Raw genomic sequence first — 285,509 nt, forward strand, 5'->3', positions numbered from 1 at the left:
GGGGAGGCTCAGGCTGGATAATAGGAAGGAGTTCTTCACAGAAAGGGTGAGTGGGAACTGGAATGGGCTGGCCAGGGCAGAGGTGGCAGAGTCACTGTCCCTCTCCAGTGGCACTTAGTGGCATGGTCTGGGTGACGAGGCAGTATTAGGGCATTGGTTGGACTTGATGATCCCAAAGGTCTTCTCCAGCCTATTTGATTCTGTCATTCTGTGATGATTGGGACACTCTGGGGCCATTGTGACACTGCAGGGCCTCGTGGAACTAAGAGGACCATGGTGACACCATGCAGCCCCACAGAACCAGGGGTCCATGGTGGTGCTGTGGGGCAAAATGGACCCAGGGAGTGCCCCGTGACACTCTGGGCCCTCGTGGAACCACAGAGGCCATTGTGACACTGCAGGGCCTCGTGTAACCAAGGGGTTTCACCATTTTGACACTGCAAAACCAAGGAGACCATTGGGAGACTGCAGGGCCCAGTGGAACCAAGGGGCTGTTCTGACACTGTGGGGCCTCATGGAACCCAGGGGACATTGTGACACTGCAGGATCCTGTGTAACCAAGGGGCCACTGTGACACGATGGGGCCTCAAGGGATCTGGAAGAACGTTGTGACACTGTGTGGCCTTGTGGACAAGGAGTCCATTGTGACACTGAGGGGACTTGTGGAACCACAGAGACCATGGTAACAGTGTGGGACCTCATGTGACCAAGAGGCCATTGTGACACCCTGGGGCCCATGGAACCAAAGGGCCACTGTGAAACTGCAGCACCAACGAGAACATTGTGGCACTGTGAAGCCCCATGGAACCAAGGAGACCAGTGTGACAGTGGAGGGCCTGGTGTAACCAAGTGGCCATTGTGACACTGAGGGACCCCATGGAACCAAGGACATCTTTGCATATGACACCACACGGGGTATGAGTGTTGACCTGTAGGAGCAACAGAGGGCTCTGCACAGTGACCTGGACAGGCTGGATCCAGGGCCAAAATCCAACAAGGTGAGGTTTAACAAGTCCCAGTGCCGGGCCCTGCACTTTGGCCACAACAACCCCTGCAGCGCTACAGGCTGGGGACAGAGTGGCTGGAGAGCAGCCAGGCAGAAAGGGACCTGCAGGGACTGATGGACAGCAGGCTGGACATGAGGCAGCAGTGTGCCCAGGTGGCCAAGAAGGCCAATGGCTCCTGGCCTGGATCAGGAATGGTGTGGCCAGCAGGAGCAGAGCTGCTGTGGCAGCACTGATCTGCCCCCAGCTCTGCACACAGACATTGCTGCTGCAGCTCCAGAGAAGGGAACACAAGGGGATCACTGCAGAAAACTTTGCTGGGAGATCCTTTACTTCCTTTAAATACAGAAAGAGGACAGCCCCTCATTTACACAGTCTGTGGCCACAGGGAAGGTGGAGAGAAACAAAATGAGAAATGGCACAAGGAATGACATTTCTTTGTGGACAATATGAAAAAAACTAAAACAAAGGAAAGAAATCTCCAAAATGAAACCAACAAGAAGTATCACCAACAAGTGATTTGCAGAAATTTTCCAGCAGTTTAATGTTCCTGAAAGCATCCAGTCATCAGTCTCCTCACTGCAGCCTTGAGCTCCTGGTTCCTCAGGCTGTAGATGAGAGGGTTCAGGGCTGGAGGCACCACAGAGTACAGAACTGACACTGCCAGATCCAGGGATGGGGATGAGATGGATGGCGGTTTCAGGTGAGCAAATATGGCACTGCTGAGGAACAGGGAGACCACGGCCAGGTGAGGGAGGCAGGTGGAAAAGGCTTTGTGCCGTCCCTGCTCAGAGGGGATCCTCAGCACGACTCTGAAGATCTGCACATAGGAGAAAACCATGAACACAAAACAGCCAAATAGCAAGCAGGCACTAACTGCAACTAGCCCATGTTCCCTGAGGTAGGAATGTGAGCAGGAAAGCTTGAGGATCTGTGGGATTTCACAGAAGAACTGGCCCAGGGCATTGCCATGGCACAGGGGCAGAGAAAATGTATTGGCTGTGTGCAGCAGTGAATAGAGAAAGGCACAGCCCCAGGCAGCTGCTGCCATGTGGGCACAAGCTCTGCTGCCCAGGAGGGTCCCGTAGTGCAGGGGTTTGCAGATGGACACGTAGCGGTCGTAGCACATGATGGTCAGGAGGAAAAACTCTGCTGAGATGAAGAACAGAAAGAAAAAGAGCTGTGCAGCACATGAAGTGTAGGAGATGTTGCTGGTGTCCCAGAGGGAATTGTGCATGGCTTTGGGGACAGTGGTGCAGATGGAGCCCAGGTCAGCGAGGGCCAGGTTGAGCAGGAAGAAGAACATGGGCGTGTGCAGGTGGTGGCCGCAGGCTACGGCGCTGATGATGAGGCCGTTGCCCAGGAGGGCAGCCAGGGAGATGCCCAGCAAGAGGCAGAAGTGCAGGAGCTGCAGCTGCCGCGTGTCTGCCAATGCCAGCAGGAGGAAGTGCCTGATGCAGCTGCTGTTGGACATTTCCAGTGTATTGGCATGGGGATCTGTAAGAAAAGTAATCATGGAATAGTTGGGTTTGGAGAGGACTTGAACTATCCCAGCACAGCCTGGGGGCACTTTCCCCCCACTGCCTGCCCAGGGCTCTGCTGCCTGGAGCTGTCCCTGCCAGCAGCTGCTTGCCTGTGCCCAGGGCTGGGCCCTGCCAGTGCTGCCAGAGCCCAGCCCAGCCCTGGGGGCTCAGCTCTGCCCTGCAGAGCCCTCCCAGCTCAGGCACTGCCCAGGGGCAGCTCTGGCTCTGCAGGCTCTAATGGCAACGTCAGAGCAATCCTGAGGAGGCTGGAGAAGCAACACTGATGCTGCCTCTAAGGGCTGATTTCTGTCACTGCCCAATTTATTCAGATCTGAGAGAAATTTTTTTCATTTTTCTCAGCTTTAACTGAGAGATGAATATCTATCTGCAATTTCCCATCCAGGAAACCCAGAGCAGTAGATTAAAAAAGCAGGATTTTCCCTTTTTTGCAGCCCCTGCCTCACTGTGCTCCCTGTATAATCTACTTGGAAATGTTCTGACGTTCAATGCCATGCTGGGAGCAGTCCTTGAACAATGCAGCATCCTCCCCACACAAGAAGAACACTTCCAGCCTCACTAGTTTTCTCCTGCCAGCCAGATCTTGTCCCCCAGTGCTGGCAGCAGCTGCCAGGGCTGGCTGAGAGCTGTCCCTGGCAGGCAGCAGAGTCCCTGCCCCAGCACAGCGCCCTGGGCTGCAGGACCCTGCTCTGCAGGACAGCCCTGGGCACCCCTGGCTGCTCTGCACAAGAGACAAGCAGAGAATGTACTCACAGGCTCTGCAGGCATTGGCATGTTCCAGCTTGAGGAGATGGCTCCAGGAGCTGCAGCTGCATTGTCCTGCAGCCAGAGGTTCCTGTGCCAAGGGCTGGCAGTGATTGTGCCCCAGGCGCTTCTCAGCCCCTTCCCAGCCCTGCCTGATTGAAGCTCTCTGTGCCTCTGTGCTGTGCCCGGGCTGGCTGCAGGCAGTGCCCCAGCCCTGCTGGGCTGGCACAAGAGCTGCTCATCAAGAGAAATGTGCTTTTGAAGCTCTTCTGGGTGACCAGGAGCTGCGTCTGTGCCAGGAGCCCAGCCCAGCTCAGCAGCACAGACACAGCACAAGGACTTTAATCAGCCTCTGGGGCTTTGTGCTCAGGCCCTGGACATCAGTCCCTGAGAGGGAGATGAAGAAACCTCTCCAGAACTCCAAGGCAGAATCCAACTCCAAAGTTTCTTGGACTTTTAATGGGTCCCAGAGAGGGACACGACTGAGCAAGTGTCCCCAGGCCCCAGGCAGAGCAGAGAACTGCAGGCAGTGATGACAGGTGGGGACAAAGAGGAGCCAAGTCTTGGTGCCCTGGGGCACAGCAGGGTCTGTGCCAGCAAGGGCTGGGAGGAGACACCTTGTCCTGAGGCCCTGGGGCCTCCTGGCCCAGCCCCAGCCAGGCTGGGCACTGTCAGCCCCTTGTGCTGCCCTCAGCATCCCCCCCTAGCCCACATCCCAGTGGCCTCAAGGATCTGCTGCAAGGAGTCCCTGGGGAGCCTTGCTCAGCAATGGCCCTGGGGGCTCCTGAATGCTGCCTGCAGGGACTGCAGGTTTTTCAAAGGACTTTGGGTTTGGCTTTTGCCTTGGAGTCTCTGAGAGGTTTGTGCAATCCTGGCCTCCAATTATCTGCTGTAATTAGTCCCTGGAGAGGCTTTGTCAGTAACACCACTCAGTGGGGCTCATTAATGCTTCAGGGTACTTCAGTTATTTGAAGGTCTTTGGGGTTTCCCTTTTGATACAGACTCTGTGAGAGGTTTGTGCAATCATGGCCCCAATTATCTGCTTTAATGAGTCCCTTGAGAGCTTTGTGCTGACACTCAGCACTGCTCAGTAATGCTTTGAGGTTCTCAAATTTTTAAGGTAGTTTGGAATTTCCTTTCCACATTGAGACTCTCAGAGGTTTTTGGCCAATCCTGGCCTCCAATTCTCTCCTCTAAGGAGTCCATGAGGAGCCTGTGTTGGGGATGGACCTCAGCTGGACCCATTCATGCTTTGAGACACTTTGGGGTTTTCTTCTGACTTTGACTCCTGGAAAGGTTTGTGCAATCTCCTCTCAGTCCCTGAGGTTCAAGGGCTCAGCTCCAAATGCACCACAGGGCTCATCAGGATGCAGCAAGTCCTGACAAACCATGGCTCTGCCTTGATTTCCCTCTGCTCTAATGCAGTTTATCAGGAATGTATCTGGAGTGATTTTGGTTTGTTAATTTGAGATTTCTCAGCCAATTCATCTATTAGTTCAGTGGGATCAGTGTTGGCTAATTACCATTGCACTCCCTGGAATATATTTACTCGTTTCCTGCTGTGAGACAGGATTAGGAGAAGGGCAAAGTAGGCTCAAAATTTTAAAAGGGTATATAGAAAAGTTTATTACCAGTAAATAGAAGAAAGAGTAATAAGAACCTGAACACTTCTCCTCTCCCTGCAACCTTTTCTTTCTTACTGACAATGCAAGGAGACAAAATCTGAAATTTTCAGTCAGTTTACACCATCTAGAACAGTCTTTCTTCAGTTCACTTAGGGAGAGGAGTCTCTCTTTCATGCTATGGAGACTTCTCCATAAGAAAAAAGTTCACTTGTGGCTCTCAATTCCCATGAATAGCAGCTGCCTGGAAAATCTGCAATTGTGAAGTCCCTTCCATTTTTCACACCTTTTCCCACAGCTGTGGGGAATGTCAACTTACGGGGTATGAGTTTAAAGATGAGCTGTTGAAGAGCAAAGATTCTCTTCATCTATTTCTGAAATCATCTTCATCTCTGACAACAGAGATCTTCTTCTTCTCTCCATGAGGGCACAGGATGTCACCACTCTTCTCTCTTTCTCTGTTTAAACTTTTCATGGGATCACAGCTACTTCAACATTTGCTTTCTTTAGCATGGAGGTTTTTGCAGAACTAGTCATCTCCTCATATTTTAAATGGATTATAGGGAAAAAGAGAGTCTGATATATTAATTACATCCTTCCCCATAGCTTGACAAGAGGATTTCAGCCCCAAGATCAAGGCATCTCCTCATCCCTCCCATCGGGGACTCAACTTCCCCTTCACTGACCTCGGTGTCTTCATGTTGCTGCTCTGTGTGCCTGCACTTTGTCCTTTTCTCTCACTGGAGGGAGGATGGAAGCACTGAAAGAGTTCATATCTCACCCGGAGCCTGCAGATGGTTCCGTGACCCCGGTCGGGCTCGGTGCTGTTTTACAATGGAGGTTTCTGCAGCGGCTGCGCTGGGGCTGTGTCAGGCAGGGCCGCGCTGGGGCAGGGCCAGGATCTCAGCAGCCAGGCCAGAGCACAGCAGCAGCACGGCCAGGGGCCAATGGCTTCTCCTGCCCCTGCCCGGGGCTTGTGGCTGAACCCCAAGGGTGGCAGAATCTTGGCCGAGCCGGCCCAGCCCGGGGCTGCTCCTGGGGCCCAGCGGATCCTGGCCGGGCCCGGGCTGGCGGTGGGGCAGGGCTCAGCAGTGCCCAGATGTTCCCAACTGCAGCCATGGCCCGGCCCGGCCTCGGCCCCGCGGCCTCCCCTGCCCTGCCCGGCAGCCAATGGGGCCTGGCGGGGTCCCTGGGAAGGGGCCCGGCCCCACGGCAGGAGCCGCCCGGCCCGGCCTGGCTGAGACGGGGCCGGGTCAGCCTTGTTACCTCTGTGCCAGCCAGAAGGGAAAGAGACCCTCCCAGGCTTTCCCGTCTTTAACATGTGTCTTCACAGAGGCGTGTACAGTTTCCTTAGTGGTTTAACAGATTGTCAATTCTCAAAGATAATTACTGATTGGGTTTTTTCTCAGACACGGAGGAAACTCCTAGCAGCTCCTCTTAGAACATGACTTCCGTGATGCAAAACCACCACAACAGCCCAGAGCACAGAGCTCCTTTGTCCATATGTAGTGCTCATGTGCCCGAGGCCTCAAAACCCCTCCTTGGGAGATCTCTGGGCCCTACCCAAGGTGTTTTCAAATGAAAACATTCATCTCAGTGTCTAAGAAAATCACCAGAGGACAGGGCCAGCCTGACCTTTCTGTCCTGGCTACTTTTGTCTGGGAGCAATCCTTGGAAATAAGGAAATTGGGAGGCCAAATGCTAATTTTTGTCTATGGCCCTTGGACATGAAAACCGGTTCTTTTCCGTAGGAATGAAGGAACAGAGCCAGTGTTTCAGGGGCAGATGAGAGGTGGCCACCAGAGGCCAAGGCCAGCCAGAGCTGGCAGGTTTTTTTCTGGGAGATACCATTGCATTAAGGAAATTTTTAGGGAGAGTACCAAGTTTGGCAATGGGCATCTGTCACAATCTGCTCATACAAGTGGGGGTCGTGATGGTTCATTAACTGATCTCAGAGTGCAAAAAAAAACACGAAGGGGATTTCAGTATTAATCAAATAAATGCACCTTTTATTGAGTGCCCACAGCAAATGCAATAGAAGGATTTAGAAAGGAGATAAAGGATAGAGAGAGAGAGAAAGAGAGGGGGGGGAATATAGCTACCAAACAGAGAGACTAAATCCTCATGTGGTCCAGCCAATAGATCTGTCTTGTCACGTCAGGGAGAATCTCAAAGTCTTGGTTAACTCAGGGGTCTATTATAGTCCTCTGCTGAGGGGGGAACAGGTAAAAGACAATGAAGAATAAGTCTCTTGAAAACGGGTACAGACAGTCCATGTTCCAAAACAGGATAAGTCAATCTCAGCAGTGAGTGAGAGCAATTGTTTTCTTGGTCCAATGACCACACCTGGGCAAACATCTCACTCCAATCAGGCCAACCCCTCCCCGTGTTAGGGTTATAGGGGTCTCAGTCTCAGTCCTTGGGAGGGGGCTTCAATCTCTGTCCATCACGGTGGTCATCAAGCAGATGAAGGATTTCCCATGGGGGACCCCCAAAGTTACCCCAGAAAGTTCATTTGGCCAAGAGGTGGGGAAATTCATGGGCTATTGTCATGAAGCAGGTGCCAGCATATAGGGCGAGCTGCTCCTTTGCCAGCCCCCTGCTCGAAGCAGCAACCATGGCAGCACTGCAAACACACCTGCAAACAATCCCTTGGTGAGCATCCACCGCAGCCAGGCCAGAGCTCCAGTCAGGGTCCTCAGGGTCCCGGTCTCTGTCCTTGGGACAGTCGTGAGGCAAATGAGGGAAACTTCAGACTGTCTCTTACAGCATCTGAAAAGCCAGATGCTTCTTTCCCATAGCAAGGAGAGCATGGAGCCCCAGTGCTCCAGGAGCTGATGAGAGGCAGCCCTTGACATCAGCCAGACCTGTCAGGTGGCCCCTGGGAGGCCAAGCCAGCCAGACCTGTTCCATGTTCCCTCGGTTCCATCAGGTCCCCCAGTGTCCCAATGGTCCCCTGCTTCCCTGAGGACCTGAGGTGCCATAATGCCCCCTTGGTGACACCAGGCCCTGAAGGGTCCCAATGGTCTCCATGGTTCCATCAGGCCCCACAGAGCCATAATGGTCTCTGGATTCCATGAAGCCCCGCTGTGTCACCATGGCCCGTTGGTTCCATGGGCTCCAGTGGTGCCACAAGGATCCCCTTGGTTCCATGAGGTCCCCACAGTGTGCCAGTGATCTCCATGGAAAGGGAAGAACCCAGCCCCAGTGTTGCAGGGGCACCCACCAGAGGCCAAGGCCCACCAGACTTGATGGTACTGGCAGGCTGTGCCTGGGAGCAACCCTTTGATATACGGAATTTTAGAGGTGGAATCCCAATTTCAGACATGGACACCTGGAAGAGAAGGATGGTTCTTTTCCATAGGAAAGAAAGCATGGAACACTGATCCAACAGTGAGATTTGGGGATCTGTGGGGGCTATTGGGGATCCTTTTTGCACCTCATGACCCAACAGGAGCGTCTCCAATAAACTTTGCCTGAAGCTCCCACTGTGGCCATGACAGGAACCCCTGTGAGTGTCTGGGACATCCCGGCTCTTTGGCAGACCGGGGACTCCTGGGATGTCACCGTGGAGCCCCCGTGAGTGCCTGTGACAGATCGGTGCCTTTGCAGCCCAAAGTGCCCTGGGATGTCACCATGGAATGGCTGTGACTGCCTCTGACCACAGGGCTCTTTACCATCCCAGAAAGGTCTGGGAGGTCTCCATGGAGCCCCTGTCTCTGTGTGTGACATTCCAGCTCTGGAACAGCCTGGAGACTCTTGGAAAGATCCCATGGAGCCCCTGTGAGGGTCTGTGACAAATCTGATCCTTAGCAGGCAACCATCACCAGCCCCCTGTTGCTGTGGTCAGTTTCCATGGCAACCATCACCAGCCCCCTGTTGGTATGCTCAGTCCCATGGCAGCTCCATGGAGACCCCATGCCAGGGGTGGTTGCCATGGACACCAGCTCAGGCCTGCAGCCAGAATTTTTTTGCCATGGCAACAATATCCAGTCCCATCCCCGGGCTCATGGGATCCCAGAAGCACAGAATTGGCGGAGCTGGGAGGGACCCATCAGGATCCTCCAGTCCAACTGCTGGCTCTGCACAGGACACCCCAACAATGCCAGCCTGGGCCTGGCAGCGCTGGCCAAACGCTGCTGCAGCTCAGAGAGCTCTGGAGCTGGGACCCTGCCCTGGGGAGCCTGGCCAGGGCCCCAGCAGCCTCTGGGCAAAAACCTTTTCCTGACATCCAACCTCAGCCTGCCCCGACTCAGCTGCAGCCGTTCCCTCCACTCCTGTCCCTGGGCACCAGAGGGAAGAGGTTCCCACAGCCCCAGCCAGGGACCCGCTCCCAAGGCTGCTGCCATGGCCACCAGGGCTGGCACCAGCTGGGATGCTCAGTCTCCATGGGCTGGGGTTTAGGAATGGGATTCCCCAATTTCCTGCTCCTGCTAAAACCGCGCTGCCCTTGCTGCCCTCCCGCCTCCCATGGAAAGCACAAAAGGCAAAGATCCGGGGCTGGGATAGGAAAAATTTATTGGGAACAGCAACGAGATAAGGAACAAATGGAACAGAAACAGCATTGATAACAGAAGGGATCAATAAAACTGTTTACAGGGAAAACTACAATATCAACTACTGGCTCTACCCAGTTTCGTATTTCCCCCTGCCTGGAAAAGACACCCTTCTCCACAGGGAGAGAGAGTCCCTTTCCTGCCCCTGGCAATGTTCTCAGGTGGGAATGAATGTAATGACGTGGCCATGGCCAGACCCTCATGTTCTTCATTCCACACCATGTCATTGACAGGGGCAGGAAAAGGTACAGGTGTCTTCCCAGCATGGATCACAGGGAACATGGATCACCCGGGCTCTTTCCAACATGGGTTTTCCCATGGGGGTTGAAGCTGGAGCTGGGCACAAAGCTCCTTCTGCACTTGGGGCATTTTCAGGGCGTCTCTTACCGGTGACTCCGTTGGTGCCTTGTCAAGTGAGAGCTACTGGTGAAGCTCTTCCCACACTGGGAACACTCGTAGGGCCTCTCCACAGTGTGGATGCGTTGGTGCCTGATGAGTTCTGAGCTGCAGCTGAAGCCCTTCCCACACTCCCCACACTCGTAGGCCCATTCCCCAGTGTGGATCATCTGGTGGCGGATCAGGTGGGAGCTCTTCCTGAAGCTCTTCCCACACGCCAAGCACTTGTAGGGCTTCTCCCCATCATGAAGCTGCTCATGGGCCACCAGCTCTGAGCTCTGGCTGAAGCTCTGTCCACCTTCCTGGCTCAGGGTGGGTCTTTCCTCCTCAGAGCACCCTGGGCTGGCTTTGTAGCCCCTCTTCCTCTACAGTCTCTGGGGATTTTCCTCCCTGTTGGATTCCTCCACTCTGGAATCACTCAAAACAGCCTCTTCCATGCGGTTCTGCTGTGGGGATTTGTCCTCCCTGGTCTCCATCCTCAGCTTCTTCCCTGGGGGAGGAAGGACAAGGACATTATGGGATTTGCCTCCGTGCCACAGGGAAGGGGAAGGAGATCCCCCCAGTGCATCCCCAGCAGGACGGGGTTGACACCGGGTTCGTCCTGCAGCCGGGGGCTGTGCTGGGCTGGGAGATGGAGCAGGAGAGAGGGGCAAAGGGGCACTGACTTCCTCCTCATCTGCCTGGGTGTCCCAGGGCTCCTTCCTCTTCCTCACAGCCTCCTCCTCCATCTGGCCAAGAACTGAAGATGGGAAATTCTCTTTTAGGAGGAAAACAAAGGATGAGCACACTGGATTTTGTGCTGGTTTGAAGGCAAACCTGGGGAGGGTCTAAACCAGGAGTACAATTTAATAAGAAAATTTCGATCAAGGCAATGCTACAGAAACACTGCCTTAAACTGACAGAGTCAGGATATAACCTGACACCCTGTTGCTGGTCAGGGTGGTGGCAGCAGTCCCATTAAATGGTGGCTGCAGTCCTGTGGGAGTGATGAACGTGATTCTGTCCAAGCAGTGATCCTGCAGAAGGGTCTGGTCTTCCTCTGCAGGTCCAGTGGTGGTTCTGGAGCTCTTGTCCTCTGGGAATGCAGAAGGCAAGCTGCTCCTGGTGTTGCAAGCCTGCGCTTATATCCAGGTAGGAATGCTTGGATCCTCCCCCTGGGTGGAGCATCCCACAATGGGATGATGGAATTTGATCAGTCCTGCAGTGACACACAATGGCCCATTCACAGAAGATATCTCCCCTGGATGGCGTTATCAGGGCTGAATCATGGAAGAGATAAAGAACCCTGCCCCACCTGTTTATAGCAGTTGATGAAGATTTGGATTGAAAACATGCATTGGGTTACATCTTACACTGCAACCTGAAACAGTGGGGTAATCCCTGCTCAGGGGGTGAACACCACCCCCCTTACCCAAACTGGCTCAGGTGTAAAACCCCCACCCTGGGAAGGCCACGCACACAGGGGACAATGTCACACTTGGACCACTCCAGGGGAGATCTCTGTCCCTCTCAGTCCCTGGCTGTCCCCCCTTTTCTTTTTCACAGGCCGGGGGCTTTGCCAAATCTAAGAATAATTTTTTTTCTTTGTCCCTGTCACCTTTGTGACATCTAAACAGAGCTTTCCCTTCCTTTTCATACTCTTTTCATAAAAGAGGTATCGCAATGTATTGGGCCGAATTTCCACTTTTCTTTTATCAGAATGTGCCAGCAGCTGAGCTGGAGCTCTACAGGACCAATGGATTTAGGAATTGCCACAGAATTGCTTCTACTGTCAGTTTATTAAATTTTGCAATTTGTTTGCGTTTCCACCAGAAGTTACTTGTGGGAAGAGTAAATTCAAGGCATTTTCTGTAGGCTGAAGTTTGATTTTTGTCAAGAAACAACTTCACTTTGTCCAGTGCCCAGGGAATGCTCAAGGGGTCACAGAGCCTCTCAGACTGGGGGATGCTTGAGAGGGGCTTGGGAGGGTTTCTCCCCGTCCCTGTCACCCCAGGCCATTCCCCAGGATTGTCCCCGTCCCTGTCACCCCAGGCCATTCCCCAGGGTTGTCGCTGTCCCTGTCACCCCAGGCCATTCCCCAGGGGTCTCCATCATTCTCACCCAGGGAATGCCTGGGGGGTCTCCCTCCCTCTCACTCCTGTGCCAGGGGGTGCTCAGGGCAGTCTCTGTCCCTCTCAGCCCAGGGGATGCTCGGGGCTCTCTGTCCCCTGGCCCTGGGGGATGCTCGGGGGGTCTCCATCCCTCTGGCCTCAGGCAATGCCTGTGCAGGGCTGGGCACCAGGGGCTCTGTGTCCCTCTCACCGCTGAGGCTGCTCGGGGCTGGGGGGGCTCTGCCACCTTCTCACCCCTGGGGAGGCCGGGGGGGTCTCTGTCCCTCTCAGCCCTGCTGTGACCCCACCCAAACATCATCGGGGGCACAGGGACAGAGACACCCCCAAACCCCCAGAAGGGCTGAACCTGGGATTTGGTTTGGGGCTGAGGATTTAGGAAGGGGCTGGAATTGGGGCTGGGCTTGGAGTTGGGGCTGAGATTTGGATTAGAGCTGGGATTGGGGTTAAGGCAAGACATGGGATTGGCTTTAGGGCTGGGGTTGGGATTGGGTCTGGGGCTAGATGAGTGTGGGGCTGGGATAAGATTAAATTCAGAACTGTGAGTGTTTCTAAACATGGAGTGAGATTGAGACCCGGATCAGGGTCAGGTTTGGGACTGAGCTCACCCAGAGCAGGACATGGGGGATGTCACTGCAGGATGGTTTTGGGAAAATCCTGGTTTGGGGAAAAACAGGGTGTGAATGCCTTTTTTTGGGGATTTCTCTTGCCCAAGTCCATCTCTAGAAGTCACCTGATATCCATAAAAACCTTCAAAAATCAAGACTTAATAAAAAAAAGCCACCAGGAGTGTTCCATGTCCAGTCTCCTCCCTCTGGGGTTCTGGTGGTCCCCCATCTAAGGGCTGCTGGGGATCCCATGGGTCCTGGGGATCCCCCCCTCTCCAGGGTCCTGCTTAGGGATGCTGGGGGCTTTTGGGTTCCCCCTCACCAGCCTCCCTTCAATCCAGCCACTTAAGGCTCACCCCTCTCCCCACCACCCCACCCTGGTTTAGGGCAAATTTGGGAGAAAACCTCCAAAAGGGGTTTCGTCTAAAAAGCAAATTCAAGCAGCAAACCCGCCGCGCACCCCCCCACTCCCAGCCAGTTTGGGAAAATATTTCCCTGGAGAAAAGTGGAAAAAACATTTATTTACCAGGCAAAGCATTCACCAGCACAAACAAAGAACAATATTGAACAATAAAACCTCTTGCCACTCCAAAAGAGATGACAAACACAGAAAGTCCGTCTCTGGGCTGTAGCTCAGCTCACTCAGTCTCTTATCAGTCTCTTATCAGTCTCTTATCAGTCCCTCCAGCGCTGGAAATGCCGCGGCCCAGGCCAGTCCCACTGGGCCACAGGTGCGAGCTGCTGGTGGTGTTCTGTGTGTTCAGTGCAGAGCAGGTTCAAACAGCTCCAAAGAAAAAGAAAAATAACAGTCCAGGCAACTTCTCTGCCTCAGAGAGCTAAAAACTAACTAAAAGCAAAGGAGAGCTCTGTCCCACCCTCTGTCCATCCAGGAGCCGGAATGTGGAGGAGTGAGTGCAGTGTCTGAAAACAAACTGCAGCTTCTTCCTCCTCCCCTTGGCTCTCAGAACCAGCCTTAAAGGTGCAGAACTCATTTCTGGGCTAAAGGGACCGATGGGGCACGAGCATCATGAGGTCACCCCAGGACACGCCCCTGTCAGGGTCAGGGGGTCCCGTCCCCGCCTCATCTCCGGGCTGCCGGGGGTGTCCCAGCTCCGGTATCGCCCCTTCCCCTCTCCCCGCCCCGGGGGTCCCCCGTTCCACAGCCCCGGCTCTCACGGGGATCCCCAAAACCAATGTCCCGCCCGTCGGTACCGGGCCATCCCCACATGGACCCCCCGGGACCCTCCCGAGGGGCGATCGCGGCTCCTCTGCCCCCGAAAAAGCTCCTCTTAGGGAGCCCGGAGATATCCGGGGCTCGAGTCCGGGATCTGCTGGCTCCGAACACTCTCCAAAAAAATCCTCCCGGAGATCCCTGGCTGGAGTTATTTGGGAATTTAGCTACTTGAGCTGGGCTTCCTGTGGGACTTTTAGCAGCCTTGTGTTCCTCACCTTGGAGTAAATGAACTTTGTCAGTCATGCTGATATAATTTGCTCCCTCTCCTCCAGTGATTTTAACAAACTTTTCAAGGAAGGACAACAAAATATTTTCTTTTTCACTGCCACCCACAACAGCCATTTTCCCCATCAGTTCTTCCATAAGTTCCCCAGGAGGAAGGAGGGACTGTGTCCAAGTTTCCAAGGGTTCTTCCAGAAAAACCACGACCTCCTCAGAGGGAACCATGCTGTTGTCTAAGGCACCTGGGGTGAGACAAGACTGCCCTGAACTCACTGTGCAAAAATAATGTCACAATCTGGTTACGCAAATTGTTAGAGAAATGCCTCTGCCCCAGTTAAGGTGCTAACGAGACCAAATCCAAAGTGTATTTTATTTAGCAGTAAATGTGAGGTAGAGAGAGAGATGGAAAGAAAGAGAAAAGGGGGGAGAGCAAGGGAGTGACAGGGACAGAGACCTGCCCTGGGGCAGGGCAAGTGTGACATTGTCCCCTGTGTGTGTGGCCTTCCCGGGGTGGGGGTTTTACACCTGAGCCAGTTTGGATAAGGGGGGTGGTGTTCACCCCCTGAGCAGGGATTCCCCCACTGTTTCAGGTTGCAATGTAAGATCGAACTAAATGCATGTTTTCAATCCCCATCTTCATCAACTGCTATAAACAGGTGGGGCAGTGTTCTTGATCTCTTCCATGACTCAGCCCTGATAACGCCCTCCAGGGGAGATATCTCCTGCGAATGGGCCATTGTGTGTCACTGCAGGACTGATCAAATTCCATCATCCCATTGTGGGATGCTCCGCCAAGGGGTTGGATCCAAGCATTCCTACCTGGATATAAGCTGAGCCTTGCAACACCAGGAGCAGCTTGCCTACTGGATTCCCAGAGGACAAGAGCTCCAGAACCACCGCTGGACCTCCAGAGGAAGACCAGACCCTTCTACAGGATCACTTCTTGGACAGAATCACGTTCACCCCTCCAACAGCACTGCAGCCGACATTTAATGGGACTGCTGCCACCACCCTGAGCAACAGGGTGTCAGGTTATATCCTGACTCTGTCAGTTTAAGGCAGCGTTTCTGAATCATTGCCGTGATCTTAATTTTCTTATTAAATTGTAATTCTGGCTTAGATTCTCCCCCAGGTTTGCCTTCAATCCAGTATAAAATGTAGTGTGCTCATCCCTTGTTTTCCTGCCAAAGCAGGATTTCCCATCCTGAAACCTTCACTAGATGAAGGAGGAGGCTGTGAGGAAGAGGAAGATGCCCCAGGAGCCCCAGGCAGGTGAGGAGGAAGTCAGTGCCCCTTTCCCCCTCTCTCCTGCTCCATCTCCCAGCCCAGCACAGCCCCCGGATGCAGGACAACCCTGCTGCCAACCCCGTCCTGCTGGGGATGCTCTGGGGGGATCTCCTTCCCCTTCCCTGTGGCACGGAGGCAAATCCCATCCTCTCCCTATCCTTCCTCCCCCAGGGAAGAAGCTGAGGATGGAGACCAGGGAGGAAAATTCTCCACAGCAGAATCTCGTGGAAGAGGCTGTTTTGAGCAACTCTAGTGCACAGGAATCCAACAGGGAAGAAAAGCCACAGAGATCCCAGAGGAAGAGGTGCTGCAAACCCAGCCCAGGGTGCTCTGAGGAGGAAAGACCCACCCTGAGCCAGGAAGGTGGGCAGAGCTTCAGCCAGGGCTCAGAGCTGGTGGTCGCTGAGCAGCTTCACAATGGGGAGAAGCCCCACAAGTGCTTGGAGTGTGGGAAGATCTTCAGCCGGAGCAACACCCTGATCCGCCACCAGATGATCCACACGGGGGAATGGGCCTACGAGTGTGGGGAGTGTGGGAAGGGCTGCAGCTGCACCTCTGCCCTCATCATCCACCAACGCATCCACACTGGGGAGAGGCCCTACAAGTGTCCCAAGTGTCAGAAGAGGTTTCAGACACGCTCCAATTACCTCTGCCACCAGTGCATTCATACAGAGGAGAGGCCCTTCCGCTGCCCTGACTGCGGGAAGGGCTTCAAGCACAACTCCCACCTCATCATCCACCGGTGCATCCACACCGGGGAGAGGCCCTACGAGTGCCCCACCTGTCGGAAGAGGTTGCAGACCAGCAAAAATCTCTGCCTGAATGAGCAGAGTCACACCCAGGAGAGGCCCTTCTGCTGCCCTGATTGCAGGAAGGGATTCAAGAAAAAATCCACCTTCATCATCCACCGGCGCATCCACACTGGGGAGAGGCCCTACAAGTGTCCCACTTCATGGGAAGAGCTTCTCCATGAGCTCGAATTTGACCAGAAACCAATGGAGTCACCAGTAAGGGAAGTTGTGCGAGTGCCCCAGCTGCAGGAAGAGCTTCATGCACCACTCCAGCTTCTTTCTCCATTGGAGGTCCCACATTGGGAAGAGCCCTGGGGATCCATTTGCCCTGTAATCCATGCTGGGAAGACAGCTGTCAATTTTCCTGCCCCTCCCAATGACCTGATGTGGCATTGAAAAACATAAGGGTCTGGCCATAGCCCTGTCATTACATTCACTCCCACCTCAGGTCATTGCCAGGAGCAGGAAAGGGACTCTCTCTCTCTCTCTCTCCCTGAGGAGAAGGGTGTCCTTTCCAGGCAGGGGGAAATACATGGCCAGGCAGACCCAGTGAGTTGTGATTTAGTTTTCCCTTTAAAAGTTTTTCTTATCCCTTCTGTTATCAATATTGTTTCTGTTCCTGTTTGTTCCTTATCTCATTTCTGTTCCCAGTAAATTTTTCTTATCCCAGCCCGGATCTTTGCCTTTTGTGCTTTCCATGGGAGGTGGGAGGGCAGCGAGGGCAGTGCGGTTTTAGCAGGAGCAGGAAATTGGGGAATCCCATTCCTAAACCCCAGCCCATGGAGACTGAGCATCCCAGCTGGTGCCAGCCCTGGTGGCCATGGCAGCAGCCTTGGGAGCGGGTCCCTGGCTGGGGCTGTGGGAACCTCTTCCCTCTGGTGCCCAGGGACAGGAGTGGAGGGAACGGCTGCAGCTGAGTCGGGGCAGGCTCAGGTTGGATGTCAGGAAAAGGTTTTTGCCCAGAGGCTGCTGGGGCCCTGGCCAGGCTCCCCAGGGAAGGGTCCCAGCTCCAGGGCTCTCTGAGCTGCAGCAGCGTTTGGCCAGCGCTGCCAGGCCCAGGCTGGCATTGTTGGGGTGTCCTGTGCAGGGCCAGCAGTTGGACTGGAGGATCCTGATGGGATCCACCCAGGGACTCCACCCTTTTCTACAGGAGCCCTGCTGCAACAAACCCACACCTGACACTGCAGGAGGACTGCAGCCACAATTCCAATTAGATTGCTACCAACAGCCTGACCAACAGGGTGTCAGGTTGGGTTCTGGTTCTGTCATTGCTGTTTTAGTTTACTGCATTGTTTATTTTCTCCTTTTATTTTCTTCCCCAATAAAGAACTGTTATTTCCTGCTCCTATATTTTTTTCCTGAGAGCCCCTTAATTTAAAATTTATAGCAATTTGGAGGCGGGGGGGGGGGGGGGTTATATTCTCCAATTCAGGGGAGGCTCCTGCCTTCCTTAGCAGGCACCTGTCTTTCCAAAGCAAGACAGCAGGACAGAAGGCACTTTGATTCCTTTTGTCCCAAGTTTCTCCTGAGTTCATGACTTCAGATGAACTGGAATGGTCCCAACAGCACAAAAGCAGCCACAATGAGCAGGATCAAACCCCCAGGTCACCATTAAATGCACTCAATCCACACCTTCCAGAGCCCAGCAGCAATTCCTGCCTGTGCCCCCAGCTCTGGGTGAGCCTGAGGGGCATCGCTCTGGTGTGTGCGGGGCCGGCTCCTGCAGGACACAGGGCTGGGAGCCGCTCTGTGTCCCGCAGCTTCGGCATCTCAGGCGCCGCTCCACAGCTGCAGGGCTGTGCCACCACTGTTCCATGGCTGTAGCTCCTGTGCCACCACTGTTACATGGCTGTAGTTCCTGTGCCACCACTGTTCCATGGCTGTAGCTCCTGTGCCACCCCTGTTCCATGGCTGTAGCTCCTGTGCCACCACTGTTCCATGGCCGTAGTTCCTGTGCCAGCACTGTTCCATGGCTGTAGCTCCTCTGCCACCACTGTTCCGCCTTTTCCATGCTCACTCCACTGCTGCTCCAAAGCTGTGCTGTGCTGTTTCAGCACGGTTCCTCTGCTCCTGCACCACTGCTCCACTGCTGCTCCAACACTGCTCATCTCCCCCTGTTCCACTGCTCCTTCTCTGCTCCTCCCCTGCTCCCCCAGTGTTCCACGGCTGCTGCTTCTGTTCTAGTGCTGCTGCCACAGCTGCAGTGTCACAGAGAGGGGAACATTCAGGCAGCAACCACTGTGGTGTCACAGAGACCGGGACAACGGGACTGCCACAGCTGTGGTGTCACAGAGAGGGGAGCGCTGGGGCTGCCACAGCTGTAGTGTCACAGTGAGGGAAATGTTGGGGTGGCTGCTGCTTTAGTGTCATAGAAGGGAACACTGTGGCTGCCAGTGCTTTGTTGTCATAGAGAGGAGAACATTGGGGCTTCCACTGCCCCCAGTGATGTCATAGAGAGGAGAACACTGGGGCTGCCATCCTTGTGAGCTCAAAGACAGGGTAACCTTGGGGCTGCTACCCCTGGTTTGTCATGGAGAGGCTAATCTTGGGGCTGCCACCACTGTGGTGTCATAAAGAAGTCAATGTTGGGACTGCCAATGCAGTGGTGTCACAGGCAGGGGAATGTGTGGGGAGTCACTGCTGGGGTGTCACAGACAGGGGAGCATTTGGGGCTGCCACCCCTGTGGTGTCACAGAGAGGGGAATGTTGGGGCTGCCACTGTGGTGCTGTCATAGCAAGGAGAATTCTGGGGGTGCCACCTCAATGGTGTCACAGAGAGGGGAATGTGGGGGCTGCTACTACTGTGTTTTCATAGACAGGGCAATGTTGGGTTGGGCACCAAAGTGATGTCAGAGAGATTGGAATGTTGGGGCTGCCACCACTGTTTTCTCATAGAGAGGGGAATCTTTGTTCTGCCACAGTGTTGGTGTCATAAAGAGGGGAACACTGCGGGTGCCACCTCTGTGGTGTCACAGAGAGGGGGATGAGGACTGGCACAGCTGTGTTGTCACAGAGACAGGAACAGTGGGGCTGCAACCACTGTGGTGTCCTAGAGAGGGGAACATTGTGGCTTTCACCATTGTGGTGTCACAGAGAAGGGATTTAGGGCTGCCACAGCTGTGGTGTCACAGAGAGTGGAAGGTCAGGATTGCCTCCGATGTGGTGTCACAGAGAGGGGGACACTGGGGCAGCCATTGCTGTGATGTCACAGAGAGGGGAATTTTGGGGCTGCCACCTGTTCTGTCACAGGGAGGGGAACATTGGAATTGCCACCCTTGTTGTGTGACAGACAGGGGAACGTTTGAATTGTCACTGCTGTGGTGTCACAGAGTGGGGACACTGTGGCTGCCACCCCTGTGGTGTCACAGACAGGGGAATGCTCGATCTTGAAGTGCTGTGGTATCATAGAGAGGGGAACGTTGGTGTTGCCACTGCTGGTGTGTCACAGACATGGGAACACTGCCAAACCTGCCCTGGTGCTGTGCCCACTGCAGTGCTGCTCCTCTGTGACACTGCAGTGCCTCCTGGGGACATTGTTCACACTCTGGAGACTCATGGGACTATAGGAGCCCTGTGACACTCCGGGGTCTTGTAGAATCCATGGAACCAAGAGGAGACTGTGAAACTCTGGGGCTTCATGGAACCATCCATTGTGATACCTCAGGGCCTCATGCTTCCCAGGAATCCTTGTGACTCTACAGGACTAAATGGAACCAAGGGGACATTGTGACACTGTGGAGTTCATGGAAGTGAGAGGATGCTCTGAGACTCAGGTGCCTGAAGATGCTCAGGAGCCGTTGTGACCCTGTGGCTTGTGGAACCAAAGGGACACTGTGACACTGTGGGGTCTCATGGAATCCAGAGGCCCTTGTGACTCAGTGAGGACAGTTGGAACCAAGGATCCATTGAGATATCTCAGGGCCTTGTGCTGTCCAGGGATCCTTGTGACATTGTGGGGCCTCATGGAACCAAAGGGAGCCTGGGACACTGTGTGATCTCAGAGAACCAAGGGGACTCAGAGACACGGTGGGGCCTCCTGGTTCTCAGTCACTTCTGACACTTGTGTCCATCTACAAAGAGGCAAAGCTGGGCAGCCTGAGCCTGTTGATCCAGAATATTCGCATCTCCATGGGAGGATGTTCCTGCCAGCTGTGGTGCTTTGTGTTGTCTTTGCTCTCTGGGGGAATTGCATCCTACAGGAGACCCCAACTACTCCTGTAGCTGACACCACAGGGCCTGCTGTGGGGTGGGAGCAGAGGCATCTTTCACTCCATCATGTTGCTCAGAGCCTATCCAAGCAGGAACGTTTCCAAGGATGGAGCATTCACTGGCTCTCCACCAAGGCTAACGGTGAAAGCAGGGTGCTGGGGAGGCAGCAGGGAGAGCAGAGGCTGTGCTGGGTGAGCGAGGGAAGAGAATGAGTGCAGAAGGCACAGACCACCAGGAGGCCACCAGGCAGAGCCGTGGAGCCTCCCCAGGTGAGGGTGACCTGCCCGGGGAGTGCCCTGCTGTCCCTGGGACTGTGCTGCCACCCCCGGTGGAGGTGTTTGCCCAGCAGGATGTCCCCTGGTCACCCGGGGCCGTGCCGCTGCCCCAGGCGGGAGGGCGCTGCCAGCTGAGTGTGCCGTCCCTGGGGTCAGTGGTGGAGGCGCCCCGAGCAGCCTGGCTGTGTTAAATGAGCACCCTGCAGCCCCTCTGTGCCCTGCCATGGCTGCCAAGACACCTGAAAGGACTGGCTGCTGTGCTGCTGTGCCCTCTGCTGCCCCTTGTTCTGCCCTGCTGGCAGAAACTGCCGCAACCGCCCAAGCCCAGCGCGGGTTGTCAATGGAGAGCGCTGCTGCTGATCCAGAGGGTGGAGAGACGTCATGCTGCAGAGCCACATTGAACAGGCACTCTGCCACTCTGCTGTGCCCTGCTGCCGCAGCTGGAACCCCAGAAGCAGCACTTGGTAGCAGCAGGGAGGCGCTTTGCCACTGCAGCCGCTGCAAGGCTCCCAGCTGCCACCACTGTGAGATGCCTTGCTCCTGCAGGACAGTGCCTGGCCATGGAGCGGGCTTTGCTGCCCCTCCACCAGGCCCTGCCACACCAGCTGAGATCTCAGAAGCGGTGCCTGGCCCCTGCGAGATTCCAGCTCCTCTGTGCCATGCTGCTGCCCCTGTAGCCATCTCTGCCTGCGCTGGAACCACCTCTCTGTGCTTTGCTGTGACTGAAAGCGCCCCTGCAGCTGTGCCCAGCCACGGCGAGACAGTGCCCGGCCCCAGCGGGAGAGCGCCCTGGCACTGTGATGGGGTGCCTGGCTGCGGAGCCATTCCTGGCTGCTATGGAGCTGCCCGTGCCTGTTGCCAAGCTGTACCTGGCTGCTGTGAGACTCCCAGCTGCTGTGGAACACCTGGCTACGATCAAGCCGTAGCTGTCTCTCCATGCCCTGCTGTCAACTGCTGGGAAAAGGCATCGGCTGAGCAGTTCATGCAGGGGAGGGTCCCCGGCAGGGGTCCCTGGGCCAGTGCCCCACCTTGGCCAGCACCCAGCAGCCAGCTTAGAACTGGTGAAAACCAGGGGAATCTGACTGTTTAATTAAAACAAAGCATCCCAAAGGCCTGAGGTGGGTGATGATGTGATGGGATTGCTGCCCAGTGCTCTGAATGTCAAAGTGAAGAAATTCAATGAAGTGCAGGCAAAAGGCGGGAGCGACTGTGATTCTCTTAAGGCAGTTTTTGAGAGTATAGTTACAAACTGGGCATTGCTGCAGTGATTGCACCTCCTCATGGTCCTGCTGGAAACCCTGTGTAATGTAACCCAGTCAATCTCTGCCCCAGCACAGAGGTGGTGGGGATGGCCAGTTCAACGTCCTCCTGTTGAAATTTCATTCTCCTGAAACAAACAGTAAGAGCTGGGTGGCTCTTTGCCCAAGATCTGACTCCAGGATTTTAAAGTGGGCAAAAGATTGCTATGTCCTTGCTCTGTCCTTCTTATTCTACCTCTCCTAAACTTGTGGCAAATTTACTATCCGGAGCCATAAAATGGGGAACCATTTTAAAACAAAACCTCTAAACATAACTAGGTGACCTGGTGTCCCAGGGTCTACAACTGGACACCTTCTCTCAATTTTGCAAGGTAAACCTGGTGGTTTTATTTTCTAAACACCAGCTAGACCTGTTGTCTAAAAACTGGGTAGACCTAGTGTTGAAAAATTTACCATCTCACCCCCCCAGTATGTGAATTGGCTTCTCTGGTGAACTTAGAGTTTTATAGATTGGACTTGTTTATGAATAACTTTGAATGTGTTCATTTTCCCGCAAGCTGGGAGGGTTTGAGCAGGCTGCCTGAGGTCTATGAACAGTTTGCACCACGGCCAAGTGTGGGACTGAAGATCTGCCTTCCGAGGAACTGTGAATCGTTTGTGCTCGACAACAGGTAGAGAAACAGCAATTGTGAGACTGAGGGCACACCAGAAACATCACCTGCTGAGCCAGAGAACGACACCAAGCCGGCGACATGCCCAGCTCAGACAGAGAACCATGAGGAACAGACACTGGAAGACATCCTTACTGTGACTGCTCCTGATAACAAATCCACCTTGTCCTTGCTGCGGTACCCGGGTGAACTGGGTGTTGGGCTTGATTGAACACCTGATGGTAGCCCACGGGATAAGGAGGGTTTGTTTTCTGTGTGCTCAATGTGGAAAAGAGAAGAGTAATTCTCATGGTATTTTTTGTCACTTTGGTAAATGCAGGGGAGCAGCAGAAATGGCTCCAGGCAGGGAGTGGATATATGAGGAATGCAGCAGAGACTTCAAGATGAAAATTGCTCTGGGACAACACAAAAGATTGGCACATTCATTGGTTAGAAATCAGGAAAGGGTTGCTGTTTTCCACCCAAAAGAGACTTCCAACCCAGGAGCCCACCAAAAATGCTGGACTAAAGAGGAAGAACTACTGGTAAGATTGGAGGCTCAGTTTGAGGGCAACAAAAGCATCAATAAACTCATTGCAGGACACACATCACAAGCAAAACAGCTGAAGAAATCAGGGACTAAAGGAGATTGCTGCCCAGGAAACCAGCTGAGGATGTAGATAAGGAACCTGGCATGAGTCATCAAACCAGGAGAGCAGCTGGGGGCCTGCGAATGGACTTGGACAAAAATCTTGGGAGGAGTCAGATGCCTGGGAGAGCAGCTGCTGGAAGGAAAACAGATCCCAAGATGAGTCACCACCCTGATAAAGATAACAACAGCTGGGAAACAGCAAGTGACAGAGGGAGGGGGAGCTGCAGGCCCATTATCTCAGAACCCTCAGTGAATGGCTATCAGCTGGGACAATTCACACCTTCCTGTGGATATCCAAGCACTTAATAGATGATAAGGAGATGCAATCAACAATCAATCAGCACAGGAATGCTTTTGATGCCTTGAATGAATCAGCCAGATAAGAACAGCAACCCAAGATAAGAGAAAAATGGGGAGCCAGGAAAAAGGACCAATAAGACCTTTTCCAAAGTGGATGAAAAGAAGAACAGTTAAGAAAGGTCATTTTCTTTGCTTCTAAGACCTGTTCCATCTAGATAGGGGAAAACTTGCTAAAATTATCCTGAATGACAAAGAGTGTTTGTCCTGTGAAATCCCACCCATCGAACTTTATTCAGTTTTTAAAGCCTGATGGGAAACACCTGGAACATTTGATAGCCTTGGGAACTTCCAAATTGTGGGAGATTAGGGACCGGCCGCAAGATCCCGCATTGTTACAGGCAGACAGAACCCCAACCCTTTACCGTTACTTAGCCCCACGTGTTGCTGACCATTAACCCCTGTTATAAATGACCCTGCCTAACCGTTAATAAATGCCAGTTACCGCCCACCACATTGGTGTGTGCGTGTGCTTGGTCTGTGTGGCAGAGGCGCTGCCACCGAGCCGTCCTCGACCTGGGATGCCACGCCCCAAGCAGTGGCAACCACAAATTAATGGGAAAGCCAACATTAGTGCTTTCAGAGACTTAATTATGGCAAAAGAAATTGAGAAAAATGTGCAGGAGATGAGCAAAAACTCGGCTCCCAGTCCAGGATTCCTCTAAGAGACATCAAGAAGATGGATCCAGAGTACTCCTGGACCATGGAGATCTTCAGCTTATGGTTAACATCAGGAAAAATCCCAGACATGGTGAGGGGTTGCAGGACTGTTTTGATTCCTAAGTCAACCAAAGCAGGGCACCTAAAGGACATTAACCACTGGAGACCCATCCTGATCGGTTCCATCTTGCTAAGACTGTTCTCCAGGATTTTAACAGCCAAACTGACCAAGGCTTGCTCCCTCAACCCAAGGCAAAGAGGCTTTATAAGGGCAGTGGAATGCTCCGAAAACCTGAAACTCCTGCAAAGTAGAATTCAGTCCGCAAAAGGAGAACACAAACCCCTGGCTGTTGTATTTGTGGACATGGCCAAGGCTTTTGACACCGCAAGCCAGCAGCATGTTCTACATGCCCTACAGGAAAGGGAGGTAGATCCCCACATCATCAATCTGGTGAGCAATACTTTGAAAAATGTTTTTGTGATTTGTGTCAATCAGCAATGGAATCAGCAAATGCTTTTATCTGCTGTGTGGAAAAGGGATGCATTCTTTGGGATAGATCCAAAGAAGGCTTATGAAACTTTCTATAGCCAAATAAAGCTTTGAACTAGGGGAAGTATGGTAAAGTAAAGAGATGAGGTAGCAAGATGACTAATGCTTGGAATAAAATAGAGGAAGTTGTGGTGAAGCTAAGGGGACTGCACTGCGACTAAATGCTTATGTGTAATAAAAAGCTTAACAAAATCATGTAGCAGACAGCGGTGAAGGGGCCTCGCTCCAGACAAGCACAAGAAGGACAGGAAGCCAACAACCACCTGGAAAGATGATGAAATTGCTTATTCCAGCTGATTGATATTTACTCATTTCTACTAAACAAGCACACTGGAAACTGCTTTTTTATGCTTAAAAACAGTATATATACACTTTACTGAATTTGTAAGTGGTGTGTGCCATGAGTGGAGCGGTGACTCCCCGGCCAACCAGCGCTGCTTGGTGGCCTTCTTTAAAATAAAAGATATAGAAATAAAATTCCCATTGACTATTGAAATTTTATGTATTAGTATGATCCTTGTCCCATGGCAGCACTCCCAGTATGGTCCCAGAATAATCCCAGTTACTTTCAAGCACTCCCAGGATGGTCCCGGTTGCCTCCAGCTAGATCAACCCAGTCAGTCCCAGTATGATGCCATTTGCTCCCAGTGTGCTCCCAGGTGCTCCCAGTCACCCCCAGTCCAGGGACGATGTGCATGGTGTGTTCCCAGTCACTCTCAGACACTGCCAGGGTTAATCCAGTCAGTCCCAGTATGATCCAGTGATGACCCCGGTGTGGTCCCAGTTGCTGCCTGTAGGAACCACTTGTGCCCCACATGGTTCCAGTTGCTCCCTTTCACCCTGACTTTTGTTCCAGTCTTTCCCAGTCTTTCCCAGTGTATCCCAGTTCCTTCCAGCATATTCCCAGTCACTCCCAGCATGATCCCAGTAGAAGCCCAGTTGTTTCCAATGACCCCCAGCATGCACCCAGTCACTCCCAGTTCTCCCACATGCTCCTGACATGATCCCAGTTGCTCACAGCTGCTCCTGCTCACCCAGAGCATGATCCCACTTGCTCCCAGTATATGCCATTTGCCTCCAACAGCGTCACAATTGCACCCGGCAGGCTCCTACTCAGTTCCAGTATGATCCTGGTATGATGTGAGTACAAATGCAGTGCAATCCCAGTCACTGCCCATTTGATCCCAGTATGATCCCAGTACAGCCCAGTCCCTCCCACTGAAGCCACTCCTGGGATCTCCCAGCCCTCTCTGCATTCACCCCTTCCGGATCTCCTGGGAGGAACCCCAAGGGCTGGAAGTCTGCAGCCAGGGTCCCCAACAAGGCCCAGTTTGGATGAAGAAGGAGAGCAAGAAGGGAGGGAAGTAAGAGAAGGAGGTTGGCTTAGGAAGGAAAAGGAGGAGGAGGGAGGGAAGATGAGGAGTGGGAGGAAGAGGAGGGACAAAGGAGGATCAGGGAAAGGAGAAGGAACCATGATGTTGAGCACTCCCTGAATTCACAGGCTGTGGGATCATCACCCATCTGTTAGAACTGGAGCATTTATCTTCTGTTAATTGGGCAGTTTTCTTTATCTCTTCCACAACCAATCCATCCTCTGGGAAATATCTTCTCTTAATGGGCCATTGAGTGTCACTGCATGACTGATAAAAACCACATCATCCCATTGTGAGATGCTCCGCCCAGGGGGAGGAGCCAAGCATTTGCACCTGGATATAACCGCATCCTTGGGACACCACATCAGCCTCTTCCCACTGGATTCTCAGAGAAGCAGCTTTCTTCTCCACAGGATTCCCAGAGGAAGACCAGGCCCAACACCATCACCACTGGACCTTCAGAGGAAAACTCCACCCTTCTACAGGATCCTAACAGAACCACATCTGTCACTGCAGGAGCTCTGCAGCCACCATTTCATAGGACCCCTACCAGCAGCCTGACCCGCAGGGTGTCACGTCGTATTCTGATCTGGTGAGTGGGGTATATTTGTAAAACGGCATTTGTATTTTAAAATTTTCCTAGTTCAATAATTGTTATTCCTATTCCCATACTTTTGCCTGAGATACCCTTAATTTCAAAATTCTAGTAAATTGGAGGGAGGGGGTTTACATTTTCCATCTCAAGGGAGGCTCTTGCCTTCTTTAGCAGACACCTGTCTGTTCAAACTGAGACAATGTCTCAGGACACCCAGGCAGGTGAGGAGGAAGTCGGTGCCCCTTTCCCCCTCTCTCCTGCTCCATCTCCCAGCCCAGCATGGCCCCCGGCTGCAGGACAGCCCCTCTGCCAATGCCGTCCTGCCGGGGAATCAGTGCGGGGATCTCCTTCCCCTTCCCTGGGACACAGAGGCAAATCCCATCCTGACCTTGTCCTTCGTCCTCCAAACAAGAAGCTGAGGATGGAGACCAGGGAGGACAAATCCCTGCAGCAGAACCTCATGGAAGAGGCCATTTTGAGCAGCTCTACTGTGCAGGAATCCAATGGGGAGGAAAAGTTCCAGAGGTCCCTCAGGAGGAGGGGCACCAAACCCAGCCCAGGGTGCTCTGAGGAGGAAAGACCCACCCTGTGCCAGGAAGGTGGGCAGAGCTTCAGCCAGGGCTCAGAGCTGGTGGCCCATGGGCAGCTTCACAATGGGGAGAAGCCCTACAAGTGCTTGGAGTGTGGGAAGAGCTTCAGCCAGAGCAACACCCTGATCCGCCACCAGATGATCCACACTGGGGAATGGCCCTACGAGTGTGGGGAGTGTGGGAAGGGCTTCAGCTGCAGCTCTGACCTGAGTGTCCACCAGATGATCCACACTGGGGAGAGGCCCTATGAGTGTCCTGAGTGTCAGAAGAGGTTTCAGACCAGCTCCAATCTTCTGCTGCACCAGCGGATTCACACAGAGGGGAGGCCCTTCTGCTGCCCCGACTGCCAGAAGGGCTTCAAGCACAACTCGCACCTCATCAGCCATCAGCGCATCCACACTGGGGAGAGGCCCTATGAGTCTCCTGAGTGTGGGAAGAGGTTTCGGACCAGCTCCCAGCTCCTTGTGCACGAGCGGATTCACACCGAGGAGAGGCCATTCCCCTGCCCTGACTGTGGGAAGGTCTTGAAGCACAACTCCCACCTCATCACCCACCAGTAGATCCACACCGGGGAGAGACCCTATGAGTGTGGGGAATGTGGGATGAGCTTCAGCCATAACTCTCACTTGACCAGACGCCAACGGAAGCACCAGTGAGGGAAGCCCTGCAAATGCCCCAGCTGCAGGAAGAGCTTTGTGCACTGCTCCAGCATCATCCCCCATTGGAGGTCCCACATTGGAAAGAGCCCTGGTTATCTATGTTCCCTGTGATCCATGCTGGGAAGACATCTGTCCCTTTTCCTGCCCCTGCCAATGACATGATGTGGGCCCAAGGTTATGAGGGTCTGGCCACGGCTGTGTCATTACATTCACTCCTAGTTCAGGTAATTGCCAGGGGCAGGAAAGAGACGCTCTCTGTCTGCCGTGAGGAGAAGGGTGTCCTTTCCAGGCAGGGGGAAACACATGGCTGGGAAGAGACAGTCGGTGGTGTTGTAGTTTTCCCTGCAAAAAGTTTTTCTTATCCCTTCTGTTATCCATGTTGTTGTTGTTCCTGTTTGTTCCTTATCTCGTTGCTGTTCCCAATAAATTCTTCTTATCCCAGCCCCGGATCTTTGCCTTTTGTGCTTCCCATGGGAGGCAGGAGGGCAGTGAGGGCAGCACGGTTTTAGTGAGAGCAGGAAATTAGGGAATCCCATTCCTAAACCCCAGCCCATGGAGACTGAGCATCCCAGCTGGTGCCAGCCCTGGTGGCCATGGCAGCAGCCTTGGGAGTGGGTCCCTGGCTGGGGCTGTGGGAACCTCTTCCCTCTGGTGCCCAGGGACAGGAGTGGAGGGAGCGGCTGCAGATGAGTCGGGGCAGGCTCAGGTTGGATGTCAGGAAAAGGTTTTTGCCCAGAGGCTGCTGGGGCCCTGGCCAGGCTCCCCAGGGAAGGGTCCCAGCTCCAGGGCTCTCTGAGCTGCAGCAGTGTTTGGCCAGCACTGCCAGGCCCAGGCTGGCATTGTTGGGGTGTCCTGTGCAGGGCCAGCAGTTGGACTGGAGGATCCTGATGGGTCCCTCCCAGCTCCGCCAGTTCTGTGGTTCTGAGATCCCATGAGCCTGGCGATGGGCCTGGAAATGGTTTCCATGGCAACAGAACTCTGGCTGCAGGCCTGAGCTGCTGTCCATGGCAACCACCCCTGGGATGGGGTCTGCATGGAGCTGCCACGGGACTGAGCATTGCAACAGGGGGCTGGGGATGGTTACCATGGAAACTGACCATAGCAACAGGGAGGCTGGTGATGGTTGCCATGGAAACTGACCATAGCAACAGGGGACTGGTGATGGTTGCCATGGAAACTGACCATAGCAGCAGGGGACTGGTGATGGTTGCCATGGAATCTGACCATAGAAATGGATTCTGGTGATGGTTTCCTGCTAAGGATCCGAGTTGCCACAGGCACTCAGATGGGTTCCATGGGGACATTCCAAGAGTCTCCAGCCTCTTCATGAGCTGGAATGTCACACACAGAGAAAGGGGCTCCATGGAGACCTCCCAGGGCTTTCTGGGGATGGAAAAGAGCCCTGTGGTCAGAGGCAGTCACAGCCATTCCATGGTGACATCCCAGGGCATCTTGGGCTGCAAAGGCACCCATCTGTCACAGGCTGTCATAGGGGCTCCACGGTGACATCCCAGGAGTCTCCAGGCTGCCAAAGAGCCGGGATGTCCCAGACACTCACAGGGATTCCTGTCATGGGCACAGTGGGAGCTTGAGGCAAAAGCTTTGTTTCTTTCTTGGAGAAACTTCTGCTGAGTCATGAGGTGGAGAAATGACACCCAGCAGCCACCACAGAACGCCAAAACCCCTGCAGGACCCCATAACTTCTAAAATTCCTTCTCAGAAAGGAGACTGGGAACGGCTGGATCCAATGCTAGCCCCAGACTTTGTCAAAGGTACAAGACATTGGACGGGGGAATTGAACTTTAATGCAATTTGTCCCACTGGTTTCATGATTGAATACCAGACAGATTTCTAGAAATACAGCTCAGATTGATTGTGATCACGATTAGAGGGAAAGATCTTGATCAGAGTTCTTTCCTCCACAGCAAAGGAGCTCTAACCATTAGAATCTTCTGCTCTAGGCAGCAATTTTGAAGTCAGCAGGGCCTTGCTGGAGCTGTTGGAGCCCATTGCAGGCAGAGCCTCCTGCTCCAGCAGGAACTGCCTTTCCTGTGCCATCAGCAGGGCAGGTCCCGCTGCAGGAAAAGCCCCAGGCCAGCCCCAGCACAGGGAAGGCCTCGGGCACAAGGGCAGAGTGCCGTGCTGGGAGCTGTGCCAGGGAGAGCCTGAGGCACCAAAGGCACCTTGGCAGCAGCAGCTGCTTGCAGGCCATGGCCAGAAGCCTCCCTTGGCAGCCCGGCCTGGTGGCCACCACTGCAGAGCTGCTGCCTCAGGGCTCCTTTCTGGCTGGCCTCTGAAAAGCCACTTGTGCTCCAGGAGCCTGACTGGGAAGCCATTGGCCCCAGCACCTTGGGGACAAGATATCAATGACAAAACTCTTCATGCCAGCAGAGCCAAGGCAGGGGCAGAGCAAAGGGCACAGCCAGGCCCAGGGGACAGGGCTGCCATGGTGATGGCTGTCAGGTCACTGCCCCTGCAGCAGCCAGGCTGCCCTCAGCAGACATTCTGGCCAGAAGCGTTGTGAGGGCACCCAGAAAATCAGAGAACCCACACTACAGGAATTCCATCCATGGGAAGGGAAAGGGGTTTCCCTATGTCAGGTTGCACAATGCTCCTGCTCCTGGACAATTCCTAGGATGGCACATCCACTTCTCTGGCAAAAGAGTTGCAGTTTTGTTCCACTCTCATCATTGTAAAATATTTCCTCCTTCTAACAAATGGAAATCCAGACTCATTCACTTTTGACATATTGACCCTTGTTCTGCCACTGCAAAATTGCAAGAAAATACCTTTGGCAGTTCTTTTTCCATTTTCACAGACATTGGAGAGGACCCAGACATCTTCCAAGATGGGGTTTGGAGGCCTCATCTCATAACCTGCAGGTAGAGGCTTCAGGATCTGGGCTCAGTGGGGTGGAGACTGAGGACAGAACAGGAGTTGCCTGGCAGGGGCTGAAGGGTGGTTTCAGAGAGGCTGGAGGTTTTCTTCCTAGAGGATATAAGCATGAGAAGGAAATAATGGCAGCAAGGGCAGCTGGGGAGGCCCCAACTGGGCAGCAGCAGAAAGGAATTACCTTGGCAGGGCAGGGCTGTGGTGCAGCACGTGCCCCAGCAGGAGCCTGGAGCAGCCCAAGGCTTTGTGTGGGCAGGCAGAGGCAGGCAGGAGGCAGAGCTGTCAGCAAAGGAAGGGGCCAGCCAGGTGGGGCAGCTGGGGGATGCCGACAGCCTGCAGGGACAGAGGCGCAGGGCAGGGACACCGTAGGACAGCCTGGGCTGCACAGGGCACAGGCATGGGCAGCAGCTGCAAGACAGCCCTGCCAGAGCCAACTCCTGCAGCACTTTGGCCATGGCTGCTGGCCCTGGGGCTGAGGCCAGCAGGGGACAAGTGACCCTTGCAGGCCTGGGGCCTCATTGCCTCCTTGTCCCTGCTCAGCAGCCTGGCAGGGGCCGCCCCATGCTCCTGCCCTTGGCATTGCACATCCCCACATCCCAGTGCCCCAGCAAGAGCCCTGAGCAATGAGGGAGGGACAGGACCTGCCTGGCCAGGGGCTGGGGCTCAGGCCTTGGCCCTTTGCATTCCTGAAACACATCCAGCTTTGCTCAGCACCAGAGACACATTTCCCTTGCTTGTCCCCAGCTGTCATCACTGCCTCCAGTGTTCTGCTCTACCTGGAACTTGGAGACATTTTCACATGAATTGTGTCCTTCAGTGGTACCCATTAAAAGTTAATGAAACTTTGGACTTTGAATGTGAGTTTGAGTTCTCCAGAAGTTTATTGAGCGCACTCTGAGGTACCGAGTCTGATGCAAACAGCACCAAAGCCCCAGAGGGTCATTGAAGTCCTTGTGCTGTGTCTGTGCTGCAGAGCTGGGCTGGGCTGCTGGCCCAGAGTGTCCTAGGTTAGAATAGAAAAATGTCTTCTATTCCCATCCTCAAGAGCTGCTGAAACCAGGAGTGACATTGTTTTTTTCCTTATCTCCTGTTAATGGGCCCATCAATGTCTTGCCTCATGACTCAGAGATAACTCCCTGCAGGAGCCATTTCTTTTTATCAGGTAATCAAGGACCCACCCCATGACTCAGAACAATTTCAGCCCATTGTGAGATTCCCTGCCCAGGGGGGAGGAGCTCAGCATCCCCACCTGGATACAATCTGGGCTTTGGAACAGAGCAGTCAGTCTTTCCACTGGATTGCCAGAGGAATAGCTGCCCTTACCAACTGGTTTCCAGAGGACAGGAGCTACCAGATTGTTTCTACAGGATCACCACTTCAACAAGACCATTTCATCTGGACTGCTACCACCCCCCTAACTAGCAGGGTGTCAGGTTGTATTCTGACTCTGTCACTGATTTTTCTTTTGCATTATAGCATGTATATGGTTTTATCCCTTTTCCTGATAAATTGTATTTCTGACTTGGAATCTTTTACTGGTTTTGCTTTGAAACCAGAACACAGAGGCAGCTCCTGGCAAGGGCAGCAGAGCTGCAGAGAGACAGCTCTGGCCAGGAGCAGCTCCTGTGCACAGCCCAGCAGGGCTGGGGCACTGCCAGGGCCCCTCAGGGACACCAGCAGGGCACAGACTGAGCTCCCAGGGGCTCAGCACTGGCAGGGGCTGTGGCATGTCCCAGAGGGGGCTGTGTCACATCAGCTCCTCTGTGGCTGTGTCATGGAGGCACAGAGCAGCTGTGATGTCAGCAAGGGGCTGTGTGACAGAACAGAGTGTGTTGTGTGAGGTCACAGATTGGGCTATGTCATCACAGAGTTTGTTGTGTGAGGTCACTGAGCAGCTACAGCATCATAGAGGGGACTGTGTGACATCACAGCGCAGGCTGTGATGTCATGGCACGGCTGTATGACATCATGGAGCCAGCTGTGAGGTCAAAGTGTGTGCTGTGACATTACAGAGGGGCGGTATGACATCATAGAGAGGATTGTGTGACATCACTGAGGGGGTTGTGACATCGCAGAGGTGGCTGTGGCATCAGAGAGTAGGGTCTGAGGCCATAGAGCAGACCCTATGATCATGGAGGGTGGCTCTATGACATCAGAGAGGGGGTTGTGACATCACTGAGTGTCTGAGTAACATCACAGAAAAGGCTGTGACGTCACAGAACAGGCTGTGACATCATGGAGTGACTTTGTGACATCACAGAGTATTCTGTGATTTCACTGCACAGCTGTATGGCACCACACAGTGATATGCCAGCCTTGGGACTGTGACATCACAGGAGGCTGTGTGACATCACGGGGGCTGTGTGACATCACAGGGGCTGTGTGACAACACAGGGGTTTGTGTGACATCACAGGATTCTGTGTGACATCACAGGGGCTGTGTGAGGTCACTGGGGAGGTCACTCTGCCCCGGCCCCCCTCACAGTTCCCCCCAGAGCAGTCCAACCCTGCTCGTGCACAGCGGGGTCCCCTGTCCCCCCGGGTCCCCCTGGCCCCGGCCCCGCAGCCTCCCCCAGAGGATGTTCCACGAGATTGACCCCAGAGCCTGACACGGGGCCGGGGGGCCAGGGCCCTGGGGGTGCCACAGGGGGACAGGGACCCCCCGGCAGCGTCCCCGTGTCCCCCAGGGCCGGACCCTGGGCCAGGGCTCCTTCACCCTGTTACAAACGAGGGGCTGAGAGCGCTTAAAACATCCCCAGCAAGGGATCAGCAAAAACCAGATTTAATATTAAGAGGCAGCACCATGGAGTTCCTTGGCAAGAGTCACTCTGCTCCTGACTGGACATTTCAGGCACACCAAGGAAACAAAGCAACAACAAAAGCAAACAAAATCCAGGCAATCAAACCAGAAATGAACCATGAACTGTCCGAGTGTCTTTGCATGCATGCATGTGTGCCTAAAGGACAGTGGGGGCAAGGATAAAAGGAATGCAGCCTAAAAGCTAAACTGAGCTCAAACTTAACAGGACTTGACTGATACCTTAGACTTCAGCATTTAGCAAAAGAACAGAGAACAGCACTTGACAGTGTCTAACCTTACTTATAACTTATGACCTAATGATTTCACAGTGGAATAACACTTAACAATATTCAATGTAGCTTAAAACCTATATTGAATGCAACAACTTAGGAAAAGAACAACTCTTAGCAGCATTTAACTTTGCTTACAGCTTGTGACTCACCCTTACTTACAGGCCTGACTAGCTCAGCTATCCAAGGCACTCAGACACCTCAGAGAGCAGCATTTCTGCCACATTTCCCCAGCACAGGCACTCCTGTGTGCACACAGACTCCAAGAGTCAGTGCAAGGCACCTGGGAGCAATTCCCCTGAGGGCAGGGAAATGCTCCCTGAGGATGCTTTGGCATCTCCCCAGCAGGCAGAGGGCTGAGCCTGGAGCAGTGGGGGGATTGGCCCAGGCTCCGTCGTTGTTGGGGATCCCCGAGTGCAGCAAACGGGAGAGTTCCCGGCTGGGAGAGGCCCCACTCAGAGGGAGTCGCTGGCCCAGGAGAGCTCCAAGGGCTCCTTTTGGAGCGCTGTGTGCAGGGCCCCAAGAGAGGGGCTTCAGTGCCAGCAATGGCTCATCCTGGCCACACTTGGCATCAGCAGCTTTCTTTGGCAGGGTGAGAACAGGGATGTTGTGCCACTGAGGGAACAAAACCAGTTCCCAGGGCTGCTGCTACAGAAAGCAGGAGCTGGTTGGGCAGCAGCAGTGCCTGGAGCAGACAGTGTTTGTGATGAGCTGCAGAGGAGCTGAGCCCAGGGGCTGTTGGCCAAGGCCGAGGCCCAAGGAGCATTTCTCATCTGGCAGGGCGGCCTGAGAAGGGGAGGGGGGAATGCAGCAGCACAGGGCCCATGGAATGTAGGGGCCATTGTGACACTGTGGGCCCTTGTGACACTAAGGGACCATTGTGACACTGTGGGGCCCTGTGAGACCAAGGGACCATGGTGACACTGTGGGGCCTCATGGAATCATAGAGACCACTGTGACATTGCTGGCCCTCATGGGACCTAGGGGACCATACTGACGCTGTGTGACTCCATGGAATGTAGAGATCATTGTGACACTGAGAGGCCCCATCAAACCAGGGCTCCATTGGGACACCATCGGGCCTCATGGAACCATACAGACCATTGTAGCACTTTGGGGTATCATGGAACCAAATGTCCATTGTGACATTGCAAGGAACCATTGAACCATGGAACCATGGAAAGACCATTAAGACACTTCACAGCCTCATGGAACCAGGGGGCTGTTGTAAAAGTGAGGGGACTCATGGAATCATGGACACCATTGTGACACTATGAGGCCCCATGGAATAAGCAAAGCATTGTGACACTGTGGGCCACCATGGAACCAAGGAGACCATTGTGACATTGTAGGGCCTGATGAAACCAAGAGGCCTTTGTGACATTGCAGGGCTGCATGGAACCAAGTGGCCATTGTGACATTGCAGCGCCTTCTGTCATCAGTTGTCCATTGTGACACTAAGAAACCAAGGGGGACCATTGTGACACTGCAGGGCTTAATGGAACCAAAGCTCCAGGGTGACACAGAGAGGCCGCCTGTCATCAATGGTCCATTGTGACACTGTGGAGCCAAAAGAGACCATTGTGACACTGCTAGTCCTCATGGAATTGTTGGAACCATTGTGATACTGCGGGACCTTAAGGAACCTGGGGGCCATTGTGACACCTCAGGACCCCATAATACCAAGGGAACACGGAACAGGTCTGGCTGGTTTGGCCTCCCATGGGCCACCTGACGGGTCCAGCTGACCTCGGCAATTGAAGGTCTCTTCTCATTTGCTGCTGAAACACTGGGGCTCCGTGCTTTCCTTCCTATGGAAAGGAACTGCCCTTCTTGGCCACGTGCCCATGGCCCAATTCGGCTTCCACCTCCAACATTACCTGTTGTGGAGGAGAGCCCCTTGAGGGCTGAGTGTGCCAAAGGCAGAGCTCAGCTGCCCTTGGGGGCTGCAGGAACACTCAAGAGCCCAAAGAGGCTCCATGGCTGTGCTGGAGACCAAGGCTGGAGGAGGGAAATGCAGGGCTGCTGTGCAATGGGGAGGGGATGGAATTCCAGCAGACTCATCAGCTTGCAAGGTGCTCTGCTCTCCCTCAGCTCCTCTCTGGGACATGCCAATCCCAGCTCAGCACCTCTGGCTACTGGGGCCCTCCCAGGAGAACTGCCTGTTCATGGGCACACAACTGATGTCGGCCTGGAAAGGGGCATAGGTTTTAATGCCTGTTAGCTTCATTATATAGAAGCAAATCTTTATTATCTGGGTCATTGAGGACTTTGAAGAAATGGCCAAGTTTTCCCACCAGGAACAGGAATTTCCTGGATCAACTGGATTCTTCTACTGATGGCAGGAGAAGAAATATTGGTCTTCCCCTCTAGCTGTGCCTCCAACATTCAGTCTAATATTTCATTCCCTTCTTCCTTCAGGTGTTTTGAGCTCTCCTGGTTAAATGGCAATGTCCAAGGACATCTCTTCATTTAGAGCAGCTGCATCTATGTCTTTCCTGTTGCCCCCACATTTCCTCCTGCAGCTGTTCTCTGGTTATTCCAATGCATCTGCCTTGAATGGCTTCATGCTTTGAGCTTCAGGGAGTTGCCTAATCTTTCAGAAGTTTAAAGAACTCTTTATTCAGCATCTTAGATGTATTTTTATCTTTCATATTGCCTCTTCTCATGTCTTTGTCTAAATCCTTTCTATGGCAATCCCTTGTGGATGGTGGACATGTCAGATGTTGTTGGGATGTCAAAAGGAGCAGAGGGAAGGGTTTTGATGTCTATTAAATTTTCACATTTTCAAATTTTTATGTTGGCCATGAAGAGAAACCTTTCTGTGCCTCTGAGTCTCAGCAGTTCCTGGTCCCTGCAAGGACACAAACCTGATGAGTTGTGGTTGCCACTCCAGGGGCTGCACTTGCACCTCCCTCCATAGCCAGAGCAGAGCTCCCTTGTCCCAGAAAGTCCCTGGCACTGGAGGGATGAAGGAAACAGGACAGGCTGTGGGGATCAGGGGCAGGGCAGAGCCAAGGGGAAGAATGACTTTTGCATTTGATGGAGCTGTGCCTTCCCTTGGCTCTGCTGGCTGAGAAGAAATGAACATCCCTCTGTGTCTCGGGCAGCTCCTTCTCCAAGGAAAGCGGGTGGGAGTTGGAGCCAGGGAGCTGGAACCTGCAGGTGCAGCCTGGGCTGGAGGGAGCTCAGATTTGCACAAGGCTGCTCTGAGTGCCAGGGCTTGGATGGGGGAAATGGTGGGGAGAGGGTTGGGACAGAGTCTGATTGATTGTCAGCCATGAAGGGTCTTGATTTTCATATCCATTCAAATGGCACGAGGAGGAACCTGGATTCAGTGTCAATTGGAGATTGCACATATCCATGTATGAACAGGAAGAAAAACCTAAGCAGCACCTAAAAAATGTTTTCTCACTGTCTTTTTAAATATGATCTATTCAGATTGAATACACTTTGAGCCTCTGGAGCAGTAAAATTCAGCAGCAGCCTCTGCAAGTTGCTGAGGATGTCAGCAGCCCCCACTGAAGCCATCCCTGCCCAGAGACCGTGGGGGAATGGGGAGACAAGGAGGGCGTCCCTGGGGCTGGGCAAGCAGAACTCAGAGGCACCAGCGGCTCCAGCTGGGCAATGGAGTGTGGAATGTGGCTGGGAAAGCCCTGCCTGGGCTGGGCCAAGCAGGACAGGCAAGCCCTGACTCCCATTCCTCAAACAATTCTCTCAAGGAGACATTTAAAAGAATTACAATTGTTTGTGTCCTCTGAGTTGGATCTACTGGAGAAATACCAACAAGATATTCTCAGGAGCTGAAAACAACCAAACAGCATTTACTGGCAACTTTAGAAAATCAGAGAACCTTTGGCAAAAGGTTTAATATGACAGTGAATCAAAACCAAACACTTCTCAAAGCATTAACTTGGCCCATTCAACTTCACAAACTCTAAGCCCATTCAATTTGAAGTGAATCAAAATTTGCAAGGAGACAGAAATAGAAGAAGTAGACAGAGAAAAAGACAAATAAGATACAGAGTAGCACTCACACCTGGGTTCCAATGTTGTTCAGATGGAAATGCCAAGAGGAGGGAGGGTCAAGATGTGAGCTTGCCTTGTGGTCACCCTTGTGGTCACCCTCGGTCTTCCTGGGCCCTTCCCCCAGGTGGGGCTTGGGGTCATTTGGTCCCTCAGGAGCTGGGCTGGGGGCTGCAGAGGTGGCTGTGGAGCATTGCCTGTGCTGTGCCAGGGACTGGCAGCCACTGCTGGGCTGGGATGGAGGATCTGGGGGATTGGGATTCCAGGGCAGGGCAGTGCTGGGGTCACAGGGCAGGGCAGGGCTGGACCTGCCTCTTCAACCCACACACACAAAATGATTCAAGCCAACAATCTCCTCCAGTCTGTCACAATAGGCAGTGTTGGAGGTGGAACCCAAATTTGGCCATGGGCACCTGGCCAAGAAGGACAGTTCTCTTCCATAGGAAGGAAAGCACAGAGCCTTCCCCAGGGTTTTGGGGCCAGATGAGAGGTGACCCTTGTGAAACCACTGCCAGACAGACTTGTCCTGGCAATATTGCTATGGGAACAATCCCAGATATAAGGAAATTTGCTGGTGAAATCCCATTTCTGGTCATGGGTGCCTGGAGAAGGACAGTTCTCTTCCATAGGAAGGAAAGCACGGATCCCCAGTGTTTCAGCAGCAGATGAGAAGAGACCCTCAACATGCCAAGGTCAGCTGGACCAGTCAGGTGGCCCATGGGAGGCCAAACTGGGCAGACCTGTTCCGTGTTCTCTTGGCTTTATGGGGTCCTGAGTTGTCACAAGGGTGCCTTGGTTCCATGGGGTCCCACAGTGTCACAATGGTCCCCAGGTTCCTTAAGGTCCCACAGTGTCATAATGGTCCCAACAATTCCATGAGGCCTTGCAGTGTCACAATGGTCTCTGTGATTCCACAGGCCCCACAATGTCACGTCACTCCTCTGTTCTGTGAGCCCTGCAATGTCACAATGGACCTTTGGCCCATGGGGTTTTGTGGTGTCACAATGGTCTCTTTTGGCTCCACAGTGTCACAATGGACCATTGATGACAGGCGGCCTGTCTGTGTCACCCTGGAGCTTTGGTTCCATGAAGCCCTGCAGTGTCACAATGGTCCCCCTTGGTTTCTTAGTGTCACAAGGAACCACTGATGACAGAAGGCTCTGCAATGTTACAGGGGCCCCTTGGTTCCATGCAGCCCGGCAATGTCACAATGGCCTCTTGGTTTCATCAGGCCCCACAGTGTCACAATGGTCTTCTTGGTTCCATGGTGGCCCACAGTGTCACAATGCTTTGCTTATTCCATGGGGCCTCGTAGTGTCACCATGGTCCCTTGGTCTCACAGGGCCCCACAGTGTCACAATGGTCCCTTGGTCTCACAGGGCCCCACAGTGTCACAATGATCCCTTGGTTCCATGGGCCCTGTGCTGCTGCATTCCCCCCTCCCCTTCTCAGGCCGCTCTGCCAGCTGAGAAATGCTCCTTGGGCCTCGGCCTTGGCCAACAGCCCCTGGGCTCAGCTCCTCTGCAGCTCATCACAAACACTGTCTGCTCCAGGCACTGCTACTGCCCAACCAGCTCCTGCTTTCTGTAGCAGCAGCCCTGGGAGCTGTTTCTGTTCCCTCCATGGCACAACATCCCTGTTCTCACCCTGCCAAAGAAAGCTGCTGATGCCAAGTGTGGCCAGGATGAACCATTGCTGGCACTGAAGCCCCTCTCTTGGGGCCCTGCACACAGCGCTCCAAAAGGAGCCCTTGGAGCTCTCCTGGGCCAGCGACTCCCTCTGAGTGGGGCCTCTCCCAGCCGGGAACTCTCCTGTTTGCTGCACTCGGGGATCCCCAACAACAATGGAGCCTGGGCCGATCCCCCCACTGCTCCAGGCTCAGCCCTCTGCCTGCTGGGGAGATGCCAAAGCATCCTCAGGGAGCATTTCCCTGCCCTCAGGGGAATTTCTCCCAGGTGCCTTGCCCTGACTCTTGGAGTCTGTGTGCACACAGGAGTGCCTGTGCTCAGGGAAATGTGGCAGAAATGCTGCTCTCTGAGGTGTCTGAGTGCCTTCGATAGCTGAGCTAGTCAGGCCTGTAAGTAAGGGTGAGTCACAAGCTGTAAGCAAAGTTAAATGCTGCTAAGATGCTCTTTTGCTAAGTAATGAAGTTTAATATAAGTTATTAGCTAAGTTGAATGTTGTTAAGTGTTATTGCACAGTGAAATCATTAAGTCATAGGTTATAAGTAAGGTGAAATACTGTCAAGGTTATAAGTAAGGTAAAATACTTTTGCTAAATGCTGAAGTCTAAGGCCTGTTAAGTTTAAGCTCAGTTTAGCTTTTAGGCTGCCTTCATTTTATCCTTTCCCTCACTGTCTTTTTATAACACAGGTGCACAATCACACACAGTTCATGGTTCATTTCTGGTTTGACTGCCTGGATTTTGTTTGCTTTTGTTGTTGCTTTGTTTCCTTGGTGTGCCTGAAATGTCCAGTCAGGAGCAGAGTGACTCTTGCCAAGGAACTTTGTGGTGCTCTCCCTTAATATTAAATCTGGTTTTGCTGATCCCTTGCTGGGGATGTTTTAAGCGCTCTCAGCCCCTCGTTTGTAACAGGGTGAAGGAGCCCTGGCCCAGGCTCTGGCCCTGGAGGACACGGGGACGCTGCCGGGGGGTCCCTGCCCCCTGTGCCACCCCCAGGGCCCCGGCCCCCCGTCCCCGTGTCAGGCTCTGGGGTCAATCTCGTGGAACATCCTCTGGGGGAGGCTGCGGGGCCGGGGCCGGGGGGACCCGGGGGGACAGGGGACCCCGCTGTGCATGAGCAGGGTTGGACTGCTCTGGGGGGAACTGTGAGGGGGGCCGGGGCAGAGTGACCTCCCCAGTGACCTCACACAGCCCCTGTGATGTCACACAGCCCCCTGTGATGTCACACAAACTCCTGTGATGTCACACAGCCACCTGTGATGTCACAGTCCCAAGGCTGGCATATCACTCTGTGGTGTCATACAGCTGTGCAGTGAAATCACAGAAGAAACTGTGATGTCACAAAGTCACTTCGTGATGTCACAGCCTGTTCTGTGATGTCACAGCCTGTTTTGTGATGTTACTCAGACACCCAGTGATGTCACAAACCATTCTCTGATGTCACCGAGCCACCCTCCATGATGGCAGAGTCTGCTCTGTGGCCTCACACCCTACCCTATCATGCCACAGCCACCTCTGCAATGTCACAACCCCCTCAGTGATGTCACACAACCCTCTCTGTGATGTCTTACACCCACTCTGTAATGTCACAGCACACACTTTAACCTCATAGCCTGCTCTATGATGTCATACAGCCATGCCATGACATCACAGCCTGCTCTGTGATGTCACACAGAGCCCTGTAGGACACTGTGGTGGCTTGAAGACATCACACAAAAATCTCTGTGATGTCATAGCCCAATCTGTGACCTCACAGAACCCACTCTGTGTTGTCACACAGCCCCTTGCTGCCATCACAGCTGCTCTGTGCCTCCATGACACAGCCACAGAGGAGCTGATGTGACACAGCCCCCTCTGGGACATGCCACAGCCCCTGCCAGTGCTGAGCCCCTGGGAGCTCTGCCTGTGCCCTGCTGGTGTCCCTGAGGGGCCCTGGCAGTGCCCCAGCCCTGCTGGGCTGTGCACAGGAGCTGCTCCTGGCCAGAGCTGTCTCTCTGCAGCTCTGCTGCCCTTGCCAGGAGCTGCCTCTGTGTTCTGGTTTCAAAGCAAAACCAGTAAAAGATTCCAAGTGAGAAATACAATTTATCAGGAAAAGGGATAAAGCCATATACATGCTATAATACAAAAGAAAAATCAGTGACGGAGTCAGAATACAACCGGACACCCTGCTAGTTAGGGGGGTGGTAGCAGTCCAGATGAAATGGTCTTGTTGAAGTGGTGATCCTGCAGAAACAATCTGGTAGCTCTTGTCCGCTGGAAACCAGTTGGTAAGGGCAGCTATTCCTCTGGCAATCCAGTGGAAAGACTGACTGCTCTGTTCCAAAGCCCAGATTGTATCCAGGTGGGGATGCTGAGCTCCTCCCCCCTGGGCAGGGAATCTCACAATGGGCTGAAATCGTTCTGACTCATGGGGTGGGTCCTTGATTACCCGATAAACAGAAATGGCTCCTGCAGGGAGTTATCTCTGAGTCATGAGGCAAGACATTGATGGGCCCATTAACAGGAGATAAGAAACAAAACAATGTCCCTCCTGGTTTCAGCAGCTCGTGAAAATGGGAATAGAAGACATTTTTCTATTCTAACCTAGGACACTCTGGGCCAGCAGCCTGGCCCTGCTCAGCACCACAGACTCAGCGCAAGGACTTCAATGACCCTCTTGAGGCTTTGGTGCTGTTTGCATCAAACTCAATCCCTCAGATTGCGCTCAATAAACTTCTGGAGAACTCAAACTCACTTCCAAAGTCCAAAGTTTCATTAACTTTTAATGGGTACCACTGAGGGACACAACTCATGTGAAAATGTCCCCAGGTTCCAGGTAGAGCAGAGCACTGGAGGCACTGATGACAGCTGGGGACAAGCAAGGGAAATGTGTCTCTGGTGCTGAGCAAAGCTGGATGTGTTTCAGGAATGCAAAGGGCCAAGGCCTGAGCCCCAGCCCCTGGCCAGGCAGATCCTGTCCCTCCCTCATTGCTCAGGGCTTTTGCTGGGGCACTGGGATGTGGGGATGTGAAATGCCAAGGGCAGGAGCATGGGGCGGCCCCTGCCAGGCTGCTGAGCAGGGACAAGGAGGCAATGAGGCCCCAGGCCTGCAAGGGTCACTTGTCCCCTGCTGGCCTCAGCCCCAGGGCCAGCAGCCATGGCCAAAGTGCTGCAGGAGTTGGCTCTGGCAGGGCTGTCTTGCAGCTGCTGCCCATGCCTGTGCCCTGTGCAGCCCAGGCTGTCCTACGGTGTCCCTGCCCTGCGCCTCTGTCCCTGCAGGCTGTTGGCATCCCCCGGCTGCCCCACCTGGCTGGCCCCTTCCTTTGCTGACAGCTCTGCCTCCTGCCTGCCTCTGCCTGCCCACACAAAGCCTTGGGCTGCTCCAGGCTCCTGCTGGGGCACGTGTTGCACCACAGCCCTGCCCTGCCAGGGAAATTCCTTTCTGCTGCTGCCCAGTCTGGATCTTCCCAGCTGCCCTTGGTGCCATTATTTCCTTCTCATGCTTATATCCTCTAGGAAGAAAACCTCCAGCCTCTCTGAAACCACCCTTCAGCCCCTGCCAGGCAACTCCTGTTCTGTCCTCAGTCTCCACCCCACTGAGCCCAGAACCTGCAGCCTCTACCTGCGGGTTATGTGATAAGGCCTCCAAACCCCATCTTGGAAGATGTTTGGGTCCTCTCCAAAGACTGTGAAAATGGAAAAATAGTGGTCAAAGGTGTTTTCTCCCAAATCTTGCAGTGGCAGAACAAGGGTCCATAGGTCTAAAGTGAATGAGTCTGGATTTCCATTTGTTAGAAGGAGAAAATAATTTACAATGATGAGAGTGGAACAAAACTGCAACTGTTTTTGCAGAGAGGTTGATGCACCATGCCAGGAATTGTCCAGAAGCAGGAGCTTTGTGCAACCTGACCCCGTGAAACCCCCTGCCCTTCCCAAGGATGAAATTCCTGTTGTGTGGGTTCTCTGATGTGCTGGGTGCCCTCACAACGCTTCTGGCCAGAATGTCTGCTGAGGGCAGCCTGGCTGCTGCAGGGGCAGTGACCTGACAGCCATCACCATGGCAGCCCTGTCCCCTGGGCCTGGCTGTGCCCTTTGCTCTGCCCCTGCCTTGGCTCTGCTGGCATGAAGAGTTTTGTCATTGATATCTTGTCCCCAAGGTGCTGGGGCCAATGGCTTCCAAGTCAGGCTCCTGGAGCACAAGTGGCTTTTCAGAGGCCAGCCAGAAAGGAGCCCTGAGGCAGCAGCTCTGCAGTGGTGGCCACCAGGCCGGGCTGCCAAGGGAGGCTTCTGGCCATGGCCTGCAAGCAGCTGCTGCTGCCAAGGTGCCTTTGGTGCCTCAGGCTCTCCCTGGCACAGCTCCCAGCACGGCACTCTGCCCTTGTGCCCGAGGCCTTCCCTGTGCTGGGGCTGGCCTGGGCCTTTTCCTGCAGCGGGACCTGCCCTGCTGATGGTACAGGAAAGGCAGTTCCTGCTGGAGCAGGAGGCTCTGCCTGCAATGGGCTCCAACAACTCCAGCAAGGCCCTGTTGACTTCAAAATTGCTTCCTAGAGCAGAAGATTCTAATGGTTAGAGCTCCTTTGCTGTGGAGGAAAGAGCTCTGATCAAGATCTTTCCCTCTAATCATGATCACAATCAATCCGAGCTGTATTCCTAGAAATCTGTCTGGTATTCAATCATGAAACCAGTGGGACAAATTGCATTAAAGTTCAATTCCCCCGTCCAATGTCTTGTACCTTTGACAAAGTCTGGGGCTAGCATTGGATCCAGCCGTTCCCAGTCTCCTTTCTGAGAAGGAATTTTAGAAGTTATGGGGTCCTGCAGGGGTTTTGGCGTTCTGTGGTGGCTGCTGGGTGTCATTTCTCTACCTCATGACTCAGCAGGAGGTTCTCCAAGAAAGAAACAAAGCTTTTGCCTCAAGCTCCCACTGTGCCCATGACAGGAATCCCTGTGAATGTCTGGGACATCCCGGCTCTTTGGCAGCCTGGAGACTCCTGGGATGTCACCGTGGAGCCCCCGTGAGTGCCTGTGACAGATGGGTGCCTTTGCAGCCCAAGGTGCCCTGGGATGTCACCATGGAATGGCTGTGACTGCCTCTGACCACGGGGCTCTTTACCATCCCCAGAAATCACTGGGAGGTCTCCATGGAGCCCCTGTCTCTGTGTGTGACATTCCAGCTCTTAAAGAGGCTGGAGACTCTTAGAAAGATCCCATGGAACCCCTCTGAGTGATTGTGGCAACTCGGTTCCTTAGCAGGCAGCCATCATTAGAATCCATTTCTATGGTCAGTTTCCATGGCAACCATCACCAGCCCCCTGTGTCTATGGACAGTCCCCTGGCAGCTCCATGGAGACCCCATGCCAGGGGTGGTTGCCATGGACACCAGCTCAGGGCTGGAACAAGGGTTCTGTTGCCATGGCAACAATATCCAGCCCCATCCCCAGGCTCATGGGATCTCAGAACCACAGAATTGGGTGAGCTGGGAGGGACCCATCAGGATCCTCCAGTCCAACTGCTGGCCCTGCACAGGACACCCCAACAATGCCAGCCTGGGCCTGGCAGCGCTGGCCAAACGCTGCTGCAGCTCAGAGAGCCCTGGAGCTGGGACCCTTCCCTGGGGAGCCTGGCCAGGGCCCCAGCAGCCTCTGGGCAAAAACCTTTTCCTGACATCCAACCTGAGCCTGCCCCGACTCAGCTGCAGCCGTTCCCTCCACTCCTGTCCCTGGGCACCAGAGGGAAGAGGTTCCCACAGCCCCAGCCAGGGACCCGCTCCCAAGGCTGCTGCCATGGCCACCAGGGCTGGACCCAGCTCGGATGCTTGGTTTCCACGGGCCGGGGTTTAGGAATGGGATTCCCCTATTTCCTGCTCTTGCTAAAACCGCGCTGCCATCGCTGCCCTCCCACCTCCCATGGGAAGCACAAAAGGCAAAGATCCCGGGCTGGGATAAGAAGAATTTATTGGGAACAGCAACCAGATAAGGAACAAACAGGAACAACAACAACATGGATAACAGAAGGGATAAGAAAAACTTTTTGCAGGGAAAACTACAACACCACCGACCGTCTCTTCCCAGCCATGTGTTTCCCCCTGCCTGGAAAGGACACCCTTCTCCTCACGGCAGACAGAGAGCGTCTCTTTCCTGCCCCTGGCAATTACCTGAACTAGGAGTGAATGTAATGACACAGCCGTGGCCAGACCCTCATAACCTTGGGCCCACATCATGTCATTGGCAGGGGCAGGAAAAGGGACAGATGTCTTCCCAGCATGGATCACAGGGAACGTAGATAACCAGGGCTCTTTCCAATGTGGGACCTCCAATGGGGGATGATGCTGGAGCAGTGCACAAAGCTCTTCCTGCAGCTGGGGCATTTGTAGGGCTTCCCTCACTGGTGCTTCCGTTGGCGTCTGGTCAAGTGAGAGTTACGGCTGAAGCTCATCCCACATTCCCCACACTCGTAGGGCCTCTCCCCGGTGTGGATCTACTGGTGGGTGATGAGGTGGGAGTTGTGCTTCAAGACCTTCCCACAGTCAGGGCAGGGGAATGGCCTCTCCTCGGTGTGAATCCGCTCGTGCACAAGGAGATGGGAGCTGGTCCGAAACCTCTTCCCACACTCAGGAGACTCATAGGGCCTCTCCCCAGTGTGGATGCGCTGATGGCTGATGAGGTGGGAGTTGTGCTTGAAGCCCTTCCCGCACTCAGGGCAGCGGAAGGGCCTCTCCTCTGTGTGAATCCGCTCATGCAGGAGGAGACTGGAGCTGGTCTGAAACCTCTTCTGACACTCAGGACACTCATAGGGCCTCTCCCCAGTGTGGATCATCTGGTGGACACTCAGGTCAGAGCTGCAGCTGAAGCCCTTCCCACACTCCCCACACTCGTAGGCCCATTCCCCAGTGTGGATCATCTGGTGGCGGATCAGGGTGCTGCTCCGGCTGAAGCTCTTCCCACACTCCAAGCAATTGTAGGGCTTCTCCCCATCGTGAATCTGCTCATGCACCACCAGCTCTGAGCCCTGGCTGAAGCTCTGCCCACCTTCCTGGCACAGGGTGCGTCTTTCCTCCTCAGAGCACCCTGGGCTGAGTTTGGTGCCCCTCCTCCTGAGGGACCTCTGGGACTTTTCCTCCCCATTGGATTCCTGCACAGTAGAGCTGCTCAAAATGGCCTCTTCCATGAGGTTCTGCTGCAGGGATTTGTCCTCCCTGGTCTCCATCCTCAGCTTCTTGTTTGGAGGACGAAGGACAAGGTCAGGATGGGATTTGCCTCTGTGCCCCAGGGAAGGGGAAGGAGATCCCCCCACTGATTTCCTGGCAGGACGGCATTGGCAGAGGGGCTGTCCTGCAGCCAGGGGCTGTGCTGGGCTGGGAGATGGAGCAGGAGAGAGGGGGAAAGGGGCACTGACTTCTTCCTCACCTGCCTGGGTGTCCTGGGACATGGTCTCAGTTTGAACAGATGGGTGTCTGCTAAGGAAGGCAAGAGCCTCCCTTGAAATGGAAAATGTAAGCCCCCTCCCTCCAATTTACTAGAATTTTGAAATTAAGGGTATCTCAGGCAAAAGTATGGGAATAGGAATAACAATTATTGAACTAGGAAAATTTTAAAATACAAATGCCGTTTTACAAATATACCCCACTCACCAGATCAGAATACGACGTGACACCCTGCGGGTCAGGCTGCTGGTAGGGGTCCTATGAAATGGTGGCTGCAGAGCTCCTGCAGTGACAGATGTGGTTCTGTTAGGATCCTGTAGAAGGGTGGAGTTTTCCTCTGAAGGTCCAGTGGTGATGGTGTTGGGCCTGGTCTTCCTCTGGGAATCCTGTGGAGAAGAAAGCTGCTTCTCTGAGAATCCAGTGGGAAGAGGCTGATGTGGTGTCCCAAGGATGCGGTTATATCCAGGTGCAAATGCTTGGCTCCTCCCCCTGGGCGGAGCATCTCACAATGGGATGATGTGGTTTTTATCAGTCATGCAGTGACACTCAATGGCCCATTAAGAGAAGATATTTCCCAGAGGATGGATTGGTTGTGGAAGAGATAAAGAAAACTGCCCAATTAACAGAAGATAAATGCTCCAGTTCTAACAGATGGGTGATGATCCCACAGCCTGTGAATTCAGGGAGTGCTCAACATCATGGTTCCTTCTCCTTTCCCTGATCCTCCTTTGTCCCTCCTCTTCCTCCCACTCCTCATCTTCCCTCCCTCCTCCTCCTTTTCCTTCCTAAGCCAACCTCCTTCTCTTACTTCCCTCCCTTCTTGCTCTCCTTCTTCATCCAAACTGGGCCTTGTTGGGGACCCTGGCTGCAGACTTCCAGCCCTTGGGGTTCCTCCCAGGAGATCCGGAAGGGGTGAATGCAGAGAGGGCTGGGAGATCCCAGGAGTGGCTTCAGTGGGAGGGACTGGGCTGTACTGGGATCATACTGGGATCAAATGGGCAGTGACTGGGATTGCACTGCATTTGTACTCACATCATACCAGGATCATACTGGAACTGAGTAGGAGCCTGCCGGGTGCAATTGTGACGCTGTTGGAGGCAAATGGCATATACTGGGAGCAAGTGGGATCATGCTCTGGGTGAGCAGGAGCAGCTGTGAGCAACTGGGATCATGTCAGGAGCATGTGGGAGAACTGGGAGTGACTGGGTGCATGCTGGGGGTCATTGGAAACAACTGGGCTTCTACTGGGATCATGCTGGGAGTGACTGGGAATATGCTGGAAGGAACTGGGATACACTGGGAAAGACTGGGAAAGACTGGAACAAAAGTCAGGGTGAAAGGGAGCAACTGGAACCATGTGGGGCACAAGTGGTTCCTACAGGCAGCAACTGGGACCACACCGGGGTCATCACTGGATCATACTGGGACTGACTGGATTAACCCTGGCAGTGTCTGAGAGTGACTGGGAACACACCATGCACATCGTCCCTGGACTGGGGGTGACTGGGAGCACCTGGGAGCACACTGGGAGCAAATGGCATCATACTGGGACTGACTGGGTTGATCTAGCTGGAGGCAACCGGGACCATCCTGGGAGTGCTTGAAAGTAACTGGGATTATTCTGGGACCATACTGGGAGTGCTGCCATGTGACAAGGATCATACTAATACATAAAATTTCAATAGTCAATGGGAATTTTATTTCTATATCTTTTATTTTAAAGAAGGCTACCAAGCAGCGCTGGTTGGCCGGGGAGTCACTGCTCCACTCATGGCACACACCACTTACAAATTCAGTAAAGTGTATATATACTGTTTTTAAGCATAAAAAAGCAGTTTCCAGTGTGCTTGTTTAGTAGAAATGAGTAAATATCAATCAGCTGGAATAAGCAATTTCATCATCTTTCCAGGTGGTTGTTGGCTTCCTGTCCTTCTTGTGCTTGTCTGGAGCGAGGCCCCTTCACCGCTGTCTGCTACATGATTTTGTTAAGCTTTTTATTACACATAAGCATTTAGTCGCAGTGCAGTCCCCTTAGCTTCACCACAACTTCCTCTATTTTATTCCAAGCATTAGTCATTCTTTGTATCTATCCCAAAGAATGCATCCATTTTCCACACAGCAGATTAAAGCATTTGCTGATTCCATTGCTGATTGACACAAATCACAAAAACATTTTTCAAAGTATTGCTCACGAGATTGATGATGTGGGGATCTACCTCCCTTTCCTGTAGGGCATGTAGAACGTGCTGCTGGCTTGCGGTGTCAAAAGCCTTGGCCATGTCCACAAATACAACAGCCAGGGGTTTGTGTTCTCCTTTTGCGGACTGAATTCTAGTTTGCAGGAGTTTCAGGTTTTCGGAGCATTCCACTGCCCTTATAAAGCCTCTTTGCCTTGGGTTGAGGGGGCAAGCCTTGGTCAGTTTGGCTGTTAAAATCCTGGAGAACAGTCTTAGCAAGATGGAACTGATCAGGATGGGTCTCCAGTTGTTAATGTCCTTTAGGTGCCCTGCTTTGGTTGACTTAGGAATCAAAACAGTCCTGCAAGCCCTCACCCTGTCTGGGATTTTTCCTGATGTTAACCATGAGCTGAAGATCTCCATGGTCCAGGAGTACTCTGGATCCATCTTCTTGATGTCTCTTAGAGTAATCCTGGATTGGGAGCCGAGTTTTTGCTCATCTCCTGCACATTTTTCTCAATTTCTTTTGCCATAATTAAGTCTCTGAAAGCACTAATGTTGGCTTTCCCATTAATTTGGTGTTGCCACCGCTTGGGGCGTGGCATCCCAGGTCGAGGACGGCTCGGTGGCAGCGCCTCTGCCACACGGACCAAGCACACACACACACCAATGTGGTGGACGGTAACTGGCGTTTATTAACGGTTAGGCAGGGTCATCTGTAACAGGGGTTAATGGTCAACAACACGTGGGGCTAAGTAACGGTAAAGGGGAGGGGTTCTGTCTGCCCGTAACAATGCGAGATCTTGCGGCCGGTCCCTAATCTCCCACAATTTGGAAGTTCCCAAGGCTATCAAATGTTCCAGGTGTTTCCCATCAGGCTTTAAAAACTGAATAAAGTTCAATGGGTGGGATTTCACAGGACAAACACTCTTTGTCATTCAGGATAATTTTAGCAAGTTTTCCCCTATCTAGATGGAACAGGTCTTAGAAGCAAAGAAAATGACCTTTCTTAACTGTTCTTCTTTTCATCCACTTTGGAAAAGGTCTTATTGGTCCTTTTTCCTGGCTCCCCATTTTTCTCTTATCTTGGGTTGCTGTTCTTATCTGGCTGATTAATTCAAGGCATCAAAAGCATTCCTGTGCTGATTGATTGTTGATTGCATCTCCTTATCATCTATTAAGTGCTTGGATATCCACAGGAAGGTGTGAATTGTCCCAGCTGATAGCCATTCACTGAGGGTTCTGAGATAATGGGCCTGCAGCTCCCCCTCCCTCTGTCACTTGCTGTTTCCCAGCTGTTGTTATCTTTATCAGGGTGGTGACTCATCTTGGGATCTGTTTTCCTTCCAGCAGCTGCTCTCCCAGGCATCTGACTCCTCCCAAGATCTTTGTCCAAGTCCATTCGCAGGCCCCCAGCTGCTCTCCTGGTTTGATGACTCATGCCAGGTTCCTTATCTGCATCCTCAGCTGGTTTCCTGGGCAGCAATCTCCTTTAGTCCCTGATTTCTTCAGCTGTTTTGCTTGTGATGTGTGTCCTGCAATGAGTTTATTGATGCTTTTGTTGCCCTCAAACTGAGCCTCCAATCTTACCAGTAGTTCTTCCTCTTTAGTCCAGCATTTTTGGTGGGCTCCTGGGTTGGAAGTCTTTTTTGGGTGGAAAACAGCAACCCTTTCCTGATTTCTAACCAATGAATATGCCAATCTTTTGTGTTGTCCCAGAGCAATTTTCATCTTGAAGTCTCTGCTGCATTCCTCATATATCCACTCCCTGCCTGGAGCCATTTCTGCTGCTCCCCTGCATTTACCAAAGTGACAAACAATACCATGAGAATTACTCTTCTCTTTTCCACATTGAGCACACAGAAAACAAACCCTCCTTATCCCGTGGGCTACCCTCAGGTGTTCAATCAAGCCCAACACACAGTTCACCCGGGTACCACAGCAAGGACAAGGTGGATTTGTTATCAGGAGCAGTCACAGTAAGGATGTCTTCCAGTGTCTGTTCCCCGTGTTTCTCTGTCTGAGCTGGGCATGTCGCCGGCTTGGTGTCATTCTCCGGCTCAGCAGGTGATGTTTCTGGTGTGCCCTCAGTCTCACAATTGCTGTTTCTCTACCTGTTGTCAAGCACAAACGATTCACAGTTCCTCGGAAGGCAGATCTTCAGTCCCACACTTGGCCGTGGTGCAAACTGTTCATAGACCTCAGGCAGCCTGCTCAAACCCTCCCAGCTGGCGGGAAAATGAACACATTCAAAGTTATTCATAAACCAGACCAATCTAGAAAACTCTAAGTTCACCAGAGAAGCCAATTCACATACTGGGGGGGTGAGATGGTAAATTTTTCAACACTAGGTCTATCCAGTTTTTAGACAACAGGTCTAGCTGGTGTTTAGAAAATAAAAACAGCAGGTTTACCTTGCAAAATTGAGAGAAGGTGTCCAGTTGTAGACCCTGGGACACCAGGTCACCTAGTTATGTTTAGAGGTTTTGTTTTAAAATGGTTCCCCATTTTATGGCTCCGGATAGTAAATTTGCCACAAGTTTAGGAGAGGTAGAATAAGAAGGACAGAGCAAGGACATAGCAATCTTTTGCCCACTTTAAAATCCTGGAGTCAGATCTTGGAAAAAGAGCCACCCAGCTCTTACTGTTTGTTTCAGGAGAATGACGTTTTAACAGGAGGACGTTGAACTGGCCATCCCCACCACCTCTGTGCTGGGGCAGAGATCGACTGGGTTCCATTACACAGGGTTTCCAGCAGGACCATGAGGAGGTGCAATCACTGCAGCAATGCCCAGTTTGTAACTATACTCTCAAAAACTGCCTTAAGAGAATCACAGTCGTTCCCGCCTTTTGCCTGCACTTCATTGTATTTCTTCACTTTGACATTCAGAGCACTGGGCAGAAATCCCATCGCATCATCACCCACCTCAGGCCTTTGGGATGCTTTGTTTTAATTAAACAGTCAGATTCCCCTGGTTTGCACCAGTTCTAAGCTGGCTGCTGGGTGCTGGCCAAGGTGGGGCACTGGCCCAGGGACCCCCGCCGGGGACCCTCCCCTGCATGAACTGCTCAGCCGATGCCTTTTCCCAGCAGTTGACAGCAGGGCATGGAGCGACAGATACAGCTTGATCATAGCCAGGTGTTCCACAGCAGCTGGGAGTCTCACAGCAGCCAGGTACAGCTTGGCAACAGGCACGGGCAGCTCCATAGCAGCCAGGAATGGCTCCGCAGCCAGGCACCCCCTCACAGTGCCAGGGCGCTCTCCCGCCGGGGCCGGGCACTGTCTCGCTGTGGCTGGGCACAGCTGTAGGGGCGCTTTCAGTCACAGCAAAGCACAGAGAGGTGGTTCCAGCGCAGGCAGAGATGGCTACAGGGGCAGCAGCATGGCACAGAGGAGCTGGAATCTCGCAGGGGCCAGGCACCGCTTCTGAGATCTCAGCTGGTGTGGCAGGGCCTGGTGGAGGGGCAGCAAAGCCCGCTCCATGGCCAGGCACTGTCCTGTAGGAGCAAGGCATCTCACAGTGGTGGCGGCTGGGTGCCTTGCAGCGGCTGCAGTGGCAAAGAGCCTCCCTGCTGCTACCAAGTGCTGCTTCTGGGGTTCCAGCTGCGGCAGCAGGGCACAGCAGAGTGGCAGAGTGCCTGTTCAATGTGGCTCTGCAGCATGACGTCTCTCCACCCTCTGGATCAGCAGCAGCGCGCTCCATTGACAACCCGCGCTGGGCTTGGGCGTTTGCGGCAGTTTCTGCCAGCAGGGCAGAACAAGGGGCAGCAGCGGGCACAGCAGCACAGCAGCCAGTCCTTTCAGGTGTCTTGGCAGCCATGGCAGGGCACAGAGGGGCTGCAGGGTGCTCATTTAACACAGCCAGGCTACTCGGGGTGCCTCCACCACTGACCCCAGGGACGGCACACTCAGCTGGCAGCGCCCCCCGCCTGGGGCAGCGGCACGGCCCCGGGTGACCAGGGGACATCCTGCTGGGCAAACACCTCCACCGGGGGTGGCAGCACAGTCCCAGGGGCAGCAGAGGTACTCCCCGGGCAGGCCACCCTCACCTGGGGAGGCTCCACGGCTCTGCCTGGTGGCCTCCGGGTGGGCTGTGCCTTCTGCACTCATTCTCTTCCCTCGCTCACCCAGCACAGCCTCTGCTCTCCCTGCTGCCTCCCCCAGCACCCTGCTTTCACCGTTAGCCTTGGTGGAGAGCCAGTGAATGCCCCATCCTTGGAAACGTTCCTGCTTGGATGGGCTCTGAGCAACATGATGGAGTGAAAGATGCCTCTGCTCCCACCCCACAGCAGGCCCTGTGGTGTCAGCTACAGGAGTAGTTGGGGTCTCCTGTAGGATGCAATTCCCCCAGAGAGCAGAGAGAACACAAAGCACCACAGCTGGCAGGAACATCCTCCCATGGAGATGGGAATATTCTGGATCAACAGGCTCAGGCTGCCCAGCTTTGCCTCTTTGTAGATGGACACAAGTGTCAGAAGTGACTGAGAACCAGGAGGCCCCACAGTGTCTCTGAGTCCCCTTGGTTCCCTGAGATCACAGTGTCCCAGGGTCCCTTTGGTTCCACAAGCCACAGTGTCACAACGGCTCCTGAGCATCTTCAGGCACCTGAGTGTCAGAGCATCCCCTCAGTTCCAAGAACTCCACAGTGTCACAATGTCCCCTTGGTTCCATTTAGTCCTGTAGAGTCACAAGGATTCCTGGGAACCATGAGGCCCTGAGGTATCACAATGGATGGTTCCATGAAGCCCCAGAGTTTCAGAGTCTCCTCTTGGTTCCATGGATTCTACAAGACCCTGGAGTGTCACAGGGCTCCTATAGTCCCATGAGTCTCCAGAGTGTGAACAATGTCCCCAGGAGGCACTGCAGTGTCACAGAGGAGCAGCACTGCAGTGGGCACAGCACCAGGGCAGGTTTGGCAGTGTTCCCATGTCTGTGACACAACAGCAGTGGCAACACCAACATTCCCCTCTCTATGATACCACAGCACTTCAAGATCAAGCATTCCCCTGTCTGTGACACCACAGGGGTGGCAGTCACAGTGTCCCCCACTCTGTGACACCACAGCTGTGGCAGGACCGTATCCCCCTCTCTGTGACACCACAGCAGTGACAATTCAAACGTTCCCCTGTCTGTCACACAACAAGGGTGGCAATTCCAATGTTCCCCTCCCTGTGACAGAAAAGAGGTGGCAGCCCTAAAATTCCCCGCTCTGTGACATCACAGCAATGGCTGCCCCAGTGTCCCCCTCTCTGTGACACCACATCAGAGTCAATCCTGACCTTCCACTCTCTGTGACACCACAGCTGTGGCAGCCCTAAATCCCTTCTCTGTGACACCACAATGGTGAAAGCCACAACGTTCCACTCTCTATGACACCACAGTGGTTGCAGCCCCACTGTTCCTGTCTCTGTGACAACACAGCTGTGCCAGTCCTGTCCCCCTCTCTGTGACACCACAGAGGTGGCACCCGCAGTGTTCCTCTCTTTATGACACCAACACAGTGGCAGAACAAAGATTCCCCTCTCTATGAGAAAACAGTGGTGGCAGCCCCAACATTCCAATCTCTCTGACATCACTTTGGTGCCCAACCCAACATTGCCCTGTCTCTGAAAACACAGTAGTAGCAGCCCCCACATTCCCCTCTCTGTGACACCATTGAGGTGGCACCCCCAGCATTCTCCTCTCTATGACAGCACCACAGTGGCAGCCCCAACATTCCCCTCTCTGTGACACCACAGGGGTGGCAGCCCCAAATGCTCCCCTGTCTGTGACACCCCAGCAGTGACTCCCCACACATTCCCCTGTCTGTGACACCACTGCATTGGCAGTCCCAACATTGACTTCTTTATGACACCACAGCAGTGGCAGCCCCAAGATTAGCCTCTCCATGACAAACCAGGGGTAGCAGCCCCAAGGTTACCCTGTCTTTGAGCTCACAAGGATGGCAGCCCCAATGTTCTCCTCTCTATGACATCACTGGGGGCAGTGGAAGCCCCAATGTCACTGCATGACTGATAAGAACTACAGGATCCCATTGTTCTCCCCATTCTACTACAGAACCCCCGTTCTCCTCTCTATGACAACAAAGCACTGGCAGCCACAGTGTTCCCTTCTATGACTACAGCAGCAGGCACCCCAACATTTCCCTCACTGTGACACCACAGCTGTGGCAGTCCCGTTGTCCCGGTCTCTGTGACACCACAGTGGTTGCTGCCTGAATGTTCCCCTCTCTGTGACACTGCAGCTGTGGCAGCAGCACTAGAACAGAAGCAGCAGCCATGGAACACCGGGGGAGCAGGGGAGGAGCAGAGAAGCTGTTTAAACCTGCTCTGCACTGAACACCCAGAACACCACCGACAGCTCCTACCTGTGGCCCACTGGACCAGGCCTGGGCCGTGGCATTTCCAGTGCTGGAGAGACAGATAAGAGACTGATAAGAGAATGAGTGAGCTGAGCTACAGCCCACAGAGGGACTTTCTGAGTTTGTCCTCTCTTTTGGAGAGGCAAGAGGTTTATTGTTTAATACTGTTCATTTGTTGTGCTGGTGAATGCTTTGCCTGGTAAATAAACAGTTTTTTCCCCTTTCCTCCATGGAAATCTTTTCCCAATCCGGTTGGGGGAGGGGCTTCTTAAATCTGCTTTCTAGAGGAAACTCTTTTAGAGATTTTCTCCCAAATTTGCCCCATACGAGGCCAGGGTGGTGGGAAGAGGGGGGACCTCCAAGTGGTTGAACTGGGGTGAGGCTGGAGATGGGGACCCCAAAACCCCCCAGCATCCCTAAGCAGGACCCTTGAGGATCCCCAGCAGCCCTGAGACGGGGGACCACCAGGACCCCAGAGGGATGAGACTGGACATGGGACACTCCTGGTGGCTTTTTTTGATTCACTCTTCATTTTTGAAGGTTTTTATGGACACCAGATGGCTTCTAGAGATGGACTTGGGTAGGAGGAATCCCCAACCCAAGGCATTAACACCTTGTTTTTCCCCAAACCAGGATTTTCCCCAAAACATCCCACAGTGACATCCCCACTGTCCTGCTCTGGATGAGCTCAGTCCCAAACCTGACCCTGATCCTAGTCTCAATCTCACTGCATGTTCAGACACACTCACAGTTCTGAATTTATTCTTATCCCAGCCCCACACTCATCTAGCTCCAGATCCAATCCCAACCCCAGCCCTAAAGCCAATCCCATGTCTAGCCTTAACCCGAATCCCAGCTCTAATCCAAATCTCAGCCCCAGCTCCAAGCCCAGCCCCAATTCCAGCCCCTTCCTAAATCCTCAGCCCCAAACCAAATCCCAGGTTCAGCTTTTCTGGGGCTTTGGGGGTGTCTCTGTCCCTGTGACCCCGATGATGTTTGGGTGGGGTCACAGCGGGGCTGAGAGGGACAGAGACCCCCCCGGCCTCCCCAGGGGTGAGAAGGTGGCAGAGCCCTCCCAGCCCCGAGCAGCCTCAGCGGTGAGAGGAACACAGAGCCCCTGGTGCCCAGCCCTGCACAGGCATTGCCTGAGGCCAGAGGGATGGAGACCCTCCAAGCATCCCCCAGGGCGAGGGGACAAAGACCCCCGAGCATCCCCTGGGCTGAGAGGGACAGAGACTGCCCTGAGCACCCCCTGGCACAGGGGAGAGAGGGAGGGAGACCCCCAGGCATTCCCTGGGTGAGAATGATGGAGACTGCTGGGGAATGGCCTGGGGTGACAGGGACAGGGACACGCCTGGGGAATGGCCTGGGGTGACAGGGACAGGGACAACCCTCCCAAGCCATTCACAAGCATCCCCCAGTGTGAGAGGCACAGAGACCCCTTGAGCATCCCCTGGGCACCGGACAAAGTAAAGTTGTTTCTTTACAAAAATCAAACTTAAGCCTACAGAAAATGCCTTGAATTTGCTCTTCCCACAAGTCACTTGTGGTGAAAAGGCAAACAAATCCCAAAATTTATTAAACTGACAGTAGAAGCAATTCTGTGGCAATTCCAAAATCCATTGGTCCTGCACAGCCCTAGCTCAGCTGCTGGCACATTCTGATAAAAGAAAAGTGGAAATTCAGCCCAATACATTGTGATATCTGTTTTATGAAAAGATTATACACATCTGTGTAGATGTCACAAAGGTTACAGGAACAAAGAAAAAAATTATTCTTAGATTTGGCAAAGCCCCCGGCCTGTGAAAGAGAAAAGGGGGCACAGCAAGGGAGTGACAGGGACAGAGACCTCCCCTGGAGTGGGCCAAGTGTGACATTGTCCCCTGTGTGTGTGTGGCCTTCCCAGGGTGGGGGTTTTACACCTGAGCGAGTTTGGGTAAGGAGGGTGGTGTTCACCCCCTGAGCAGGTATTACCCCACTGTTTCAGGTTGCAATGTAAGATGGAACCAAATGCATGTTTTCAATCCCCATCTTCATCAACTGCTATAAACAGGTGGGGCAGGGTTCTTTATCTCTTCCATGACTCAGCCCTGATAACGCCCTCCAGGGGAGAGATCTTCTGTGAATGGGCCATTGAGTGTCACTGCAGGACTGATCAAATTCCATCATCCCATTGTGGGATGCTCCGCCCAGGGGGAGGATCCAAGCATTCCTACCTGGATATAAGCGCAGGCTTTCAACACCAGGAGCAGCTTGCCTACTGGATTCGCAGAGGACAAGAGCTCCATAACCACCACTGGACCTTCAGAGGAAGACCAGACCCTTCTACAGGATCACTGCTTGCACAGAATCACGTTCATCACTCCAACAGGACTGCAGCCACCACCCTGACCAGCAGAGTGTCAGGTTATATCCTGACTCTGTCTGTTTAAGGCAGTGTTTCTGTATCATTGCCTTGATCTTCATTTCCTTATTAAATTGTAATTCTGATTTAGACCCTCCCCCCTGCTTTGCCTTCAAACCAGTTCAAAAGACAATATGCGCAACCTTTGTTTGGTCCCCGAAACAGGATTTCCCATTCCCAAACCTTGACTCAATAGAGGAGGAGGCTGTGAGGAAGAGGAAGGAGCCCTGGGATATCCAGGCAGGTGAGGAGGAAGTCAGTGCCCCTTTCCCCCTCTCTCCTGCTCCATCTCCCAGCCCAGCACAGCCCCCGGCTGCAGGACAACCCTGCTGCCAACCCCGTCCTGCCGGGGATGCACTGGGGGGATCTCCTTCCCCTTCCCTCTGGCACGGAGGCAAATCCCATCCTCTCCTTGTTGTTCCTCACCCAGGGAAGGGGCTGAGGATGGAGACCAGGGAGGACAAGTCCCCTTGGCAGAACCTCGTGGAAGAGGCAGTTTTGAGCAGCTCCGTGGCAAAGAAATCCAATGGCGAAGAAAATCCCCGGAGATCCAAGAGGAGGAGGGGCTCTAAACCCAGCTCAGGGGGCTCTGAGGAGGAAAGACCCACCCTGAGCCAGGAAGGTGGACAGAGCTTCAGCCAGAGCTCAGAGCTGGTGGTCCAGGAGCAGCTTCATGATGGGGAGAAGCCCCACAAGTGCTTGGAGTGTGGGAAGAGCTTCATCAAGAGCAGCACCCTGATCTGCCACCAGATGATCCACACTGGGGAATGGGCCTACGAGTGTGGGGAGTGTGGGAAGGGCTTCAGCTGCAGCTCTGCCCTCATCAGGCACCAACGCATCCACACTGGGGAGAGGCCCTACGAGTGTCCCCAGTGTCAGAAGAGGTTTCGGAGAAGTTCCCATCTCCTCAAGCACCAGCGAATTCACTCAGAGGAGAGGCCCTTCTGCTGCCCTGACTGTGGTAAGGGCTTCAAGCAGAAATCCCACCTCATCAGGCACCAGCGCATCCACACTGAGGAGAGGCCCTACGAGTGCGGGGGATGTGGGAAGGGCTTCAGCTGCAGATCCACCTTTGTGAAACACCTAAGCATCCACACTGGGGAGAGGCCCTATGAGTGTCCCCAGTGTCAGAAGAGGTTTCAGACCAGCTCCGATCTCCTCAAGCACCAGCGAATTCACTCAGAGGAGAGGCCCTTCCTCTGCCCTGACTGTGGGAAGGGCTTCAAGCGGAAATATCACCTCATCAGGCACTAGCGGCGCATCCACACTGGGGAGAGGCCCTACGAGTGTCTCCAGTGTGGGAAGAGCTTCACTTTCAGCTCTAACTTGACCAGACACAAAAAGAGTCATGGGTAAGTGAAGCCCTGCAAATGCCCCCATTTCAGGAGGAGCTGCATTCACTGCTCCAAATTCATCCTCCATTGGAGGTCCCACATTGGGAAGAGCCCCGGTGATCCATGTTCCCTGTGATCCATGTGAGGAAGACACCTGTCCCTTTTCCTGCCCCTCCCAGTGATATGATGTGGGATGGAGGAACATGAGGGTCTGGCCATGGCCATGTGATTACATTCACTCCCACCTCAGAACATTGCCAGGAGCAGGAAAGGGACTCTCTCTCTCTCTCTCTCTCCCTGAGGAAAAGGGTGTCCTTTCCAGTCATGGGAAATTGTGGCCAGGCAGACCCAGTGAGTTGTGTGCTAGTTTTCCCTGTAAACAGTTTTATTTATCCCTTCTGTTTTCAATATTGTTTCTGTTCCTGTTTGTTCCTTATCTCATTGCTGTTCCCAATAAATTGTTCTTATCCCAGCCCGGGATCTTTGCCTTTTGTGCTTTCCATGGCAGGCGGGAGGGCAGCGAGGGCAGCGCGGTTTTAGCAGGAGCAGGAAATTGGGGAATCCCATTCCTGAAGCCCGGCCCATGGAAACCGAGCATCCCAGCTGGTGCCAGCCCTGGTGGCCATGGCAGCAGCCTTGGGAGCGGGTCCCTGGCTGGGGCTGTGGGAACCTCTTCCCTCTGGTGCCCAGGGACAGGAGTGGAGGGAACGGCTGCAGCTGAGCCGGGGCAGGCTCAGGTTGGATGTCAGGAAAAGGTTTTTGCCCAGAGGCTGCTGGGGCCCTGGCCAGGCTCCCCAGGGAAGGGTCCCAGCTCCAGGGCTCTCTGAGCTGCAGCAGCGTTTGGCCAGCACTGCCAGGCCCAGGCTGGCATTGTTGGGGTGTCCTGTGCAGGGCCAGCAGTTGGACTGGAGGAGCCTGATGGGTCCCTCCCAGCTCAGCCAGTTCTATGTGTTGAAGATTGCAATGCAAGATGTATTTCATTACCATCTGTGTGGCAGATTATCTTTTGTCAAGTGGGCAGTTTGCCTTATCAGTCTCTTTGAGTGACCACATTCACACCTCCCTCGGGAGGGGACATCTGCTGGTAACAGACTATTGAATGTCACTGCACGACTGATAAGAACTATAACATCCCATTGGGAGATGCTCCGCCCAGAGGGAGGAGCCAAGCATTGCTACCCAGATAGAATCCAGAAGTTTTGAGACACCAGCACGGCTTTCTCCACTGGATTCCCCAGAGAAACAGCAGCTGCCTCTTCTTCCACTGGATCTTCAGAGGAAGAATAATTCCCTCTCTACAGGCCCCCCTTCCTCCAACAGAACTACCCCTGACACTGCAGGAGGGCTTCAGCCACATTTCCAATTGGACTGCCACCAACACCCTGACCCACAGGGTGTTAGGTTGGGTTCTGACTCTGTCAGTGTTGTTCTAGTGTACTGCACTCTTTATTTTATCCTTTTTTTTTTCTTCCCTATTAAAGAGCTGTTATTTCCTGCTCCCATATTTTTGTGCCTGAGAGCCCCTTAATTTAAAATTTATAGCAATTTGGAGGGGTGGGGAGGGTTTACATTCTCCATTTCAGCGGAGGCTTCTACCTTCCTTAGCAAACTCCTGTCTTTCCAAGCAAGACAGTTTATTAGGGTCTAACACTGCAGGGGTCTAGGGGTTAAAGAGAACAGCAAGGGAGGGTTTAGGGTAGAAATACAGGAAAAGAGGGGGTAGAGGAGAGCATCAGGGATCTAAGGGTTTAGGGGTGGTATACAGGGAAAGGGACCAATAGGGAATGCCAGAGTGGAAAGGTGGAGACATAGACTGATGGGAAGACAGGGAAGGGAGAACTCTCTAGAACATGAACATATGAAAGTAATAGGGGTAGGAAAGGCCAATGGGCCAATGGGGAGGACAGAACTAGGACAAATTACCATAGTGCTTCAGAGCACCATGGGGGAAGTTTCTTTCCTCACCCTGAGCTGTGAGGAATGCCCGGAGCCTAAGGTGCATCTCTCCAGGGCATTGCTCTTGCCCTGTCCCCAGTAGGCTCATAGGCTCTCACAACTCCCCCTTTTTGTTTAGTTAAAAGTCTTCCCCTATGGATTTCTGCAAGCACCTAACAAAATAAGGGAACATTACTTACATAACAATAGCTATAAGTCATAATAGTACGAAAGTAATAACTCAAAGAGGAAATAGTACATAAGATTAGGATACAACTGAAATAATTGAATGGGTAGGAACTAATTAAACAACATCTTTTTTCTGGAATGCAAGATCGATAGGAAGTTGTATTGTTCAGGCAGTACAGAGCTGTTTCCTTTTTCAGGTTATTGCTGCATCTATACGCCACATCTTTCGTTCTTCTTTTCCACGCTGCTTGTGCTTGTCATCACAGCTTTTGGCAAGGATCGTTATTCTTGTAGGACAGGGACCCCCTCTCTCAGTCCCTGCATGCCTTGCAGCGCTTCTTATCAGGCACGGATACCTGCTTTGGGTTCCTCCCTCTTTTGGATTGGACAGGGGCCTCCAGGGTCTGCAATCTCCCTGCCATCTCCCAATCACCTTCCCTAGCAGCTTGTTCCCACTCCCCTGCCCAGTGCTCCTCAGGCTCGGTGTTAGAGTCTGGGGAATCACTGTCTTCTGCTGAGGAGGAGGGCCTGCTGGTAGAGGAGCGGTGCTCCTGGGTAACCGGTGCGGCCCCGTGCCGTGGGCTGCTGGCAGCCAAGATGGCTGCCTTCCGGTCACCATCATGGCCACTTCCGGCTCCGGGGATGTGGGAGCCACAAGTGTCATGGCCCCAGGGGTGGAGCCTGGGGTGGAGAAGGTGGAGACCACAAGGGGAAAGGCAGAGCCTGCGTCGGGAAGGGTGGTTGGGATCCCAACACAGGGACAACCATCGACACAATGGGTGGAGGGGAATGTGTTGCAGGGGAGGAGCCCAACAATGGAGGAGCAGGAACAGGAAAGTGGCCATTTTGGGGTGCGAGAGTGGGAAAACTTGGATCAGGAGGGGACAAAATGGCAGGGCTGGCCATGTTGCCGGCGCCATTTTGTGGGGTAATGGCCACTGGGGGAGATGAAAGAGGGTATGCAGGCACAGGAGGAAGGTTGAGGGGAAGGTCCAGAGCAGCACGGCCAGTGCCATCCTGGTGAGGGGAGAGAGGAGATCGGGAGGCGTCAGGGAGACGGCAGCAACCATGTGCTGGATAGTGACATCTGCCTGCTGATTGCTCCTGAGGTGGGGAAGAGGGTTTGGGGGCATGGGGAGAGGATGAAGTGGAAGGGGTTTTGAACTGGGGACCCAAAACTTTTCCTGAATTTTCCCCTGATTTTTTTAACTGAATCATAAATAGCAAAAAAAGAAGATAAGGCTTTTTAACATAAATGGAACGAAAAAGATAATAAAACTTCCCCACTTTAAAATTTCCCTGCGTTTTTAAAACAAATAACTTGATCCCGACCATACCCCAGATCTCAAGTGGTGAAACTGATTTCCTTGTAACATAAAATATTTGAAAAGAAAATGATAAAAAGCTTTCAAATTCTCCTTTGGAAAATGATTCCCCAAGCAACAAGGGCTAATGTAACTTGGATATAAATCTCCTGTTGTGGAACAATGAGTTTTGTGCCTATTCTGCAGTCTTCCCACCCACAGGATTTAAAGTGAGAAAACAAAAGAAAAGGGGGACAGTGACTGAAACATACTCATCCAGCAGTGCCTCAACAAAGGATCTCGTGGTGGGTCTGTCAAGGAGAGCGATCCTCCAGTCCGTGACTCTGGGAGGGTTGCAGGTCTCTCCCCTCAGCGTGCCCTGATAAAACTCAGAGGTTGCCTTAGGGTAGTGGCTGACCCAAAGGCGACTTAGATTGCAGCCATGTTGGAGATGCTCTCCGGGGGTACCAGACAAAGGTCCCTGTTCGGGCTCCGCTTGTTGTGGTCTGCGGTGGTGGTGAATGCAACCTTCCCTGAGAGCATCTTGCACCAACAGGCAGGAGCCACAGGAGCACCAGCACACACAGACACACAGACACACACAGACACACACACACAGACACAGACACAGACACACAGACACACACAGACACAGACACAGATACAGACACAGACACACACAGACAGACACGCACACAAACAGACACACACAGACACACACACACGCACACACACAGACACACACACACAGACACACGCACAGACACACAGACACAGACACACAGACACACACAGACACACACACACATGCACACACACAGACACACACACACACATGCACACACACACAGACACACACACACAGAGACACACAGACACACACAGACACACAGACACAGCAGCTCAGCAGTGAATACACAGGAGGGTCCAGGCATAGAGTTTTAATGTGTTTTATTTCAGGCAATGATGAAGAGGTCCAGGGGCAAAAATCAAAGACAAAGGAGGGTCTAGGGTATAAATCAGGATAGAGGGGGTGTAGGAGAGCATCAAGGATCCAGTAGTCTGAGGGCTCAGGGGTGGTACACAGGGAAGGGAGCAATAGGGAGTGCAAGAAAGGCTAGGTGGAGACATAAACCAATGGGAAGACAGGGAAGGGAGAACCCCCTAGAACATGAACATATAAGGGTAAAAGAGGTAGAAAAGCCAAAGGGCCAATAGGGAGGACAGAACTGGGAGAAATTAACATAGTGCTGTGAGGCACCATGGGGGAAGCTTCTTTCCTGACCCTGAGCTGTGGGGAATGCCCAGAGTCTAAGGTGCATCTCTCCAGGGCATTGCTGTTGGCCTCTCCCCAGTCAGCTCACAGGTCTCCAAACACACACTGGAGTTGTGTGGGGCCGTTCATCATTTCTCTGCTCTCCAGCACCGAGGCAATGGACTCTGGCTACATCCCTGAGCTCGTGCCGATGGCAACCACCCCTGGCAATGGGGCTCCATGGAGCTGCTCTCAGGAAACCCCCAAGAGCTGGGGAGTGCCCCAAAACCACCTCAGAAATGTGAGATACCCCGGCATCTCTTCATGAACATGGAATATCCAAAAACTCAGTCAATAACGGCCTTCCCTTCCCTTCCCTTCATCATCCCCAAACTTTGGCTGTCTTATTCCCGACCCCAGCCCACCTCCCCAGTCCCAACCCCAACCCTTCCCACCCCTCCTGGACATCAAGACATCCCTTCCAAGCTGTACTTCCCCCATTCCACACCTCTCAAAACCCATCCCACCCATCCTGCCCCACTCAATGCTCATCTCACCCTCCTGATTTGCATTCCACTTTGCCCAATCCCTTTCAACCCCATTTCACCCCAAGGGGCTGTGGAATCGAGGAATTTTGGGGTGGGAGTGAGTAGTTTCAGTGGCATTGAGGTGACAGATCAAACCCTATTGTCTCTTTGAGTGTCAAGAAAGGGAGACAACTAAATCAAATACTCCCAAATTCTCCCAATTATTTCCCTGAATCCCAGATTCCTCTGAAACACAAGTAAAAAGTGAGGCTTTAGATGCCTTTGATGAATTTATTGATTTTGACCCCAATTTTCTCTGGTTTTGAGGGATGAAGATTAATCCAAAGAAAATTAAGGCCAAAAGAAAGGAACAACCAGCCCAGTGTCTTTCCAACATGGATCACCAGGAATGTGGGTCACCAGGGCTCTGACCAACGTGGGTCCTCCCATAGGGGATGAAACTGGAGTGGTGCACGAAGCTCTTCCTGCACTTGGGGCATTTGCAAGGCTTCCCTTACTGGTGATTCCATTGGTGTCTGGTCAAGTTAGAGCTCTGGGTGAAGCTCTTCCCACACTGGGAACACTCGTAGGGCCTCTCCCCAGTGTGGATGCGCCGGTGCCTGATGAGGTGGGAGTTGTGCTTGAAGCCCTTCCCACAGTTGGGGCAGCGGAAGGGCCTCTCCTGGGTGTGAATCCGCTCATGCAGGAGGAGACTGGAGCTGGTCTGAAACCTCTTCTGACACTGGGAACACTCGTAGGGCCTCTCCCCAGTGTGGATGCGCCGGTGGGTGATGAGGTGGGAGTTGTGCTTGAAGCCCTTCCCGCAGTCGGGGCAGTGGAAGGGCCTCTCATCCGTGTGAATCCGCTCATGCAGGAGGAGATGGGAGCTGGTCCGAAACCTCTTCCCACACTGGGAACACTCGTAGGGCCTCTCCCCAGTGTGGATGCGTTGGTGCCTGATGAGGGCAGAGCTGCAGCTGAAGCCCTTCCCACACTCCCCACACTCGTAGGCCCATTCCCCAGTGTGGATCATCTGGTGGCGGATCAGGGTGCTGCTCTGCCTGAAGCTCTTCCCACACTCCAAGCACTTGTAGGGCTTCTCCCCATCATGAAGCTGCTCCTGGACCACCGACTCTGAGCTGTGGCTGAAGCTCTGTCCACCTTCCTGGCTCAGGGTGGGTCTTTCCTCCTCAGAGCACCCTGGGATGGGTTTGGAGCCCCTCTTCCTGTAGAATCTCTGGGACTTGTCCTCCCCATTGGATTCCTGTGCCCTGGAGTCACTCGAAATGGCCTCTTCCACGAGGTTCTGCTGTGGGGATTTGTCCTCCCTGGTCTCCATCCTCAGCTCCTTCTCTGGGGGAGGAAGGACAAGGAGAGGATGGGATTTGCCTCCATGCCAGGGGGAAGGGGATGGAGATCCCCCCAGAGCATCCCTGGCAGGACGGGGTTGGCAGCAGGGTTGTCCTGCAGCCGGGGGCTGTGCTAGGCTGGGAGATGGAGCAGGAGAGAGGGGCAAAGGAGCACTGACTTCCTCCTCACCTGCCTGGCTGTCCCGGGGCATTGTGTCAGTTTGAAAAGACAGGTGTCTGCTAAGGAAGGCAGGAGACTCCCTTAAATTGGAAAATGTTAATCCCTTCACTTGGAATTATAATTTTCAAAGTAAAAGGCTGTCAAGCAAAATCTATGGGAATAGGAATAACAGTTCTTCAGTGGAAAAATTAAAAATAGAAATGCAGTAGTACTAAAAAATTACTTACAGAGTCAGAATATGGCCTGACACCCTGTGGGTCAGAGTGTTGTTAGCACTCCTGTTAAATGGTGGCTGCAGTGCTCCTGCAGTGACAGGTGTGGTTCTGTTGGAGCAGTGATCCTGTAGAAGGGTGCAGTTTTCCTCTGAAGGTCCAGTGGTGGTGCGAATCGGCCTGGTCTTCCAATGGGATCCCGTGGAGCTGACAGCTGCTCTTCTGGGAATCCTGTGGGAGAAGGCAGACTCCTGTTCACACCCTCAGATTATATTCAGGTAGGATTGCTTGGCTCCTCCCTCTGGGTGGAGCTTCTCACAATGGGATGATGGAATTTTTATCAGTGACACTCAATGGCCCATTAACAGAAGATATCTCCCTGGAGGGAGGATTCCTTGTGGAAGAGATTAAGTAAACTGCTCAATTAACAGATGATAATTGCCCCACCTTTAACAGAGGGTAATTGAATACACACCCAGCTAAACCTGAGACACTGTTCCAGCCTTGGAAAGCAGGATTTGGTACCAGGACTTGTTATGGAATGCAACTCTGATTGAAGGCAGAGATAGAATCTCCAGAGCTTGTAGCCAGAAATGGACAGTTGTGTGATACTCATTTCAACATCTTCTCTTTTGGAATTATTGACTAATGATTATTTGCTTTGCCAATCTAATACTTCTGTAATTTTTTGCAAATTTGCACTATCTAAATTACACTGTTCCTTAACTGTTAAGTTGGTGTCTGTATCTTTGGTGCTGGCCCTGCCCACTGGTGAAACAGGGCCCCATCCTGCCTAAGTGTTGCCTGGAAAGACAAAAACCCTCACTCTAAATGTCCCCCCTTCCTCCTTGTTCCCCACACTTCATGCACTGATCATGATGTCCTATGGTCTGGGGTATCCCTGGGGTCAGCTGGGATCTCCTGTCCTTGCTGTGTCCCCTCCCAACCTCCCCCACACCCTCAGCCCCTCCCCAGAGTGGCTGAATGAGGGGCAGGACAGGCCTTGGTTCAGTGTGAGCTCAGCAAGAACGAAACCATCTCTGTGTGCTCAGCCCTGTGCTCAGCCCCCAGCCCCGGCATTTCCTCCACTGCAACCGTGGACCCCCCTTTCCCACCCCTCTGCCCCACGGCCGCCGCAGCACCGGCTGACAATAGAAGCAATTCTGTGGCAATTCCAAGTTTCATTGGTTCCTGCACAGCTCCAGCTCAGCTGCTGGCAGGTTCCAATTAAAGAAAAGTGCAAATTCGGCCCAATACAGATATTATTAAAAGGAAGGGGAAGCGTTTAGTAGCTGTCACAAAGGTGACAGGGATGAAGAGAATAATGATTCTCACATTTGGCAAAGAACCCAAGCCTGGGAATTCAGGAATTATTTGGGAATTTAGCTACTTGAGCTGGCCTTCTTGTAGCACTTTAGGCAGCCTTGTGTTTTACACCATGGGGTGAATGAACCTTGTCAGTGTCACTGGTAGCATTTGCTCGCTTTCCTCCAGTGATTTTAACAAACTTTTCAAGGAAGGACAAACAAATATTTTCTTTACACTCCAGGCCCACAACAGCCATTTTTCTCACCAGTTCTGCCATAGGTCGCTCAGAGGAAGCTGCATCGGAGTTTCCAAGAGTTCTTCCAGAGAGAACCACAATCTCCTCAGAGGAGGGAACCATGCTGTTGTCAAAGGCACCTGGGGTCGAAGAACAGTGCCCTGAACTCACTGTGCCAAAAGAATTTTGCAATCTGGTTAAGAAAATTTTTAGAGAGATGCCTCTATCCAAATTAAGGTGCTAACGAGACCAAATCCTGGATTTTATTGAACAGTAAATGTGAGGTAGAGAGAGAGATGGAAAGAAAGAGAAAAGGGGGAAGAGCAAGGGAGTGACAGGGACAGAGACCTCCCCTGGGGCAGGGCAAGTGTGACATTGTCCCCTGTGTGTGTGGCCTTCCCGGTGTGGGGGTTTTACACCTGAGCCAGTTTGGGTAAGGGGGGTGGGGTCACCCCCTGAGCAGGGATTCCCCCACTGTTTCAGGTTGCAATGTAAGATGGAACCAAATGCATGTTTTCAATGCCCATCTTCATCAACTGCTATAAACAGGTGGGGCAGGGTTCTTTATCTCTTCCATGACTCAGCCCTGATAACGCCCTCCAGGGGAGAGATCTTCTGTGAATGGGCCATTGAGTGTCACTGCAGGACTGATCAAATTCCATCATCCCATTGTGGGATGCTCTGCCCAGGGGGAGGATCCAAGCATTCCTACCTGGATATAAGCTGAGCCTTTCAACACCAGGAGCAGCTTGCCTACTGGATTCCCTGAGGACAAGAGCTCCAGAACCACCACTGGACCTTCAGAGGAAGACCAGACCCTTCTACAGGATCACTGCTTGCACAGAATCACGTTCATCACTCCAACAGGACTGCAGCCACCATTTAATGGGACTGCTGCCACCACCCTGACCAGCAACAGGGTGTCAGGTTATATCCTGACTCTGTCTGTTTAAGGCAGTGTATCTGTATCATTGCCTTGATCGAAATTTTCTTATTAAATTGTAATTCTGATTTAGACTCTCCCCCAGGTTTGCCTTCAATCCAGTACAAAAGACAATGTGTGCGCCCTTTGTTTTCTTCCCAAAAAAGAATTTCCCATCTCCAAACCTTTGCCAGATGGAAGAGGAGGCTGCAAGGAAGAGGAAGAAGCCTCGAGACACCCAGGCAGGTGAGGAGGAAGTCAGTGCTCCTTTGCCCCTCTCTCCTGCTCCATCTCCCAGCCCAGCACAGCCCCCGGCTGCAGGACAACCCTGCTGCCAACCCCATCCTGCCAGGGATGCTTCTGGGGGATCTCCTTCCCCTTCCCTGTGGCACGGAGGCAAATCCCATCCTCTCCTTGTCCTTCCTCCCCCATACAAGGAGCTGAGGATGGAGACCAGAGAGAACAAATCCCCACAGCAGAACCTCATGGAAGAGGCCATTTTGAGTGACTCCAGGGCACAGGAATCCAATGGGGAGGACAAGTCCCAGAGATTCTACAGGAAGAGGGGCTCTAAACCCATCCCAGGGTGCTCTGAGGAGGAAAGACCCACCCTGAGCCAGGAAGGTGGACAGAGCTTCAGCCAGAGCTCAGAGCTGGTGGTCCCTGAGCAGCTTCATGATGGGGAGAAGCCCTACAAGTGCTTGGAGTGTGGGAAGAGCTTCAGGCAGAGCAGCACCCTGATCCGCCACCAGATGATCCACACTGGGGAATGGGCCTACGAGTGTGGGGAGTGTGGGAAGGGCTTCAGCTGCAGCTCTGCCCTCATCAGGCACCAACGCATCCACACTGGGGAGAGGCCCTACGAGTGTTCCCAGTGTGGGAAGAGGTTTCGGACCAGCTCCCATCTCCTCCTGCATGAGCGGATTCACACGGAGGAGAGGCCCTTCCACTGCCCCGACTGTGGGAAGGGCTTCAAGTACAACTCCCACCTCATCACCCACCGGCGCATCCACACTGGGGAGAGGCCCTACGAGTGTTCCCAGTGTGGGAAGAGGTTTCAGACCAGCTCCCATCTCCTCCTGCATGAGCGGATTCACACCCAGGAGAGGCCCTTCCGCTGCCCCAACTGTGGGAAGGGCTTCAAGCACAGCTCCCACCTCATCAGGCACCGGCGCATCCACACTGGGGAGAGGCCCTACGAGTGTTCCCAGTGTGGGAAGAGCTTCACCCAGAGCTCTAACTTGACCAGACACCAATGGAATCACCAGTAAGGGAAGCCTTGCAAATGCCCCAAGTGCAGGAAGAGCTTCGTGCACCACTCCAGTTTCATCCCCTATGGGAGGACCCACGTTGGTCAGAGCCCTGGTGACCCACATTCCTGGTGATCCATGTTGGAAAGACACTGGGCTGGTTGTTCCTTTCTTTTGGCCTTAATTTTCTTTGGATTAATCTTCATCCCTCAAAACCAGAGAAAATTGGGGTCAAAATCAATAAATTCATCAAAGGCATCTAAAGCCTCACTTTTTACTTGTGTTTCAGAGGAATCTGGGATTCAGGGAAATAATTGGGAGAATTTGGGAGTATTTGATTTAGTTGTCTCCCTTTCTTGGCACTCAAAGAGACAATAGGGTTTGATCTGTCACCTCAATGCCACTGAAACTACTCACTCCCACCCCAAAATTCCTCGATTCCACAGCCCCTTGGGGTGAAATGGGGTTGAAAGGGATTGGGCAAAGTGGAATGCAAATCAGGAGGGTGAGATGAGCATTGAGTGGGGCAGGATGGGTGGGATGGGTTTTGAGAGGTGTGGAATGGGGGAAGTACAGCTTGGAAGGGATGTCTTGATGTCCAGGAGGGGTGGGAAGGGTTGGGGTTGGGACTGGGGAGATGGGCTGGGGTCGTGAAAAAGACAGCCAAAGTTTGGGGATGATGAAGGGAAGGGAAGGGAAGGCCGTTATTGACTGAGTTTTTGGATATTCCATGTTCATGAAGAGATGCCGGGGTATCTCACATTTCTGAGGTGGTTTTGGGGCACTCCCCAGCTCTTGGGGGTTTCCTGAGAGCAGCTCCATGGAGCCCCATTGCCAGGGGTGGTTGCCATCGGCACGAGCTCAGGGATGTAGCCAGAGTCCATTGCCTCGGTGCTGGAGAGCAGAGAAATGATGAACGGCCCCACACAACTCCAGTGTGTGTTTGGAGACCTGTGAGCTGACTGGGGAGAGGCCAACAGCAATGCCCTGGAGAGATGCACCTTAGACTCTGGGCATTCCCCACAGCTCAGGGTCAGGAAAGAAGCTTCCCCCATGGTGCCTCACAGCACTATGTTAATTTCTCCCAGTTCTGTCCTCCCTATTGGCCCTTTGGCTTTTCTACCTCTTTTACCCTTATATGTTCATGTTCTAGGGGGTTCTCCCTTCCCTGTCTTCCCATTGGTTTGTCTCCACCTATCCTTTCTTGCACTCCCTATTGCTCCCTTCCCTGTGTACCACCCCTGAGCCCTCAGACTACTGGATCCTTGATGCTTTCCTACACCCCCTCTATCCTGATTTATACCCTAGACCCTCCTTTGTCTTTGATTTTTGCCCCTGGACCTCTTCATCATTGCCTGAAATAAAACACATTAAAACTCTATGCCTGGACCCTCCTGTGTATTCACTGCTGAGCTGCTGTGTCTGTGTGTCTGTGTGTGTGTGTGTCTGTGTGTGTGTGTGTGTGTGTGTCTGTGTCTGTGTGTCTGTGTGTGCCTGTGTGTCTGTGTGTGTGTGTCTGTGTGTGTGTGCATGTGTGTGTGTGTGTCTGTGTGTGTGTGTGTGTGTGTCTGTGTGTGTGTGTGTCTGTGTGTGTGTCTGTGTCTGTGTGTGTCTGTGTGTGTCTGTGTCTGTGTGTCTGTGCGTGTGTCAGTGTGTGTCTGTGTCTGTGTGTCTGTGTGTGTGTGTCTGTGTGTTTGTGTGTGTGTCTGTGTGTGTCTGTGTGTGTCTGTGTGTCTGTGTGTCTGTGTCTGTGTGTGTCTGTGTGTGTGTGTGTGTCTCTGTGTGTGTGTGTCTGTGCGTGTGTCAGTGTGTGTCTGTGTGTGTCTGTGTGTGTGTCTGTGTGTCTGTGCGTGTGTCTGTGTGTCTGTGTGTGTCTGTGTGTGTCTGTGTGTGTGTGTGTGTCTCTGTGTCTGTGTGTGTCTGTGTGTGTGTGTGTGTGTGTGTGTGTGTGTCTGTGTGTCTGTGTGTCTGTGTGTCTGTGTGTCTGTGTGTGCTGGTGCTCCTGTGGCTCCTGCCTGTTGGTGCAAGATGCTCTCAGGGAAGGTTGCATTCACCACCACCGCAGACCACAACAAGCGGAGCCCGAACAGGGACCTTTGTCTGGTACCCCTGGAGAGCATCTCCAGCATGGCTGCAATCTAAGTCGCCTTTGGGTCAGCCACTACCCTAAGGCAACCTCTGAGTTTTATCAGGGCACGCTGAGGGGAGAGACCTGCAACCCTCCCAGAGTCACGGACTGGAGGATCGCTCTCCTTGACAGACCCACCACGAGATCCTTTGTTGAGGCACTGCTGGATGAGTATGTTTCAGTCAGTGTCCCCCTTTTCTTTTGTTTTCTCACTTGAAATCCTGTGGGTGGGAAGACTGCAGAATAGGCACAAAACTCATTGTTCTACAATGGGAGATTTATATCCAAGTTACATTAGCCCTTGTTGCTTGGGGAATCATTTTTCAAAGGAGAATTTGAAAGCTTTTTATCATTTTCTTTTCAAATATTTTATGTTACAAGGAAATCAGTTTCACCACTTGAGATTTGGGGTATGGTCGGGATCAAGTTATTTGTTTTAAAAATGCAGGGAAATTTTAAAGTGGGGAAGTTTTATTATCTTTTTTGTTCCATTTATGTTAAAAAGCTTTATCTTCTTTTTTTGCTATTTATGATTCAGTTAAAAAAATCAGGGGAAAATTCAGGAAAAGTTTTGGGTCCCCAGTTCAAAACCCCTTCCACTTCATCCTCTCCCCATGCCCCCAAACCCTCTTCCCCACCTGAGGAGCAATCAGCAGGCAGATGTCACTATCCAGCACATGGTTGCTGCCGTCTCCCTGACGCCTCCCGATCTCCTCTCTCCCCTCACCAGGATGGCACTGGCCGTGCTGCTCTGGACCTTCCCCTCAACCTTCCTCCTGTGCCTGCATACCCTCTTTCATCTCCCCCAGTGGCCATTACCCCACAAAATGGCGCCGGCAACATGGCCAGCCCTGCCATTTTGTCCCCTCCTGATCCAAGTTTTCCCACCCTCGCACCCCAAAATGGCCACTTTCCTGTTCCTGCTCCTCCATTGTTGGGCTCCTCCCCTGCAACACATTCCCCTCCACCCATTGTGTCGATGGTTGTCCCTGTGTTGGGATCCCAACCACCCTTCCCGACGCAGGCTCTGCCTTTCCCCTTGTGGTCTCCACCTTCTCCACCCCGGGCTCCACCCCTGGGGCCATGACACTTGTGGCTCCCACATCCCCGGAGCCGGAAGTGGCCATGATGGTGACCGGAAGGCAGCCATCTTGGCTGCCAGCAGCCCACGGCACGGGGCCGCACCGGTTACCCAGGAGCACGGCTCCTCTACCAGCAGGCCCTCCTCCTCAGCAGAAGACAGTGATTCCCCAGACTCTAACACCGAGCCTGAGGAGCACTGGGCAGGGGAGTGGGAACAAGCTGCTAGGGAAGGTGATTGGGAGATGGCAGGGAGATTGCAGACCCTGGAGGCCCCTGTCCAATCCAAAAGAGGGAGCAACCCAAAGCAGGTATCCGTGCCTGATAAGAAGCGCTGCAAGGCATGCAGGGACTGAGAGAGGGGGTCCCTGTCCTACAAGAATAACGATCCTTGCCAAAAGCTGTGATGACAAGCACAAGCAGCGTGGAAAAGAAGAACGAAAGATGTGGCGTATAGATGCAGCAATAACCTGAAAAAGGAAACAGCTCTGTACTGCCTGAACAATACAACTTCCTATCGATCTTGCATTCCAGAAAAAAGATGTTGTTTAATTAGTTCCTACCCATTCAATTATTTCAGTTGTATCCTAATCTTATGTACTATTTCCTCTTTGAGTTATTACTTTCGTACTATTATGACTTATAGCTATTGTTATGTAAGTAATGTTCCCTTAATTTGTTAGGTGCTTGCAGAAATCCATAGGGGAAGACTTTTAACTAAACAAAAAGGGGGAGTTGTGAGAGCCTGTGAGCCTACTGGGGACAGGGCAAGAGCAATGCCCTGGAGAGATGCACCTTAGGCTCCGGGCATTCCTCACAGCTCAGGGTGAGAAAAGAAACTTCCCCCATGGTGCTCTGAAGCACTATGGTAATTTGTCCTAGTTCTGTCCTCCCCATTGGCCCATTGGCCTTTCCTACCCCTATTACCTTCATATGTTCATGTTCTAGAGAGTTCTCCCTTCCCTGTCTTCCCATCAGTCTATGTCTCCACCTTTCCACTCTGGCATTCCCTATTGGTCCCTTTCCCTGTATACCACCCCTAAACCCTTAGATCCCTGATGCTCTCCTCTACCCCCTCTTTTCCTGTATTTCTACCCTAAACCCTCCCTTGCTGTTCTCTTTAACCCCTAGACCCCTGCAGTGTTAGACCCTAATAAACTGTCTTGCTTGGAAAGACAGGAGTTTGCTAAGGAAGGTAGAAGCCTCCACTGAAATGGAGAATGTAAACCCTCCCCACCCCTCCCAATTGCTATAAATTTTAAATTAAGGGGCTCTCAGGCACAAAAATATGGGAGCAGGAAATAACAGCTCTTTAATAGGGAAGAAAAAAAAAAGGATAAAATAAACAGTGCAGTACACTAGAACAACACTGACAGAGTCAGAACCCAACCTAACACCCTGTGGGTCAGGGTGTTGGTGGCAGTCCAATTGGAAATGTGGCTGAAGCCCTCCTGCAGTGTCAGGGGTGGTTCTGTTGGAGGAAGGGGGGCCTATAGAGAGGGAATTATTCTTCCTCTGAAGATCCAGTGGAAGAAGAGGCAGCTGCTGTTTCTCTGGGGAATCCAGTGGAGAAAGCCGTGCTGGTGTCTCAAAACTTCTGGATTCTATCTGGGTAGCAATGCTTGGCTCCTCCCTCTGGGCGGAGCATCTCCCAATGGGATGTTATAGTTCTTATCAGTCATGCAGTGACATTCAATAGTCTGTTATCAGCAGATGTCCCCTCCCGAGGGAGGTGTGAATGTGGTCACTCAAAGAACCGGATAAGGCAAACTGCCCACTTGACAAAAGATAATCTGCCATACAGATGGTAATGAAATACATCTTGCATTGCAATCTTCAACACATAGAACTGGCTGAGCTGGGAGGGACCCATCAGGATCCTCCAGTCCAACTGCTGGCCCTGCACAGGACACCCCAACAATGCCAGCCTGGGCCTGGCAGCGCTGGCCAAACGCTGCTGCAGCTCAGAGAGCCCTGGAGCTGGGACCCTGCCCTGGGGAGCCTGGCCAGGGCCCCAGCAGCCTCTGGGCAAAAACCTTTTCCTGACATCCAACCTGAGCCTGCCCCGACTCAGCTGCAGCCGTTCCCTCCACTCCTGTCCCTGGGCACCAGAGGGAAGAGGTTCCCACAGCCCCAGCCAGGGACCCGCTCCCAAGGCTGTTGCCATGGCCACCAGGGCTGGCACCAGCTGGGATGCTCGGTTTCCATGGACCGGGCTTCAGGAATGGGATTCCCCAATTTCCTGCTCCTGCTAAAACCACGCTGCCCTCGCTGCCCTCCCACCTCCCATGGAAAGCACAAAAGGCAAAGATCCCGGGCTGGGAGAAGAACAATTTATTGGGAACAGCAACTAGATAAAAAACAAATGGAACAGAAACAATATTGATAACAGAAGGGATAAATAAAGCTGTTTACAGGAAAAATTAAAACACAACTCACTGGGTCTGTCTGGCCATGATTTCCCCTGCCTGGAAAGGAGACCCTTCTCCTCACTGAGAGAAAGAGAGACTCCCTTTCCTGCCCCTGGCACTGACCTGAGGTGGGAGTGAATGTAATGACATGTCGATGGCCAGACCATCATGTTTTTCAATCCCACATCATGTCATCGGCAGCGGCAGGAAAAGGGACAGGTGTCTTCCCAGCATGGATCACAGGGAACATGGATCACCCGGACTCTTCCCAATGTGGGCCCTCTAATGGGAGATGAAGCTGGAGTGTGCATGAAGATCTTCCTGCAGCTGGGGCATTTGCAGGGCTTCCCTCACTGGTGGCTCTGTTGGTGTCTGGTCAAGTGAGAGCTGGTGGTGAAGCTCTTCCCACACTGGGGACACTCGTAGGGCCTCTCCCCAGTGTGGATGCGCCGGTGGGTGACGAGAGTGGAGTTTTGTTTTGCTTGAAGCCCTTCCCACAGTCAGGGCAGCGGAAGGGCCTCTCCTGGGTGTGAATCTGCTGGTGGCAGAGGAGATCAGAACTGGTCCGAAACCTCTTCTGACACTGGGGACACTCGTAGGGCCTCTCCCCAGTGTGGATGCGTTGGTGCCTGATGAGTTCTGAGCTGCAGCTGAAGCCCTTCCCACACTCCCCACACTCGTAGGCCCATTCCCCAGTGTGGATCATCTGGTGGCGGATCAGGTGGGAGCTCTTCCTGAAGCACTTCCCACACTCCAAGCACTTGTAGGGCTTCTCCCCATCATGAAGCTGCTCAGGGCCCACCAGCTCTGAGCTCTGGCTAAAGCTCTGTCCACCTTCCTGGCTCAGGGTGGGTCTTTCCTCCTCAGAGCACCCTGGGCTGGGTTTGCAGCCCCTCCTCCTGTGGGATCTCTGGGGGCTTTTCCTCCACGTTGGAATTCTGCATCGTGGAGCCACTTAAAATGGCCTCTTCCACGAGATTCTGCTGTGGACATTTTTCCTCCCTGGTCTCCATCCTCAGCTCCTTCCCTGGGGGAGGAAGGACAAGGAGATTATGGGATTTGCCTCCGTGCCAGAGGGAAGGGGAAGGAGATCCCCCCAGTGCATCCCCAGCAGGACGGGGTTGGCAGCAGTGTTGTCCTGCAGCCGGGAGCTGTGCTGGGCTAGGAGATGGAGCAGGAGAGAGGGGGAAAGGGGCACTGACTTCCTCCTCACCTGCCTGGGGCTCCTGGGGCATCTTCCTCTTCCTCACAGCCTCCTCCTTCATCTAGTGAAGGTTTCAGGATGGGAAATCCTGCTTTGGGAGGAAAACAAGGGATGAGCACACTAAATTTTATACTGGATTGAAGGCAAACCTGGGGGAGAATCTAAGCCAGAATTACGATTTAATAAGAAAATTAAGATCACGGCAGTGATACAGATACACTGCCTTAAACAGACAGAGTAAGGATAAAACCTGAACCCTGTTGCTCATGGTGGTGGCAGCAGTCCCATTAAATGGTGGCTGCAGTGCTGTTGGAGGGGTGAACGTGATTCTGTCCAAGAAGTGATCCTGTAGAGGGGTCTGGTCTGCCTCTGAAGGTCCAGTGGTGGTTCTGGAGCTCTTGTCCTCTGGGAATCCAGTAGGCAAGCTGCTCCTGGTGTTGCAAGGCTCAGCTTATATCCAGGTAGGAATGCTTGGATCCTCCCCCTGGGTGGAGCATTCCACAACGGGATGATGGAATTTTATCAGTCCTGCAGTGACACTCAATGGCCCATTCGCAGAAGATATCTCCCCTGGAGGGTGTTATCCGGGCTGAGTCATGGAAGAGATCAAGAACCCTGCCCCACCTGTTTATAGCAGTTGATGAAGATGGGGATTGAAAACATGCATTGGGTTCCATCTTACATTGCAACCTGAAACAGTGGGGTAATCCCTGCTCAGGGGGTGAACACCACCCGCCTTACCCAAACTGGCTCAGGTGTAAAACCCCCACCCTGGGAAGGCCAAACACACAGGGGACAATGTCACACTTGCCCTGCCCCAGGGCAGGTCTCTGTCCCTGTCACTCCCTTGCTCTCCCCCCTTTTCTCTTTCTTTCCATCTCTCTCTCTACCTCACATTTAGTGTTCAATAAAATCCACGTAGGATGTGGTCTCGTTAGCACCTTAATTTGGACAGAGGCATCTCTCTAGCAATTTTCTTAACCAGCTTGCAAAATTCTTTTGACACAGTGAGTTCAGGGCACTCCTGGCCCCCCCCCCGGTGCCTTTGACAACAGCATGGTTCCCTCTGAGGAGGTTGTGGTTTTTCTGGAAGAACCCTTGGAATCTTGGACACAGTCCCTCCTTCCTCCTGGGGAACTTATGGAAGAACTGATGGGGAAAATGGCTGTTGTGGGTGGCAGTGAAAAAGAAAATATTTTGTTGTCCTTCCTTGAAAAGTTTGTTAAAATCACTGGAGAAGAGGGAGCAAATTATATCAGCGTGACTGACAAAGTTCATTTACTCCAAGGTGAGGAACACAAGGCTGCTGAAAGTCCTACAGGAAGCCCAGCTCAAGTAGCTAAATTCCCAAATAACTCCAGCCAGGGGTCTCCGGGAGGATTTTTTTGGAGAGTGTTCGGAGCCGGCAGGTCCCGGACTCGAGCCCCGGATATCTCTGGGCTCCCTAAGAGGAGCTTTTTCGGGGGCAGAGGAGCCGCGATCGCCCCTCGGGAGGGTCCCGGGGGGTCCACGTGGGGATGGCCCGGTACCGACAGGGCGGGACATTGGTTTTGGGGATCCCCGTGAGAGCCGAGGCTGTGGAACGGGGGACCCCCGGGGCGGGGAGAGGGGAAGGGGCGATACCGGAGCTGGGGCACCCCCAGCAGCCCAGAGATGAGGCGGGGACGGGACCCCCTGACACTGACAGGGGCGTGTCCTGGGGTGACCTCATGATGCTCCTACCCCATCGGTCCATTTAGCCCAGAAATGAGTTCTGCACCTTTAAGGCTGGTTCTGAGAGCGAAGGGGAGGAGGAAGAAGCTGCAGTTTGTTTTCATACACTGCACTCACTCCTCCACATTCCGGCTCCTGGATGGACAGAGGGTGGGACAGAGCTCTCCTTTGCTTTTAGTTAGTTTTTAGCTCTCTGAGGCAGAGAAGTTGCCTGGACTGTTATTTTTCGTTTTCTTTGGAGCTGTTTGAACCTGCTCTGCACTGAACACACAGAATACCACCAGCAGCTCCTACCTGTGGCCCACTGGACCAGGCCTGGGCCGCGGCATTTCCAGCACTGGAGGGACTGATAAGAGACTGATAAGAGACTGATAAGAGACTGAGTGAGCTGAGCTACAGCCCAGAGAGGGACTTTCTGTGTTTGTTATCTCTTTTGGAGTGGCAAGAGGTTTTATTGTTCAATATTGTTCTTTGTTTGTGCTGGTGAATGCTTTGCCTGGTAAATAAACGTTTTTTCCACTTTTCTCCAAGGAAATATTTTCCCAAACCAGCTGGGAGTGGGGGGGTGGGGGGCGGGTTTGCTGCTTGAATTTGCTTTTTAGAGGAAACCCCTTTTGGAGGTTTTCTCCCAAATTTGCCCTAAACCAGGGTGGGGTGGTGGGGAGAGGGGTGAGCCTTAAGTGGCTGGATTGAAGGGAGGCTGGTGAGGGGGAACCCAAAACCCCCCAGCATCCCTAAGCAGGACCCTGGAGAGGGGGGGATCCCCAGGACCCATGGGATCCCCAGCAGCCCTGAGATGGGGGAACACCAGAACCCCAGAGGGATGAGACTGGACATAGGACATTCCTGGTGGCTTTTTTTTATTAAGTCTTGATTTTTGGAGGTTTTTATGGACATCAGGTGACTTCTAGAGATGGACTTGGGCAAGAGAAATCCCCAAAAAAAGGCATTCACACCCTGTTTTTCCCAAAACCAGGATTTTCCCCAAACCATCCTGCAGTGACATCCCCCATGTCCTGCTCTGGGTGAGCTCAGTCCCAAACCTGACCCTGATCCTGGTCTCAATCTCACTCCATGTTTAGACACACTCACAGTTCTGTATTTAATCTTATCCCAGCCCCACGCTCATCTAGCCCCAGACCCAATCCCAACCCCAGCCCTAAAGCCAATCCCATGTCAAGCCTTAACCCCAATCCCAGCTCTAATCCAAATCTCAGCCCCAACTCCAAGCCCAGCCCCAATTCCAGCCCCTTCCTAAATCCTCAGCCCCAAACCAAATCCCAGGTTCAGCCCTTCTGGGGCTTTGGGGGTGTCTCTTTCCCTGTGACCCCGATGATGTTTGGGTGGGGTCACAGCAGGGCTGAGAGGGACAGAGACCCCCCCGGCCTCCCCAGGGGTGAGAAGGTGGCAGAGCCCCCCCAGCCCCGAGCAGCCTCAGCGGTGAGAGGGACACAGAGCCCCTGGTGCCCAGCCCTGCACAGGCATTGCCTGAGGCCAGAGGGATGGAGACCCCCCGAGCACCCCCAGGGCAAGGGGACAGAGACCCCCGAGCATCCCCTGGGCTGAGAGGGACAGAGACTGCCCCGAGCACCCCCTGGCACAGGGGTGAGAGGGAGGGAGACCCCCCAGGCATTCCCTGGGTGAGAATGATGGAGACCCCTGGGGAATGGCCTGGGGTGACAGGGACAGGGACACCCCTGGGGAATGGCCTGGGGTGACAGGGACGGGAACAAACCCTCCCAAGCCCCTCTCAAGCATCCCCCAGTCTGAGAGGCTCAGTGACCCCTTGAGCATTCCCCGGGCACTGGACAAAGTGAAGTTCTTTCTTGACAAAAATCAAACTTAACCCTACAGAAAATGCCTTGAATTTGCTCTTCCCACAAGTAACTTGTGGTGGAAACGCGAACAAATGGCAAAATTTAATAAACTGACAGTAGAAGCGATTCTGTGGCAATTCCAAAATCCATTGGTCCTGCAGAGCTCCAGCTCAGCTGCTGGCACATTCCAATTTTTAATTTGGGTAGTGTTTGGGGTGAGGGTAGTAAGCTGGCCAAGCTGCAGGGGCCCCCTTTGATCTTCGAGGGGATTCCTGCCCACACCCTGTCACCACAGATGAGAAACACTCCCTTGGGAAGCACTCTGGGAAACGGAGAGGACTTAGATAATCTTTTGGCAGTATAATTGCACCAGTCAACATCATTGTATCTCTTATCATTTGGTGATATATCTTTTCTCACTATCATCTGTGGTTCAGGTTTCTCATGCCAATTTTGTTGGGGTGGCTCATAGAAAAAGTTGACACAAGAAGTCGCTTTGAGGAGCCCGGTAGGTCTAGTTCTTGGAGCTCCTGGGGTGCATGGGGTAAGATCTTCATCCATTCGTCCCAGGTGTCTACCAGGGTGGGCTTCTTACCTGCACAGGAATATTCATTTGGCGACAGGGGGATTCCCACCAGACATGTAGACAGCGGGTCTTTTGCACCTCCCATGGCCATGCAAAAGTTATCCTGCTTGAGAGATTTCCCCAGTGTGACCCATAGGTTTTCTGTTGGTTGTGGCACGACCCATCCAACCGCTCTTTGGATGCACAGGAGCACAGTGACGGTGGCAGCAGCTGTTAAGGTATTTCGGGGTGTCCTGGGAGTGGCCATCTGGTCCTCCAGTGAGTCAGGTATCGACTGTTCGAGCACTGATAGAAACATGAATGGTCAAGTTAGTTGTCACTGTAATTTACTTCATTTTATCCCTATTGTAGGGAGAGCGAGGGATTGGCAATTGGGGCAGGTGGAGACAATTGCCTTGGCTTGGTCTTTGGAAATCTTAAATTGACGTACTAAAGCTGGAGCATTCTGAGGGAAGAATGCATGGCTTAGACGAGCCTGTTGAAAGACATGTGGTGCAGCGGGGGAAATGTGGGTGGCACTTGCTGCCATTGCTAACAAGTCTGCTCTCCGGTTGCCCTCAGTGATGTATCTTGGCAGCTCTGTGTGTGACCGGACGTGCAGGATGTGATAAGGTTGCTCTCTATGAGAGATGAACCAAATTAATTCAGAGACCAAGCTGTAGAATTTTTTATTTTGGACTTCCTTGAGCAGGGCACGCTCTGCCCGCTCTGCTATCCCAGTGACATATGCAGAATCTGTGACTGAATTGAATGTTCGAAACGCCCTCACAGCTGCAGCAAGTTCTGCAGTCTGGGGGGAACCTTCAACAACCTGGATATCAGACTCCCACTTCTGATAGTCCGGGTCCCTCCAGGTGAACACTGACTGGTGAGATTTGCCTGAACCGCCAGTGAACTCCGTGATAGAGTTTTTGAGTGGAGTTTTACTTTTATCTGATTTTGGGGCCAAATGCAGTGAATCTTTAAAAAGTCTGTGTTCAGGATAATGACTTGAAATTTTTGTGGGATAGCTGTTGAATGAAATTTGCAGATGTTCATTTGTTTGTAATAGAGAATCCAATTGTTCCAAAGTATAAGGGAGGTAAATGCACACCGGATCACAAGCTGCGAGGGTCCGGAGGCGATGTCGGCCTTTAATAATAAGTTTGGCTACAAGTTCTGGTGGGGTGGTAACTGTTTGATGTGGTTGGTGCGGCAGAAAAAGCCACTCGATGATGATGATGAGTGGGGTTTTTGAAGTATCATCCCACTGAAAGAGCAGCCCATGGAAGTTTGGGCACTTACCAAAAATACCGAGGCTGAGGGGAAGGGACCGGTCTGTCCGATGTGCCTGGCGGTGTTTGATGGCGCTGGCGACTCTCTCCAAAGCCTCCCAGGCTTCTGGCATTAATGAGCGTGGGGAAGCCAGGTCGCCGTCTCCTCATAGAAGGTCGAAGAGCGGTGCCAGATCTTCTGTGGTGAGGCCCAGGAGAGGTCGGATCCACGTGATGACGCCGCACTGTTGCGTGTCTCTTAATGTCTGGGGGTGCTCGTTGATGGACAGAGTTTGAGGCACGATGGTCCTTCCTGTGATTAAAAACCCGAGGTACTTCCATGGGCTCGATAGCTGGATTTTTCCCTGAGCTATCTGAAACCCCGCGCTTTCGACAGCTGCGACAGTCGTGGAAAGTGCTGCGTCTGAGTAAGACTTGGTGGAAGCACAGATTAGTACGTCGTCCATGTAATGTAGGTGTGAGACTCTGTCCGAAGTTTCTCTCATCTGCCTCACGATCGTCATTGGGGACCACTGAAGAAAAGCCCCTTGTGTGAAGTTTCTGGCCCTGTTGGAGAAAGTTACATGCCAAGGGCCCCAAGACCTGAGCACAGCTGCTGGCATTGCTAAGCTATTGTTCACAGGTGTGTTTGCTGTATGCTACACTGAACCCAATGAAAGGAAGAAGGGGGCCCCTTGCCTTTTTGCAACAATAGCCTTGGAAGTTGTCCCACCTCTCGGCCTGGCTGGACTTCTCCTGAGTTTTGGGTGGTCCCCCACAGAAGACCCCTCACTTGTCTTACAACCGCCATGACAGACAGACTGAGATGTACAAGGCCTCTCCATCAAAGACCGAGACATGAAATCCCTATGTGAAAAGGCCCCCCCCACACGCTTTCCAAGGACTGGCACTGAGACCCCTAACCTGGGGGAGGTGTGTGGGGGAGGCAAGCTAACCACAGCAAGATGGATGTTGCAGGTGCGAGCAGTGGACCAAGAAGACGATGGCTCTCACCCACTGCAGAGAACATGGACTGTGTGTACCCTTCTCTAAATACCATTTTTTCTCCCAAAAATACAATAGACTACGTTTGATTCAGTTTCAAGTTTTACCCCTTCCCCCATCAAAAAAAAGAGTATAATAAGAGTTCGGATGAACTGCAACCCTGAGATCTCCCCAGACGTGACCTGGTGAACTCCATTGGCTGGACATCAAAGGACTTCGCCGTTCTATGTTTGGTAGCTCTATACCTTCCTTTCTCTTCCTCCCTCTTTTTGCCTTTTCCCCAATTCCTTCCCAATGCATTTTGTTGTGGTTATTCAATAAAGGTGCATTTGTTTTGATTATCGCTGCAACCCCCTGTACTGTGTCGGTGTTTTTTGCACTCTTAGATCAACCCACGAACCATCACGAAACCCATTCGTAAGGATGGATCGTGACACTTGCATACATACTATAGAAACCTTCTATCAAACCTTAAAAATTCTCTACAAATTCATTTCCAACATTACTGGGTCTGGCACTGCCCAGATCTGGTGTTTGCTGCCACCTCCGGTGCCCAGATCTGGAAATTCCCTTGTTCCGGCAGAGCCAAGTCCTGCAATTTTCTGGTAAAGAAAGCCAAAATCTGGCAATTTCCCACTGCTGACACTGGCAATGCCAAGATCAGGTGTTTGCTGCCACCGCCCGTACCCCAATCTAGACATACTTGGTTCGAAGACAGCCCAAGTGCAGCAGTTTTTGGAAAAAGAAGACAAAACGCAGCAATTTCCTGGTGCCAAGACTGTCACCACCCAGACCTGGTCTTTGATGGCACCGCCCATGCCCAGATCTGAACATTTCCCTGTGCCACCACAGCCCAAGTCCAGCAATTTGCTGGCAAAGAAAGCCATACCCAGGCAAATACCTGGTGCCTACACTACTCCGATATCGTGTGTGCTGACACCGCCAGTGCCCAGATCCGGAATTTTTCAGATGCCTGCACAGCACAATTCCAGCAGTTTGCTGACACAGAAAGGTCACATTTGGCAATTTTCCAGTGCCAGCACATTCCCCACCAAGTTTTGGTGTGCGCTGGAACTGCCAGTGCCCTCATCTGGCAATTTCCCAGTGCTGGCACAACCCAAATGCAGCAATTTTCTGGCAAAGAAAGCCCAAACCCGACAGCTTCCTGGTGCTGCCACCAGCACCACTGTCTCTGTCTCTCTGGGAGCCTCTCAGGAACCCTGGGCCAGTCCCGAGTCGGCAGACACCGGGGGCAGCCCTGACACGGCCGACAGCGGGGAGACACTCTCTGTGCCCCGAGGGTACTGAGGGCACCTGGGCTGGCCGCCTGTGCAGCACAAGAGACACCAGAGACATCGGTAGAAGATAAAGGGCCGACTCTTAGCAGGGGTTAATCCAAGGTTTTATTCCAGGTGTCCCAAAGGAGCCCCTACACCTCAGGGGCCTCCTGCCGAGAGCCCGGGAGATGTGCCAAGGTTACATTTAAAGGGAGGTGGAAACCCAAAGTAGATAACATTTGACTAACCAAGAAGTGACCCTAAGGGATGGGTACTGGGGGATAGACATTTAGGACAGCGTATGGGGCAGGGCTTGGGGGGCTGACCCCTGGCCTCTGGCTAATCACTCGACATCCTGGACCGAAGCTTCTGGATGGAGGGGATGGGATGCTGAGTGATTGACAGAGAGCCAGGGTGGGGATTTGGGGATGATCTCAGCAAGGGCAAAGGATTACACAGGGAAAGGGAGGGGGGTACCATCTGGGATGAACCATTTGGGAAAAATACGGGGATACAAAACCAAAACTATTACAAAGTATTACAAAGTATAAAAACACACTACAACACACCACCCAGATCTGGTGCCTGCTGCGCAAGTGCCCAGATCCAGAAATTTCCCAGTGCTGGCACAGCCCAAGTCCAGCAATTTGATGGCACAGAAAACCAAAATCCGGCAATTTCCTGATGCCAATACAGATGCCCAGACCTGGTGTTTGCTGCCACTGCCAGTGCTCACATCTAGATATTTCCCCGTTCTGGCAGAGCCATGTCCAGCAATTTTCTGGCAAAGAAAGCCAAAATCTGGCAATTCCCTGCTACCGTCATTGGCAATGCCAAGATCCGGTGTTTGCTGGCACTACCAGTGCCCAGATGCGGGAATTTCCCGGTGCCGGCACAACCCGAGTCGAGTAATTTTCTGGTAAAGAAAGCAAAAACCTTGCAAATACCTGGTGCTGGCCCCACCCAGATCTGGTGTTTGCTGGCACTGCCAGTGCTCAGATCCAGCAGTTTCCCAGTGGCAGCACAGCCCAAGTCCAGCAGTTTGCTGGCACAGAAAGACAAAACCCGGCAATTTTCTGGTGTCAGCACCGGCACCACCCAGATCTGCGGTTAGCTGGCACCGCCAGTGCCCAGATCTGGCAATTTCCCTGTGCCAGCACAACCCAAATGCAGCAATTGTCTGGCAAAGAAAGCCAAAAGCCGGCACCACCCAGATCTGGTGTGTTGGGGTTGGTTTAAAAGAAGAAGGAGACCTTAGCTTAAGGCCGTGGGATAACCCTCTTTAGTTGGGGTCAGCAGGAGCTCCCACCCATAATCCTCTTGTTCAATTATGCAGACTGCTACTAGAAAGTTCTGAGTTATCTTTGCTACCGTTGGTTAATTTTACTGCAAAAATTGTAATATTCATAATCCTTCCTTCCTCTTGGATCCTTCCCTCAGATCCCACCTTAACCCCTCCCCATATATAAATGGATAAATATCCCTGCAGGACCCTGGACCCAGGCTTTTTTCTGCTTTGCTCTCTGTACTGTGCACGCTGTCCTGTTTGTTGTGTTTACCTTCATTAAAGTTCTGTTTCCAGAGCACCAGATGAAAGCAGTCTCTCTCTGTAAAGTGGCCAGAGCTGGTTCTCAGGGAAACCACTGGCCAATGGTCTGGACGAGGACCAGAAGGTTTCACTGGTGTTTGCTGACACCGCCAGTGCCCAGATCTGGAAATTTCCCTATTCTGACACAGCCCAAGTGCAGCAGCAATTTACTGACACAGAAATCCAAAACCTGGCAACTTTCTGCTACTGGCTCTGGCACCGCCCACATCTTGTGTTTGCTGCGCCAGTACCCAGATTTGGAAATTTCCCGATGCCAGCAGAGCCCAAATCCGGCAGATTTCTGTCGCTGCCAACGACACCACCCAGATCTGGTGTTTGCTGGCAGCGCCAACGCCCAGATCTGAAAACTTCCTGCTGCCAGCACAGTCCAAGTCCAGTGATTTGCTGGCACAGAAAGCCAAAAGTTGCAAATTTGCAGGTTCTGGCTCCAGCACCATCCAGATCTGGTGTTTGCTGGGACTGACAGTGCCCAGATTTGGAAATTTCCCAGTGCCTTCACAGCCCAGGTCCAGCAATTTGGTTTTAGCTAGCTTAGGCAGAGAAGTTCCTAGGACTGTGACTTTCCTTTTTCTTGGAACTGTTTAAACCTGCTCTGGACTGAAAACCCGGAAAAACACCGGCACCTCACACCTGTGGCCCACCGAGGTCTGGGACGCTGCATTCCAGCACCAGAGGGACTTAGAAGAAACCGAGTGAGCCAACTACAACCCACAAAAAGCACCTTCTGAATTTGCCATCTCTTCAGCACTGTCAGAGGTTTTATTTAATATTATTCATTTTTCATGTTTGGGAATACTTTACTTGATAAATAAACTGGGTTTCTTTTCGCTTTTCTTGAGGGAAGTCTTTTCCTGAACTAGTAAGGGGAGAGGCCACTTGAACTTGCTCTCTAGACGGACCCCTTTTGGAGGTTTCCTCCCAAAATTTGCCCTAAACCAGCACAAACAGTCACAATGGAAACTTCACCAGTAGCACAACACCCCAGCCCACCAGGAAAAGAAAGGACATGTAAAGTTCTCCAAACATTTGTCCTGCTTTGCTGCAAAAGTCCTGCTGCAGACACTGTGCAGTGTGGAAAGCCAAGAGAAGCTGCAGCTGGTGGCAAATCTTGGGACAGAAGCTTGACCTTGTTCTCCAGGAGAGATTCTTGGCAAGAGCAGACAGGAGAAGATTCCTGGAAAACTGAAACAGCTTTCCAGAAGGGAAATGAAAATGAAAGAAACAATCCAAGATCTTTTCCTCTATTTATTTCTATGCTCCCCTTTTCCATGTTGCACTACTTCTCCATCCCAGTAATTCCAGATGCACTGCACCTCTAAGATCGGTGGCTTAGTGATTTTTAGACCCTCGAAAATACCATGAGCCACACACAGTTTTCCTTCCCCTGTCTTTACTGGAAGGCAACACTGGAGATGTAAGTGCAGTGCTGGGCTCAGGTAGGAATCCTACCCCAAGGGAAGGTGTCCCGACAGTGTTTGACCCTCAGCCAGGCCAATGCAGAGCAGCAAGCGAGGGCATTGCTGTGCCAGTGTGCAGGAGTCAGGGCTCTGCACCTGGGCTCAAGGCTGCAAAGTTTCCGTGTTTGGACAGACTCAGGGGCTGTGCCCGGGGCGCGCGGAGCTCGAACGTGGGGCTCGTGGGGCGAGCGGGGAACGGACACGGGGACGAACGGCCCCGGTGCTTCAGTTGCAGCGGCGGCAGCGGCGGCAGCAGCAGCAGCGGCGGCAGCAGCAAAACAGATATTCTAGAGCACTCTTTCTCTTTCTCTCTTTCTTCCTCTTTCTCGATCTTTCCCGCTGCCGGGCACCCTTCTCCCGGGGTCCTTTGCCCGGCGTCCCTCTCCTCTCCCCGCCTCCCTCTCCTCTCCCCGCCTCCCTCTCCTCTCCCCGCCTCCCTCTCCTCTCCCCGCCTCCCTCTCCTCTCCCCGCCTCCCTCTCCCCTGCCGGGCCGGGCCATGCCCCCGGCCCGCCCCCGGCCCCGGGCGGGGCTGCCCCGTGCCCGGCCCCGCCCGTCCCGCCGCGGTCTCGCCTCCGCCCGGCTCTGGCCGTACTGGCGGTGGCGCTGCTGGGCGGGCATCAGTGCCTGGAGCTGGGGCGGCATCGCCGCCCTTTGCCTCGGCCTGGCCCAAGCCCGGCCCCGGCCCCGAGGCAGGCTCCAGCCCCGAGCCCGGCCCCGGCCCCGGCCCCGGCCCCGGCCCCGGCCCCGGCTCCTCCCGGGGCCCGCGGAGGACACAGGCGGCGCGGCCGCTGCCGCCGCCTCCGCTGCGGCTTCCCCGGCCCGAGCTCCAGCTCTCGGCAGCGCGGCCGCCGGCCCCGAGCCTCCCGTGCCGCGTTCCGAGGAGCGAACGCCTGGGCATGGCCGGCCCGGGGCGGCTGAGGGGCGCTCGGGGGCCGTTGCTGGCCCCGGGCCGAGCGCTGACAGCCGCGTCCCGCCCGCAGGGACGGCGCACGAGGCCCTGCAGGAGCGGCACCGCCTGCGTTCGCTGCTGGGGCGCGCTCCAGTCACAGCCATGGAGCACAGAGCCCCGACAGTGCCGAAGCTGGCCTGGCTGGAGGAAGAGGAGGAAGAAGTCCCTGGAGCTGCCCCAGCACAGGAGACTGAAGAGGTGGTGCCATTCCATCCACCGCAGGAGGGTGAGTGGCAGAGCTGGGCTGCAGGGCTGGAACCTGCAGCCAACTTGGCCCCATCCCGTCCCATCCTATCCCATTCCATCCCATCCCCTGGGGAAATGCCCACGGACAGGACGGAAGACGGGCCGGGCAGACACCCCGCAGGGGCCGTGCTCCATCCCCCTGGAGCATCCCGGGGGCTCTCCCTGCCTGGGCAGCGCAGGGCTGGGCTGGGTTCTCCGGCCTCTCCCGCAGCCCCTCAGCTCTGGCTGCGCTCGCTCTTTGCCAGATGCAGCCCTGGAGCGCACAGAAGAGCAGGAACGCAGCCGTGGCCTCTTCCGCAGAACAGCGCAGGTACCTGCAGCCACCCCCACCTGGGCTGGGCCTGCTGTCCCTGCTCAGCCCAGCACCCTGCTCGGAGCACTCCATGCAACACCCCTGGCTTCTTGCCCTTCTCCTACAGCTCATTTGCGACTTCATCAGGAGCATTCGTCAGGGAGAGACCAGCGCCATGGGCACTGGGCTCACAGCACATTTGGAACTCCTCAATCATGAGACCAGTGCCGCCCTGCTGGATTTGCTCCTGGAGAAGGGTGTTGCCAGGCCAGAACAAGTGAGCAGCCTGGGGCCAGGCTTCAATTCCCCCATGAGTCCCGTGGCTTCCCCAGCTACGCCTGCTGGTCCCTGGGAGCCTTTGAGGCCATGGCAGTGCGCTGGCAGGGGAAGCACTTCTCTGGGGACCCTGGGGACATTGCTCCCTCTGGCAGCTTTCCAAGTCTCCCCGTGCCTTCTCCAGGTGCCCGCCATGGTCAGGTACATTCACCGATGGCTCATGGCCAATGATTCTGCCGAGCACAGGCTGGACAAGGCCCTGCTGAATCTCACCAGAGCAGACCCAGATGACGCAGTCCTGACGCTGCTGCGTGTGGCCCCGTCCTGTGACAGGTATGGGGCCCACCTGCCCAGAGGGCTCAGGCCTCCCCAGCCCATCAGCCTGTACAGCCTGGCCCAGGTGTCTGAGCAACAGAGAGTTCCAGGGCCCTCTGGCTGCTCCCTTTCCCAGCCCTGGCACGTCGGCCCCCGAGCCTGCTGCCATGCTCCCTTGCCGCCCCTCAGGGGCCTGTCCCCAGAGGGCTTGGCTGCCTGGCTGCTGCTGGCCAGGGCCAGTGGGCAGAGGCAGAGCGGGCGCTCAGCCCGGGCCCATAGGGATGCCCAGGCTACGGTGCTGTGTCTGAGACCCCCCTGAGACAGAGCTCTAACCCCGCAGAGCTGCCATGGCCATGTGGAAGAGCATCATGTGCTCGCCCAGGACTGCGGAGCCAGTGCAGCTGATCCTCCTGGATGTGCTGGGGAGCTGGCCCAAGCACAGCCCATGCACCTCCGATGGGGACGAAACGGGTGTCTTTGGCCTGGCTGTGAGTTTCTCTAACTGGCCTTTGCTGGCCCCAAGGCTGCCTCTCCAGCAGCTCTCCATCCCTCTTCCCGCACTGCATCTGCCTGCTGCAGGCGCTGGCCTGAAACCTGGCCCAGGGGCAGCTCCAGGCCCAGCAGGCCCCGTGCTCCCCCTGCCAAGGTCTCTCCGGGCCTCTCCCTGCCACGCTCGGGCCCTGCCACACGGACAGCTGGGCACTGAGCGCTCTCTCGGGGGGCTTTGTCCTTTGCAGGCAACCGTGGTGGTGTGGAAGATCCTCCAGGAGCCCCGTGTCCCACGTGTAGTGATGCTGTATTTCCCCCACCTCTTTGTGCATCTGCTCTTCCAAGTGTTCTTCAGCACAGAAGAGATGCCAGAGGAGGTCGATACCTTCTGGAAGGAATGCCAGGAAGAGCACGGCCTTGCCACCAGCCCCAACAGGTGCTCCATGCCAGTCCTCCTGTCCCTGCCATGTCCCTGGCCAGGAGCCAGTGCTGCCAGTGTGACCTGGGCTTTGCTGTGCACACAGGTTTGCAGTGCAGACCCTGAAGTCCCTGCTCTGCCTTGTCCAGTGTGAGCACGTGGTGGTGTCAATGGAAGGCAAGCGTGGCTGGGACACGCTGCTCTGCGTTGATACCCACCACTATGCCGTGGCTCTGCTGGCCGGGTGAGCCCCCCCTTCTCCCCATTGCTCCTGGCATTTGTGCCCTGTGCCCGGGCTGTCCCACACGGTCCCCGTGGCTGTGGCCAAAGGGACGAGGGACAGCCAAGCAGACTGGAAAAGGCTGGGAAAGGAGGGTGCCCAGGAGCAGCCACATCTAAAAGGGCCCAGGTCCCCTAGCAGGGTGGTGAGGAAAGACAAGAAGCGTGTGAGTCAGTGCTGGGAGAGGCTTCCTCCCACCCCGGCTCAGGGTCTTAGTGCCATTTTCCACCTTCCAGGGAGATGCGCCAAGCATCCAGGCCCTTGTGTAAAAGGATCTTATGCTGCCTCCTTGAGATGCTCAGCAAAGAGATGCCATACTGGGATTTCCCTGCCCTGGCATTCCTTGCGGAGGTGAGCCTGAAGACCAACATGACCTGGCTGAGCTGCCTCCCGGCTCTCTGCCCTCTCGTCGCCACAGCCGCCTGGGACGGTGCCCGCACCCTGCACTGCTGCCTGGGCCCAGCCCTGTGCGGCTCCGGGCTCCTGCCGGCCGGCTCCCCCGTCACTGGCCTGTGCCTTTCAGGTCCTCGAGAGCCTGGACTTGAGGGACTGCAGGGACAGCATCATGGATGTCTTGTCAAGGCACCTGCGGAGGGAGCGTGCGGACATTGGCAGCCAGCTTCTCAGGGTCCTCCTCCCTCCCAGGGACCATTCCCCGCTGGTGAGAAGGGGGCAGTGGCTGAAGCCCTGCAGGCAGCGTGGGGCTGGGCAACGCAGTCCTTGGCCTTGCCTGGCCTTTGGGCGCTGGGGCAGCTGCTCCCAGCTCTCCTGCCTCCCGCTTCAGCTGTCCAAGTGCTTCAGGACAGGCCTTTGGCCTCTGGGCCGTGTGGCAGCAGGATGGCATTTCACAAACTTGCCTTCCACACAGGCCGAAAGAATGTGGAGCCTGACTGAAGGGCTCGTGGAGCTCCTGCAGGTCAGGGTGACCACCATGCTACTGGACTATCTGTTCCTGGATAATGGTGCCCGCATACCCAGCCCCCTGGCCCTGCAGCTGGCTAAGGTGTTCCTGCCACTCTTTGACAACGTAAGGCTCTGTGCCCCCAGCCACGGCCACTGGCTGCTGCCCGGACAGTGTGTCCTGTGGAGATGCAGGCCTGTGCCACTGTGGGCCAGAATCAGCTGATGCTGAGCTCTTGCTGCCTTCCTGTTCTACAGGGTGATAGCCAGGTGCAGCAGCTCTCCATGACTGTCTTTCAAACGTTGATGTCTGCTGTAGAAGAAGAAGGAAAAACGCCCCTGATGACACAAGTGTGTCAGAGCCTGCTCCCACTCCTCTTCCACTGCCATGATGAGAAACTGCAAGTGGCAGAGGTGAGGACTCGTGGGCTGCTGCTGTCCCCCTGGCAGGGGGCTCAGCTGCCTCCTGCCCTGCGCCTGCTGGACCGCAGCCTCCTCCAGGCTGCGGCTCCTGTGCCCTGGGCTCTGGGGCCATCTCCGCATCTCTGCTGCTCTCCAGACTTCTCGGGAAACGCTGCTTTGTGCGGTCAAGTTCCTGGAAAGGAAAGATCTTGAAAAAACTGTGGAGAAAGAGAAACTCTCGAAGTTCGCTGAGCTCCTGGTAAGGACGGTCTGCAAGCCCCAGCCTCAGTCCGCAGAAGGCCCCTGAGGGCGGTGCTCAGTGTGCAGGGCTGGCAGCTGTGCCCCTGCCCGCTGCTGCAGCCAGAGGCCACGTGGGCTCTTCTCCAGGCTCCCGTGGGCCCGGTGTTGCTGCAGGGCGGGCCGGCACCGCGGCTCCCCGGGCAGAAGCCGGCGCTCTGCCCTCTCCCCTCGGGAGCCCTTGGCCAGCGGCTGCTGGCCACGCCTCAGGGCTGTGCGGGCAGGGGAGGCCGGGGCTGGGCGCAGGCAGTGCCTGGCCCAGGGGCTGAGCCCGCGCCAACCCTTCCCTCCTGCCACTCTCTGCAGCTGGCAGAGGACAGGACCCGAGTGGCCGAGCACCTGCGCCGGGCCCTGCGCTACCTGGAGAGCCCACAGGAGCCCCTGCGAGTGGCGGCCATCAGGTTCACGGGTGAGCCACGAGCCCGGGCTCCCTCCCGGGCCCGCTACAGCTCGGCCCTGGCCCCGCCTGCTGCCCCAGCAGCACCAGCTGGGCCCGGCACCGTGGAGCCCCGCCTGGCCTGGGCGTTGCTGCTGCCGCCCTCTGGCAGCCGTGCCCTGGGCCGGCAGCGTGCGCCAAGGGCCGGGCTGAGCCCTGCCGGGCCAGCAGCCCGTGTGGCCGCAGCGCCGGCAGCGCCGGTGGCAGGGAGCTGTGCCGCTGGGGCCGTGACAGGCTCTGTGTTCACAGGCATGGCCGGGCGGCACCTGAGGGGGCAGCAGCAAGAGCTGCAGCTGATCTGCACTGGTGAGTGAGGGCAGCGGGCTGGCAGCGGGGGCTGCTAGGGGGAGAGCTGCAAACCCTGCCCCGGCTGCGGAGGGCTCTGCTCCTGGGGGTAGAGCACACGGAGCTTGCAGGGCCACGTAGGCCATTGGTGGCCAGCAGCTTCGGGCTGATCCCCTTGCTCCCTGCTCCCTCCTGGCCATGGCTAGAGCCGGCTGGGATGGCCCTGGCAGGGGGCTCTCCTGGGCTCCCCGCAGATCCGGCATCTGACCATGGCTCTGTTCCTCTCTCTTGCAGCCCTGGAATGCCTGACGGAGGACATGAGCAGTGCCGTGTCAGAGCTGGCACTTGAAACACTGCATGTCCTCCGGGCAATACAGCGTGGGCAATATTCCACCATCTGGAGGCTGCAAGATCAGCTGCGCAGGGCATGGAGGAATCGGCCTCGCCTGTCGAGGCTCGGCTGCCTGCTCTGCCGGGTGACTGAGAAGCAGAGCTGATCTGGGAGGCTGTCTTTGCTGAGGCAACCTGAGCCAGGGGTAAGTTTCCTTTTCCTTAAGATTTTTCTTTTCTTCTTTTTCATTTTCTATCTAGATTGTAAATAAATCAATTCTAGAGAATATGTAATTATATATATTATTCGATATTATAGATTATTCGATATTATAGATTACTGTAAAGAAATCAATTCTAGAATGTGTTATGATACACAGACTGCCAGGAGCTTTTCTTTGCTGCCCAGGGTGTGCAGGGCAAGAGGCGGGAAAGGGTGAAAAGGGTGCTTGTGCTAAGCAGAACAGCAGGCTGAGGGCTCCTGAGGCCCTGAGGGGCGCAAAGGGTGCATGTGCTCAGCAAGCTGCCCAGGTGTGCAGTGGGCAAGGGGAAATGGCCAGAAGCCCCTTGGCCTTTGGTGGTTCTGCTGAAGCCTTTGTGCTGGTGACAGAGCGGCTGGGCAGGGCCCGGAGCTGCGGGGATCCCTGCCAGAGCGGTGCCTGGAGATGGCCACAAGCCCTGTGCCAGGCAGGAAGCGCCCTCTGTGTCCTCCTGCCCGTCTGCTGCTGGCTGCATTGCTGAGGGCTCCCAGGTGCCTCTGGATGGGGCTCCTCTGGAGCTGCTGTGGGGCTGCGGCGCTGCTGCCGGGAAGCTTGGCCGGGCTGGAGCAGCCCCTGAGGGGCTGGGGCAGAGCCTGAGGGGCTGGGGCGCTGGTAAGCCCTGAGCAATGGGGCTGTCAGAGGCCATAAGCAGCCCTTGTTTGCTTTGGGATCACCGTGATTTTGGGGGGCATTGCAGGGGGGAAGAGAGAAAGTGTGGGCTTCCCTCAGCCATGGCTGGGTTTTTCCCTACCATGTAGGAGTTGGGCCTTCCTCAAGGCCCTGACAGAGATAAGAGTTTTTCCCGTTTTGCTTGTTTTCCCTTTTTGCACCTAATCTCTTTTCAAGAATGTGTTGTTTGTTTTTCCAGAGGAAGCGTTCTAGGTGGTCCAGTGCGGATGGGGAAGTGCTTGGGAGCAGCTGTGGCGTGGATGGGCCATGCCCTTGGAGAAGGCTGAGGCCATGGTTTGGGAGCAGCTTTTCTTGCAGCCGTGGCTGGCGTGAGGTGGGTCCCTGTGTGCTTGGCAGGGTGGGATCAGAGCTTTTGGGAGATGGCAGCGAGCACAGGAGCATCCTGCTCTGGGCAGCTGCTGAGGGCTGGATGTGCCGTGGCTGGCTGCAGGCTGGGCACATGTCCTGCCCTCCTGCTCTGCTGCCAAAGGCAGCAGGGATGGGCAGCTCTGGGCACAGCTCTGGGCACAGCCAGCATGGCCTGGGCACCGTAGGCCTTGGCACAAGGGCACAGGAGCCCTCAGCTGACAGGCGGTTTCTGCTTTCTCTCCTTGCAGCCGGGCTCTGCGGCTGCTGAGGCTGCTCTGGGCTCTGCCAGGGCTCTGCTGGGCTCAGCCCTGGACCCAGCTGGGCTGGCTCTGCCCTCACATTGCTCTGACAGCTCTGCATCAGACGAGCCCGTTGTGAGCACAGCGCCTGAGCTTTCTGCTTTGGCAGGTGAGTGAGACTCTGCTGCAGGCCCAGAGATTGCAGCTGGGGACACACATCCAATTGGCAAGGACCCAAACTCTCCACAGTCCCAGCTGAACGCCTGGATCTGCACAGGGTGTTTGTCTGTCCCATTCTTCCTTCTTGATTGGCAGGAATTGTGCAATTGCACTTTCTTCCTCCTCTAGAAGTGCCTGAGTGGGCCAAAGCTGGCGAGTGGGCCGTGCTCCTGAGGCAGTGCAGTCTGGAAGTGATGGATGGAGAATTGCCCTTCTGCACTGCCAAACCAGAGCAAAAAGCCCTAAGTGGGACTTTGTGTCTCTAAGAAATCCCTGACAGTTTCAAAGGGAATGTGCAGCTCCTTCCCAGGCTGAGAAGGAAGGGCATCTTCTAAAGGATTTGGGCTTTGACAGAGTTTCCATTCCCAGTCCTGCTTGGAGCTGGAAGGGCACAAAGCAATTTCCTCTTGCTTTGAGGACAATTTCAATTGGCAATGTTGGAAACAAAGCCCAAAACCTTTTCAAAGGCTGCTGGGGTCAGTAAGATGGATCCATGCCATCAGCACATTTACAATGTAAATAACTGAGTTCCCTTTTAAAAAAGATCATTTACCTCTTTAATGCAAGTTTCAGAAGTTTTTCACTAACACTTGGGTTTTGTTTTCATCTTTAACCTTTTATATAGTTTTTTTTCTTTTTCCTTTTATTCCTGTAAATAGAAAACATGTCCTACAGAAGGAATGTCCTTTGCTCCTGGTTCCTGTGTGGAGCAGCTCCCTTCCTGCTGGCTGAGCTGCTCAGGCAGAGCCCAGCAGCTCCTGGCCCTGCAGGGCTGAGGCTTTTCCCCATTGCTGGGCACAGACTGATGGAGCAGCACTGCTGAACACGGGCACACACAGAGGGCCCAGCAGCAGCTGCCTTTGGCCACCTGAGGCTCCAAGGCCAACCTCTGAGCAGCCAGGGCTGGAAGAGACTGGCAGCATCTGATCCCTGACTCTGGGCCAGGGCTGCACAAATGACCCCACAGCAGCAGCAGCAGCAGCAGCAGCAGCAGCAGCAGCAGCAGATGGAGCTGACTTTCAGCACAGCCCCTGCCCCTGTTCCCTCCCGTGTGCAGCGGTGTCACAGCAGCCTGAGGCACCTGGGAGCCCCCAGTGCCAGCAGGGACTTGAGATGGCAGCCCTGGGCTCCTGGAGGCTGTGCAAGGAACGGAGCTGGGCACTCCCTGTCCATGGGGAGCTTGCAGATGGAAAAGGCTGCTGTGCCCAGGCAGCTCCAAGGGCACAGAAAGGAGGGTCTGGAGCACTGGATCTGGGCCAGTGCCACAGTCCTGGGCAGCAGCCAGCCAGCCCTGGGGGAACAGAGGGCACAGCAAGAGGGACAGAAGCAGGCAAGGGCAGAGACTGGAGAGAGCCAGAGCCAGGAGCAGGAACAGCTGCTCCATTGCACTCTTGGAGAAAGCTCTTGGCTGCTTCAAAGCGCTGAAAGGCATGAAGGGCAGAGAGGAGGCCACAGCAAACAATGCTCCTGTTTGCACAGCCTCCCATCTCCGTGTCCCAGAAGGAATTGGATGGACTGTGTTCATCTCTCCGAGTCGTCTCGTTCAGCATGAGCAGCTCAGCACCAGGAGCTGAAGGAGCTGAAGCCTCAGGCCACAGGAGCTGGGCAAGAGGGAACTTTTGGAGCAAAGTAATGCTGCTAAAATAGCCCCAGCTGAATGCAGTGGATAGAATCATGGAATCACAGAATCCTTTCTCTTGGAAAAGCCCTCTGAGCTCACCCAGTGCAGCCGCTCACCCAGCAGTGCCAAGCCCAGCACTAAAGCACGTCCCTGAAGTGCCAAGGCCTGGACACCAGCCCTGAGTGAGGCCTGGACAGCAGGCCCTGAGCCCAAGGTGGCCTCTGGATGAACCTTCCAAGCAAAGGTTATCTTTGTATCTGCTCCCTGATGAGATATGCATGGTCATTAGCACTGTGATAGATGTAGCCACTCCTTAGTGAAACATGTATTGACCTTTGTGTATTTAGAAGCCAGACAAGGCCATGAAATCTGACATCTGGCCTTGTTTGAGGCTGAATGGTCAAAGTCAGCTGCCTTGGCTCCTCCTTGAGGCCTGGCCAGGCTTTGGGAGGGAGCCAAGAGGAGGATGAAAGCAGATGTTGCCACACTAGCAGTGCTGTCAGTTTGTCCATTCAGCACTGTCAGAGCTGGGCCCTCTCCCAGCGGGGTTGGAGCCTCAGCTGGGGCTGGAGGCACCTGCAGGAATTGCCAGTGCCCAGGAGTGGCTCTGCAGCCCTTGGCTGTGACAGCTTCCCCAGCTGCTGTGTGGATCTGGGCGATGGTAAAGGCTGAGGGTAACTGGGGCTGGATCTTTCTCAATCACTGCAGGCAATCTTTGGTGGGGATGGTTGGGTGCATTGCTGAGCTGCTCCTTTTGTGATTCTTTGCTGCTCTGAACTGCAGGAAATGACACTGATTCCTTCAGTTGGAGTCTGTGTCTTTGGTGCTGACTTTGGCCACTGGTCAAACCAAACTGGCACAATCTGGCCAGATCCCAACAAAATGTCACTTGTTCAATGTCAATGTGAGGAATCAGTGCCATCAGAAATTCCCAGATGGGAAGCCCTTCCCTGGAGTTCCCTGGCTCTGGAGTGGGCTGAGGTGGGAGCCCCGTGGGAGCAGTGGGGCAGTCGGGTAAAAGAAGCTGCAGCCCCTGGATGGCTTCAAATGCATCCAAAAACTGCACATGGAAAAGGAAAAGGACTTGTGGGTTTGGGCAGACAAAGATGAATTTGTTAAGAGTCCAATGGAAACAGCACCTTCAGAAGGAACAATTATTGTTGGAATGCTCCCACATGGAGCAAGAGAAGAAGGTTTTAATCTTGAGCTCAGCTGCATTTGTGCCAGTGAAATATCAATATACTAAATAACTATATGTATTTATTGTATAATAAGACCTTAATATATGTATATATGTATTTGTATATTTGTATATTTATATATATTATATATATATGTCTGTATCTATCTGTCTATATATATATCAATATGCATATCTACATATGAAACAATAATAATGTGAAATTATTATTATTGTGAAATAGTGCTGACAATACTAATTTGGTAGCTTTGGCTGCTCAGGGATGTAACACTAAATACCCTACAGAACAGGATTGGCCAGGGCCCTACTGTCAGTGGTCAACGTTGTGAGATTGTAGACAATGAAAAAAGGAGGAAGGGATGAAATTGGCTATTTTCCCAGGGTTTGCTGATACTGTGATGCAGAGTGCTTTGTCTGTTGCTGTGAAAAATTCAGTGATTAATCCTGCAGGGTTTTTCATGTACCAGACTATGCACAAGCTGCAGGATTGGTTGAACGGGTGAAGGGGTTGTTAAAAGAGCAGTTGAAAAAATGAGGAGATGGGAACCTTTGCCCATGGAGAACCCATCTCCCAGATGTGCTCCATGCCCTTAACAATGGCCCACGGGGGAAATGGAAACCCCCTGGCTGTGCACGGCTGCCCCCAATTTGCAAATCCAACCATGGGCAGTGAGACTTGGACTGCCTGGGAAATTGTTCTGGCTGTGATGGCCCCTGGCAGGGCCAGCCCAGAGGCTGCAGGGCTGGGCCTTCATGCACTGGAATTAATGAGGAGCAATTCAAAGCAAATGAGAGCCATCAATACTGAAACAGGAATTCAGATTCCTCCAGGACACTTTGCTTTGGTAACTGCTCCCTTGGAGCTTGGCCTTGCAAAGTGTTCATGTCATGGCAGGAGGAATTGATGCAGAATATCCAGGAGAAATTACAGTAATTCTGTTAAACAATAGTGAACAAGATTGGATTATTCAACCCCATGACAGGGTAGCACAATTATTGATATTGCAATTTTAGGAACGATTGTGAAAAAAGGAGCTCCAGCTCCAATCACCACCGTTTGTGGAGATAAAGGGTTTGGATGCAGCCGTCCTAATAATGGAGCCAGAGTGTGGGTCTGGAGGCCAAATGGCCCTCCCGAGGCAGCTGAAGGAGCAGCTCCTGGGAAAGACAACTCTGAGTCCTGAAACCTGGGCAGGAACAATGGGAATGTGTCCCTGCACCCAAGTGTTCTGTGTGAGAACAAGTAGATCTGACAGGATATTGTTTTACACATGCTGCCAGACCAAATCTCCCTGTTTGCCCCAAGGGCCCCTTTGGCAAATGCTCTGATCCACGGGGCTCCATGGGAAGGCTGCTGTGACACTGAGGGACTTGCACAGGAATTGCATCCAGGAGCCCGGGTGCCCCTCAGGGACTGGGACCCGGCCCCTTCCAGCCCGAGGGGAAAGGGCCCCCCCAGGCCTTGTTAGCCACAGACAGCATGGTAAAGCTGAACAGCAAAGGGCCTGGGGACATTATTCTGGAATTAAAACGGTGCCAGCTCCATGGACAACAGAATTCTTGTTCCTAACTCCAATGAGATTGAGAAAAATGAATGAAGAACGGTGTCACTAAAGTACTACAGGTGTCTGTAAGTTGTACCTTGATAGTCATTCAGAATCATTGTCTGCCACAAACACCTCTAGTGTTTTACCAAGGGGTTAGTCATCAAATTGTAATGATGAGTTCTGATGGATTGCTGAGCTTCTTTTGTAATTCTTTGCTAATGATGATGTGCTTTGCTGAGCTTATCCTTTTGTAATTCTTTGCAGCTGTGCATGATATAAATGCCACAATTCCTTCAGTTGGTGTCTGTGTCTTTGGTAGTGACCCTGCCCACTGGAGAAACAGGGCCCCCTCTTGCCTAAGTGTTACCTGGGAAGACAGAAACCCTCCCTCCAAAATTCCCCCTTCCTCCTTGTACCCCCCTTCATACCCTGAGCATGATGTGCTCTGGTCTGGGCTGTGCCCGGGGTCAGTTGGGGTCACCTGTCCTGGCTGTGTCCCCTGCCAAGCTCCCCCGCAGCCCCAGCCCCTCCCCAGCGTGGCTGGACGAGGGGCAGGACAGGCCTTGGCTGTGCTGCAGCTCAGCAAGAACAAAACCATCTCTGCGTGCTCAGCGCTGTGCTCAGCACCCGGCCCAGCAGTGTCTCAGTGCCAGGGGCTGTGCCCTCAGTGCCTGCCAGGGCTTTCCATGGCAGCTGCCAGGCCAGGTTACCCAGGTGCCCCCCCCAGTGCCGGTTGCCATGGAAACAGTGCCCAGCGCTGCCCCTTTCTGTCTGGCTGACCTGGCCTTTGGCCCTGGCAGTGCCCTTGGCTGCTGGTTCCTGGTGCCCGAGCGGCCAGCGCGGCACAGGGCAGGTGGCCATGGCACAGCCCCAGCAAGGGATCCCCTCTGGCCCTGGGCACTGACACCAGCCCTGAGCAAGGTCTGGCTCCGGGCATTGGTTGCCTTGGCACCAATCTAAGGAACGGGTCCCCGTGGCCGTTGCCATGGCACCTGGTGGCACCAACGAGTGTCACTGCAATTGTACCTGGAACAGCCCTGGCACCGCTTTGTCCTCAGGGTTGTCATGGCAGCCCAGGGCAGCAACAGCTCTGCAGGCAAGGGGCCATGGAACCTGGCTGCAGAAATGGCTCCTTGGGCTGCTTTCCAAGGAAACCTGAACTGATGGCGGTTGCCATGGCACCCAAAGCCAGCAGTGGGGTCCCTGCAGTGTCCATGGCAACAGTCCCTTGCAATGGCCCAGTGCAGGTTGGGATGATGATCCACCCTCACAGCTGGCCCAGGGCAGGTCTGGAGTGGTCTCAGTGGCACCTTGGGCTTGGCACACACTTGAGGAGGGTGTCTGTTTTCAACAGGGAAACTCAAAGAGTTTTAGATTGCTTGAAAAAATAAAAGAAGAAAAGCCACTCTTTGGCTCTGTGAATCCAGTTCTCTGAGCAAAGCAGGTCCCAGTTGAGTGAAGAGAGACAGGATGGGGTTGGGGAATGTGGAGCAAGGTTGTCCACACTGGGTCAGACTTAAAGGCACAGCTTCTCTGACCAGGCTAGACTTCCTTAGGAGAGTCCCTGGATCAATATCAGTCACAGAATGCTGCAATCACCTCTTGTGTAATAGGACAGCAATAAAAGGCACCCTTTCAAATAGAAATATGTATTTCCTAGAAGCTCGTTGAAATATTTCTCCATAGCTGTAGCAAGAAACCTATTAGTGAACTGCACTAGAGCAGAGGGAAATCCTGGTTCCAGCAGAACCCAAACTGTCACCATGGACTCCTTGCTTCCATTCAGCCCCACAGTGTCACCATGGCCCCTTGGCTCTGTGCTGCCATGTCGTACACAGTGTCACCATGGTCCTCTTAGTGCCACCAGGCCCCGCAGTGTCACAATGGCCCCTTGCTTCCCCAGGGCCCTGCAGTGTCACAATCATCACAGAATCAGCCAGGCTGCAAATGACCTTGGAGAGCATCAAGTCCAACCTGGCACCCAACACCACCTTGTCACCCAGACCATGGCACTGAGTGCCACATCCAGTCTTTCCTTAAACACCTCCAGGGACAGTGACTCACCCACCTCTCTGGGCAGCCCATTCCAATGCCCAATCACCCTTTGTGTCAAGAATATTTCCAATGTCCAGCCTAAATGACCCTGGTGCAGCTGAAGGCTGTGTCCTCTTGTCCTGTCACTGTTCCCTGGGAAAAGATTCCAAACCCCCACCTGGCTGCACCCTCCTGTCAGAGAGTTGTAGAGAGTGATGAGGTCTCCCCTGAGCCTCCTCTTCTCCAGGATAGACAACCCCAGCTCCCTCAGCTGCTCCTCACAGGATTTGTGCTCCAGAGCCCTCCCCAGCCTTGTTGCCCTTCTCTGGACATGCTCCAGCCCCTCCATGTCCTTCCTAAATTGGGGGGCCCAGAACTGGACACAGCACTCGAGGTGCTGCCCAACCAGTGCCCAGCACAGGGGAAGAATCACTGCCCTGGTCCTCTGTGGTGGTATTTGCAGGGGTCCCAGGACGAGGGAAGAGATGAGAATCTTGACTACATGTTTCATAAGGCTGATTTATTATTTTATGATATATATTATATTAAAAGAAAATGCTATATTAAAACCATACTAAAAGAATAGAAGAAAGGATTTCATCCAAAGGCTAGGAAGTAAAGGAATGGAATGATGATAAAATCTTGTGACTGACCAGAGTCCCAAATGGGCTGGATGTGTGATTGGTCATCAAGTAGGAACAATTTCACCTGGGGGGTAAACACTTCTCTAAATCGCATTCCAAAGTAGCAAAACATGGAAAAGCTGAAGCTTCCCAGCTTCTCAGGAGAAAAGATCCTAGTGTGATGGTCCTGCTGGCCACACCATTCCTGATCCATAGGAGTGCCAGGGGTTGGATGAGGGAAATGGTGGGGAGAGGGTGGGGACAAAGTCTGATTGATTGTCAGCCATGAAGGGTCCTGATCTTATATTCAGACTGCATTAGATGTTTCTGGGGGTCAGTATCAATTGAAAATTTCTGATACCAAACTATAAACACAGAAAAAAAACCAGGACAAAACAGTTCTCTCTGCTTTTTTTTTTCAATACAGCAGATTCACTTTGAATACACTTCTGAAATGTGTCTAATTAACCACAGAAGAATTGAAAACTAAAATTATTCAATGGGGCTTTTCTTGTTTGGGTCTTTAGAACAAATGTTTATGAGCCTTTTTCAGTGAATTCCTGAACTGAAGAGCTCAAGAAAGAAAAGGCCTCTGGAGTAGTGAAATTCATCAGCAACCCCCAAGTGGCTGAGGATCCATCCCCATCAGAGCAGCAATGAACAGAAATGGGCACAGCTTTGTGGCTGCTGTCCCAGCTTTGGCATGGGCCCTGAGCCTGGAGCAGGAGCAGCTCTTGAGGGCCCTAAGGCCGGGGCTCTGGTGCTGCCCTGGGCAGATGGGATGGCAGCAGGGGCTGCAGAGCTCTCAGCACCTCAGCCTGAGGGGAGCAGGGCAGCCAGGGAGCCTCCTTTGGCCTTGGCCAAGCACCTTCCCCCATGGCTGGGGCTGAGTCCTGTGGCAGCTGCAGCTGCTGCTGTGCCCTTGGCAGGGGCTGAGGCCGTGGGGCCAGTGCCCAGAGCAGCCTGGGCTGAGCAGAGCTGTGGGGCCAGAGCTGGCTGGGCTGGGCTGGGCTCAGAGAGGCCCTTGGTGCTGCCCAGAGCTCAGGGCAGCTGGCAGAGCTTGCAGGGAGCTGGGCCGGGCTCAGAGAGCCTGGCCCAGAAACCATCAGTGTCCATCTCAGCCTGGCTGAGCGTGCAGGGGCCAAGAAGAGACACCTTTGCCTTGCTTGTCCCCAGCTGTCATCACTGCCTCCAGTGTTCTGCTCTACCTGGAACCTGGGGACACTTTGTCACTCTTGTGCCTCACAGGAATTTATTTAAAGTACAAGAAACTTCAGTGTTTCAATTTAAGTTTGAGTTCCTGAGAAATTTTTGAGCCCTCTCTGGGGGACTGACTGAAGAAAAGAGCACCAAAGCCTGAGAGGGCACCTCTGTGGCTGTGTCATAGAGGCACAGAGCAGCTGTGATGTCAGCAAGGGGCTGTGTGACAGCACAGAGTGGGCTGTGTGAGGTCACAGATTGGGCTATGACATGACAGAGTTTGTTGTGTGAGGTCATTGAGCAGCTACATAGAGGGGATTCTGTGAAATAACAGAGCAGGCTGTGACATCATGGCATGGCTGTATGACATCATAGAGTGGGATGTGAGGTCAAAGTGTGTGCTGTGACATTACAGAGTGTCAGTATGACATCACAGAGAGGGTTTTGTGGCATCACTTAGCGGGTTGTGACATCACACAACTGTCTGTGACATCACAATGTGAGGCCGTAGAGCAGATCCTTCCATCATAGAGGGTGGCTCTGTGACATCCGAGAGTGGGTTGTGACATCACTGGGTGGCTGTGTAACATCACAGAGCAGACTGTGACATCACAGAACAGATTCTGACACCAAATGGTGGCTTTCTGACATCCCAGGGTCTTTTGTGACATCACAGTGCAGCTGCATGACATTTCAGGGTGAAATCCCAGAGTTTGCTCCGTGACATCACAAGGGTGCTGTGTAATGTCCCAGAGTGAGCTCTGACAGCACAGGGGAAATATGACATCACAGAGAGGGGTGTGTGACATCACAGGGGCTCTGTGACATCACGGGAGGCTGTGTGACATCACAGGGGCTGTGTGACATCACAGGGGTTTGTGTGACATCACAGGGGCTGTGTGAGGTCCCTGGGGAGGTCACTCTGCCCCGGCCCCCCTCACAGTTCCCCCCAGAGCAGTCCAACCCTGCTCGTGCACAGCGGGGTCCCCTGTCCTCCCGGGTCCCCCCGCTCCTGGCCCCGCAGCCTCCCCCAGAGGATGTTCCACGAGATCGACCCCAGAGCCCGACCCCAGAGCCTGACATGGGGACGGGGGGCCGGGGCCCTGGGGGTGGCACAGGGGGACAGGGACCCCCCGGCAGCGTCCCCGTGTCCCCCAGGGCCAGAGCCTGGGCCAGGGCTCCTTCACCCTGGTACCAACGAGGCCTTGAGAGTGCTGAAAAAATCCCCAGCAAGGGATCAGCAAAAACCAGATTTAATATTAAGGGACAGCAGCACAAAGTTCCTTGGCAAGAGTCACTCTGCTCCTGACTGGACACTTCCGAGACACCAAGGAAACAAAGCAACAACAAAACCAAACCAAATCCAGGCAATCAAACCAGAAATGAACCAAGACCAGTCCCTGTGTGTGTGTGTATGAGACACAAGGGCAGTGAGGGCAAAATAAATATGGCCCAAAAGCTTAACAGAGCTCAAACTTTATAGGACTTAACATAACCTTAACTGATACCTTCAACTTCATAATTTAGCAGAAGAACAGCATTTAACAGTATTTAACCTAACTTTTAACCTATGACTTTGCAATTTAACAGAGGAATAACACTTAACAGTATTTAACTCTGCTTATAACTTAGATTAAGCAACTTAGCAAAAGAACAACTCTTAACAGCATTTAACTTTGCTTACAGCTTGTGACTTAACCTCACTTACAGGCCTGACTGACTCAGCTATCCAAGGCACTCAAACCCCTCAGAGAGCAGCATTTCTGCCACATTTCCCCAGCACAGGCACTCCTGTGTGCACACAGACACAAAGAGTCAGTGCAAGGCACCTGGGAGAAATTCCCCTGAGGGCAGGAAATGCTCCCTGAGGATCCTTTGGCATCTCCCCAGCGGGTGAAGGGTTGAGCCTGGAGGAGTGGGGGGATCGGCCCAGGCTCCGTCGTTGTTGGGGATCCCCGAGTGCAGCAAAGGGGAGAGTTCCCGGCTGGGAGAGGCCCCACTCAGAGGGAGTCGCTGGCCCAGGAGAGCTCCAAGGGCTCCTTTTGGAGCGCTGTTTGCAGGGCCCCAAGAGAGGGGCTTCAGTGCCAACAATGGTTCATCCTGGCCGCACTTGGCACCAACAGCTTTCTTTGGCAGGGTGAGAACAGGGATGTTGTGCCACTGAGGGAACAAAACCAGTTCCCAGGGCTGCTCCTACAGAAAGCAGGAGCTGGGTGGGCAGCAGCAGTGCCTGGAGCAGACAGTGTTTGTGATGAGCTGCAGAGGAGCTGAGCCCAGGGGCTGTTGGCCAAGGCCCAGGCCCAAGGAGCATTTCTCAGCTGGCAAGCTGGCCTGAGAAGGGGAGGGGGGAATGCAGCAGCACAGGGCCCATGGAACCAAAGGACCATTGTGCCACAGTGGGGCCCTGTGAGACCAAGGGACCATTGTGACACTGTGGGACTCTGTGACATCAAGGGACCATGGTGACACTGTGGGGTCTCATGGAATCATGGAGAGCACTGTGACATTGCTGGGCCTCATGGAACCAAGGGGACCGTCCTGACACTGTGTGACTTCATGAAACGTAGGGATCATAGTGTCACTGAGAGGCCCCATCAAACCAAAGGTCCATTGTGACACCGCAGGGCCTCATGGAACTCTGGAGACCATTGTGACACTTTGGGGTGTCATGGAACCAAGGGACCATTGTGGCACTGTGAGACTCAATGGAGCCAAAGGTCCATTTTGATATTGCAGGGCCTCATGTAACAATGGAGGCACCATTAAGAGATGGCAGCCTCATGGAACCAAGGGGCCATTGTGACACTGTGGGCACCATGGAACCAAGGAGACCATTGTGACACTGAGGGGACTCATGGAATCATGGAGACCATTGTGACACTATGAGGATCCATGGAATAGGCAAAGCATTGTGACACTGTGAGGCCTCATGGAATCATGGAGACCATTGTGACCTTGAGGGTCTCCATAGATCCTACAGATCCAAGAGGACCATTGTGATACTGTGGGGCCTCGTGAAATCAAGAGGCCGTAGTGACACTGCAGGGCTGCATGGAACCAAAGGTCCATTGTGACACTGCAGGGCCTTGTGTCATCAGTGGTCCATTGTGACACTGTGGAGCCAAAGGAGACCATTGTGACACAGCAAAACCCCAGGGTCCAAAGGTCCATTGTGACACTGCAAGGCCTCATGGAATCATTGGGACCATGATAACATTGAGGGGCCCCATGAAATTGTTGGGGCCATTGTGAAAATATTGGGCCGCATAAAAGCAAGGGAACACAGAACAGGTCTGGCTGGTTTGGCTTCCCAGGGTTCACATGACTGGTCCAGCCGACCTTGGCATGTTGAGGATCTCTTCTCATCTGCTACTGAAACACTGAGGCTCCGTGCTTTCCTTCATATGGAAAAGAACTGCCCTTCTCCTCCAGGCACGCATGGCCACAACTGGAGTTTCACCTCCAAATTTCCTTATATCCAAGGATTGTTCACATAGGAATATTGCCAGGACATGACTGGCTGGCAGTGGTTTCATAAGGGTCAGCTCCCATCTGTCCCCAAAGCACTGGGGAAGGCTCCATGTTATCCTTTCTATAGGAAAGAACTGTCCTGCTTCTCCAGGTTCCCATGGCCAAGATTGGGTTTCCACCTCCAAATTCGCTATATCCAAAGACTGCTCCCAGACAAAATCTGCCATTCCTGACAAGTCTGGCTGGCCTTGGCTTTGTGAGGTTCTCACCTGCCTTCCAAAAACTGGAGGTCTGGGCTTTCCTTCCTATGGAAAAGAACTCTCCTTCTCATCCAAAAGTCTATGGCCAGGAATGGCGTTCCACATCCAGCATTGCCCGTTGTTACAGCCTGGAGGAGATTGTTGGCTGGAAATATTTTGTGTGTGGGGCAGAGGTGGGGGCAGGTCCAGCCTTGCCCTGCCCTGTGACCCCAATCCCCCCAGAGCCTCTATCCCAGCCCAGCAGTGGCTGCCAGTCCCTGGCACAGCACAGGCAATGCTCCACAGCCACCTCTGCAGCCCCCAGCCCAGCTCCTGAGGGACCAAATGAGCCCAAGTCCCACCCGGGGGAAGGGCCCAGGGAGACCAAGGGCTATTGAAGGCTGACCACAAGGCAAGCACACATCTTGACCCTCCCTCCTCTTGGAATTTCCATCTGAACAGTGCTGGAATCCAGGAGTTGGTAGCTCTGTGTGTGCTACTCTGAATCTTATTTTTCTTTCTATCTCTCTGAGAGAGAGAAAGAAAAATACTTCTTCGATTTTTGTCCTCCTGCAAATTTTGATTAACATTACATTGAACAGGCTTAAAGTTTGTGAAGTTGAATGGGCCAAATTAATGTTTTGAGAAATGTTGTTTTGTTTATTGAATGTCCTATTAAACCTTTTGCAAAAATTTATTTGATTTTCTAAAGTTGCCAGTAAAGGCTGTTTGGTTGTTTTGAGCACCTGAGACTCTCTTATTGATATTTCTTAATGCATCTAACTCAGAGTACACAAAAAACCAGAACTTCCTTTTAAATTTCTCATTGAGAGAGTTGTTTGGGGGATGGGAGTCAGGACTTGTGTGTCCTGCTTGGCCCAGCCCAGGCAGGGCTTTCCCAGCCACATTCCACACTCCATTGCCCAGCTGGAGCCGCTGGTGCCTCTGAGTTGTGCTGCCCCAGCCCCAGGGATGCTCTCCTTGTCTGCCCATTCCCCCACAGTCTCTGGGCAGGGATGGCCTCAGTGGGGGCTGCTGACATCCTCAGCAATTTGGAGGCTGCTGCTGAATTCCACTGCTCCAGAGGCTTGTTCAGCCTTCAGCTCTTCAGTGCAGGAATTCAGGGTCCCAGGGCTCATTACCATTCAGAACACCTTAACATGCCAAGCCTCTGGGAATCATTTGATTTAATTTTCCAAATCACTTGTTCAGCCTTCAGCTCCTCAGTTCAGGAATTCAGTATCCCAGGGCTCATTAACATTCAGAGCACCTTAACAGGCCAAGCCTCTGGGAATAATTTGATTTTAATTTACAAATCCTTTGTGGTTAAGTAGATTTCAGTAGTGTATTCAAACTGAATACATGATATTTAAAAAGACAGCGAGAAAAGATTTTTTAGGTCCTGTTAGTTTTGTTTTCCTGTTAATTCATTGATATGTGCAATCTCCAATGGACATTGAATCCAAGTACCTCCTCATTCAGTTTGAATGGCTATGAAAATCAAGACCCTTCCTGGCTGACAATCAATCAGACTCTGTCCCTACCCCCACCCCACCATTTCCCCCATCCAAGCCCTGGCACTCAGAGCAGCCTTGTGCAAATCTGAGCTCCCTCCAGCCCAGGCTGCACCGGCAGCTTTCAGCTCCTTGGCTCCAACTCCCACCTGCTTTCCTTGGAGAAGGAGCTGCCCGAGACACAGAGGGATGTTCATTTCTTCTCAGCCAACAAAGCCAAGGGAAGGCACAGCTCCATCAAATGCAAAAGTCATTCTTCTCCTGGCTCTGCCCCTGATCCCCACAGCCAGTCCTGGTTCCTTCATCCTTCCTTTGCCAGGGACTCTCTGGGACAAGGGAGCTCTGCTCTGGCTATGGAGGGAGGTCCAAGTGCCACCACTGGAGTGGGAACCACAACTCATCAGGTTTGTGTCCTTTGGAGGTCAGGAATTGGTGAGACTCAGAGGCACAGAAAGTTTCTCTTCATGGCCAACAGACCATGGTTGAACAGGACACAATTTAATAACAATCTCACTCTTCCCTGAGCCATGTGCAACGTCCCAGCAGTGCCTGATGAGTGCACCATTCACAAGGGATTTCCATACTGAAAGGAATTTTAGACAAGAATGGTTCTGTGATAGATATAAAAACAATTAAGTTCTTGTATCAGGATGCTCATCCTGGAGTGGAGGCAAAACAGCTCCAACAATGCCTGATTTGAAAAGCTGTCAGTGGTGGATGGAGAAGGGAGCTCAGGCTGCTCTGGTGCTGAGGAAATGCTGAAACCAGCCTGACTCATTTCATCTCCTCCTGTCCTGGCTGATCTCCCCTCTTTCCCCTCCCACCCATTGGCTTTTGTCTCCCACCAGGCCCCCGGTGAAGAGCCTGGCTCTGTGTTCTCCATCCCCTCCTCACTGGCACTGCCAGACTGGGATGAGGAGCCCCTCAGCCTTCTCTGCTCTGGGCTGGACAAGCCCAGCTCCCTCAGCCTCTGCTCACAGCCCAAGAGCTCCAGCCCCACCTTGGAGGCCCTTCCCAGACCCTGCTCCAGCTGCCAGACATCTTTCCTGCCCTGGGCAACCCAAGCCAGGCCACAGTGACCTGGATAATCCCCGTCCTTGATGTCCTGGTCACTCAGCCCTGGCCCCTTGTCCCCATGTCAGGCTCTGGGGTGGATCCTGTGGAACATCCTTTGGTGGAGGCTGTGGCTCCAGGTGGGCCGGGGGGATCCCGGGGGACAGGGACCCCGCTGGGCATGGACAGCATTGGACTTGTTGGGAGAAACTGTGAGGGGGAGCTGGGGCCGAGTGACCAACCCAGTGACCTGACACAGCCCTGCTGGGATGGCACACAGCCCCTCTGGGATGTCACACAGCCCCTCTGGGATGTCACAGCCTGCTCTGTGAGCTCACAGCCCCTTCTCTAATGTAACACAGGCAGTCTCTGATGTCACAGCCAATTCTGTGATGTCTTAGTCTTCTCTGGGATGTTAGACCTCTGCCCTGTGATGTCACAACTGGCTCTGTGATGTCACAGAGGCAGTCTATGATGTCACAGCTGCTCAATGACCTCACATTACCCACTCTGTGATGTCAAAGCCCACTCTGTGACCACATGTTATCAGATGATCAATTGTCTCCACCAGCTGAGCTCACACCTGGAGCTTGTTCTCCACATCCCCAGGCCTATGGAAACCACACAAGGCCCATTGTGTGAGAAGGGGAACTGGAAGTTCAGCAGCCTCAGGGTCCTGCCAGCTCAGCCAGGCCCACTGGAACATTGGGGTCCACGACCACCAGGGACCACCAGAGAGAGCCCCAGGACAGAAGAACACATGGGTACAAGGGAGGGGCAATATGTTAATGATTTTGGGGAAATGATTATCATATGTATGTTTAGTCCAGGACAATCAATGAATATGTGAGCAAAATACAGAATATAAACAGAAACTTTCCTGTACTTAGCCTGCAGGGCTTTGGGAGGAGCTCTCCCCCGTGCATCCAGCTGAATAAAGAATGCTGCTTCTTAATGCTACACTGGGGATAAGGAGTTTTCTGTTTCACGGAATTTTTGGTAACACTCCCACTGCCAAGGAAAGCTCTGTCTGCTGCTGTTCACAAACAGAGAAGGGCTGGGGGCAGATGTGGGGCTCAGAGGCTGCCTGGGGCACAGTGACCATGAAATAATCAAGTTTTCCATGTTCTGTGAAAGAAGGAAGGGCAGCAACAAAACTTCTGCACTGGAATTAGGAAGGGCAGACTTTGGCCTGTTTAGGATGCTGATTTGGGAAGTACTGAATCAGGCACTGATTTTTTAAAGAGAAACAGCCCTTTAAATCAAGTGGGGTCCAGGAAGGATGGACACATTTCAAGAAAGTGATCTTAAGGGGGAAGGAGCAGCCTGTCCCAGTGTGGCAAAAGATGAGCTCGAGAGGAAAATGACTGGCCTGGCTGCCCATGGAGCTTTTGTGGGAACTTAAGGGAAAAAAGAGGATGCATCATTTTGAAAAGAGAAACAGGCAACTCAGAAAGTGTTTAGGGATGTTGTTATGTTATGCAGAAAGAAGAGGAAAGAGGTGAGAGCCCAATTAGAGTTTAATCTGGCCACTTGTGTGAAAAATAATAGGAAATTTTCTATAAATAAAATAGTAGCAAAACACCAGATAAAGAGAACCTCTACTCTTTGTTGAGTGCAGTGGAGAATAGAGTAACTGAAGAAACGTCTGAACTGTTTAACATCTTGTCTGTCTCAATGTTCAATATTAGGACAGGTTGTCCTCAGGACAAGTGTTCTCCTGAGCTGGTAGATGGGCACAGGGAGCAGAACAGCCCCCTGGAATCCAGGAGGAAGCAGCTGCTGACCTGCTGAGCCACTCAGATGCTCACAGGTGTATGGGATCAGATGGGATCCATCCCAGGGGGATGAGGGCGCTGTGGATGAGCTCCCCAAGCTGCTCTCCATCATTTACCATCAGTCCTGGCTCAGCAGGGAGGGCCCAGAGCACTGGAGGTGCCAGTGTGAGCCCATCCCCAGGAAGGGCTGGAAGGAGGAGCTGGGGAACTCCAGGCCTGTCAGCCTGACCTGGGTGCCTGGCAAGGTTATGGAACAGATCACCTTGAGTGCCATCACAGGGCACCCACAGGATGGCCCAGGGATCAGAGCCAGCCAGTGTGGATTTAGGGGTGGCAGGTCCTGCCTGACCAACCTGGTCTCCTTTTATGCCCAGGTGACCCACCTGTGGATGTGGGAAAGGCTGTGGATGTTGTGTGCCTGGACTCCAGCAGAGCCTTTGACTCTGTCTCTGACAGCATTCCCTGGAAAAGCTGCAGCCCACGGCTTGGGCAGGTTCCCTCCTGGCTGGGAGATTTAAGAGCTGGCTGGAGGCTGGGCCCAGAGAGTGGTGGGCATGGTGCTGCACCCAGCTGGTGTCCAGGCACTGGTGCTGTCCCCAGGGATCTGTGCTGGGCCCAGTCGTGTTTAATATCTTCATTGATGGTCTGGGTGAGGGGATCGAGTCCAGCATTCACAAATTGCAGATGACACCAAGCTGGGTGTGAGTGTGGATCTGTTGGAGGGCAGGACAAGAAGACCCAGCCTTAAGCTGCGCCAGGGGAGGCTGAGGCTGGACAATAGGAAGGAGTTCTTCACAGAAAGGGTGAGTGGGAACTGGAATGGGCTGGCCAGGGGGGAGGTGGCAGAGTCACTGTCCCTCTCCAGTGGCACTTAGTGGCATGGTCTGGGTGACAAGGCAGTATTAGGGCATTGGTTGGACTTGATGATCCCAAAGGTCTTCTCCAGCCTATTTGATTCTGTCATTCTATGATGATTGGGACACTCTGGGGCCATTGTGACACTGCAGGGCCTTGTGGAACTAAGAGGACCATGGTGACACTGTGCAGGCCCACAGAACCAGGGGTCCATGGTGGTGCTGTGGGGCCAAATGGAACCAGGGAGTGCCCCATGACACTCTGGGTCCTTGTGGAACCACAGAGGCCATTGTGACACTGCAGGGCCTCGTGTAACCAAGGGGTTTCACCATTTTGACACTGCAAAACCAAGGAGGCCATTGGGAGACTGCAGGGCCCAGTGGAACCAAGGGGCCGTTCTGACACTGTGGGGCCTCATGGCACCAAGGGGCCATTGTGACACTGCAGGATCCTGTGTAACCAAGGGGCCACTGTGACACGATGGGGCCTCAAGGGATCTGGAATAATGCTGTGACACTGTGTGGCCTTGTGGACAAGGAGTCCATTGTGACACTGAGGGGACTTGTGGAACCACAGAGACCATGGTGACAGTGTGGGACCTCATGTGACCATGGGGCCTTTGTGACACCCTGGGGCCCATGGAACCAAAGGGCCACTGTGAAACTGCAGCACCAACGAGAACATTGTGGTACTGTGAAGCCCCATGGAACCAAGGAGACCAGTGTGACAGTGCAGGGCCTGGTGTAACCAAGCGGCCATTGTGACACTCAGGGACCCCATGGAACCAAGGACATCTTTGCATATGACACCACACCGGGTATGAGTGTTGACCTGTAGGAGCAACAGAGGGCTCTGCACAGTGACCTTGACAGGCTGCATCCAGGGCCCAAATCCAACAAGGTGAGGTTTAACAAGTCCCAGTGCTGGGCCCTGCACTTTGGCCACAACAGCCCCTGCAGCACTACAGGCTGGGGACAGAGTGGCTGGAGAGCAGCCAGGCAGAAAGGGACCTGCAGGGACTGATGGACAGCAGGCTGGACATGAGGCAGCAGTGTGCCCAGGTGGCCAAGAAGGCCAATGGCTCCTGGCCTGGATCAGGAATGGTGTGGCCAGCAGGAGCAGAGCTGCTGTGCCAGCACTGATCTGCCCCCAGCTCTGCACACAGACATTGCTGCTGCAGCTCCAGAGAAGGCAACACAAGGGGATCACTGCAGAAAACTTTGCTGGGAGATCCTTTACTTCCTTTAAATACAGAAAGAGCACAGCCCCTCATTTACACAGTCTGTGGCCACAGGGAAGGTGGAGAGAAACAAAATGAGAAATGGCACAAAGAATGACATTTCTTTGTGGACAATATGAAAAAACTAAAACAACGGAAAGAAATCTCCAAAATGAAACCAACAAGAAGTATCAAAAACTAGTTTTATTACAAGTAATTTGCAGAAATTTTCCAGCAGTTTAATGTTCCTGAAAGCATCCAGTCATCAGTCTCCTCACTGCAGCCTTGAGCTCCTGGTTCCTCAGGCTGTAGATGGGAGGGTTCAGGGCTGGAGGCACCACCGAGTACAGAACTGACACTGCCAGATCCAGGGATGGGGACGAGATGGATGGCGGTTTCAGGTGAGCAAATATGGCACTGCTGAGGAACAGGGAGACGACGACCAGGTGAGGGAGGCAGGTGGAAAAGGCTTTGTGCCGTCCCTGCTCAGAGGGGATCCTCAGCACGACTCTGAAGATCTGCACATAGGAGAAAACCATGAACACAAAACAGCCAAATAGTAAGCAGGCACTAACTGCAACTAGCCCATGTTCCCTGAGGTAGGAATGTGAGCAGGAAAGCTTGAGGATCTGTGGGATTTCACAGAAGAACTGGCCCAGGGCATTGCCATGGCACAGGGGCAGAGAAAATGTATTGGCTGTGTGCAGCAGTGAATAGAGAAAGGCACAGCCCCAGGCAGCTGCTGCCATGTGGGTACAAGCTCTGCTGCCCAGGAGGGTCCCGTAGTGCAGGGGTTTGCAGATGGACACGTAGCAGTCATAGCACATGATGGTCAGGAGGAAAAACTCTGCTGAGATGAAGAACAGAAAGAAAAAGAGCTGTGCAGCACATCCAGTGTAGGAGATGTTGCTGGTGTCCCAGAGGGAATTGTGCATGGCTTTGGGCACAGTGGTGCAGATGGAGCCCAGGTCGCTGAGGGCCAGGTTGAGCAGGAAGAAGAACATGGGCGTGTGCAGGTGGTGGCCGCAGGCTACGGCGCTGATGATGAGGCCGTTGCCCAGGAGGGCAGCCAGGGAGATGCCCAGCAAGAGGCAGAAGTGCAGGAGCTGCAGCTGCCGCGTGTCTGCCAATGCCAGCAGGAGGAAGTGCCTGATGCAGCTGCTGTTGGACATTTGCTGTGATGCCTTATCATGGGGATCTGTAAGAAAAGTAATCATGGAATAGTTGGGTTTGGAGAGGACTTGAACTATCCCAGCACAGCCTGGGGGCACTTTCCCCCCACTGCCTGCCCAGGGCTCTGCTGCCTGGAGCTGTCCCTGCCAGCAGCTGCTTCCCTGTGCCCAGGGCTGGGCCCTGCCAGTGATGCCAGAGCCCAGCCCAGCCCTGGGGGCTCAGCTCTGCCCTGCAGAGCCCTCCCAGCTCAGGCACTGCCCAGGGGCAGCTCTGGCTCTGCAGGCTCTGATGGCAACGTCAGAGCAACCCTAAGGAGGCTGGAAAAGTAACACTGATGCTGCGTGTGAGGGGTCCTTTGCTGATTTACTTAAGTGCCTGGTTTATAGAGATATGGGAGATTTTGGTTTGTTTTTTTTTTAATATCATCGTGAACAGAGAGATGAATATCTATCTGCAATTTCCCATCCAGGCAACCTAGAGCAGTAGATTAAAAAAGCAGGATTTTCCCTTTTATGCAGCCCCTGACTTACTGTGCTCCCTGAATAACCTACTTGGAAATGTTCTGCACTTAAAGGCCATGCTGGGAGCAGTCCTGAACAATGCAGCATCCTCCCCACACAAGGAGAACACTCCCAAGCCATACCAGCTGTCTCCTGCCACCCAGATCTTGTCCCCCAGTGCTGGGAGCAGCTGCCAGGGCTGGCTGAGAGCTGTCCCTGGCAGGCAGCAGAGTCCCTGCCCCAGCACAGCGCCCTGGGCTGCAGGACCCTGCTCTGCAGGACAGCCCTGGGCACCCCTGGCTGCTCTGCACAAGAGACAAGCAGAGAATGTACTCACAGGCTCTGCAGGCATTGGCATGTTCCAGCTTGAGGAGATGGCTCCAGGAGCTGCAGCTGCATTGTCCTGCAGCCAGAGGTTCCTGTGCCAAGGGCTGGCAGTGATTGTGCCCCAGGCACTTCTCAGCCCCTTCCCAGCCCTGCCTGATTGAAGCTCTCTGTGCCTCTGGGCTGTGCCCGGGCTGGCTGCAGGCAGTGCCCCAGCCCTGCTGGGCTGGCACAAGAGCTGCTCATCAAGAGAAATGTGCTTTTGAAGCTCTTCTGGGTGACCAGGAGCTGCCTCTGGGCCAGGAGCCCAGCCCAGCTCAGCAGCACAGAAACAGCAAAAGGACTTTAATGAGCCTCTGGGCCTTTGTGCTCAGGCCCTGAACATCAGTCCCTGAGAGGGAGCTGAAGAAACCTCTCCAGAACTCCAAGGCAGGAATCCAACTCCAAAGTTTCTTGGACTTTTAATGGGTCCCAGTGAGGGACACGACAGAGAAAGTGTCCCCAGGCCCCAGGCAGAGCAGAGAACTGCAGGCAGTGATGACAGGTGGGGACAAAGAGAAGCCAAGTCTGGGTGCCCTGGGGCACAGCAGGGTCTGTGCCAGCAAGGGCTGGGAGGAGACACCTTGTCCTGAGGCCCTGGGGCCTCCTGGCACAGCCCCAGCCAGGCTGGGCACTGTCAGCCCCTTGTGCTGCCCTCAGCATCCCCCCCTAGCCCACATCCCAGTGGCCTCAAGGATCTGCTGCAAGGAGTCCCTGGGGAGCCTTGCTCAGCAATGGCCCTGGGGGCTCCTTCATGCTCCCTGCAGGGAGTGCAGGTTTTTCAAAGGACTTTGGGTTTGGCTTTTGCCTTGGAGTCTCTGAGAGGTTTGTGCAATCTTGGCCTCCAATTATCTGCTGTAATTAGTCCCTGGAGAGGCTTTGTCAGTAACACCACTCAGTGGGGCTCATTAATACTTCAGGGTACTTCAGTTATTTGAAGGTATTTTGTTTTTTCCTTTTGATACAGACTCTGTGAGAGGTTTGTGCAGTCATGGTCCCAATTATCTGCTTTAATGAGTCCCTTGAGAGCTTTGTACTGACACTCAGTGGGGCTCATTAATACTTTGAGATACTCAAGGTTTTTAAGGTACTCTGGATGTTCCTTTTCACTCTGAGTCTTTGAGAGGTTTTTGTGTAATCCTGGCCTCCAATTCTCTCCTCCAAGGAGTCCATGAGGAGCCTGTGTTGACCTCAGTGGGACCCATTCATGCTTTGAGACACTTTGGGGTTTTTCCTCTGACTTTCACTCCTGGAAAGGCTTTTGCAATCTCCTCTCAGGCCCTGAGGTTCCAGGGCTCAGCTTCAAATGCACCACAGGGCTCATTAGGACCAAGATAGTCCTAACAAACCATGGCTCTGCATTGATTTCCCTCTGCTCTGGGGCAGTTTGTTAGGAAGCTTTCCTGCTGCAGGTATGGAAAAATATTTCAAAGAGCTTCTAGGAAATATGTATAATATTTTATAGTGTCCTTTATTACTTTTCTTAGTATACAAGAGGGCTTTGCAGCATTCAGTGACTTATACTGACCCAGGGACACTCTTGAGGAAGTCTGGCTTGGTCAGAGAAGCTGTGCCTTGAGGTCTGATCAGTGTGGACAACCTTGCTCCACATTCCCCAACCCCATCCTGTCTCTCCTCACTCACCTAGGACCTGCTTTGCTTGGTGAACTGGCTTCACTCAGCTGAAGAGGGATTTTGACTTTTTAATTTTTTCAAGCAATCTAAAACTCCTGAGTTTCCCCATTGCAAACAGACATCCTCCTCAAGTGTGTGCCAAGCCCAAGGTGCCACCAAGAGCACTCCAGACCTGCCTGGGCCAGCTGTGAGGGTGGATCATCATCCCAACCTGCACTGAGCCATTGCAAGGGGCTGTTGCCATGGACACTGCAGGGACCCCAGTGCTGGCTTTGGCTGCCATGGCAACCGCCATCAGTTCAGGTTTCCTTGGAAACCAGCCCAAGGAGCCATTTCTGCAGCCAGGTTCCATGGCCCCTTGCCTGCAGAGCTGCTGCTGCCCTGGGCTGCCATGGCAACCCTGAGGACAAGGCGGTGCCCAGGGCTGTTCCAGGTACAATTGCAGTGACACTGGTTGGTGCCACCAGGTGCCATGGCAACGGCCACAGGGACCCGTTCCTTAGATTGGTGCCATGGCAAGCAATGCCCGGAGCCGGACCTTGCTCAGGGCTGGTGTCAGTGCCCAGGGCCAGAGGGGATCCCTTGCTGGGGCTGTGCCATGGCCACCTGCCCTGTGCCGTGCTGGCCGCTCGGGCACCAGGAACCAGCAGCCAAGGGCACTGCCAGGGCCAAAGGCCAGGTCAGCCAGACAGAAAGGGGCAGCGCTGGGCACTGTTTCCATGGCAACCAGCACTGGGGGGGCACCTGGGTCACCTGTCCTGGCAGTTGCCATGGAAACCCCTGGCAGGCACTGAGGGCACAGCCCCTGGCACTGAGACACTGCTGGGCCGGGTGCTGAGCACAGCGCTGAGCACGCAGAGATGGTTTTGTTCTTGCTGAGCTGCAGCACAGCCAAGGCCTGTCCTGCCCCTTGTCCAGCCACGCTGGGGAGGGGCTGGGGCTGCAGGGGAGCTTGGCAGGGGACACAGCCAGGACAGGTGACCCCAACTGACCCCGGGTACAGCCCAGACCAGAGCACATCATGCTCAGGGTATGAAGGGGGGTACAAGGAGGAAGGGGGAATTTTGGAGGGAGGGTTTCTGCCTTCCCAGGTAACACTTAGGCAAGAGGGGGCCCTGTTTCACCAGTGGGCAGGGTCACTACCAAAGACACAGACACCAACTGAAGGAATTGTGTCATTTATATCATGCACAGCTGCAAAGAATTACAAAAGGATAAGCTCAGCAAAGCACATCATCATTAGCAAAGAATTACAAAAGAAGCTCAGCAATCCATCAGAACTCATCATTACAATTTGATGACTAACCCCTTGGTAAAACACTAGAGGTGTTTGTGGCAGACAAAGATTCTGGCTGACTATCAAGGTACACCTTACAGACATCAGTAGTACTTTGGTGACACCGTTCTTCATTCTTTTTTCTCAATCTCATTGGAGTTAGGAACAAGAATTCTGTTGTCCATGGAGCTGGCACCTTTTTAATTCCAGAATAATGTCCCCAGGCCCTTTGCTGTTCAGCTTTACCATGCTGTCTGTGGCTAACAAGGCCTGGGGGGGCCCTTTCCCCTCGGGCTGGAAGGGGCCGGGTCCCAGTCCCTGAGGGGCACCCGGGCTCCTGGATGCAATTCCTGTGCAAGTCCCTCAGTGTCACAGCAGCCTTCCCATGGAGCCCCGTGGATCAGAGCATTTCCCAAAGGGGCCCTTGGGGCAAACAGGGAGATTTGGTCTGGCAGCATGTGTAAAACAATATCCTGTCAGATCTACTTGTTCTCACACAGAACACTTGGCTGCAGGGACACATTCCCATTGTTCCTGCCCAGGTTTCAGGACTCAGAGTTGTCTTTCCCAGGAGCTGCTCCTTCAGCTGCCTCGGGAGGGCCATTTGGCCTCCGGACCCACACTCTGGCTCCATTATTAGGGCTGCTGGATCCAAACCCTTTAGCTCCACAAACGGTGGTGATTGCAGGTGGATCTCCTTTCTTCACAATCCTTCTTAAAATTGCAATATTGATAATTGTGCTACCCTGTCATGGGGTTGAATAATCCAATCTTGTTCACTATTGTTTAACAGAATTACTGCAATTTCTCCTGGATATTCTGCATCAATTCCTCCTGCCATGACAGGAACACTTTGCAAGGCCAAGCTCCAAGGGAGCAGTTACCAAAGCAAAGTGTCCTGGAGGAATCTGAATTCCTGTTTCAGTATTGATAGCTCTCATTTGCTTTGAATTTCTCCTCATTAATTCCAATGCATGAAGGCCCAGCCCTGCAGCCTATGGGCTGACCCTGCCAGGGGCCATCACAGCCAGAACAATTTCCCAGGCAGTCCAAGTCTCACTGCCCATGGTTGGATTTGCAAATTGGGGGCAGCCATGCACAGCCAGGGGGTTTCCATTTCCCCAGTGGGCCATTGTTAAGGGCATGGAGCACATCTGGGAGATGGGTTCTCCATGGGCAAAGGTTCCCATCTCCTCATTTTTTCAACTGCTCTTTTAACAACCCCTTCACCCTTTCAACCAATCCTGCAGCTTGTGCATAGCCTGGTACATGAAAAACCCTGCAGGCTTAATCACTGAATTTTTCACAGGAACAGACAAAGCACTCTGCATCACAGTATCAGCACACCCTGTAAAAACAGCCAATTTCCTCCCTTCCTCTTTTTTTCACTATATACAATCTCACAAAGTTGACCACTGACATTAGGGTCCTGGCCAATCCTGTTCTGTAGGGTATTTAGTGTAACATCCCTGAGCAGCCAAAGCTACCAAATTAGTATTGTCAGCACTATTTCACATTATTATAATTTTATATGTACATATTGATATAGAAATATAGATATAGATATGTAGATATAGACATATATATATATAAATCTATAAATATAAACATTAAGGTCTTATTATATAAATAAATAAATATATATATATAAATACATATACAGTTATTTATTATATTGATATTTCACTTGCACCAATGCATCTGAGCTCAAGATTGAAACCTTCTTCTGTTGCTCCACGTGGGAACATTCCAACAATAATTGTTCCTTCTGAAGGTGCTGTTTCCAATGTACTCTTAACAAATTCATCTTTGTCTGCCCAAACACACAAGTTCTTTTCCTTTTCCATGTGCAATTTTTGGATGCATTTGAAGCCATCCAGGGCTGCAGCCTCTTTTACCCGACTGCCCCACTGCTCCCACGGGGCTCCAACCTCAGCCCACTCCAGAGCCAGGGAACTCCAGGGAAGGGCTTCCCATCTGGGAATTTCTGATGGCACCGATTCCTCACATTGACATTGAACAAGTGACATTTTGTTGGGATCTGGCCAGACTAGGCCAGTTTTCTTTTACCAGTGGGCAGGGTCAGCACCAAAGACACAGACACCAACTGAAGGAATCAGTGTCATTTCCTGCAGCTCAAAGCAGCAAAGAATCTCAAAAGGAGCAGCTCAGCAATGCACCCAACCATCCCCACCAAAGATTGCCTGCAGTGACTGAGAAAGATCCAGCCCCAGTTACCCTCAGCCTTTACCATCCCCCAGATGCACACAGCAGCTGGGGAAGCTGTCACAGCCAAGGGCTGCAGAGCCACTCCTGGGCACTGGCAATTCCTGCAGGTGCCTCCAGCCACAGGTGAGGCTCCAACCCCGCTGGGAGAGGGCCCAGCTCTGACAGTGCTGAATGGACAAACTGACAGCACTGCTAGTGTGCCAACATCTGCTTTCATCCTCCTCTTGGCTCCCTCCCAAAGGCTGGCCAGGCCTCAAGGAGGAGCCGAGGCAGCTGACTTTGATCCTTCAGCCCCACACAAGGCCAGATGTCAGATTTCATGGCCTTGTCTGGCTTCTAAATACAAAGGTCCATCCATGTTTCACTAAGGAGTGGCTACATCTATCACAGTGCTAATGACCATGCATATCTCATCAGGGAGCAGATACAAAGATAACCTTTGCTTGGAAGGTTCATCCAGAGGCCACCTTGGGCTCAGGGCCTGCTGTCCAGGCCTCACTCAGGGCTGCTGTCCAGGCCTTGGCACTTCAGGGACGTGCTTTAGTGCTGGGCTTGGCACTGCTGGGTGAGCGGCTGCACTGGGTGAGCTCAGAGGGCTTTTCCAAGAGAAAGGATTCTGTGATTCCATGATTCTATCCACTGCATTCAGCTGGGGCTATTTTAGCAGCATTCATTTGCTCAGAAAGTCTCCTCTTGCCCAGCTCCTGTGGCCTGAGGCTTCAGCTCCTTCAGCTCCTGGTGCTGAGCTGCTCATGCTGAACGAGACCACTCGGAGAGACGAATCCAGTCCATCCAATTCCTTCTGGGACACGGAGAGGGGAGGCTGTGCAAACAGGAGCATTGTTTGCTGTGGCCTCCTCTCTGCCCTTCATGCCTTTCAGCACTTTGAACCATCCAAGAGCTTTCTCCAGGAGTGCAATGGAGCAGCTGTTCCTGCTCCTGGCTCTGGCTCTCTCCAGTCTCTGCCCTTGCCTGCTTCTGTCCCTCTTGCTGTGCCCTCTGTTCCCCCAGGGCTGGCTGGCTGCTGCCCAGGACTGTGGCACTGGCACAGATCCAGTGCTCCAGACCCTCCTTTCTGTGCCCTTGGAGCTGCCTGGGCACAGCAGCCTTTTCCATCTGCAAGCTCCCCATGGACAGGGAGTGCCCAGCTCCGTTCCTTGCACAGCCTCCAGGAGCCCAGGGCTGCCATCTCAAGTCCCTGCTGGCTCTGGGGGCTCCCAGGTGCCTCAGGCTGCTCTGACACCGCTGCACACGGGAGGGAACAGGGGCAGGGGCTGTACTGAAAGTCAGCTCCATCTGCTGCTACTGCTGCTGCTACTGCTGCTGCTGCTGCTGCTGCTGCTGCTGCTGCTGCTGTGGGGTCATTTGTGCAGCCCTGGCCCAGAGTCAGGGATCAGATGCTGCCAGTCTCTTCCAGCCCTGGCTGCTCAGAGGTTGGCCTTGGAGCCTCAGGTGGCCAAAGGCAGCTGCTCCTGGTCCCTCTGTGTGCCCGTGTTCAGCAGTGCTGCTCCATCAGTCTGTGCCCAGCAACGGGGAAAAGCCTCAGCCCTGCAGGGCCAGGGGCTGCTGGGCACTGCCTGAGCAGCTCAGCCAGCAGGAAGGGAGCTGCTCCACACGGGAACCCGGAGCAAAGGACATTCCTTTTATAGGACATGTTTTCTATTTAAAGGAAAAAAAAGGAAAAAGGAAAACAATAGGTAAATTGTAGAAGATAAGAATAAAATCCAAGTGTTAGTGAAAAAACATAACATAATGTTAGTGAAAAAAACAAAACATAAATGCAAAGTTACATTCTTTGCATTAAGAGGTACATGATCTTTTGAAAAAGAGAACTCAGTTATTTACACTGTAAATGTGCTGATGCCATGGATCCATCTTGCTGACTTCAGCACCCTTTTTTAAAAGTTTTTGAGGTTGTTTCCAACATTGTTAAATTGTGGGTGAAGCAATGGGAAATTGCTTTGTGCCCTGCCAGCTCCAAGCAGGACGGGGAATGGAAACTCTGTCAAACCCCAAATCCTTTAGAAGATGCCCTTCCTTCTCAGCCTGGAAATGAGCTGCACAGTCCCTTTGAAACTGTCAGGGATTTCTTAGAGACACAAAGTCCCACTTAGGGCTTTTTGCTCTGGTTTGGCAGTGCAGAAGGGCAATTCTCCATCCATCACCTCCAGACTGCACTGCCTCAGGAGCACGGCCCACTCGCCAGCTTTGGCCCATTCGTGGCACTTCTAGAGGAGGAAGAAAGTGCAACTGCACAATTCCAGCCAATCAAGAAGGAAGAATGGGACAGACAAAACAGCCTGTACAGATCCAGGCGTTCAGCTGGGACTGTGGAGAGTTTGGGTCCTTGCCAATTGGATGTGTGTCCCCAGCTGCAATCTCTGGGCCTGCAGCAGAGTCTCACTCACCTGCCAAAGCAGAAAGCTCAGGCGCTGTGCTCGCAACGGGCTCGTCTGATGCAGAGCTGTCAGAGCAATGTGAGGGCAGAGCCAGCCCAGCTGGGCCCAGGGCTGAGCCCAGCAGAGCCCTGGCAGAGCCCAGAGCAGCCTCAGCAGCCGCAGAGCCCGGCTGCAAGGAGAGAAAGCAGAAAGTGCCTGTCAGCTGAGGGCTCCTGTGCCCTTGTGCCAAGGCCTGCGGTGCCCAGGCCGTGCTGGCTGAGCCCAGAGCTGTGCCCAGAGCTGCCCATCCCTGCTGCCTTTGGCAGCAGAGCAGGAGGGCAGGACATGTGCCCAGCCTGCAGCCAGCCACGGCACATCCAGCCCTCAGCAGCTGCCCAGAGCAGGATGCTCCTGTGCTCGCTGCCATCTCCCAAAAGCTCTGATCCCACCCTGCCAAGCACACAGGGACCCACCTCACGCCAGCCACGGCTGCAAGAAAAGCTGCTCCCAAACCATGGCCTCAGCCTTCTCCAAGGGCAGGGCCCATCCACGCCACAGCTGCTCCCAAGCACTTCCCCATCCGCACTGGACCACCTAGAACGCTTCCTCTCGAAAAACAAACAACACATTCTTGAAAAGAGATTAGATGCAAAAAGGGAAAGCAAGAAAAACTGGAAAAACTCGTATCTCTGTCAGGGCCTTGAGGAAGGCCCAACTCCTACATGGTAGGGAAAAACCCAGCCATGGCTGAGGGAAGCCCACACTTTCTCTCTTCCCCCCTGCACTGCCCCCAAAATCACGGTGATCCCAAAGCAAACAAGGGCAGCTGAGCAGCCCAAGCCCTTCCTTGCCTGCACAGCAAAGCAGCCCCTGCACAGCTTCTGGAGTCCCACCTCTGCTCCCACCATGGGGCTTTGTTTGTGTCGGGCTGGCTGCCCCAGCCCCAGCCCCAGCCCCAGCCCGGGGCACGGTGGGTGCTGGGGGCTGTTGGCAGGGCCAGGAGCCCACTCCCATTTCGTACTCAGCCCAGCTCATCCCCACAGCCCTGCCAAAAAGCAGCTGGGCAGCGACTGAAGGATGAGTTGCATCTGCCCCAGCAAAGGGGGAACCTTTGCTTCCCAGCCAGGCTGGGCCGTGCCCAAATCTGGCAGAATTTCCCCAGGTGGGGACTCATCTGCAAATTCCCTGAGGAGTTTGGCTTTGAAGAAGGTGCCAGAATCAAAGTCCATCACCTTCAGCCTCCAGTGGCCAGGCTGAGGAAGAGCTTCTCATCCTTGATGTCATCCTGGCTGTCTCCAGCAGCAGCAGCAGCAGCAGCATCATCATCCCCACCCGGTACAGCTTCTCCAGGGGCTCCTGCTCCTTCCCTGGGGGGAGACCAGGCTCTCAGGGCTCTGCCCAGGGCCCCATCTGTCAGGGAACCAGCACAAGCAAAACCAGCTTGGATGGCGGCAACCAGTGCAGGGCAGAGCAGCTCAGCTCCAGCACAAGGGCTGCGTGTGCCCATCCCATGGCCCCGGTGCAGTGACACAGGCAGCACAAAAAGGTCTGGGTTCCTCTGCTTCTCATTGCCAAGCATGTGTGGAGCTGGAACTTACCAGGGCCCTGGATACTCCAGGGACCTGGAGAACCATTCCCAGCAATTGGGAAAATCCTAGGTGCTCTATCCACCCATAGATGAGGTCTCCAAATTTGCCCCGAAAGTGGGTCCAGCTTTTAGAGGCCAAAATGAGCAAGTCCAAGTGACTTGATGGTATTTTTAGCCCAGAAAGCCCTGCAGCTGATGGCACACTTCACAATCAGCAGGAGACACAGCTAGGCCAAAGCCCAGACCTCTGCTGGGAGCCTTTCCCCTCAAACACCCTTCAAACAAACCTCCATGCAAGTCAGTTGGGAAAGTTTCTTCAAAGGAGACCTTGCTGGCACACAACTACACAGGGTTATGGGAAAGATTCTAAAGCAGCCGCTCTGGAGTCAAAGAGCCAGCCCTAAAAGTCCTTGTCATGTGTTTGTAGCTAAATCCCACTTTGGGCGAGTTGAAGGAGTTTGGAATGAACTAGAGAGAAGACCTCTGAATTTTTTAGATGATGCCATTGCTTTTTCTTCTCTTCTACATAGACAGGAAGGGTGAGTTTGGCTCCCATCTCCACCGCATGGCTCACAGGGCCGCAAGACTTGTAGTTCCAAGAGCTTTGAAGGATTTCTTGGCCAAGAAGACACGGCCAACAAGGATATTTATGTTTTGGAGCCAATCCTTCAATATTTCCTCTTAGGGACTCATGCTCTCGGGGTCTCTAGCTGCTCAGAGTGACCCCGAGATAAGTTAGAAAGTCTCTTTTCCCAGTCTGGTGGTCAAAGAAGGAGTAAGAGCTCTTCATTTCTCGGTCTCAAGGTTGTTTATTGCATCTTATCTATAAAATTCTTTTTCCTGTCCTGCCGAGGTCTGCTCAGCAAGACAGTCTAAGGCACTCTGCCTCCCCCGGGGCGGTGTTATCTTTTTATACTAAAAACAACTACCTGTACAATATTTACAATTACTTTCCCATACCTATTATCTCCGTTGGACTGTGAGCGTCTACTCTAAACCAATCGAAAAGTGCCAACATCACAGCAGAAGATGGAGGCCAAGAAGAAGAAGGAGAAAGGCTGGACATGCCCACATTCCTCCATCTTGCCCCCTGAAGCCCCATTCTAAAAACCCCCAACATCTATTTTTCTACTCTGTGATAAATTCCCTTTCATTTTGTGGCTTGTCATTCTTCATAAAAGGTTGGGAATTGTTTTTTCCAAGGGCTAAATCAAAGGCACAGAGGTCTTGGGCTCTGTGCCAAGGTCTCTGAGCCCTCTGACAGGGTCTCGAGTCCTGCAGGGCAGCCCGAGGAATTTCCTGGCTTCCCACATCATGCTACAGTGGAAGCTTCCTTAGCCAATCATGCCATGACGCAACAAACCTACAGCACTGCATCCTAAACTTCTTGTTTAACTACTTTGATTTTTTCTAGATCTGGAACTCTAAAACTCTAAACATTCCTCCACTTCAACTTTCCTCCCCGTGTCTCTGCTAGAAACTAGAAATCCGCATTCTGGCTTCCAGCACCTGAGTTCGGAAGCCCTTTCCAAGGTCTCAGATCAAATGCTGTGTTTAATTCTAAGCTTTGCTGACAAGACCAAAGGTCTGACATTTCTCTGGATTTGGCTTTCCAACAACACTGAGATGCTGTTAGTTGCAGAGTGCCCGGGATCTGTCTTGCAAGTCAACTCTGGCAGGAACAAGGTGGCTGCCAGGGGGCTGCTTGTGGCCTCTGACAGCCCCATTGCTCAGGGCTTGCCAGCGCCCCAGCCCCTCAGGCCCTGCCCCAGCCCGGCCAAGCTGCCCGGCAGCAGCGCCGCAGCCCCACAGCAGCTCCAGAGCAGCCCCAGCCAGAGGCACCTGGGAGCCCTCAGCAAGGCAGGCAGCAGCAGACGGGCAGGAGGGCACGGATGGCGCTTCCTGCCTGGCACAGGGCTTGTGGCCATCTCCAGGCACCGCTCCGGCAGGGATCCCCGCAGCTCCGGCCCCTGCCCAGCCGCTCTGTGGGCAGCACAAAGGCTTCAGCAGAAATACCACAGGCCAAGGGGCTTCTGGCCATTTTCCCTGCAGCACTGCATGCATGGGCAGCATGCTAAGTAGAAGCACACTTTTCTCCACTTTCCCTATGCCCTATGAACCCTGGGCAGCAAAGAAAATCTCCTGAGAGTGTATATTATAACATGGTATATATTTCCATAGGGTAAAAGATAGAATGGAAGAAAAGAAAAATCTTAAAGAGAAGTAAAAATCCCCACTGGCTCAGGCTGCCCCAGCAAAGAGAGCCTCCCGGATCAGCTGTCCTCAGAGCTCCAGCAGTGCAGCCAGCCGAGCTGTGACAGACGAGGCCGAGCGATCCATGCCCTGCGCAGCTGATCTTGCAGCCTCTGGAAGATGGAATATCGCCCACTGGCTGTTGCTCGGAGGACATGCAGTGTTTCAAGTGCCAGCTCTGACACGGCACTGCTCATGTCCTCCGTCAGGCGTTCCAGGGCTACAAGAGAGAGGAACAGAGCCATGGTCAGATGCCGGATCTGCGGGGAGCCCAGGAGAGCCCCCTGCCAGGGCCATCGCAGCCGGCTCTTGCCATGGCCAGGAGGGAGCAGGGAGCAAGGGGATCAGCCCGAAGCTGCTGGCCACCAATGGCCCACGTGGCCCTGAAATCTCAGTGTGCTCTACCCCCAGGAGCAGAGCCCTCCGCAGCCGGGGCAGGGTTTGCAGCTCTCCCTCCGCGGCAGCCCCTGCTGCCAGCCCGCTGCCCTCACTCACCAGTGCAGATCAGCTGCAGCTCTTGCTGCTGCCCCCTCAGGTGCCGCCCGGCCATGCCTGTGAACACAGAGCCTGTCACGGCCCCAGCGGCACAGCTCCCTGCCACCGGCGCTGCCGGCGCTGTGGCCACACGGGCTGCTGGCCCGGCAGGGCTCAGCCCGGCCCTTGGCGCACGCTGCCGCCCCAGGGCACGGCTGCCAGAGGGCGGCAGCAGCAATGCCCAGGCCAGGCGGGGCTCCACGGCGCCGGGCCCGGCTGGCGCTGCCGGGGCAGCAGGCGGGGCCGGGGCCGAGCTGTAGCGGGCCCGGGAGGGAGCCCGGGCTCGTGGCTCACCCATGAACCTGATGGCCGTCTCTCGCAGGGGCTCCTGTGGGCTCTGCAGGTAGCGCAGGGCCCGGCGCAGGTGCTCGGCCGCTCGGCTCCTGTCCTCTGCCAGCTGCAGAGAGCGGCAGGAGGGAAGGGTTGGCGCGGACTCAGCCCCTGGGCCGGGCGCTGCCTGCGCCCAGCCCCGGCCTCCCCTGGCCGCACAGCCCTGAGGCTCGGCCACAACAGCCGCTGGCCAAGGGCTCCCGAGGGCAGGGGGCAGAGGGCCGGCTGCTGCCCGGGGAGCCGCGGTGCCGGCCCGCAGCCCCGCCGGGCCGGGGCTCCATGGGCACCCGGCTCGGGCCCACGGGAGCCTGGAGAAGAGCCCCCGCGGCCTCTGGCTGCAGCAGCGGGCATGGGCACAGCTGCCCGGCCCTGCACACTGAGCACCGCCCTCAGGGGCCTTCTCCAGGCTGAGCCTGGGCGTTCTCGGCTTCTCTTACCAAGCACTCGCCAAACCTCCATGTCTGATCCACCTGGAGCATTTGTTCGAGATTCCGCCTCTTCAGGAATCCGGCTGCAGAATGCAGCGTTTCCCGGGAGGCCTGGAGAGCAGCAGAGACGCGGTCTTGGCCCCACAGGCCAGGGCACAGGAGCATCCCAGTGCCACAGCCTGGAGGAGGCTGCAGCCTGAGAGGTGCCAGGGCAGGAGGCAGCCCAGTCCCCTGCCAGGGGGACAGCAGGTGGCCACAGGTCCTCACCTCAGCAACAATCTGATTCTCATCATGGCAGTGGAAGTAGAGTGGGACCAGGCTCTGGCGCACGTGGGACTTCAGGGCCTTTCTTCCATCTTCTCTTAAAAAGTCCAGCATCTCTTGAAAGACACACATGGAGCTCAGCTGCACCCGGATATCATCCTGTATGAGAGGAAGGGCAAAAGACCTCAGCATCAGCTGCTTCAGGCCCCCCAGGGCACAGGCGTGCATCTGCACAGGGCACCAAGTGTCCGGGCAGCAGCCGGCGGCCGTGGCTGTGGGCACAGAGCCTTACGTGGTCAAAGAGTGGCAGGAGCGCCTCAGCCAGCTGAAGGGCAATGGGGGTGGCTATTGGGGCACCCCCAATATCCAGGAGCAAATATCGGACTAGAAGAATGGTCATCCTGATCATGTGGCTATCATTTTCCTGCAGGAGCTCCACAAGACTTTGGGTCAGGCTCCCCATTTTTTCAGCCTGTGCAGAACACAAGTTTGTGAAAGGCCAGTCTGCTGCCGCAGGGCCCAGAGGCCAAAGGCCTGTCCCAAAGCACTGGGGCAGCTGAAGCGGGAGGCAGGAGAGCTGGGAGCAGCTGCCCCAGGGCCCCAAGCCCAGGCAAGGCCAAGCGACGGCGTTGCCCGGCCCCACACTGCCTGCACGGCTTCAGCCACTGCCCCCTTCTCACCATCAAGGGATTCTTGCCCAGCACTACCAGGCCTCTGAGTGCCAAATAACGCCTGGCCCTGTGCTCGCTCTGCAGGTTCTGTGCCATGATGTGCAGAACACTGTCACTGCATTCCCTCAAGTCCAGGCACTCGAGGACCTGAAAGGCACAGGGCAGTGACAGGGAGCCGGCCGGCAGGAGCCCGGAACCTCACAGGGCTGGGCCCAGGCAGCAGCACAGGGCACGGGCACCGTTCTGGCAGCTGTGCCTCTGAAAGGGCAGAGAGCTGGGAGGCAGCGCTGGCCTTGAGGCTCACCTCCACAAGGAATGCCAGGGCAGGGAAATCCCAGTATGGCATCTCTTGGCCGAGCATGCTGAGCAGGTAGAATGCAATCCCAGAACAAAAGTGTAGGGCTGAATGGGAAATTTCTCTAAAAAGAGGAAAAAGGAAACAAGACCCTGAGCCAGTGGGGCAAATCTCTCCCAGGAGTGACTCACAGAGTTCTCATCTTTCCCCACCACCCTTCCAGCAAGGGGACCTGGGCCACTCGGGAGTTGCTTTCTCATGGGCACCCTCCTCTGCCAGCCTTTTCTAGTCTGCTTGGCTGTCCCGCAGTGACAAGGCCCATGACCATGGAAACTTTGCAGGACACCCCGGGCACAGAGCACAAATGTCAGAGGCCGTGGGGAGAAGGGGCTCTCACCTGGCCAGCAGAGCCACGGCAAAGTGGTGGGTGTCAAGAGAGAGCAGCGTGTCCCAGCCACACCTGCGTTCCATTGCTACCACCACATCCTCACAGCGGAGAAGGCAGAGCAGGGACTTCAGGGTGCGCACTGCAAACCTGTGTGCACAGCAAAGGCCAGGTGACGCTGGCAGCACTGGCTCCTTGGCAGGCCCCGTGGCAGGGACAGGAGGAGTGGGATGGAGCACCTGTTGGGGCTGGTGGCAAGGCCGTGCTCTTGCTGGCATCGCTTCCAGAAGGCATCGACCTCCTCTGGCATCTCTTCTCTGCTGAAGAACACTTGAAAGAGCAGATGCACAAATAGGCGGGGGAAATACACCTTCAATATCCGTGGCAGACAGGGCACCTGCAGGATCTTCCACATCACCACGGTTGCCTGCAAGGGACAAAGGCCCCCGAGACAGCGCTCAGTGCCCAGGCGTCCGTGTGGCAGGGCCCGAGCGTGGCAGGGAGAGGCCCGCAGAGACCTTGGCAGGGGGAGCACGGGGCCTGCTGGGCCTGAAGCTGCCCCTAGGCCAGGTTTCAGGCCAGCGCCTGAGGCAGGCAGATGCAGTGGGGGAAGGAGGATGGAGAGCTGCTGGAGAGGTGGCCTTGGGGCCAGCAAAGGCCACTTGCAGAAACTCACAGCCAGGTTAAAGACAGCCATTCGGTCCCCATCGGAGGTGCACGTGTTGTGCTCTGGCCAGCTCCCCAGCACATCCAGGAGGATCAGCTGTGCCAGCTCGGCAGTCCTGGCTGAGCCCATGATGGTCTTCCACATGGCCATGGCAGCTCTGGGGGGTGAGAGCTCTGTCTCAGGGGGGTCTCAGACACAGCACCGTGGGGAGCTGAGCTGGCTGCCAGCTCTGCCTCTGCCCACTGGCCCTGGCCAGCAGCAGCCAGGCAGCCCAGGCCTGTGGGGACAGAGCCCTGAGGGGCAGGGAGGGAGCTTGGCAGCAGGCTCAGGGGCTGACGTGCTAGGGCTGGGAAAGGCAGCAGCCAGAGGCCCCTGGAAGTCTCTGTTGCTCAGACACCTGCGGCAGGCTGTACAGGCTGATGGGCTGGGGAGGCCTGAGCCCTCTGGGCAGGTGGGCCCCATACCTGTCACAGGACGGGGCCACACGCAGCAGCGTCAGGACTACGTCATCTGGCTGTGCTTCCGTGAGATCCAGCAGGGCCTCGTCCAGCCTGGGTTCAGCACAGTCATTGGCCACGAGCCACTGGTGGATGAACCTCACCATGGCGGGCACCTGGAGAAGGCACAGGGAGACTTGGGAAGCTGCCAGGGGGAGCAATGTTCCCAGCTTGCCCAGAGAAGTGCTTCCCTTCCCAGCGCGCTGCCATGTGGCCTCAAAGGCTCACAGCAACCAGCATGTGTGGCTTGGGAGGCCAAGCAATTCCTGGGAGGATCAAACCCTGCCCACAGGCTGCTTACTTGGTTTGGATAGTAAAAACCTTCCTCTACAAGCATACACAGGAGGGCAGCGCTGGGCTTGGTTTTGAAGATGGGCGAGTATGGTCTGAGCCCAGTGCCCATGGCCATGGTCTCTTCCTCCTGCATTCTCTTGATGAATTTGCAGATGAACTGTAGGAGAAGGGCAGGAAGCCGGGGATGTTGCATGGAGTGCTGCACACACGGTGCTGGGCTGAGCAGTGACAGCAGGCCCAGCCCAGGTGGGGGTGGCTGCAGGTACCTGAGCTGTGCCACGGAAGCGGCCACGGCTGGATTCCTGCTCTTGTGTGCACTCCAGGGCTGCATCTGGCAAAGAGGGAGCGCAGCCAGAGCTGAGGGGCTGCGGGAGAGGCCGGAGAACACAGCCCAGCCCTGCGCTGCCCAGGCAGGGAGAGCCCCGGGATGGCCCAGGGGATGGAGCACGGCCACTGCAGGGTGTCTGCCCAGGCCCTCTTCCGTCCTGTCCATGGGCATTTCCCCAGGGGATTGGATGGCATGGCATGGCATGGCATGGCATGGCATGGCATGGCATGGCATGGCATGGCATGGGGTCAAGCTGGCTGGAGACGCCAACCCTGTGGACCAGCTCTGCCACTCACCCTCCTGCGGTGGCTGGAACGGCACCACCTCCTCGGTCTCCTGTGCTGGGGCAGCTGCAGGGCCTTCTTCCTCCTCCTCCTCCACCCAGGCCAGCTTGGGCACTCTCGGGGGTCTCTGCTCCATATCTCAGACTGGATTTGTGGCTATTTGCAGGTGAGATGCCTTGCAAAAGCTCTAAGTCACCAAGTGCTGCCTGGAAGGCACCTCCAAGACAGAAGCCTCAGGAAGGCTGCAGGACGGCAAGTCCTGCGCTTGGGCTCAAGGGCTCCTGCCACAAGGACAGGAGACTCCTGTCAAGGATTGGGGTCTGGCCTCGAAGGCTCCTGCTGAAGAGAAGCCTCAGGGAGACCACGGGTCAGCAAGTCCTGTGGTCTGGCCTCGAGGTCACCTGCAGGAATAACGCCTGGGAAAGGCTCCGGGTCGGACAGGAACGAGGGTGCTGTGCGAGGGCTCCTCACGGCACCGCTCTGTCCCGTTCTGCCCCGTTGCCTGTTCCCAGCAGCCGGGCAAGCTTCTATTTCCCACGTGTCACAAAGGGCCCTTGGACACCCGTTCTATGCCACAGTGACCGTGCTGCACCGTGTCACAAAGGGCCCCTGCACACACTGCTGCCTGCCCTGGGGCTGCCCCCAGCCCAGCCAAAGTGGCCCAGGCTGGAAGGAATGCCTGGCCCCAGGTGTCTAAGGCAGCCCCACAGGATCTTTAGGAAGGGCTCAGAGCATCAGCAAACGCTGCCCTGCTCTGCGGGCTCAGGGCAGCAGAAGGAGCCCCAGGGCTGCCGACGCAGCCGCGCTGGGAAGGGCACGGGGCCTTCCAGGGAAGCTGGCACGGCCTCCTTGGGACACCTCCCGGCCGGTGGCCATCCTAAACCCACGGGTGTGACACAGACAAGGAATGTGTGGGCCAGGGCACAAATGCTGCTCTGAGCCCTGGGGCCCGGGCAGCGCTGACAGCAGCAGCTGTGGCAGAGTCCCTGCCCAAGCAGAGCTGCCACCCCCGAGCCCTGGCAGCGCTGGTGCCTGTCTCCTGCCCCAGAGACCTGTGCCCCCGGGGGGCTGCTGTGCCACAGGGAGCCAAAGCCCACGTGCACTGGGGGCTGATGGCAGCAGCACCTGCAGCAACTGCTGGCAACACTTGGTCTCGGTCAGAAGCTCTTACTCTGTGCTGGAATTATTTTCTCATTGAAGTCATTTCCTGCACCACAAACACATCTTTGCCATGAAGACACAGAAGAATCTGGCATTAAGGAATCCTCACTTCAGGAAAGTTTTACTTCCCATTGCTCAGCTCAAGTAGTTCCAAAATTTGCAAACTTCCCAAATTTATTGGGATGGCCTGAGAATGTGACTGGTCTACAAGTTTGTGTAGACCATCCTGAAGCAGCAACTCATTTGCCTTATCATCTATTGAATGTCACTTTAGAAAACATAACACTACAGAGAGCCAAAAAGAAGACCATTCTTTGATTTGCAAATGGATTTTGATGAAGGGATTATAATCTCCTAATTTTCTTAAGGAATAAAAACTCTCTCTAATTTTCCTAAGGAATGAAAGACCACTCAGTGTTACAAGAGTAACCCAAACAAAAGAGTAGATGGCAAAAGGGCTGATCCTCCCCCAGTACAGATATCTAAGTGGCCAAGAAAGTACAGCTCTCCCCTCTTGTTCCCTGCAGGGGAAACAGGACCATGAATAGAAATAGTCACAGATATTCTTTCTGCCCTCCATAACCAAAGCTGTGCCAAAGCATAGATGCTGCCTTCAAACGGACTCAAATTCCAGCCCAGACCTCTCACCTTCCAGACAACTCCTTCCCCAACACCCCACCAACACCTACCCCCCAAAATCCCACACAGAAGCCCTCAACACCTCACCAGGAGCCCCAGCTGTGCCCGTCCCTCTGCAGAGCTTTCCCAGCCTCCAGCAGACGCCCTGGTTCCCTGCACGTGCCATGGGATGGCACTCAGGAGGATCTGCTCCAAGGCCTTCCCCGGTGGCAGCTCAGGCTGCCAGGCCTGTGGTTCCTGGATCACCCTTCCCAGCGAGCCTTCCTGGGCACGGCTGTTCCATGGGCACCTCTGCACTCAGCTCGGACTGCTCCACTCAGCCAGGGCTGCTGGGAAAGGATCCAGAGCAGCCTGGCCAGCTCTTTCTCCAGCTCCTCTTCACTCTTGGGGGATGTAGAACATCCCACAGGAAAGCAACTGGTGCCACAAGGAGTGGGCAGCATCAGGCAGCTCTGGGGAGGCGCCTCAGCACTGCTGTATCCTGAGGGAACACTGCTGGCCATGCCCTGTGTGTATCTGCAAAAGCTTCCAATCAGCTGCCTCAGCTCCCAGGGCCTCTCTTGGCCAACATCCTGACGTGGGTGCAGGGCTGCTGCCAGGCACTGCTGGGACCCAGCGGGACAGGAGCGGCTGTCTCGTGTCCACGGAGCAGCCCTGACACAGCCAGGGCCATCCCGAAAGCAGACAAACACTCCCGGGTCAGCAGAGAGGAGCAAGGAGCACTGGGCTGCTCTCAGGGGATCTCAGCTGGGCTCACTCCACCACACACCCCCATTTTGAGGCCTGCTGATGCCCAGCTGCCAGAAATGCCCACCTTGTTCTCTCCAAGATGCACAGGGAGAACCAATGAGCAGGACAGCTTGGGAGGCCTTTTCTGAGTGCACGGACACACCAAGATCAGCCAAGGCTCTCCTCGCTGCCTGGCCCACACATCCCAGCTCTGTGCTGGCCCTGGGCCACAGCAGCTCCCACCAAGCAGGAGGCAAATGCATTTTGCCAAGAGTTGAAACACAGCAGACAGGAAAGATGTGAAAAGTGTGTGAGTAAAGGCCTTTTAATTCACAGCTCTCACAGAGAGCTTTGGGGCTTGTGGCTGGACAGAGATGCTCCTGCTCACCCTCTGTCCAAAGGGAGGGAACACACCCTGCTGCAGGTGCTTGGCTTGGTCTCTGCAGGTCCAGGCGGATGCCAAACCTGCTCTTCACAGCCTTCTCCCTTGCCCTGCCCCTCTGCCAAGTGCAAGGGGCCTCAAGGACTGAAAGGAGCACAGAGAGCCAAAGGGGGACACTCGCACCTGCCTCACTGGGAGCTCCCTGGGAAGCACTTTCCTTGAGAAGCAAGCCCCTTTCCTCCAAAGGCATTTCCCCAAATGTGTGGCTTTCCTGGGCAACACCAACACACCCTTAAGAAAAGCTGGCAAGGCTGAATGACTCCAGGTCCTTTCAGGACAGGCACTCCAGCTCCAGCTCGTATTCCCCCAAGTGTGTGTCCAGGTGCAGGTTCAGAGGTGCAGCCCCAGGCCCTCTACAAACACAAGCTGCCCGCTGCCTCTTCCCCTGCCTCAGCTCCTGCCTGTGCTCACAACACCAAAACCAGGCTGTTCCCAGCCAGAGCCCAGAGCCCTGTCCCCCCAGGATGCTCTTGCCAGCACCTTCCAGGACTCTCTGCTGTGCATGCAGCGCTTTTCATGCCCGCTCCCAACAGGCTTTGGAACACAGAGCACAACCTGGCTGGCTCTGCCACCAGCACAGCCCAAACACAGGCGGAGGAAGAAGCAGCAGGGGTTGATTTGCGGCCATGCCCAAGAGAGACTGGAAGGGTGCCCTCCCTCTGCTCTCCCCCTTGGTTGGCTTTCTGACTGGCTCTGAGCCCGGGGCTGCCATTCCTCACTTGTGGGGACCAGAACCACAGCCAGGATCCCGGCACTGCCTGGCAGCGCTCCGGGCACCGGCACGGCCGCGTGTCCGAGTCTCGGGCACCGTGCTGCTGCTTCATTTGCCCTTAGGCACACCCAGAGCTCCCTGCTAAGCCCGGATGGTCTCTGGTTCTGCCCCCTTTGTCATCCTGTGCAGGGATGGAGCATTGCTGTGCTTTCGGGAAGCTATTCTTGAAACCTTCCAGCATTCCAAGCTCCTTTGCCCTCCATGGATGCTTGCCATGGAATCCCTCTCAGCTGGGTTCAGAGCATCCTCAGGTCGGCTCTTCCAAAATCCAGGGGCTCCAGGGTGCTCAGCAAGATCTGGAACTGCACAGTGTTGTGGAACTGGACCTTCAGCACAGGGACCTTTCCAGCCTGACCTGCCCTCATTCCTCTGTGTCTGTGCACAAAACACGGCATGGGAGAGAACGGCAGGAGGGGCCTGGGTGTCCCAGGGCCCCGGATTTGAATCACTCCAGCTCCACAGAGATGCAGGTAAAGTGAGGAAGCCAAACTGTTTATTAATGGAAGGCGAAGCAGAGGGATGAGCTGGGAGGGAAGAAAGGGAATGGGCAGGGTCTGAGGGCTGGAGGGAGGGAGCTGTCAACAGGGAGGGAGAAGGCAGGAGCTATGGGAGCTTCCCACAGGCTCAGTTGTGCCAGTCATCAGCTGTGCCTGGAACTCCAGCTGATCCCCTCTGGTCTCCGGGTGGTCTCACCTTCCAAGGGATCTGGAGGTCTTAAAGAGACACTGGTTCTTCTGAGCCAGCAGATGAAAGTTCTGCAGCTCTTCCCTCAAACATCACCTGAACAAATGTGCTTATGCAGGAGGGGATGTTGTCTTCACTCAGGGCTCGAAGGGCTGGAAGAGAGAGGAACAGAGCCACGGTCAGAACGTGGATGTGCAGGAATCCAAGGAGACCTTCCTGCCAGAGCCCAGCTCTTGCCATGGCCGCAAGAGAGGAGAGGCCAAGGGGATCAGCTGCAAAGTGCCAGCCATGAATCCCCCTGCCCGCATCCCTGAAATCTCTGTGTGCTCTGCCCACGCCACCCCTGGTCCACACAGGGAGCAAAGCCCACCACAGCCGGGGCAGGGATTGCAGCTCCTTGCCCAGGCATTGCAGCTCCCCCAGCCAGCCCCCGCTGACAGCCCACTGCCCTCATCACCCTCACGGAGGGCCTGGAGCTCTTCCTTCTGCCCCATCAGGAGCACCCAGACAATCCCTGGGAACACAGGCTAACCAAACTAAGGCTGCCCTGGCTGTTATCCAGTTTGCTTTATGGCTTAATGAGGTGAGGAATTCATGGATCTTTAACTTCCTCTGGAAGGCAGGCACATGGATTCAGAGCTATCACACACTAAGTGTATGTTTTTGGGGGTTACTTTAATAATGGTTCTTACTGTGAGGAAATGACACAGGGGAAAATTTTTTCCCAGCCCTTCACCCAGCTCTTTGGGTCTGCCCCACCAGTTTTCAAAGGGTTCAGATCCACTCTAAATGCTAATGATATCATACAGTGGCTGGTGTTGCTGATAGGCCTGTTACATTTAGCATTCAGAGATAAGGGAAGATTAACCTGGATAACCACACTGACACCTACCCCAGAGACAAGGGATGCTGCTGCCCCAGAGCCTGACCCTGCCCCACAGCCCGCCTCAGAAATGAACCACCCAGGCTGGATGAGGGTTCTAATGAAAGAGATGGGCCAGGTGCTGAAGGAGTACATTTCCACAGCTGGTAAAAAGCCATCCCCCTGCCTCAAAGAGGGAGAGTCTGATGGTGCAGCAGTGGAACCCACAGATGTTACAACTGTCCAGGTTCCAGCTGAACTGCAAAGGCAGTCACAGCCAGCAGCAGTCGCCCCTGTGGAAACAAGGAGATCTAAGATGAAATCAGAGCACCCAGATGAGGATATGAAAGGAGAGCCTTCCTAACGCCCAGAAGAGGCAACAGTTGAGGTCATCACCGAGTCCCTGATGTACGAAAGTCTCCGTAATCTGCACAAAGACATTGTATGAGAGGGATGTGAGGCTTATACAACCTGGCTTCTTTGGGTCTGGGACCTTATGGGTACAGGTGTCCAGCTGGATGGTGGTGAGGCAAGGAATTTGGGACCCTTGACTCAGGACTCAGGTATGAATCCAATTTTTGTAAGGGAGCCAGGGTTCCTTTCCCTCTGGGAGCGGCTTTTAATGAGTGTCAGAGAGACGTTTGTCCACAGAGAGAGAATGCAGGAGCACCACCATAGAATGTGCTGGAAGACTATTGAGGAAGGGATCCAACAGCTGAGAGAAGTGGCAGTATTGGAGGTACTCTTTGGGAGGGGTGGACAGCATGATATTGACCCAGACAAGGTCAGGTGCACAGGGCAAATGTTGTGGAGTCTGGCAAATCTGGGGCCAGCTCAATACACCACCTTTATTGCAATGATTAATGCCAATAACAAATGAGAGACAGTGGGTTCTGTTGCCAACAAGCTTAGAAATTATGAGAGTGTGATCAATGGCCCAATGCAGGCTCATGTCTCTGTTGTGGTCCAAGAACTCAGAGAGGAGATGAGGGAGATGAGGGAGGAGGTGAGGAGGAACAGTTCCCACATTGCACCAGTGGGAGTCACAAGCCCCAGAGTCAGAGCCCAACGTTCCCCAGCTAGAGAGAGAGGGTACAGCCCACGGGCTGACCTGTGGTTCTTTCTGCAGGACCATGGGGCAGACATGGGAAGGTGGGATGGAAAACCCACTTCTGTCCTGGCAGCACGGGTGCATCAGCTCAAGGAGGGAAACACTAATCGAGGGAACTCAGTAAAGTGAAGGTAGCCCCAACCTTCCATGACTGAGCTGCTGAGTATGATTCGTCAGATCCCCTGGAAGGAACCTCTACCATGTATACCCAGGGTTAGAGTGGCCCTGCCTCTAGCCAGGGAGAGGCACGGGAAAAATGGATTTTCTGGACGGTGTGGATCCGATGGCCTGGCACATCAGAACCACAAAAATACGATGCCTTAGTTGATACTGGTGCGCAGTGTACCCTGATACCATCGGGACATGTGGGGGCAGAACCTGTTTCCATTGCCAGGGTGACGGGGGGATCACAGCAATTGACCCTGTTGGGAGCCCAGGTGAGCCTGACTGGGAAGGAGTGGCAGAAACATCCTATTGTGACTGGCCCAGAGGGCCCATGTATTCTGGGCATAGATTTCCTCCAGAATGGCTGTTACAAAGACCCAAATGGACTATGTTGGGCGTTTGGCATAGCTGGTGTAGTGACAGAGGACATTAAGCAGTTGAACACTTTGCCTGGACTATCAGAAAACCCATCTGCAGTAGGACTACTGAAAGTGGAAGAGCAACGAGTGCCAATTGCCACCTCGACAGTGCACCGCCGGCAGTATCGGATGAATCGAGATACCGTGATCCCCATCCACAGAATGATCCGTGAGCTGAAGAGCCAAGGCGTGGTCAGCAAAACCCACTCACCCTTCAACAGCCCCATCTGGCCTGTGCACAAGTCTGACAGAGAATGGAGTTTGACTGTGGACTATCGTGGCTTGAATGAAGTGACTTCACCACTGAGTGCTGCTGTGCCAGACATGCTGGAACTCCAGTACGAGCTGCAGTCCAAGGCAGCAAAGTGCTTTGCCACTATAGACATTGCTAACGTGTTTGTCTCCATTCCTCTGGCAGCAGAATGCAGGCCACAGTTTGCTTTCACCTGGAGGGCTGTGCAGTACACCTGGAACTGACTGCCCCAGGGGTGGAAGCACAGCCCCACCATGTGCCATGGACTGATCCAGGCTGCACTGGAAAAGGGTGAGGCTCCAGAACATCTGCAATATATTGATGACATCATTGTGTGGGGGAACACGGCAATGGAAGTATTTGAGAAAGAGGAGAGGATCATCAGGATTCTGCTAGAAGCCGGCTTCGCTATCAAGAAGAGTAAAGTCAAGGGACCTGCCTGAGAGATCCAGTTCCTGGGTGTGAAGTGGCAAGATGGACGGCGTCAGATTCCCACTGAGGTCATCAACAAAATCTCTGCAATGTCTCCACCAACTAGCAAGAAAGAAACACAAGCTTTCCTGGGTGCCATAGGTTTTCGGAGGATGCACATTCCCAAATACGGTCAGATCGTGAGGCCTCTTTACCTGATCACCCGCAAGAAGAGTGATTTCCACTGGGGCCCTGAGCAGCAACAAGCCTTTGCCCAGATGAAGCAGGAGATCGCTCATGTGGTTGCCCTTGGCCCAGTTAGGACGGGACCAGATGTGAAGAACATGCTCTATTCTGCAGCCAGGAACCATGGCTTGTCCTGGAGCCTTTGGCAGAAGGTGCCTGGGGAGACTCAAGGCCGACCACTGGGATTTTGGAGTCGAAGCTACAGAGGGTTTGAAGCCAACTACACTCCCACAGAGAAGGAAATCTTGGCTGCCTATGAAGGAGTCCAAGCTGCCTCAGAGGTGAATGGTACAGAAGCACAACTCCTCCTGGCACCCCGACTGCTGGTGCTGGGGTGGATATTTAAAGCAAAAGTTCCCTCTATGCACCATGCCACCAGTGCTACATGGAGCAAGTGGATTGCTGTTATCACACAGCGCGCCCGTATTGGAAACCTGAATTGCCCTGGGATTCTGGAAATAATTACAAACTGGCCAGAAGGTGAAAACTTCGGTCTCGCTGATGAAGGGCAACAAGAAGTGACACGGGCTGAAGAAGCTCCACCATACAACCAACTGCCAGCAGAAGATACACGCTACGCTCTTTTTACTGATGGTTCTTGCCACATTGTGGGAATGAACCAGAAGTGGAAAGCAGCCGTATGGAGCCCCACAGGACTGGTCACAGAGGCCACTGAAGGAGAAGGTGGATCAAGCCAACTTGCAGAACTCAAAGCTGTTCAGCTGGCCCTGGACATTGCTGAGAGAGAGAAGTGGCCAAAGCTCTACCTTTACATTGATTCATGGATGGTAGCCAATGCTCTGTGGGGATGGCTGGAGAGGTGGAAAGAGGCACACTGGCATAGGGGAAAACCAATTTGGGCTGCTGAAGAGTGGAAAGACATTGCTACCAGTGTAGAGAAGCTACCTGTGAAAGTCCGCCATGTAGATGCCCATGTCCCCAAGAGCAGAGCCAATGAGGAGCACCAAAACAGTGAGCAGGTAGACCAGGCTGCAAAGATAGAGGTGTCAAAGATAGACTTAGATTGGCAACATAAGTTCCTAGCTCGATGGGCCCATGATGCCTCAGGCCATCAGGGCAGAGATGCCACCTATAAGTGGGCACGAGACCGAGGGGTGGATCTAACCATGGACAGAATTTCTCAGGTTATCCATGACTGTGAGACGTGTGCTGCCATCAAGCAGGCCAAGCGAGTGAAGCCCCTATGGTATGGTGGGCAGTGGTCCAAGTACAAGTATGGGGAGGCCTGGCAGATAGACTCCATCACACTGCCCCAGACACGCCAGGGCAAGCGCTACGTGCTGACCATGGTGGAAGCCTCCACTGGATGGTTGGAAACCTACCCTGTGCCTCATGCTGTGGCCCGGAACACCATCCTGGACCTGGAAAAGCAAATCCTGTGGAGACATGGCACCTCTGAGAGGATTGAGTCAGACAATGGGACTCATTTCAAGAACAGCCTTATCAACACCTGGGCTAGGGAACATGGCATTGAGTGGGTGTACCATATCCCCTACCATGCACCAGCTGCAGGCAGAGTGGAGAGGTACAATGGACTACTAAAAACCCAGCTGAAAGCTTTGGGTGGGGGATCTTTCAAAAACTGGGAGCAGCATTTAGTAAAGGCCACCTGGTTAGTTAACACCCGAGGTTCCAGCAACCGAGCAGGTCCTGCCCAGTCTGAGTCCCTGAATATAATAGATGGAGATAAAATCCCAGTGGTACGTCAGAGGTTTGTTAGGGAAGACTGTGTGGATCAATTCTGCCTTGAGTACAGACAAACCCATTTGTGGGGTTGTCTTTGCTCAGGGACCAGGTTGCACATGGTGGATAATGCAAAGAGATGGAACAACACGTGTACCTCAGGGAGATCTGATTGTGGGGTGAGAATGATATGCAAATATCACTGTTTGTTGGATGTTACTGCCATTGTCTGTACATTACACCATACAGACATGAGACAGAAGGAAATGTGTAAGTGCTGAAGGTCTGGGCAAGTGGAAGATGGAGAAGGAAACGTGCAAGTGTTGAAGGTCTGAGCAATTGATAGATGGAGCTTTGAGTGAGTAAGGTGAAAGGGGTGAAATTCTGCCGCTCTGTAGTATAGGGCATGGATTCAGTGGTCCAGCATGGGGATGTGATGAGGGCATGATGGGTATTGTTTGTAATTTTTGGGGGAACAGATGGAAATTTTGCGTGAATAAATGCATGATGTGTGGTAGTATGTTGATGATATGGGGATAAGGGGTGGAATGTCCTAGGGTGACGTTATGATGCTTGTATCCCCATTCATGTGTTCTGTTTATGCTGGATATTATGTTCTATGCCTCTAAGACTGGCTCTGAAGAGTGAAAGTTTTGTTTGGGCTTTCTTATCAGCCTGGCAGGACACAGAGACGGGCAGTACATAGTGCTGCTTTTGCTTTTTGCCTTCGCTTTTTGCGTTGCTCTCTCACTCTTGCTTCTGCTTCACTTCTTGCTCTTGCTTCTGCTCATTAGCTAGTTTAGCTAAACTGTCCAAATTTCGTCCTGGACTGTTTCTCCTTTCCTTTTTGAACCATCTCGAACCTGCTCCGGACTGGGACCTGGGAACACCGAGCATTTGCACCTTGTGGCCTGCAGCAGCTGCCCCAGCGCCGGAGGGACTGAGAAGAGAGCGACCACCCCCAAGAGAGAGTTTCTGAATTTGTCATCTTTTTCAGAGTGGTGTCATCCGGTATTGTTCATTCTGTGTACTGGGGGGTGCTGTGCCTGTTAAATAAACAGGTTCTTTCCACTCCTCTCTGAGGAATCCTTCCCAAACTGGTTGCGGGGAGGGGCTGTGTGGGTTTGCTTTCTGGAGGGACCCTCCTTTGGAGATTCTCTCCCAAATTTGCCTTAAACTAGGACACCCCAATATGGGATGGCAAACAGAATTGATTCAGACCGGGGAACTCATTTCACATCAAAGATATTGCAGAAAGTTGTTCAGGCCCTGGCAGTAAAATTGGAATTACACACTCCAGGGCAACCATAGAGTTCTGGTCAGGTTGAGAGAATGAATCAAATTCCTAAAAGAGCTCTAGTTAAGCTAATGACTGAAACCCAAATGTCATGGATAAAATGTCTCCCTTTGGCTTTATTAAGAATTAGAACCCAACCCCAGTCAGATCTGGGGGTCCCACCCTATGAAATGATGTTTGGGTTTTCCTTCCTGACCTTGCCCCAGAAGGCTGCCACCCATGAGGAAGGGGAAGCCAATGCCAAGAAATAAGTGATGTCTATAGCACAAACTTTAAAAGGGCTAAGACATAAAGGGGCAATTCCTCCAACTACCACCCTGGATTTCAGAATCCATAATATTAATCCCGGGGATTGGGTGATGATTAAGCCATGGAGAGATCAGCCTCTCACTCCTCAGTGGGAAGGTCCCTTTCAGGCACTGCTCACCACCGAATCGGCCGTGCGAGCTGCAGAGCGGGGATGGACTCATGGCAACAGAGTCAAAGGCCCAGGAGAAGAACCAAAGAGTGGACTGTAACATCCAGGCTGGGTGAAACAAGATTGACTCTCAAGCAGAGACTGAGAGACAACCAGGAAAACACCAAGACGCCCAAAAAGCAGAGTCAAGCTTCCACCAACCAGCTTGAGAACTGTCTTCCTGTTTTAATGGGTGAGAATTACCAGCAGCTGTTGAGGGGAAGTACACAAGGGACTGTAAAAGGCAATGGGACAGCTTCTTTAAGAAAATAAGACAAAGGAAGGAGGGCAAGGCTGGGTTGGCCCCTTTGTTTGCTACCAAGAAGGCTCCATAGCCCTGCTGTGGGTAGCAACCCCGTAGGCATGGTAAGGTAGGGACAAAAGGCCATTCCAGACCTCTGTAATTCCTCAGTTGTCTTTTAATTCAACAGGGACTGGAGGGCAGGACCGAGTTGGCCTCTGTGCTCACCCCTAAGATGCACCAACTATGGGCAGCAGCCACACAGGCACGGTATATGGGAGTCAAAGCCACACTGGACCTCTGGGATGCCCTTTTGTCCATTCCAAATAAGTGTGTCTAAGGAAAACCTGAGATTTTTTTTCCTGTTCCCACTGTCCTTGCCCACATCAACAGATGCTGGTATGACTCATTCAAGAGAGAGAGAAAAATTTTGACTCAATTGTTTGAACAAAATGACTTATAGAAAAAGAAAGGTGAGTTTGTTATAGAAGAGTAATCCTAGGGTTGACTCTCACAATTAAGGGGTGAATATTAAATATATGTTAAGAGAAGTTTTGTAGATGTACAGTTATCCTTCCCCTCCCCCTTGCATTGCTATCACAGGATGGCCTCAGTAGTTGGGGCATTTGGGAGGGTTGGCTTGTTCCTATGGCAGCACCTGACCTCCAATCAAGGTATGAGACAGTGATCTCCACCACTGGACAGAGAAGGAGTCGATTGACAAGACTTTGGGAGGGGCCAGAGGTATAAAAGACAGAACATCCATTTTGTAGATGAGCACATGGTGACTGAATCCTTTGCTCCTGGCATTGTATCCTTTTCTTTATTCAGTCTTCAGTTGTATTTTGATAAGGCCTTAATAAGGCATTTAAATTTTTAAAAGTGAAAATCTTTTCTCACATGGGGTTGGGGAATGTGGGGCAAGGTTGTCCACACTGGGTCACCTCTGAAGGTACAACTTCACTGATCTGGTCAGACCTCCTTAGGAGAGACCCTGGATGAATCACAGAATGCTGCAGTCAGCTCTTCTATAACAAGAATGGCAACAAAAGACACCCTTTAAGACAGGAATACATATTTCTTAGAAGCACTTTGAAATAGTTCTCCATAACTCTAAAAGGAAAATTTCCTGATGAATTGCATTAGCGCAGAGGGAAATCAAGGCAGAGCCATGGTTTGTCAGGACTTGCTTGATCCTAATCAGTCCCGTGGTGCATTTGGAAATGAGCCCTGGAGCCACAAGGCCTGAGAGGAGATTGCACGAACCTTTGCAGGAGTCCAAGTCAGAAGAATGAACCCCAAAGTGTCTCGAGGCATGAATGGGTCGCACTCAAGTCCATGCCCAACACAGGCTCCTCATGGAACCCTTGGAGGAGAGAACTGGAGGCCAGGATGGCACAAAATCCTCTCAGAGACTCAGTGTAGAAAGGAAATTCCAAAGTACCTTAAAAACCTTGAGTATCTCAAGGCATTAATGAACCCCACTGAGTGTCAGTACAAAGCTCTCAAGGGACTCATTAAAGCAGATAATTGGGGCCATGATTGCACAAACCTCTCACAGAGTCTGTACCAAAAATGAAACACCAAGTACCTTAAAATAATTGAGTACCTTGATGCATTAAGGACCCCACTGAGTCTCCTTACTGACAAAGCCTCCCCAGGGACTAATTACAGCAGATAATTGGAGGCTGTAACTGCACAATCTTTCTCATAGCATCTGTATCAAAGGGAAACACCAAGTAGCTTAAACAACTGAAGTACCCTGAAGTATTAATGAGCCCCACTGAGTGTTGTTACTGACAAAGCCTCTCCAGGGACTAATTACAGCAGATAATTGGAGGCCATGATTGAACAAACCTCTCAGAGACTCCAAGGCAAAAGCCAAAGCCAAAGTCCTTTGAAAAACCTGCAGTCCCTGCAGGGAGCATGAAGGAGCCGCCAGGGCCATTGCTGAGCAAGGCTCCCCAGGGACTCCTTGCAGCAGATCCTTGAGGCCACTGGGATGTGGGCTAGGGGGGGGATGCTGAGGGCAGCACAAGGGGCTGACAGTGCCCAGCCTGGCTGGGGCTGGGCCAGGAGGCCCCAGGGCCTCAGGACAAGGTGTCTCCTCCCAGCCCTTGCTGGCACAGACCCTGCTGTGCCCCAGGGCACCAAGACTTGGCTTCTCTCTGTCCCCACCTGTCATCACTGCCTGCAGTTCTCTGCTCTGCCTGGGGCCTGGGGACACTTTCTCTGTCATGTCCCTCTCTGGGAGCCATTAAAAGTCCAAGAAACTTTGAAGTTGGATTCTGCCTTGGAGTTCTGGACAGGTTTCTTCAGCTGCCTCTCAGGGACTGACACTCTTTTTGTTGTATAATTGCACCAGGCCGATGCATTCCGGTAGACAGCCATGCTGGAAGTTACAACATTAGAGTGGTTCTTGACTGACAGCAGGCTTCTATGGTTAAAATGAATACATGCATCTGCCATCACTGACCCTAACAACTCTAACTCTTGGGGCTCCTGTGGTGCTATAGGAAAGTGGGAAATCCACTGATCCCAATTGTCCACACTCTTCCTAGCATTGCTGACCTTACAAGTTGGTACATGTAAAGGGCACGGCCAGGGATCTGCTGGTAATCCAACCAAACAAGTTGTGAAAGGATTGCCAGGAGAAGACAATGACAGGCAAATAGTCTCTTGTTTGGTTAAGTTTGCCAGGGTGACCCATATGTTAGTCTTGGGCTGTGGTGGGGCCCATGCCTAATAGTCTACACTGCCCACAAAAGAAGCAAAAATTAATAAAGCAATAACATAAAGTTTCTATCAGACACAGCTGCTCGGGTCTATTTAGCAGGTACCCACAGAGATGTTGTAGGGGTAGAAACACAAAGATATCCGTGGCTCCACTATAACACCTTAGCAGGACTTTGCTATTGTCTTGTTTTGGGATCTTTGTATCTCACCCATACATCTTTCTTTACACCATCTGTTTCATGTACATAGTGATGAATCACAGCAGGAACCTTATTTTCCCCAAAAACACACAGGTGGTTCAAAACAAACAAACGCTTTAACAATCTCTCTTGTGGCTCTCTGGTATCTCTATATTTACTCAAATATCTTTTCAAGGTACCATTTGCTCTCTCTACAATCGCTTGCCCTGTAGGAGAATTGGGGAGGCCTGTTATGTGTTCTATCCCCCACATCTGCAGAAACTGCTTTGTTCTTTTGCTACAGTAAGCAGGCCCATTATCTGTCTTGATGCGCTGTGGCACTCCCATTACTGCAAACAACTGCTGAGATGTCTCTCTACCTGCCCTGCTTTTTCACCAGTCTGTGCTGTGGCCCATATAAAATGACTGTAAGTGTCTATGGTAACATGTACATACTTCAACCTCCCAAACTCTGCCACCTGTGTGACATCCATCTGCCAGGTCTCATTTGTGCTCAGCCCTCTTGGGTTAACTCCCAGACCTAAACCACAGCCTCCATTATGATGACTACATGTAGGACAGGCCTTGACTACTGCCCGTGCCTCCTCCATAGATCTCTGAAATTCTCTGTGAAGGCCTTTTGCATTCTGGTGGAACATGGAGTGTGCCTCTCTGGCTATGGTTTGTTTGGGAATTGGAGTTGCTTGTGTGATTGAGACTAATTTATCGGCTCGCATGTTACCTTCTCCCAGACCAATATCCCATTTGTGACTTCTGATATGGATAACACAAAAAGAATGCTTTCTTAGCTTAATTGCTCTCTGCAGTTGCATAAACAGCTCATGTAACCTCCTGTTCTGAACCTCTTTTATAGAGGCATCCTCTATTCACTCACACACTCCTGCAACATACAAAGAATCTGTTACAATGTTAAGAGGTCCAGAGAAATGCATCATGGCCCATACAACAGCCAATAGCTCCATCGTTTGTAAAGTGTCCACCTCAGTAGCTCGGAGTATGTGATGATGCCATTGTCCCTTTTCTCGCCAGGTCACTGCAGCAGTTTTGGATTTTCTTCCTGCATCTGTGTAGACAGTTATAGCATCCGATAAGGACTTTACTGATCTTTTTGGGCATTGAATCTAACCCCACTGTCCTATCACGACCCTTTTTGAGCAAATCAGCTAAAATTTCAATTTTCTGAAGAAGGGTTTTATGTTGTTGAAGTGGAGGAGATATCCATTCCAAGGCCCATATCTCCCCCATTTTTCTGTTATGCTGAGTAAGTGCACCCAGTAAAAATTTTGGTCCACACCAAACTGTCAGCTGTATAGGGAGATCAAGATCACGTCTCCGAACACTGCCTTGTGTAACACAGTCCAATATCTGCTGCAGTGTCTCACCCTGTTCAGGGGTTATACGAACAGGCTGTGCCGGATCAGTTCCCTTTAACAAAGGTCAAAGTTCATCCAACAGTTCATTGTTCGATTTGCATAGGTGGAAAAGGAGTATACAGCATAATAGAACTCTCCCCTATATAGTCAGCGTCCATTATTCCAGATAAAACAAATAATCCCATCATTGTAGCTGAGGAACGTCCTAAAAGCAAAGCTCCCATAGGTAATCCATCAATAATGAGTGGTCCCTTCACTCCAGTTGGAACCTTTTCTGGGTGAGTAGTTATCAGGGTTACTGTCCGCTGCTGCTGCCAGGTCCACTCCGAGGCTCCCGGCGGTGGCGGGCTGGAGGCAGGTTGAGCTGAAGCGGTGACAGCTGCTACTCGTGTCCGGGCGCAGGGAGCTGGTGGTCGGGAAGCAGAACTGCGCCGGGCAGCCGCGGGGCGGGCGGACCTCCCGGAGCCTGCTGCTCCACGGGGGGTGGGAGGCCCGTCCTGCCGCCCCCCCGGCTCGGTGGTTGGGGCGGCTGCGGAGCAGATCCGGAGCGGGAGGCAGCCGTGCTGCAGCTGTTAAGTCGCCCAGGGCCGGGGCCGGCACGAGCCTCTCTGGCGGGGCGGCTGCGGGCGGCACGGCTGGAGTACGCGCGGGGGGGGGGGGGGGGGGGGGGGGGGGCTGCTGCCCAAAGCAGGAGCTGATAGCAATGGGGAGCTGCTGTCTGGAGCGGGAACTCGTGTCGGCAGGGGACCGCCGTATGGGGCAGGAACCGAAGTCGACGAGGGGGTGCCACTTAAAACAGGCGCTGATGTCAGCGGGGCCGTGTTGCTTAGAGCAGGCGCCGATGGGGGTGGGGAACTGCCGTTTAGAGCAGGAGCTAGTGTCGGCGGGGACCCAAACCAGTCTCTGTAACTCCTGTTTCTTTCACAGGCTACGCTAGACTGCTGGGCAGCTCTTTCCTCTGCCTGGTATTTCAAAAATTCAGCATGCACGACTTGCCATAAATCTCCCAACTTTCTCACAGTCTTATCATCATCTATGACTGCCTGCCACAACTAATCCCCAAATATACGGCACTCTGATAACCTATGCCCTGTGCGAGGAGTCCGAAAAAGTCTTTGAGCATACCCATGAGCTAACAACCCATGAAGCTTCTTCTGCAACTCTACACCCTTAACCTTACGCTTTTATAAAAAGCTAGGAAATAAATCATATGCTGCTTGCCTTTCTTTATCCGTGTTGAAGATAACAGCGCGCTTCTTGCAGCTCTTTCAGGCTCCGGCAGCACGTATCGGCCGGGCTCTCCTTTGAGGTCACCCGGGGCCTTCGCACCTTCCCTCTTTTCAGCCGTGCTATTGCCGTCCTCAGCTGCGATAGGACCCGAACTCCACTCACGCCGCCGACCGTGGCTAGTCCCGAAGAAGAACGTCCGGGGTCACCATTTGTCGTGAACGGCGGGAGAAATGCAGCACACAATATGCATGAATGGCAAATCCCGAAGTTTATTGAAAACCCACACATATTTATATTGGTGTTAATGAAGATTATACATATTGCAAAAGCTGAGCTCATTATTGGTTAAAGCACACTTGGATCAACCACACCTACTTCTATCTTCTAGTAATTGTTTCGCTTCTATGTTTGCATTCTTCTAGCTTCTCTACCTAAGATATCTACATTTTCTGGCAAGCGATTTTCTCCCCCGTCTTCCCATTTCAGTGAAGGTCACTGTGACCTTCGTCAGTGATTGGACACTGGTCGCTCAGTTCCCAGCTTGTTTCCCCTATCCTTATCCATCGGTATCACATCGAAATGTCCTTTCTCAGCTAACCAATTATCCAAAAAGCTCTCTACACAACCCCAGCCCTAAAGCCAATCCCATGTCTAGCCTTAACCCCAATCCCAGCTCTAATCCAAATCTCAGCCCCAACTCCAAGCCCAGCCCCAATTCCAGCCCCTTCCTAAATCCTCGGCCCCAAACCAAATCCCAGGTTCAGCCCTTTTGGGGGTTTGGGGGTGTGTCTGTCCCTGTGGCCCCGATGATGTTTGGGTGGGGTCACAGCGGGGCTGAGAGGGACAGAGACCCCCCCGGCCTCCCCAGGGGTGAGAAGGTGGCAGAGCCCTCCCAGCCCCGAGCAGCCTCAGCGGTGAGAGGAACACAGAGCCCCTGGTACCCAGCCCTGCACAGGCCTGAGGCCAGAGGGATGGAGACCCTCCAAGCATCCCCCAGGGCGAGGGGACAAAGACCCCCGAGCATCCCCTGGGCTGAGAGGGACAGAGACTGCCCTGAGCACCCCCTGGCACAGGGGAGAGAGGGAGGGAGACCCCCAGGCATTCCCTGGGTGAGAATGATGGAGACCCCTGGGGAATGGCCTGGGGTGACAGGGACAGGGACACGCCTGGGGAATGGCCTGGGGTGACAGGGACAGGGACAACCCTCCCAAGCCATTCACAAGCATCCCCCAGTGTGAGAGGCACAGAGACCCCTTGAGCATCCCCTGGGCACCGGACAAAGTAAAGTTGTTTCTTTACAAAAATCAAACTTAAGCCTACAGAAAATGCCTTGAATTTGCTCTTCCCACAAGTCACTTGTGGTGAAAAGGCAAACAAATCCCAAAATTTATTAAACTGACAGTAGAAGCAATTCTGTGGCAATTCCAAAATCCATTGGTCCTGCACAGCCCTAGCTCAGCTGCTGGCACATTCTGATAAAAGAAAAGTGGAAATTCAGCCCAATACATTGTGATACCTGTTTTATGAAAAGATTATACACATCTGTGTAGATGTCACAAAGGTTACAGGAACAAAGAAAAAAATTATTCTTAGATTTGGCAAAGCCCCCGGCCTGTGAAAGAGAAAAGGGGGCACAGCAAGGGAGTGACAGGGACAGAGACCTCCCCTGGAGTGGGCCAAGTGTGACATTGTCCCCTGTGTGTGTGTGGCCTTCCCAGGGTGGGGGTTTTACACCTGAGCCAGTTTGGGTAAGGAGGGTGGTGTTCACCCCCTGAGCAGGGATTACCCCACTGTTTCAGGTTGCAATGTAAGATGGAACCCAATGCATGTTTTCAATCCCCATCTTCATCAACTGCTAGAAACAGGTGGGGCAGGGTTCTTTATCTCTTCCATGACTCAGCCCTGATAACGCCCTCCAGGGGAGAGATCTTCTGTGAATGGGCCATTGAGTGTCACTGCAGGACTGATAAAATTCCATCATCCCATTGTTGGATGCTCCGCCCAGGGGGAGGATCCAAGCATTCCTACCTGGATATAAGCGCAGGCTTTCAACACCAGGAGCAGCTTGCCTACTGGATTCGCAGAGGACAAGAGCTCCATAACCACCACTGGACCTTCAGAGGAAGACCAGACCCTTCTACAGGATCACTGCTTGCACAGAATCACGTTCATCACTCCAACAGGACTGCAGCCACCACCCTGACCAGCAGAGTGTCAGGTTATATCCTGACTCTGTCTGTTTAAGGCAGTGTTTCTGTATCATTGCCTTGATCTTCATTTCCTTATTAAATTGTAATTCTGATTTAGACTCTCCCCCCTGCTTTGCCTTCAAACCAGTTCAAAAGACAATATGCGCAACCTTTGTTTGGTCCCCGAAACAGGATTTCCCATTCCCAAACCTTGACTCAATAGAGGAGGAGGCTGTGAGGAAGAGGAAGGAGCCCTGGGATATCCAGGCAGGTGAGGAGGAAGTCAGTGCCCCTTTCCCCCTCTCTCCTGCTCCATCTCCCAGCCCAGCACAGCCCCCGGCTGCAGGACAACCCTGCTGCCAACCCCGTCCTGCCGGGGATGCACTGGGGGGATCTCCTTCCCCTTCCCTCTGGCACGGAGGCAAATCCCATCCTCTCCTTGTTGTTCCTCACCCAGGGAAGGGGCTGAGGATGGAGACCAGGGAGGACAAGTCCCCTTGGCAGAACCATGTGGAAGAGGCAGTTTTGAGCAGCTCCGTGGCAAAGAAATCCAATGGCGAAGAAAATCCCCAGAGATCCAAGAGGAGGAGGGGCTCTAAACCCAGCTCAGGGGGCTCTGAGGAGGAAAGACCCACCCTGAGCCAGGAAGGTAGACAGAGCTTCAGCCAGAGCTCAGAGCTGGTGGTCCAGGAGCAGCTTCATGATGGGGAGAAGCCCCACAAGTGCTTGGAGTGTGGGAAGAGCTTCATCAAGAGCAGCACCCTGATCTGCCACCAGATGATCCACACTGGGGAATGGCCCTACGAGTGTGGGGAGTGTGGGAAGGGCTTCAGCTGCAGCTCTGCCCTCATCAGGCACCAACGCATCCACACTGGGGAGAGGCCCTACGAGTGTCCCCAGTGTCAGAAGAGGTTTCGGAGAAGTTCCCATCTCCTCAAGCACCAGCGAATTCACTCAGAGGAGAGGCCCTTCTGCTGCCCTGACTGTGGTAAGGGCTTCAAGCAGAAATCCCACCTCATCAGGCACCAGCGCATCCACAATGAGGAGAGGCCCTACGAGTGCGGGGGATGTGGGAAGGGCTTCAGCTGCAGATCCACCTTTGTGAAACACCTAAGCATCCACACTGGGGAGAGGCCCTATGAGTGTCCCCAGTGTCAGAAGAGGTTTCAGACCAGCTCCGATCTCCTCAAGCACCAGCGAATTCACTCAGAGGAGAGGCCCTTCCTCTGCCCTGACTGTGGGAAGGGCTTCAAGCGGAAATATCACCTCATCAGGCACTAGCGGCGCATCCACACTGGGGAGAGGCCCTACGAGTGTCTCCAGTGTAGGAAGAGCTTCACTTTCAGCTCTAACTTGACAAGACACAAAAAGAGTCATGGGTAAGTGAAGCCCTGCAAATGCCCCCATTTCAGGAGGAGCTGCATTCACTGCTCCAAATTCATCCTCCATTGGAGGTCCCACATTGGGAAGAGCCCCGGTGATCCATGTTCCCTGTGATCCATGTGAGGAAGACACCTGTCCCTTTTCCTGCCCCTCCCAGTGATATGATGTGGGATGGAGGAACATGAGGGTCTGGCCATGGCCATGTGATTACATTCACTCCCACCTCAGAACATTGCCAGGAGCAGGAAAGGGACTCTCTCTCTCTCTCTCTCTCCCTGAGGAGAAGGGTGTCCTTTCCAGTCATGGGAAATTGTGGCCAGGCAGACCCAGTGAGTTGTGTGCTAGTTTTCCCTGTAAACAGTTTTATTTATCCCTTCTGTTTTCAATATTGTTTCTGTTCCTGTTTGTTCCTTATCTCATTGCTGTTCCCAATAAATTGTTCTTATCCCAGCCCGGGATCTTTGCCTTTTGTGCTTTCCATGGCAGGCGGGAGGGCAGCGAGGGCAGCGCGGTTTTAGCAGGAGCAGGAAATTGGGGAATCCCATTCCTGAAGCCCGGCCCATGGAAACCGAGCATCCCAGCTGGTGCCAGCCCTGGTGGCCATGGCAGCAGCCTTGGGAGCGGGTCCCTGGCTGGGGCTGTGGGAACCTCTTCCCTCTGGTGCCCAGGGACAGGAGTGGAGGGAACGGCTGCAGCTGAGCCGGGGCAGGCTCAGGTTGGATGTCAGGAAAAGGTTTTTGCCCAGAGGCTGCTGGGGCCCTGGCCAGGCTCCCCAGGGAAGGGTCCCAGCTCCAGGGCTCTCTGAGCTGCAGCAGCGTTTGGCCAGCGCTGCCAGGCCCAGGCTGGCATTGTTGGGGTGTCCTGTGCAGGGCCAGCAGTTGGACTGGAGGAGCCTGATGGGTCCCTCCCAGCTCAGCCAGTTCTATGTGTTGAAGATTGCAATGCAAGATGTATTTCATTACCATCTGTGTGGCAGATTATCTTTTGTCAAGTGGGCAGTTTGCCTTATCCGTCTCTTTGAGTGACCACATTCACACCTCCCTGGGAGGGGATATCTGCTGATAACAGACTATTGAATGTCACTGCACGACTGATAAGAACTATAACATCCCATTGGGAGATGCTCCGCCCAGAGGGAGGAGCCAAGCATTGCTACCCAGATAGAATCCAGAAGTTTTGAGACAGCAGCACGGCTTTCTCCACTGGATTCCCCAGAGAAACAGCAGCTGCCTCTTCTTCCACTGGATCTTCAGAGGAAGAATAATTCCCTCTCTACAGGCCCCCCTTCCTCCAACAGAACCACCCCTGACACTGCAGGAGGGCTTCAGCCACATTTCCAATTGGACTGCCACCAACACCCTGACCCACAGGGTGTTAGGTTGGGTTCTGACTCTGTCAGTGTTGTTCTAGTGTACTGCACTCTTTATTTTATCCTTTTTTTTTCTTCCCTATTAAAGAGCTGTTATTTCCTGCTCCCATATTTTTGTGCCTGAGAGCCCCTTAATTTAAAATTTATAGCAATTTGGAGGGGTGGGGAGGGTTTACATTCTCCATTTCAGCGGAGGCTTCTACCTTCCTTAGCAAACTCCTGTCTTTCCAAGCAAGACAGTTTATTAGGGTCTAACACTGCAGGGGTCTAGGGGTTAAAGAGAACAGCAAGGGAGGGTTTAGGGTAGAAATACAGGAAAAGAGGGGGTAGAGGAGAGCATCAGGGATCTAAGGGTTTAGGGGTGGTATACAGGGAAAGGGACCAATAGGGAATGCCAGAGTGGAAAGGTGGAGACATAGACTGATGGGAAGACAGGGAAGGGAGAACTCTCTAGAACATGAACATATGAAGGTAATAGGGGTAGGAAAGGCCAATGGGCCAATGGGGAGGACAGAACTAGGACAAATTACCACAGTGCTTCCGAGCACCATGGGGGAAGTTTCTTTCCTCACCCTGAGCTGTGAGGAATGCCCGGAGCCTAAGGTGCATCTCTCCAGGGCATTGCTCTTGCCCTGTCCCCAGTAGGCTCACAGGCTCTCACAACTCCCCCTTTTTGTTTAGTTAAAAGTCTTCCCCTATGGATTTCTGCAAGCACCTAACAAAATAAGGGAACATTACTTACATAACAATAGCTATAAGTCATAATAGTACGAAAGTAATAACTCAAAGAGGAAATAGTACATAAGATTAGGATACAACTGAAATAATTGAATGGGTAGGAACTAATTAAACAACATCTTTTTTCTGGAATGCAAGATCGATAGGAAGTTGTATTGTTCAGGCAGTACAGAGCTGTTTCCTTTTTCAGGTTATTGCTGCATCTATACGCCACATCTTTCGTTCTTCTTTTCCACGCTGCTTGTGCTTGTCATCACAGCTTTTGGCAAGGATCGTTATTCTTGTAGGACAGGGACCCCCTCTCTCAGTCCCTGCATGCCTTGCAGCGCTTCTTATCAGGCACGGATACCTGCTTTGGGTTCCTCCCTCTTTTGGATTGGACAGGGGCCTCCAGGGTCTGCAATCTCCCTGCCATCTCCCAATCACCTTCCCTAGCAGCTTGTTCCCACTCCCCTGCCCAGTGATCCTCAGGCTCGGTGTTAGAGTCTGGGGAATCACTGTCTTCTGCTGAGGAGGAGGGCCTGCTGGTAGAGGAGCGGTGCTCCTGGGTAACCGGTGCGGCCCCGTGCCGTGGGCTGCTGGCAGCCAAGATGGCTGCCTTCCGGTCACCATCATGGCCACTTCCGGCTCTGGGGATGTGGGAGCCACAAGTGTCATGGCCCCAGGGGTGGAGCCTGGAGTGGAGAAGGTGGAGACCACAAGGGGAAAGGCAGAGCCTGCGTCGGGAAGGGTGGTTGGGATCCCAACACAGGGAAAACCATCGACACAATGGGTGGAGGGGAATGTGTTGCAGGGGAGGAGCCCAACAATGGAGGAGCAGGAACAGGAAAGTGGCCATTTTGGGGTGCGAGAGTGGGAAAACTTGGATCAGGAGGGGACAAAATGGCAGGGCTGGCCATGTTGCCGGCGCCATTTTGTGGGGTAATGGCCACTGGGGGAGATGAAAGAGGGTATGCAGGCACAGGAGGAAGGTTGAGGGGAAGGTCCAGAGCAGCACGGCCAGTGCCATCCTGGTGAGGGGAGAGAGGAGATCGGGAGGCGTCAGGGAGACGGCAGCAACCATGTGCTGGATAGTGACATCTGCCTGCTGATTGCTCCTCAGGTGGGGAAGAGGGTTTGGGGGCATGGGGAGAGGATGAAGTGGAAGGGGTTTTGAACTGGGGACCCAAAACTTTTCCTGAATTTTCCCCTGATTTTTTTAACTGAATCATAAATAGCAAAAAAAGAAGATAAAGCTTTTTAACATAAATGGAACGAAAAAGATAATAAAACTTCCCCACTTTAAAATTTCCCTGCATTTTTAAAACAAATAACTTGATCCCGACCATACCCCAAATCTCAAGTGGTGAAACTGATTTCCTTGTAACATAAAATATTTGAAAAGAAAATGATAAAAAGCTTTCAAATTCTCCTTTGGAAAATGATTCCCCAAGCAACAAGGGCTAATGTAACTTGGATATAAATCTCCCGTTGTGGAACAATGAGTTTTGTGCCTATTCTGCAGTCTTCCCACCCACAGGATTTAAAGTGAGAAAACAAAAGAAAAGGGGGACACTGACTGAAACATACTCATCCAGCAGTGCCTCAACAAAGGATCTCGTGGTGGGTCTGTCAAGGAGAGCGATCCTCCAGTCTGTGACTCTTGGAGGGTTGCAGGTCTCTCCCCTCAGCGTGCCCTGATAAAACTCAGAGGTTGCCTTAGGGTAGTGGCTGACCCAAAGGCGACTTAGATTGCAGCCATGCTGGAGATGCTCTCCAGGGGTACCAGACAAAGGTCCCTGTTCGGGCTCCGCTTGTTGTGGTCTGCGGTGGTGGTGAATGCAACCTTCCCTGAGAGCATCTTGCACCAACAGGCAGGAGCCACAGGAGCACCAGCACACACAGACACACACACACAGACACAGACACAGACACACAGACACACACACAGATACAGACACAGACACACACAGACACACACACACAGACACACAGACACACACACACAGACACACACAGACACACACACACACACACACACACAGACACGCACACACACAGACACACACAGACACACACACGCACACACACAGACACACACACACAGACACACGCACAGACACACAGACACAGACACACAGACACACACACACACATGCACACACACAGACACACACACACACATGCACACACACACAGACACACACAGACACACAGACACAGCAGCTCAGCAGTGAATACACAGGAGGGTCCAGGCATAGAGTTTTAATGTGTTTTATTTCAGGCAATGATGAAGAGGTCCAGGGGCAAAAATCAAAGACAAAGGAGGGTCTAGGGTATAAATCAGGATAGAGGGGGTGTAGGAGAGCATCAAGGATCCAGTAGTCTGAGGGCTCAGGGGTGGTACACAGGGAAGGGAGCAATAGGGAGTGCAAGAAAGGATAGGTGGAGACAAACCAATGGGAAGACAGGGAAGGGAGAACCCCCTAGAACATGAACATATAAGGGTAAAAGAGGTAGAAAAGCCAAAGGGCCAATAGGGAGGACAGAACTGGGAGAAATTAACATAGTGCTGTGAGGCACCATGGGGGAAGCTTCTTTCCTGACCCTGAGCTGTGGGGAATGCCCAGAGTCTAAGGTGCATCTCTCCAGGGCATTGCTGTTGGCCTCTCCCCAGTCAGCTCACAGGTCTCCAAACACACACTGGAGTTGTGTGGGGCCGTTCATCATTTCTCTGCTCTCCAGCACCGAGGCAATGGACTCTGGCTACATCCCTGAGCTCGTGCCGATGGCAACCACCCCTGGCAATTGGGCTCCATGGAGCTGCTCTCAGGAAACCCCCAAGAGCTGGGGAGTGCCCCAAAACCACCTCAGAAATGTGAGATACCCCGGCATCTCTTCATGAACATGGAATATCCAAAAACTCAGTCAATAACGGCCTTCCCTTCCCTTCCCTTCCCTTCCCTTCCCTTCCCTTCCCTTCCCTTCCCTTCCCTTCCCTTCCCTTCCCTTCCCTTCCCTTCATCATCCCCAAACTTTGGCTGTCTTATTCCCGACCCCAGCCCACCTCCCCAGTCCCAACCCCAACCCTTCCCACCCCTCCTGGACATCAAGACATCCCTTCCAAGCTGTACTTCCCCCATTCCACACCTCTCAAAACCCATCCCACCCCTCCTGCCCCACTCAATGCTCATCTCACCCTCCTGATTTGCATTCCACTTTGCCCAATCCCTTTCAACCCCATTTCACCCCAAGGGGCTGTGGAATCGAGGAATTTTGGGGTGGGAGTGAGTAGTTTCAGTGGCATTGAGGTGACAGATCAAACCCTATTGTCTCTTTGAGTGTCAAGAAAGGGAGACAACTAAATCAAATACTCCCAAATTCTCCCAATTATTTCCCTGAATCCCAGATTCCTCTGAAACACAAGTAAAAAGTGAGGCTTTAGATGCCTTTGATGAATTTATTGATTTTGACCCCAATTTTCTCTGGTTTTGAGGGATGAAGATTAATCCAAAGAAAATTAAGGCCAAAAGAAAGGAACAACCAGCCCAGTGTCTTTCCAACATGGATCACCAGGAATGTGGGTCACCAGGGCTCTGACCAACGTGGGTCCTCCCATAGGGATGAAACTGGAGTAGTGCACGAAGCTCTTCCTGCACTTGGGGCATTTGCAAGGCTTCCCTTACTGGTGATTCCATTGGTGTCTGGTCAAGTTAGAGCTGCTGGTGAAGCTCTTCCCACACTGGGAACACTCGTAGGGCCTCTCCCCAGTGTGGATGCGCCGGTGCCTGATGAGGTGGGAGTTGTACTTGAAGCCCTTCCCACAGTTGGGGCAGCGGAAGGGCCTCTCCTGGGTGTGAATCCGCTCATGCAGGAGGAGATGGGAGCTGGTCTGAAACCTCTTCTGACACTGGGAACACTCGTAGGGCCTCTCCCCAGTGTGGATGCGCCGGTGGGTGATGAGGTGGGAGTTGTGCTTGAAGCCCTTCCCACAGTCGGGGCAGTGGAAGGGCCTCTCATCCGTGTGAATCCGCTCATGCAGGAGGAGATGGGAGCTGGTCCGAAACCTCTTCCCACACTGGGAACACTCGTAGGGCCTCTCCCCAGTGTGGATGCGTTGGTGCCTGATGAGGGCAGAGCTGCAGCTGAAGCCCTTCCCACACTCCCCACACTCGTAGGGCCATTCCCCAGTGTGGATCATCTGGTGGCGGATCAGGGTGCTGCTCTGCCTGAAGCTCTTCCCACACTCCAAGCACTTGTAGGGCTTCTCCCCATCATGAAACTGCTCCTGGACCACCGACTCTGAGCTCTGGCTGAAGCTCTGTCCACCTTCCTGGCTCAGGGTGGGTCTTTCCTCCTCAGAGCACCCTGGGATGGGTTTGGAGCCCCTCTTCCTGTAGAATCTCTGGGACTTGTCCTCCCCATTGGATTCCTGTGCCCTGGAGTCACTCGAAATGGCCTCTTCCACGAGGTTCTGCTGTGGGGATTTGTCCTCCCTGGTCTCCATCCTCAGCTCCTTCTCTGGGGGAGGAAGGACAAGGAGAGGATGGGATTTGCCTCCATGCCAGAGGGAAGGGGAAGGAGATCCCCCCAGTGCATCCCTGGCAGGATGGGGTTGGCAGCAGGGTTGTCCTGCAGCCGGGGGCTGTGCTGGGCTGGGAGATGGAGCAGGAGAGAGGGGGAAAGGGGCACTGACTTCCTCCTCACCTGCCTGGCTGTCCCGGGGCATTGTGTCAGTTTGAAAAGACAGGTGTCTGCTAAGGAAGGCAGGAGACTCCCTTAAATTGGAAAATGTTAATCCCTTCACTTGGATTTATAATTTTCAAAGTAAAAGGCTGTCAAGCAAAATCTATGGGAATAGGAATAACAGTTCTTCAGTGGAAAAATTAAAAATAGAAATGCAGCAGTACTAAAAAATTACTTACAGAGTCAGAATATGGCCTGACACCCTGTGGGTCAGTGTGTTGGTAGCACTCCTGTTAAATGGTGGCTGCAGTGCTCCTGCAGTGACAGGTGTGGTTCTGTTGGAGCAGTGATCCTGTAGAAGGGTGCAGTTTTCCTCTGAAGGTCCAGTGGTGGTGCCGATCGGCCTGGTCTTCCAATGGGATCCCGTGGAGCTGACAGCTGCTCTTCTGGGAATCCTGTGGGAGAAGGCAGACTCCTGTTCACACCCTCAGATTATATTCAGGTAGGATTGCTTGGCTCCTCCCTCTGGGCGGAGCTTCTCACAATGGGATGATGGAATTTTTATCAGTGACACTCAATGGCCCATTAACAGAAGATATCTCCCTGGAGGGAGGATTCCTTGTGGAAGAGATAAAGTAAACTGCTCAATTAACAGATGATAATTGCCCCACCTTTAACAGAGGGTAATTGAATACACACCCAGCTAAACCTGAGACACTGTTCCAGCCTTGGAAAGCAGGATTTGGTACCAGGACTTGTTATGGAATGCAACTCTGATTGAAGGCAGAGATAGAATCTCCAGAGCTTGTAGCCAGAAATGGACAGTTGTGTGATACTCATTTCAACATCTTCTCTTTTGGAATTATTGACTAATGATTATTTGCTTTGCCAATCTAATACTTCTGTAATTTTTTGCAAATTTGCACTATCTAAATTACACTGTTCCTTAACTGTTAAGTTGGTGTCTGTATCTTTGGTGCTGGCCCTGCCCACTGGTGAAACAGGGCCCCATCCTGCCTAAGTGTTGCCTGGAAAGACAAAACCCCTCACTCTAAATGTCCCCCCTTCCTCCTTGTTCCCCACCCTTCATGCACTGATCATGATGTCCTATGGTCTGGGGTATCCCTGGGGTCAGCTGGGATCTCCTGTCCTTGCTGTGTCCCCTCCCAACCTCCCCCACACCCTCAGCCCCTCCCCAGAGTGGCTGAATGAGGGGCAGGACAGGCCTTGGTTCAGTGTGAGCTCAGCAAGAACGAAACCATCTCTGTGTGCTCAGCCCTGTGCTCAGCCCCCAGCCCCGGCATTTCCTCCACTGCAACCGTGGACCCCCCTTTCCCACCCCTCTGCCCCACGGCCGCCGCAGCACCGGCTGACAATAGAAGCAATTCTGTGGCAATTCCAAGTTTCATTGGTTCCTGCACAGCTCCAGCTCAGCTGCTGGCAGGTTCCAATTAAAGAAAAGTGCAAATTCGGCCCAATACAGATATTATTAAAAGGAAGGGGAAGCGTTTAGTAGCTGTCACAAAGGTGACAGGGATGAAGAGAATAATGATTCTCACATTTGGCAAAGAACCCAAGCCTGGGAATTCAGGAGTTATTTGGGAATTTAGCTACTTGAGCTGGCCTTCTTGTAGCACTTTAGGCAGCCTTGTGTTTTACACCATGGGGTGAATGAACCTTGTCAGTGTCACTGGTAGCATTTGCTCGCTTTCCTCCAGTGATTTTAACAAACTTTTCAAGGAAGGACAACCAAATATTTTCTTTACACTCCAGGCCCACAACAGCCATTTTTCTCACCAGTTCTGCCATAGGTCGCTCAGAGGAAGCTGCATCAGAGTTTCCAAGAGTTCTTCCAGAAAAAAACACAACCTCCTCAGAGGAGGGAACCATGCTGTTGTCAAAGGCACCTGGGGTCAAAGAACAGTGCCCTGAACTCACTGTGCCAAAAGAATTTTGCAATCTGGTTAAGAAAATTGTTAGAGAGATGCCTCTATCCAAATTAAGGTGCTAACGAGACCAAATCCTGGATTTTATTGAACAGTAAATGTGAGGTAGAGAGGGAGATGGAAAGAAAGAGAAAAGGGGGAAGAGCAAGGGAGTGACAGGGACAGAGACCTCCCCTGGGGCAGGGCAAGTGTGACATTGTCCCCTGTGTGTGTGGCCTTCCCGGTGTGGGGGTTTTACACCTGAGCCAGTTTGGGTAAGGGGGGTGGTGTTCACCCCCTGAGCAGGGATTCCCCCACTGTTTCAGGTTGCAGTGTAAGATGGAACCAAATGCATGTTTTCAATCGCCATCTTCATCAACTGCTATAAACAGGTGGGGCAGGGTTCTTTATCTCTTCCATGACTCAGCCCTGATAACGCCCTCCAGGGGAGAGATCTTCTGTGAATGGGCCATTGAGTGTCACTGCAGGACTGATCAAATTCCATCATCCCATTGTGGGATGCTCTGCCCAGGGGGAGGATCCAAGCATTCCTACCTGGATATAAGCTGAGCCTTTCAACACCAGGAGCAGCTTGCCTACTGGATTCCCAGAGGACAAGAGCTCCAGAACCACCACTGGACCTTCAGAGGAAGACCAGACCCTTCTACAGGATCACTGCTTCGACAGAATCACGTTCATCACTCCAACAGGACTGCAGCCACCATTTAATGGGACTGCTGCCACCACCCTGAGCAACAGGATGTCAGGTTATATCCTGACTCTGTCTGTTTAAGGCAGTGTATCTGTATCATTGCCTTGATCTAAATTTTCTTATTAAATTGTAATTCTGATTTAGACTCTCCCCCAGGTTTGCCTTCAATCCAGTACAAAAGACAATGTGTGCGCCCTTTGTTTTCTTCCCAAAAAAGAATTTCCCATCTCCAAACCTTTGCCAGATGGAAGAGGAGGCTGCAAGGAAGAGGAAGGAGCCTCGAGACACCCAGGCAGGTGAGGAGGAAGTCAGTGCTCCTTTGCCCCTCTCTCCTGCTCCATCTCCCAGCCCAGCACAGCCCCCGGCTGCAGGACAACCCTGCTGCCAACCCCGTCCTGCCAGGGATGCTTCTGGGGGATCTCCTTCCCCTTCCCTGTGGCACGGAGGCAAATCCCATCCTCTCCTTGTCCTTCCTCCCCCAGAGAAGGAGCTGAGGATGGAGACCAGGGAGGAAAAATCTCCACAGCAGAATCTCGTGGAACAGGCTGTTTTGAGCAACTCTAGTGCACAGAAATCCAATGGGGAGGACAAGTCCCAGAGATTCTACAGGAAGAGGGGCTCTAAACCCATCCCAGGGTGCTCTGAGGAGGAAAGACCCACCCTGAGCCAGGAAGGTGGACAGAGCTTCAGCCAGAGCTCAGAGCTGGTGGTCCCTGAGCAGCTTCATGATGGGGAGAAGCCCTACAAGTGCTTGGAGTGTGGGAAGAGCTTCAGGCAGAGCAGCACCCTGATCCGCCACCAGATGATCCACACTGGGGAATGGCCCTACGAGTGTGGGGAGTATGGGAAGGGCTTCAGCTGCAGCTCTGCCCTCATCAGGCACCAACGCATCCACACTGGGGAGAGGCCCTACGAGTGTTCCCAGTGTGGGAAGAGGTTTCGGACCAGCTCCCATCTCCTCCTGCATGAGCGGATTCACACCCAGGAGAGGCCCTTCCGCTGCCCCAACTGTGGGAAGGGCTTCAAGCACAACTCCCACCTCATCAGGCACCGGCGCATCCACACTGGGGAGAGGCCCTACGAGTGTTCCCAGTGTCAGAAGAGGTTTCAGACCAGCTCCCATCTCCTCCTGCATGAGCGGATTCACACCCAGGAGAGGCCCTTCCGCTGCCCCAACTGTGGGAAGGGCTTCAAGCACAACTCCCACCTCATCAGGCACCGGCGCATCCACACTGGGGAGAGGCCCTACGAGTGTTCCCAGTGTGGGAAGAGCTTCACCCAGAGCTCTAACTTGACCAGACACCAATGGAATCACCAGTAAGGGAAGCCTTGCAAATGCCCCAAGTGCAGGAAGAGCTTCGTGCACTACTCCAGTTTCATCCCCTATGGGAGGACCCACGTTGGTCAGAGCCCTGGTGACCCACATTCCTGGTGATCCATGTTGGAAAGACACTGGGCTGGTTGTTCCTTTCTTTTGGCCTTAATTTTCTTTGGATTAATCTTCATCCCTCAAAACCAGAGAAAATTGGGGTCAAAATCAATAAATTCATCAAAGGCATCTAAAGCCTCACTTTTTACTTGTGTTTCAGAGGAATCTGGGATTCAGGGAAATAATTGGGAGAATTTGGGAGTATTTGATTTAGTTGTCTCCCTTTCTTGGCACTCAAAGAGACAATAGGGTTTGATCTGTCACCTCAATGCCACTGAAACTACTCACTCCCACCCCAAAATTCCTCGATTCCACAGCCCCTTGGGGTGAAATGGGGTTGAAAGGGATTGGGCAAAGTGGAATGCAAATCAGGAGGGTGAGATGAGCATTGAGTGGGGCAGGATGGGTGGGATGGGTTTTGAGAGGTGTGGAATGGGGGAAGTACAGCTTGGAAGGGATGTCTTGATGTCCAGGAGGGGTGGGAAGGGTTGGGGTTGGGACTGGGGAGGTGGGCTGGGGTCGGGAATAAGACAGCCAAAGTTTGGGGATGATGAAGGGAAGGGAAGGGAAGGCCGTTATTGACTGAGTTTTTGGATATTCCATGTTCATGAAGAGATGCCGGGGTATCTCACATTTCTGAGGTGGTTTTGGGGCACTCCCCAGCTCTTGGGGGTTTCCTGAGAGCAGCTCCATGAAGCCCAATTGCCAGGGGTGGTTGCCATCGGCACGAGCTCAGGGATGTAGCCAGAGTCCATTGCCTCGGTGCTGGAGAGCAGAGAAATGATGAACGGCCCCACACAACTCCAGTGTGTGTTTGGAGACCTGTGAGCTGACTGGGGAGAGGCCAACAGCAATGCCCTGGAGAGATGCACCTTAGACTCCGGGCATTCCCCACAGCTCAGGGTCAGGAAAGAAGCTTCCCCCATGGTGCCTCACAGCACTATGTTAATTTCTCCCAGTTCTGTCCTCCCTATTGGCCCTTTGGCTTTTCTACCTCTTTTACCCTTATATGTTCATGTTCTAGGGGGTTCTCCCTTCCCTGTCTTCCCATTGGTTTATGTCTCCACCTATCCTTTCTTGCACTCCCTATTGCTCCCTTCCCTGTGTACCACTCCTGAGCCCTCAGACTACTGGATCCTTGATGCTTTCCTACACCCCCTCTATCCTGATTTATACCCTAGACCCTCCTTTGTCTTTGATTTTTGCCCCTGGACCTCTTCATCATTGCCTGAAATAAAACACATTAAAACTCTATGCCTGGACCCTCCTGTGTATTCACTGCTGAGCTGCTGTGTCTGTGTGTCTGTGTGTGTCTGTGTGTCTGTGTGTGTGTGCATGTGTGTGTGTGTGTGTCTGTGTGTGTCTGTGTGTCTGTGTGTGTGTGCATGTGTGTGTGTGTGTGTGTGTCTGTGTGTGTCTGTGTGTGTGTGTGTGTGTCTGTGTGCGTGTCTGTGTGTGTCTGTGTCTGTGTGTGTGTCTGTGTGTGTCTGTGTGTTTGTGTGTGTGTCTGTGTCTGTGTCTGTGTCTGTGTGTGTGTGTGTGTGTTTGTGTGTGTGTCTGTGTGTGTATCTGTGTGTGTGTCTGTGTGTCTGTGTGTGTCTGTCTGTGTCTGTGTGTCTGTCTGTGTGTCTGTGTGTGTCTGTGTCTGTGTGTGTCTGTGTCTGTGTCTGTGTCTGTGTCTGTGTCTGTGTGTCTGTGTGTCTGTGTGTCTGTGTCTGTGTCTGTGTCTGTGTCTGTGTGTGTGTGTCTGTGTGTGCTGGTGCTCCTGTGGCTCCTGCCTGTTGGTGCAAGATGCTCTCAGGGAAGGTTGCATTCACCACCACCGCAGACCACAACAAGCGGAGCCCGAACAGGGACCTTTGTCTGGTACCCCTGGAGAGCGTCTCCAGCATGGCTGCAATCTAAGTCGCCTTTGGGTCAGCCACTACCCTAAGGCAACCTCTGAGTTTTATCAGGGCACGCTGAGGGGAGAGACCTGCAACCCTCCAAGAGTCACGGACTGGAGGATCGCTCTCCTTGACAGACCCACCACGAGATCCTTTGTTGAGGCACTGCTGGATGAGTATGTTTCAGTCACTGTCCCCCTTTTCTTTTGTTTTCTCACTTTAAATCCTATGGGTGGGAAGACTGCAGAATAGGCACAGAACTCATTGTTCCACAATGGGAGATTTATATCCAAGTTACATTAGCCCTTGTTGCTTGGGGAATCATTTTCCAAAGGAGAATTTGAAAGCTTTTTATCATTTTCTTTTCAAATATTTTATGTTACAAGGAAATCAGTTTCACCACTTGAGATTTGGGGTATGGTCGGGATCAAGTTATTTGTTTTAAAAATGCAGGGAAATTTTAAAGTGGGGAAGTTTTATTATCTTTTTCGTTCCATTTATGTTAAAAAGCTTTATCTTCTTTTTTTGCTATTTATGATTCAGTTAAAAAAATCAGGGGAAAATTCAGGAAAAGTTTTGGGTCCCCAGTTCAAAACCCCTTCCACTTCATCCTCTCCCCATGCCCCCAAACCCTCTTCCCCACCTGAGGAGCAATCAGCAGGCAGATGTCACTATCCAGCACATGGTTGCTGCCGTCTCCCTGACGCCTCCCGATCTCCTCTCTCCCCTCACCAGGATGGCACTGGCCGTGCTGCTCTGGACCTTCCCCTCAACCTTCCTCCTGTGCCTGCATACCCTCTTTCATCTCCCCCAGTGGCCATTACCCCACAAAATGGCGCCGGCATCATGGCCAGCCCTGCCATTTTGTCCCCTCCTGATCCAAGTTTTCCCACCCTCGCACCCCAAAATGGCCACTTTCCTGTTCCTGCTCCTCCATTGTTGGGCTCCTCCCCTGCAACACATTCCCCTCCACCCATTGTGTCGATGGTTGTCCCTGTGTTGGGATCCCAACCACCCTTCCCGACGCAGGCTCTGCCTTTCCCCTTGTGGTCTCCACCTTCTCCACCCCAGGCTCCACCCCTGGGGCCATGACACTTGTGGCTCCCACATCCCCGGAGCCGGAAGTGGCCATGATGGTGACCGGAAGGCAGCCATCTTGGCTGCCAGCAGCCCACGGCACGGGGCCGCACCGGTTACCCAGGAGCACCGCTCCTCTACCAGCAGGCCCTCCTCCTCAGCAGAAGACAGTGATTCCCCAGACTCTAACACCGAGCCTGAGGAGCGCTGGGCAGGGGAGTGGGAACAAGCTGCTAGGGAAGGTGATTGGGAGATGGCAGGGAGATTGCAGACCCTGGAGGCCCCTGTCCAATCCAAAAGAGGGAGGAACCCAAAGCAGGTATCCGTGCCTGATAAGAAGCGCTGCAAGGCATGCAGGGACTGAGAGAGGGGGTCCCTGTCCTACAAGAATAACGATCCTTGCCAAAAGCTGTGATGACAAGCACAAGCAGCATGGAAAAGAAGAACGAAAGATGTGGCGTATAGATGCAGCAATAGCCTGAAAAAGGAAACAGCTCTGTACTGCCTGAACAATACAACTTCCTATCGATCTTGCATTCCAGAAAAAAGATGTTGTTTAATTAGTTCCTACCCATTCAATTATTTCAGTTGTATCCTAATCTTATGTACTATTTCCTCTTTGAGTTATTACTTTCGTACTATTATGACTTATAGCTATTGTTATGTAAGTAATGTTCCCTTATTTTGTTAGGTGCTTGCAGAAATCCATAGGGGAAGACTTTTAACTAAACAAAAAGGGGGAGTTGTGAGAGCCTGTGAGCCTACTGGGGACAGGGCAAGAGCAATGCCCTGGAGAGATGCACCTTAGGCTCCGGGCATTCCTCACAGCTCAGGGTGAGGAAAGAAACTTCCCCCATGGTGCTCGGAAGCACTATGGTAATTTGTCCTAGTTCTGTCCTCCCCATTGGCCCATTGGCCTTTCCTACCCCTATTACTTTCATATGTTCATGTTCTAGAGAGCTCTCCCTTCCCTGTCTTCTCATCAGTCTATGTCTCCACCTTTCCACTCTGGCATTCCCTATTGGTCCCTTTCCCTGTATACCACCCCCAAACCCTTAGATCCCTGATGCTCTCCTCTACCCCCTCTTTTCCTGTATTTCTACCCTAAACCTTCCCTTGCTGTTCTCTTTAACCCCTAGACCCCTGCAGTGTTAGACCCTAATAAACTGTCTTGCTTGGAAAGACAGGAGTTTGCTAAGGAAGGTAGAAGCCTCTGCTGAAATGGAGAATGTAAACCCTCCCCACCCCTCCGAATTGCTATAAATTTTAAATTAAGGGGCTCTCAGGCACAAAAATATGGGAGCAGGAAATAACAGCTCTTTAATAGGGAAGAAAAAAAAAGGATAAAATAAAGAGTGCAGTACACTAGAACAACACTGACAGAGTCAGAACCCAACCTAACACCCTGTGGGTCAGGGTGTTGGTGGCAGTCCAATTGGAAATGTGGCTGAAGCCCTCCTGCAGTGTCAGGGGTGGTTCTGTTGGAGGAAGGGGGGCCTGTAGAGAGGGAATTATTCTTCCTCTGAAGATCCAGTGGAAGAAGAGGCAGCTGCTGTTTCTCTGGGGAATCCAGTGGAGAAAGCCGTGCTGGTGTCTCAAAACTTCTGGATTCTATCTGGGTAGCAATGCTTGGCTCCTCCCTCTGGGCAGAGCATCTCACAATGGGATGTTATAGTTCTTATCAGTCGTGCAGTGACATTCAATAGTCTGTTATCAGCAGATGTCCCCTCCCGAGGGAGGTGTGAATGTGGTCACTCAAAGAGACGGATAAGGCAAACTGCCCACTTGACAAAAGATAATCTGCCACACAGATGGTAATGAAATACATCTTGCATTGCAATCTTCAACACATAGAACTGGCTGAGCTGGGAGGGACCCATCAGGCTCCTCCAGTCCAACTGCTGGCCCTGCACAGGACACCCCAACAATGCCAGCCTGGGCCTGGCAGCGCTGGCCAAATGCTGCTGCAGCTCAGAGAGCCCTGGAGCTGGGACCCTTCCCTGGGGAGCCTGGCCAGGGCCCCAGCAGCCTCTGGGCAAAAACCTTTTCCTGACATCCAACCTGAGCCTGCCCCGACTCAGCTGCAGCCGCTCCCTCCACTCCTGTCCCTGGGCACCAGAGGGAAGAGGTTCCCACAGCCCCAGCCAGGGACCCGCTCCCAAGGCTGCTGCCATGGCCACCAGGGCTGGCACCAGCTGGGATGCTCGGTTTCCACAGGCCGGGCTTCAGGAATGGGATTCCCAAATTTCCTGCTCCCGCTAAAACCGCGCTGCCCTCGCTGCCCTCCTGCCTCCCATGGAAAGCACAAAAGGCAAAGATCCCAGGCTGGGAGAAGAAAAATTTATTGGGAACAGCAACGGGATAAGGAACAAACAGAATAAAAACAATATTGAAAACAGAAGGGATAAATAAAACTGTAAACTGTTAACGGAAAACTAAAACAAAAGTCACTGGGTCTGCCTGGCCACAATTTCCCATGACTGGAAAGGACACCCTTCTCCTCAGGGAGAGAGAGAGAGAGCGAAAGAGACAGTCCCTTTCCTGCCCCTGGCAATGTTCTGAGGTGGGAGTGAATGTAATGACAGGGCCATGGCCAGACCCTCATGTTCCTCCATCCCACATCATATCACTGGGAGGGGCAGGAAAAGGGACAGGTGTCTTCCTCACATGGATCACAGGGAACATGGATCACCGGGGCTCTTCCCAATGTGGGACCTCCAATGGAGGATGAATTTGGAGCAGTGAATGCAGCTCCTCCTGAAATGGGGGCATTTGCAGGGCTTCACTTACCCATGACTCTGTTTGTGTCTGGTCAAGTTACAGCTGAAAGTGAAGCTCTTCCCACACTGGAGACACTCGTAGGGCCTCTCCACAGTGTGGATGCGCCGCTGGTGCCTGATGAGGTGGTATTTCCGCTTGAAGCCCTTCCCACAGTCAGGGCAGAGGAAGGGCCTCTCTTCTGAGTGAATTCGCTGGTGCTGAAGGAGACTGAAGCTGGTCTGAAACCTCTTCTGACACTGGGGACACTCGTAGGGCCTCTCCCCAGTGTGGATGCTTAGGTGTTTCACAAAGGTGGAGCTGCAGCTGAAGCCCTTCCCACACTCCCCACACTCGTAGGGCCATTCCCCAGTGTGGATCATCTGGTGGCGGATCAGGGTGTTGCTCCGGCTGAAGCTCTTCCCACACTCCAAGCACTTGTGGGGCTTCTCCCCATTGTGAAGCTGCCCATGGACCACCAGCTCTGATCTCTGGCTGAAGTTCTGTCCACCTTCCTGGCTCAGGGTGGGTCTTTCCTCCTCAGAGCACCCTGGGATGGGTTTGGAGCCCCTCCTCCTGTGGGATCCCTGGGGCTTTTCCTTTACGTTGGAATTCTGCACCGTGGAGCCACTTAAAATGGCCTCTTCCACATGGTTCTGCCAAGGGGATTTGACCTCCCTGGTCTCCATCCTCAGATTCTTCCCTGGGGGAGGAAGGACAAGAAGACGATGGGATTTGCCTCCATGCCAGAGGGAAGGGGAAGGAGATCCCCCCAGAGCATCCCCGGCAGGGTGGGGTTGGCTGCAGGGTTGTCCTGCAGCCGGGGGCTGTGCTGGGCTGGGAGATGGAGAAGGAGAGAGGGGGAAAGGGGCACTGACTTCCTCCTCACCTGCCTGGGTGTCCCAGGGCTCCTTCCTCTTCCTCACAGCCTCCTCCTCCATCCAATCAAGATTTGGGAATGGGAAATCCTGTTTCGGGGACCAAACAAAGGCTGAACACATTGTCTTTGGGACTGGATTGAAGGCAAACCTGGGGGAGAGTCTAAGTCAGAATTACAATTTAATAAGAAAATGAAGATCAAGGCAATGATACAGAAACACTGCCTTAAACAGACAGAGTCAGGATATAACCTAACACCCTGTTGCTGGTCAGGGTGGTGGCAGCAGTCCCATTAAATGGTGGCTGCAGTGCTGTTGGAGTGATAAACGTGATTCTGTCCGAGCAGTGATCCTGTAGAAGGGTCTGGTCTTCCTCTGAAGGTCCAGTGGTGGTTCTGGAGCTCTTGTCCTCAGGGAATCCAGTAGGCAAGCTGCTCCTGGTGTTGCAAGGCTCAGCTTATATCCAGGTAGGAATGCTTGGATCCTCCCCCTGGGCGGAGCATCCAACAATGGGATGATGGAATTTTATCAGTCCTGCAGTGACACTCAATGGCTCATTCGCAGAAGATATCTCCCCTGGAGGGTGTTATCAGGGCTGAGTCATGGAAGAGATAAAGAAAACTGCCCCACCTGTTTATAGCAGTTGATGAAGATTTGGATTGAAAACATGCATTTGGTTCCATCTTACACTGCAACCTGAAACAGTGGGGGAATCCCTGCTCAGGGGGTGAACACCACCCCCCTTACCCAAACTGGCTCAGGTGTAAAACCCCCAGCCTGGGAAGGCCACACACACAGGGGACAATGTCACACTTGGCCTGCCTCAGGGGAGGTCTCTGTCCCCGTCACTCCCTTGCTCTCCCTCCTTTTCTCTTTCTTTCCATCTCTCTCTCTACCTCACATTTACTGTTCAATAAAATCTGCCTTGGATTTGGTCTTGCCAGCACCTTAATTAAGGCGGAGGCATCTATCTGAAAATTTTCTGATCCAGATTGCGAGATTATTTTGGCACAGTGAGTTTAGGCACTCTTCTCTGACCCCAAGTGCCTTTCACAACAGCATGGTTTCCTCCATTTAGGAGGCTGTGGCTCTTTCTGGAAGAACTCTTGGAAACTTGGACACAGTCACTCCTTCCTCCTGTGGAACTTATGGGAGAAATGATGAGGAAAATGGCTGCTGTTGGTGGCCAGTGAAAAAGAAAATATTTTGTTGTCCTTCCTTGAAAAGTTTATTAAAATCACAGGAGGAAAGGGAGCAAATGTTACCAGCGAGACTGACAAGGTTCATCCACCCCATGGTGAGGAACACAAGGCTGCTAAAAGTCACTCAGGAAGCCCAGCTCAAGTAGCTAAATTCCCAAATAACTCCAGCCAGGGGTCTCCGGGAGGATTTTTTTGGAGAGTGTTCGGAGCCGGCAGATCCCGGACTCGAGCCCCGGATATCTCCGGGCTCCCTAAGAGGAGCTTTTTCGGGGGCAGAGGAGCCGCGATCACCCCTCGGGAGGGTCCTGGGGGGTCCATGTGGGGATGGCCCGGTACCGACGGGGCGAGACATTGGTTTTGGGGATCCCCGTGAGAGACAGGGCTGTGGAATGGGGGACCCCAGGGCGGGGAGAGGGGAAGGGGCGATACCGGAGCTGGGGCACCCCCGGCAGCCCGGAGATGAGGCGGGGACGGGACCCCCTGACCCTGACAGAGGCGTGTCCAGGGGTGACTTCATGATGCTCGTGCCCCATCGGTCCCTTTAGCCCAGAAATGAGTTCTGCACCTTTAAGGCTGGTTCTGAGAGAGAAGGGGAGGAGGAAGAAGCTGCAGTTTGTTTTCAGACACTGCACTCACTCCCACACATTCCGGCTCCTGGATGGACAGAGGGTGGGACAGAGCTCTCCTTTGCTTTTAGTTAGTTTTTAGCTCTCTGAGGCAGAGAAGTTCCCCCAACTGTGTTTTTTCTTTTTTCTTTGGAGCTGTTTGAACCTGCTCTGCACTGAACACACAGAACACCACCAGCAGCTCGCACCCATGGCCCACTGGGCCTGGCCTGGGCCGCGGCTTTTCCAGCACTGGAGGGACTGATAAGAGACTGATAAGAGACTGATAAGAGACTGAGTGAGCTGAGCTACAGCCCAGAGAGGGACTTTCTGTGTTTGTCATCTCTTTTGGAGTGGCAAGAGGTTTTATTGTTCAATATTGTTCTTTCTTTGTGCTGGTGAATGCTTTGCCTGGTAAATAAACGTTTTTTCCACTTTTTTCCAAGGAAATCTTTTCCCAATCCGGTTGGGGGAGGGGCTTCTTAAATCTGCTTTCTAGAGGAAACTCTTTTGGAGATTTTCTCCCAAATTTGCCCCATACGAGGCCAGGGTGGTGGGAAGAGGGGGGACCTCCAAGTGGCGGAACTGGGGTGAGGCTGGAGAAGGGGACCCCAAAACCCCCCAGCATCCCTAAGCAGGACCCTGGAGAGGGGTCCTGGGGACCCTTGAGGATCCCCAGCAGCCCTGAGACGGGGGACCACCAGAACCCTGGAGGGATGAGACTGGACATAGGACACTCCTGGTGGCTTTTTTTAATTAAGTCTTGATTTTTGGAGGTTTTTATGGACATCAGGTGACTTCTAGAGATGGACTTGGGCAAGGGAAATCCCCAAAAAAAGGCATTCACACCCTGTTTTTCCTGAAACCAGGATTTTCCCCAAACCATCCTGCAGTGACATCCCCCATGTCCTGCTCTGGGTGAGCTCAGTCCCAAACCTGACCCTGATCCTGGTCTCAATCTCACTGCATGTTTAGACACACTCACTGTTCTGAATTTATTCTTATCCCAGCCCCACACTCATCTAGCCCCAGACCCAATCCCAACCCCAGCCCTAAAGCCAATCCCATTTCTAGCCTTAACCCCAATCCCAGCTCTAATCCAAATCTCAGCCCCAGCTCCAAGCCCAGCCCCAATTCCAGCCCTTTCCTAAATCCTCAGCCCCAAACCAAATCCCAGGTTCAGCCCTTCTGGGGGTTTGGGAGTGTCTCTGTCCCTGTGGCCCCGATGATGTTTGGGTGGGGTCACAGCAGGGCTGAGAGGGACAGAGACCCCCCCGGCCTCCCCAGGGGTGAGAAGGTGGCAGAGCCCCCCCAGCCCCGAGCAGCCTCAGCGGTGAGAGGGACACAGAGCCCCTGGTGCCCAGCCCTGCACAGGCATTGCCTGAGGCCAGAGGGATGGAGACCCCCCGAGCATCCCCCAGGGTGAGGGGACAGAGACCCCCGAGCATCCCCTGGGCTGAGAGGGACAGAGACTGCCCCAAGCACCCCCTGCCACAGGGGTGAGAGGGAGGGAGACCCCCCAGGCATTCCCTGGAGTGAGAATGATGGAGACCCCTGGGGAATGGCCTGGGGTGACAGGGACAGGGACACCCCTGGGGAATGGCCTGGGGTGACAGGGACGGGGACAAACCCTCCCAAGCCCCTCTCAAGCATCCCCCAGTGTGAGAGGCTCAGTGACCCCTTGAGCATTCCCTGGGCACTCGACAAAGTGAAGTTGTTTCTTGACAAAAATCAAACTTAAGCCTCCAGAAAATGCCTTGAATTTACTCTTCCCACAAGTAACTTGTGGTGGAAACGCGAACAAATTGCAAAATTTAATAAACTGACAGTAGAAGCAATTCTGTGGCAATTCCAAAATCCATTGGTCCTGCACAGCTCCAGCTCAGCTGCTGGCAAATTGTGATAAAAGAAAAGTGGAAATTCGGCCCAATACATTGTGATACCTCTTTTATGAAAAGAGTATGAAAAGGAAGGGAAAGCTCTGTGTAGATGTCACAAAGGTGATAGGGAAAAAGAAAAAAAATTATTCTTAGATTTGGCAAAGCCCCCAGCCTGTGAAAAAGAAAAGGGGGGACAGCCAGGGACTGAGAGGGACAGAGACCTGCCCTGGGGCAGGGCAAGTGTGACATTGTCCCCTGTGTGTGTGGCCTTCCCAGGGTGGGGGTTTTAAACCTGAGCCAGTTTGGGTAAGGGGGGTGGTGTTCACCCCCTGAGCAGGGATTCCCCCACTGTTTCAGGTTGCAATGTAAGATGTAACCCAATGCATGTTTTCAATCCAAATCTTCATCAACTGCTATAAACAGGTGGGGCAGTTTTCTTTATCTCTTCCATGACTCAGCCCTGATAACGCCCTCCAGGGGAGATATCTTCTGCGAATGAGCCATTGAGTGTCACTGCAGGACTGATAAAATTCCATCATCCCATTGTTGGATGCTCCGCCCAGGGGGAGGATCCAAGCATTCCTACCTTAATATAAGTTGAGCCTTGCAACATCAGGAGCAGCTTGCCTACTGGATTCCCAGAGGACAAGAGCTCCAGAACCACCACTGGACCTCCAGAGGAAGACCAGACCCTTCTGCAGGATCACTGCTTGGACAGAATCACGTTCATCACTCCCACAGGACTGCAGCCACCATTTAATGGGACTGCTGCCACCACCCTGACCAGCAACAGGGTGTCAGGTTATATCCTAACAGGGTGTCAGGTTATATCCTGACTCTGTCAGTTTAAGGCAGTGTTTCTGTATCATTGCCTTGATCGAAATTTTCTTATTAAATTGTACTCCTGGTTTAGACCCTCCCCAGGTTTGCCTTCAAACCAGTACAAAATCCACTGTGCTCATCCTTTGTTTTCCTCCTAAAAGAGAATTTCCCATCTTCAGTTCTTGGCCAGATGGAGGAGGAGGCTGTGAGGAAGAGGAAGGAGCCCTGGGACACGCAGGCAGGTGAGGAGGAAGTCAGTGCCCCTTTCCCCCTCTCTCCTTCTCCATCTCCCAGCCTAGCACGGCCCCCGGCTGCAGGACAAACCCGGTGTCAACCCCGTCCTGCTAGGGATGCACTGGGGGGATCTCCTTCCCCTTCCCTGTGGCACGGAGGCAAATCCCATAATGTCCTTGTCCTTCCTCCCCCAGGGAAGAAGCTGAGGATGGAGACCAGGGAGGACAAATCCCCACAGCAGAACCTCATGGAAGAGGCTGTTTTGAGTGATTCCAGAGCAGAGGAATCCAACAGGGAGGAAAATCACCAGAGATTGTACAGGAAGAGGGGCTACAAAGCCAGCCCAGGGTGCTCTGAGGAGGAAAGACCCACCCTGAGCCAGGAAGGTGGACAGAGCTTCAGCCAGAGCTCAGAGCTGGTGGCCCATGAGCAGCTTCATGATGGGGAGAAGCCCTACAAGTGCTTGGAGTGTGGGAAGAGCTTCAGCAAGAGCTCCCACCTGATCCGCCACCAGATGATCCACACTGGGGAATGGGCCTATGAGTGTGGGGAGTGTGGGAAGGGCTTCAGCTGCAGCTCAGAACTCATCAGGCACCAACGCATCCACACTGGGGAGAGGCCCTACGAGTGTCCCCAGTGTCCGAAGAGGTTTCAGACCAGCTCCAGTCTCCTCCTGCATGAGCGGATTCACACCCAGGAGAGGCCCTTCCGCTGCCCTGACTGCGGGAAGGGCTTCAAGCAAAACTCCACCCTCATCACCCACCGGCGCATCCACACTGGGGAGAGGCCCTACGAGTGTTCCCAGTGTGGGAAGAGCTTCACCAGCAGCTCTAACTTGACCAGACACCAACGGAGCCACCAGTGAGGGAAGCCCTGCAAATGCCCCAGCTGCAGGAAGATCTTCATGCACGCTCCAGCTTCATCTCCCATTAGAGGGCCCACATTGGGAAGAGTACTGGGGATCCATGTTCCCTGTGATCCATGCTGGGAAGACACCTGTACCGTTTCCTGCCCCTGTCAATGACATGGTGTGGAATGAAGAACATGAGGGTCTGGCCATGGCCATGTGATTACATTCACTCCCACCTGAGAACATTGCCAGGGGCAGGAAAGGGACTCTCTCTCCCTGAGGAGAAGGGTGTCCTTTCCAAGGAGGGGAAATACGAAACTGGGAAGAGCCAATAGTTGATGCTGTAGTTTTCCCTGTAAACAGTTTTATTGATCCCTTCTGTTATCAATACTTTTTCTGTTCCATTTGTTCCTTATCTCGTTGCTGTTCCCAATAAATTGTTCTTATCCCAGCCCCGGGATCATTGCCTTTTGTGCTTTCCATGGGAGGCGGGAGGGCAGCGAGGGCAGCGCGGTTTTAGCAGGAGCAGGAAATTGGGGAATCCCATTCCTAAACCCCAGCCCATGGAGACTGAGCATCCCAGCTGGTGCCAGCCCTGGTGGCCATGGCAGCAGCCTTGGGAGCGGGTCCCTGGCTGGGGCTGTTGTGGAGAGCTAGGGACCTGCGTGCAGAAGATCTCGGGCTGTACGGGTAGATAAGAAGGCCCCCCTCACCCTGCAGTCTGACTGTTGCTCCGTACCCGGCCACACCTGGCCGGACGTGAGCAGAGAGAAGTGACACAGACTGCCCAGTCCATAAATACCCCTGAGACCCCTCAATAAACGCCATTTGCTGTGCACCACATTGGTGTATGTAGCATTGGACCGAGTGACCCTGGGCCTTGGGTCACCGTGCCGGACCTCCCGAACCAGGTCGCCACGCCGTAACGGCAACATCTGGTGCCGAAACCTGGGAGAGTTGCAGCGCCCGGTGTTCGGGATTTCGCCGCAACAGGGGACCGGCGGCTGCACAGCAGGCCTAGTGCAGCGGGGGGGACGCCCCCGGACCAGCGTTGACCATGGAAGCCATAGCGAAGGTCGTAACTCAGATGCATGCTCAATGGGGGATTGATTGTAAGCTAAAAGATTTATGTCTTGCTATACTGAGACTTATTAAGCTGGGGGCTATAGACAGCCCGGTGGATATTCTCCATCCGGAGATATGGGATACTTGTACAAAGGTTTTAGCTGAGGAAACTATGTCCTCAGGCTCAGGGAAAGCTCTAAAGTCATGGGGCAGAGTCGTGCAGGCTCTGCAGAAAGCTAGAGAAGAGCAGGAGACCTGGAAAGCTGCGCAGGCTTGGTTATTAACCACGCCACAGTTGGGGGTGGGTGCGGCAACGCAGACCGCGGAGGGCTTCGATCAGATCAGCACCGCGGAACTGCGAACGCTGGATTCCCCCGAGCAGACCGCCTTACCATCAGAGGGGGGGGAACACGCGCGGGCGTTTTGGCGGGGGTTAACGGAGGAAGCGCGGGAGGCGGCGAAATTGCCGGACCCCGAAGGGGTGGATAAAAGCGCACCCCCTCCATATCCGTTTGAAAATGGCGCCGAACCGCGTGTTCAGGGTGGAAAGGGAAACATGGGGGGCGGAAATGCAGTCAGCCTGCTTAACAACGCATGCGCGGGCGAGCGGGGGGACGGGGCGGCCCCCGCGGAGGAGCGTAAGGCCAATCAGAGCACTCAGTTCACATTAGGTCCTTATAGGGCAAGGACCTCCCCCAGTAGGAGGCGGGGGGACCCCAGGGGGAGGGAACGGCCCGACCCCCACAAGAAGGGGCAGGGTTGGAGCCCGAGAAAAAGGCAGAGCAGCCCATAAACGTCCAGGCAGTCGACTTCCGACTCGGACTCGGACTCGAGCTCCGAGCTCGAGAGGGGATCGGGGAGTTCTGACTCGGATTCGGGTTTTAACAGAAGGAGAGCAGCCGCATACAAGGTAAATAGCCACAGCGCTCCTGCATGGGTGAAGGGGATATCGGAGAAAGATCAAACTCCGCTTACAGACTGGCGGAAAATAAAAATAGCGCGTGCTGAATGGACTCCGTCAGCAAAACTGGTGTTCCCGGTTCGGGTGGGGGGAGCCGGCGGGAATCAAAGGACCTATTCCCCGGTAAACCCGAAAGACGTGCAGGCAATTATTAAAGCAATTGCAGATAGGGGAATTAATTCTGCCATGGTTTCCACACTCATTGACAGCGTTTTTGGAGGGGATGACATGTTACCTTTTGATATTAAGCAGACTTGCAGAATGATCTTTGATGGGGCAAGGATGATCGTTTTTAAGCAGGAATGGGAGGATAACTGTATTAAGCAGCTGGCCCTGGTAACAGGGGCAGACCATCCACTGCACGGCTCCAGCATACAGAGGCTAATGGGCACAGACCCTACAATGATCACCCCTCAGGCACAGGCTGAGGGCTTGCGGGCACATGAGGTTATGACAACAACCTGTGCTGCCCGAGAAGCCATCCGTGTTGCTTCCAAAGTAATAGCCAAACCGTCGCCTTGGTCCACAATAAAGCAGAGTGAGAGTGAAAGCTTCACTCAGTTTGTGGATCGTTTACAGGCTGCCTTGGACTCCTCAACATTACCCTCAGAGGCAAAGGGTCCTGTGCTGGCAGAGTGCCTACGCCAGCAATGCAACTCAGCCACCAAGGACATTTTAAGATCACTGCCGCAAGGGTCTAATCTAGCTGCCATGATCAGACACGTTGCAAAGGAAGAACACCTAGCTCCCATTCAGGCAGCAGTTCACACTGCAATAACGAGTGTCATGGCATGCTTTAAGTGTGGCCAAGCTGGGCACGTGGCAACAAACTGCCCCCAGTCAGGACGCCCACCAGCAGCTGCTCCACCACGCCAGGGGAGACCTAGGGGACCATGCTGGGCATGTGGAAAGAAAGGGCATTTAGCTAAGGAATGCAGATCCAGGCATCAGGGAAACGGGAGAGGGAGGGGGCAGCCGGGCCGTATCCAGCCTCCTCCCACCTGGAACATGCAGCGGCCCAGCTACAGCAACCCCCAATGGGGCACAGGGCTCTCATGCCCACCACCTCCACCCCCTCAGGGAATGACCAACTTTGTCGCCCAGCCAAAGGCTCAATCGAACCCATCTGCACCTCAGGAATACCAAGAACAGCTCCCTGGGGCCGAGGCCCCTGGGTGGCTTTGGCCATGAAAGCATGGGAACGGGACCCATGGGTGGCCTTCGCCGCGAAGGTGGGGAAACACCCACTGATCGTGTGGGCAGTGTGTCGTCTCCACAACAGCTCCGACGACTCGGCCATCTGCCTTCCCTTTTGGGTGGACACAGGGTCAGATGTCACCGTCATCCCAGACATACATTGGCCTTGACCATGGAAGCTAGAAGTAGCCTCCATGGTGGGCGGAGTTGGAGGGCTGTCCCGAGCCCACAAGAGCGCCCAACCAGTGGCAATAACCCTCTGCACCGAGAGAGGACTGGGAAGAACTATCACCCTCACTGTATATGTGATGTCGGACTGCCCACCCTTGCTAGGGAGGGATGCCCTAGCCCTGCTGGATGTTAGGGTGACAAATTTATTCTAAGGGCCACTGTCGCGTACCCACCATTGCCCATCAAGCTGACTTGGAAATCAGCCGACCCAGTGTGGGTCGAACAGTGGCCCTTGTCAACGCCTCGAATGACTGCCCTCATTGAGTTAGTTAGCCGTGAATTACACAAGAATCATATAGAACCCTCCACGAGTCCATGGAACACTCCTATCTTCGTAATACCTAAACGATCTGGTGAAGGCTTTCGTCTCCTGCACAACTTGCGAGAAGTGAACAAGAGAATCCAGCCTATGGGCCCTGTGCAAACTTCGCTGCCCATGAACTCTGTGATACCGAAAGGACAACCCTGTGCAGTGCTCGACATCAAAGACTGCTTCTTTTCTATTCCCCTGCACGAAGACGACAAGGAGCGTTTCGCCTTCTCCATCGTCTTCCCAAACAGCCAGCGGCCCAACCTACGCTTCCAATGGAGGATGCTTCCACAAGGAATGCTCAACTCTCCGACCATCTGCCAGATCACCGTGGACCGAGTGCTAGCACCAGTCCGGCAGAGCAATCCGACTGTAACCATCGTGCAGTACATGGACGACGTCCTGATCGCCGCACCATCCACGAGACAAGTGGACCAGCTGGTGTCTACCATCTCCGAGACCTTAAGGACAAATGGCTTTGAGGTAGCGAATGCAAAAATAAAAAAGGGACCGTGCGTGACCTTCCTAGGAGTGGGAATCACAAGCTCCTACATAACTCCTCCCCAGATGAAAATCCGCCGAGACATCAAGATGCTCCACGACATGCAACAGCTGGTAGGGTCCTTACAGTGGCTCCGCAACATCGTCCTGATTCCTCCCGAGGTCATGGACCCTCTAAATGACCTCTTGAAAGGGAAGAACCCATGGGAGCAAAAAACCCTGACACCGGAAGTGGTAAGCTCGCTCAACTTCATCAAACGTCAGATGTCAGAGAGCATGCTCACCAGATGGGACTCAAGTGCTCCAGTCGATCTGTATGTCCACTTCACAAAAAAGGGGGGAGTGGGAGCCTTAGCCCAAGGACCCCCCGACAAGGCCCAACCAATACTATGGGTGGTCTTGGGGAAACCGTCGTGTGCCTTTTCCCCGGGAGTTGAGTGCCTCTGCAGCCTCATCATGAAAGGCAGGAAACTCGCCCTAAGACATCTGGGCATCAAACCTTCCAGGATAAGCTTGCCTCTCCGCAAACATCTCTCTGCGCAGTCAACAACAATATCGGAATATCTAGCCATGGCCCTTACAGGCTTTGGAGGAGAGATTTGCTACGCGGAAAAACCCCCTTGGACTCGGCTGCTCACGGTCATCGATATCGACCTCCCACCAAAAGTACTTGACCGACCGCGGGCGGGACCAACAATCTTCACAGACGCATCATCGCAGACCTCCACCGCGGCGGCAGTATGGCAGTCAGGAGAACAGTGGCAATGTGTCAAGGCAACCGACCCCACGCTTTTGGTCCAACAGCTTGAAGCAGCAGCTGTAGTGCTAGCGTGCGGACTGTTCCCAGAAGAACACCTTAACATTGTGACTGATTCCATATTTGTGGCCAAGCTCTGCCTAGCCATGTCCAGACCAGGTGTGTCAGTGTCCACAGTGGCAACGATGCTGGAGGAAGCACTCTATTCACGGAAAGGCACCATATCAGTCATCCACGTCAACAGCCACGACCCGGTCAAAGGATTCTACCAAATAGGCAATGACAAGGCTGACGCTGCCGCAAAGGGCGTATGGACACTGAAAGAAGCTCGTCAGTTGCACGAATCCCTTCACATCGGAGCTTAAGCGCTTGCGAAAAGGTGCGGGATTTCTACCGTGGACGCAAAGCACGTCGTCGCTACGTGCCCCCACTGCCAGAAGTTGCCACTGTGGTCGAGTGGCATCAACCCCAGAGGCCTCAAAGCCTCAGAAATGTGGCAAACAGACTTCACACAATGCCAGCTGTTGAAACCCCAAGCGTGGCTCGCAGTTACCGTAGATACGTACAGCGGCATGATTGTGGCCACACAGCATCTCAAGACCGATTCCAAAGCGACCATCCAACATTGGCGAACAGCCATGGCATGGCTTGGAGTTCCAAAACAGATCAAAACAGATAACGTCCCAAACTTCATCTCAAAGGTAGTCCAAGCATTCGCCTCGAAATGGAACATTGCCTTGGTGCATGGCATCCCATACAACAGCACCGGGCAAGCCATTGTCGAAAGAGCAAACCAGACTCTGAAAACTAAGCTGGAAGTGCTAGCAAAGGCAGAAGGCTTCATCAATGCCATTCCTCCGGGTGACCAGGCGCGCATGCTGGCAACTGCGCTGCTAGCGTTAAATCAATTCCCTAGGGGGGACGAAACAAACAGTCCTGCTCAGAGACACTGGGCCACTTGGGCGCTAGAGGAAGGCCCACAGGTGGTGATCAAAAATGAACTAGGGGAGTGGGAACAGGGTTGGAGATTAGTGCTCATGGGGCGTGGATATGCGGCCGTTAAAAAGGACGGGGACATTAAATGGTGTCCACTCAAATCTATCAAACCAGACCTTCATAGGGAAACTCATGAGAATTGTGAGACTTTGTTTACAGGACCAGATCATTGGATGTCCCCGAAACTCATATGCCCCCCTACTGGGAAAGAGAGAGAGGCCATCGAGGAACCCGACATCACCTGAGAAGCTCGCGCCATCAAAATTAAAGCAACAACGGTGTTTCTGTGTGATTTTGCTGCTGGGGCTTGTCGCCAGAGGGCAAGCCAGCCCAGACTACTACCCTCATCAGCCCTTCAGGTGGGTCATGCAACATCTTACTGGTGACAAGATGCTCAGAGACATCACCACGCTGAACGCCCCGTCCTTCGTGCTTCGCGTCACCGACCTGTTTCCGGGACAACCAAAGGTAGACCCCTATTCTTCACACGCCACACACATGTACCTATCCTACTGGTGCCCAGCCTCAAACCCAGGAAAAAGTTATTGCAATTGCCCAGGGTGGGGATACTGTGGGCACTGGGGCTGTGAAACAATAGTTACAGACGCCAGGTTGTCAGGACCTGGGTGGGACCCACAAGAGCCCGACAGATTCCTACCGTTCACCTGGGCACCCGCAGGCTGCAAAACACCCGTCTTCCTTCAGGGAAGTTTCTATCGAAACCACCATAAAGTCCCCAAATTCCGGAAATGCACTCACTATAACATGACAGTTTTGCAGCCGAATCACCCTAGCTGGGCCGTGGGCAAAGCATGGACAGTAGTCCTTCAAGGGTCAGAAAAGTGGGTGAATGTGCGAATTACCAGACTCCAACCGTCAGCACCCAGAGCGGTTGGGCCCAACAAAGTGATCAAAAGCACACAGAAAGGGAGAAACATGACCTACCCCAAAGCCTTGCCCACAAGGGTCACCGACGTCCCGACTGGCGATGAGGAAGCCTTCCAGATAGGCCGCTCAGCCAGGTCAGGCTCGGACCCAATCCTTCGCATGTTAGAAGCTACCTTTCTATCCCTGAATGAATCTAACCCTAACCTAACCGACTCCTGCTGGCTTTGCTACGATGTTAAACCCCCCTTTTACGAAGGAGTCGCTTTAGATACCCCCTTCAGCTATTCCACAGCCGATGCCCCTCGCCAGTGCAGATGGGACACACCCCGCAAAGGAATTACCCTGAGTCAAGTCACAGGTCAGGGCAGATGCTTTGGCAATGCAACCCTAGCTAAGCAGAAAGGCGACGTCTGCACCAAAATAGTTGAGCCCGACAGGAAGAATAATAAGTGGGTAGTCCCATCCGCATCTGGGATGTGGGTTTGCCAGAGATCTGGAGTGAGTCCCTGCATGTCTCTTGCCAAATTTGATAACTCTAATGACTTTTGTGTTCAAGTTCTGATCGTCCCTAAGGTCCTGTACCACTCAGACGAAGAGGTGTACCACCTTTTCGAAGAAAACAGCCGGCTCCACAAGAGAGAAATATTAACAGGTATAACTATCGCAATGCTGCTCGGCCTAGGGGCGGCTGGAACGGCAACAGGTGTCTCAGCCCTAGCAACTCAACACCAAGGACTGTCCCAGCTGCAGATGACCATCGATGAGGACCTGCAGAGGATCAAGAAATCCATTTCCTTTCTAGAAAAGTCAGTCTCCTCGCTCTCAGAAGTGGTCCTGCAGAACAGGCGAGGACTGGATCTCCTGTTCACGCAGCAAGGAGGCCTGTGTGCCGCCTTGAAAGAGGAATGTTGTTTCTACGCTGACCACACAGGAGTCGTTAGAGACTCCATGGCAGAACTCCGAAACAGACTGGCTCAGAGACAGAAAGACAGGGAAGCCCAACAGGGCTGGTTTGAATCCTGGTTCAATCGATCTCCATGGCTCACCACCCTGATTTCTACCCTAATAGGCCCAGTCACTATAATCTTACTAACCCTAATCTTCGGGCCTTGCATATTAAACAAACTGGTGCAATTCGTTAAAAGGCGTTTGGAAACGGCTAACATTTTGTTTCTCGAGCGCCGACAATTACTTTAAGGCGCACCACTTACTAACAAACTTACGATTTTACACTAATTCTACTAACCCATGAAATTTTGTAACCTTTACATTTTATAACTTTATAAGATTTTTACTACTCATGAGGCGGGGGGAAATGTGGAGAGCCAGGGACCTGCGTGCGGGAGATCTCGGGCTGTACGGGTAGATAAGAAGGCCCCCCTCACCCTGCAGTCTGACCTTTGCTCCGTACCTGGCCACACCCGGCCGGACGTGAGCAGAGGGAAGTGACACAGACTGCCCAAGCCATAAATACCCCTGAGACCCCTCAATAAACGCCATTTGCTGTCCACCACATTGGTGTATGTAGCATTGGACCGAGTGACCCTGGGCCTTGGATCACCGTGCCGGACCTCCCGAACCAGGTCGCCACGCTGTAACGGCAACAAGGGGGCTGGTGATGGTGGCCTGCTAAGGATCAGATTTGTCACAGGCCCTCAGAGGGGCTCCATGGGGACTTTCCAAGAGTCTCCAGGCTGTTCCAGAGCTGGAATGTCACAGGCAGAGACAGGGGCTCCATGGAGACCTGCCAGGGCTTTCTGGGGATGGTAAAGAGCCCTGTGGTCAGAGGCAGTCACAGCCATTCCATGGTGACATCCCAGGGCACCTTGGGCTGCAAAGGCACCGATCTGTCACAGGCACTCACGGGGGCTCCACGGTGACATCCCAGGAGTCCCCAGGCTACCAAAGAGCCGGGATGGCCCAGAAACTCACAGGGGTTCCTGTCATGGCCACAGTGGGAGCTTTACGCAAAAGCTTTGTGTCTTTATTGGAGAAACTCCTGCTAAGACATGAGGTGGAGAAATGACAGCCAACAGCCACCATGGATCCTCAAAGCCCTGCAGGAGCCCTAGACTTCTCAAATTCCTTCTAAGAGAGGAGACTGGCAGCGGCTGGATCACATTCCTTCCCCTGACTTTGTCAAAGGTCGAAAGCATTGGACAGGTGAAATTGAACTTTAACACAATTTGTCCTACAGGATTAATGACAGAATACCAGATAAATTAGTATAAATACACCTCTGATTGATTCTGATCATGATCAGATGGAAAGATCACTAGCACAATTATTTACTCCACAGTACAGGAGCTATAACAATTATTAGAATATCGTGCTCTAGGAAGCAATTTTGAAGTCAACAGGGCCTTTCTGGAGTTGTTGGAGGCCATTGCAGGCAGAGCCTCCTGCTCCAGCAGGAACTGCCTTTCCTGTGCCATCTGCAGGGCAGGTCCCACTGCAGGAAAAGCCCCAGGCCAGCCCCAGCACAGGGAAGGCCTCGGGCACAAGGGCAGAGTGGCGTGCTGAGAGCTGTGCCAGGGAGAGCCTGAGGCACCAAAGGCACCTTGGCAGCAGCAGCTGCTTGCAGGCCATGGCCAGAAGCCTCCCTTGGCAGCCCAGCCTGGTGGCCACCACTGCAGAGCTGCTGCCTCAGGGCTCATTCCTGGCTGGGCTCTGAAAAGCCACTTGTGCTCCAGGAGCCTGACTGGGAAGCCATTGGCCCCAGCACCTTGGGGACAAGATATCAATGAGAAAACTCTTCATGCCAGCAGAGACAAGGCATGGGCAGAGCAAAGGGCACAGCCAGCCCCAGGGGACAGGGCTGCCATGGTGATGGCTGTCAGGTCACTGCCCCTGCAGCAGCCTGGCTGCCCTCAGCAGACATTCTGGCCACAAGCCTTGTGAGGGCACCCAGCACATCAGAGAACCCACACTACAGGAATTCCATCCTTGGGAAGGGCAGGGGTTTTCACTCGGTCAGGTTGCACAAAGCTCCTGTTCCTGGACAATTCCTGGCTTGGTGCATCACCCTCTCTGCAAAAACAGTTGCAGTTTTGTTCCACTCTCATCTTTGTAAATTATTTTCTCCTTCTAACAAATGGAAATCCAGACTCATTCGCTTTAGACATGTGGACCCTTGTTCTGCCACTGCAAGATTTGGGAGAAAATACCTTTGACCACTATTTTTCCATATTCACAGACTTTGGAGAGGACCCAAACATCTTCCAAGATGGGGTTTGGAGGCCTCATCTCATAACCCACAAGTAAAGGCTGCAGGTTCTGGGCTCAGTAGGGTGGAGACTGAGGACAGAACAGGAGTAGCCTGGCAGGGGCTGAAGGGTGGTTTCAGTGAGGCTGGAGCTTTTCTTCCTAGAGGATATAAGCATGACAAGGAAATAATGGCATCAAGGGCAGGTGGGGAGGCCCCAACTGGGCAGCAGCAGAAAGGAATTTCCCTGGCAGGGCAGGGCTGTGGTGCAACACGTGCCCCAGCAGGAGCCTGGAGCAGCCCAAGGCTTTGTGTGGGCAGGCAGAGGCAGGCAGGAGGCAGAGCTGCCAGCAAAGGAAGGGCCCAGCCAGGTGGGGCAGCCGGGGGATGCCCACAGCCTGCAGGGACAGAGGCGCAGGGCAGGGACACCGTAGGACAGCCTGGGCTGCACAGGGCACAGGCATGGGCAGCAACTGCAAGACAGCCCTGCCAGAGCCAACTCCTGCAGCACTTTGGCCATAGCTGCTGGCCCTGGGCCTGAGGCCAGCAGGAGGCAAGTGACCCTTGCAGGCCTGGGGCCTCATTGCCTCCTTGTCCCTGCTCAGCAGCCTGGCAGGGGCCGCCCCATGCTCCTGTCCTTGGCATTGCCCATCCCCACATCCCAGTGCCCCAGCAAGAGCCCTGAGCATTGAGGGAGGGACAGGACCTGCCTGGCCAGGGGCTGGGGCTCAGGCCTTGGCCCTTTACATTCCTGAAACACATCCAGGTTTGCTCAGCACCAGAGACACGTTTCCCTTGCTTGTCCCCAGCTGTCATCAGTGCTTCCAGGGTTCTGCTCTACCTGGAAACTGGCGACATTTTGTCAGTCATATTCCTCATGAGGATCTCTTTAAAGTACAAGAAACTGCCATGTTTCAATCTGACTTTGAATCAGTGAGAGGTTTTTGAGCACACTCTGAGGCACTGATGAGTCTGATGCAAAAAGCACCAAAGCCCCAGAGGGTTATTCAAATCCTTCTGCTGTGTCTGTGCTGCAGAGCTTGGCCGGGCTCCTGGCCCAGAGGCAGCTCCTGGCAAGGGCAGCAGAGCTTCAGAGAGACAGCTCAGGCCAGGAGCAGCTCCTGTGCACAGCCCAGCAGGGCTGGGGCACTGCCAGGGCCCCTCAGGGACACCAGCAGGGCACAGACTGAGCTCCCAGGGGCTCAGCACTGGCAGGGGCTGTGGCATGTCCCAGAGGGGGCTGTGTCACAGCAGCACCTCTGTGGCTTTGTCATAGAGGCACGGAGCAGCTGGGATGTCAACAAGGGGCTGTGTGACAGCACAGAGTGGGTTGTGTGAGGACACCGATTGGGCTACGACATCACAGAGCTTGTGGTTTGAGGTCATCAAGCAGCTACAGCGTCATAGAGGGGTCTGTGTGACATCACAGAGCAGGCTGTGACATCATGGCATGGCTTTATGACATCATGGAGCCGGCTGTGAGGTCAAAGTTTGTGCTGTGACATTACAGAGTGGCAGTATGACACCACAGAGAGGCTCGTGTGACATCACTGAGGGAGTTGTGAAATCACAGAGGTTGCTGTGGCATCATAGAGTAGGGTATAAGGCCATAGAGCAGACTCTGCCATCATGGAGGGTGGCTCTGTGACATCAGAGAGGGGGTTGTGACATCACTGGGTGTCTGAGTAACATCACAGAACAGGCTGTGACATCACAGAAGAGACAGAGACATCACAGCGTTACTTTGTGATGTCACAGATTGTTCTGTCTCAATCACATCACAGCTGTATGACATCACAGACCATATCCCAGCATTGGCTCTGTGACATCACAAGGAAGATTTGTGTCATCCCAGCATGGGCTGTGACATCACAGGAGGCTGTGTGACATTGAAGGTGGCTATGTGACATCACAGGGAGCTTTGAGAGAACATAAGGGGACTTCATGACATCCCAGTGTGGGCTGTGACATAATAGGGGCTGTGTCACATCACAGGGGGCTGTGTGACATCACAGGGGTTTGTGTGACATCACAGGGGCTGTGTGAGGTCACTGGGGAGGTCACTCTGCCCCGGCCCCCCTCACGGTTCCCCCCAGAGCAGTCCAACCCTGCTCGTGCACAGCAGGGTCCCCTGTCCCCCCGGGTCCCCCCGCCCCCGGAGCCGCAGCCTCCCCCAGAGGATGTTCCACGAGATCGACCCCAGAGCCTGACACGGGGACGGGGGGCCAGGGCCCTGGGGGTGGCACAGGGGGACAGGGACCCCCCTGGCAGCGTCCCCGTGTCCCCCAGGGCCAGAGCCTGGGCCAGGGCTCCTTCACCCTGTTACAAACGAGGGGCAGAGAGCGCTTAAAATATCCCCAGCAAGGGATCAGCAAACACCAGATTTAATATTAAGCGACAGCACCACAGAGTTCCTTGGCAAGAGTCACTCTGCTCCTGACTGGACACGTCAGGCACACCAAGGAAACAAAGCAACAACAAAACCAAACCAAATCCAGGCAATTGAACCGAAAATGAACCAAGAACTGTGTGCTTGTGAGCCTGTGTTGTAAAAAGACTGTGAGGGCAAGGATGAAAGGAATGCAGCCTAAAAGCTAAACTGAGCTTAAACTTAACAGGCCTTGACTGATTACTTAGACTTCAGCATTTCGCAAAAGTATTTCACCTTACTTATAACCTTGACATTATTTCACCTTACTCATAACCCATGACTTAATGATTTCACTGTGCAATAACACTCAACAACATTCAACTTAGCTTATAACTTATATTAAACTTCATTACTTAGCAAAAAAGCATCTTAGCAGCCTTTAACTCAGCTTACAGCTTGTGACTCACCCTTACTTATAGGCCTGACTGACTCAGCCGTCCAAGGCACTCAGACACCTCAGAGAGCAGCATTTCTGCCACATTTCCCCAGCACAGGCATTTCTGTGTGCACACAGACACCAAAAGTCAGTGCAAGGCACCTGTGAGAAATTCCCCTGAGGGCAGGAAATGCTCCCTGAGGATGCTTTGGCATCTCCGCAGCGGGAAAAGGGCTGAGCCTGGAGGAGTGGGGGGATCGGCCCAGGCTCCGTCGTTGTCGGGGATCCCCGAGTGCAGCAAACGGGAGAGTTCCCGGCTGGGAGAGGCCCCACTCAGAGGGAGTCGCTGGCCCAGGAGAGCTCCAAGGGCTCCTTTTGGAGCGCTGTGTGCAGGGCCCCAAGAGAGGGGCTTCAGTGCCAGCAATGGTTCATCCTGGCCACACTTGGCATCAGCAGCTTTCTTTGGCAGGGTGAGAACAGGGATGTTGTGCCACGGAGGGAACAGAAACAGTTCCCAGGGTTGCTGCTACAGAAAGCAGGAGCTGGTTGGGCAGCAGCAGTGCCTGGAGCAGACAGTGTTTGTGATGAGCTGCAGAGGAGCTGAGCCCAGGGGCTGTTGGCCAAGGCCAAGGCCCAAGGAGCATTTCTCAGCTGGCAGGGCGGCCTGAGAAGGGGAGGGGGGAATGCAGCAGCACAGGGCCCATGGAATGTAGGGGCCATTGTGACACTGTGGGGCCTTGTGACACCAAGAGACCATTGTGACACTGTGGGGCCTCATGGAATAAGCAAAGCATTGTGACACTGAGGGCCACCATGGAACCAAGGAGACCATTGTGACACTGTGGGGCCTGATGAAACCAAGAGGCCTTTGTGACATTGCAGGGCTGCATGGAACCATGGGGCCATTGTGACATTGCAGGGACGTCTGTCATCAGATGTCCATTGTGACACTAAGAAACCAAGGGGGCCATTGTGACACTGCAGGGCTTCATGGAACCAAAGCTCCAGGGTGACACAGAGGGGCTGCCTGTCATCAATGGTCCATTGTGACACTGTGGAGCCAAAGGAGACCATTGTGACACCACAAACCCCCATGGGCCAAAGGTCCATTGTGACATAGCAGGGCTCACAGAACAGAGGAGTGACGTGACATTGTGGGGCCTCTAGAACCACAGAGACCATTGTGACACTGCAAGGCCTCATGGAATTGTTGGGACCATTGTGACACTGTGGGACCTTAAGGAACCTGAGGACCATTGTGACACTGTGGGACCCCATGGAACCCAGGCACCCTTGTGACACCTCAGGACCCCATAAAACCAAGAGAACACGGAACAGGTCTGCCCGGTTTGGCCTCCCGTGGGCCACCTGACTGGTCCAGCTGACCTTGGCATGTTGAGGGTCTCTTCTCATCTGCTGCTGAAACACTGGGGCTCCGTGCTTTCCTTCCTATGGAAGTGAACTATCCTTCTCCTCCAGGCACCCATGACCAGAAATGGGATTTCACCATCAAATTTCCTTATATCCAGGGATTGTTCCCATAGCAATATTGCCAGGACAAGTCTGTCTGGCAGTGGTTTCACAAGGGTCACCTCTCATCTGCCCCCAAAACCCTGGGGAAGACTCCATGCTTTCCTTCCTATGGAAGAGAACTGTCCTTCTTGGCCAGGTGCCCATGGCCAAATTTGGGTTCCACCTCCAATACTGCCTATTGTGACAGACTGGAGGAGATTGTTGGCTTGAATCATTTTGTGTCTGTGGGAGGAAGAGGCAGGTCCAGCCTTGCCCTGCCCTGTGACCCCAGCACTGCCCTGCCCTGGAAGCCCAATCCCCCCAGAGCCTCCATCCCAGCCCAGCAGTGGCTGCCAGTCCCTGGCACAGCACAGGCAATGCTCCACAGCCACCTCTGCAGCCCCAGCCCAGCTCCTGAGGGACCAAATGACCCCAAGTCCCAGCTAGGGGAAGGGCCGAGGAAGACCGAGGGTGACCACAAGGGTGACCACAAGGCAAGCACACATCTTGACCCTGGATCCTCTTGGCATTTCCCTCTGAACAACACTGGAACCCAGGTGTGAGTGCTTCTCTGTATCTTATTTGTCTTTTTCTCTGTCTACTTCTTCTATTTCTGTCTCCTTGCAAATTTTGATTAACTTCAAATTGAATGGGCTTAGAGTTTGTGAAGTTGAATGGGCCAAGTTAATGCTTTGAGAAGTGTTTGGTTTTGATTCACTGTCATATTAAACATTTTGCCAAAGGTTCTCTGATTTTCTAAAGTTGCCAGTAAAGGCTGTTTGGTTGTTTTCAGCTCCTGAGAATGTCTTGCTGGTATTTCTCCAGTAGATCCAACTCAGAGGACACAAACAATTGTAATTCCTTTTAAATGTCTCGTTGATGGAATTGTTTGAGGAATGGGAGTCAGAGCTTGCCTGTCCTGCTTGGCCCAGCCCAGGCAGGGCTTTCCCAGCCACATTCCACACTCCATTGCCCAGCTGGAGCCGCTGGTGCCTCTGAGTTGTGCTGCCCCAGCCCCAGGGATGCTCTCCTTGTCTGCCCATTCCCCCGTGGTCTCTGGGCAGGGATGGCCTCAGTGGGGGCTGCTGACATCCTCAGCAACTTGCAGAGGCTGCTGCTGAATTTCACTGCTCCAGAGGCTTGAAGTGTATTCAATCTGAATAGATCATATTTAAAAAGACAGTGAGAAAACATTTTTTAGGTGCTGCTAAGGTTTTTCTTCCTGTTAATACATGGATATGTGCAATCTCCAATTGACACTGAATCCAGGTTCCTCCTCATGCCATTTGAATGGATATGAAAATCAAGACCCTTCATGGCTGACAATCAATCAGACTCTGTCCCAACCCTCTCCCCACCATTTCCCCCATCCAAGCCCTGGCACTCAGAGCAGCCTTGTGCAAATCTGAGCTGTGTGGAGAGCTAGGGACTTGCGTGCGGAAGATCTCGGGCTGTACGGGTAGATAAGAAGCTCCCCCTCACCCTGCAGTCTGACCTTTGCTCTGTACCCAGCCACACCCGGCCGGACATGAGCAGAGGGAAATGACACAGACTGCCCAAACCATAAATACCCCCTGAGACCCCTCAATAAACGCCATTTTGCTGTCCACCACATTGGTGTATGTAGCATTGGACCGAGTGACTCTGGGCCTTGGGTCACCGTGCCGGACCTCCCGAACCAGGTCGCTAGGCCATAACGGCAACAGAGCTGCCTCCAGCCCAGGCTGCACCTGCAGGTTCCAGCTCCTTGGCTCCAACTCCCACCTGCTTTCCTTGGAGAAGGAGCTGCCCGAGACACAGAGGGATGTTCATTTCTTGTCAGCCAACAGAGCCAAGGGAAGGCACAGCTCCATCAAGTGCAAAAGTCATTCTTCCCCTTGGCTCTGCCCTGCCCCTGATCCCCACAGCCTGTCCTGTTTCCTTCATCCCTCCAGTGCCAGGGACTTTCTGGGACAAGGGAGCTCTGCTCTGGCTATGGAGGGAGGTGCAAGTGCAGCCCCTGGAGTGGCAACCACAACTCATCAGGTTTGTGTCCTTGCAGGGACCAGGAACTGCTGAGACTCAGAGACACAGAAAGGTTTCTCTTCATGGCCAACATAAAAATTTGAAAATTTGAAAATTTAACAGACATCAAAACCCTTCCCTCTGCTCATTTTGACATCACAACAACATCTGACATGTCCACCATCCACAAGGGATTGCCGTAGAAAGGATTTAGACAAAGACATGAGAAGAGGCAATATTAAAGATAAAAATACATCTAAGATGCTGAATATAGAGTTCTTTAAACTTCTGAAAGACTGGGCAACTCCCTGAAGCTCAAAGCATGAAGCCATTCAAGGCAGATGCATTGGAATAACCAGAGAACAGCTGCAGGAGGAAATGTGGGGGCAACAGGAAAGACATAGATGCAGCTGCTCTAAATGAAGAGATGTCCTTGGACATGGCCATTTAACCAGGAGAGCTCAAAACACCTGAAGGAAGAAGGGAATGAAATATTAGACTGAATGTTGGAGGCACAGCTAGAGGGAAAGATCAATATTTCTTCTCCTGCCATCAGTAGAAGAATCCAGTTGATCCAGGAAATTCCTGTTCCTGGTGGGAAAACTGGGCCATTTTTTAAAAGTCCTCAATGACCCAGATAATAAAGATTTGCTTCTATATAATGAAGCTAACAGCTATTAAAACCTGTGCCCCTTTCCAGGCCGACATCAGTTGTGTGCCCATGAACAGGCAGTTCTCCTGGGAGGGCCCCAGTAGCCAGAGGTGCTGAGCTGGGATTGGCATGTCCCAGAGAGGAGCTGAGGGAGAGCAGAGCACCTTGCAAGCTGATGAGTCTGCTGGAATTCCATCCCCTCCCCATTGCACAGTAGCCCTGCATTTCCCTCCTTCAGCCTTGGTCTCCAGCACAGCCATGGCGCCTCTTTGGGCTCTTGAGTGTTCCTGCAGCCCCCAAGGGCAGCTGAGCTCTGCCTTTGGCACACTCAGCCCTCAAGGGGCTCTCCTCCACAACAGGTAATGTTGGAGGTGGAAGCCAAACCTGGCCATGGGCACCTGGCCAAGAAGGGCAGTTCACTTCCATAGGAAGGAAAGCACGGAGCCCCAGTGTTTCAGCAGCAGATGAGAAGTGACCTTCAATTGCTGAGGTCAGCTGGACCAGTCAGGTGGCCCATGGGAGGCCAAACCAGCCAGACCTGTTCCGTGTTCCCTTGGTTTTATGGGGTCCTGAGGTGTCACAATGGCCCCCAGGTTCCTTAAGGTCCCGCAGTATCACAATGGTTCCAACAATTCCATGAGGTCTTGCAGTGTCACAATGGTCTCCTTTGGCTCCACAGTGTCACAATGGACCATTGATGACAGGCGGCCTGTCTGTGTCACCCTGGAGCTTTGGTTCCATGAAGCCCTGCAGTGTCACAATTGTCCCCCTTGGTTTCTTAGTGTCACAATGGACCACTGATGACAGAAGTCCCTGCAATGTCACAATGGCCCCTTGGTTCCATGCAGCCCTGCAATGTCACAAAGGCCTCTTGGTTTCATCAGGCCCCACAGTGTCACAATTGTCTCCTTGGTTCCATGGTGGCCCACAGTGTCACAATGCTTTGCTTATTCCATGGGGCCTCGTAGTGTCACAATGGTCTCCATGATTCCATGAGTCCCCTCACTTTTACAACAGCCCCCTGGTTCCATGAGGCTGTGAAGTATCTTAATGGTCTTTCCATGGTTCCATGGTTCAATGGTTCCTTGCAATGTCACAATGGACATTTGGTTCCATGATACCCCAAAGTGCCACAATGGTCTGTATGGTTCCATGAGGCCCCATGGTGTCCCAATGGAGCCCTGGTTTGATGGGGCCTCTCAGTGTCACAATGATCTCTACATTCCATGGAGTCACACAGCGTCAGTATGGTCCCCTTGGTCCCATGAGGCCCAGCAATGTCACAGTGGTCTCTATGATTCCATGAACCCCCACAGTGTAACAATGGTCCCTTGGTGTCACAAGGCCCCACAGTGTCACAATGGTCACTTGGTTCCATGGGCCCTGTGCTGCTGCATTCCCCCCTCCCCTTCTCAGGCCGCCCTGCCAGATGAGAAATGCTCCTTGGCCTCGGCCTTGGCCAACAGCCCCTGGGCTCAGCTCCTCTGCAGCTCATCATAAACACTGTCTGCTCCAGGCACTGCTGCTGCCCAACCAGCTCCTGCATTCTGTAGGATCAGCCCTGGGAGCTGTTTCTGTTCCCTCCGTGGCACAACATCCCTGTTCTCACCCTGCCAAAGAAAGCTGCTGATGCCAAGTGCGGCCAGGATGAACCATTGCTGGGACTGAAACCCCTCTCTTGGGGCCCTGCACACAGCGCTCCAAAAGGAGCCCTTGGAGCTCTCCTGGGCCAGCGACTCCCTCTGAGTGGGGCCTCTCCCAGCCGGGAACTCTCCCGTTTGCTGCACTCGGGGATCCCCAACAACGACGGAGCCTGGGCCGATCCCCCCACTCCTCCAGGCTCAGCCCTTTGCCTGCTGGGGAGATGCCAAAGCATCCTCAGGGAGCATTTCCTGCCCTCAGGGGAATTTCTCACAGGTGCCTTGCACTGACTTTTGGTGTCTGTGTGTGCACAGGAGTGCCTGTGCTGGGGAAATGTGGCAGAAATGCTGCTCTCTGAGGGGTCTGAGTGCCTTGGATAGCTGAGTCAGTCAGTCCTGTAAGTAAGGGTGAGTCACAAGCTGTAAGCAAAGTTAAATGCTGCTAAGAGTTGTTCTTTTCCTAAGTCGTTGCGTTCAATATAGGTTTTAAGCTAAGTTGAATATTGTTAAGTGTTATTCCACTGTGAAATCATTAGGTCATAAATTATAAGTAAGGTTAGATACTGTTAAGTGCTGTTCTTTTGCTAAATGCTGAAGTCTAAGGTATCAGTCAAGTCCTGTTAAGTTTGAGCTCAGTTTAGCTTTTAGGCTGCATTCCTTTTATCCTTGCCCCCACTGTCCTTTAGGCACACATGCATGCATGCAAAGACACACAGACAGTTCATGGTTCATTTCTGGTTTGACTGCCTGGATTTGGTTTGGTTTTGTTGTTGCTTTGTTTCCTTGGTGTGCCTGACATGTCCAGTCAGGAGCAGAGTGACTCTTGCCAAGGAACTCTGTGGTGCTGTCGCTTAATATTAAATCTGGTTTTTGCTGATCCCTTGCTGGGGATATTTTAAGCGCTCTCTGCCCCTCGTTGGTAACAGGGTGAAGGAGCCCTGGCCCAGGCTCTGGCCCTGGGGGACACGGGGACGCTGCCGGGGGGTCCCTGTCTCCCTGTGCCACCCCCAGGGCCCCGGCCCCCCATCCCCGTGTCAGGCTCTGGGGTCGATCTCGTGGAACATCCTCTGGGGGAGGCTGCGGGGCCGGGGGCGGGGGGACCCGGGGGGACAGGGGACCACACTGTGCACGAGCAGGGTTGGACTGCTCTGGGGGGAACTGTGAGGGGGGCCGGAGCAGAGTGACCTCCCCAGTGACCTCACACAGCCCCTGTGATGTCACACAGCCCCTGTGATGTCACAGTCCCAAGGCTGGCATATCACTGTGTGGTGTCATACAGCTGTGCAGTGAAATCACAGAAGACACTGTGCTGTCACAAAGTCACTCCGTGATGTCACAGCCTGTTCTGTGATGTCACAGCCTGTTTTGTGATGTTACTCAGACACCCAGTGATGTCACACACCATTCTCTGAGCCACCCTCCATGATCATAGAGTCTGCTCTATGGCCTCACACCCTACCCTATCATGCCACAGCAACCTCTGTGATGTCACAACCCCCTCAGTGATGTCACATGAGCCTCTCTGTGATGGCTTACACCCACTCTGTAACGTCACAGCACACACTTTAACCTCATAGCCTGCTCTATGATGTCATACAGCCATGCTATGACATCACAGCCTGCTCTCTGATGTCACACAGAGCCCTGTAGGACACTGTGGCGGCTCAAAGACGTCACACAAAAATCTCTGTGATGTCATAGCCCAATCTGTGACCTCACACAACCCACTCTGTGTTGTCACACAGCCCCTTGCTGGCATCACTTCTGCTCTGTGCCTCCATGACACAGCCACACAGGAGTTGCTGTGACACAGCCCCCTCTGGGACATGCCACAGCCCCTGCCAGTGCTGAGCCCCTGGGAGCTCTGACTGTGCCCTGCTGGTGTCCCTGAGGGGCCCTGGCAGTGCCCCAGCCCTGCTGGGCTGTGCACAGGAGCTGCTCCTGGCCAGAGCTGTCTCTCTGCAGTGCTGCCCTTGCCAGGAGCTGCCTCTGTGTTCTGATTTCAGAGCAAAACCAGTAAAAGATTCCAAGTGAGAAATACAATTTATCAGGAAAAGGGATAAAACCATATACATGCTATAATAGAAAAGAAAAATCAGTGACAGAGTCAGAATACAACCAGACACCCTGCTAGTTAGGGGGTGGTAGCACTCCAGATGAAATGGTCTTGTTGAAGTGGTGATCCTGTAGAAACAATCTGGTAGCTCTTGTCCTCTGGAAACCAGTGGGTAAGGGCAGCTATTCCTCGGGCAATCCAGTGGAAAGACTGACTGCTCTGTCCCAAAGCCCAGATTGTATCCAGGTGGGGATGCTGAGCTCCTCCCCCCTGGGCAGGGAAACTCACAAAGGTCTGAAATCGTTCTGAGTCATGGGGTGGGTCCTTGATTACCCGATAAACAGAAATGGCTCCTGGAGGGAGTTATCTCTGAGTCATGAGGCAAGACATTGATGGGCCCATTAACAGGAGATAAGGAAAAAAACAATGTCCCTCCTGGTTTCAGCAGCTCTTGAGGATGGGAATAGAAGACATTTTTCTATTCTAACCTAGGACACTCTGGGCCAGCAGCCTGGCCCAGCTCAGCAGCACAGACTCAGCACAAGGACTTCAATGACCCTCTTGAGGCTTTGGTGCTTTTTGCATCACACTCAGTCCCTCAGATTGTGCTCAATAAACTTCTGGAGAACTCAAACTCACGTTCAAAGTCCAAAGTTTCATTAACTTTAAATGGGTACCACTGAGGGACACAACTCATGTGAAAATATCCCCAGGTTCCAGGTAGAGCAGAACACTGGAGGCACTGATGAGAGCTGGGGACAAGCAAGGGAAACGTGTCTCTGGTGCTGAGCAAAGCTGGATGTGTTTCAGGAATGCAAAGGGCCAAGGCCTGAGCCCCAGCCCCTGGCCAGGCAGGTCCTGTCCCTCCCTCATTGCTCAGGGCTCTTGCTGGGGCACTGGGATGTGGGGATGTGCAATGCCAAGGACAGGAGCATGGGGCGGCCCCTGCCAGGCTGCTGAGCAGGGACAAAAAGGCAATGAGGCCCCAGGCCTGCAAGGGTCACTTGTCCCCTGCTGGCCTCAGGCCCAGGGCCAGCAGCCATGGCCAAAGTGCTGCAGGAGTTGGCTCTGGCAGGGCTGTCTTGCAGCTGCTGCCCATGCCTGTGCCCTGTGCAGCCCAGGCTGTCCTACGGTGTCCCTGCCCTGCGCCTCTGTCCCTGCAGGCTGTGGGCATCCCCCGGCTGCCCCACCTGGCTGGTCCCTTCCTCTGCTGACAGCTCTGCCTCCTGCCTGCCTCTGCCTGCCCACACAAAGCCTTGGGCTGCTCCAGGCTCCTGCTGGGGCACGTGTTGCACCACAGCCCTGCCCTGCCAGGGAAATTCCTTTCTGCTGCTGCCTGGTCTGGGCCTCCCCAGCTGCCCTTGGTGCCATTATTTCCTTCTCATGCTTATATGCTCTAGGAAGAAAAGCTCCAGCCTCTCTGAAACCACCCTTCAGCCCCTGCCAGGCTACTCCTGTTCTGTCCTCAGTCTCCACCCCACTGAGCCCAGAACCTGCAGCCTTTACTTGTGGGTTATGAGATGAGGCCTCCAAACCCCATCTTGGAAGATGTTTGGGTCCTCTCCAAAGTCTGTGAATATGGAAAAATAGTGGTCAAAGGTATTTTCTCCCAAATCTTGCAGTGGCAGAACAAGGGTCCACATGTCTAAAGCGAATGAGTCTGGATTTCCATTTGTTAGAAGGAGAAAATAATTTACAAAGATGAGAGTGGAACAAAACTGCAACTGTTTTTGCAGAGAGGGTGATGCACCAAGCCAGGAATTGTCCAGGAACAAGAGCTTTGTGCAACCTGACCCAGTGAAAACCCCTGCCCTTCCCAAGGATGGAATTCCTGTAGTGTGGGTTCTCTGATGTGCTGGGTGCCCTCACAAGGCTTGTGGCCAGAATGTCTGCTGAGGGCAGCCAGGCTGCTGCAGGGGCAGTGACCTGACAGCCATCACCATGGCAGCCCTGTCCCCTGGGCCTGGCTCTGCCCTTTGCTCTGCCCCTGCCTTGTCTCTGCTGGCATGAAGAGTTTTGTCATTGATATCTTGTCCCCAAGGTGCTGGGGCCAATGGCTTCCCAGTCAGGCTCCTGGAGCACAAGTGGCTTTTCAGAGCCCAGCCAGAAAGGAGCCCTGAGGCAGCAGCTCTGCAGTGGTGGCCACCAGGCCGGGCTGCCAAGGGAGGCTTCTGGCCATGGCCTGCAAGCAGCTGCTGCTGCCAAGGTGCCTTTGGTGCCTCAGGCTCTCCCTGGCACAGCTCTCAGCACGCCACTCTGCCCTTGTGCCCGAGGCCTTCCCTGTGCTGGGGCTGGCCTGGGGCTTTTCCTGCAGCGGGACCTGCCCTGCAGATGGCACAGGAAAGGCAGTTCCTGCTGGAGCAGGAGGCTCTGCCTGCAATGGCCTCCAACAACTCCAGAAAGGCCCTGTTGACTTCAAAATTGCTTCCTAGAGCACGATATTCTAATAATTGTTATAGCTCCTGTACTGTGGAGTAAATAATTGTGCTAGTGATCTTTCCATCTGATCATGATCAGAATCAATCAGAGGTGTATTTATACTAATTTATCTGGTATTCTGTCATTAATCCTGTAGGACAAATTGTGTTAAAGTTCAATTTCACCTGTCCAATGCTTTCGACCTTTGACAAAGTCAGGGGAAGGAATGTGATCCAGCCGCTGCCAGTCTCCTCTCTTAGAAGGAATTTGAGAAGTCTAGGGCTCCTGCAGGGCTTTGAGGATCCATGGTGGCTGTTGGCTGTCATTTCTCCACCTCATGTCTTAGCAGGAGTTTCTCCAATAAAGACACAAAGCTTTTGTGTGAAGCTCCCACTGTGGCCATGACAGGAACCCCTGTGAGTTTCTGGGCCATCCCGGCTCTTTGGCAGCCTGGAGACTCCTGGGATGTCACCGTGGAGCCCCCGTGAGTGCCTGTGACAGATCGGTGCCTTTGCAGCCCAAGGTGCCCTGGGATGTCACCATGGAATGGCTGTGACTGCCTCTGACCACAGGGCTCTTTACCATCCCCAGAAAGCCCTGGCAGGTCTCCATGGAGCCCCTGTCTCTGCCTGTGACATTCCAGCTCTGGAACAGCCTGGAGACTCTTGGAAAGTCCCCATGGAACCCCTCTGAGGTTCTGTGACAAATCTGAACGTTAGCAGGCAACCATCCCCAGCCCCCTGTTGCTATGCTCAGTTTCCATGGAAACCATCACCAGACCCCCTGTTGCTATGCTCAGTCCCCTGGCAGCTCCATGGAGACCCCATGCCAGGGGTGGTTGCCATGGCCAACAGGGCTGGCACCAGCTGGGATGCTCGGTTTCCACGGGCTGGGCTTCAGGAATGGGATTCCCCAATTTCCTGCCCCCACTAAAACCGCGCTTCCCTCGCTGCCCTCCCGCCTCCCATGGAAAGCACAAAAGGCAAAGATCCCAGGCTGGGATAAGAACAATTTATTGGGAACAGCAACGAGATAAGAAACAAATAGAACAGAAACAATATTGATAACAGAAGGGATAAATAAAACTGTTTACAGGGAAAATTAAAACACGACTCACTGGGTCTGCCTGGCCACAATTTCCCCTGCCTGGAAAGGAGATCCTTCTCCTCACTTAGGGAAAGAGAGACTCTCTTTTCTGCCCCTGGCAATGTTCTGAGGTGGGAGTGAATGTAATGACATGTCGATGGCCAGACCATCATGTTTTTCAATCCCACATCATGTCATCGGCAGCGGCAGGAAAAGGGACAGGTGTCTTCCCAGCATGGATTACAGGGAACATGGATTCCCAGGCCTCTTCCCAATGTGGGCCCTCTATTGGGAGATGAAGCTGGAGCATGCATGAAGACCTTCCTGCAGCTGGGGCATTTGCAGGGCTTCCCTTACTGGTGGCTCCTCCGTTGGTGTCTGTTCAAGTTAGAGCTGCTGGTGAAGCTCTTCCCACACTGGGGACACTCGTAGGGCCTCTCCCTAGTGTGGATGGGCCTGTGGGTGATGAGGGTGGAGTTTTGCTTGAAGCCCTTCCCACAGTCAGGGCAGAGGAAGGGCCTCTCCTCGGTGTGAATCCGCTGGGGGCAGAGGAGATCAGAGCTGGTCCGAAACCTCTTCGGACACTGGGGACACTTGTAGGGCCTCTCCCCATTGTGGATGCGTTGGTGGATGATGAGGGCGGAGCTTCAGCTGCAGCTCTTCCCACAGTCCCCACGCTCGTAGGCCCATTCCCCAGTGTGGATCATCTGGTGGCGGATCAGGGTGCTGCTCTGCCTGAAGCTCTTCCCACACACCAAGCACTTGTAGGGCTTCTCCCCATCATGAAGGTGCTCAGGGACCACCAGCTCTGAGCTCTGGCTGAAGCTCTGTCCACCTTCCTGGCTCAGGGTGGGTCTTTCCTTCTCAGAGCACCCTGGGCTGGGTTTGCAGCCCCTCCTCCTGTGGAAACTCTGGGGCTTTTCCTCCATGTTGGAATTCTGCACCGTGGAGCCACTTAAACAGCCTCTTCCACGAGATTCTGCTGTGGGGATTTGTCCTCCCTGGTCTCCATCCTCAGCTTCTTCCCTGGGGGAGGAAGGATAGGGAGAGGATGGGATTTGCCTCCGTGCCACAGGGAAGGGGAAGGAGATTCCCCCAGAGCATTCCCAGCAGGACGGGGTTGGCAGCAGGGTTGTCCTGCAGCCAGGGGCTGTGCTGGGCTGGGAGATGGAGCAGGAGAGAGGGGGAAAGGGGCACTGACTTCCTCCTCACCTGCATGGGTGTCCCGGGGCTCCTTCCTCTTCCTTGCAGCCTCCTCCTCCATCTGGCAAAGGTTTGGAGATGGGAAATCCTGTTTTGGGAAGAAAACAAAGGGAGCACACATTGTCTTTTGTACTGGTTTGAAGGCAAACCTGGGGGAGATTCTAATTCAGAATTACAATTTAATAAGTAAATTTAGATCAAGGCAATGATACAGAAATACTGCCTTAAACATACAGAGTCAGGAAATAACCTGACACCCTGTTGCTCAGGGTGGTGGCAGCAGTCCCATTAAATGGTGGCTGCAGTCCTGTTGGAGAGATGAACGTGATTCTGTCCAAGCAGTGATCCTGTAGAAGGGTCTGGTCTTCCTCTGAAGGTCCAGTGGTGGTTCTGGAGCTCTTGTCCTCTGGGAATCCAGTAGGCAAGCTGCTCCTGATGTTGCAAGGCTCAGCTTATATCCAGGTAGGAATGCTTGGCTCCTCCCCCTGGGTGGAGCATCCAACAATGGGATGATGGAATTTGATCAGTCCTGCAGTGACACTCAATGGCCCATTCACAGAAGATATCTCCCCTGGAGGGCATTATCAGGGCTGAGTCATGGAAGAGATAAAGAACCCTGCCCCACCTGTTTCTAGCAGTTGATGAAGATGGGGATTGAAAACATGCATTGGGTTCCATCTTACACTGCAACCTGAAATAGTGGGGAAATCCCTGCTCAGGGGGTGAACACCACCCCCCTTACCCAAACTGGCTCAGGTGTAAAACCCCCACCCCGGGAAGGCCACACACACAGGGGACAATGTCACACTTGGACCACTCCAGGGGAGGTCTCTGCCCCTGTCACTCCCTTGCTCTCCCCCCTTTTCTCTTTCTTTCCATCTCTCTCTCTACCTCACATTTACTGTTCAATAAAATCCACTTTGGATTTGGTCTTGTTAGCACCTTAACAGGGGCAGAGGTATTCCTCTAACAATTTGCGTAAGCAGATTGTGACATTATTTTTGCACAGTGAGTTCAAGGCACTCTTGTCTCACCCCAGGTGCCTTTGACAACAGCATGGTTCCCTCCACTGAGGAGGTTGTGTTTTTTTCTGGAAGAACTCTTGGAAACTTAGTCACAGTCCCTCCTTCCTCCTGGGGAACTTATGGAAGAACTGATGGGGAAAATGGCTGTTGTGGGTGGCAGTGAAAAAGAAAATATTTGGTTGTCCTTCCTTGAAATGTTTGTTAAAATCACTGGAGAAGAGGGAGCAAATTATATCAGCGTGACTGACAAAGTTCATTTACTCCAAGGTGAGGAACACAAGGCTGCTAAAAATCCTACAAGAAGCCCAGCTCAAGTAGCTAAATTCCCCAATAACTCCAGCCAGTGGTCTCCGGGAGGATTTTTTTGGAGAGTGTTCGGAGCCGGCAGATCCCGGACTCGAGCCCCGGGTATCTCCGGGCTCCCTAAGAGGAGCTTTTTCGGGGGCAGAGGAGCCGTGATCGCCCCTCGGGAGGGTCCCGGGGGGTCCATGTGGGGATGGCCCGGTACCGACGGGGCGGGACATTGGTTTTGGGGATCCCCGTGAGAGCCGGGGCTGTGGAACAGGGGACCCCCAGGGCGGGGAGAGGGGAAGGGGCGATACCAGAGCTGGGGCACCCCCGGCAGCCCGGAGATGAGGCGGGGACGGGACCCCCTGACCCTGACAGGGGCATGTCCTGGGGTGACTTCATGATGCTCGTGCCCCATCGGTCCCTTTAGCCCAGAAATGAGTTCTGCACCTTTAAGGCTGGTTCTGAGAGCCAAGGGGAGGAGGAAGAAGCTGCAGTTTGTTTTCATACACTGCACTCACTCCTCCACATTCCGGCTCCTGGATGGACAGAGGGCAGGACAGAGCTCTCCTTTGCTTTTAGTTAGTTTTTAGCTCTCTGAGGCAGAGAAGTTCCCCCAACTGTGGTTTTTCTTTTTTCTTTGGAGCTGTTTAAACCTGCTCTGCACTGAACACCCAGAACACCACCGGCAGCTCCTACCTGTGGCCCACTGGACCAGGCCTGGGCCGCTGCATTTCCAGGACTGGAGAGACAGATAAGAGACTGATAAGAGACAGAGTGAACTGAGCTACAGCCCAGAGAGGGACTTTCTGTGTTTGTCATCTCTTTTGGAGTGGCAAGAGGTTTTATTGTTCAATATTGTTCTTTCTTTGTGCTGGTGAATGCTTTGCCTGGTAAATAAACAGTTTTTTCCCCTTTCCTCCATGGAAATCTTTTCCCAATCCGGTTGGGGAAGGGGCTTCTTAAATCTGCTTTCTAGAGGAAACTCTTTTGGAGATTTTCTCCCAAATTTGCCCCATACGAGGCCAGGGTGGTGGGAAGAGGGGGGACCTCCAAGTGGCGGAACTGGGGTGAGGCTGGAGAAGGGGACCCCAAAACCCCCCCCAGCATCCCTAAGCAGGACCCTGGAGAGGGGTCCTGGGGACCCTTGAGGATCCCCAGCAGCTCTGAGATGGGGGACCACCAGAACCCCAGAGGGATGAGACTGGACATGGGACACTCCTGGTGGCTTTTTTTAATTAAGTCTTGATTTTTGGAGGTTTTTATGGACATCAGGTGACTTCTAGAGATGGACTTGGGCAAGGGAAATCCCCAAAAAAAGGCATTCACACCCTGTTTTTCCTGAAACCAGGATTTTCCCCAAACCATCCTGCAGTGACATCCCCCATGTCCTGCTCTGGGTGAGCTCAGTCCCAAACCTGACCCTGATCCTGGTCTCAATCTCACTGCATGTTCAGACACACTCACAGTTCTGAATTTAATCTCATCCCAGTACCAGACTCGTCTAGCCCCAGACCCAATCCCAACCCCAGCCCTAAAGCCAATCCCATGTCTAGCCCTAACCCCAATCCCAGCTCTAATCCAAATCTCAGCCCCAACTCCAAGCCCAGCCCCAATTCCAGCCCCTTCCTAAGTCCTCAGCCCCAAACCAAATCCCAGGTTCAGCTTTTCTGGGGCTTTGGGGGTTTCTCTGTCCCTGTGACCCCGATGATGTTTGGGTGGGGTCACAGCAGGGCTGAGAGGGACAGAGACCCCCCCGGCCTCCCCAGGGGTGAGAAGGTGGCAGAGCCCCCCCAGCCCCGAGCAGCCTCAGCGGTGAGAGGGACACAGAGCCCCTGGTGCCCAGCCCTGCACAGGCATTGCCTGAGGCCAGAGGGATGGAGACCCCCTGAGCATCCCCCAGGGCCAGGGGACAGAGAGCCCCGAGCATCCCCTGGGCTGAGAGGGACAGAGACTGCCCCAAGCACCCCCTGCCACAGGGGTGAGAGGGAGGGAGACCCCCCAGGCATTCCCTGGGTGAGAATGATGGAGACCCCTGGGGAATGGCCTGGGGTGACAGGGACAGGGACACCCCTGGGGAATGGCCTGGGGTTACAGGGATGGGGACACCCCTGGGGAATGGCCTGGGGTGACAGGGACAGGGACACCCCTGGGGAAAGGCCTGGGGTGACAGGGACACCCCTGGGGAATGGCCTGGGGTTACAGGGACAGGGACACCCCTGGGGAAAGGCCTGGGGTGACAGGGACAGGGACACCCCTGGGGAATGGCCTGGGGTGACAGGGACAAACCCTCCCAAGCCCCTCTGAAGCATCCCCCAGTCTGAGAGGCTCAGTGACCCCTTGAGCATTCCCTGGGCACTCAACAAAGTGAAGTTGTTTCTTGACAAAAATCAAACTTCAGCCTACAGAAAATGCCTTGAATTTACTCTTCCCACAAGTAACTTGTGGTGGAAACGCAAACAAGTCGCAAAATTTAATAAACTGACAGTAGAAGCGATTCTGTGGCAATTCCAAAATCCATTGGTCCTGCACAGCTCCAGCTCAGCTGCTGGCACATTCCAATTTTTAATTTGGGTAGTGTTTGGGGTGAGGGTAGTAAGCTGGCCAAGCTGCAGGGGCCCCCTTTGATCTTCGAGGGGATCCCTGCCCACACCCTGTCACCACAGATGAGAAACACTCCCTTGGGAAGCACTCTGGGAAATGGAGAGGACTTAAATAATGTTTTGGCAGTATAATTGCACCAGTCAACATCATTGTATCTCTTATCATTTGGTGATATATCTTTTCTCACTATCATCTGTGGTTCAGGTTTCTCATGCCTATTTTGTTGGGGTGGCTCATAGAAAAAGTTGACACAAGAAGTCGCTTTGAGGAGCCCGGTAGGTCTAGTTCTTGGAGCTCCTGTGGTGCATGGGGTAAGATCTTCATCCACTCATCCCAGGTGTCTACCAGGGTGGGCTTCTTACTTGCACAGGGATATTCATTTGGCGACAGGGGGATTCCCACCAGACATGTAGACAGCAGGTCTTTTGCACCTCCCATGGCCATGCAAAAGTTATCCTGCTTGAGAGATTTCCCCAGTGTGACCCATAGGTTTTCTGTTGGTTGTGGCACGACCCATCCAACCGCTCTTTGGATGCACAGGAGCACAGTGACGGTGGCAGCAGCTGTTAAGGTATTTCGGGGTGTCCTGGGAGTGGCCATCTGGTCCTCCAGTGAGTCAGGTATCGACTGTTCGAGCACTGATAGAAACATGAATGGTCAAGTTAGTTGTCACTGTAATTTTCTTCATTTTATCCCTATTGTAGGGAGAGCGAGGGATTGGCAATTGGGGCAGGTGGAGACAATTGCCTTGGCTTGGTCTTTGGAAATCTTAAATTGATGTACTAAAGCTGGAGCATTCTGAGGGAAGAATGCATGGCTTAGACGAGCCTGTTGAAAGACATGTGGTGCAGGGGGGGAAATGTGGGTGGCACTTGCTGCCATTGCTAACAAGTCTGCTCTCCGGTTGCCCTCAGTGATGTATCTTGGCAGTTCTGTGTGCGACCGGACGTGCAGGATGTGATAAGGTTGCTCTCTATGGGAGATGAACCAAATTAATTCAGAGAGCAAGCTGTAGAATTTTTTATTTTGGACTTCCTTGAGCAGGGCACGCTCTGCCCGCTCTGCTATCCCAGTGACATATACAGAATCTGTGACTGAATTGAAGGGTGGTTGGAATGTTCGAAAGGCCCTCACAGCTGCAGCAATTCTGCAGTCTGGGGGGAACCTTCAACAACCTGGATATCAGACTCCCACTTCTGATAGTCCGGGTCCCTCCAGGTGAACACTGACTGGTGAGATTTGCCTGAACCGTCAGTGAACTCTGTGATAGAGTTTTTGAGTGGAGTTTTACTTTTATCTGATTTTGGGGCCAAATGCAGTGAATCTTTAAAAAGTCTGTGTTCAGGATAATGACTTGAAATTTTTGTGGGATAGCTGTTGAATGAAATTTGCAGATGTTCATTTGTTTGTAATAGAGAATCCAGTTGTTCCAAAGTATAAGGGAGGTAAATGCACACCGGATCACAAGCTGCGAGGGTCCGGAGGCGATGTCGGCCTTTAATAATAAGTTTGGCTACAAGTTCTGGTGGGCTGGTAACTGTTTGATGTGGTTGGTGCGGCAGAAAAAGCCACTCGATGATGATGATGATGAGTGGGGTTTTTGAAGTATCATCCCACTGAAAGAGCAGCCCATGGAAGTTTGGGCACTTACCAAAAATACCGAGGCTGAGGGGAAGGGACCGGTCTGTCCGATGTGCCTGGTGGTGTTTGATGGCGCTGGCGACTCTCTCCAAAGCCTCCCAGGCTTCTGGCATTAATGAGCGTGGGGAAGCCAGGTCGCCGTCTCCTCCTAGAAGGTCGAAGAGCGGTGCCAGATCTTCTGTGGTGAGGCCCAGGAGAGGTCGGATCCACGTGATGACGCCGCACAGCTGTTGCGTGTCTCTTAATGTCTGGGGGTGCTCGTTGATGGACAGAGTTTGAGGCACAATGGTCCTTCCTGTGATTAAAAACCCGAGGTACTTCCATGGGCTCCATAGCTAGATTTTTCCCTGAGCTATCTGAAAACCCGCGCTTTCGACAGCTGCGACAGTCGTGGAAAGTGCTGCGTCTGAGTAAGACTTGGTGGAAGCACAGATTAGTACGTCGTCCATGTAATGTAGGTGTGAGACTCTGTCCAAAGTTTCTCTCATCTGCCTCACGATCGTCATTGGGGACCACTGAAGAAAAGCCCCTTGTGTGAAGTTTCTGGCCCTGTTGGAGAAAGTTACATGCCAAGGGCCCCGAGACCTGAGCACAGCTCCTGGCATTGCTAAGTTATTGTTCACAGGTGTGTTTGCTGTATGCTACACTGAACCCAATGAAAGGAAGAAGGGGGCCCCTTGCCTTTTTGCAACAATAGCCTTGGAAGTTGTCCCACCTCTCGGCCTGGCTGGACTTCTCCTGAGTTTTGGGTGGTCCCCCACAGAAGACCCCTCACTTGTCTTACAACTGCCATGACAGACAGACTGAAATGTACAAGGCCTCTCCATCAAAGACCGAGACATGAAATCCCTATGTGAAAAGGCCCCCCCACACTCTTTCCAAGGACTGGCACTGAGACCCCTAACCTGGGGGAGGTGTGTGGGGGAGGCAAGCTAACCACAGCAAGATGGATGTTGCAGGTGCGAGCTGTGGACCAAGAAGACGATGGCTCTCACCCACTGCAGAGAACATGGACTGTGTGTACCCTTCTCTAAATACCATTTTTTCTCCCAAAAATACAATAGACTACCTTTGATTCAGTTTCAAGTTTTACCCCTTCCCCCATCAAAAAAAAGAGTATAATAAGAGTTCGGATGAATTGCAACCCTGAGATCTCCCCAGACGTGACCTGGTGAACTCCATTGGCTGGACATCAAAGGACTTCGCCGTTCTACGTTTGGTAGCTCTATACCTTCCTTTCTCTTCCTCCCTCTTTTTCCCTTTTCCCCAATTCCTTCCCAATGCATTTTGTTGTGGTTATTCAATAAAGGTGCATTTGTTTTGATTATCGCTGCAACCCCCTGTACCGTGTCGGTGTTTTTTGCACTCTTAGATCAACCCACGAACCATCACGAAACCCATTCGTAAGGATGGATCGTGACACTTGCATACATACTATAGAAACCTTCTATCAAACCTTAAAAATTCTCTACAAATTCATTTCCAACATTACTGGGTCTGGCACTGCCCAGATCTGGTGTTTGCTGCCACCTCCGGTGCCCAGATCTGGAAATTCCCTTGTTCCGGCAGAGCCAAGTCCTGCAATTTTCTGGTAAAGAAAGCCAAAATCTGGCAATTTCCCACTGCTGACACTGGCAATGCCAAGATACGGTGTTTGCTGCCACCGCCCGTACCCCAATCTAGACATACTTGGTTCGAAGACAGCCCAAGTGCAGCAGTTTTTTGGAAAAAGAAGACAAAACGCAGCAATTTCCTGGTGCCAAGACTGTCACCACCCAGACCTGGTCTTTGATGGCACCGCCCATGCCCAGATCTGAACATTTCCCTGTGCCACCACAGCCCAAGTGTCGCAGACATCTTTCATGAAAAATCCTTTCTTAGGATTTTTCCTTGTGAGAAGCTGCAGTTTTCAGCAACCAAAGTAAACAATGGTTATCTGCTGCTGTGGAATGCAACAGGTGATTGGTCTCCTGTGGGTGTTTGGATTTCTTGACCACTCATGGCAGAGCTGGCTCTTGCTCTGTCTGAGACACAGATCTTTGTTATTCATTCTTTTCTATTCTTAGCTTAGCTAGCTGCTGAAGAAACCTTTTCCTTTCTATTGCTTTTAGTATAGTCTAATGTAACATATATCATAAAATAATAAATCAAGCCTTCTGATCATGGAGTCAACATTCTCGTCTCTTCTTCACCCTGAAAACCCTTGTGACCGCAGTCACACCCAAGTACAGCAATTTGCTGGCAAAGAAAGCCATACCCAGGCAAATACCTGGTGCCTACACTACTCCTATCTCGTGTGTGCTGACACCGCCAGTGCCCAGATCCGGAATTTTTCAGATGCCTGCACAGCACAATTCCAGCAGTTTGCTGGCACAGAAAGGTCACATTTGGCAATTTTCCAGTGCCAGCACATTCCCCACCAAGATCTGGTGTGCGCTGGAACTGCCAGTGCCCTCATCTGGCAATTTCCCAGTGCTGGCACAACCCAAATGCAGCAATTTTCTGGCAAAGAAAGCCCAAACCCGGCAGCTTCCTGGTGCTGCCACCAGCACCACTGTCTCTGTCTCTCTGGGAGCCTCTCAGGAACCCTGGGCCAGTCCCGAGTCGGCAGACACCAGGGGCAGCCCCGACACGGCCGACAGCGGGGAGACACTCTCTGTGCCCCGAGGGTACTGAGGGCACCTGGGCTGGCCGCCTGTGCAGCACAAGAGACACCAGAGACATCGGTAGAAGATAAAGGGCCGACTCTTAGCAGGGGTTAATCCAAGGTTTTATTCCAGGTGTCCCAAAGGAGCCCCTACACCTCAGGGGCCTCCTGCCCAGAGCCCGGGAGATGTGCCAAGGTTACATTTAAAGGGAGGTGGAAACCCAAAGTAGATAACATTTGACTAACCAAGAAGTGACCCTAAGGGATGGGTACTGGGGGATGGACATTTAGGACAGCATATGGGGCAGGGCTTGGGGGGCTGACCCCTGGCCTCTGGCTAATCACTCAACATCCTGGACCGAAGCTTCTGGATGGAGGGGATGGGATGCTGAGTGATTGACAGAGAGCCAGGGTGGGGATTTGGGGATGATCTCAGCAAGGGCAAAGGATTACACAGGGAAAGGGAGGGGGGTACCATCTGGGATGAACCATTTGGGAAAAATACAGGGATACAAAACCAAATCTATTACAAAGTATTACAAAGTATAAAAACACACTACAACACACCACCCAGATCTGGTGCCTGCTGCGCAAGTGCCCAGATCCAGAAATTTCCCAGTGCTGGCACAGCCCAAGTCCAGCAATTTGCTGGCACAGAAAACCAAAATCCGGCAATTTCCTGATGCCAATACAGACGCCCAAACCTGGTGTTTGCTGCCACTGCCAGTGCTCACATCTGGATATTTCCCCGTTCTGGCAGAGCCAAGTCCAGCAATTTTCTGGCAAAGAAAGCCAAAATCTGGCAATTCCCTGCTACCGTCATTGGCAATGCCAAGATCCGGTGTTTGCTGGCACCACCAGTGCCCAGATGCGGGAATTTCCCGGTGCCGGCACAGCCCGAGTCGAGTAATTTTCTGGTAAAGAAAGCAAAAACCTTGCAAATACCTGGTGCTGGCCCCACCCAGATCTGGTGTTTGCTGGCACTGCCAGTGCTCAGATCCAGCAGTTTCCCAGTGGCAGCACAGCCCAAGTCCAGCAGTTTGCTGGCACAGAAAGACAAAACCCGGCAATTTTCTGGTGTCAGCATCGGCACCACCCAGATCTGCGGTTAGCTGGCACCGCCAGTGCCCAGATCTGGCAATTTCCCTGTGCCAGCACAACCCAAATGCAGCAATTGTCTAGCAAAGAAGGCCAAAAGCCGGCACCACCCAGATCTGGTGTGTTGGGGTTGGTTTAAAAGAAGAAGGAGACCTTGGCTTAAGGCCGTGGGATAACCCTCTTTAGTTGGGGTCAGCAGGAGCTCCCGCCCATAATCCTTTTGTTCAATTATGCAGACTGCTACTAGAAAGTTCTGAGTTATCTTTGCTACCGTTGGTTAATTTTACTGCAAAAATTGTAATATTCATAATCCTTCCTTCCTCTTGGATCCTTCCCTCAGATCCCACCTTAACCCCTCCCCATATATAAATGGATAAATATCCCTGCAGGACCCTGGACCCAGGCTTTTTTCTGCTTTGCTCTCTGTACTGTGCACGCCGTCCTCTTTGTTGTGTTTGCCTTCATTAAAGTTCTGTTTCCAGACAAGCAGATGAAAGCAGTCTCTCTCTGTAAAGTGGCCAGAGCTGGTTCTCAGGGAAACCACTGGCCAATGGTCTGGACGAGGACCAGAAGGTTTCACTGGTGTTTGCTGGCACCACCAGTGCCCAGATCTGGAAATTTCCCTATTCTGACACAGCCCAAGTGCAGCAGCAATTTACTGACACAGAAATCCAAAACCTGGCAACTTTCTGCTACTGGCTCTGGCACCGCCCACATCTTGTGTTTGCTGCGCCACTGCCCAGATTGGGAAATTTCCCGGTGCCAGCAGAGCCCAAATCCAGCAGATTTCTGTCGCTGCCAACGACACCACCCAGATCTGGTGTTTGCTGGCAGCGCCAACGCCCAGATCTGAAAACTTCCTGGTGCCAGCACAGCCCAAGTCCAGTGGTTTGCTGGCACAGAAAGCCAAAAGTTGCAAATTTGCAGGTTCTGGCTCCAGCACCATCCAGATCTGGTGTTTGCTGGGACTGACAGTGCCCAGATTTGGAAATTTCCCAGTGCCTTCACAGCCCAGGTCCAGCAATTTGGTTTTAGCTAGCTTAGGCAGAGAAGTTCCTGGGACTGTGACTTTCCTTTTTCTTGGAACTGTTTAAACCTGCTCTGGACTGAAAACCCAGAAAAACACCGGCACCTCACACCTGTGGCCCACCGAGGTCTGGGACGCTGCATTCCAGCACCAGAGGGACTTAGAAGAGACCGAGTGAGCCAACTACAACCCACAAAAAGCACCTTCTGAATTTGCCATCTCTTCAGCACTGTCAGAGGTTTTATTTAATATTATTCATTTTTCATGTTTGGGAATACTTTACTTGATAAATAAACTGGGTTTCTTTTCGCTTTTCTTGAGGGAAGTCTTTTCCTGAACTAGTAGGGGGAGAGACCACTTGAACTTGCTCTCTAGACGGACCCCTTTTGGAGGTTTCCTCCCAACATTTGCCCTAAACCAGCACAAACAGTCACAATGGAAACTTCACCAGTAGCACAACACCCCAGCCCACCAGGAAAAGAAAGGACATGTAAAGTTCTCCAAACATTTGTCCTGCTTTGCTGCAAAAGTCCTGCTGCAGACACTGTGCAGTGTGGAAAGCCAAGAGAAGCTGCAGATGGTGGCAAATCTTGGGACAGAAGCTTGACCTTGTTCTTCAGGAGAGATTCTTGGCAAGAGCAGACAGGAGAAGATTCCTGGAAAACTGAAACAGCTTTCCAGAAGGGAAATGAAAATGAAAGAAACAATCCAAGATCTTTTCCTCTATTTATTTCTATGCTCCCCTTTTCCATGTTGCACTACTTCTCCATCCCAGGAATTCCAGATGCACTGCACCTCTAAGATCGGTGGCTTAGTGATTTTTAGACCCTCTAAAATACCATGAGCCACACACAGTTTTCCTTCCCCTGTTTTTACTGGAAGGCAACACTGGAGATGTAAGTGCAGTGCTGGGCTCAGGTAGGAATCCTAGCCCAAGGGAAGGTGTCCCGACAGTGTTTGACCCTCAGCCAGGACAATGCAGAGCAGCAAGCGAGGGCATTGCTGTGCCAGTGTGCAGGAGTCAGGGCTCTGCACCTGGGCTCACCGCTGCAAAGTTCCCGTGTTTGGACAGACTCAGGGGCTGTGCCCGGGGCGCGCGGAGCTCGAACGTGGGGCTCGTGGGGCGAGCGGGGAACGGACACGGGGACGAACGGCCCCGGTGCTTCAGTTGCAGCGGCGGCAGCGGCGGCAGCAGCAGCAGCGGCGGCAGCAGCAAAACAGATATTCTAGAGCACTCTTTCTCTTTCTCTCTTTCTTCCTCTTTCTCGATCTTTCCCGCTGCCGGGCACCCTTCTCCCGGGGTCCTTTGCCCGGCGTCCCTCTCCTCTCCCCGCCTCCCTCTCCTCTCCCCGCCTCCCTCTCCCCTGCCGGGCCGGGCCATGCCCCCGGCCCGCCCCCGGCCCCGGGTGGGGCTGCCCCGTGCCCGGCTCCGCCCGTCCCGCCGCGGTCTCGCCTCCGCCCGGCTCTGGCCCTACTGGCGGTGGCGCTGCTGGGCGGGCATCAGTGCCTGGAGCTGGGGCGGCATCGCCGCCCTTTGCCTCGGCCTGGCCCAAGCCCGGCCCCGGCCCCGAGGCAGGCTCCAGCCCCGAGCCCGGCCCCGGCCCCGGCCCCGGCCCCGGCTCCTCCCGGGGCCCGCGGAGGACACAGGCGGCTCGGCAGCTGCCGCCGTCTCCGCTGCGGCTTCCCCGGCCCGAGCTCCAGCTCTCGGCAGCGCGGCCGCCGGCCCCGAGCCTCCCGTGCCGCGTTCCGAGGAGCGAACGCCTGGGCATGGCCGGCCCGGGGCGGCTGAGGGGCGCTCGGGGGCCGTTGCTGGCCCCGGGCCGAGCGCTGACAGCCGCGTCCCGCCCGCAGGGAAGGCGCACGAGGCCCTGCAGGAGCGGCACGGCCTGCGTTCGCTGCTGGGGCGCGCTCCAGTCACAGCCATGGAGCACAGAGCCCCGACAGTGCCGAAGCTGGCCTGGCTGGAGGAGGAGGAGGAAGAAGTCCCTGGAGCTGCCCCAGCACAGGAGACTGAAGAGGTGGTGCCATTCCATCCACCGCAGGAGGGTGAGTGGCAGAGCTGGGCTGCAGGGCTGGAGCCTGCAGCCAACTTGGCCCCATCCCATCCCGTCCCATCCCATTCCATCCCATCCCCTGGGGAAATGCCCACGGACAGGACGGAAGAGGGGCCGGGCACACACCCCGCAGGGGCCGTGCTCCATCCCCCTGGAGCATCCCGGGGCTCTCCCTGCCTGGGCAGCGCAGGGCTGGGCTGGGTTCTCCGGCCTCTCCCGCAGCCCCTCAGCTCTGGCTGTGCTCGCTCTTTGCCAGATGCAGCCCTGGAGCACACAGAAGAGCAGGAACGCAGCCGTGGCCTCTTCCGCAGAACAGCGCAGGTACCTGCAGCCACCCCCACCTGGGCTGGGCCTGCTGTCCCTGCTCAGCCCAGCACCCTGCTTGCAGCACTCCATGCAACATCCCCGGCTTTTTGCCCTTCTCCTACAGCTCATTTGCGACTTCATCGGGAGCATTCGGCAGGGAGAGACCAGCGCCATGGGCACTGGGCTCACAGCACACTTGGAGCTCCTCAATCATGAGACCAGTGCCGCCCTGCTGGATTTGCTCCTGGAGAAGGGTGTTGCCAGGCCAGAACAAGTAAGCAGCCTGGGACCAGGCTTCAGTTCCCCCATGAGTCCCGTGGCTTCCCCAGCTACGCCTGCTGGTCCCTGGGAGCCTTTGAGGCCATGGCAGTGTGCTGGCAGGGGAAGCACTTCTCTGGGGACCCTGGGGACATTGCTCCCTCTGGCAGCTTTCCAAGTCTCCCCGTGCCTTCTCCAGGTGCCCTCCATGGTCAGGTACATTCACCGATGGCTCATGGCCAATGATTCTGCCGAGCACAGGCTGGACAAGGCCCTGCTGAATCTCACCAGAGCAGACCCAGATGACGCAGTCCTGACGCTGCTGTGTGTGGCCCCGTCCTGTGACAGGTATGGGGCCCACCTGCCCAGAGGGCTCAGGCCTCCCCAGCCCATCAGCCTGTACAGCCTGGCCCAGGTGTCTGAGCAACAGAGAGTTCCAGGGCCCTCTGGCTGCTGCCTTTCCCAGCCCTGGCACGTCAGCCCCCGAGCCTGCTGCCATGCTCCCTTGCCACCCCTCAGGGGCCTGTCCCCAGAGGGCTTGGCTGCCTGGCTGCTGCTGGCCAGGGCCAGTGGGCAGAGGCAGAGCTGGCGCTCAGCCCGGGCCCATAGGGATGCCCAGGCCACGGTGCTGTGTCTGAGACCCCCCTGAGACAGAGCTCTAACCCCGCAGAGCTGCCATGGCCATGTGGAAGAGCATCATGTGCTCGCCCAGGACTGCGGAGCCAGTGCAGCTGATCCTCCTGGATGTGCTGGGGAGCTGGCCCAAGCACAGCCCATGCACCTCCGATGGGGACGAAACGGGTGTCTTTGGCCTGGCTGTGAGTTTCTCTAACTGGCCTTTGCTGGCCCCAAGGCCGCCTCTCCAGCAGCTCTCCATCTCTCTTCCCCCACTGCATCTGCCTGCTGCAGGCGCTGGCCTGAAACCTGGCCCAGGGGCAGCTCCAGGCCCAGCAGGCCCCGTGCTCCCCCTGCCAAGGTCTCTCCGGGCCTCTCCCTGCCACGCTCGGGCCCTGCCACACGGACACCTTGGCACTGAGCGCTCTCTCGGGGGGCTTTGTCCTTTGCAGGCAACCGTGGTGGTGTGGAAGATCCTCCAGGAGCCCCGTGTCCCGCGTGTAGTGATGCTGTATTTCCCCCACCTCTTTGTGCATCTGCTCTTCCAAGTGTTCTTCAGCACAGAAGAGATGCCAGAGGAGGTCGATACTTTCTGGAAGGAATGCCAGGAAGAGCACGGCCTTGCCACCAGCCCCAACAGGTGCTCCATGCCAGTCCTCCTGTCCCTGCCATGTCCCTGGCCAGGAGCCAGTGCTGCCAGTGTGACCTGGGCTTTGCTGTGCACACAGGTTTGCAGTGCAGACCCTGAAGTCCCTGCTCTGCCTTTACCAGTGTGAGCACGTGGTGGTGTCAATGGAAGGCAAGCGTGGCTGGGACACGCTGCTCTGCGTTGATACCCACCACTATGCCGTGGCTCTGCTGGCCGGGTGAGCCCCCCCTTCTCCCCATTGCTCCTGGCATTTGTGCCCTGTGCCCGGGCTGTCCCACACGGTCCCCGTGGCTGTGGCCAAAGGGACGAAGGACAGCCAAGCAGACTGGAAAAGGCTGGGAAAGGAGGGTGCCCAGGAGCGGCCACATCTAAAAGGGCCCAGGTCCCCTAGCAGGGTGGTGAGGAAAGACAAGAAGCGTGTGAGTCAGTGCTGGGAGAGGCTTCCCCCCACCCCGGCTCAGGGTCTTAGTGCCATTTTCCACCTTCCAGGGAGATGCGCCAAGCATCCAGGCCCTTGTGTAAAAGGATCTTATGCTGCCTCCTTGAGATGCTCAGCAAAGAGATGCCATACTGGGATTTCCCTGCCCTGGCATTCCTTGCGGAGGTGAGCCTGAAGACCAGCATGACCTGGCTGAGCTGCCTCCCGGCTCTCTGCCCTCTCGTCGCCGCAGCCGCCTGGGACGGTGCCCGCACCCTGCACTGCTGCCTGGGCCCAGCCCTGTGCGGCTCCAGGCTCCTGCCGGCCGGCTCCCCCGTCACTGGCCTGTGCCTTTCAGGTCCTCGAGAGCCTGGACTTGAGGGACTGCAGGGACAGCATCATGGATGTCTTGTCAAGGCACCTGCGGAGGGAGCGCGCGGACATTGGCAGCCAGCTTCTCAGGGTCCTCCTCCCTCCCAGGGACCATTCCCCGCTGGTGAGAAGGGGGCAGTGGCTGAAGCCCTGCAGGCAGCGTGGGGCTGGGCAACGCAGTCCTTGGCCTTGCCTGGCCTTTGCGCGCTGGAGCAGCTGCTCCCAGCTCTCCTGCCTCCCGCTTCAGCTGCCCAAGTGCTTCGGGACAGGCCTTTGGCCTCTGGGCCCTGCGGCAGCAGGATGGCATTTCACAAACTTGCCTTCCACGCAGGCCGAAAGAATGTGGAGCCTGACCGAAGGGCTCGTGGAGCTCCTGCAGGTCAGGGTGACCACCATGCTACTGGACTATCTGTTCCTGGATAATGGTGCCCGCATACCCAGCGCCATGGCCCTGCAGCTGGCTAAGGTGTTCCTGCCACTCTTTGACAACGTAAGGCTCTGTGCCCCCAGCCACGGCCACTGGCTGCTGCCCGGACAGTGTGTCCTGTGGAGATGCAGGCCTGTGCCACTGTGGGCCAGAATCAGCTGATGCTGAGCTCTTGCTGCCTTCCTGTTCTACAGGGTGATAGCCAGGTGCAGCAGCTCTCCATGACCGTCTTTCAAACGTTGATGTCTGCTGTAGAAGAAGAAGGAAAAACGCCCCTGATGACACAAGTGTGTCAGAGCCTGCTCCCACTCCTCTTCCACTGCCATGATGAGAAACTGCAAGTGGCAGAGGTGAGGACTCGTGGGCTGCTGCTGTCCCCCTGGCAGGGGGCTCAGCTGCCTCCTGCCCTGCGCCTGCTGGACCGCAGCCTCCTCCAGGCTGCGGCTCCTGTGCCCTGGGCTCTGGGGCCATCTCCGCGTCTCTGCTGCTCTCCAGACTTCTCGGGAAACGCTGCTTTGTGCGGTCAAGTTCCTGGAAAGGAAAGATCTTGAAAAAACTGTGAAGAAAGAGAAACTCTCGAAGTTCGCTGAGCTCCTGGTAAGGACGGCCTGCAAGCCCCAGCCTCAGTCCAGAGAAGGCCCCTGAGGGCGGTGCTCAGTGTGCGGGGCTGGCAGCTGTGCCCCTGCCCGCTGCTGCAGCCAGAGGCCACGCGGGCTCTTCTCCAGGCTCCCGTGGGCCCAGTGTTGCTGCGGGGTGGGCCGGCACCGCGGCTCCCCGGGCAGCAGCCGGCGCTCTGCCCTCTCCCCTCGGGAGCCCGGCGCCGGCGGCTGCTGGCCACGCCTCAGGGCTGTGCGGCCAGGGGAGGCCGGGGCTGGGTGCAGGCAGCGCCCGGCCCAGGGGCTGAGCCCGCGCCAACCCTTCCCTCCTGCCGCTCTCTGCAGCTGGCAGAGGACAGGAGCCGAGTGGCCGAGCACCTGCGCCGGGCCCTGCGCTACCTGGAGAGCCCACAGGAACCCCTGCGAGAGGCGGCCATCAGGTTCATGGGTAAGCCACGAGCCCGGGCTCCCTCCCCGGCCCGCTACAGCTCGGCCCCGGCCCCGCCTGCTGCCCCAGCAGCGCCAGCTGGGCCCGGCACCGTGGAGCCCCGCCTGGGCTGGGCATTGCTGCTGCCGCCCTCTGGCAGCCGTGCCCTGGGGCGGCAGCGTGTGCCAAGGGCCGGGCTGAGCCCTGCCGGGCCAGCAGCCCGTGTGGCCACAGCGCCGGCAGCGCCGCTGGCAAGGAGCTGTGCTGCTGGCGCCGTGACAGGCTCTGTGTTCACAGGCATGGCCGGGCGGCACCTGAGGGGGCAGCAGCAAGAGCTGCAGCTGATCTGCACTGGTGAGTGAGGCCAGCGGGCTGGCAGCGGGGGCTGCTAGGGGGAGAGCTGCAAGCCCTGCCCCGGCTGCGGAGGGCTCTGCTCCCGTGGCCAGAGCACACGGAGCTTTCAGGGCCACGTGGGCCATTGGTGGCCAGCAGCTTCGGGCTGATCCCCTTGCTCCCTGCTCCCTCCTGGCCATGGCAAGAGCCGGCTGGCATGGCCCTGGCAGGGGGCTCTCCTGGGCTCCCCGCAGATCCGGCTCTGACCGTGCCTCTGTTCCTCTCTCTTGCAGCCCTGGAACGCCTGACAGAGGACATGAGCAGTGCCGTGTCAGAGCTGGCACTTGAAACACTGCATGTCCTCCGGGCAATACAGCGTGGGCGATATTCCACCATCTGGAGGCTGCAAGATCAGCTGCGCAGGGCATGGAGGACTTGGCCTCGCCTGTCGAGGCTCAGCTGCCTGCTCTGCCGGGTGACTGAGGAGCAGAGCTGATCTGGGAGGCTGTCTTTGCTGGGGCAACCTGAGCCAGGGGTAAGTTTCCTTTTCCTTAAGATTTTCCTTTTCTTCTTTTTCATTTTCTATCTAGATTGTAAATAAATCAATTCTAGAGAATATGTAATTATATATATTATTCGATATTATAGATTACTGTCAAGAAATCAATTCTAGAATGTGTTATGATACACAGACTGCCAGGAGCTTTTCTTTGCTGCCCAGGGTGTGCAGGGCAAGAGGCGGGAAAGGGTGAAAAGGGTGCTTGTGCTCAGCAGAACAGCAGGCTGAGGGCTCCTGAGGCCCTGAGGTGGGCAAAGGGTGCATGTGCTCAGCAAGCTGCCCAGGTGTGCAGTGGGCAAGGGGAAATGGCCAGAAGCCCCTTGGCCTTTGGTGGTTCTGCTGAAGCCTTTGTGCTGCCCACAGAGCGGCTGGGCAGGGCCCAGAGCTGCGGGGATCCCTGTGAGAGCGGTGCCTGGAGATGGCCACAAGCCCTGTGCCAGGCAGGAAGCGCCCTCTGTGTCCTCCTGCCCGTCTGCTGCTGCCTGCATTGCTGAGGGCTCCCGGGTGCCTCTGGATGGGGCTCCTCTGGAGCTGCTGTGGGGCTGCGGCGCTGCTGCCGGGCAGCTTGGCCGGGCTGGGGCAGGGCCTGAGGGGCTGGGGCAGAGCCTGAGGGGCTGGGGCGCTGGTAAGCCCTGAGCAGTGGGGCTGTCAGAGGCCATAAGCAGCCCTTGTTTGCTTTGGGATCACCGTGATTTTGGGGGCAGTGCAGGTGGGAAGAGAGAAAGTGTGGGCTTCCCTCAGCCATGGCTGGGTTTTTCCCTACCATGTAGGAGTTGGGCCTTCCTCAAGGCCCTGACAGAGATAAGAGTTTTTCCCGTTTTGCTTGTTTTCCCTTTTTGCACCTAATCTCTTTTCAAGAATGTGTTGTTTGTTTTTCCAGAGGAAGCGTTCTAGGTGGTCCAGTGCGGATGGGGCAGTGCTTGGGAGCAGCTGTGGCGTGGTGGCCTTGGAGAAGGCTGAGGCCATGGTTTGGGAGCAGCTTTTCTTGCAGCCGTGGGTGGCGTGAGGTGGGTCCCTGTGTGCTTGGCAGGGTGAGATCAGAGCTTTTGGGAGATGGCAGCGAGCACAGGAGCATCCTGCTCTGGGCAGCTGCTGAGGGCTGGATGTGCCGTGGCTGGCTGCAGGCTGGGCACATGTCCTGCCCTCCTGCTCTGCTGCCAAAGGCAGCAGGGATGGGCAGCTCTGGGCACAGCTCTGGGCACAGCCAGCATGGCCTGGGCACCGCAGGCCTTGGCACAAGGGCACAGGAGCCCTCAGCTGACGGGCACTTTCTGCTTTCTCTCCTTGTAGCTGGGCTCTGCGGGTGCTGAGGCTGCTCTGGGCTCTGCCAGGGCTCTGCTGGGCTCAGCCCTGGGCCCAGCTGGGCTGGCTCTGCCCTCACATTGCTCTGACAGCTTTGCATCAGACGAGCCCGTTGTGAGCACAGCGCCTGAGCTTTCTGCTTTGGCAGGTGAGTGAGACTCTACTGCAGGCCCAGAGATTGCAGCTGGGGACACACATCCAATTGGCAAGGACCCAAATTCTCCACAGTCCCAGCTGAACGCCTGGATCTGTACAGGCTTTTTTGTCTGTCCCATTCTTCCTTCTTGATTGGCTGGAATTGTGCAATTGCACTTTCTTCCTCCTCTAGCAGTGCCACGAATGGGCCAAAGCTGGCGAGTGGGCCGTGCTCCTGAGGCAGTGCAGTCTGGAGGTGATGGATGGAGAATTGCCCTTCTGCACTGCCAAACCAGAGCAAAAAGCTCTAGGTGGGACTTTGTGTCTCTAAGAAATCCCTGACAGTTTCAAAGGGAATGTGCAGCTCATTTCCAGGCTGAGAAGGAAGGTCATCTTCTAAAGGATTTGGGCTTTGACAGAGTTTCCATTCCCAGTCCTGCTTGGAGCTGGAAGGGCACAAAGCAATTTCCTCTTGCTTTGAGCACAATTTCAAATGGCAATGTTGGAAACAAAGCCCAAAATCTTTTCAAAGGCTGCTGAGGTCAGTAAGATGGATCCATGCCATCAGCACATTTACAATGTAAATAACTGAGTTCCCTTTTAAAAAAGATCATTTACCTCTTTAATGCAAGTTTCAGAAGTTTTTCACTAACACTTGGGTTTTGTTTTCATCTTTAACATTTTATATAGTTTTTTTTCTTTTTCCTTTTATTTCTGTAAATAGAAAACATGTCCTACAGAAGGAATGTCCTTTGCTCCTGGTTCCCATGTGGAGCAGCTCCCTTCCTGCTGGCTGAGCTGCTCAGGCAGAGCCCGGCAGCTCCTGGCCCTGCAGGGCTGAGGCTTTTCCCCGTTGCTGGGCACAGACTGATGGAGCAGCACTGCTGAACACGGGCACACACAGAGGGCCCAGCAGCAGCTGCCTTTGCCCACCTGAGGCTCCAAGGCCCAACCTCTGAGCAGTCAGGGCTGGAAGAGACTGGCAGGATCTGATCCCTGACTCTGGGCCAGGGCTGCACAAATGACCCCACAGCAGCAGCAGCAGCAGCAGCAGATGGAGCTGACTTTCAGCACAGCCCTGCCCCTGTTCCCTCCCGTGTGCAGTGGTGTCACAGCAGCCTGAGGCACCTGGGAGCCCCCAGTGCCAGCAGGGACTTGAGATGGCAGCCCTGGGCTCCTGGAGGCTGTGCAAGGAACGGAGCTGGGCACTCCCTGTCCATGGGGAGCTTGCAGATGGAAAAGGCTGCTGTGCCCAGGCAGCTCCAAGGGCACAGAAAGGAGGGTCTGGAGCACTGGATCTGGGCCAGTGCCACAGTCCTGGGCAGCAGCCAGCCAGCCCTGGGGGAACAGAGGGCACAGCACGAGGGACAGAAGCAGGCAAGGGCAAAGACTGGAGAGAGCCAGAGCCAGGAGCAGGAACAGCTGCTCCATTGCACTCCTGGAGAAAGCTCTGGGCTGGTTCAAAGCACTGAAAGGTGTGAAGGGCAGAGAGGAGGCCACAGCAAACAATGCTCCTGTTTGCACAGCCTCCCCTCTCCGTGTCCCAGAAGAATTGGATGGACTGGATTTGTCTCTCTGAGTGGTCTCATTCAGCATGAGCAGCTCAGCACCAGGAGCTGAAGGAGCTGAAGCCTCAGGCCACCGGAGCTGGGCAAGAGGGAACTTTTGGAGCAAAGTAATGCTGCTAAAATAGCCCCAGCTGAATGCAGCGGATATCATCATGGAATCACAGAATCCTTTCTGTTGGAAAAGCCCTGTGAGCTCACCCAGTGCAGCCGCTCAGCCAGCAGTGCCAAGCCCAGCACTAAACCACGTCCCTGAAGTGCCAAGGCCTGGACACCTGCCCTGAGTGAAGCCTGAACAGCAGGCCCTGAGCCAAAAGCCCCTGGATGAACCTTCCAAGCAAAGGTTATCTTTGTACCTGCTCCCTAATGAAATATGCATGGTCATTAGCACTGTGATAGATGTAGCCACTCCTTAGTGAAACATGGATGGACCTTTGTGTATTTAGAAGCCAGACAAGGGCATGAAATCTGACATCTGGCCTTGTGTGGGGCTGAAGGATCAAAGTCACCTCCCTTGGCTCCTCCTTGAGGCCTGGCCAGCCTTTGGGAGGGAGCCAAGCGGAGGATGAAACCAGATGTTGCCACACTAGCAGTGCTGTCAGTTTGTCCATTCAGCACTGTCAGAGCTGGGCCCTCTCCCAGCGGGGTTGGAGCCTCAGCTGTGGCTGGAGGCACCTGCAGGAATTGCCAGTGCCCAGGAGTGGCTCTGCAGCCCTTGGCTGTGACAGCTTCCCCAGCTGTTGTGTGGGTCTGGGCGATGGTAAAGGCTGAGGGTAACTGGGGCTGGATCTTTCTCAATCACTGCAGGCAATCTTTGGTGGGGATGGTTGGGTGCATTGCTGAGCTGCTCCTTTTGAGATTCTTTGCTGCTTTGAGCTGCAGGAAATGACACTGATTCCTTCAGTTGGAGTCTGTGTCTTTGGTGCTGACCCTGCCCACTGGTAAAAGAAAACTGGCACAGTCTGGCCAGATCCCAAGAAAATGTCACTTTTTAAATGTAAATGTGAGGAATCAGTGCCATCAGAAATTCCCAGATGGGAAGCCCTTCCCTGGAGTTCCCTGGCTCTGGAGTGGGCTGAGGTGGGAGCCCCGTGGGAGCAGTGGGGCAGTCGGGTAAAAGAAGCTGCAGCCCTGGATGTCTTCAAATGCATCCAAAAATTGCACATGGAAAAGGAAAAGAACTTGTGGGTTTGGGCAGACAAAGATGAATTTGTTAAGAGTACATTGGAAACAGCACCTTCAGAAGGAACAATTATTGTTGGAATGCTCCCACGTGGAGCAACAGAAGAAGGTTTCAATCTTGAGCTCAGATGCATTTGTGCAAGTGAAATATCAATATAATAAATAACTGTATATGTATTTATAGTATAATAAGACCTTCATGTTTATATTTATAGATTTATATATATATATGTCTATATCTACATATCTATATCAATATTTCTATATCAATATGTACATATGAAATTATAATAATGTGAAATAGTGCTGACAATACTAATTTGGTAGCTTTGGCTGCTCAGGGATGTAACACTAAATACCCTACAGAACGGGATTGGCCAGGACCCTAATGTCAGTGGTCAACTTTGTGAGATTGTATACAGTGAAAAAAAGAGGAAAGGAGGAAATTGGCTGTTTTTACAGGGTGTGCTGATACTGTGATGCAGAGGGCTTTGTCTGTTCCTGTGAAAAATTCAGTGATTAAGCCTGCAGGGTTTTTCATGTACCAGACTATGCACAAGCTGCAGGATTGGTTGAAAGGGTGAAGGGGTTGTTAAAAGAGCAGTTGAAAAAATGAGGAGATGGGAACCTTTGCCCATGGAGAACCCATCTCCCAGATGTGCTCCATGCCCTTAACAATGGCCCACGGGGGAAATGGAAACCCCCTGGCTGTGCACGGCTGCCCCCAGTTTGCAAATCCAACCATGGGCAGTGAGACTTGGACTGCCTGGGAAATTGTTCTGGCTGTGATGGCCCCTGGCAGGACCAGCCCAGAGGCTGCAGGGCTGGGCCTTCATGCATTGGAATTAATGAGGAGAAATTCAAAGCAAATGAGAGCCATCAATACTGAAACAGGAATTCAGATTCCTCCAGGACACTTTGCTTTGGTAACTGCTCCCTTGGAGCTTGGCCTTGCAAAGTGTTCATGTCATGGCAGGAGGAATTGATGCAGAATATCCAGGAGAAATTACAGTAATTCTGTGAAACAATAGTGAACAAGATTGGATTATTCAACCCCATGACAGGGTAGCACAATTATTGATATTGCAATTTTAGGAACGATTGTGAAAAAAGGAGCTCCAGCTCCAATCACCACCGTTTGTGGAGATAAAGGGTTTGGATGCAGCCATCCTAATAATGGAGCCAGAGTGTGGGTCCGGAGGCCAAATGGCCCTCCCGAGGCAGCTGAAGGAGCAGCTCCTGGGAAAGACAACTCTGAGTCCTGAAACCTGGGCAGGAACAATGGGAATGTGTCCCTGCAGCCATGGATTGTGTGTGAGAGCAAGTAGATCTGACAGGATATCGTTTTACACATCCTGCCAGACCAAATCTCCCTGTTTGCCCCAAGGGCCCCTTTGGGAAATGCTCTGATCCACGGGGCTCCATGGGAAGGCTGCTGTGACACTGAGGGACTTGCACAGGAATTGCATCCAGGAGCCCGGGTGCCCCTCAGGGACTGGGACCCGGCCCCTTCCAGCCCGAGGGGAAAGGGCCCCCCCAGGCCTTGTTAGCCACAGACAGCATGGTAAAGCTGAACAGCAAAGGGCCTGGGGGCATTATTCTGGAATTAAAAAGGTGCCAGCTCCATGGACAACGGAATTCTTGTTCCTAACTCCAATGAGATTGAGAAAAAAGAATGAAGAACGGTGTCACCAAAGTACTACTGATGTCTGTAAGGTGTACCTTGATAGTCAGCCAGAATCTTTGTCTGCCACAAACACCTCTAGTGTTTGACCAAGGGGTTAGTCATCAAAATGTAATGATGAGTTCTGAAGGATTGCTGAGCTGCTTTTGTAATTCTTTGCTAATGATGATGTGCTTTGCTGAGCTTATCCTTTTGTAATTCTTTGCAGCTGTGCATGATATAAATGCCACAATTCCTTCAGTTGGTGTCTGTGTCTTTGGTAGTGACCCTGCCCACTGGAGAAACAGGGCCCCCTCTTGCCTAAGTGTTACCTGGCAAGGCAAAAGGCCTCCCTCCAAAATTCCCCCTTCCTCCTTGTTCCCCCCCTTCATACCCTGAGCATGATGTGCTCTGGTCTGGGCTGTGCCCGGGGTCAGTTGGGGTCACCTGTCCTGGCTGTGTCCCCTGCCAAGCTCCCCCGCAGCCCCAGCCCCTCCCCAGCGTGGCTGGACGAGGGGCAGGACAGGCCTTGGCTGTGCTGCAGCTCAGCAAGAACAAAACCATCTCTGCGTGCTCAGCGCTGTGCTCAGCACCCGGCCCAGCAGTGTCTCAGTGCCAGGGGCTGTGCCCTCAGTGCCTGCCAGGGCTTTCCATGGCAACTGCCAGGCCAGGTGACCCGGGTGTCCCCCCCAGTGCCGGTTGCCATGGAAACAGTGCCCAGCGCTGCCCCTTTCTGTCTGGCTGACCTGGCCTTTGGCCCTGGCAGTGCCCTTGGCTGCTGGTTCCTGGTGCCCGAGCGGCCAGCGCGGCACAGGGCAGGTGGCCATGGCACAGCCCCCAGCAAGGGATCCCCTCTGGCTCTAGGCACTGACACTGACACCAGCCCTGAGCAAGGTCCGGCTCCGGGCATTGCTTGCCATGGCACCAAACCAAGGAACGGGTCCCCGTTGCCATTGCCATGGCACCTGGTGGCACCAACGAGTGTCACTGCAATTGTACCTGGAACAGCCTGGGCACTGTTTTGTCCTCAGGGTTGCCATGGCAGCCCAGGGCAGCAGCAGCTCTGCAAGCAAGGGGCCATGGAACCTGGCTGCAGAAATGGCTCCTTGGGCTGGTTTCCAAGGAAACCTGAACTGATGGGGGTTGCCATGGCACCCAAAGCCAGCAGTGGGGTCCCTGCAGTGTCCATGGCAACAGTCCCTTGCAATGGCCCAGTGCAGGTTGGGATGATGATCCACCCTCACAGCTGGCCTAGGGTAGGTCTGGAGTGGTCTCAGTGGCACCTTGGGCTTGGCACACACTTGAGGAGGATGCCTGTTTGTAATGGGGAAACTCAAAGAATTTTCGATTGCTTGAAAAAATAAAAGAAGAAAAGCCACTCTTTGGCTTTGTGCAGCCAGTTCTCTGAGCAAAGCAGGTCCCAGGTGAGTGAGAAGAGACAGGATGGCATTGGGGAATGTGGAGCAAGGTTGTCCACACTGGGGCAGACTTAAAGGCACAGCTTCTCTGAGCAGGCTAGACTTCCTTAGGAGAGTCTCTGGATGAATATCAATCACAGAATGCTGCAATCACCTCTTGTGTAATAGGACAGCAATAAAAGGCACCCTTTCAAATAGAAATATGTATTTCCTAGAAGCTCGTTGAAATATTTCTCCATAGCTGTAGCAAGAAACCTATTAGTGAACTGCACTAGAGCAGAGGGAAATCCTGGTTCCAGCAGGACCCAAACTGTCAGCATGGACTCCTTGCGTCCATCCAGCCCCACAGTGTCACCATGGCCCCTTGGCTCTGTGCTGCCATGTCGTACACAGTGTCACCATGGTCCTCTTAGTGCCACCAGGCCCCGCAGTGTCACCATGGCCCCTTGCTTCCCCAGGGCCCTGCAGTGTCACAATCATCAGAGAATCAACCAGGCTGGAAATGAACTTGGAGAGCATCCAGGCCAACCTGGCACCCAACACCACCTTGTCACCCAGACCATGGCACTCAGTCTTTCCTTAAAAACCTCCAGGGACAGTAACTCACCCACCTCCCTGGGCAGCCCATTCCAATGCCCAATCACCCTTTGTGTCAAGAATATTTCCTATTGTCCAGTCTAAAAATCCCCTGGTGCAGCTGAAGGCTGTGTCCTCTTGTCCTGTCACTGTTCCCTGGGAAAAGATTCCCAACCCCCACCTGGCTGCACCCTCCTGTCAGAGAGTTGTAGAGAGTGATGAGGTCTCCCCTGAGCCTCCTCTTCTCCAGGATAAACAACCCCAGCTCCCTCAGCCACTCCTCACAGGACTTGTGCTCCAGACCCCTCACCAGCCTTGTTGCTCTTCTCTGGACATGCTCCAGCCCCTCCATGTCCTTCCTAAATTGGGGGCCCAGAACTGGACACAGCACTCGAGGTGCTGCCCAACCAGTGCTGAGCACAGGGGAAGAATCCCTGCCCTGCTCCTGCTGGCCACACCATTCCTGATCCATAGGAGTGCCAGGGGTTGGATGAGGGCAATGGTGGGGAGGGGGTGGGGAAAAATTCTGATTGATTGTCAGCCATGAAGGGTCTTGATTTTCATATCTATTCAGACTGCATTAGAAGGTGCTGGTTGTCAATATCAATTGGACATTGCTGATATCAATCTATAAACAGGAAAAGAAATCAGAACAAAACAGTTCTCTCTGCTTTTTTATCAATATAGTAGATTCACATTGAAAACACTTCTGAAATTTGTCTAATTAAGCACAGAAGAATTGAAGTCTTAGATTATTCCTTGGGGCTTTTATTCAGGTGTTTCGAACAAATATTTATGAGCCTTTTCCAGTGAATTCCTGAAGAGATCAAGAAAGAAGTGGCCTCTGGAGCAGTAAAATTCATCACCAACCTCTAAGTGGCTGCAGATCCATCCCTTTTAGAGCAGCAATGAACAGAAATGGGCACAGCTTTGTGGCTGCTGTCCCAGCTTTGGCATGGGCCCTGGGCCTGGAGCAGGAGCAGCTCTTGAGGGCCCCAAGGCCGGGGCTCTTGTGCTGCCCTGGGCAGATGGGATGGCAGCAGGGGCTGCAGAGCTCTCAGCACCTCAGGCCAAGGGGAGCAGGGCAGCCAGGGAGCCTCCTTTGGCCTTGGCCCAGCACCTTCCCCCATGGCTGGGGCTGAGTCCTGTGGCAGCTGCAGCTGCTTCTGTGCCCTTGGCAGGGGCTGAGGCCGTGGGGCCAGTGCCCAGAGCAGCCTGGCCTGAGCAGAGCTGTGGGGCCAGAGCCGGCTGGGCTGGGCTGGGCTCAGAGAGGCCCTTGGTGCTGCCCAGAGCTCAGGGCCACTGGCAGAGCTTGCAGGGAGCTGGGCTGGGCTCCGAGAGCCTGGCCCAGAAACCATCAGTGTCCATCTCAGCCTGGCTGAGCGTGCAGGGGCCAAGAAGAGCACCCCAGGGTCTGCAAGTTCTCTGTGTGGGAGCTGGGCTTGTGACCCCCTGAGCCCTCCCCAGTGCTGGGGCTGCACCTCCAGCTCCAGAGGAGATCTGACAGATGGGAGCAGAGACAAATAATTCCTGCTGGATTTTTTTTTTGTTTGCTTATTCAGGTGACCTGGAGTCATATGTAGATGAGGAATTTACATCAGATAACACTGGTAGAGTGATAAGAAGAATATTTTTTAGCTGAAAATAATATTTCATGCATAATACACAATAGAAAAAAAGACATGTGATCAGAAGAGCATCTGAGTTTTTCAGAGGATGAGAGTCTCATTGATGTCTCAGCAGCCAAACCTGTTCAAATACTTTCTTCAGGGCTTCTTTGAGATAAAAGGTGAGCACCAGAGGCCAAGGCAAGCCAGAGCTCTCTGTCCTGGCACCTTTTTTCTGGGAGAACCCTTGCATGTAGGCAATTTTTCAGGGGGAGTATCAATTTTAGCAATGGGCACCTGGAAAGACAGATGGTTCTTTTCCATAGGAAGGAAAGCACAGGGCCCCAGTTCTCCAGGGGCTGATGAGAGGCAGCCCTCAACATTCCAAGATCAGCTGGGCTTGTCAGGTGGCCCCTAGGAGGCCAACCCAGCCAGATCTGTTCCATGTTCTCTTGGTTTCATAGCGCTCTGCAGTGTCACAATGTTCTCTTCCCTTCTGCAGTGTCACAATGGCCCTGTGTTTCCATGAGGCCCTGCAGGGTCACACTGGCCCCTTGGTTCCATGAGGCCCTGAAGTGTCACCATAGTTCCTCAGAAAGGAAAGCATGGATCCCCAGTGTTTCAGTGGCTGATGAATGGCAGTCACCAGAGGCCAAGGCCAGCAAGATCTGTCTGTCCTGGCAGCTTTCATTTGGGAACAACAGAATGAATATCTTGGATTCTGTATCTCTCTTTTACAGAATTTGGGGGCAGAATCCTGGTTTTAGCCCATGAGCACCTGGATGAGATGGCCAGTTCTTTCCCATAGGAAGGAAAGCACAGAGCCCCAGTGTTTCCAGGGCAGAGTAGAGGCAACCTCCAGAGGCCAAGGTGAGCCAGGCCTTTCTGTCCTGGCACCTTTTGTCTGGGAGAAACCCTTGCACATAGGGAATTTTGGAGAAGTACCAATTTTGGCCATGGGTGCCTGGGCAGGAGAGATGGTTCTTTTCCATAGAGGGGAAAGCACTGAGCCCCAGTGTTTCAGGCCCACATGAGAACAGTGACCCTTAACATGGTGAGGTCAGTGGAGCCAGTCAGGCCAAGCCAACCAGACCTGTTACCTGTTCCCTTGGATCCCTAAGGCCACACAGTGTCACACTGATGGTGTCAAGTTGTATATCCTTGGTACCACGAGGCCCCGTTGTGTCACACTGGCCCCTTGTTCCCATGAGACCTTGCAGTGTCACAGGGGTCTCCTTGGTCCCACAGTATCACAATGGGGCCTTGGTTCAATGAGGCCCTGCAGTGTCAAAATGGTCTCCTTGGCTCCACAAGGTCCTGCAGAGCCCCTTGGTTCAATGAGGCTTTGAAGTGTCACAATGGGCTCCAGTGATCCATGAGGTCCTGCAATGTCACAATGAACCTTCGGTTCCATGAGTCCCACATTGTTCCATGAATCCTTAGTTCCATGGGGCCCGGTAGTGTCACAATTGTCTCCTTGGTTCCAGGGTGCCACACAGTGCCACACAGTGCCACAATTGCCCTTTGGCCCAACAGGGCCTCATAGTGTCCCAATGGATTCCTTGGTTCCATGGGGATGCAAAGTGCTGTGATGAACCTTTGGTTTCTCAAGGCCTCAAAGTGTAAAAATGGCCTCCATGGTTTCCCAAGGCTGTGCTGTTTCACAATGGATCCTTGACTCCATGATGCCCCAGAATGTCACAACAGCTTCCTTGGTTCTGCACTTTAAGAATGCCCCTTTGGTCCCTCAGAGCCCCACAGTGTCACTATTGTGCCCTTGGTTCCATGAGACCCTGCAGTGCCACAATGGTCCTTTGGTTCCACTTGGCCTCATGTGTCACAATGGCCTCCTTGGTTCCATAATGCCCCATAGCACAGCAAGGGCCTCCTTGGTTCATTGGTGTCAGAATGGCCCCTTTGTTCCATGGAGCCCCACAGTGTCACTGTGGTCCCCTTGGTTCCATGAGGCCCCTCCGTACTACAATGACCCCTTGGTTACAATGGGTTCCAAAGGCTCATAATGGTCTCCGTGGTTCCACGAGGCCCTGCAATATCCCAATGGATCCTTGGTTCCAAGAGGGCCTCGCAGTGTCACAAGGCTGCCTTAGTTCGACGAGGGCCTGCAGTGCTGTAGTGGCCCCTTGGTTCCATGAGGCAAAGCAGAATCAGAATGGCCCCTTGGTTCCATGGAGCACTATGGTGTCACCATGGTCCCACTGGTTCCACAGGGCCCCACAGTGTAACAATGGACCTTTGGTTCGATGAGGTTCCACTGCATCACAATAGACTTTGGTTCCATGAGGTTCCTCAGTGTCTCAATGGCCCCTTGGCTCCATGCGGCCTCACTGTGTCACAGTGGCAGGTGGTTCCATGAGGCCCCACAGTGTCAAAATGGTCTCCTTCGTTCTGTGAATCCCTACAGAGCCACAATGGATGCTTGGTTCCATGAGCTTCCACACTGTCAGCAATGGTCTGAGCACTGCAGTGTCACCTGGATCCTTTGTTCCATGAGATTCCATAGCATAGCATGACCGCCTAAAATTCCAGAAGGTTCTGCAGTATCACAATGGACCCTTGGTTCCATGCAGTCCCAAGCTCTCACAATGACCCCATGGCTCCAGGAGCTTCCATACTGTCAGCAATGGTCTCCTGGGTTCCACGAGGCCTTGCTCTGATACAATGGACTTTCGGTTCCATGGGGTTCCACTGCATCACAATGGACCCTTTGTTCCATGAGGTTCCAAGTGTCACAGCTGGATCCTTGTTTCTGTGAGCCTCTGCTGTCACCAAATGGCCAAAAAATCAGAATAAGACTTCTTAACACGAATTTCATGTTTAAGAGAGCAGCATTTATTCAGGGCTGAGGTCCAGCAGGTGATAACTCCTTACATGGACATGTGATTGTATAAGTGTATTGCTTATATACAGTCAATATGTACATTGAAATTTACCCATTTCCATAAAACCCACTCCAGGTTCCCAGATTCAGCTCTTGCTTTTTCTATCACTGCATTCTTGAGCCAGATGTCTTCATCTTCTCTTCCAACCATCCTTGCTGGGAAAGCAGCCCCTGCATGCATTGTTCCTGTGCTGAAAGTTCACAGGCACAGTAAAAATTGAATTAACCCTTTTGGTATCAGCCCCAGGCTTTGTGTGGGCAGGCAGAGGCAGGCAGGAGGCAGAGCTGTCAGCAAAGGAAGGGCCCAGCCAGGTGGGGCAGCCGGGGGATGCCCACAGCCTGCAGGGACAGAGGCGCAGGGCAGGGACATCGTGGGACAGCCTGGGCTGCACAGGGCACAGGCATGGGCAGCAGCTGCAAGACAGCCCTGACAGAGCCAACTTGGGCAGCACTTTGACCATGGCAGACACAAAGAGCACCAAAGCCCCAGAGGGTCATTACAGTCCTTGTGCTGTGTCTGTGCTGCTGAGCTGGGCTGGGCTCCTGGCCCAGAGGCAGCTCCTGGCAAGAGCAGAAGAGCTGCAGAGAGACAGCTCTGGCCAGGAGCAGCTCCTGTGCACAGCCCAGCAGGGCTGGGGCACTGCCAGGGCCCCTCAGGGACACCAGCAGGCACAGTCAGAGCTCCCAGGGGCTCAGCACTGGCAGGGTCTGTGGAATGTCCCAGAGGGGGCTGTGTCACAGCAGCTCCTGTGTGGCTGTGTCATGGAGGCACAGAGCAGATGTGACAGTACAGAGTGGGCTGTGTGAGGTCACAGATTGGGCTATGACATCACAGAGTTTTTGTGTGAGGTCACTGAGTCACTACACCACCATAGAGAGACTCTGTGACATCACAGAGCAGGCTGTGACATCATGGCATGGCTGTATGACACCATGGAGCAGGTTGTGAGGTCAAAGTGTGTGCTGTGACATTAAAGAGTGGCAGTATGACATCATTGAGAGGGTTTTGTGGCATCACTGAGGGGGTTGTGACATCACAGAGATGGCTGTGACATCATGGAGTAGGATGAGGGGCCATAGATCAGACTCTGCCATAATAGAATGTGGCTCTGTGACATCAGTGAATGGGTTCTGACATCACAGGGAGGCTGTGTAACATCACAGGGGCCTGTGTGACATCACAGGGGACTGTGTGACATCCCAGGGGCTGTGTGACATCACAGGGGCTGTGTGAGGTCCCTGGGGAGGTCACTCTGCCCCGGCCCCCCTCACAGTTCCCCCCAGAGCAGTCCAACCCTGCTCGTGCACAGCGGGGTCCCCTGTCCCCCCGGGTCCCCCCGCCCCCGGCGCCGCAGCCTCCCCCAGAGGATGTTCCACGAGATCGACCCCAGAGCCTGACACGGGGATGGGGGGCCGGGGCCCTGGGGGTGGCACAGGGGGACAGGGACCCCCCGGCAGCATCCCTGTGTCCCCCAGGGCCAGAGCCTGGGCCAGGGCTCCTTCAACCTGGTACCAATGAGGCCTTGAGAGCGCTGAAAAAATCCCCAGCAAGGGATCAGCAAAAACCAGATTTAATATTAAGGGGCAGCGGCACAGAGTTCCTTGGCAAGAGTCACTCTGCTCCTGACTGGACACTTCAGGCACACCAAGGAAACAAAGCAACAACAAAACCAAACCAAATCCAGGCAACCAAACCAGAAATGAACTGAGAACTGTCCCTGTGTGTGTGTGTGACACAAGGACAGTGAGAGCAAGGATGAAAGGAATACGGCCCAAAAGCTTAACAGAGCTCAAAGTTAACAGGACTGAACTTATACCTTAACCTTTACTGATACCATCAATTTCATAATTTAGGAAAAAGCAGCATTTAGCAGGATTTAATCTAACTTATAACCGATGACTTTTTAATTTAACAGCGGAGTAACATTTCACAGTATTTAACTCAGCTTATAACTTATATTAAACATAATAACTTAGGAAAACAACAACTCCTAGCAGTGTTTAACTTCACTTAGACCTTGTGACTTAACCTTACCTATAGGCAATGTAGGTAAGGTTAAGTCATCCTGGCCGCACTTGGCACCAACAGCTTTCTTTGGCAGTGTGAGAACAGGGATGTTGTGCCACTGAGGGAACAGAAACAGCTCCCGGGGCTGCTGCTACAGAAAGCAGGAGCTGGTTGGGCAGCAGCAGTGCCTGGAGCAGACAGTGTTTGTGAGGAGCTGCAGAGGAGCTGAGCCCAGGGGCTGTTGGCCAAGGCCCAGGCCCAAGGAGCATTTCTCAGCTGGCAGGGCGGCCTGAGAAGGGGAGGGGGGAATGCAGCAGCACAGGGCCCATGGAGCCAAGGGAGCATTGTGACACTGTGGGGCCCTGTGAGACCAAGGGACCATTGTGACCCTGTGGGGCCCTGTGAGACCAAGGGACCACTGTGACACTGTGAGGTCCAATGGAGTAAGCAAAGCATTGTGACACTGTGAGGCCTCATGGAACCAGTGAGACCATTGTAACCCTGGGAGTCCCCACAGAACCAAGTGCACCACTGTGATACTATGGGGCCTTGTGAAACCAAGAGGCCTTTATGACACTGCAGGGCTGCATGGAACCAAAGGTCCATTGTGACATTGTGGGGCCTTGTGTCATCAATGGTCCATTGTGACACTGTGGAGCCAAAGGAGACCATTGTGACACTGCAAACCCCCAGGGTCCAAAGGTCCATTGTGACATTGCAGGGCTCATGGAACAGAGGAGACCTGTGACATTGTGGAAGTCTGGGGAACCATGGAGACCATTGTGACACCGTGGGGCCTAATGGCATCATTCGGACCATTGTGACACTGCGGAGCCTTCTGGAACCTTGGGGCCACGGTGGCACTGTGGAACCCAATTGAAAGAAGGGTCTATTGTGACACTGCTGGACCCCATGGAATTAAGTCACCATTATGACACTGCGGGGCCCCATGGGTCCAAGGAGCCATTGCGACACTATGGGGCACCATAAAACCAAAAGAACACAGAACATGTCTGGCTGGCTTGGCCTCCCAGTGACCACCTAACTGGTCCAACTGACCTTGGCATGTTGAGGGTCTCTTCTCATCTGCTGCTGAAACACTGGGGCTGCATGGTTTCCTTCCCAATGGAAAAGAACTGTCCTGCTTCTCCAGATGCCCATGGCTGAGATTGGGCTTGCACCTCCAAAATTCCCTAAAAACAAAGACTGCTCCCAGACAAAATCTGCCATTCCTGACAAGTCTGGCTGGCCTTGGCCTAGTGAGGCTCTCACATGCCTTCTAAACATAGGGGGTGTGTGCTTCCCCTTCTATGGAAAATAATTTTCCTTCTCATCCAGGTGCCCATGGCCAGAATTGGGATTTCACCTGCAACATTGCCTTACTGTGAGAGACCGGAGGAGAATGTTGGCTCAAAACATTTTGTGTGTGGATGAGGAAGGGGCAGGTCCAGCCTTGCCCTGCCCTGGAACCCCAGCCCTGCCCTACCCTGGAACCCCAATCCCCCCAGAGCCTCTATCCCACCCCAGCAGTGGCTGCCAGTCCCTGGCACAGCACAGGCAATGCTCCACAGCCACCTCTGCAGCCCCCAGCCCAGCTCCTGAGGGACCAAATGAGCCCAAGCCCCACCTGGGGGAAGGGCCCAGGGAGACCAAGGGGTATTGAAGGCTGACCACAAGGCAAGCACACATCTTGACCCTCCCTCCTCTTGGAATTTCCATCTGAACACTGCTGGATTCCAGGAGTTGGTAGCTCTGTGTGTGCTTCTCTGTATCTTTTTTGTCTTTCTCTCTTTCTGTGTCTTCATCATCTAATTCCCTCTTCTTGCAAATTTTGATTAAATTTAAATAGAACAGTCTTAGAATTGGCGAAGCTGAATGGGCCAAGTCAATGCTTTGAAAAGTGTTTTTTTGTTGAATGAATGTCATATTAAACATTTTGCCAAAGTTTCTCTAATTTTTTTAAAGCTCCCAGTAAAGTCTGTTTGGTTCTTTTGGGCACCTGAGAATCTCTTGTTGGTATTTCTCCAGCATATAAAAGAGGATACAATTGTAATTCCTTTTAAATGTCTCCTTGAGAGAGTTGTTTGGGGGATGGGAGTCAGGGCTTGTGCGTCCTGCTTGGCCCAGCCCAGGCAGGGCTTTCCCAGCCACATTCCACACTCCATTGCCCAGCTGGAGCCGCTGGTGCCTCTGAGTTGTGCTGCCCCAGCCCCAGGGACGCTCTCCTTGTCTGCCCATTCCCCCACGCTCTCTGGGCAGGGATGGCCTCACTGGGGGCTGCTGACATCCTCAGCAACATGGAGGCTGCTGCTGAATTTCCCTGCTCCAGAGGCTTGTTCAGCCTTCAGCTCTTCAGTGCAGGAATTCAGTATCCCAGGGTTCATTAACATTCAGAACACCTTAACATGCCAAGCCTCTGGGAATCATTTGATTTTAATTTACAAATCCTTTGTGGTTAAGTAGATTTCAGTAGTGTATTCAAACTGAATACATGATATTTAAAAAGACAGCGAGAAAAGATTTTTTAGGTCCTGTTAGTTTTGTTTTCCTGTTAATTCATTGATAAGTGCAATCTCCAATGGACATTGAATCCAAGTACCTTCTCATGCAGTTTGAATAGATATAAAAATCAAGACCCTTCCTGGCTGACAATCCATCAGACTCTGTCCCTACCCCCACCCCACCATTTCCCCCATCCAAGCCCTGGCACTCAGAGCAGCCTTTGTGCAAATCTGAGCTCCCTCCAGCCCAGGCTGCAGGTGCAGGTTCCAGCTCCTTGTCTCCAACTCCCACCTGCTTTCCTTGGAGAAGGAGCTGCCCGAGACACAGAGGGATGTTCATTTCTTGTCAGCCAACAAAGCCAAGGGAAGGCACAGCTCCATCCAATGCAAAAGTCATTCTTCCCCTTGGCTCTGCCCTGCCCCTGATCCCCACAGCCTGTCCTGTTTCCTTCATCCCTGCATTGCCAGGGACTCTCTGGGACAAGGGAGCTCTGCTCTGGGGATGGAGGGAGGTCCAAGTGCCACCATTGGAGTAGGAACCACAACTCATCAGGTTTGTGTCCTTTGGGATTCAGGAACTGGTGAGATTCAGAGGCACAGAAAGTTTCTCCTGATGGCCAACAAACCACAGTTGAACAGGACACAATTTAATAACAATCACGCTCTTCCCTGAGCTATGTGCAATGTCCCAGCAGCATCTGATGAGTCCACCATCCACAAGTGATTTAAGACAAAACGTGCTCCTGTTAGAGATTTAAACACAATTAAGTTCTTGTATCAGGATGCTCATCCTGGAGTGGGGGCAAAACAGCTCCAACAATGCCTGATTTGCAAAGCTGTCAGTGGTGGATGGAGAAGGGAGCTCAGGCTGCTCTGGTGCTGAGGAAATGCTGAAACCAGCCTGACTCATTTCACCTCCTCCTGTCCTGGCTGATCTCCCCTCTTTCCCCTTCCACCCATTGGCTTTTGTCTCCCACCAGGCCCCCGGTGAAGAGCCTGGCTCTGTGTTCTCCATCCCCTCCTCGCTGGCACTGCCAGGCTGGGATGAGGAGCCCCTCAGCCTTCCCTGCTCTGGGCTGGACAAGCCCAGCTCCCTCAGCCTCTGCTCACAGCCCAAGAGCTCCAGCCCCACCTTGGAGGCCCTTCCCAGACCCTGCTCCAGCTGCCAGACATCTTTCCTGCCCTGGGCAACCCAACCCAGCCCACAGTGACCTGGATAATCACCGTCCTTGATGTCCTGGTCACACTGCCCTGGCCCCTTGTCCCCATGTCAGGCTCTGGGGTGGATCCTGTGGAACATCCTTTGGTGGAGGCTGTGGCTCCAGGTGGGCCGGGGGGATCCCGGGGGACAGGGACCCCGCTGGGCATGGACAGCATTGGACTTGTTGGGAGAAACTGTGAGGGGGAGCTGGGGCCGAGTGACCAACCCAGTGACCTGACACAGCCCTGCTGGGATGGCACACAGCCCCTCTGGGATGTCACACAGCCCCTCTGGGATGTCACAGCCTGCTCTGTGAGCTCACAGCCCCTTCTCTAATGTCACACAGGCAGTCTCTGATGTCACAGCCAATTCTGTGATGTCTTAGTCTTCTCTGGGATGTTAGACCTCTGCCCTGTGATGTCACAACTGGCTCTGTGATGTCACAGAGGCAGTCTATGATGTCACAGCTGCTCAATGACCTCACATGACCCACTCTGTGATGTCAAAGCCCACTCTGTGATCTCATGTTACCAGATGATCAATTGTTTCCACCAGGTGAGCTGACACCTGGAGCTTGTTCTCCAAAACACCAGGCCTATGGAAACCACACAAGGCCCATTGTGTGAGAAGGGGAACTGGAAGTTCAGCAGCCTCAGGGTCCTGCCAGCTCAGCCAGGCCCACTGGAACATTGGGGTCCACGACCACCAGGGACCACCAGAGAGACCCCCAGGACAGAAGAATGCATGGGTACAAGGGAGGGGCAATATGTTAATGATTTTGGGGAAATTATTATCATATGCATGTTTAGTCCAGGACAATCAATGAATATGTGTGCAAAATACAGAATATAAACAGAAACTTTCCTGTACTCAGCATGCATGGCTTTGAGAGGAGCTCTCCCCCGTGCATCCAGCTGAATAAAGAATGCTGCTTCTTAATGCTACACTGGGGATAAGGAGTTTTCTGTTTCACGGAATTTTTGGTAACACTCCCACTGCCAAGGAAAGCTCTGTCTGCTGCTGTTCACAAACAGAGAAGGGCTGGGGGCAGATGTGGGGCTCAGAGGCTGCCTGGGGCACAGTGACCATGAAATAATCAAGTTTTCCATGTTCTGTGAAAGAAGGAAGGGCAGCAACAAAACTTCTGCACTGGAATTAGGAAGGGCAGACTTTGGCCTGTTTAGGATGCTGATTTGGGGAATAGAAAATCAGGTACTGAATTATTTTAAGGGAAACACCCCTTATAAACAAAGGGGTCCAGGAAGGACACACATTTCAAGAAGGTAATTTAAGGGGGAAGGAGCAGCCTGTCCCAGTGTGACAAAAGATGAGCTGGTAAGGACAATGACTGGCCTGGCTGCCCATGGAGCTTTTGTGGGAACTTGGGAGATAAAAGGACTGGCAACTCAGGAAGCATTTAAGGATTTTAATGGGTTATTCAGAAAGAAAAGTTGAGATGTGAAAGCTCAATTAGAACTTAACCTGATGGCTTCTGTAAAAAAAGAGGTTTTTATTAAAAAAAAATTATCGCAAAAGTAGGGAGAAGAAGAACCTCTAGTATTTATTAGATGCAGTGGGGAATATAGTAACTAAAGATAAGGAAAGGGCTGAGCTACTTAACACCTTGTTTGTCTCAATTTTCAATATTAGGACAGGCTGTTCTCAGGACAAGTGTTCTCCTGAGCTGGTAGATGGGCACAGGAAGCAGAACAGCCCCCTGGAATCCAGGAGGAAGCAGCTGCTGACCTGCTGAGCCACTCAGATGCTCACAGGTGTATGGGATCAGATGGGATCCATCCTAAGGGGATGAGGGAGCTGTGGATGAGCTCCCCAGGCTGCTCTCCATCATTTACCATCAGTCCTGGCTCAGCAGGGAGGGCCCAGAGCACTGGAGGTGCCAGTGTGAGCCCATCCCCAGGAAGGGCTGGAAGGAGGAGCTGGGGAACTCCAGGCCTGTCAGCCTGACCTGGGTGCCCGGCAAGGTTATGGAACAGATCACCTTGAGTGCCATCACAGGGCACCCACAGGATGGCCCAGGGATCAGAGCCAGCCAGCGTGGATTTAGGGGTGGCAGGTCCTGCCTGACCAACCTGGTCTCCTTTTATGCCCAGGTGACCCAGCTGTGGATGTGGGAAAGGCTGTGGATGTTGTGTGCCTGGACTCCAGCAGAGCCTTTGACTCTGTCTCTGACAGCATTCCCTGGAAAAGCTGCAGCCCACGGCTTGGGCAGGTTCCCTCCTCGCTGGGAGATTTAAGAGCTGGCTGGAGGCTGGGCCCAGAGAGTGGTGGGGATGGTGCTGCACCCAGCTGGTGTCCAGGCACTGGTGCTGTCCCCAGGGATCTGTGCTGGGCCCAGTCCTGTTTAATATCTTCACTGATGGTCTGGGTGAGGGGATCGAGTGCAGCATTCACAAATTGCAGATGGCACCAAGCTGGGTGTGAGTGTGGATCTGCTGCAGGGCAGGACAAGAAGACCCAGCCTTAAGCTGCGCCAGGGGAGGCTCAGGCTGGATAATAGGAAGGAGTTCTTCACAGAAAGGGTGAGTGGGAACTGGAATGGGCTGGCCAGGGGGGAGGTGGCAGAGTCACTGTCCCTCTCCAGTGGCACTCAGTGGCATGGTCTGGGTGACAAGGCAGTATTAGGGCATTGGTTGGACTTGATGATCCCAAAGGTCTTTTCCAGCCTATTTGATTCTGTCATTCTGTGATGATTGGGACACTCTGGGGCCATTGTGACACTGCAGGGCCTTGTGGAACTAAGAGGACCATGGTGACACCATGCAGCCCCACAGAACCAGGGGTCCATGGTGGTGCTCTGGGGCCAAATGGAACCAGGGAGTGCCCCATGACACTCTGGGCCCTCGTGGAACCACAGAGGCCATTGTGACACTGCAGGGCCTCGTGTAACCAAGGGGTTTCACCATTTTGACACTGCAAAACCAAGGAGACCATTGGGAGACTGCAGGGCCCAGTGGAACCAAAGGGCCGTTCTGACACTGCGTGGCCTCATGGAACCAAGGGGACATGGTGACACTGCAGGATCCTGTGTAACCAAGGGGCCACTGTGACACGATGGGGCCTCGAGGGATCTGGAAGAACGTTGTGACACTGTGTGGCCTGGTGGAAACAAGGAGTCCATTGTGACACTGAGGGGACTTGTGGAACCACAGAGACCATGGTGACAGTGTGGGACCTCATGTGACCATGGGGCCATTGTGACACCCTGGGGCCCATGGAACCAAAGGGCCACTGTGAAACTGCAGCACCAACGAGAACATTGTGGTACTGTGAAGCCCCATGGAACCAAGGAGACCAGTGTGACAGTGCAGGGCCTGGTGTAACCAAGTGGCCATTGTGACACTGAGGGACCCCATGGAACCAAGGACATCTTTGCATATGACACCACACCAGGGATGAGTGTTGACCTGTAGGAGCAACAGAGGGCTCTGCACAGTGACCTGGACAGGCTGCATCCAGGGCCCAAATCCAACAAGGTGAGGTTTAACAAGTCCCAGTGCCGGGCCCTGCACTTTGGCCACAACAACCCCTGCAGCGCTACAGGCTGGGGACAGAGTGGCTGGAGAGCAGCCAGGCAGAAAGGGACCTGCAGGGACTGATGGACAGCAGGCTGGACATGAGGCAGCAGTGTGCCCAGGTGGCCAAGAAGGCCAATGGCTCCTGGCCTGGATCAGGAATGGTGTGGCCAGCAGGAGCAGAGCTGCTGTGCCAGCACTGATCTGCCCCCAGCTCTGCACACAGACATTGCTGCTGCAGCTCCAGAGAAGGGAACACAAGGGGATCACTGCAGAAAACTTTGCTGGGAGATCCTTTACTTCCTTTAAATACAGAAAGAGGACAGCCCCTCATTTACACAGTCTGTGGCCACAGGGAAGGTGGAGAGAAACAAAATGAGAAATGGCACAAGGAATGACATTTCTTTGTGGACAATATGAAAAAAACTAAAACAAAGGAAAGAAATCTCCAAAATGAAACCAACAAGAAGTATCACCAACAAGTGATTTGCAGAAATTTTCCAGCAGTTTAATGTTCCTGAAAGCATCCAGTCATCAGTCTCCTCACTGCAGCCTTGAGCTCCTGGTTCCTCAGGCTGTAGATGAGAGGGCTCAGGGCTGGAGGCACCACAGAGTACAGAACTGACACTGCCAGATCCAGGGATGGGGATGAGATGGATGGCGGTTTCAGGTGAGCAAATATGGCACTGCTGAGGAACAGGGAGACGACGGCCAGGTGAGGGAGGCAGGTGGAAAAGGCTTTGTGCCGTCCCTGCTCAGAGGGGATCCTCAGCACGACTCTGAAGATCTGCACATAGGAGAAAACCATGAACACAAAACAGCCAAATAGCAAGCAGGCACTAACTGCAACTAGCCCATGTTCCCTGAGGTAGGAATGTGAGCAGGAAAGCTTGAGGATCTGTGGGATTTCACAGAAAAACTGGCCCAGGGCATTGCCATGGCACAGGGGCAGAGAAAATGTATTGGCTGTGTGCAGCAGTGAATAGAGAAAGGCACAGCCCCAGGCAGCTGCTGCCATGTGGGCACAAGCTCTGCTGCCCAGGAGGGTCCCGTAGTGCAGGGGTTTGCAGATGGACACGTAGCGGTCGTAGCACATGATGGTCAGGAGGAAAAACTCTGCTGAGATGAAGAACAGAAAGAAAAAGAGCTGTGCAGCACATCCAGTGTAGGAGATGTTGCTGGTGTCCCAGAGGGAATTGTGCATGGCTTTGGGGACAGTGGTGCAGATGGAGCCCAGGTCAGTGAGGGCCAGGTTGAGCAGGAAGAAGAACATGGGCGTGTGCAGGTGGTGGCCGCAGGCTACGGCGCTGATGATGAGGCCGTTGCCCAGGAGGGCAGCCAGGGAGATGCCCAGCAAGAGGCAGAAGTGCAGGAGCTGCAGCTGCCGCGTGTCTGCCAATGCCAGCAGGAGGAAGTGCCTGATGCAGCTGCTGTTGGACATTTCCAGTGTATTGGCATGGGGATCTGTAAGAAAAGTAATCATGGAATAGTTGGGTTTGGAGAGGACTTGAAATATCCCGGCACAGCCTGGGGGCACTTTCCCCCCACTGCCTGCCCAGGGCTCTGCTGCCTGGAGCTGTCCCTGCCAGCAGCTGCTTCCCTGTGCCCAGGGCTGGGCCCTGCCAGTGCTGCCAGAGCCCAGCCCAGCCCTGGGGGCTCAGCTCTGCCCTGCAGAGCCCTCCCAGCTCAGGCACTGCCCAGGGGCAGCTCTGGCTCTGCAGGCTCTGATGGCAACTTCAGAGTGATAGTGGAGCCCTGGAAAATGTTAAAAATAGTCTTTGAAAATATTAGGCTTTGTGTTTTCTCAGATCACTGCACCTGCGTAAGCAGTATGATAAAAGATATAATTGTTAGATGTGATGATTGTTTAGTAATTAAATATAATTATTATATAACCAAAGGAAGAATGATGGGAAACTATGTTGGAAATTTAAAGGGAGCTATGTTTAGCTGAAATCTGTGTATACAATAGATGAATATAAGTTTAATAATTAACATGAAAGTTAAGTAATGATAGTGTATAAAACACCTTCACCTCGAATGTATGGTCGGAATCAGATTTGGGTGGAAACTACCCTGATTCCCAGACCTCTTGAATAAAAAGCACCACATATAATCGCCTATGTGATTATGTGTTTTTGAACGCTAACCAGAGCAACCCTGAGGAGGCTGGAAAAGCAGCACTGATGCTGCCTCTAAGAGGCTCTGTGCTGATTTCTGTAACTGCCTGGTTTATAAACATCTGAGAGGACTGGTTTTTTTTAAACATGAACTGAGAGATAAATATCTATGTGCAATTTCCTATCAAGACAAGCAAGAAAAATAGATTTAAAAACCATGATTTCCCCCTTCATCCAGTCCCTGCATTGCTGTGGTCCCTGTATAACTTACTTGGAAATGTTCTGCAGTTTAATGCCATGCTGGGATCAGTCCTGAACAATGCAGCATCCTCCCCACACAAGGAGAACACTCCCAAGCCATACCAGCTGTCTCCTGCCACCCAGATCTTGTCCCCCAGTGCTGGGAGCAGCTGCCAGGGCTGGCTGAGAGCTGTCCCTGGCAGGCAGCAGAGTCCCTGCCCCAGCACAGCGCCCTGGGCTGCAGGACCCTGCTCTGCAGGACAGCCCTGGGCACCCCTGGCTGCTCTGCACAAGAGACAAGCAGAGAATGTACTCACAGGCTCTGCAGGCATTGGCATGTTCCAGCTTGAGGAGATGGCTCCAGGAGCTGCAGCTGCATTGTCCTGCAGCCAGAGGTTCCTGTGCCAAGGGCTGGCAGTGATTGTGCCCCAGGCACTTCTCAGCCCCTTCCCAGCCCTGCCTGATTGAAGCTCTCTGTGCCTCTGGGCTGTGCCCGGGCTGGCTGCAGGCAGTGCCCCAGCCCTGCTGGGCTGGCACAAGAGCTGCTCATCAAGAGAAATGTGCTTTTGAAGCTCTTCTGGGTGACCAGGAGCTGCCTCTGGGCCAGGAGCCCAGCCCAGCTCAGCAGCACAGAAACAGCAAAAGGACTTTAATGAGCCTCTGGGCCTTTGTGCTCAGGCCCTGAACATCAGTCCCTGAGAGGGAGCTGAAGAAACCTCTCCAGAACTCCAAGGCAGGAATCCAACTCCAAAGTTTCTTGGACTTTTAATGGGTCCCAGTGAGGGACACGACAGAGAAAGTGTCCCCAGGCCCCAGGCAGAGCAGAGGACTGCAGGCAGTGATGACAGGTGGGGACAAAGAGAAGCCAAGTCTGGGTGCCCTGGGGCACAGCAGGGTCTGTGCCAGCAAGGGCTGGGAGGAGACACCTTGTCCTGAGGCCCTGGGGCCTCCTGGCCCAGCCCCAGCCAGGCTGGGCACTGTCAGCCCCTTGTGCTGCCCTCAGCATCCCCCCCTAGCCCACATCCCAGTGGCCTCAAGGATCTGCTGCAAGGAGTCCCTGGGGAGCCTTGCTCAGCAATGGCCCTGGGGGCTCCTTCATGCTCCCTGCAGGGAGTGCAGGTTTTTCAAAGGACTTGGGCTTTGGCTTTTGCCTTGGAGTCTCTGAGAGGTTTGTGCAATCTTGGCCTCCAATTATCTGCTGTAATTAGTCCCTGGAGAGGCTTTGTCAGTAACACCACTCAGTGGGGCTCATTAATACTTCAGGGTACTTCAGTTATTTGAAGGTATTTTGTTTTTTCCTTTTGATACAGACTCTGTGAGAGGTTTGTGCAGTCATGGTCCCAATTATCTGCTTTAATGAGTCCCTTGAGAGCTTTGTACTGACACTCAGTGGGGCTCATTAATACTTTGAGATACTCAAGGTTTTTAAGGTACTCTGGATGTTCCTTTTCACTCTGAGTCTTTGAGAGGTTTTTGTGTAATCCTGGCCTCCAATTCTCTCCTCCAAGGAGTCCATGAGGAGCCTGTGTTGACCTCAGTGGGACCCATTCATGCTTTGAGACACTTTGGGGTTTTTCCTCTGACTTTCACTCCTGGAAAGGCTTTTGCAATCTCCTCTCAGGCCCTGAGGTTCCAGGGCTCAGCTTCAAATGCACCACAGGGCTCATTAGGACCAAGATAGTCCTAACAAACCATGGCTCTGCATTGATTTCCCTCTGCTCTGGGGCAGTTTGTTAGGAAGCTTTCCTGCTGCAGGTATGGAAAAATATTTCAAAGAGCTTCTAGGAAATATGTATAATATTTTATAGTGTCCTTTATTACTTTTCTTAGTATACAAGAGGGCATTGCAGCATTCAGTGACTTATACTGACCCAGGGACACTCTTGAGGAAGTCTGGCTTGGTCAGAGAAGCTGTGCCTTGAGGTCTGATCAGTGTGGACAACCTTGCTCCACATTCCCCAACCCCATCCTGTCTCTCCTCACTCACCTAGGACCTGCTTTGCTTGGTGAACTGGCTTCACTCAGCTGAAGAGGGATTTTGACTTTTTAATTTTTTCAAGCAATCTAAAACTCCTGAGTTTCCCCATTGCAAACAGACATCCTCCTCAAGTGTGTGCCAAGCCCAAGGTGCCACCAAGAGCACTCCAGACCTGCCTGGGCCAGCTGTGAGGGTGGATCATCATCCCAACCTGCACTGAGCCATTGCAAGGGGCTGTTGCCATGGACACTGCAGGGACCCCAGTGCTGGCTTTGGCTGCCATGGCAACCGCCATCAGTTCAGGTTTCCTTGGAAACCAGCCCAAGGAGCCATTTCTGCAGCCAGGTTCCATGGCCCCTTGCCTGCAGAGCTGTTGCTGCCCTGGGCTACCATGGCAACCCTGAGGACAAAGCGGTGCCAGGGCTGTTCCAGGTACAATTGCAGTGACACTGGTTGGTGCCACCAGGTGCCATGGCAACGGCCACAGGGACCCGTTCCTTAGATTGGTGCCATGGCAAGCAATGCCCGGAGCCGGACCTTGCTCAGGGCTGGTGTCAGTGCCCAGGGCCAGAGGGGATCCCTTGCTGGGGCTGTGCCATGGCCACCTGCCCTGTGCCGCGCTGGCCGCTCGGGCACCAGGAACCAGCAGCCAAGGGCACTGCCAGGGCCAAAGGCCAGGTCAGCCAGACAGAAAGGGGCAGGGCTGGGCACTGTTTCCATGGCAACCAGCACTGGGGGGGCACCTGGGTCACCTGGCCTGGCAGTTGCCATGGAAACCCCTGGCAGGCACTGGGGGCACAGCCCCTGGCACTGAGACACTGCTGGGCCGGGTGCTGAGCACAGCGCTGAGCACGCAGAGATGGTTTTGTTCTTGCTGAGCTGCAGCACAGCCAAGGCCTGTCCTGCCCCTCGTCCAGCCACGCTGGGGAGGGGCTGGGGCTGCGGGGGAGCTTGGCAGGGGACACAGCCAGGACAGGTGACCCCAACTGACCCCGGGCACAGCCCAGACCAGAGCACATCATGCTCAGGGTATGAAGGGGGGGAACAAGGAGGAAGGGGGGAATTTTGGAGGGAGGCTTTTTGCCTTGCCAGGTAACACTTAGGCAAGAGGGGGCCCTGTTTCTCCAGTGGGCAGGGTCACTACCAAAGACACAGACACCAACTGAAGGAATTGTGGCATTTATATCATGCACAGCTGCAAAGAATTACAAAAGGATAAGCTCAGCAAAGCACATCATCATTAGCAAAGAATTACAAAAGAAGCTCAGCAATCCTTCAGAACTCATCATGACATTTTGATGACTAACCCCGTGGTCAAACACTAGAGGTGTTTGTGGCAGACAAAGATTCTGGCTGACTATCAAGGTACACCTTAGAGACATCAGTAGTACTTTGGTGACACCGTTCTTCATTCTTTTTTCTCAATCTCATTCGAGTTAGGAACAAGAATTCTGTTGTCCATGGAGCTGGCATCTTTTTAATTCCAGAATAATGCCCCCAGGCCCTTTGCTGTCCAGCTTTACCATGTTGTCTGGGGCTAACAAGGCTTGGGGGGCCCTTTCCCCTCGGGCTGGAAGGGGCCCGGTCCCAGTCCCTGAGGGGCACCCGGGCTCCTGGATGCAATTCCTGTGCAAGTCCCTCAGTGTCACAGCAGCCTTCCCATGGAGCCCCGTGGATCAGAGCATTTGCCAAAGGGGCCCTTGGGGCAAACAGGGAGATTTGGTCTGGCAGCATGTGTAAAACAATATCCTGTCAGATCTACTTGTTCTCACACACAATCCTTGGCTGCAGGGACACATTCCCATTGTTCCTGCCCAGGTTTCAGGACTCAGAGTTGTCTTTCCCAGGAGCTGCTCCTTCAGCTGCCTCGGGAGGGCCATTTGGCCTCCGGACCCACACTCTGGCTCCATTATTAGGACGGCTGGATCCAAACCCTTTATCTCCACAAACGGTGGTGATTGGAGCTGGAGCTCCTTTTTTCACAATCGTTCCTAAAATTGCAATATCAATAATTGTGCTACCCTGTCATGGGGTTGAATAATCCAATCTTGTTCACTATTGTTTAACAGAATTACTGTAATTTCTCCTGGATATTCTGAATCAATTCCTCCTGCCATGACATGAACACTTTGCAAGGCCAAGCTCCAAGGGAGCAGTTACCAAAGCAAAGTGTCCTGGAGGAATCTGAATTCCTGTTTCAGTACTGATAGCTCTCATTTGCTTTGAATTGCTCCTCATTAATTCCAATGCATGAAGGCCCAGCCCTGCAGCCTCTGGGCTGGCCCTGCCAGGGGCCATCACAGCCAGAACAATTTCCCAGGCAGTCCAAGTCTCACTGCCCATGGTTGGATTTGCAAATTGGGGGCAGCCGTGCACAGCCAGGGGGTTTCCATTTCCCCCGTGGGCCATTGTTAAGGGCATGGAGCACATCTGGGAGATGGGTTCTCCATGGGCAAAGGTTCCCATCTCCTCATTTTGTCAACTGCTCTTTTAACAACCCCTTTACCCGTTCAACCAATCCTGCAGCTTGTGCATAGTCTGGTACATGAAAAACCCTGCAGGCTTCATCACTGTATTTTTCACAGCAACAGACAAAGCACTCTGCATCACAGTATCAGCAAACCCTGGGAAAATAGCCAATTTCATCTCTTCCTCCTTTATTCATTGTCTACAATCTCACAACGTTGACCACTGACAGTAGGGCCCTGGCCAATCCTGTTCTGTAGGGTATTTAGAGTTACATCCCTGAGCAGCCAAAGCTACCAAATTAGTATTGTTAGCACTATTTCACATTATTATTATTTCATATGTAGATATACATATTGATATATATATAGACAGATAGATAGAGACATATATATATAATATATATAAATATACAAATATACAAATACATATATACATATATTAAGGTCTTATTATACAATAAATACATATAGTTATTTAGTATATTGATATTTCACTGGCACAAATGCAGCTGAGCTCAAGATTAAAACCTTCTTCTCTTGCTCCATGTGGGAGCATTCCAACAATAATTGTTCCTTCTGAAGGTGCTGTTTCCAATGTACTCTTAACAAATTCATCTTTGTCTGCCCAAACCCACAAGTCCTTTTCCTTTTCCATGTGCAATTTTTGGATGCATTTGAAGCCATCCAGGGCTGCAGCCTCATTTACCCGACTGCCCCACTGCTCCCACGGGGCTCCCACCTCAGCCCACTCCAGAGCCAGGGAACTCCAGGGAAGGGCTTCCCATCTGGGAATTTCTGATGGCACTGATTCCTCACATTTACATTTAAAAAGTGACATTTTCTTGGGATCTGGCCAGACTGTGCCAGTTTTGTTTTGCCAGTGGGCAGGGTCAGCACCAAAGACACAGACTCCAACTGAAGGAATCAGTGTCATTTCCTGCAGCTCAAAGCAGCAAAGAATCTCAAAAGGAGCAGCTCAGCAATGCACCCAACCATCCCCACCAAAGATTGCCTGCAGTGATTGAGAAAGATCCAGCCCCAGTTACCCTCAGCCTTTACCATTGCCCAGACCCACACAGCAGCTGGGGAAGCTGTCACAGCCAAGGGCTGCAGAGCCACTCCTGGGCACTGGCAATTCCTGCAGGTGCCTCCAGCCACAGGTGAGGCTCCAACCCCGCTGGGAGAGGGCCCAGCTCTGACAGTGCTGCATGGACAAACTGACAGCACTTCTAGTGTGGCAACATCTGCTTTCATCCTCCTCTTGGCTCCCTCCCAAAGGCTGTCCAGGGCCCCAGGAGGAACCAAGGGAGGTGACTTTGACCATTCAGCCTCAAACAAGGCCAGATGTCAGATTTCATGGCCTGGTCCGGCTTCTAAATACACAAAGGTCAATACATGTTTCACTAATGAGTGGCTACATCTATCACAGTGCTAATGACCATGCATATTTCATTAGGGAGCAGATACAAAGATAACCTTTGGCTGGAAGGTTCATCCAGAGGCCACCTTTGGCTCAGGGCCTGCTGTTCAGGCCTCACTCAGGGCTGCTGTCCAGGCCTTGGCACTTCAGGGACGTGCTTTAGTGCTGGGCTTGGCACTGCTGGTGAGTGGCTGCACTGGGTGAGCTCAGAGGGCTTTTCCAAGAGAAAGGATTCTGTGATTCCATGATTCTATCCACTGCATTCAGCTGGGGCTATTTTAGCAGCATTCATTTGCTCAGAAAGTCTCCTCTTGCCCAGCTCCTGTGGCCTGAGGCTTCAGCTCCTTCAGCTCCTGGTGCTGAGCTGCTCATGCTGAACGAGACCACTCAGAGAGAAGAACACAGTCCATGCAATTCCTTCTGGGACACGGAGAGGGGAGGCTGTGCAAACAGGAGCATTGTTTGCTGTGGCCTCCTCTCTGCCCTTCACGCCTTTCAGTGCTTTGAACCAGCCCAGAGCTTTCTCCAAGAGTGTAGTGGAGCAGCTGTTCCTGCTCCTGGCTCTGGCTTCCTCCAGTCTCTGCCCTTGCCTGCTTCTGTCCCTCGTGCTGTGCCCTCTGTTCCCCCAGGGCTCACTGGCTGCTGCCCAGGACTGTGGCACTGGCCCAGATCCAGTGCTCCAGACCCTCCTTTCTGTGCCCTTGCAGCTGCCTGGGCACAGCAGCCTTTTCCATCTGCAAGCTCCCCATGGACAGGGAGTGCCCAGCTCCGTTCCTTGCACAGCCTCCAGGAGCCCAGGGCTGCCATCTCAAGTCCCTGCTGGCTCTGGGGGCTCCCAGGTGCCTCAGGCTGCTGTGACACCGCTGCACACGGGAGAGAACAGGGGCAGGGCTGTGCTGAAAGTCAGCTCCATCTGCTGCTGCTGCTGCTGCTGCTGCTGCTGCTGCTGCTGCTGCTGCTGCTGCTGCTGTGGGGTCATTTGTGCAGCCCTGGCCCAGAGTCAGGGATCAGATCCTGCCAGTCTCTTCCAGCCCTGGCTGCTCAGAGTTTGGGCCTTGGAGCCTCAGGTGGCCAAAGGCAGCTGCTCCTGGTCCCTCTGTGTGCCCGTGTTCAGCAGTGCTGCTCCATCAGTCTGTGCCCAGCAACGGGGAAAAGCCTCAGCCCTGCAGGGCCAGGAGCTGCCGGGCTCTGCCTGAGCAGCTCAGCCAGCAGGAAGGGAGCTGCTCCACATGGGAACCAGGAGCAAAGGACATTCTTTTTATAGGACATGTTTTCTATTTAAAGGAAAAAAAAAGGAAAAGGGAAAAAATAGTTAAATTGTAAAAGATAAGAATAAAATCCAAGTGTTAGTGAAAAAACATAACATAATGTTAGTGAAAAAAACAAAACATAAATGCAAAGTTACATTCTTTGCATTAAGAGGTACATGATCTTTTGAAAAAGAGAACTCAGTTATTTACATTGTAAATGTACTGATGGCATGGATCCATCTTACTGACCCCAGCAGCCTTTTAAAAGATTTTGGGCTTTGTTTCCAACATTGCCATTTGAAATTGTGCTCAAAGCAAGAGGAAATTGCTTTGTGCCCTTCCAGCTCCAAGCAGGACTGGGAATGGAAACTCTGTCAAAGCCCAAATCCTTTAGAAGATGACCTTCCTTCTCAGCCTGGGAAGGAGCTGCACATTCCCTTTGAAACTGTCAGGGATTTCTTAAAGACACAAAGCCCCACTTAGCGCTTTTTGCTCTGGTTTGGCAGTGCAGAAGGGCAATTCTCCATCCATCAGCTGCACTGCCTCAGGAACACGGCCCACTCGCCAGCTTTGGCCCACTCGTGGCACTTCTAGAGGAGGAAGAAAGTGCAACTGCACCATTCCAACCAATCAAGAAGGAAGAATGGGACAGACAAACACCCTGTGCAGATCCAGGTGTTCAGCTGGGACTGTGGAGAGTTTGGGTCCTTGCCAATTGGATGTGTGTCCCCAGCTGCAATCTCTGGGCCTGCAGCAGAGTCTCACTCACCTGCCAAAGCAGAAAGCTCGGGCGCTGTGCTCGCAACGGGCTCGTCTGATGCAGAGCTGTCAGAGCAATGTGAGGGCAGAGCCAGCCCAGCTGGGCCCAGGGCTGACCCCAGCAGAGCCCTGGCAGAGCCCAGAGCAGCCTCAGCAGCCGCAGAGCCCGGCTGCAAGGAGAGAAAGCAGAAACCGCCCGTCAGCTGAGGGCTCCTGTGCCCTTGTGCCAAGGCCTGCGGTGCCCAGGCCGTGCTGGCTGTGACCAGAGCTGTGCCCAGAGCTGCCCATCCCTGCTGCCTTTGGCAGCAGAGCAGGAGGGCAGGACATGTGCCCAGCCTGCAGCCAGCCACGGCACATCCAGCCCTCAGCAGCTGCCCAGAGCAGGATGCTCCTGTGCTCGCTGCCATCTCCCAAAAGCTCTGATCCCACCCTGCCAAGCACACAGGGACCCACCTCACGCCAGCCACGGCTGCAAGAAAAGCTGCTCCCAAACCATGGCCTCAGCCTTCTCCAAGGGCACCGCCCATCCACGCCACAGCTGCTCCCAAGCACTTCCCCATCCACACTGGACCACCTAGAACGCTTCCTCTGGAAAAACAAACAACACATTATTGAAAAGAGATTAGATGCAAAAAGAGAAAACAAGAAAAACGGGAAAAACTCTTATCTCTGTCAGGGCCTTGAGGAAGGCCCAACTCCTACATGGTAGGGAAAAACCCAGCCATGGCTGAGGGAAGCCCACACTTTCTCTCTTCCCCCCTGCACTGCCCCCAAAATCACGGTGATCCCAAAGCAAACAAGGGCAGCTGAGCAGCCCAAGCCCTTCCTTGCCTGCACAGCAAAGCAGCCCCTGCACAGGTTCTGGAGTCCCACCTCTGCTCCCACCATGGGGCTTTGTTTGTGTTGGGCTGGCTGCCCCAGCCCCAGCCCCAGCCCCAGCCCCAGCCCCAGCCCGGGCACGGTGGGTGCTGGGGGCTGTTGGCAGGGCCAGGAGCCCACTCCCATTTCATACCCAGCCCAGCCCATCCCCACAGCCCTGCCAAAAAGCAGCTGGGCAGCGACTGAAGGATGAGTTGCATCTGCCCCAGCAAAGGGGGAACCTTTGCTTCCCAGCCAGGCTGGGCCGTGCCCAAATCTGGCAGAATTTCCCCAGCTGGGGACTCATCTGCAAATTCCCTGAGGAGTTTGGCTTTGAAGAAGGTGCCAGAATCAAAGTCCATCACCTTCAGCCTCCAGTGGCCAGGCTGAGGAAGAGCTTGTCATCCTTGATGTCATCCTGGCTGTCTCCAGCAGCAGCAGCAGCAGCAGCAGCAGCAGCAGCAGCAGCAGCAGCAGCATCCCCACCCGGTACAGCTTCTCCAGGGGCTCCTTCTCCTTCCCTGGGGGGAGACCAGGCTCTCAGGGCTCTGCCCAGGGCCCCAGCTGTCAGGGAACCAGCACAAGCAAAACCAGCTTGGATGGCGGCCACCAGTGCGGGGCAGAGCAGCTCAGCTCCAGCACAAGGGCTGCGTGTGCCCATCCCATGGCCCCGGTGCAGGGACACAGGCAGCACAAAAAGGTCTGGGTTCCTCTGCTTCTCATTGCCACGGCATGTGTGGAGCTGGACTTACCAGGGCCCTGGATACTCCAGGGACCTGGAGAACCATTCCCAGCAACTGGGAAAATCCTCTAGGTGCTCCATCCACCCATAGATGAGGTCTCCAAATTTGCCCCGAAAGTGGGTCCAGCTTTTAGAGGCCAAAATGAGCAAGTCCAAGTGACTTGATGGTATTTTTAGCCCAGAAAGCCCTGCAGCTGATGGCACACTTCACAATCAGCAGGAGACACAGCTAGGCCAAAGCCCAGACCTCTGCTGGGAGCCTTTCTCCTCAAACACCCTTCAAACAAACCTCCATGCAAGTCAGTTGGGAAAGTTTCTTCAAAGGAGACCTTGCTGGCACACAACTACACAGGGTTATGGGAAAGATTCTAAAGCAGCCACTCTGGAGTCAAAGAGGCAGCACTAAAAGTCCCTGTCATCTATTTGTAGCTAAATCACACTTTGGGCGAGTTGAAGGAGTTTGGAATGAGCTAGAGAGCAGACCTCTGAATTTTTTAGATGATGCCATTGCTTTTTCTTCTCTTCTACATAGACAGGAAGGGTGAGTTTGGCTCCCATCTCCACCGCATGGCTCACAGGGCTGCAAGACTTGTAGTTCCAAGAGCTTTGAAGGATTTCTTGGCCAAGAAGACACGGCCAACAAGGATATTTATGTTTTGGAGCCAATCCTTCAATATTTCCTCTTAGGGACTCATGCTCTCGGGGTCTCTAGCTGCTCAGAGTGACCCCGAGATAAGTTAGAAAGTCTCTTTTCCCAGCCCGGTGGTCAAAGAAGGAGTAAGAGCTCTTCATTTCTCGGTCTCAAGGTTGTTTATTGCATCTTATCTATAAAATTCTTTCTCCTGTCCTGCCGAGGTCTGCTCAGCAAGACAGTCTAAGGCACTCTGCCTCCCCCGGGGCGGTGTTATCTTTTTCTACTAAAAACAACTACCTGTACAATATTTACAATTACTTTCCCATACCTATCATCTCCGTTAGACAGTGAGCTTCTACTTGTAACCAATCGAAAAGTGCCAACATCACAGCAGAAGATGGAGGCCAAGAAGAAGAAGGAGAAAGGCTGGACATGCCCAGATTCCTCCATCTTGCCCCCTGAAGCCCCATTCTAAAAACCCCCAACATTTATTTTTCCACTCTGTGATAAATTCCCTTTCATTTTGAGGCTTGTCATTCTTCATACAAGGTTGGGAATTGTTTTTTCCAAGGGCTAAATCAAAGGCACAGGGGTCTTGGGCTCTGTGCCAAGGTCTCTGAGCCCTCTGACACGGTCTCGAGTCCTGCAGGGCAGCCCGAGGAATTTCCTGGCTTCCCACATCATGCTACAGTGGAAGCTTCCTTAGCCAATCATGCCATGACGCAACAAACCTACAGCACTGCATCCTAAACTTCTTCTTTACTGTTGTAACTACTTGGATTTTTACTGGATCTGGAACTCTAGAACTCTAAACATTCCTCCACTTCAACTTTCCTCCCCGTGTCTCTGCTAGAAACTAGAAATCCGCATTCTGGCTTCTAGCACCTGAGTTCGGAAGCCCTTTCCAAGGTCTCAGATCAAATGCTGTGTTTAATTCTGAGCTTTGCTGACAAGACCAAAGGCCTGACATTTCCCTGCATTTGGCTTTCCAACAACACTGAGATGCTGTTAGTTGCAGAGTGCCCGGGATCTGTCTTGCAAGTCAACTCTGGCAGGAACAAGGCGGCTGCCAGGGGGCTGCTTGTGGCCTCTGACAGCCCCATTGCTCAGGGCTTGCCAGCGCCCCAGCCCCTCAGGCCCTGCCCCAGCCCGGCCAAGCTGCCCGGCAGCAGCGCCGCAGCCCCACAGCAGCTCCAGAGCAGCCCCAGCCAGAGGCACCTGGGAGCCCTCAGCAAGGCAGGCAGCAGCACACGGGCAGGAGGGCACGGATGGCGCTTCCTGCCTGGCACAGGGCTTGTGGCCATCTCCAGGCACCGCTCTCACAGGGATCCCCGCAGCTCCGGCCCCTGCCCAGCCGCTCTGTGGGCAGCACAAAGGCTTCAGCAGAACCACCACAGGCCAAGGGGCTTCTGGCCATTTTCCCCGCAGCACTGCATGCATGGGCAGCATGCTAAGTAGAAGCAGGCTTTTCTCCACTTTCCCTATGCCCTACGAACCCTGGGCAGCAAAGAAAATCTCCTGAGAGTGTGTATATTATAACATGGTATATATTTCCATAGGGTAAAAGATAGAATGGAAGAAAAGAAAAATCTTAAAGAAAAGTAAAAATCCCCACTGGCTCAGGCTGCCCCAGCAAAGAGAGCCTCCCGGATCAACTGTCCTCAGAGCTCCAGCAGTGCAGCCAGCCCAGCCATGACAGACGAGGCCGAGCGATCCATGCCCTGTGCAGCTGGTCGTGCAGCCTCTGGAAGATGGAATATCGCCCGCTGGGTGTTGCTCGGAGGACATGCAGTGTTTCAAGTGCCAGCTCTGACGCGGCACTGCTCATGTCCTCTGTCAGGCGTTCCAGGGCTGCAAGAGAGAGGAACAGAGCCATGGTCAGATGCCGGATCTGCGGGGAGCCGAGGAGAGCCCCCTGCCAGGGCCATCCCAGCCGGCTCTTGCCATGGCCAGGAGGGAGCAGGGAGCAAGGGGATCAGCCCGAAGCTGCTGGCCACCAATGGCCCACGTGGCCCTGAAATCTCAGTGTGCTCTACCCCCAGGAGCAGAGCCCTCTGCAGCCGGGGCAGGGCTTGCAGCTCCCCCCCGGCAGCCCCTGCTGTCAGCCCGCTGGCCTCACTCACCAGTGCAGATCAGCTGCAGCTCTTGCTGCTGCCCCCTCAGGTGCCGCCCGGCCATGCCTGTGAACACAGAGCCTGTCACGGCGCCAGCGGCACAGCTCCCTGCCAGCGGCGCTGCCGGCGCTGTGGCCACACGGGCTGCTGGCCCGGCAGGGCTCAGCCCGGCCCTTGGCGCACGCTGCCGCCCCAGGGCACGGCTGCCAGAGGGCAGCAGCAGAAATGCCCAGGCCAGGCGGGGCTCCACGGCGCCGGGCCCGGCTGGCGCTGCCGGGGCAGCAGGCGGGGCCGGGGCCGAGCTGTAGCGGGCCGGGGAGGGAGCCCGGGCTCGTGGCTCACCCATGAACCTGATGGCCGCCACTCGCAGGGGCTCCTGTGGGCTCTGCAGGTAACGCAGGGCCCGGCGCAGGTGCTCGGCCGCTCGGCTCCTGTCCTCTGCCAGCTGCAGAGAGCGGCAGGAGGGAAGGGTTGGCGCGGGCTCAGCCCCTGGGCCGGGCGCTGCCTGCGCCCAGCCCCGGCCTCCCCTGGCCGCACAGCCCTGAGGCGCGGCCAGCAGCCGCTGGCCAAGGGCTCCCGAGGGCAGGGGGCAGAGGGCCGGCTGCTGCCCGGGGAGCCGCGGTGCCGGCCCGCAGCCCCGCCGGGCCGGGGCTCCATGGGCACCCGGCTCGGGCCCACGGGAGCCTGGAGAAGAGCCCCCGCGGCCTCTGGCTGCAGCAGCGGGCAGGGGCACAGCTGCCCGGCCCCGCACACTGAGCACCGCCCTCAGGGGCCTTCTCCAGGCCGAGCCTGGGCGTTCTCGGCTTCTCTTACCAAGCACTCGCCAAACCTCCATGTCTGATCCACCTGGAGCATTTGTTCAAGATTCCGCCTCTTCAGGAATCCGGCTGCAGAATGCAGCGTTTCCCGGGAGGCCTGGAGAGCAGCAGAGACGCGGTCTTGGCCCCACAGGCCAGGGCACAGGAGCATCCCAGTGCCACAGCCTGGAGGAGGCTGCAGCCCGCAAGGTGCCAGGGCAGGAGGCAGCCCAGTCCCCTGCCAGGGGGACAGCAGGTGGCCACAGGTCCTCACCTCAGCAACAATCTGATTCTCATCATGGCAGTGGACGTAGAGTGGGACCAGGCTCTGGCGCACGTGGGACTTCAGGGCCTTTCTTCCATCTTCTGTTAATAAGTCCAGCATCTCTTGAAAGACACACATGGAGCTCAGCTGCACCCGGATATCATCCTGTATGAGAGGAAGGGCAAAAGACCTCAGCATCAGCTGCTTCAGGCCCCCCAGGGCACAGGCGTGCATCTGCACAGGGCACCAAGTGTCCGGGCAGCAGCCGGCGGCCGTGGCTGTGGGCACAGAGCCTTACGTGGTCAAAGAGTGGCAGGAGCGCCTCAGCCAGCTGCAGGGCAGTGGGGGTGGCTATTGGGGCACCCCCAATATCCAGGAGCAAATATCGGAGTAGAAGAATGGTCATCCTGATCATGTGGCTATCATTTTCCTGCAGGAGCTCCACAAGACTTTGGGTCAGGCTCCCCATTTTTTCAGCCTGTGCAGAACACAAGGTTGTGAAAGGCCAGTCTGCTGCCGCAGGGCCCAGAGGCCAAAGGCCTGTCCCAAAGCACTGGGGCAGCTGAAGCGGGAGGCAGGAGAGCTGGGAGCAGCTGCCCCAGGGCCCCAAGCCCAGGCAAGGCCAAGCGACGGCGTTGCCCGGCCCCACACTGCCTGCAGGGCTTCAGCCACTGCCCCCTTCTCACCATCAAGGGATTCTTGCCCAGCACTACCAGGCCTCTGAGTGCCAAGTAACGCCTGGCCCTGTGCTCGCTCTGCAGGTTCTGTGCCATGATCTGCAGAACACTGTCACTGCATTCCCTCAAGTCCAGGCACTCGAGGACCTGAAAGGCACAGGGCAGTGACAGGGAGCTGGCCGGCAGGAGCCCGGAACCGCACAGGGCTGGGCCCAGGCAGCAGCACAGGGCATGGGCACCGTCCTGGCAGCTGTGCCTACGAGAGGGCAGAGAGCTGGGAGGCAGCGCTGGCCTTGAGGCTCACCTCCACAAGGAATGCCAGGGCAGGGAAATCCCAGTATGGCATGTCTTGGCCGAGCATGGCGAGCAGGTAGAATGCAATCCCGGAACAAAAGTGTAGGGCTGAATGGGAAATTTCTCTAAGAAGAGGAAAAAGGAAACAAGACCCTGAGCCAGTGGGGCAAATCTCTCCCAGGAGTGACTCACAGAGTTCTCATCTTTCCCCACCACCCTTCCAGCAAGGGGACCTGGGCCACTCGGGAGTTGCATTCTCATGGGCACCCTCCTCTGCCAGCCTTTTCCAGTCTGCTTGGCTGTCCCGCAGTGACAAGGCCCATGACCATGGAAACTTTGCAGGACACCCCAGGCACAGAGCACAAATGTCAGAGGCAGTGGGGAGAAGGGGCTCTCACCTGGCCAGCAGAGCCACGGCAAAGTGGTGGGTGTCAAGAGAGAGCAGCGTGTCCCAGCCACACCTGCGTTCCATTGCTACCACCACATCCTCACAGCGGAGAAGGCAGAGCAGGGACTTCAGGGTGCGCACTGCAAACCTGTGTGCACAGCAAAGGCCAGGTGACGCTGGCAGCACTGGCTCCTTGGCAGGCCACGTGGCAGGGACAGGAGGAGTGGGATGGAGCACCTGTTGGGGCTGGTGGCAAGGCCGTGCTCTTGCTGGCATTGCTTCCAGAAGGCATCGACCTCCTCTGGCATCTCTTCTGTGCTGGAGAACACTTGGAAGAGCAGATGCACAAATAGGCGGGGGAAATACACCTTCAATATCCGTGGCAGACAGGGCACCTGCAGGATCTTCCACATCACCACGGTTGCCTGCAAGGGACAAAGGCCCCCGAGACAGTGCTCAGTGCCCAGGCGTCCGTGTGGCAGGGCCCGAGCGTGGCAGGGAGAGGCCCGCAGAGACCTTGGCAGGGGGAGCACTGGGCCTGCTGGGCCTGGAGCTGCCCCTGGACCAGGTTTCAGGCCAGCGCCTGAGGCAGGCAGATGCAGTGGGGGAAGGAGGATGGAGAGCTGCTGGAGAGGTGGCCTTGGGGCCAGCAAAGGCCACTTGCAGAAACTCACAGCCAGGTTAAAGACAGCCGTTTGGTCCCATCGGAGGTGCACGTGCTGTGCTCTGGCCAGCTCCCCAGCACATCCAGGAGGATCAGCTGTGCCAGCTCGGCAGTCCTGGCTGAGCCCATGATGGTCTTCCACATGGCCATGGCAGCTCTGGGGGGTCAGAGCTCTGTCTCAGGGGGGTCTCAGCCACAGCACCGTGGGGAGCTGAGCTGGCTGCCAGCTCTGCCTCTGCCCACTGGCCCTGGCCAGCAGCAGCCAGGCAGCCCAGGCCTGTGGGGACAGAGCCCTGAGGGGCAGGGAGGGAGCATGGCAGCAGGCTCAGGGGCTGACGTGCCAGGGCTGGGAAAGGCAGCAGCCAGAGGCCCCTGGAAGTCTCTGTTGCTCAGACACCTGTGGCAGGCTGTACAGGCTGATGGGCTGGGGAGGCCTGAGCCCTCTGGGCAGGTGGGCCCCATACCTGTCACAGGACGGGGCCACACGCAGCAGCGTCAGGACTGCGTCATCTGGCTGTGCTTCCGTGAGATCCAGCAGGCCTCGTCCAGCCTGGCTTCAGCACAATCATTGGCCAGGAGCCACTGGTGGATGAACCTCACCATGGCAGGCACCTGGAGAAGGCACAGGGAGACTTGGAAAGCTGCCAGGGGGAGCAATGTTCCCAGCTTGCCCAGAGAAGTGCTTCCCTTCCCAGCGCGCTGCCATGTGGCCTCAAAGGCTCACAGCAACCAGCATGTGTGGCTTGGGAGGCCAAGCAATTCCTGGGAGGATCAAACCCTGCCCACAGGCTGCTTACTTGGTTTGGATAGTAAAAACCTTCCTCTACAAGCATACACAGGAGGGCAGCACTGGGCTTGGTTTCGAAGATGGGCGAGTATGGTCTGAGCCCAGTGCCCATGGCCATGGTCTCTTCCTCCTGCATTCTCTTGATGAATTTGCAGATGAACTGTAAGAGAAGGGCAGGAAGCCGGGGATGTTGCATGGAGTGCTGCACACACGGTGCTGGGCTGAGCAGGGACAGCAGGCCCAGCCAAGGTGGGGGTGGCTGCAGGTACCTGAGCTGTGCCGCGGAAGCGACCACGGCTGGATTCCTGCTCTTGTGTGCACTCCAGGGCTACATCTGGCAAAGAGGGAGCGCAGCCAGAGCTGAGGGGCTGCGGGAGAGGCCGGAGAACACAGGCCAGCCCTGCGCTGCCCAGGCAGGGAGAGCCCCGGGATGGCCCAGGGGATGGAGCGCGGCCACTGCGGGGTGTCTGCCCAGGCCCACTTCCGTCCTGTCCATGGGCATTTCCCCAGGGGATAGGATGGCATGGCATGGCATGGCATGGCATGGCATGGCATGGCATGGCATGGCATGGGGTCAAGCTGGCTGGAGACGCCAACCCTGTGGACCAGCTCTGCCACTCACCCTCCTGCGGTGGCTGGAACGGCACCACCTCCTCGGTCTCCTGTGCTGGGGCAGCTGCAGGGCCTTCTTCCTCCTCCTCCTCCACCCAGGCCAGCTTGGGCACTCTCGGGGGTCTCTGCTCCATATCTCAGACTGGATTTGTGGCTATTTGCAGGTGAGATGCCTTGCAAAAGCTCTAAGTCACCAAGTGCTGCCTGGAAGGCACCTCCAAGACAGAAGCCTCAGGAAGGCTGCAGGACGGCAAGTCCTGCGCTCGGTCTCAAGGGCTCCTGCCACAAGGACAGGAGACTCCTGTCAAGGACTGGGGGCTGGCCTCGAAGGCTCCTGCAGAAGAGAAGCCTCAGGGAGACCACGGGTCAGCAAGTCCTGTGGTCTGGCCTCGAGGTCACCTGCAGGAATAACGCCTCGCAAAGGCTCCGGGTGGGACAGGAACGAGGGCGCTGTGCGGGGGCTCCTCACGGCACCGCTCTGTCCCGTTCTGCCCCGTTGCCTGTTCCCAGCAGCCGGGCAAGCTTCTATTTCCCACGTGTCACAAAGGGCCCTTGGACACCCGTTCTATGCCACAGTGACCGTGCTGCACCGTGTCACAAAGGGCCCCTGCACACACTGCCGCCTGCCCTGGGGCCGCCCCCAGCCCAACCAAAGTGGCCCAGGCTGGAAGGAATGCCTGGCCCCAGGTGTCTAAGGCAGCCCCACAGGATCTTTAGGAAGGGCTCAGAGCATCAGCAAACGCTGCCCTGCTCTGCGGGCTCAGGGCAGCAGAAGGAGCCCCAGGGCTGCCGACGCAGCCGCGCTGGGAAGGGCACGGGGCCTTCCAGGGAAGCTGGCACAGCCTCCTTGGGACACCTCCCAGCTGGTGGCCATCCTAAACCCACGGGTGTGACACAGACAAGGAATGTGTGGGCCAGGGCACGAATGCTGCTCTGAGCCCTGGGGCCCGGGCAGCGCTGACAGCAGCAGCTGTGGCAGAGTCCCTGCCCAAGCAGAGCTGCCACCCCCGAGCCCTGGCAGCGCTGGTGCCTGTCTCCTGCCCCAGAGACCTGTGCCCCCGGGGGGCTGCTGTGCCACAGGGAGCCAAAGCCCACGTGCACTGGGGGCTGATGGCAGCAGCACCTGGAGCAACTGCTGGCAACACTTGGTCTCTGTCAGAAGCTCTTACTCTGTGCTGGAATTATTTTCTCATTGAAGTCATTTCCTGCACCACAAACACATCTTTGCCATGAAGACACAGAAGAATCTGGCATTAAGGAATCCTCACTTCAGGAAAGTTGTACTTCCCATTGCTCAGCTCAAGTAGTTCCAAAATTTGCAAACTTCCCAAATTTATTGGGATGGCCTGAGAATGTGACTGGTCTACAAGTTTGTGTCCCATCCTGAAGCAGCAACTCATTTGCCTTATCATCCATTGAATGTCACTTTAGAAAACATAACACTACACAGAGCCAAAAAGAAGACCATTCTTTGATTTGCAAATGGATTTTGATGAAGGGATGATAATCTCCTAATTTTCTTAAAGAATAAAAACTCTCAAGGAATGAAAGACCACTCAGTGTTACAAGAGTAACCCAAACAAAAGAGTAGATGGCAAAAGGTCTGATCCTCCCCCAGTACAGATATCTAAGTGGCCAATAAAGTACAGCTCTCCCCTCTTGTTCCCTGCAGGGGAAACAGGACCATGAATAGAAATAGTCACAGATATTCTTTCTGCCCTCCATCACCAAAGCTGTGCCAAAGCATAGATGCTGCCTTCAAACTGACTCAAATTCCAGCCCAGACCTCTCACCTTCCAGACAACTCCTTCCCCAACACCCCACCAACACCTACCCCCCAAAATCCCACACAGAAGCCCTCAACACCCCAGCAGGAGCCCCAGCTGTTCCCGTCCCTCTGCAGAGCTTTCCCAGCCTCCAGCAGACGCCCTGGTTCCCTGCACGTGCCGTGGGATGGCACTCAGGAGGATCTGCTCCAAGGCCTTCCCCGGTGGCAGCTCAGGCTGCCAGGCCTGTGGTTCCTGGATCACCCTTCCCAGCGAGCCTTCCTGGGCACGGCTGTTCCATGGGCACCTCTGGCTTTCTGACTGGCTCTGAGCCTGGGGCTGCCATTCCTCACTTGTGGGGACCAGAACCACAGCCGGGATCCTGGCACTGCCTGGCAGCGCTCCGGGCACCGGCACGGCCACATGTCCGAGTCTCGGGCACCGTGCTGCTGCTTCATCTGCCCTTAGGCACACCCAGAGCTCCCTGCTAAGCCCGGATGGTCTCTGGTTCTGCCCCCTTTGTCATCCTGTGCAGGGATGGAGCACTGCTGTGCTTTCAGGAAGCTGTTCTTGAAACCTTCCAGCATTCCAAGCTCCTTTGCCCTCCATGGATGCTTGCCGTAGAATCCCTCTCAGCTGGGTCTAGAGCATATTCAGGTTTGCTCTTCCAACATCCAGGGGCTCCAGGGTGCTCAGAAAGATCTGTAACTCCACAGTGCTGTACAACTGCGCCTTCAGCACAGGGACCTTTCCAGCCTGACCTGCCCTCATTCCTCTGTGTCTGTGCACAAAACACGGCGTGGAAGAGAATGGCAGCAGGGGCCTGTGTGTCCCAGGGCCCCGGATTTGCATCGCTCCAGCTCCACAGAGATACAGGTAAAGTGAGGAAGCCAAACTGTTTATTAATGGAAGGCGAAGCAGAGGGATGAGCTGGGAGGGAAGAAAGGGGATGGGCAGGGTCTGAGGGCTGGAGGGAGGGAGCTGTCAACAGGGAGGGAGAAGGCAGGAGCTATGGGAGCTTCCCACAGGCTCAGTTGTGCCAGTCATCAGCTGTGCCTGGATATCCAGCTGATCCCCTCTGGTCTCCAGGTGGTCTCACCTTCCAAGGGATCTGGAGGTCTTAAAGAGTCACTGGTTCTTCTGAGCCAGCAGATGAAAGCTCTGCAGCTCTTCCCTCAAACATCACCTGAACAAATGTGCTTATGCAGGAGGGGCTGTTGTCTTCACTCAGGGCTCGAAGGGCTGGAAGAGAGAGGAACAGAGCCACGGTCAAAACGTGGATGTGCAGGAATCCAAGGAGACCTTCCTGCCAGAGCCATCCCACCCAGCTCTTGCCATGGCCACAAGAAAGGAGAGACCAAGGGGATCAGCTGCAAAGTGCTGGCCATGAATCCCCCTGCCCGCATCCCTGAAATCTCTGTGTGCTCTGCCCACGCCACCCCTGGTCCACACAGGGAGCAAAGCCCACCACAGCCGGGGCAGAGATTGCAGCTCCCTGCCCAGGCATTGCAGCTCCCCCAGCCAGCCCCTGCTGACAGCCCACTGCCCTCATCACCCTCACGGAGGGCCTGGAGCTCTTCCTTCTGCCCCATCAGGAGCACCCAGACAATCCCTGGAACACAGGCTAACCAAACTAAGGCTGCTGTGGCTATTATCCAGTTTGCTTTATGGCTTAATGAGGTGAGGAATTCATAGATCTTTAACTTCCTCTGGAAGGCAGGCACATGGATTCAGAGCTATCACACACTAAGTGTATGGTTTTGGGGTTACTTTAATAATGGTTCTTACTTTGAGGAAATGACACGGGGGCAAATTTTTTCCCAGCCCTTCACCCAGCTCTTTGGGTCTGCCCCACCAGTTTTCAAAGGGTTCCGATCCACTCTAAATGCTAATGATATCATACAGTGGCTGGTGTTGCTGATAGGCCTGTTACATTTAGCATTCAGAGATAAGGGAAAATTAACCTGGATAACCACACTGACACCTACCCCAGAGACAAGAAATGCTGCTGCCCCAGAGCCTGACCCTGCCCCACAGCCCACCTCAGAAATGAACCACCCAGGCTGGATGAGGGTTCTAATGAAAGAGATGGGCCAGGTGCTGAAGGAGTACATTTCCACAGCTGGTGAAAAGCCATCCCCCTGCCTCAAAGAGGGAGAGTCTGATGGTGCAGCAGTGGAACCCACAGATGTTACAACTGTCCAGGTTCCAGCTGAACTGCAAAGGCAGTCACAGCCAGCAGCAGTCGCCCTGGTGGAAACAAGGAGATCTAAGATGAAATCAGAGCACCCAGATGAGGATATGAAAGGAGAGCCTTCCCAACGCCCAGGAGAGGCAACAGTTGAGGTCATCACCGAGTCCCTGACGTACGAAAGTCTCCGTAATCTGCACAAAGACATTGTATGACAGGGACATGAGGCTTATACAACCTGGCTACTTTGGGTCTGGGACCTTATGGGTACAGGTGTCCAGCTGGATGGTGGTGAGGCAAGGAATTTGGGACCCTTGACCCAGGACTCAGGTATGAATCTGATTTTTGTAAGGGAGCCAAGGTCCCTTTCCCTCTGGGAGTGGCTTTTAATGAGTGTCAGAGAGAGGTTTGTCCACAGGGAGAGAATGCAGGACCAGTACCATAGAATGCACTGGAAGATTCTTGAGGAAGGGATCCAACAGCTGAGAGAAGTGGCAGTATTGGTGGTACTGTTTGGGAGGGATGGACAGCATGATATTGACCCAGACAAGGTCAGGTGCACAGGGCAAATGTTGTGGAGTCTGGCAAATCTGGGGCCAGCTCAATACACCACCTTTATTGCAATGATTATTGCCAATAACAAATGAGATTCAGTGGGTTCTGTTGCCAACAAGCTTAGAAATTATGAGAGTGTGATCAATGGCCCAATGCAGGCTCATGTCTCTGCCGTGGTCCAAGAACTCAGAGAGGAGATGAGGGAGATGAGGGAGGAGGTGAGGAGGAACAGTTCCCACATTGCACCAGTGTGAGTCACAGGCCCCAGAGTCAGAGCCCAACGTTCCCCAGCTAGAGAGAGAGGGTACAGCCCACGGGCTGACCTGTGGTTCTTTCTGTGTGACCATGGGGCAGACATGGGAAGGTGGGATGGAAAACCCACTTCTGTCCTGGCAGCACGGTACATCAGCTCAAGGAGGGAAACACCAATTGAGGGAATTCCAGTAAAGTGAATGTAGCCCCAACCTTCCATGACTGAGCTGCTGAGTATGATCCGTCAGACCCCCTGGAAGGTACCTTGACCATGTATGCCCAGGAAAGAAATAATAACCAGGGCTAGGGGGGTCCTGCCTCTAACCAGGAAGAGATACGGGAAAACCGGATTTTCTGGACAGTGTGGATCCGATGGCCTGGCACATCAGAACCACAGAAATACGATGCCTTAGTTGATACTGGTGCGCAGTGTACCCTGATACCATCGGGACATGTGGGGGCAGAACCTGTTTCCATTGCTGGGGTGACGGGGGGATCACAGCAATTGACCCTGTTGGGAGCCCAGGTGAGCCTGACTGGGAAGGAGTGGCAGAAACATCCTATTGTGACTGGCCCAGAGGGCCTGTGTATTCTGGGCATAGATTTCCTCCAGAATGGCTGTTACAAAGACCCAAAGGGACTCAGATGGGCTTTTGGCATAGCTGCTGTAGAGGCTGAGAACATCAAGCAGTTGAACACTTTGCCTGGACTATCAGAAAACCCATCTGCAGTAGCTCTCCTGAAGGTGGAAGAGCAACGAGTGCCGATTGCCACCTCGACAGTGCACCACCGGCAATATTGAACAAATTGAGATGCCGTGATCCTCACCCACAAAATGATCCGTGAGCTGGAGAGCCAAGGGGGGGTCAGCAAAACCCACTCACCCTTCAATGGCCCCATCTGGCCCGTGTGCAAGTCTGACAGAGAATGGAGATTGACTGTGGGCTATCGTGGCTTGAATGAAGTGACTCCACCACTGAGCTCTGCTGTGCTGGACATGTTGGAACTCCAGTACGAGCTGCAGTCCAAGGCAGTGAAGTGGTACACCACCATTGACATTACCAACATGTTTTTCTCCTTTCCTCTGGCAGCAGAATGCTGGCCTCAGTTTGCTTTCACCAGGAGGGCTGTGCAGTACACCTGGAACTGACTGCCCCAGGGGTGGAAGCACAGCCCCACCATCTGCCATGGACTGATCCAGGCTGCACTGGAAAAGGGTGAGGCTCCAGAACATCTGCAATATATTGATGACATCATTGTGTGGGGGAACACAGCAACAGAAGTATTTGAGAAAGGGGAGTGTCATGGTTTGACACTGGCACAATGCTAGTGCTTCTATGAAGATATTTTCTCTCTGGTTTCTGCTGTGAGATGTGACCAGGAATAAGCAAAGCAGGCTCCTACTTAGGAAAGAAAAGAAAACAGAACTTTATTAACTACTCTACAACTATAGATAAAAGGAACACACACAGGGAAAATGAAAACTTTACAAATACATTTCTTCCCTCCTTCACCAAATTTCCAATACAATGCATCTACTCTCTAAATCACCAACTCTTAGTCTAGAACTACCTTTCAAACAATCAATCCTCAGTTCATCAAGAGGAGAGGAGTCCTTCTTGTACCATGGGCTTCCCCTGGAAACACAGCTGAAGCTTTGTGTGTTTCTGTGTCACTCGTGGCACCGCCCGGAGTACATCTGCCGTCGTGACCTCTTCCTTTCATGTCCAGTGCTCTCACCACTGAACACGGACCAGAGCTGCTTCTAGGGTTGTCTTTTTTAAGGATGCTCTGTCCCAATCCAAAAAAGGCACAGTCTCTCCTTTGGGACACCTGTCCCCCCCATATTTTTTCACCCCCTGGGGCCGAGGGGCACCAACACTGAACCCTCTTGGTTCTGTGGCCATTGCCTCCCCCTAGATGCAGTCTCTGTGTCACAAGGAACATGGTTCTGTCCATGGCTATACAAAAAGAGTCCAGCAAAAGCTACTCCATCATCTCTTCCCACTAGGATTCTTCTCTATTCTTCCACTATTTCTCACTCACCCAGACCTCTCTCACACTTGCACATTTCCTTCCTCATCTTCCACTCTATCTTCTAGGAGAGGTCAATGATCTGTAAAGTTCTCATTCTCCAAAAAGGGGTTAAAAGCTCCTACAAGCGGCTGGCTGCACCCCCCCCCCCCTTTTCCCCTTCCCAGCCGTGCTGCCGGCACAGGCCCATGTTTATCCAGTCTCAAGGTTACAGTCCCAGGCACCGTCTCTCTCTTTTTCTCTCTTTCTCTCTTCCACCCTTCCACCCCCGGGCTCAGGCCCACCTCTCCCGGCCTCATGGCTTTTCCCCGAACTCTTTCCCTCCGGAAACCCAAAAGGACCCTCCCAAGGGAGAGCTCTGCTTTTAACCCCGTGTTCTCAGAGGCGTGTCTAATGTCCCAATGGCCAGGTTAAATGCCAATATTAAAGCCTGAACATCCATTGGCCCAAAACACAGCATCCCAGAAAACACATTTCCTGTCAAACCACCACAGCATGGTAGCTCAAAAATCAATTTACCAGTGACCTCTGGGAGTGTTTCCTCTTTTAGTGATATCTGAAGGTGGCCTTTACAAGTTCAAAGGATTATTTTAAAGACATATCAGGCATTTTTCTGTAACAGACTTGACAATTTTTGTCATAAGAGCACTGGGTGTCTGAGCCCACAGACTACTCACCATAGCATTGAAATCCCAGTGGGTTTGCTGGTGTTTCTCTTGAGAATTTGCAACACCAGTTGTGGTGGGACTCTGACAGGATTGTTGGGAGTTACCAGCCATTCTGCTCTTTATTCTGGGCTTCTAGAGAAGTAGCTAATTTTAAATCTGCTTGACAATATCCAGGGCTAACTTCTGGAAGAGAAATGGCTTTCTCAGGTATTAACACCAGGTTGTGCAACCTCTTGTGCAGCTTTATCTGCACATCTGTTCCCTGTAGGAATTTGGGGATCCCATTGTTGGTGTTGTGCTTTGTGGTGTAGTGCAGCCACTTCTCTGGGCAGTTGAATAGCATCAAGGAGGAACAATATTTCTTTTTTATATTTAATTGTAAATCCAACTCCACACCCATAATCCCAGTGCTATTAATAAATTCTGGAAGCTTTCTCCACAGCCCCAGGTCAAATGCAGTGTTCTTTTGTGAGTCTGTGCCTTTCAGCAGAGAAAGTTTAAAATTCTCAGCATGCAGGATTCCAACAGCCAGGTGTTGTCATGCCACCCCTCCTGGTAACAGCTTTGCCTCCTCCCAAATGCCCCATGCCAGGGGTACAGGTACTCACCCTCCCTCCACCTGTCCTGGCTAGCAAGACCCTCCCTGGGCAACAATTTGGGAGGGAAGGGGACTGTGGAGAGAAGAGAAGACATCTAAACAACAAATCACAAGAACATAACCAGAAATCAATAAAACTTCTCTTAACATTCACATCATATCCATCCTTTAATTGCAAGAGCCAGCCGTGGCATTACCCATCCATAACAGCAATTCATTCCATTTCCCTCCTCTTCTACAAAACAACATCAGCTGTAAAAAGTTGTTATAAACTAAGGTACCATTCTCTGGCCACTTAGCCTGGGAGTTTAGCTTGTATGCTGACCAGCACTGATTACAAGATTGGATTAGGTTTAGTTAGTGGGTCTGTTTCCAGTTTTTCAACAAACATTGCAATGGAGAATTTGGAATATCATCTCCCACTTTAGCTTGAGAAGAAACTGGCCCCATATTCAATAATTACAGATATACAAGCTATTACCTCTGAAAGTCATAATGGTATTTCCAGCTTTGTCATGGAGGGGGGAGAGGGGAAGAGGAAGGGGACTGCCAAACCTGCAGTCACTCAAACTGACAAAAGAGGGGGCTTCAAGCCCACAAATGCCATCTCAGCCAGGCACAAACAAAAACAAAGCAACTCCAAACCACCTGCAAACACTCAGTCACGCTCCAACACTCTCAACACTCTCTCTGCAAATGAATTTTTGTATCAAGGACATCCCCATGTTGCTATGCTGGCAAACTCACATCAAGGTAGCACTCTCACATGAACAGGCTCTCAGAGTTCAAGAAGAATGCAGAGAATGTGAGGAATGCAAAGGAATTAACCAATCTCCACCACAAAAGTGGCTCCAGATGAAGCTGTGGCCAGGCTTCAGTTGTAAATGAAGAATGTGGTTTTCTTTTTTCTTCTTTCCTCCATCCAAGTTAAGATGATTGCAGCCTATGCTACAAGACAGCAGAACAATGATTTTTCTTGAAATTATGATCTTGGTCTGATACAACAATTCCTGATAATGTTAGTGTTCAGGAACACATAATCACAGAATGATTCTATGCAGGTGCTTTTACTAAGAGCTCTGGGTGTCAGGGGACACAAACCCAAATCTGACTCTGACGTGCTTTGGGACTGAACATGTTTTATATTCTATCATTATATAACTTACATGTTAATAATTAAACGTACACTGTTCTATTGTATACATTGATATCATCCAAGCGTGGATTCCTCGTGATTCCCTCAAACCTCTAACATAGTTTCTCATGATTCTTTCAACAATAATTATATCCAATCACATCTAACAATTGTATCATTTATCATATACTGACTACACGGCTGCAGTTTCACACGATCTAGCAAATACAAGGTCTAACATTTCCCAGGGCCTACCTTTAACATTTTCCCAGGGCCTACTAAGCCTAACTTTATTTCTAGCTCCCTGAATTTTGTGATTTTAAAATCTTTTACTGTCAATACCTGCCGAAGACAACCTCTAATATTTCCTAGGGAACTCGAACCCCTGATAGTTCTTGGGGACTTGAACTCCAGAGAGGGGAAACTCTGACTCCCTGAGGTCAGGAACTCAAACTTCTCCCTGATAAGCTCACCCAGGGCCTCAAACCCCCCTTAGCTCTTGGAGTCTCTGCTGGTCAGAGTGACCCCGAGATAGGTTAGAAAGTCTCTTTTCCCAGCCTGGTGGTCAAAGAAGGAGTCAGAACTCTTCAGTCCTTGCTCTCAAGGTTGTTTATTGTTTCTTATCTATAAAATTCTTTCTTCTGGCCTGCCGATGTCTGCTCAGCAGGTCAGACAGAGGCACACTGACACCCTCAGGGTGGTGTTATCTTTTATACTAAAAACTACATGTACAATATTTACCATAACTTCCCAATACCTATCACCTATGTTAGACAGTGAGCTTCTACTCTAAACCAATCTAAAAGTGCCAGCATCACAGCAGAAGTTGGAGACCAAGAAGAAGAAGGAGAAAGACTGGACAGCACCCAGATTCCTCCATCTTGCCTCCTGAACCCCCATTCTAAAAACTCCCAAAAATCTATTTTTCACCCCATGACTAACTATTATTCTACTTAGAATTTCGTGGCTTGCAGATCTTCATATAAAGGTTGGTAATTTTTTTTTTCCATGGGTCAAAATCAAAGTCACAGGGGTCATGGGCTCTGTGCCAGGGTCTCTGAGCCCCCCGGGCAGGGGCTGGAGCCCTCCAGGGCAGCCAGAGGAATTTCCTGGGTTCTGACACTTACCAGTATCTCTGTGTGGGGATTTGCATCCCTTGTCAATAAGCCAAAGGAAAACAATTTAAATGATGCCTTCACTTAGGCCAGGGATCTTGCCTCGAGTCCCTGAAGGTCTAAAGTTGATTTTCTCCCTGAAAATTCCTCAGTGCTGGCTGGAGATCTGTGGATTCATTGAAGCTCTAGGCTGATCTTCTGGCTGGCTCTCCAATTTACTGCCACAAAATCTCCAAAATACTGGAACAAGACCCCTTAACACTAATTTGGTTTAAAAAGGCATAATTTATTCAGGCCTGAGGTCACCCAAAGGATACTCCTAACCATTCGTGCACACATGATTTTACAAGTAAGCAATTTACATATTACAATTTACCCATTACCATCAAGCCCAGATTCAGTCCTTGTTTTGTCTATTCCTACATTCTTGAGCCAGATGTCTTCTTCTTCTTCTCTTCCAACTGTTCTTGCTGCGAAAAGCAGTTTTTGTGTGCCTTGTTTCTCTGCTGGAAGTTCACAGGCCCAGTAAAAACTAAATTAATCCCTTTGCTGTCACATAGCATGGAAGCCTCTCTCCAGCCTCCTTCCCTGAGCCCTCCTGCTCCTGCAGAACCACCCTGATAATGGATCTGCGTGTGTTGGACATGGTGGCTGTCACCTTGACGTGGCCAACACTCACCTGGACGGGCTCCTGGCAGGTGTCCAGGGTGACGTGGCAGCACGCAGGGGTCCCGTTGGTGGTGAAGGACGTCCTCATCTGGGACATGCGGTGGGAGGTGTCCTCCAACCTGCCCAGGTGAGCTTTGAGCAGGGACAGCTCCAGGCCCAGCTCCATGGCAAAGCGGTTGTAGTCCAGGGGGTTGGAGAAGAAGATGGCCATGGTGAAGGTGCTGCTGCCTGGAGAGAGTTGGGCAAGGGGTTTTGGGCTCTGTGTCCAGACTCTGACCATCCCAGTGGGGTCATTGCCGTGGATGATTCTGTCTCACATCAGGTCCATGGCTGCAGTCAGTGCCAGGGCATGCCCTGCTCCTCCCTGCCTGCATCATGAGCCATTCCCCCCATGGGCACAGACCATGCTGCCCCGGGGCCAGGACCACCCCAGGGGGCACAGGATGCCCCCAGCTCCAGCAGCTCCAGCCCCTCTGCCCCCAGGGATTGCTGCTCCCCTTTGACATCTCTCTCTGCAGAGCCCTGCAAGGACAAGAAAGGCAGAGGTGGGAGGCAGAGTTCCTGCACAGCCCTGCCCTCTCAGAAGCCAAGACATCTCTCTGGTGGTCTTGGAGGGCTCCAGCCCCTGCCCAGGTGGCTCAGAGACCTTGGCACAGAGCCCAAGACACCTGGGACTTGGATTTTGACCCATGGGAAAAAAAAATAACAACCTTATATGAGGATCTGCAAGCCACAAAATTCTTAGTAGAATAATAGTTTGTCATGGGGTGAAAAATAGATTTTGGAGGTTTCTAGAATGGGGGTTCAGGAGGCAAGATGGAGGAATCTGAGTGTGTCCAATCTTTCTCATTCTCTTTCTTGGCCTCCATCTTCTGCTCTGATGGTGGCACTTTTAGATTGGTTTAGAGTAGAAGCTCACTGTTTAACATAGATGATAGGTATTGGGAAGTTATTGTAAATAATGTACATGTAGTTTCTAGTATAAAAAGATAACAGCACCCTGAGTGCAGCCAGAGTGCCTCTGTCTGACCTGCTGAACAGACCTCGGCGGGTTGAAGAAAGAATGATATAGATAAAAAATAGTAAATAAACTTGAGAACGAGAGCCAAGGAATCTTGACTCCTTCTTCAGCTGCTGGGCTGGGAAAAGAGGCTCTGTAACACATCTCGGGGTCATCCTGACCACAGAGACCCCCGAGACTGAAGGGCAGTCACCCCTTTGATCAAGTCTTTCTCATCTTCTCAGCTTTGCATCCCTCAGGTGAGAAAAGGAAAGCCTGAGAGACTCAGCTTCCTGGGAAATGGGCGAAGCACCTGGCCATCCGAAAGCAGCAGGAGTCAGACAGCAACAGCCCTGCATCAGAGTGCAACTTCACGCTCAATCTCCAGAAATCACTCACCTTTCCCTCAGCAACAAAGAGCTCCTTGCAGCCAGGAGGAAGAGAGAGATGACCACCGACTCTATCATGGTATCTTGGTGAGACTTGTGGAAGCATGGAGGATTGGTAAGTGAAGAAACAGAAGCTGTTGTGGGAAAAGGGACATTCTGGAGAGTGGAAGTTTGGAGCAGAATAGGCCCTTAGAGCCAAGCCAGATTCTGTCTGTTGAACCTCTCAGTGTCATGGTGTTGGCAGCTGGGCAGCCTTGGCCCAAAGCTGAGGGGCGTGAAACATGAGGGGAGAAAATGGCAGGGAAAGTGAGGGAGAAAAAGGGTGGGAAACATGAGGGGAGAAAAAGGGTGGGAAATGTGAGGGGGACAAAATGGTGGGGAAGGTGAGGGGAAAAAAGGGCGGGAAACATGAGGAGAGAAAATGGCGGGGAACGTGAGGGGGACAAAATGGCGGGGAACGTGATGGGGACAAAATGGTGGGGAATGTGAGGGGGGAAAAAAGGCAGGAAATGTGAGGGGGACAAAATGGTGGGGAATGTGAGGGGGACAAAATGGTGGGGAACCTGAGGGGGGAAAAAAGGAAGGAAATGTGAGGGGGGGGACAAAATGGTGGGGAAGGTGAGGGGAGAAAAAGGGCGGGAAACATGAGGAGAGAAAATGGCGGGGAACGTGATGGGGACAAAATGGTGGGGAATGTGAGGGGGGAAAAAAGGCAGGAAATGTGAGGGGGACAAAATGGTGGGGAATGTGAAGGGGACGAAATGGCAGGAAATGTGAGGGGAGAAAAAGGGCAGGGAATGTGAGGGGGACAAAATGGTGGGGAAGGTGAGGGGAGAAAAACGGCGGGAAACGTGAGGAGAGAAAATGGCAGGGAACGTGATGGGGACAAAATGGTGGGGAACGTGAGGGGGGAAAAAAGGCAGGAAATGTGAGGGGGACAAAATGGTGGGGAACGTGAAGGGGACAAAGTGGTGAGGAAGGTGAAGGGGACAAAGTGATGGGGAACGTGAAGGGGACAAAATGGCGGGAATGTGAGTGGGACAAAATGGCAGGAAATGTGAGGGGACAAAATGGCGGGGAATGTGAGGGGGACAAAATGGCAGGAACATGAGGGGACAAAATGGCGGGGAACATGAGGGGAGGAAAAGGGTGGGAAATGTGAGTGGGACAAAATGGCAGGGAAATGTGAGGGGGACAAAATGACGGGAAACGTGAGGGGGACAAAATGGCGGGGAAGGTGAGGGGAGAAAAAGGGCGGGAAACATGAGGAGAGAAAATGGCGGGGAACGTGAGGGGGACAAAATGGTGGGGAATGTGAGGGGGGAAAAAAGGCAGGAAATGTGAGGGGGACAAAATGGTGGGGAACGTGAAGGGGACAAAGTGATGGGGAACGTGAAGGGGGACAAAGTGATGGGGAATGTGAAGGGGACAAAATGGCAGGAATGTGAGTGGGACGAAATGGCAGGAAATGTGAGGGGAGAAAAAGGGCAGGAAATGTGAGGGGGACAAAATGGGGGGGAACGTGAAGGGGACAAAGTGATGGGGAACGTGAAGGGGACAAAATGGCAGGAAATGTGAGGGGAGAAAAAGGGCAGGGAATGTGAGGGGGACAAAATGGCGGGGAACATGAAGGGGACAAAAGAGTGGGAAATGTGAGGGGGACAAAATGGTGGGGAAGGTGAGGGGAGAAAAAGGGCGGGAAACATGAGGAGAGAAAATGGCGGGGAACGTGATGGGGACAAAATGGTGGGGAATGTGAGGGGGGGAAAAAAGGCAGGAAATGTGAGGGGGACAAAATGGTGGGGAACGTGAAGGGGACAAAGTGGTGAGGCAGGTGAAGGGGACAAAGTGATGGGGAATGTGAAGAGGACAAAATGGCAAGAAATGTGAGGGGAGAAAAAGGGCAGGAAATGTGAGGGAGAAAAAGGGCGGAAACGTGAGGGAGAAAAAGGGTGGGAAATGTGAGGGGGACAAAATGGTGGGGAATGTGAGGGGAGAAAAAGGGCGGGAAACATGAGGAGAGAAAATGGCGGGGAACGTGACGGGGACAAAATGGTGGGGAACCTGAGGGGCAAAAAAGGCAGGGAATGTGAGGGGACAAAATGGCGGGGAACGTGAAGGGGACGAAATGGCGGGAATGTGAGTGGGACGAAATGGCAGGAAATGTGAGGGGAGAAAAAGGGCAGGAAATGTGAGGGGACAAAATGGCGGGGAACATGAGGGGAGGAAAAGGGTGAGAAATGTGAGGGGGACAAAATGGCGGGAATGTGAGTGGGACAAAATGATGGGGAATGTGAGGGGGGAATAAAGGCAGGAAATGTGAGGGGGACAAAATGGTGGGGAACGTGAAGGGGACAAAATGGTGAGGAAGGTGAAGGGGACAAAGTGATGGGGAACGTGAAGGGGACAAAATGGCAGGAAATGTGAGGGGAGAAAAAGGGCAGGAAATGTGAGGGGAGAAAAAGGGCAGGAAATGTGAGGGGACAAAATGGCGGGGAACATGAGGGGAGAAAAAGGGCGGGAAACATGAGGAGAGAAAATGGTGGGGAATGTGAGGGGGGAAAAAAGGCAGGAAATGTGAGGGGGAAAAATGGTGAGGAAGGTGAAGGGGACAAAGTGATGGGGAACGTGAAGGGGACAAAATGGCGGGAATGTGAGGGGGACAAAATGGCAGGGAACATGAGGGGACAAAATGGCGCGGAACGTGAAGGGGACAAAATGGCGGGAATGTGAGTGGGACAAAATGGCAGGAAATGTGAGGGGACAAAATGGCGCGGAATGTGAGGGGGACAAAATGGCAGGGAACATGAGGGGACAAAATGGTGGGCAACGTGAAGGGGACAAAAGGGTGGGAAATGTGAGGGGGACAAAATGGTGGGGAAGGTGAGGGGAGAAAAAGGGCGGGAAACATGAGGAGAGAAAATGGCGGGGAACGTGAGGGGGGAAACAAGGCAGGAAATGTGAGGGGGACAAAATGGTGGGGAACGTGAAGGGGACAAAGTGGTGAGGAAGGTGAAGGGGACAAAGTGATGGGGAACGTGAAGGGGACAAAATGGCGGGAATGTGAGGGGAGAAAAAGGGCAGGAAATGTGAGGGGAGAAAATGGCGGGGAATGTGAGGGGGACAAAATGGTGGGGAACATGAGGGGGACAAAATGGTGGGGAACATGAGGGGGAAAAAATGGCTGGGAACATGAGGGGGACAAAGTGGCGGGGAACATGAGGGGAGGAAAAGGGCGGGAAACGTGAGGGGAGAAAAAGGGGTGGAAACGTGAGGGGACAAAAGGATGGGAAATGTGAGGGGGACAAAATGGCGGGAAATGTGAGGGGGACAAAATAGTGGCGAACCTGAGGGTGACAGAATGGCGGGGAAAGTGAGGGGAGAAAAAGGGCAGGAAATGTGAGGGGGACAAAATGGCAGGAAATGTGAGGGGAGAAAAAGGGCGGGGAATGTGAGGGGGACAAAATGGCGGGAAATGGAGGGCAAAAAGGGACAGGAAACTTGAGCAAAAAGGACAGAAAATGAGGGGGGAAAAGGGTGCAAAACAGAAGGGGATAAAAGACGGGAAATGTGAGAGGAAAGATCATGGCAAATGGGAGGGGGACAAATGTCTTGAAATGTGAGGGGGAAAAAACATCAGTGAACGTGAGGGAGTGAAGGACAGGAAACATGATGGGGAAAAGACAGGAATCTAAAAGAAAAATAAGTGTGAAACATAAGGGGGAAAAAGGCAGGAAACATGAGGCTAAAAATGATGGCAAATGTGAGGGAACAGAAGAGTGAGAAGCATTAGAGGAAAAATGGTGGGAAACTGGTGGGTTCACATTGGCCAAATGCCATTGCACCCACAAAAATAATTTACTCATTTTCCTCCAGCTATAATTAAGCAGAGGAGGGGGAAAGAAAAGTCATGGAGTTTTAAAAAACCTTGTGGACTCAATAAAAAAAATTGAATTGGTTGTTTAATGACTTCAAATATTTTGTGTAAATTTAAAACCCAGTTTTATACCATTTGATTTTATCTGGGGCATTTTTGCAAAAGTCAGAGACATAAAATGGGGCCTTTCTGGAACAAGGGATATTCATTGTCCAGGGAGGTTTTATGGCAAATCTTGAGACAAATTTCTTGGGAAATAAAAAAACCTGGAGAAAGGAGAAATTTCCACCCTCCTGGATGGAATAGTCAGGGTCGACTCAACTCCTGCTTTGGTTTATAGAGGTTTGTGTGACATAGATTAGAGCATTGTGTAGAATAGAATAGAATAGAATAGAATAGAATAGAATAGAATAGAATAGATTTGAAATAATACTACATCAAATATAATCTATGACTACCTAGAACATAAAGTATATTGTATATATTATATAATTACATGTAATATATGATATAATAATATAATAATACTATATATTATAATATATAATAAAAGTATTATATAATAATTGTTTATATATTATATATATAATGTTATATACATTATATAAGCATTATATAATGTTATATACATTATACATTATATAAACATTATATTATATATACATATATATATGTGTATATAATATAATGTTTATATATATATATTTTTATATATATATATATATATATATAATAAAAGTATTATATAATTTATGATATGTGAAACGTTGAATTGATACAAATGGCAAGAGACCAACGGGGGCAGATTTCCTAAGGAACACGAGCTGGCTTTCACATTCCAGGCCCATCCAGTCAGGATCATTGAGGCTGGAAAAGGCCTCCAAGGCCACTGAGTCCAACCTGTGCCCGACTCCCACCTTGTCACCAACCCAGAGCTCCATGCCCGGTCCCTCCTTGGATGCCACCATCACGTTTTCTGAAAAATCCCTTCGCCAGGATTTCTTCTACTGGGAAGATGAGAAGCCTCGGAGGAAAATGTAAACAATATTATCTCATGTTATCAATGAAAACAATATTATCTTTTTCTCCTGTGTTTGCTGCTTTGGGATGCGGTTTGGGGATTGTTTATCCAACAGGTGGTTGTTTGATTGGTTTCATGTGAATTGTTTTGATTTATTGGCCAATCAGGGTCAAGCTGTGTCGGACTCTGGAGAGAAAGTCATGAGTTTTCATTATCATTCTTTGTAGCCTTCTGTCCGCATCCAATTTCTGTTCTTTAGTATAGTTTTAGTAAATATGGTAACATAAAATCATAAATTAACCTTCTAAGAACATGGAGTCTGATTCACCCTTCCTCCCCACAACGGGGGACCCTGAAAATTCCACAAAATTCCTGAAAATTCCTCTCATCCCAAGCCCTATTCCCTGGGATCCAACCCAATCCCTTCCTGCCCCTGGCTGCACCCTCCTGCCGGGGAATTGTGAGGAACCAGAAGGTTCTCCAGGACCTTTCCCAGCATCCCGGCCCCTCTTCCCGTCTCTTCTCCAAATCCTTTTCCTTGGGAAGGACGGAGCTCCTTGGACATCCCGCTTTGATTCCCCGAGGTTCTCCCAGCACGGCATTGGCCAGTGGGACCTGGGGGATAAAATCATGGAATGTCCCACATTGGAAGGGGAATTTCTTTGCCTTCCCACCGCTCTCCCCCAGCCTGGAGCCTCGGCTGTCCTGCAGGAGCTTTTCCCACTCCGGCTCCCATCCCTGTGGAGGCCAATCCATGTCCAGCTCTGCGTTCCTGAGGAAAGCAGAGCATGGAATCTTCCAAAGGCCGAGCGCGGGGCAGGAAAGAGCCAAAGACAAAAGCTGGGATTGGGATCACGGAATCACAGAATCACAGAATCACGGAATCACAGAATCACAGAATCACAGGTTCATGGAATCATGGAATAATGGAATCACAGAATCACGGGATCACAGATTTATGGAATCATGGAATCACGGAATCACAGATTCACAGAATCACGGAATCACAGAATCACAGAATCACAGATTCATGGAATCATGGAATAATGGAATCACAGAATCATGGAATCACAGATTCATGGAATCATGGAATAATGGAATCACAGAATCACGGGATCACAGATTTATGGAATCATGGAATAATGGAATCACAGATTCATGGAATCACAGATTCATGGAAGCACAGAATCATGGAATCACAGAATAATGGAATCACAGAATCACGGGATCACAGATTTATGGAATCATGGAATAATGGAATCACCGAATCACAGAATCACAGAATAATGGAATCACAGAATCACAGAATAATGGAATCACAGAATCACGGGATCACAGATTTATGGAATCATGGAATAATGGAATCACCGAATCACGGAATCACAGAATAATGGAATCACAGAATCACAGAATAATGGAATCACAGAATCACGGGATCACAGATTTATGGAATCATGGAATAATGGAATCACCGAATCACAGAATCATAGAATAATGGAATCACAGAATCACAGAATAATGGAACCACAGAATCACAGAATCATCGAATCACAGATTTATGGAATCATGGAATCACGGAATCACAAAATCACAGAAAAACAGAATCATGGAATCACGGAATCACGGAATCACGGAATCACGGAATCACAGAATCACAGATTCACAGAATCATGGAATCACAGATTCATGGAATCACGGAATCACAGAATAATGGAATCACAGATTTATGGAATCACGGAATCGTGGAATCACAGAAAAACAGAATCATGGAATCACGTAATCACAGAATCACAGAATAATGGAATCAGAATCACGGAATCACAGATTTATGGAATCATGGAATAATGGAATCACGGAATCACAGAATAATGGAATCACAGATTAATGGAATCGTGGAATCACAGAATCACAGAATAATGGAATCACAGATTCATGGAATCACGGAATCACAGAATCATGGAATCACAGAATCACGGGATCACAGATTTATGGAATCATGGAATAATGGAATCACCGAATCACAGAATCACAGATTCATGGAATCATGGAATCACGGAATCCTAGAATCACGGAATAATGGAATCACAGAATCATGGAATCACAGATTTATGGAATCATGGAATCACAGATTCATGGAATCACGGAATCACAGAATCACAGATTCACAGAATAATGGAATCACAGAATCATGGAATCACAGATTCATGGAATCACGGAATCACAGAATCACAGAATAACAGAATCGTGGAATCACGGAATCACAGAATCACAGAATAATGGAATCACAGAATCACAGAATCACAGAATCATGGAATCATGGAATCACAGAATCACAGAATCACAGAATCATGGAATCACGGAATCACAGAATCACGGAATCACAGAATCACAGAATCACGGAATCACAAAATCACCAGGTTGGAAGAGACCCTCAAGATCACGGCGTGGGATTCATCCTTCCGCCGGTTTACTTTTAAATGGTGGCAGACATCAGTGACCCAAAAATCTTGGAAAATCCCCGGAGATGCCTCTGATTTTATGGGGAAAAGGAGGAATTTTAGCCCTAAACACCTCAACCAGACCACGGCACCGAGTGCCACATCCAATCTTTTTTTAAAACACATCCAGAGATGGTGACTCCACCTCCTCCTCCCTGGGCAAACCATTCCAATACTTTATCACCCTTTCTGTAAAAAATTTTTTCCTAATATCCAATTAACATCTAATTAATATTAGTTATAATATTTAATCATCATTTCCAGGATTCCAGACCGGTTTTCGAGCACTGGTGTTTCTGTTCAATGATTAACCTGAGGGTAAATTCCCTTTTACTGAGAATTTGATGAACAAAGGAGGAATAGGAAGGATTAAAAGCTCCGGAGCCATTTCCGTCTTGTTTTTGATTAATTTTTGGTTTATGTTCCTTCAAATAAAGGCAAAATCTCTCCAAACTAAACTAAAAACTAATTCAAACAGGGAACGACAAATTCCAAGGAAATTACAACCAACAATTCCGTGTCTAATTCCCCTTATAAAGGACCGAAATCCCAATTTTAAGTCAGATTTAGGCATGAGCAGATTGTTTAATTCGTTCAATTAAGGCAGGTCATTTAATGTTAATTTAAAGAAATTAACATTAATTGATCATTAACAATTTCACTTGAAACCACCCACAAATAATAGGAATTTCCAATTGAGGCAAAATTAAATTTCAACCTGGAATTTCTACTCCAGCCAGACTCACCTGAAAACCAGATCCAGAATATCCACATCGAATTCCATGTGGATTGGGGAATTGAGGAATTTTTGTGTTCCCTGGACACGAATCTTTTCCACATCTGCGAGGGAACAGACTCCAGGAACACCCCTGCACTAAATCCTAAAAAAGCTTGGAAAAGAGACTTTAAAACATTTAAAAGGGATTTTTTTTAAAAAAAAAAAGCTTTGAAAATGGACTTTGGCCACAAAATCCTTTTTTTTTTTTTCTCCCCCCTCGGCTGCAACATTCCAGCCGATCTCAGCAGCCTGGACCTGGAAATTCCAAAGGTTGTTTGTGGCACACCCTGATCCAAAGGGCAGCAGGAAAAGGTTTCAATCCTCGGCACCTGCTCCTTTTCCAGCCTGGTTTTCCCACAGCTCAGAAAACCTCGGGAATGGGGGGGGTTGGAGAATCCCAAATTGGGGGTGGGTCACACCACCAGGATCAGGAATGCACAGCACAGAGAGCAGGTGGGAATCCACGGATATCAAAAAATTGTGGGATTTACATCCCTAAAATCCCAAGGTTTCCCAGGTTTGGTTATTCCTACACCACTTCTGTTCCTGGATTAGGGAATCAGCTTGGGCAGAGAGCTGGAAAATAATTGGATTTACCGGATTCACGCCCTTCAGGACTAATGAACGGAATTCTGGGATTTGTGGTGATTCCAGGTGGGATCAAACCCAAATCCAGCAAAGTTTCCAGGGAATCTGGGACTGGGTTTCCTTGGATAAACACGGTGGATTTGTCACCTACTGGGTGGATCTCCTGGAATTCCACAGATTCTCCCAACCCAAGGAAAACCAGGGCCGGGCTCTCCTGGAGATTTTTCTCCCTCTCCGCGCCAGGGACCATCCCATAAATCCATGGGATTCATGGAATGCTGAGTTTCTGGCTCTGGGTGGAGGATGGAAATCAAATGTTTTCTGGTTATTTTGGGGGTTTTTTTCCCTCAAAAATGTTCCAAATATATTCCAAAAACTTTTCTGGGAAAACTGTGCCTTACCGTCCTCACTGGGAGGAATTTCTTCCAGGTGTGGAATTTTTCCCCCCTTTTTTTACCACTTTTTCCCCCTTTTTTTACCACTTTTTCCCCCCTTTTTCCCCCCTTTTTTTCCAGGTAAATCAAGGAATTTTTATTTCTTTTATTTTTTATTATTTCGGGTTTATTGCCTTTCATTGCATTGTATTTTATATTACTTTCTTAAATTGATACAGTGACTTAATTAATCAATAAATTCCCATCAATTATCTTTCCATGACAAAAGAAGAAGAAAAAAACACCAGGAAAAACTTTCCCAAAAAACTCCACCCCCCAAAAAAAAAGGAATAATCCCAAACAAATTGGAATAACCCCAAAACCAACTGGAATTCCTATGACAAAAAGCAAAAAAACCAGGATAACCCCGTCCCAAAAAAAAACACCCAACACCATTCCCAAGAAAGAAACCGAGCATGGCTTTATCCCACCTCTGGAATTTTCCTTTTTTCCTGGAATTTTTGGTCCTTGAAACCCTTTTTCCCCCACTGAACCTTGGTGGGGCAGGGAAGGGTTTCCCGGGGGAGGATGAGGAGGAGCATCCATGGCGATGTCCGGGAATCGGGACGGGATCTTCCCGACCTTTTCCCAAACTCCAACCTCCTCCGGAAAAGGCCGATCCGGGTTTCCAGGAACCATAAACCCAGGGACAAAGGTTGATCCCAACCCCATCCCAAGGGAGCCGCCGGGTCCTTCCCGCTCAGGTACGGAATTCCCCACTGGAAAAAAAAAAAAAAAACTCCTTGAATTAAGCGGGATTAATTAATTGAGCCGGGATAAATCCGTTCAGCGGGAATTAATTAAGTGGTTTTTGAGGATGGGGAGGAAGGTGGGGATTTTCCCGTGGGAATTGCTCTCCCGTGGGATTTAGCTGTGATTTGGGATGTGGAGGAAATCCCAGGAAATCCCAGGAAAAATCCCAATGAAATTCCAGCTCAGTTTGATCATTTATCCTCACCCGGAGCAGGAAATCCCGGGAGCCAGAGCCATAAAATCACAGAATTCCCAATAAATCAGCGGGGTCAGGGTCCTGATGATCCTGGGAATTTGTGTCTTCCTGGGATTTTTTGCCCTAGAAAATTGTTGGATTTGGTGGTTGGAAAGATTTTTTTCCATGTGGAGCCGGTCTGTGATTCTACAGAAAGTTGGGGATAATATAAAATTGTAATGAAAATATTCTCTCGAAAGATAAATTTTAATTGTTAGTAATTAAATTATTATAATTTTTATAATAATATTATAATTATAATTATAATTATAATTATAATATTATTATAAATATTTATATAATTATTATATTATCTATTATATTATAATAATATTATATTATATAAATATTGTAATAATGATAATATAATTATTATAATAATTGTTATTAATTAAATTATTATTTTATTATCATACTATTTATTAAATAAATATTATAAAATTTATATAAATATATATATTTATATTTCATATAAATATATATTTATATTTTATATAAATATATATTGCATATATATAATAGAATATAAAAAAATATATAAATATAATGATTACGTTACATATTATTACAGTATAAATAAACTGCAATTATTATTCATTATTAAATTTTAATCATTCTAGTGTGTATTATTTATTACATAATTCAATACTATCTCATAATAAAGAATAAATTATTATATTATTTTCCTACTTAATAAATATAATAATTCTATTAAATAATAATAATATATTTATTATTTATTATTTATTATTTATTATTTATTATTTATTATTTATTATTTATTATTTATTATTCATTATTTATTATTCATTATTTATTATTTATTATTTATTTTGAATTTTGAATACATTAAATTATTAAATACAATGATAAAATATAATGTTAAACTATATTATCAAAATATTATCTCCAAATATGCTAAAATAGATCAATATAAAGTGTTAAAATATAATATCAATTATAATCCAAAAATACAGTATCAGAATATAATACTAAATATATTATAAAATATATAGACCTGAAATATAATGTTAAAAATGAAGTATTAAAAATATATCAGACTATCATATTGAAATATAATATTAAAGTATAATATCAAAATAGTATCAGAATAAAATGCCAAAATAATATTAAAAGCTTATATAAAATCTAATAGCAAAATGTAAGATCAAAATTAATTACTGAAGATAGTATTAAAATATATAAAAATATTGTATTCAAATCTCAAATAAAAATTTCATATTGAAACCTAATAACCAAAATATAACATTAAATTAAATAAACACTAAAATATTAATACTTGAATGGAATGTTAAGATATTATAAAATATGGCATCAAAATATAAATCCAAATATAATATCAAATAGAATAATACAATAAGAAATTAATATTCTATTTAATAATAATAATAATATAATAAGATATTAATATTATATTTAATATAATGTAAAATATAAAATATTATATCAAAATACAATGGTAAAATGTAATATCAAAATATCCCATTAGAATATAATATCCAGATTTAATAATATTAATAATATTAAATTTATATATTTATATAATTACATTTTAAATATTAATATTATTAATATTAATAATATTAATAATATTAACTTAATACTATAAAATAACAATTGAATATAATTTTGGCATATAATATAATATATGGTACAAAAATATAATATCCAAATATAGCATTATAATATCCAAATTTAATAAAACCATAATTAATATTATAATATTACCATGGGAATGTGACATATAAAATATATAATACAATAATACAATAATACAATAATACAATAAAAAATTAATATCATACTATTACTAAGTTAATATAATGTAAAATATAAAATATGATATCAAAATACAATGGTAAAATGTAATATCAAAATATCCTGTTAGAATATAATATCCAGATTTAATAATATTAAATTAATATTATAAAATAAAAATTGAATATAATTTTGGCATATAATATAATATAATATAATATAATATAATATAATATAATATAATATAATATATGGTATTAAAATATAATATCCAAATATAGCATTATAATATCCAAATTTAATAAAACCATAATTAATATTATAATATTACCATGGGAATGTGACATATAAAATATATAATACAATAATACAATAATAGAATAATACAATAAAAGATTAATATCATACTATTACTAAGATAATATAATGTAAAATATAAAATATGATATCAAAATGCAATGGTAAAATGTAATATCAAAATATCCTGTTAGAATATAATATCCAGATTTAATAATATTAAATTAATATTATAAAATAAAAATTGAATATAATTTTGGCATATAATATAATATAATATAATATAATATAATATAATATAATATAAGGTATTAAAATATAATATCCAAATATAGCATTATAATATCCAAATTTAATAATACAATAATTAATATTATAATATTACCATGGGAATGTGACATATAAAATATATAATATATAATACAATAATACAATAATACAATAAAAGATTAATATCATACTATTACTAAGTTAATATAATGTAAAATATAAAATATGATATCAAAATACAATGGTAAAATGTAATATCAAAATATCCTGTTAGAATATTATATCCAGATTTAATAATATTAAATTAATATTATAAAATAACAATTGAATATAATTTTGGCATATAATATAATATAATATAATATAATATAATATAATATAATATAATATAATATAATATAATATAATATAATATAATATAATATAATATATGGTATTAAAATATAATATCCAAATATAGCATTATAATATCCAAATTTAATAATACAATAATTAATATTATAATATTAACATGGGAATGTGACATATAAAATATATAATACAATAATACAATAATAGAATAATACAATAAAAAATTAATATCATACTATTACTAAGATAATACAATGTAAAATATAAAATATGATATCAAAATACAATGGTAAAATGTAATATCAAAATATCCTGTTAGAATATTATATCCAGATTTAATAATATTAAATTAATATTATAAAATAACAATTGAATATAATTTTGGCATATAATATAATATATGGTATTGAAATATAATATCCAAATATAGCATTATTATATCCAAATTTAATAATACAATAATTAATATTATAATATTAACATGGGAATGTGACTTATATATTACATGAAATATAAAATCAAAATACAATATTTATATATAATATCCACCTTTAATAATATGATATTAAATTAAAATTATAATGTTAATAATTCTATATAATGTATGGTATAAATATGGTATCAAAATGCATATCAAATTATCTATATATAATATCAAAATGTGATTATGTACTATTAAATTAAAATTATAATGTTAATAATTCAATATAATGTATGATATAAATATGGTATCAAAATACATATCAAAATATCTATATATAATATCAAAATGTGATTATATAATATTAAATTAATATTGTATTATTCATAATTTTATAATGCATAAAATTAAAAAATTATTTCAAAATAATATCAAAATCCACTGTTAAAATTTAGAATTAAAATACAACCACAAAATCCACTTTTAAAATCCAATACCCAAATAACATCCGAACCCCACTAAAAACTGATAAAAAAACCCAAATCCAGCTGGATGGAATTCCTCAGCGAAAGGCGACAAACGGGAATGAGGAATCCCGGGAGGATTTAATGGATGGATTGAACCCCACTCCAAACCCCACTAAAAACTGATAAAAAACCAAAATCCAGCTGGATGGAATTCCTCAGCGAAAGGG

General features: G+C 52.8%; 4 protein-coding genes and 2 pseudogenes across 4 annotated transcripts; 1 reads left to right on the top strand and 5 right to left on the bottom strand.

The window, feature by feature from the left end:
- Positions 1-1,545: 1,545 nt before the first annotated feature.
- LOC129132376 (olfactory receptor 14J1-like) lies at positions 1,546-2,478 on the bottom strand. The gene has a single exon (XM_054651448.2). It carries the CDS (start codon positions 2,476-2,478, stop codon positions 1,546-1,548), a length of 933 nt encoding a protein of 310 aa, XP_054507423.2.
- Positions 2,479-24,539: 22,061 nt separating this feature from the next.
- Positions 24,540-175,666, top strand: LOC143693008 (uncharacterized; annotated as a pseudogene).
- Positions 45,994-46,779, bottom strand: LOC143692999 (uncharacterized; annotated as a pseudogene).
- LOC129130584 (uncharacterized) lies at positions 65,037-67,930 on the bottom strand. The gene is made up of 2 exons (XM_077173082.1): positions 67,838-67,930; positions 65,037-65,708 (listed from the first exon to the last, which is right to left on the bottom strand). Exons 1-2 carry the CDS (start codon positions 67,928-67,930, stop codon positions 65,037-65,039), a joined length of 765 nt encoding a protein of 254 aa, XP_077029197.1.
- On the bottom strand, positions 113,786-114,718 carry LOC143693000 (olfactory receptor 14J1-like). Its single transcript, XM_077173083.1, has one exon. It carries the CDS (start codon positions 114,716-114,718, stop codon positions 113,786-113,788), a length of 933 nt encoding a protein of 310 aa, XP_077029198.1.
- Positions 175,667-240,582: 64,916 nt separating the features above from the next.
- On the bottom strand, positions 240,583-241,515 carry LOC129132368 (olfactory receptor 14J1-like). The gene has a single exon (XM_054651441.2). It carries the CDS (start codon positions 241,513-241,515, stop codon positions 240,583-240,585), a length of 933 nt encoding a protein of 310 aa, XP_054507416.2.
- Positions 241,516-285,509: the final 43,994 nt, after the last annotated feature.

Source organism: Agelaius phoeniceus, unplaced genomic scaffold (assembly GCF_051311805.1).
Source record: "Agelaius phoeniceus isolate bAgePho1 unplaced genomic scaffold, bAgePho1.hap1 Scaffold_113, whole genome shotgun sequence".
NCBI lineage: Eukaryota > Metazoa > Chordata > Aves > Passeriformes > Icteridae > Agelaius > Agelaius phoeniceus.

Excerpts from the sequence above, each read along its gene's own strand:
- LOC129132368 (XM_054651441.2), bottom strand. The coding sequence starts at position 241,515 with ATGTCCAACAGCAGCTGCATCAGGCACTTCCTCCTGCTGGCATTGGCA.
- LOC129132376 (XM_054651448.2), bottom strand. The coding sequence starts at position 2,478 with ATGTCCAACAGCAGCTGCATCAGGCACTTCCTCCTGCTGGCATTGGCA.
- LOC129130584 (XM_077173082.1), bottom strand. The coding sequence starts at position 67,930 with ATGGTTCCCTCCTCTGAGGAGATTGTGGTTCTCTCTGGAAGAACTCTT. Across the intron at positions 65,709-67,837 it reads AGCGACCTATGGCAGAACTG|GAAAGACCCACCCTGAGCCA; the intron begins GTGAGAAAAATG and ends TGCTCTGAGGAG.
- LOC143693000 (XM_077173083.1), bottom strand. The coding sequence starts at position 114,718 with ATGTCCAACAGCAGCTGCATCAGGCACTTCCTCCTGCTGGCATTGGCA.